Here is a 276,785-nt window from a genome sequence, read left to right as displayed (position 1 = left end):
ACTGCCTTGATAAATTAGAGTACTTTCCAACCAGAGGAACTGAAGTCCAAAGCAAACAGCTTATCTATTGGAGATAATATTGTTTGCAAACAATAATCACTTGACCATCTATCACAAGGCTACACTTGTTTTCCAAGTTTTTATGAATCGACACGCTGCAACGCATCGGCCGCTCATCGCTGCTCTAAACCTGCTGCTGAGACACGTCACCTGCTTTGCTCCTGCTGGTGGCCTTCACCGTCCAACGGCAGCAAACCTCTACCGGAAAAAAATCATCAGTATTAAGCTCATTCTCATTTATATTCCCAAACCAATACTGCTTTCTCTATACTTCTCTAATACCGCTTTCTCCATAAAAACTCCACCACGAAACCAGCAACTGAACTTGCACCAGGCAAGTCTCAGAAACAGCGTTTCTGACATCCAGGGTCTCCATCAAATGCTCTTTTCTCCAAGAAATAAAATAATCTGCAGCTGTCATTCACTTAAATCGTCTGTTTGCATAACGTAACGATGAATAAGATCAGGGTTCATTTAGCACAGTTACTTCATTTATCAGCCCGGCCATACAATTTCACTGCTAACACTCAACATATATTTTAAACATCTCATATATCAGACGTGTATATAAACACGGATCTAACACACACACACAATAAGCAGGACTTTTACTGGCAGCACAGAAACAAGTGCAACAACACACAGGCTGGGTAGGAAGAAGTCCCCATTTATTGAGCGCTCGCGGAGCCATTTGCTTTCCAAGAAGCCACATACAGACATTAACAGCAAAATTATTCCCATGGTTTATTTAAAAATAAAAGTATTTTATCATCAGAACATCACTGTGAAATATATATGCAAAATAAGCATCGGGAAGTGACTCTAATAATAAGCAAAGGATCACTCTAGATTTTATAGAGCTCTTTGCTCGTGGCTCCTTCTCCCTGCAAACGGCACCCCAGGCTGCCAGTGACAGCTCAAGGAGCCCAGTGCTGCTCCTGCTTCTGGGCAGCTTTACCTGATCCAGCACATTTCTTCCAGCCCTTGGGAAGGGCTGGGAATGCCACGGCCCCGGCTGGTTCCCCAGGAAGCGCCGGGGCTGTTGGGGAAGCGGCCGATGGCAGAGGAGCCGGGCTGAGCAGAAGGCGCTTTGGTTTATTTGAGTTCTGGCTGGGTTCAAGGGCAGGAGAGCGGCTCCACCAGCCAGCGCTGGGGACAGAGTAAACACCCGGAGAACTTGTTAACATCAAACACTTCGCTGAAGAGGGGTGGGGGGCAATGTTGCTTTTTGCCAAATCTTCCCTCCACTATTTATTTATGAAAAGCAATGAAACGTATATTCTAGGTCAACTTTAACCCCAGCACATGGAGCTACCGGGTTATTTTGCAGCTGTCTTTTTAAACAAGGCCAGCTCATTATCTTTAACTAAACTTTATCTTTGGAGATCTACTTTATCCAGTCTCTGATTTCCCTCTGTTTATCTTTCTCTTTACATGTTCCTGGCTGCCAGTGTCAACAGCTACTCCTCTTTTGACCTACCAGTTTGGCTTTCACAGGCTTGCGGAGTGGGAAGATCAACTGTAAAGCTGCGAGTACACAAAGCAAGCCACAAATACCAGAGTTCTTTGACTGGAGGGAAGGAAAAAAAGAAAAAATTCTCACTTTAAGTGGAGTAGCATCGTTCAGCAGCAACACTCGGGCATCCCAACAAAGATTCTCTACCATCCGCTTTGGAAGGGACCGCAGAAACCTGGTATTTGCTGGAAGATACGGGAACACGGGGGGAAGAGGAGAACCAACGTGCACTACTCAACCCAAAAATATTTGCTTTTTTCTGTTTCTTCTGCAGATGGTGTCACTGCAGCAGCTCCTTGCCAGGTACAGAGAAGAGGGCAAGACCACAGCTCGTAGTTTTGGGGTCTTCGGCAACCCAACAGAGAAACCCTGCCTCTTTAACATTTTATTAATACATATCCGAGTGCTAAAGGTCCTTAGGGATGGAAAACCAAAACTCTTCCCCTCTGCCATCATTTCAATAACCCTGAACTCCCATTTCAACAGCAAGTACCAGTCACTAGGGACCTACTGGGAACAGAAAGAGGAGCACTTTGGTTAGTGTGGCTCCATTTAAATGTCTCGAACTCCAAGACGAGCTCACCCAGGAATAACTCTGTCCACTGTTCGCCATTCCTCGCTCCAGAGAATGAACCTCCATCACTGGTGCATCAAAGTTATTTTGCACTAAGAAGTGTCACTGAAGTGTTATCTTCAAGCCTTGTAAAATAAAACACTAGTAACAGCAGTTATGTATATGAATAATATTCAAGGTTGAATGGAGATGGACATGGTTTTCATGGATCAAGTCCTTTCCACTTTCATCAGCAATTTCTCCAGATCACCAGTGCCATACACCAGAAAGCCATAGCACGGCAAAGGCCCGTATTTTTCCTACTTCCACCAAGACATCTTCATCTAAAGTCATCTTCCAATTATTTTCATCCAGCACTTGACCTCCTCATCAGCTCTGAAGTAACTTGTTGCTCGTGGATCAAGAGAAACGAGGAAGACAACGGACTTGAGTCAAGAGGAGGAGTCGTCCCACACGTCCCAGTCGACTTGGAAGCACGCTGCACTGGCAGGGGCACCCAGAAACACCTTCCTCCTACTTACGGAGATAATGAGTAAGACGGAGTACTTCTGAAGACAACATAATTCTGATTGTGCGTCCCATTTGTCGCAGACTCTTTTGAAAAGGGATCTCCTGCCAAAGAGCAGGAGGCGCACGCCCACCCATCAGCTCACGCTGTCAGCCCCGCAACCTTCGGGCAAGCAAAAGAAACCACCAGAGCTGCCTCCAAAGGGAGGGAAGGCTGCATTTTGATCAGCCCCTTTAGGAGCAGCAGGGCTGTCCCACCAGCCACGGCACATGCCAGCAGGGCAGCTGGCACGCTATCTCCCAAAGACCTCACTGGGATAGACATGGGCCATCCCCAGCACACGGACATACAGAAACGTCCTACTGGCCTGAGATGGGAAGACACAGAGCACCAGACGGGCCCAGAGGGCTTCTTGCCTCTGATCCAGACAGACTCCGTGCAGCGAGACAGCACAGCAACCCTCTGCTTTCTTCCCAAAGCTTCATGCTGTTTCTCCGGACACCAGCCATCTTCAATGGAAGGCTCCATGTCTAACTTAACCTACCACCTCCAAATTAACTCACTCCTACCCATGCTTGCCCCCCAAAAGAAGGTTTTACACTCTACAAGATGACAAAACTCTGGCCTGCGGTCCTCCAAGACAGAGCTGAGAACCTGCCCTGGTTATTTACTGGAGCACGAGCTTCTCATCTCCACACCTGCAGCTGAGGGCAGAGTCACTACTAAAAAAAAGCATTATCTCATACCCCATTTTTTTTTCTTTTAACCCTTTTTTGATAGTTTTTGTTCCCTCTCGTTCAGCTCCCTGAACCATCTTCCTGCCATCTCAGACCAGCTGGCAGGGCAACGCCAGGACCTCCCTTCCACAGCCACCAGCCCACCTCAGCCTGATGCCACCACGCTCCTGCTCCATCGCTCCCCTCCAAAACTCGTCCCACCTTCACTGACCCGCTTCCGCCTCCTGAAGCTGGAGGAGGAAAGGGTTTCTTCGCTCGCCAAAGGCTCCAGGTCCCAGAAAGGCTGGAGCAAAGTGGAGGAGGAAGAGGAGGAAGGAAACGGCATGCTAGGGAACAGAGGGAGTTATTCAGGTTGCCCACTCCACCTCCAAGAGCTCAGGGCCTTCTCTGAAAAGCCCTAGGAAAAAGTGACAGAGCTGGAGCTGCAGGGCAGCGCTGCCCACCAGCTGCAGACGTGACAACAGTTTCCACTTGGACTAAAACAGCTTTGGGTACGAAAGATTTCATATTTTTGTTAAACTCTACTCAAAAATCAATTAATCCAACCCCACTTTATGATGCATATGTGATCTAACACCTAAAGCATGGCAAGCGCTGAGATTATTTTTCCCCCCTCTAAGTCATTTATTACAGAATTTCCAAGAAAAAACGCTTCATTTTAACTTGCTCACCAAGATTGTTTCCATCGGCACAACAAAAATTGCAGGTTTTTCAAAGCACCTAAATTTAAACCCCCAGAATTAGCTAAAACACTGTGCCTTTAAAGCGAGCAAGCTGAGTTAGATCATTAAATCTCACACCAAGACACCTTAAAAAAAAAAAAAAAAAGAAAAAAAAGAGGTATTGAAGCCTGTGGCATTCCAAGAGAAAGCAATCAGACATTCCTGCCGCTCGGCTCCTCAGTGATCTCCGAAGCCTTTGATCACTGACTGTCTTCATGCTGTCCTCCTGGGGTCTGGCAAAATGAGTGTAACAGCTGGCATATATACTTCATTAGCTTTTTGTGTCGGGGAGGAGCGGGTTAGCAGCCTGCCAGCTTCACAGACTAACCTCCGAGGCTTATTCCTGCCTGGAAAAGCCCTGGAACGGTCCCCAGCCACCGACACCGGTGGCTCCAGCCGCATCGCTCCGACGTTCCCGAGGCACCTCTCCCACAAACACACCCTACATTAAGGATGCTGACTTTTAACACCGACACGCGGGTCCGAGGTGGCTAAAAGGCAACCAAGCCTGGTGAAGCCCCGTTTTTATAAATGCTTAATGACCACTCAATCATTAACATCAACCTTTAAAAAGCAAATGCAGCACCTACAGTGTTCATTACCCTCCCCCTCCCCTCCTTTCAGGGTCTCAATCGAGGCAGCCGAGCGTGCAAACCGATCCTGTCGCCAGCAAAAGCATTTCCTTTCTCCGTGGTCAGCCCAATGCCGGGGAAGAAAATGGAAGTGACTTGGAGTTATGGCACCAAAAAGGCCAGACAAGCAAGGAAATAATCAACTCCACATGAGCCACTTCTAGCCCATCACAATGAAAAGGGCCCACGACTAACCCCAGGAAAGGTCAGCGGGACTATGGGGGTCAGAAGCTGAAAAAGGCAATAGCCAGCAGCTGCCAGCTGCAATCAGAATCAATGTGGTCCTAATTACGCTCCGACGAGAGGGCTCAAGCACCAAAAAAAAGTCCCCCTGTAATCACAGCTTGCCTAGGAAAAAAAAATTTCAAGAGCTCCCGTTTTACTCCTTTCACCTCCAGCACTGAAACTGCAGATTCTGTGTTACTAAATTACAGGAAGCCGAGCCGTGGAGATAAGGAGCCAGGCATTTACATAAGTGTTGCGGTGGTTGTTTTGTGCTGTTGTTTTGTGGGTTGTTGTTTTTTTTTTAAATACCATAATTCGGCATTTGTATTAGAATTATGGCATCACGAAAGACAGGATTTCTTGAGCGTCAGTAATAAAATTACGCACTTCAAAGGGATTTTGTGGGTGCTTCCAGAAGACGAAGTGAACTCTGCCTGGCAGTCCTGCAAGCCTGGAGTTTTCTCTATCCTGAAAAATCTGACAGGGAAAACCCCACAAAACCAGTTTGCTGACAGTGACCCTATAAACCAAGTGTGAAAGATATAAACAGGTCAGTGTGCAGTGAAACATACTCAAAGGCATCTACGGAAACAAACCAAATGGGAAGGCATTTAAAAATTACGAGAAAAAGCACCCTTTGATGTTATGTTCATATTTATTTATTACATTTTAAACAAATGAAAGTATTCTTTCTAGATCCTTATCGTAACAACTCAAAGGAGAGAAATTAAATTGGGCAACCTTCGCAATCCTCAGCTTGAATTTCAGTAATGCCTCCAAATTTCTGCCCAGCGTCCCAATCAATCAGTGCTGAGCCAGCACCCCGCAGCTTCCTCCACGCAGTCCCTCGTACGGATTCAGGTGGTATTTTCACTCCTTTTAGGTAATACATATTTTTCTCAGCACCCTTGCAGGAAGCTTCACGCTTGCTCATGATTTAACACACACACACCCCCCCCCCCAGTGAATCAGTGACGAATCCCAAGAGCAATTTTGGGGGCTAAACTATGGCCTGTGGAGCGGTTTGGAACGGCACGCTATTTTTGTCAAAATGAGGACTGAATGTTTGCTCAGGGCCACAGATGACAGGAAAAACAAACAGCACCGAGCAAATGAGACAGTGACCGAGTTCCTACAAGGAAAGGGGACCTTAAGTCCTGACAACCTTCCTTAATATGTCTTTTTTCCAAAGCTATAAACCACTCTCAATAACATCAGTAATTTACTCAAACTCTGGTACAGGTAAAGTCCAGCGTCACAGGACAAAGGTGATGCAAGAAGACATTAAGCAACTGAGGGGGGGGAAAAAAAAAAAAAAAAGACTTATTAGCCTAAGAACATAACCAAAGAGTTGGCCTGCCTCAAAGATGGAGCAGCAGATCTTTGGCCGAGTTGTTCACTGGATTTTTCTATTTTGCTTTCAGGCCTGGAAAGCCTCATGGCTGGTATCAGCTGTTGGACTCTGATCAAAGTTTAGCTTTCCATTAATCCTTTAAGTTATATGTGAGGCTGATAGAGAATTTTTTTTTTAGAAGACAGTTAAGATTACTCAGATACTTAATTTGCACTCCAATATTTCAAAAACACCTTGACTTTAAAACCCTCGGTCTTGGCGCACATATGGTCTTGATAGAAGAACGCATGCTTTGGCATGGGCTGGAGAAACGGATTTGTGAGCCGAGGGAAGGCAGTTTAACAGTTTGTGTGCTGCGGTGCCGCGGCGCACGGCCGAGGGGGCCCCGAGTCTCTCCTCTGCCCCCCACGCACCCACCTTCTGCTCAGGGAGACCCAGGACCCCCAGGATCCCCATCCCGCCCTATCGGCACTGGGCACAGCAAGGCAGACATCAGGGAAAAAAAATAAATCAGCACAGAAGCCACACTTTCTTAGCCACAAACAGGCATAACAATTAGGTTAATTTTATTATTAACTTCAGAAAAAAAAGCTGAGACGGTCCCCCTGCTGCCTCACTAATGAAGTGGGTATGGTCTCTGACTCTTCTAGCCTCGGGGGAGGAAAAAGAACAGAGCATTAGCCTAATATACAGTTCTGCTGGGCTGCAATTATGCTTAAATGCCTAAATAAGGGCTTTTAGACCTCGAGGGATCCGAAGGTATCATTAGTCTAACAGTTCCATCAGAGTAACTGTAGACCAACAGAATTCTCACCCTTTGCTCTTCGTGGCCTCCGAGACCTCACCCCTCTCATTCCCTCCTGGCCAGGACTACTTTGCCTGATATTCCCATTTTCTTCCCCGTCTGTAGCTCCCCACCTGTACCGGTTCTGTCACCACCACCGCCAGCTCCGCTCACCTCCAGCCGGGTCTCGAAGGGTCCTTCTGCGAACACCCCTCTCTGCTCCCTCCTGCCCTCAGCCTCAGAGCCAGGGCGTCGTTTTACTTTTCAAACCAGTGATTTTTTACCAAGACTGAGATTTCGCAACCAGTTTAAGCCAATTTAAAGCCCGGCTGCTGCCCAGGAGGGCAGCAACACCTTCCTTCAGGACCTGGCTTGCATTCTCCTATCTGTACCAAGGATCGTGCGGCCGCTGAGTGAGTCAGATCGGCTGGCAGATCCGGCTGAAAACTCAGCCAAAGAAGAAGGAGGTTTAGTTTTCACCTGGATGAGGGAGCAGTTGGAGCACTCGCCTGAAGGAGGGGGAAGGAATGGACACCCACAAAAGGGAACTTTGCACTCAGAACAGCGCGAGGCCTCAGATCAGCTTAGGAAGCACCACCCCAGTACCCTTAATAAGCTTTTGACTGCAAGAATGTGAGCAAAAATAAAGAAAAAAACATATGAAACCCAACTCCAAGTGAGACATGCCCGTTCTCCTCAAGTGAGCTGAGGGACTCGCCGTCCCAGTTATCGGAACTACACGTGCACAAGCTGTACACTACAGTGAGCTGCAGCACTGCCTCAGGCGGCTCTTTTCCACCCCAAAAAGTTCGCATTTTGCACGCCAAGGATGATCACCCCCGTTTATAATTCCTCAATAGTTCCTATAACCAGAATCAAGCATGATTTAAAAAAAAAAAAAAAAGGAAAATTACTAGAAGCACAGGCTGGCTCTGGCCGTCAGAAAAACCTGTCAGACTCTCAGACAAAGGAGCTTGTGTCCACGCACGCTGCCCAAAGCTCCACTTCCAGCGACACCCTCACGCCTGGGAGGTTTGGAGACGAGAGGAGGCTCATGAGAAGAAGAGCAACCACGGCCGAGCTCTGTTGGAGGACAGCAAGCTCAGTTCTGAGGCGATTCCAGATGAACGCCAACACCTCGTCCATCGCTCGCCTCCAGCAAGCTCTAAAAAACGCAGGCAAATGGGTGCTTTCAGCTGCCTTACCCCCAGTCCAACTCAGTCTGTTGCAACTTGCAGGGATCCATCCTATCCGTGATCCCTTCAAGGGAAGCACAACTATTAAATCCACACCTGCAGCCAGAATTTATAGCAACCCCATCTACTGCTGTCTTACATCATCGGCAATTAGGAGCCTGTGAACTTATGGCTGCGGGATACGGGAGGTGCACTGGAACCGGGGAGCGAAGCCTGTTACGGTTGTTAGTCACCCTGCAGAAGTCACCCTGCCTGTGGACAGCTGAAATTGCACACAAAACAGAGCAACCGATCCATTTTGACTCGGTTTCCTAAAGAAAAACGTGCTGTCCTCCAGCTGGAATTGCTGCTTCCCCTCCTTTTGCAGCGGTCCCTACGCTGTCACGTGCGATGCCAACACACGCTGCCGCCGAACTCCGTCCCCGGGGCAGGCAGGCAGGAGAACAATGCTTATTACAAAGCAAACCGGTTAACTAGTGACAACTGAAGGAGAAAGCAGGAAAGAGCCTGTCCTTTCTTCCCCTGATTAAAACAAGCCTTCGAACAATCCGTCCCTCGGCGTTACAGTAAGCTGACTGGGTAATTCGGTTTTACTGCTCTCCCCCCTCCCTTCCCCCGTCGCTCCACAGATCAAACCTGGTTTCAAAATTGAAGTCCAAACTCTGCGGTGAAAACACGTTTCTTAACCTAGAGGGAAGGAATCCCCACACCCCCGACGCTATTCCTCCAGCAAAGCGGCAAAACAACCCCATTAGCCTCCGGCCCAGATAAAAGCTGTCTCAGCGCAACAGCCAGGCAGGAAAAAAACCTGAGAAAAAGAAAAAAAAAAAAAAAATTGCACTGGTCAGGTTTGCTACAAGAGGCTGACCTGGCTCCCACACCAGGAGAGGGGCGGCAGAAGACGAGGGTCTTTGGGGTGGATTTGCTCGGCGGCCAGGGAGAGCGTCGATCCCGGGGGAGGACGATGCGGGCAGCCACCCCCAAAGGGAGGGTTCGGCTCCTCCAGCTTCGCCCACAGAGCTGGGGCAGGGGGGCACAGCCTCAGACAGCCCCAGGCCCCAAGTGAGAGCCCTCAGTCCGCTCCCAGGAACAGGGGTGATTGGTGGCTCTTGCCAGCGGAACCAGTTCCAACACGAGCCACCGACAGCAAAGCAGTTAGGTCTCATCACAGGGAGCAGGGAGAATTTTCCGCCGGGTGAACCTGGCTGTGCCCTGTTTCCACTCGCACAGACACATCCCGCTTTGCCGGACGGGATTTCTGTTCGGATGTCCAACGGCAGACCAGAGCTTGTGGGAGACACCTTCCCAAAGGAAGAAGGGGACCCTGCTCCCGTGGCTTCACAATGCGGGAAGAAGGTTCGAGACTCTCGGGAGCACATCAGCTCCCCCGCAAGACTCTGGTGCTGAGCTCAGCAACAGGCAGGGGCCCTGCAAAGATAACCGGCTGCTGGGACTGATTCCATCCCACGTTAGCATCCATCAGATAGCAAGAAAAACAAGATTAAGCAGAACCATGGCATTATTCTTCATTTAAACTTGGCAAAGAAAGTGAATGTTTCTTTTTTTGTTGGCTCCTCTTTGTGTGTTTTTTAAGTCAATCTCAGCCTTAGCCAGAGAAAGGTGCCTGGACTTTTTAATAGTGGGGGATTAGAAGGGACAACACTTGTACACTTGCCAGAGCCCAGATAAGTCGTGAATGCTTAGGTTCAGCAGGCTAGCATCTGCCTCCCGCAATATATACATTGCCAGAGTGAAAATAAACAGCTTCACACCTTTGGCTCAGAGAAGGGCTTCAGCTTCTTTTACGTCCTCAACCTGCAGCCTCTGCACTCCAGGAGGAGGGTCAGGAGGGTGAGGGTCACTTGCAGTTCCCTTATTCCAGCCTACAAGGACAAGGCTGGAAACTTGAGGTCTCCTCTTGTCCCGGGTAGGAGGATCCGGGTCTTTCCTACAGCACGCAGGGTCCAGCGTTGCCTCACTGTGTTTTACTGTAACCACAAGAGTTGTTTCAGACAAGCTCAATACATACACTTTCCACGTCTGTCAGTTACATACGAGCAACAGCAGACGCACTGATAAAGAAAAATGCTAATTGGAAAACTAGATCATTTTTTTTTAAGGGCTCAGCTCAAAGACCCGTTATTAGGAAAATGCACCTCGATTTAATGCTGCCACCCAATTCCCTGAGGTCTGTTTCTGCAGGGATTCCCAGAGCTGAAGAGCCACGCAATCGCAGACCCTCCAACTTTGGTACCCACCATTGATGATCCCGTCCCAGACTCCTCTCAGCTCGATCCCGACTCGCACAGCCATTTGGAAGTGCAGTCTGCACCCCAAAAAACGCCTCAGTCTGAATAGCTGAATTTAAAATGATATCATTAAGCCTGAAATTTCAACATATTTAGAGAGTTTTGATAATAACATTTTTGATTGCATCCGTTGCCAGCTTCCTTCTACACCCTGACAAAGATTTAAAGTATACATTCCTATTTCATTCTGCAACAGAGATTAGTGGCAGGAACAGAAAACATCTTCTGTTCCAAAAAACCCTCAGGGTTTTCCTCCTTAGCTTGCATTTTATTAGAGGAGTCTCAGCTCTCCATCAAGCTGCGATACACTGTCATTGCAAAGCACTGCGGCAACAAGCACCCCAAGTGCTACACCAAAACCTACCTTTGGAAACCACGAGATCCCCTGGAGCTATGGCAAAGGTGAAACCGCTCCTCAGAAGTAACAGCCCCCAGCAAACTTTATGAAAATCTGGGCCCACGCTCGAGCGGACGCACGCGGAGCCGTAATTCAGAAACTGTTTGTGAGCTCTTATAGGGAGGGAAGGGGGGGAACAAAGGAAAACCACATGCTATTGTTTAGTTTGACTCCACAATGCATGTAATCTACATGGGGTTGGAACGTTACGCAGCAGAACTCTTCAGCTACCAGAAATTACATACAGCCAACACCAGCAAAACCCATTCTCCAAACAGGGAAATGCTGTTTAAAAGATCTTCTCTGTGCCCCACGCAGCACAGAAGTTCTCCAGAATAGAGCTGGAAGCTGTCACGAGATCTTCTGACCCCACAGCCCCGAGGGGATGGCACCAATGCAACACCAGCGCTCACCGAACCAGGGAAAGCCAGAGCTGATGAGCTTCACCAGCTTGACCTTGAGCTACCGGAGCTTTTGTCAGCAAGTGAACAAGTCTACAACAGACACAGGGGTCCTGAGCAGAGGAAAGACCTCTGTGTCCGGTTTTGGGCACCTCAATACAAGAGAGATATCGAGGTGCTGGAGCGGGTACAGAGGAGGGCAACAAAGCTGGTTCACCTGGAGAATAAATCGTACGAAGAACGATTGAGGGAGCTGGGACTGTTTAGTATGAGGAAGAGGAGGCTGAGGGGAGACCTCATCACTCTCTACAACTACTTGAAAGGACACTGTAGAGAGGGTGGTGCTGGCCTCTTCTCACAAGCAAATAGCGATAGAACAAGAGGGAATGGCTTCAAGCTGCACCAGGGTAGGTTTAGACTGGACATGAGGAAGAAATTCTTCACAATAAGAGTGGTCAGACACTGGAACGGGCTGCCCAGGGAGGGGGTTGAGTCACCATCCTTGGAGGAGTTTAAGAGTCGCTTAGATGCGGTGTTGGGGGGTATGGTGCAGGAGAGAGATATAGATATTTGTATTTTGTAGATATAATGTAGATAAATATATAGATATTTGTATTGTATTTTGTATCACATATTTGTAGAGCAGGGTTGATGGTTGCACTCGATGATCCCAAGGGTCTTTTCCGACCTGAATGATTCTATGATTCTGTGAAAGACCCACGCAGACACCTATAAACATCGCATCCCACAGCCTCTTGGGGCTTGTCAATACCATCTTCAGACACATGAAGGGTAGATAGATACTAAAGTGACAAGACACAGCTTCAGAGCTGCTGGAGTTATTCCAGTACATCCAGAGGGACGATAACAGATTCAGCTACATGAATTCCACCGCTAACATTGCGCAACTCCCTCCCCACCCTCTTTCCCAACTGCGTGTGCAATAACCAGGACTACACGTGTCACCGGGAGAAGATCTTCAGTGTGTGGCTCCAGAACTACCCCAACCAGCTCAGAAGACCGTGGATCTGCACATGAGGTATCAGCCGGGCGGGCAGGCAGATCCACTCCAGCGCTAGCTAAAAGGGACCTTCCTAAACACCCTATTTCTCCTTCTAAGCCACCCATCAGCACGCTGCCTGCTGTTGGGGCCCCGAGAGACCCAAGCTCACCCCTCCGGCAGGTGCCAGCATCAACCCTTCTAAGCCGGGTAAGGAGGACGTGTAGACAAGCGATGACGTTGTGGCCGGAGCAGCACCACCGCCCCCCCACCCCCGGCTCGGCAGAGCTGGGGTTTATCTTCTCGCCCACCTTTGGCACAGCCCCTTGGGCTGGGGGGGGCAGCACATGCCCGCTGTTGGAAGGTTTCAGCAGACGGGCAGAATGAAATGGTGAAGAAAGAAGGTTTTTTTTGGGGGGGAGGGGAGGGAAGGCACACACATACTAAACAAATCATCTCTTTGGAGCGCTGGCTCCTGCTTGTTCTCGGTTATATTATTCACTCAAGAGTGGATTAATCCATCACTGCAAAGGAATCTCCTGATCTCAGAGATAAAGGCAACGAGTCATGCACTGACTGTCTGTGGGTCCTCCTGAAAGTGGCCAGCCTCTCTCATACCCGTATTTGGGCTGATCTATCATCTCTTAACAAACAAGAAGCAACAGAAAAAAAAAAATAAAAACTGAAAACACACCACCTGATTACAGTAACTTTACTGGGGAAAACCTAGCTTGGATGAATCTGGAAGCAGGCAAGGGGTTTCAACTCAGAAGAATCATCTGCAGTTTGTTTCAGATGCGGCCACGTTAACTGTCCTCTTCCCTTGCTGCAGTTCCCCAGATGGGACTTGACCTCACAAGAGGAACAGTCACCCGGGGGTTACCTCCTGAACCGGCATGTAAAATACCCCCATAATTTCATTTAACATTCTTTAGAGTGAGGCCTTTTAGACAAATGGTGTGCTTCACTCAGCGAGGACTGGAACGAGACCGTCCCCAGCCAGAGCAGGCTGCGCCCATGCACGAGGCGCCTCCACGAGATACGACAATGCTCTCCAGGAGGAAGGACATCTCCAGCAGCCCTTTGTCCTTCAGTGCTTCAGCAACCCAAAGCTATCTGGGCAAAGACGAAACACCCCCAAAACACCCCAAAAAATGTAAACCAGTGGTGCCCAGCCCCTTTGCAGAGCTTGTTTTTCAATGAGGGGGCGCTTGCTGCAGGAGCTTTTCCCCTCTCCTTTAGCGTTTTACAGGTTTGCTCGAGGAAAAGCGAGTCTGCGAGGCAGGCGGACTCTGCATGACTGCGAGGTAGGAAATATTAAACTCATCTTTTGAATTAAACAAATAAGGCTCAACCGCGCGGCTCATTATCAGATACAATGGTGGAAGTCTGCGGGGAAAGCCAGGCAGCGGGAGGCAGGGCACGAATCAAAGGGGCGACGCGGCCGAGAGGTGAGGCCCAGGCTGCAGTTCCACCTTCAGCGTCGGCCGCTGCCAGGAGGGACGTCTCCTGCCCCAGCACTGGAAGAAAATGTTCCAGTATTGCTCTGGGTTTCGGGGAATTGTTATTTTTCTTCCCCTCCTGCCGTTTTAGTGAGCTAAGCGGGTTTAATCAGCCATTTCTAGTGAAGGGCAGGAGATGGAGGGGGGGGGGGAATGGCAAGACACACACCCCCCCCCCAACCTCTGCAAGGGACCCGGCTCCTGGCTCGGCCGCAGCATCCAGAGCGTGGGTTTATGAGACACCAAAGCCAATTTAAAAGCCAGCTGCTGCCAAAAGGGGCCAGTCCCCACGCACACACCCCTCCAACCCTCGGGCCCCCAGAGGCCTCCCCAGTCATCAGGGTGGAAGATTTAGCAACTCTCTAACTGCGGGGCAAGATCCAGCAGAAAGTTTGGGGCTTGTTATTTTATTTTATTTTCTTGGAAGGGTTAGCTGGAGTCACTCCCCTGCGGCTGCTCCGCCGACGGATTCCCACAGCGGGGAAGAGGCAGGAATGTACCTGCCACCTCCTGCAGCAGCGAGTCCTCCGCTGAGCTGTAATGTGAAACTGCGCCCAAGAAGCCGCCAAATGGGGGGGAAAAGGAACAAAAACAGAGTCCCACCTGGCTAGGAGAGCTCCGAGACATCTCGTAGGTATGGGAAATAGGAAAACAACCCACCTTGCATGATTATTTTCCCTCCTGTTGAAAGACAGAAGATATTTCTTGTGTAGAAAGAACAAGCAGGGGCTTAATGGGAAAGACAGGTGGCGTGGATGCAGGAGCCCCTGGCAGGGCTGAAGCAGCAGTTTGCCCTAAAGTGATAACTGTCACCGGAGAGTCATCGGCCCCAGCGGAAAGGGAGAAGCGAGCTGGGGAAACCGAGTGGAAAACTATGACACACTCATCCCTGGAAATTGTACTGAGCCATCTACCAGGGAAATTACTGGAAGAACACTTAACTGGTAGAAAAAAAATATAAATATATGCATGCACACACAGAGGAAACTACCTATTCTAACAATACTTGGGGAGCTGGAGGCCTCTTGTTAGCTCAAGTCATAGAGCAAAGAGGGTTTTGCTGGATTTGCCAAGGACCAACACTATCCCAAAGTTAACAACACGGGCTAAGGGGACACGCAATCCCAGGGTTTGCTTGGGGAGGCCACCGGGAGAGCATCAAGCAAGTAGGAAAGGGAATATGCCTGGAGAACAGACCCAGTACCAGCTCACCTGTGAGCAAACTACACCAAAATAGCAAAAAAAAAAAAAAAAAAAAAGAGAAAAAAGTGTACAGAGAACCCAGTTTGTACCAGCTTTAACAGTTGGGATTGCAAAACAAGGTGGAAATCCCCATTTAAAGAGGAAATTTGACCAATTCAGCTTCATACAAGATTTTAAATCCTTAACAAAGATTTTAAGCTCCATAAGGCAGCAATTTGATCAGTCTCACCCCAGTTGCAGGCAGGAATTGGCTCAGAAGCTCCCTGGCCCACTGGAACACTGAGGAAAACCAGAAAACCGACAGAAAAACAAGTGGGGAAAGTGGCGTGACTCAGCTGGAGGGAGCCGCTTGCCAGTCAACAGGTCGTAAGCAAAGCAGGAGACAAAAAACTGACTCTACGTATAAAGGTCAAGTTTACAGCATCAATTAACTCATACAAATTAGATGCTGCCTAACAAAAGGCGTCAGGCAGGTTTCCGAGCTGCATGCAGCCTGCTGACTAAAGCCAGCCCATATCAAATGTTATCTGAAATACCAGATCTCGACAGGTTTGGGGGTGAAGACTCGCTCCGTCTTGGGGCTTCTGGTACTAAACCAAATGCTTCAAAGCCTCACCGGGACCAAGTACACCAGCAACGAGATTTGCAGCCCAAGCAGCCACCAAATTAATTTCAGCGGTCATGGTAACGACCGAGGACTTCGTTAGGCAAAGCAGGTCTGCCCGGGGATAGGCAGGGGAGGATTTATGAGATGACGAACACCGGTACGGCTGTGCGCTGGGGCCAGCGAATCAATTGCTGTGCTTCACAATTTCCACATCTGCAGAAGCAGCCTTTAAACAAGTCAGTGTATTTTTAAGCTCTGACAGTTAAAATCCTCAAGTGACATCACCTGAAGTTGGAGCGCAGCTGCCTTATTCCTCCGACGCGCCAGCGAGCCAAAATAAGCACGAGCCTTGGTTTATGGGTTTACAGCACACCTACAGCACACCTCCAGATAATGAAAGCGCTGCTAGGATTTGCCCTGGAGCAGTCAGGCCTCTCCTTACGTGGTTCCCCCCTGCCCCCCAACTCAGTCTTGGGGTAAGAAACACAAAGTTTAGTCCCAGCACACCCCAGCAAACCAGCAGAGGGAGCAAGCAGGAACCCCAGCATCCAGGAGGCAAAGAACCAAGAGCGCCAGGTAGACCTGGCGTCCCACCAAACCCCAGCGCTTGCAAAAGGATGAGAAATAACCACAACTGCACCAGGGACAGCAAAATAAAAACCCCACTGGAAGGCACTGTGCTGGGGCCGCCCCACGCCTCCCCGCGCCCACAGGCAGCTGTTTACCGCGCTGAGGGCAGCTTAAGGGTGTAAATCACCTTAATCCAAGCGGCAAAACTCTGGCGCCCATACTGGGGTGAATTACTAATCCCTCGCACCAGGGCCATTCCCCCTCGGAGGGGGAAAATCCACCTTTGGATGTGAATCAGGCAGGTAAAGCAGCGGATCCCCTCTCAGCGTGTCTCTCCGCAAGCCCAGCTTTAAACAACCAAATAGTTTTGGGCACCAGTCATGGCTTTCTCAGGGCTGCTCCGCAAGCCTGCGGGTTTTTCCGAGACACAGAGCGAGCCAGTTGGAGGCTTCCCTCTTGTTTTGGGGAAGGGATTAAAGGAAAAGGTTATCGAGGCCTCCCCACCGGCCGGGCTCGCAGGCGCTTGAAGGAAGCCGGGGTTTGGTCTGGATGCGTGGGAATCACCCAAGCAGCGCTGGCCGCCTGGTTTAGCTCAGCGGAAGGAAAGCGCGATGATTGTATTTAGGGCATATAATATCAAGTTTAACAAAAAAAGTGTTAAGAAATCACGCCGCGAAACGTTTGCTGCTACTCAAGCTCAGAATTTTAGGGATATAGCGACACGAAGGAGTGGGCCGTTGCCCTCAGCAACCGCTATTACAGAAGCGCTTTTTCCTCCTTAAAAAGCCCATTGCATAAATCCCAACTGTCAAAATGCCGGAGTGGTGGGAGACGAGCACGAAAAGCAAAGCGGCTCCACGCGGCTGGGCTCCAAGCCCCGGCGCAAGGGGGATTACCTGCTTTGTTCACAAAAAACCACATCAGGCCACAGAGGACAAAACCCCAGAGAATAAAAGTTTATGTGCTCCCAGTAACCCCAGTGACCAGCGGCGGCAGAGTGACAGCCCCGGTGTTTGGGTTAGTAAATTGTATTTCTGGTGCATGTGTGAAAGATACAACTCCCTGAGTAAACACCCCTTCAGAGCTGACAGCTTTACAGCCGCGGGCTCAGCTACTCCTGCCCCGAAACCTCCTCGCTCATCCACACGGCGCTCAGCCGGGGAAAGCAGGAAAGATGAAAAGAAAAAGGAAAAAAACCAAGCTACATAAAGCCAAACATTTACCCAATCTGCCAATCCTTTAAAAAGTGACAAGGCAAGGGCAACGTAAACACTGCCTGTTTTCTGCCTCGGGGTTGAAAGTTGTGAAAAACACTTCCCTTTGGGTTTAAAAACATCAATATTGAAGACATGCGATAGTCGATAGTCGCCTGGAAAGTTCCTTCATTAAAAGTCAGCAACTGTAAAATTATTACTTTGGGTTTTTTTTTTTTTTTTTCTGGCAGAGAGACAGACAAAGCATGCAAAAGTAATTTGGAATTCAGCAGCTTGAAGGATGGAGTCACCTTAGTATAAAAATAAAAAGAAGTAAGAAGCAGAGTGAAGGTGTCAGGGGGTTCTCTGCCGGGCACCCCCCGCCCCCGGGCTCCAACCGCGGAGAAAGCGACCCCTCGGCGAAGGGCAAGCACGGAGATTCTCAATTTTAAGACGGTTAAAGAGGCCGGACGCGACCCCGAGCCCCCCCCCCCCTCCCCCCAACGTTTTAATGACAAATCGAGCCGAGGCAGAGCCGCGAGGGCTGTGAAATAAGAGCGTAAATCAGTAACAGAGCGGGGGCAGAGCCGCCGAAGGGCGCTCCGAGGGGCTCCCCGCACGGCGGGACAAACCACAGCCCCGGCGGGCAGAGAAAATGAGGGAAAAAAAAAAAAACAAAAAAAAAAAACAAACCACGAAGAGCGGGATGTTTGGAGCGGACCCCGCTCCGCAGGGAGCGCCCCGAGCCCCGCCGCAGCTTCCCGCCCGCCGCCGCCTCCCCTCAGGTGCCGCCGGCCGGGGCTCTGCCTCCTCCGCGTCCCCCGGCGGGGGCCTGACAGGAGCCGCCGGGACCCCGCCGGGACCCCGCCGAGCCGCCACCTGCGGCCGCCTTCCCCCTCCCCTCCCCGTCCCAACGGCCGCCCGCGCGCCCCCTCAGCCGGCGGGGCGGCGGGAAGCGGCCGCCCTTTACCTCCGAGCGGCGGCGGCGGCCGGTCCCGGTCCCGCTCGGCGGCGGCTCCCCAGGACATTCCAGGCTGGGGCGGGCGACCCGGCGGGCGGGAGCCGCCATCCAACGCCGCCCGGCCGCGCCGCTTATCTCTCGCCGGTCCCCCCCCCCCTCGCCCCGGCTCCCACCGGCGCCCCGTGTCGGAGGAGGCGGCGGCGGCTCCTCCCCGCCCCGCCCCGCGGAGCGTACCAAGGCCCGGCGGGGGGGGGGCGGGCCCGGCGGCGGGGCCCGGGGACCGCGGCGGCAGCGGGCACCGTGCGGCCGTGAGCCCTGGGCCGTGCACCCTTACACCCTGCTCCCTTGTTCCCTTACACCCTGCTCCCTTACACCCTGCTCCCTTGTTCCCTTACACCCTGCTCCCTTGTTCCCTTACACCCTGCTCCCTTACACCCTTACACCCTGCTCCCTTGTTCCCTTACACCCTGCTCCCTTGCTCCCTTACACCTTGATCCCTTACACCCTGCACCCTTACACCCTGCTCCCTTGCTCCCTTACACCCTGCTCCTTGTTCCCTTACACCCTGCTCCCTTACACCCTGCTCCCTTACACCCTTACACCCTGCTCCCTGCACCCTGGTCCCCGCTCCCTTACACCCTGCTCCCTTACACCCCGCTCCCTTACACCCTTACACCCTGCTCCCTTACACCCTGCTCCCTGCACCCTTACACCCTGCTCCCTTGTTCCCTTACACCCTTACACCCTGCTCCCTTACACCCTGCTCCCTTGTTCCCTTACACCCTGCTCCCTTACACCCTTACACCCTGCTCCCTTACACCCTGCTCCCTTACACCCTTACACCCTGCTCCCTTACACCCTGCTCCCTTACACCCTGCTCCCTTGTTCCCTTACACCCTGCTCCCTTACACCTTGCTCCCTTTACACCCCTACACCCTTACACCCTGCTCCCTTACACCCTTACACCCTGCTCCCTTACACCTTGCTCCCTTACACCCTGCACCCTTACACCCTGCTCCCTTGTTCCCTTACACCCTGCTCCCTTACACCCTTACACCCTGCTCCCTGCACCCTTACACCCTGCTCCCTTGTTCCCTTACGCCCTGCACCCTTACACCCTTACACCCTGCTCCCTGCACCCTTCACCCTTACACCCTGCTCCCTTGCTCCCTTACACCTTGCTCCCTTACACCCTGCACCCTTACTCCCTGCTCCCTTGCTCCCTTACACCCTGCTCCCTTACACCCGTGCAGCATACACCCTGCACCCTGCACCCTTTACACCCATGCACCCTTACTCCCTGCTCCCTTACACCCGTGCAGCATACACCCTGCACCCTTACACCCGTGTGCCCCTATACCCATGCACTCTTACACCCGTGCACTGTACACCCTGCACCCTTACATCCTGCTCCCTTAAACCTGTGTGCCCTTACACCCATGCGCCCTTGCACCCGCGCACTGTACAACCATGCGCCCTTGCACCCTTACAACCATGCGCTGTGCCACCCCGTGCCTGGGCAACAGTCTTCCTTACACCTGTGCAGCCACCCACCCCTGCCCCATGCACCCATGCCCAGAGGTGGTTGCTGTGGCCAGGTGGCTCGCTGGCACCCTGCCGGTTGTAGCCCACTTGCACCGAGGGTCTGCCAGCCCGCGGGCAACCCGGCAGAGAGATGCAGGGAATGCTCCGGCTCCATCCACAGCTCCAGCTTTTTTTTTTTCCAGAGGGCTGGAAAGGCTCCTGCACCCTGCAGACTGTGCGCTCTGTGTGTGACCTCCCGCCGGGTGACGCCAACCAGAAACACCCTGCTGGGGCAAAACGGGGCTGAAAAGCGGCAAAAAGGGGGTTTATCGCCGCTTGGAGGGTGCCCAGCCGCAAACCGCGGCGTGAGCACACTCAGCATCGGGGATGCTCCCGTCGCTTGCGGTGTAATTTCATATTAACAGCTTGCCAAATCGCCCGGCGTTACACCTCGTCTGTGGGATCTAAAACACCCAACTGGCAAGTTACGGCCTCATCCTGTGTCCCGACCCCCAGTGCTTCCCCAGCCCTTTTCAAAAGGCCCAAAATATGCCCCAAATGCCTCAGATTTGGGGAATTCACTATATTTGGGTGGATCTGCAGGTGGTGGCTGGGGGTTGAGGTGGTTGAGGTGGAAAGGGATTTATCCTGAGGAGGGTTTCACATGGAAAGGCTTTGGCAGCGCGTGGAGCGGGCCGGAAAGAAACACAGCTCCTGTGATTAAAAATAAAAGAGAAACAAGCTTTTTTTTTTTTTCTAAAAAAAAAAAAACCACCACTGGAACAAAGTTTCTTGGTTTTCGGGCAAACCTGCAAACCTACCCTGTATTTACCAGCCTTAATTTTATCCCTCAGGAAGTTTCCTGTAGGACGTCATTATTTCCACAAGTGTAAAAGGGGAAAAAAAAATAAAGAAAACGAGAACTAGCAATGTCCTCAGCAGATTAAAAATCCCTTCTAATCTGAAGGAAACACCCCAAAACCAAACCCAAAGTGGGTTTGGCTCAGACAGGGAGTTAAATCACTTGATTTGTGGCGGCCACCAGAAGAGCCCAGGACTTGAGGATCGCTCTCAGTGCAGAAGTGAGATGGCCAAGCCTGGTTTTGGGGTAAAAATCATCAGAATCAAAATTATAATGACGGCCTTCACAGGGCAGGGACGCTGCCAAATCACAGTTCCTCCCTGTGCAATCTTCGGGGTGTTTTTATTCCCCTCCAAATCCCCTCCTTGCGTGCTATTTGCATGAGAATACCCTCTTGGGGGAGGGTGGAGGGGAATTGCTGCTTAATTAGAGAACAGCAATCACTTTAATTAGCATGTCTCCATGCTTCCTGCTATTTTGCATGGATTCAAATGAGATGCTCATTAGGGAACAGGCGCCTGGACAAGCTACACCCTTTAACCGCGCACTAACCCAATTAACCTTGATGAGGCTAAAGCATGCCAGGGCTTTGGCCGGCACAGGGCTTTCTGCCCCTGCCAGGAGGTGCAGAACCGCTTGCTTTGACCTGCTCCCTCCCTCTGACCTGCTTCCTCCGACCTGCTTCCTTCCTTCAACCTGCTCCCTTCCTCCGACCTGCTCCCTTCCTCCGACCTGCTTCCTCCGACCTGCTCCCTTCCTCCGACCTGCTTCCTTCCTTCCACCTGCTTCCTTCCTTCCACCTGCTCCCTTCCTTCCACCTGCTCCCTTCCTCCGACCTGCTTCCTTCCTTCAACCTGCTTCCTCTGACCTGCCCCCTTTCTCCGACCTGCTTCCTCCAACCTGCTTCCTCCGACCTGCTCCCTTCTTCTGACCTGCTTCCTCCGACCTGCTCCCTTCCTCCGACCTGCTCCCTTCCTCCAACCTGCTCCCTTTCTCCGACCTGCTTCCTCCGACCTGCTCCCTTCCTTCCACCTGCTCCCTTCCTCCGACCTGCTCCCTTTCTCCGACCTGCTTCCTTCCACCTGCTCCCTTTCTCCGACCTGCTTCCTTCCTTCAACCTGCTTCCTCCGACCTGCTCCCTTCCTCCGACCTGCTCCCTTCCTCTGACCTGCTTCCTCCGACCTGCTCCCTTCTTCCGACCTGCTCCCTTCCTCCGACCTGCTCCCTTTCTCTGACCTGCTCCCTTTCTCTGACCTGCTCCCTTCCTCCGACCTGCTTCCTCCGACCCGCTCCCTCCGACCCGCTCCCTTTCTCCGACCTGCTCCCTTCCTCTGACCTGCTCCCTTCCTCTGACCTGCTCCCTTCCTCCGACCTGCTCCCTTCCTCCGACCTGCTTCCTCCGACCTGCTCCCTTCCTTCCACCTGCTCCCTTCCTCCGACCTGCTCCCTTCCTCCGACCTGCTTCCTTCCACCTGCTCCCTTCCTCCGACCTGCTCCCTTCCTCTGACCTGCTCCCTTCCTCCGACCTGCTCCCTTCCTCCGACCTGCTCCCTTCCTTCCACCTGCTCCCTTCCTCCGACCTGCTTCCTTCCACCTGCTCCCTTCCTCCGACCTGCTCGCCTCAGTGCTCTGTGGTGCACTTGCTGGCAGCCCTGCTCTTGCCGGGCTCGTGCCGAGCCAGTGCTTCTGCCTTCACCAGGGTTTCAGGTTTGCGATGGCAGGGTTTCTTCCTCGCAAGATTTTTCCTCCTTGAGAGGTTTCATTCCTCGTAGGGTTTTCCTCCTTGCAAGGGTTCTTCTTCCTCACAAGGTTTCCATCATTGCAAGGTTTTTCCTCCTTGCAAGATTTTCCTCCATGTGACGTTTTTCCTCCCTGTGAGGTTTCCTGCTCACAAGGTTTTCCTTCCTTGCAAGGTTTTTCAAGGCTGCACTTCCTCACAAGGTTTTCCTCCATGTGGAGTTTTTCCTCCATGTGGAGTTTTTCCTCTTTGCAAGATTTCCTTCCTTGCAAGCTTTTCCTCCTTTTCCTTCCCCCTTCACTGCTGGGATTTGGGACCAGAAATGGGGGGGACACTCCCGAGAGCCCCCCTCCTTCCCCGGGGAACCTCAGACCCTCCTCACACCCCTTCCCCGCACGTCCCCGGGGACGGTCACAGCTGGACTTGCAGGAGATGAGGCCGTTGCTCTGGGGGCAGGAGCACCGGGATCTGGGGGGGGGGTCTTCTTTGTTTCCCCACGTCGGCGTGGACGCAGTGAGGGTGATTTTTTAAAATTTTTTTTTTTTTTTTATTTCTTCTGCACCGTAATCCCATCGTCTTGTCACGGTTCCCCGGGAAGCGGGGCTGCTCCGAACAAAGCCCCTGGAGCATCCCAGGTTCCCAGAGGGGGTTTTGCAGCTGTGCCTCGGAGCGTGACCGATCAGGAATGAGCCTTCGCAGCGCGTCTAATGCCGCTTGGACAGGGAGCCTTTCATCCGCCCGTGGGAGCGGGGCCCCAGCATTGAGCCGGCAGCTCCCTGCGCTCCGGCCCTCGGCACTCCCAACCCAGCAGGAGCCGGTCGGCACCGCCGCCACAGCTTTGGGGGTGAGCAAGGTGGGCACTGGGGTCCTCTCCTTCTCCCGCTGCGGGTTTGGGAAGGGGAAAGGCTGTGGGCGCACAGACCAGGGTCGGCAGCAGAGGGTTGAGGGTAGGAGACGCTCCCCATTGCCATGGACTGGGCACCTGCTGGGCTCCAGCAGGTTCCTCATCCCAGTCCCCATCATCTCACGTCCCCAGCAGGTACCTCATCCTGGTCCCCATCAGCCTGTCCCCCAGCAGGCACCTCATCCAGATCCCATCACCCCATCCCAGTCCCCATCAGGTACCTCGTCCTAGTCCCCATCACCTTGTCATCGTTCCCACCACACTGTCCCAGCGTCCATCACCTAATCCCAGTCCCCATCACCCATGTCCCCAACAGGTCCCCATCCTGGTCCCCATTGCTCTGTTCCCAGCATGTACCTTGTCCCAGTTCCCATCACCCTGCCTCCAGGAGACACCTTGTCCCAGACCTCATTGCCCCATCCCCAGCAGATACCTCATCCTCCAGATCGCATTGCCCCGTCCCCATCAGGTACGTCCTCCCAGTCCCCATCACCTTGCCCTGGTTCCCACCACACCATCCCAGTCCCCAGCAGGTACCTCATCACAGTCCCCATCACCTTGTCCCCATCCCCAGCAGGTACCTTGTCCCAGTCCCCATGGGGTACTTCACTCTGGTCCCTATCACCCACCTCATCTCCCCATCCTGCTCCCCATCATGGGGCTGTCCCAGCACCCCAGGCTGCCCTCATTGTCCATCAACACCTGAGGATCTCCAGGGAGGGACGGTTTGGGGTGTCCATGCTGGGAAGGGGACAGCGGGTGCCAGCTGGCTGCCTGATGTCCCCCTACCTTGATGGTGGAGGTGGCATTGGGTGGCATCAGCTGCTGAATGTGCTCTGCAGTGCAATGGGCACTTGTGTGAGAGGGGAAACTGAGGCACAGAGCAGGAACGAGTGGGCAGCCAGCGGCAAGTTGTAGGGGCACAAAGGCTGGAGAAACATGAGGCTGGAGCACATGTGGGCACACACATCACTGGGAAGAGAAGATGAAAATGAAGAGAAGATAAAGAGATGAGAAGAGGCAAGATAAGACGATGAGAAGACAAAGAGAGAAGAGACAAGACAAGATGAGACAACAGAAGGAGAAGGAGAGCTGTTGGCTCCAGAGAAGACATGTCTTCTGTGAGCTTTGCCAACCCATCACTTCAAGAGTTGGACAGGTTTTTTTTGTTGGTTTATTTTTCCCCCAGTGAAAAGTGGCTTTTTGACCCAAACACACGTTTTCATAGAGAGGGTTTATTTTGGCTGAAAGCCTTTTTTTTTTTTTTTCTTATTAAAAAGAAAAATAGCAAGGCTAGTGGGAAGGGTCACTTCTGTAAAACTTTTTCTCTTAAAAAAAAAATATAATTGGCTTTTTATACCTCGGTGGGAGGCTTTGGGAGTGAATCATTCCCGAAATCCCCTGTCCCACGCCGTGCCTGGTCCTGCCCGGCTTTATCATCTCTCCCTGCAGCAAACGCCCAGTGACGACAAGAAAAATTAGAATTATTAGAAAATACTTTTTCTTTAGTTCTTTACAGTAGACTAAAGGATGTTCTTGCCCCATTTTCCTGTATTTTGGTCATTTGACCCCATGAAGCTACTCTGGCTCTGGGTTCAAAAATTGCCCTGGTGTTTAGAAAGGAGCAAAGAATGGCCCCATGCAGATATTGGGTCTCTTGGGGCATTTGGGTTAACTCCATGAGGAGCCTGGACCAGCTGGGGGTGGGACAGACCTCACTGCACCCCCTTGGTAGGCTCTGGGGGTGATAAGAGGTCTTCATGGTCCCCAGGCCCTCCCCAGCTCCCTTCTGCCCCAAGCCAGAGCTGGGCTGAGCCTCACTGTAGGTTATCTGCAACCATGTCTCCTGGATGGACATCTGGATGATGTTGCAGGTAGCTTGTCTCCAACCAGGTCTCCTGGATGGACCTTGGGCCTATGGTGCAGGTAGTTTGCCCCCAGCCTTATAACCTGGATGGACCTCAGGACGATGTTGTAGATAGCTTCTCCCTGGTCATGTCTCCAGCCCCATAATCTGGATGAACCTGTAACCGGTGTTGCACATAGCTTGTCTCTAGTCCTATTCCAAGCCTTATCTCCTGGGTGGACCTCAGTTCACCTGCAGTTTCCCCTGCAGTTTCCAGCCCCGTCTCCTGGATGGCCCTCAGATCATTACAGGTAGCTCACCCCCAGCCCTGTCTCTAGCCCCATCTCCTGGATGGACCCTGAACCTACACTGCGGGTAGCTTGTCTCCATCCCTGCTTCCAGCCTTATCTCGTGGTTGGACCTCAGACCTATGCTGTATTTAGCTTCTCCTCAACCTCATTTCCAGCCCAGTATCTTGGCTAGATCTCAAACAGATGTTGTAGGTTGCTTGTTTCCATTTCTGTCTTCATGAAGGACCTCAGACCAATGTTGCGGGTACCTTGTCTGCATCCGTATCTTCCTGATGGATCACAGATCAATGTTGTATGTATCTTGTCTCCATCCCTACCTCCCTGAAGGACCTCAGACTGATGCTGCAGGCACCTTCTCTCCATCCTTATCTCCCTGGTGGACTTCAGACTGATGTTGTAGGTATCTTGTTTCCATCCCTACCTTCCTGAAGGACTTCAGACTGATGCTGCAGGTACCTGCCCTCCATCCCTGTCTGCCTGAAGGACCTCAGACTGCTGCTGCAGCCCATTTCCGACTTCTCTGGGTTTCCCCAAACCCCACCTACCACCTCACCTTGCCAACTACATTCATCCCCAACACTGGCTGGACCCAGGTCATGGTGGACACCCCTCGAGAGGCCAAGACAGTGGTGGAGGGAGAAGAGGAGACAGGCGGAGGGGATGGAGCGCCTTCAAAATTGACACCATATGGCTGTTCCTTATCCCTGGGCCCAGTAAATAGGTCTTTCATGCTGGGCCGGTTGCCATAGGAGCAAACACGCAGGAAATATCCCAGATAACTTGAATAGTGGCGAAAACATATGTTTTGGATAAAACCCGGCAGAAAATCGCCCCATTTAACTCCTCCAAGGCGTTTTACCCTCACGGTTTTAACCCCTTTCTCTGTCTCCGTGCATGTACAGGGTGGGGAAACTGAGGCACGTTGGCTCCCGCTCCCCTTGGCACCCAGTGGTGGGAAATCAGGTGGGTTTCTTGCAACAAAGCGCAATTGCTGGCAGGTCCCCGTCACCATCTCGCCTCGTCCTCCACCTCCTCCTCCTCCCCAGAGCCCCTTATCAAGACGGATAGCTGGATGCAAGGCCACGCGCTCGTTCTGCAAGCATTTCGCTTTGATTTGCCAAGGAATTTGCTTTGCTTTTGCTCCCCCCCCCCCCCCTTTCTTTCTTTTTCCAGCCTCGGTCGAACCTTTCCTTATCGCATCTGGCGAGCAGCGGGTCCCCAGTGCTCCCCCTGGCCGCCCTCCAAGCGCCGAATGCGAAGCCGCCGGCCAAGCTGCTGCGGCGCAGCCAGGTTTCCCAGCGCCACCGCGTCCCACGAGCAAACCGACAGGCCCTCGTGCTGTGCGTGCTCTCGGGGAAGGGGAAACCGAGGCACGGAAAGCCTGAAAGGCTGCTGTGGGCATCCCCAGCTCCTGCAACGTGGCTTCCTGCATCCCCGTGTGCTGCAAGCATCCCTGCGCTCTGCAAACGTCCCTGCACGCTGCGAGCACCCCCATGTGCTGCCAGCATCCTTGTGCGCCGCAAGTATCCCCATGCACTGCAAACAGCCCTGCGTGCTGCAGACATTCCTGTGTGACGCAGGTATCCCTGCGCACAGCAAACATCCCCCTGCGCTGCAAGCACCCCTGCGTGCTGCTGCGAGTGTCACTGCGAGCATCTCTGGGTGCTACAAACATCAACACCCCCAGGCACTGTAAGCACCCCTGTGTGCTGCTGCAAACAACCTTGCACGCTGCAAACATCCCTGCGCATCGCAAGCTTCCCTGTGTGTTGCGAGCATCCCTGCATGCTGCAAACATCCTCGTGTGCTGCAAACGGAGCCGGCACCACAAATATTCCCGTGCACTGCAACGTCCTCCTGGGCTGCAAGGTATCCCTGTGCGCCACAAACATCCCCACGCACTGCAAATATCCCTGCGTGCTGCAGACATTCCTGCATGCTCCAAACATCCCCCTGCGCTGCAAGCACCCCTGCGTGCTGCTGCGAGTGTCACTGCGAGCATCTCTGTCTGCCACAAATATCCCTGCGTGTTGCAAACACCCCCACGCACTGCAGGCATCCCCATGTGCTGCAAACAAACATCCCTGCACGTCGCAATCTTCCCTGTGTTGTCAGCATCCCTGCGCCACCTCCTCATGCCTGTCGCCCAGAGCAGACATCGCTGCTGGGTCTTTCCAGCGCAGCCCGGAGATGGAGCAACCCCGTGGCTCAGGGTCCACCCCAAACCCCGCACCCGAGAGGGACAGGGGCCACCTCCCAGCAGCCCTGAACCTGTAAAAGGCTGAGTCGGGGCACCTGCGGATGCTGGGCTGGGAAAAATTTTGGGGAGTGCTCTAGGGGGTCACGAGCAGGATTTTTTCCATAGGAAGGATGGCACACGGGGGGCGCAGATAGGGCCAAGCTGAGGGGCTCAGGGAGCAAACAATGGGATGAAGCAGCAACGCGCTGTGGGGCCGCGGTACAGGGCGGTAACTGGCGGGAGGTGTCCGGCCGACCTGGGATTTCTCCCGGTGCCGTCGTGTAAATACTGCTGACGGGAGGAATGTGTAAGTGTGGAGGAGAAACCCCCTTCCCCAGCCGGAGCATCGCCTCGCTCCTCCCTCACAGCGCAGAGCAGAAACCCTCCAGATGCTTCTTTCCCCTCCAATCTTCCCATGCAATTTTTTCCTACTTTTATTTTGGTGGGGTGCAAGGTGCACCCCAGCAAGGTGCAGCACCCCTGCCACCCGCAGCATCAGCGCAGCACCCCGGCTACCCACAGCGTCCCTGCGACCCACCTCGTCCCTGCTGCATCCCTGCGACCCAACTCAACTCTGCAGCACCCCTGATACCCGCAGCACCCCTGCTGCATCCCTGCCACCCACAGCATCCCTGCCACTTGCAGCACCTCTGTGACCTGCAGCATCCCTGCCACCCGCCACGTCCCTGCTACCCGCCACATTCCTGCCACCTGCCCCATCCCTGCCCCATCCCTGCCACCTGCCCCATCCCTGCCCCATCCCTGCCACTCGCCGCATCCCCACTGGCAGCTGCTCTGCAGCTGCAGAGCCCCGCTGCAGTCCCAAACTCATTTTCCCTCTTCAGCTGCTGGGGTTCCCCCCCTCCCCCCCCTTTTTTTTTTTAATAACCTTTCAGTGCATCTCCCCTCCTCCTCCTCCTCCTCCCCCCCCCAAGCTCTATTATGGCTTTGTGAGGTTTAGCAAAATAAACACGGCCAAACCATAACCCTCCTAATGTGCTAAATTGCTGGAAAAGCCAGAACAGCTTCGCAGGGCGTCTGAGGGCTCGCGGCGAGGCTCCGAAAGGCCCCTGAGCTCCTCAGCCCTCCAAGCAGAGCACAGCAGATGCAATCAATTTAATTTCCCCCCTCCTTTTTGATATATTTTCCAGCAGAGTATGGTCCTCTCACCCAAGTCCCTTTGCCTAAGGGGGGTGTTGGTGGGTGCTGAGCCTGCCAAGATAATGCTAAATCAAGGAGGGAATGAAGCAACAAGATAAAACCCTCCAGGATGAGGGGGAAATGGCATTTTTCCCTGCCAGACCTTGCTTTCTTCCTCTCACCATCCCCAAAAATCCCAGCAGGGGCCAAATGATGCTCGAAAGCCGCTAAAAAGTTCAGTTCCCCATGCCCAGGCGTGTGTGTTCCCCTTGATGGGCTGGTTTTGCTCTTCTCCCCCTCCGATGCCCGGCTTGCTCCACACCTGGGGCTTGCAAAGCAGTGGAGGGGTTTCTTTTCATGGGGTGTTTTGGGGTTTTTTAGGGCTTTGGGGTTTTTTGGGGGATCCACTCTAGCACTGCTCTCGCCGTCTTTCTCCCCACCCTGCCCAAGAATGTTCCTGCTGATATTAAACCCGACCCGGAGGCATTTCGAAGGAGCCGACTTCCTCGCCAAAAAAATGACCTCAGCCTCCCTCGTTTGGAGCTTTTTTTTTTTTTTTTTTTTTACCTTTTTAAAGCATTTTCCTCCCTCTCCTGCCTGCCGGGCAAGAGGCACCGATGGGGCCTCTCACCCGTGGCCACGGCACCACCACCGAGCTGCATCCATGGTACCAATCCCTCGATTTTGGGGAATATTTGCAGGTTTTAACCTGCAAATTCCATTTTTAACCTGCAAATTCGAAGTTTTCCCCAGCAAAACACTTCCCTGCTGCTGACAGGAGGATCCAGGGGCCAAACCTGCTGCAAAAACCCACCTTGTATCATCCTCTGGGTGCTCCACGACCTGCAAAACTCATGTCCCTGATGAAATAAAAGGGGGAAAAAAAGCCCAAATAAAAAGCCAACATTGCCTGTGATATTTTCTGGAAGGGTTTTTGCAGGAGTTTCCTTAACAGACTCCTCTGCATTTTTGCTTTTATTAACGTGGCGGCCTTCCGAGGCTGCTGCGATGGTTTTGCAAGAGCTAAAACATCTCCTGAGTTAAAAATCCAGCCCCTCTGGCACCTTCACAGTGGGAAACGCTGAGGAGAAAGGAGGGAGACGCTGATTTAGAAAGGGAAATGCTGGATTTGGGTGTTTTCAGATGGAATTGCTCTGGCTTTAAGAGTTTTTTTTCTTAAATTAATATTTGCTGACCTGGAGACACCGAGCTGATGTTCAGAAAATAGAAATGCTTCTGCAAGAAGCAAACCTTTTGGATTGCCAGTCCCCAAAAGGCCGATGTTAGTGGGGAAATTACAAATTTACCCCTAAAAACCAGGTGAGGAAATGTTTCTGGCATTTTTCTCTGCTCAAAGTGAGGCATCACCATCCTGGAGCTACATCTGCATTCCACATCTGCATCCCGCATCCCGCAGACTGCATCTGCACCTTTCTGCCTGCACCCTGCACCCTGGTTCCTGCACGTTGCACCCCACTTCTCGCCTCCTGGAGCCGCACACTGCAGCTGTATCTTGCTTTTGCATCCCACATCTGCATCCTGCACCTGTATCCCATGGCTGCGCTCTGGATCTGCACCCCACAGCCCGCATCCGCAGCTTGCATCCTGCATCCCAAGTCCTACACACTGAGCATCCTGCATCTACCTCCCACGTCCTGCATCCCGTGTCCTTGCATCTGCACCCTTCATCCCACGTCCTCCGCATGCACCCACATCCTGCACCATTCTATCTCCTGCGTCCCGCATCCGCACCCGTCTGTGCTGTGAACCCTATGGATGCAGCCTGGCTGTGCCTCATCCCCATCATCCCCCCCCAACCACAGGACACAAGCTTAATTGCAATTAAAGTCATTTTTAAGGGCACATTGATCCCATCCAGTCCTTCCTTCCAGCTCATTCCTAGTCCCATCCGGGGATTTTTCCGAAGTAGCTGTGATATGGGAGAGCAGCATTCCCAACCGGCCCGTGCAGGGATGAAGTGGGGAGGTTTCCCCATCCGCAGGAGCTCTCTTCCCCTCCCCGAATTGCCGCCCTGACACATCTGGCAGGCAGATGTGGCCACGCGGCCAGGCTCTGCCTCCCAGATGGGGGACGAGCCATGAAATCCCTGTACGGGATTCAATAGCTATAACTTTTTCCTTGGAAATCTGGAATTCCCAGCTTGTTGCACTCACGCCCCATCTCCAGGGGGACTGCAACATCCCTGTGCACGGCTGGGCCTGCACCGTGATGCTCTTGGGGCCGGACCATCCCTTGTCCTGCACCTCCATCCCATATCTGCACCATAAATCCTGCTTCTGCATCCAGAGCCCCATACTTGGCATCCTTCATCCTTAAATCCCATTTCCCACGTTGCCTGTCCTGTATCCCACCTCTGCATCCTAAATCCTGCTTTTGCATCCCATGTCTTGTGTCTGTATCCCAAATCCTGTCTCCTGCACCTGCATCCTAAATCCTGCATCTCTTCTTTCATCTCCTGCCGTGTCCTGCACCCCACATCTGCACCCAAAATCCTGCTTCTGCAGCCCCTCGCCTGTGTCCTGCATCCCTGTCCTCTGTCCTGTACTTGGGACTGTGTGTCTCCATCCCAAATCCTTCATCCTGCATCTACATCCCACATCTGCATCCTGAATCCTCCATCTGGAATCCTCCATCCCACTTCTGCATCCTAAATCTCACTCCCGTGTACCCTGCCCTGCGTTCTGCATCCATGTCCTGTATCCTCCAGCCAGGACTCTGTGTTTGCAGCCTAAGTCCTCCCTCCCACGTCCCTGCTGCATCCCAAATCCTACTTCTGCAGGCCCTCTCGTGTCCTGCATCTGACACCCTGCACCTGCACCCTAAATCCTCCATCCATCTACATCCTAAATCCTGTGTCCCACCTCTGCATCCTCCATCCTGCACCGACATCGCAAATCCTATATCCTATCTGCATCCTGAATCCTCCATCCCACATCCTGTGCCTACATCCCAAATCCTGTGTCCTGCCTCTGTATCCTCAATTCTGCATCTACAGCCTGAATTCTCCATCCTAATTCCTGTGTCCCACCCCTGCATTCTCCATCCCGCATCTACATCCCAAATCTCCCATCCCACACCTGCTTCCTGAACCCTCCACCCTCCATCTACACCCAAAATCCTATGTTCTGCCTCTGCATCCCGGACCCTCCATCCCACATCCTGCACCTACACCCTAAATCCTGTGTCCCACCTCTGCATCCTCCATCCCGCATCCTCCATTTCCATCCCAAACCCTCCATCCCACCTCTGCACCCCGACTCCTCCATCCCCACATCCCAGATCCCAGGATGCTGCGGGGAGACCGAGGGACGGCAAACGAACCTGCGCCCAGCCGGAGCACCATGAATTTGTGATGAGGCGGGGGGACACGCAGCGCCCGCCCAGCCCGGCCGCCCGCGCCGGCGATAATGTTGGTTTAAGGCATTTTGCACGCTCCGGTGCCTCTCTGAGAGCGCCTTGTCCCCAGCGGGGCCGCACAATGGGCGCTTTCAGGGCCCCGGCTCCGCGCAGCCCCCTTTTTACCCAGAGAAATTTTAAAATAAACCTTTTATCCCCCCCCCTAGAATTTCCCCCTCAGACCCCCGAAAGCAGAAAATAATCCCCTCACCTGGAGAAAAAAAAAAACTGAAAAAAAAACCCACAAAAAATTGGGGTTGAAAATAATTCCCGCGGGATAATCGAGCCTGGTTAACGCCTGAGACCAAGGCGGAGGGCAAGGAGCCTCTGCCAAAGCATCCCGGGGGGGAAACGTGCCCCGTGACCCTCCCCAAAATAACCTATTTTTGGCAGGTAATAGATGAAAAAATAATTTGTTGCTAAAGGGGAGGCTCTCCCCTCGCAGCCTGCGAAGGTGAGACCCACTAATGCAATGAGTTGTGTCTGGCCTTGCAACACCCTTCCCGAAAAAACTTTAATTCCCAAGGCATTCCTGAAACTTTTATATTTTCTTTTCTCTTAGAAATATAAATTCCTGGGGGGAGTGAACCAGAAAACCCTGTATTCAGCTTAATTATCCTCCCCGGCCGCAATCTGTGATCTCTGGGACAATTAAAAGCGCTTAATCCTGGCTGAAAAGCAAACAAGGTCGGAGGCGGCGTCTTCCTGCTTCCCCCTCACCCGCTGCCGGGGTCTTGCTCCCCGGCTGCAATATAAATATGCAATTAAAAAATCGCTGCTAATTGCTTCACCGAAGGGGGGGTTTCCCACAAGAAAAAAACCAACAAACCAACCAAAAAAAAAAAAAAGCCAGGGAAAGGGATATTAAAAACACTTTTAAAAAAGGGAAAAACTAGTAAAAAGAGTGTTTCCCACCCCAATAACGAAATGCTGAAGGGGTGTGGGGAGAAACCGCTGCACTCCATGTCTCAGGGTGGGGGTCTTTTGGAGGGGATGCTCTTTTTTTGTGGGGGGAGGAAGGGTGTGGGTCCTCCCCTCAGGGTTAATCCCCGGCTCGCCTCTCTCGCTCCAGCGCTAACAACCCCTGGCAGCTCTTGGCTCGTTAGCCCTTCCGAAAAGCAATTAGAGAGGTTGGAAAATGAGGGCAGCCGCTGCTCTGAGACAGGGTGGGAAGGGGGGGTGATGGGGTGGGAGGGTCAGCCCCCAAACCCTGGGGGGGGGTGTAATGGGCTACTTTGGGGCTGCACGGCTCAGCAGAGATCCTGGAGTGGGATTTGGGCTGGCTGAGTGACGTTGTGCCATCGGTAGGTTTCAGAGTGAACGAGCCCATCGCTCATTGAGAACTCCCCCCAGAATGGAAAAGAAAAAAAAAAACAAACCAAGCCGCATTGCACCCCATCCCCTAAAACCCAGAAGTAACCGGGTTGTATCGCGCTGCTGCAGAGCAGCTCCCCGCACCTCCAGGGAGGTTTTGGCCACAAATCTCAAGATTTGGGGCAATATCCTGGTGCCAACTGGGGTGCTGGGCTGGACCGAGCAGGGTCACCCGGGGTAACGAGGCAAAATGTTGCCAGTGCCCCTTTTTGGGGTGAAACTAAGCCGGGGGTGGGGGAATCAATCCCTAATTGCTATTTTTTTATTTAATGCCTTTTCTAATTGCCGTGTTGCGGCACTCCCCAGGGCTCCCAGTTGGCATTGCCCCCTGCCCCCCAGATGCAGCCAGCGGCATCGCTTCGTCCCCCCCAGGGCTTTATTGAACCTTTAAAATCCGACGCGCGCAGTCAGGCGCCTTCACGGCGTTCGGGTGCTGCCACGGGAGCCCCCGCCAGGAGGAAAGGGAGGAGGAGGAGGAGGAGAAAGAGGAAGAGGAAGAAGAAGAGGAGGCAGGTGGGGTGCAGGGGCCTCAGGTGGCGGGCAGCCAGACTTTCTGGGTGCTGATGACATCGCTGAGCTTGCCCTTGATTTTCAGGAAATGCCTCTTGAACTCCAGGCCGTCGCCCTGTGTGGGGAGAGGCGGGGGGTTGCATCCACTCCCACCCACCCGCCATCACCTGCCACCCCCTTGTACCCACCACCTACTGCCCTGCACCCGCTCTGCAGCACCTTGCACGGCCTTCTACCCACCTCGCATGGTCCCGCATCACCTTGCACACACCTCACACCCACCTTGCATGGTCCTGCATCACCTCACATGGTCCTGCATCACCTCACATGGTCCTGCGTCACCTCGCACTCAACCTTGCGTGGTCCTGCATCACCTTGCACACACCTCACACCCACCTTGCATGGTCCTGTATCACCTTGCATGGTCTTGCACCCACTTTTCATGGTCCTGCATCACCTCGCACCCAACTTTGCATGGTCCTGCATCGCCATGCACACACCTCACACCCACCTTACACGGTTCTGCCTCACCTCACACCCACCTTGCATGGTCCTGCATCACCTTGCACCCAACCTCGCATGGTCCCGCATCACCTTGCACACACTTCACACCCACCTTGCATGGTCCTGCATCACCTTGCACACACTTCACACCCACCTTGCATGGTCCTGCATCACCTTGCATGGTCCTGCATCACCTTGCACACACCTCACACCCACCTTGCATGGTACTGCATCACCTTGCACACACCTCACACCCACCTTGCATGGTCCTGCATCACCTTGCATGGTCCTGCATCACCTTGCACACACCTCACACACACCTTGTGTGTGTGTGTGATGGTCCTGCATCATCTTGCATGGTCTTGCACGCACTTTGCATGGTCCTGCATCGCCATGCACACACCTCACACCCACCTCACATGGTTCTGCCTCACCTCACACCCACCTTGCATGGTCTTGCAAGACCCTGCACCACCTTGCACACATCATGCACCCACCGTGTGCCCACCCTGACCCCCCCCCCACTCACCTTGGAGAGGCGAAAATCAACCAAAATCTTGCTCTCCATCTCCACCAGGTTCACCTTGAAGATGAGCTTGTTGTTCCTCCTGTCTGTGGTCGAGATGGTGACCTGCAAAACAGCAGCAAAGGGGGGGGGTTCCCCCAAATTATTTGCAGACCCAATGGCGTGGGGGGTCCCTCTCCCACCCCCCGGTTTTGCACACCAATCCCTACCTGGTTGGTGCAGCTCTTCTTCCAGCCATACCCCATCTTCTCACACACCTCCTTCAGGGCACGGTACGAGCCCTCGGCATCCAGTTTGGTGAAGAAGCGCGTCATCCTCTTCACCAGCCGCTGCCACGGGTTCTGCCCGCCGCCAGTAAAACAGTTAAAAACTTACAAATCCCACAAAATTGGCGAAATCCCGGCCGTACGGAACATTGCAGCGCTGCACCCCCTGATGGCGAACGCCGCCAGCTGCAGCGCCTGCATCCCAGCGCTGCGCCGGGAATACTGCCGGGATGCACCCCAAACACTGCAAATACCGCAACGCCGCACCCCCAGAATTGCCAAATTCCATCCTGATGTTATAAATATCGCCAAGGTGCTTCTTAACCTCATAGATATCACGCAAAGTTGCAGCCCAAATGTAAGAACCGCTGCCAAGTTGGACCCCCCCCCGTCATAAATCGGGTGCAGAGCTGCACCCCCATATCGTGAATGCCGCAGAGCAGCACCCCAACCCCGCAGAGCTGCTCCCTGAGATGATAAATCTCGCAAAGCCGCACCCCCAGTACCCCCAGTACCCCCAAAAGCGCTCCCCAGTATGACACGTACTGCCCGCTTGCAGCCCAAACCCTGCGAGGCTGCACCTCGAGACAATAAAACCTCGCCCAGGTTTCTCCCCAAGACCTGCCGAGCTGCCCCCCCGCCCCGTGACAAAGGCTGCCCCCCAGCCCCCCCTGCAGCTCCCCCCCCCCCAGCACAGCACCTGGGAGGTGCCGGGGGTGCCGAGGAGCTGGCTGTTGAGCAGCATGTGCTCGGGGCAGGCGGGCTGGGAGAAGCTGATGCCCTGCACCAGCCGGTCGATGCTGGTGGCCACCCCGTTGTCCCACAGCGTCCCCCCGGTGCCGGGCTCCGGCTGCGACGTGGAGTAGCTCGACTTCTCCTCGCTGCAAGGCAAGGGGAGGCGGTGGAGGGGGGGGGGGGGCTAGGGATGCGGGTGCCGAGGAGGGACCGCAAGGACGGGGAAGGAGGAGAGAGGGGAATCTCGGCGCTTCGGTGATCCCTGGGGCGTGCAGGAGGGTGAACGCGGGCTCGTGCAAGCGCCGCGCTGGGGGCCACCAAACCACCGCCCGGTGACAAGGCAGGGGAAGCCCTGCAGCGTGCGAAGCCCCGCACCCTGCAAACCTGCCAGAAAGCTCCTGCCGCCCCCAGGGCTGCCGTCCCCAGCGGCAGGAAGGGCAACAAAACCTGCGGCTGTGAGCCAGAGCAGGCGGGGAGGGACACGCAGGGATGGGGAGGAGGGACACGGGGGAGGAGGGACACGGGGGAGGAGGGACACGGGGGCTCACCCAAATGCGCCCTTCACCGGTGAGAAGTCCATGTCGGAGCGGACGTGCTTGGAGAAGCCGCCGGGGGAATCGCTGACCCCCCCGGAGGACACACGAGTCCGCTTGACGCCTGCAAAGGGACAAGACACCCAATAACTCACCCACCCCCAAAAGCTGGGGGGCCAGCACCGCTGCCCAGCCGCCCCCTACCCTTTTTGAGGGGTCTGCTGTACCACCGGTCCTTCTTGATGTCGGGGATGGTGATCCTGGCCGTCGGGCTCTCCGTCAGGATCTTGTGCAGCAAAGCTAGGGGAGACAGGGGGGAGGGGACGGGAGATGGTGACCCCCGGGGCGGCATCGGGCGCCTCCGGGTGCCGGGCACTCACCTAAGGGCGCAGAATCGATCTTCCTCCAGGGCGGGAGGTAGGTTTTCCGCTCCTTCCAGTCGCTGTATTCCTGGCAGCTGTCGCTGGGCTGATCCCAGGGCAGCTCTGCCGGAGGGAGACCCCGCTGCGCCCGTGTGCCCCCCCCGCATCCCATACCTCCCCCCGCATCCCATACCTCCCCCCACTGCATCCCTGTGCCCCCCCCGCATCCCATACCTCCCCCCCCTGCATCCCTGTGCCCCCCCCGCATCCCATACCTCCCCCCCCTGCATCCCTGTGCCCCCCCCGCATCCCATACCTCCCCCCGCTGTGTCTCGTGCCCCCCTACACCTTCCGTATCCCCTCCCTGTATTTCACACATCCCTGCTACACCCATCATACATCCCTCTGCATCTCCCTTATGCATCCCATACATCCCCCCTCTGCGTTCCCTACATCTCTTCCCTATGTATTCCATACATCCCCCTTCTGCACCGCATACACAGGCATCTTACATCCCCACACACCTCGTATGGGCCTTTCCCTGTCCCATACGTGCACTCCACACACCTCCCCCTATGCATTCTATACGTACAGCCCCTATACATTCCATATGTACAGCCCCTCTGCCTTTCATATACACTCCTTATGCATTCCATACGTACACCCCCTACACATTCTATATGTACACCCCCTACATTCCGTACATACAACCCCATACGTTCCATACGTACAACCCCTACGCGTTCCGTACGTACAACCCCATACATTCCATACGTACACCCCCTACGCATTCCGTACGTACACCCCATACGTTCCATACGTACACCCCCTACGCATTCTGTACGTACACCCCCATACATTCCATATGTACACCCCCTACGTTCCATACGTACACCCCCTACGCATTCCGTACGTACACCCCCATACGTTCCATACGTACACCCCCTACGCATTCTATACGTACACCCCCATACATTCCATACGTACACCCCCTACACATTCCGTACGTACACCCCCCACGCATTCCGTACGCACACCCCCATACATTCCATACGTACACCCCCTACGCATTCCATACGTATACCCCCATACATTCCATACGTACACCCCCTACGTTCCATATGTACACCCCCATACGTTCCATACGTACACCCCCTACGCATTCCGTACGTACACCCCCATACATTCCATACATACACCCCCTACGCATTCTGTACGTACACCCCATACATTCCATACGTACGACCCCTACGCATTCCATACATACACCCCCATACATTCCATACATACACCCCCCATGCATTCCGTACGCACACCCCCATACGTTCCATACGTATACCCCCTACGCATTCCATACGTACACCCCCATACATTCCATACGTATACCCCCATACATTCCATACGTACGACCCCTACGCATTCCATACGTACACCCCCATATGTTCCATATGTACACCCCCTACGCATTCCATACGTACACCCCCTACGCATTCCGTACGTACACCCCATACATTCCATACGTACACCCCCATACATTCCATACGTACACCCCCTACACATTCCATACGTACAGCCTCTACGCATCTCCTGCACCCCCAAATGCCCCTTAACCCCCCCCCCCCCTCCTTCCCCTTATGTCCCTCGAGCATGTCACCCCCCCCCCATGTGCATCCATAGGTCCCCTATAGGTGGCGGGCGCTCACCCCCGGCCAGCATGGCGGTCAGCACCACGCCGCAGGCCCAGACGTCGACGGGCTCAGCCCTGAACTCGGGGCGTCGCAGCAGCTCGGGGGCCACGTAGGGCAGGGTCCCACACATCTTGTTGAGCAGCCGCTCCCGGCCGTTGTGCCTGAAGACGGTGGCCAAGCCGAAATCGGAGATTTTCAGGTTATCTGCGCCCAAATTAAAAATAAAAATCCACACAAAACCTTGAAATTATTTTAAAGTTTAAAATAAAAATTGAAATGGAAATAAAAATTCAAAAGAAAAGAAAAATAAAAATTCAGATTAAAATTTAAAATAAAAATAAAATAAAAATTAATATTAAAATTAAAAATAAAAATTTAAACTGGAAATAAAAATTCCAATTAAAATAAAAATTACAATTCAGATTAAAATTTAAAATAAAATAAAAATAAAAATTAATATTAAAATTTAAAACAAAAATTTAAACTGGAAATAAAAATTCAAATTAAAATAAAAATTACAATTCAGATTAAAATTTAAAATAAAATAAAAATAAAAATTAATATTAAAATTTAAAACGAAAATAGAAATTCCAATTAAAATAAAAATTACAATTCAGATTAAAATTTAAAATAAAATAAAAATTAATATTAAAATTTAAAACAAAAATTTAAAATGGAAATAAAAATTCCAATTAAAATAAAAATTACAATTCAGATTCGAATAAAAATGCAAATAAGAATTCAGATTAAAAAATTCAAATGGAAATAAAAATTCAGATTTAATTAAAAATACAAATAAACATTGAAATAAAAATTCAAATTCAAATTAAAATTCAAATAAAAGTGGAAATAAAAATTCAGATTAAAAAATTCAAAATAAAAATGGAAATAAAAGTTCAAATAAAAATGCAGATTAAAAATAAAATTAAAAATGGAAATAATTAAAGTTAAAATGCAAATAAACATTCAGCTTAAAAAGTTAAAAATGAAAACGGAAATTAAAATTAAAATTTAAAATTAATGTTAAAATTGAGAGTTAAATTGAAAATTAAAATTAAAATTAAAATTAAAATTAAAATTAAATGGGGAATTGGGCAAAGGAGATGGAGCCCCCGCACCTCGCTCGTCCAGCAGCAGGTTCTCGGGCTTCAGGTCGCGGTGGGTGATGCCCATGCTGTGCAGATAGACCTGGGGAGGGAGAGGAGGGTCAGCGCCGCGCGGGGACCCGCGCCGCCCCCGCCGCCCCCGCGGCACTCACCACCCCGGCAATCAGCTGCTGGAAGAACCGCTGCGCCTCCGGCTCCGGCATCCCGATGTCCGGCTCTGCGCGAGGGAGGAGGAGTCATCAACCATTTCGGGGTTAATTTTTTTAACTCACTGTTTTCGACGGGAGCAGAGGGGGTTTTTGGGGGCGCACCGATGCGGTCGAAGAGCTCGCCGCCGCAGCAGTACTCCAGGAAGAGGTACTGGGTGGCACCTTCCCGCCGGTGCCCGTAGAACCTGACGACGTTCTCGTGGTTGAGCATCTTGTTGATGCAGATCTCCTTCTTGATGTTCTCCGGGCAGTCGGCCGCTCGCTTCATGTCCACGATCTTCACGGCCACCGCCTCCTCCGTCCGGCGGTTGACGGCCAGCTGCACCCTGGGGCGGGCAGGGGGCACGGAGTGGGCAAGCAGCGGGCAAGTAAGGGCTACGCTGTGGCCAAGGAGCGGGCAAGAGCGGGCACACAGGGGGCACGCCGCAGCCAAGGAGTGGACACAAAAGGGACACACAACGGGCAAGCGGTGGCCATGCAGTGGGCACGTAACAGCCAAGCAGCGGGCAAACAGTGGGCAAGCAGTGGGCATACACAGGGCAAGCAGTAGCCAAATAAGGGGTACACTACAGCCAAGGGGTGGGCAAGCAGTGGCCATGCAGTGGGCACATATGGGGCACGTAACAGCCAAGCAGTGGGCAAACAGTGGGCAAGCAGTGGGCAAACAGTGGGCAAGCAGTAGCCAAGCAGCAGGCAAGCAGTGGCCAAATAAGGGGCACACTACAGCCAAGCAGCGGGCAAGCAGTGGGCATACAAGGGGCACCCTACGGCCAAGGAGTGGGCATGCAATGGGCACACATGGGGCACGTGACAGCCAAGCAGCAGGCAAGCAGTAGCCACGTAACGGACACACAATGGCCAAGCAGCGGGCAAGCAGTGGCCAAATAAGAGATACACTACAGCCAAGGGCATAGACGGGGCATGCGATGGCCACGCAGCGGGCAGACCCAGGGCATGCAGTGGCCATACAAAGGGCAAGCAGAGGGCATGCGATGGGCAAGCAGTGGCCAAATAAGGAGCACACTACAGCCAAGGAGCGGGCAAGCAGTGGGCACACAAGGTGGATGTGATGGCCAAGCAGTGGGCGCACAGGGGGTACACAACAGCCAAGCAGTGGGCAAGCAGTAGCCATGTAAGGGGCACACAGTGGGCAAGCAGTGGCCACACATAGGGCGTACAGTGGCCATGCAGTAGGCAACCAGGGGGCATGCAATAGCCAAACAGGGGGCATGTGATAGCCAAGTAGTGAGCAAGCAGTGGGTACATATAGGGCACGCAATGGCCAAGCAGTGGGCAAGCAGTGGCCACACAAGGGGCATGCAATAGCCAAAGAGGGGGCACGGAAGGGGCACGCTATGGGCAAGCAGTGGCCACGTAAGGGGCACTCAGCAGGCAAGCAGCGGGCACAGAGAGGGTGCGGGGGGGGTGCGTGTGGCACACGCCGGCGACAGGCCGGGAGTCACCCTGCGCGGGCAGCGGCTGTGCGAAGGGCGGGCGAGTACGAGGCGAGCAAGGGGCAGTAGCCCCGACCCCCCCACACCCCGGCCCCGGCCCCCCCACCCCCCCCCCTCCGCACTCACTCCCCGTAGGCGCCTTCGCCCAGCGTCTGCACCAGGTCCCAGTCCTCCACGAACGGCACCGCCATCCCCGGCCCCGCCGCCGGCCCCGCTCCCGCCAGGCCGCCCCTTCCCGCCGGCGCCACCGCGACACGCCCCGCCCTGCGCGCGCAGGACGCGCGGGTCCCGCCCCCGGGTCCTTCCTCCCGCCCTCCACCTCCCCCTCCCTCCCCCCCCCGCCCTCATTTTCACCCAAATCGCTTAAAAGTGGCAACAACGCCCCCCAAAAATCCCCCCCCGCGCGCTGGTGGAGGGGAAAAACACAAAAACAAACCAAAAAAAACCAGGAAAATTGGGGCAAACCCCCACCAAAATAGCTTTTTTTTTTTTTTTTTTTTTTTAATTATTATTAATTGTAATTCCCCATGTAATCAACCCCCGGCGAAAGCCGTTATTTGCGATCGGGCGACGGCTCCGCCTGTATAAAAATCGCTGCCGGCGGGCAGGGAGGGGGGGGGACACGAGGCCCCAGCGCTGCCTGCCATAACAAACCGTATAAAACAAAAATAAATCAACTGCCCCCCCCCAAAAAAAAACCCCACCCCCAAATCCCCCAAAAATATTTCTGCTGGACAGGCAGGGGCTGGGTCAGTGCGATGCGCGGCCGGCGGCAGCTCCTCTACGTCCTCGACAGGCCACGGTTGTCCAGATCCTTCACCTGGATGGTGGAAAAGGGCTCAGTTGGGTGAAACTTACTGTTTTTTCCCAAACGCGGGGAGTTCGGGCTGGTTTTGGGGCTGTACCTTGTATATTCGGACCAGCCAGTGCTCTGTGGTGTACGCCTCCTCCAGCACGTCCAGCTCAAAGTCCTTGTTGCCGATCTCGGCGTTCCTCACCCGGTCGTAGCCCGGCGGTCGCTCTAGGAGAGGGCAGGGGACAGGGGGGGCTGCCTCATGGCGCCCCGAGGAGGTGGGGCGCCCCAGAAGCGGGGTGTCCCCGCCCCAGGGGACGGTTCTGGGGACTTACTGGCCTCGGTGTAGACCTGGCCGAAGCGGTAGTAGCACATCTTGTACATGAGGCAGTTGAGGAGCACCGGGGAGCCCTCCCGGTCCACACGGAACTCCCCCGTGGGCGTGTAGTAGTCGTGCTCCTTGATGTGCCGGCCCGTGTCCGTGCTGCCCCCGATCCGCACCATCCACAGGAACTTGTTGATGTCTGGAAGTGGGGGAAGGGGGGGCAGGGAGGTGAGTTGGGGGGGCAAAGAGCTGAGGAGTTGAGTTGGGGGGCAAAGTGCAAGAGTTGAGGTGAGTTGGGGGACAGAGAGCGAGAGCTGAGGTGAGTTGAGCTGAGATGGGGGGCAAAGAGTGGAGTTGGGGGGCAGAGAGCCAAGGAGCAGAGTGGAGTTGGGGGGCAGAGAGCCGAGGAGCAGAGTGGAGTTGGGGGGCAGAGAGCCAAGGAGCAGAGTGGAGTTGGGGGAAGCAAGAAAAGTCCGTGCAGGTCCCAGAGAGGAGCATCTCGGTCCTGTTCCCACTTGGCAGCCCCAGCTGAAGGCAGGACTCCGCTCCTCTGGAGCTGTTGTGGAGGAGCTGGTGCCACCAGTGCTCCATGGGGGGGTGTGACCCAGCTCAGGGCAGAGCTCACCGTCAGAGGAGTACCCGGTGAGGCCTCCAAAGATGACCAGCACGTAGCTGACATCCAGCTCCCTCATGATCTCATAGGCTTTCTCCTCCGTTGACGCCATTGCCTGGAAAGGACACAGCGTCACTCACGCCATGCGGTGCCCCCAGAAAGCCAGGGGAAGGCAGTAGGTGAGGGAAGGACCCACCTGACCCACGCGGGAAATGTGTGTGTTGTTCCAGGTGTTGTTGTCCACCAGGATGGTCCTGTTGGCCATGGCTGTTATCTGGTACCCATAATCCCACCAGGACATGACCTTGGCATCCTGCACCCAAACACCAGACGCGCCGTCAGCACCTCAGTGGACAACTCTGGGTCCTCACCACCCAAATCACCCCTGTTCACCTCCGGTGTGTTGTGACGCAGCCAGTAATAAGCTTCTCTGAAGTCATCGAAGATGATCCTGCTGCCGTCCCCACCCCGGGCGGACAGGACGATGGAGGGGGAGGAGTAGGCCTCGCTGGTCACCCAGGTGGAGTGGAAGGTGTAGGTGATCAGGAAGAAAGCCATGACCAGGATCATGCCGCTGGCCACCTGGGGGAACAAACTGGGGTCAGCGCTGGAGGGAAGAGGCCACCAGCCACCTGCACTCGTCCCCACCAGGCCCAGGTGTCTTCTCCCCCTTCCCAAGCCAGCCCAACAACTCACTTCATTTTTAATGGGGTAGGTGGAGTCTTGCTGCTTTTTGCTCTTCTTGTCCGGCCGGCTGATGTCCAGGTTCTTCATGTAGGTGGACAGCACCTGAGAAACCCCAATGCCGGAGAGGATGCACATCACTGGGGCCAGCACCAGCATGAGACGCACCTACGGGCAACAGCAGAAGGGTCAGGGCCTCTCAGAGAAGAAATTGGGACAGAAATCTGAAAGAAGAGGGAAATCAAATGCCATCCCTAATTCAGCGCCTCAAATTCAGCAGAAACATCAGCCTCGAAACCCAGAGCTGATCTTTTTTAGTGGGTACAGACTGGGAACTGCCACCATCTCAGATACCCCCCCAAAGGAAGTTCTCTAAAGACCACGGTGCAGAAGGGACCTCAATTTAACACCCTTGGGCAAACTGAAGTGGAGCCAAGGATTAGTAGATGCCTCCACACACAGAAATCAACCCGCATTTAGGGCTCGGGGTGCCAGAGAAAGAGTGGAAATGGGCCCAAGAGCAGCTGCTTGTCGTCGGTCCCTGCTCAGATGCCTGGAGAACTCGGCTGCTTTTGACACTCAGCTACAGGACACCAGGAACCACCCAGCAGGTGGCCACGTGGGAGTGAGTAACACCAAAACCACTAAGTTTTGCAACTTCGCTGCACAGAAGGGTGAATAAACCCATCGTAAGGACAGGAGAAAAGCCTTGTGAACGTTTCAGCTGGCTCAGGGTGGAAGATCCATCACCAACGAGTTCAGAAAAAGAGATTAGATCAGCTTCGTTAAAACCATTCTGTCATCCTGCGCTCACCATCACAGCCGAGAAGTACATGCTGGTCACACCGTACATGATGATGAAGATGCGGGCATCCGAGAGGTTACTGAAGCAGTAATAGAGTCCCACTGCGAGGAGGAAAGAGGGACGGGTCAGGTTCACCTTCCCAACATGACAAACTGCCAGCAGAGGACCATAGCACGCTCCATGGCCGACCGGCACCGCGAGGAGACGGGGGGGCTGTGGCGGGGGCTGGCAGAGTAAAACCCTTGTGGTGTCGTACGGCCATTTAATAAATCGGGGTCTGACAACACCTGAGCTGGGCTCACCTGGGAACATGAAAACCAGAAGCTGCAGGTCAAAGTAGTAGGAGGACCAGGTGGTGGGCTGGTGCTCGGAGACAGAGGCGATGATGGGGATGTTGTTCTTTGCGTAGGAGGGATCCAGCAGGGAGTAGAAACGCCCCGTCCACGGGGAGATCTTCCCTGGAGAAGAGGAGAAAAAACGATCATATTCAATTCCAGCAGAGCATAGCCCAGTAAGTTCTCTTGCACAGAAGCATGTGCAAGGCTGACTGAGCACTCCCGGCCCTTGTTTAACATCTCTATTACTCAAAACTGCCATTTTAGAAAGGAAATACAGTGCGATTTTACCCTAAAAAGACTTCTCCCCCGCCCGACCTCTATTTTTAGCATCTTCGCTACTACAGACCGAGATTCAGTTTCCAAAGCATCAGCTCAGCGGCCCCAGCGTGCACTGAGTCACAGAGGGTTTCTCTCTGTGCCTTGTATCGCCCAGAACTGCTGCTGCTTAATTATTTTCCTGCGAACGGGCAAATTAGGGCAGGTCCCAGCCTCCCCCTTAGAGGGGGGACTCACAAGCACCGAAATGTGGGTGATAACACAGAATTAGGATTGAAAAGTGCTCTTCAAAGTCACAAAAGGAGGCAAAGCCGGGGGTGATGCACTGGTCATCGCCACAACCTCGGGGTACCTGTCAGCATCAGCACGGTCCCGATGGTGAGGAGAACGAAGCCGACCAGGGAAATGACGCTCCTGAAGAGGATTTCGAACTGCTGGGGGTTCAGCTTGCTCCGGAGGTAGTCTACGAAGGCGTGGATCTGGCACAAGCCGAAGACTCCAAGGGCAGCCATGTGCTCCGAGGAGAGGACAGGCTGCGAGCAGGGGAGAGTGTCAGCAGAGATAGAAAACAAGAGCTGCACTGCGACTTTTTTTTACACATCACTTCTCAGCAAAATCACTGAAAACGGGAAACCGTGCCCTCCCTGCTCCCGTCAGTCACTTTCTTACTTCTTACATCACCTTCGATTCCCAGACAGGAATCCACAGGGAAAATTACACCGATTCTCTCGAAAGCGCGAGCTAAGCAGGTATTTTTCCTGCAATACCAAGACACGCACTGGCCTGAGCATTTTCTTCACCAAAACCAGAAACATTTTCATGAAAGGCAACCAGTGCCGTGAAGGTTATAAGCAGCTTTGAAAATCATCCTCCAAAAACCTCCAGAAGCTCATCTTGCCACAGGTGGCAACGAATCAGCGCAAGAGGAGCTACACCTAGAAGCCAGCACCCACTTATAACATCACCAGCAAAGGCAAGAAGAGAAACCAGGTGCCAACTCGCTGTTGCTCTGCTACAACCCACGGAACGACCATCCTCGGGTCCACAAATCATTCTGGTCCCCACCTGGAAGCCCACAAAGGAGATCTGCATGGAGAGGATGGTTCCCAAGCAGTAGACAGTGCAATAGGCCACGTAGATCCTGTGGGAGAAGCGGCCGGTCAGCATCAGCACCAGCACATGGAGGGGGATGAGGTTAATCAGAAAGACGTAGCCACCCCACGAGGAGACCTGCCAAGAGAAAAAAACAAACAGAAAACCCACGAGTTCCAGGACTGAACAGGTCGCGCAGCAGAGGTCAAAGCCGGCAGGTTTGACTTTCCCGGGATCACGCGATCAGGATTGCCACCCAGCCACCATCTACCCTCTCCAAGGGCATCCTCAACAGTCACAGTGGCCAGAAGCCCAAATTTTTCAACGTTACTAATAAAACCTTGCACAAAACCCCGCTAGTTTCACTAAGTGGAAAAGAATGAAGAAAGGACCCATTCGATTTCCACACCAATCCCTTCACCAAGGTTCTGGCTCCCAGAATACACGGATGCAGGCGATGCCTTTTTGGTCACCGCATCAGAAATACCTCGGCGCTGCGAGAAGAACACTCACCATGTAGAAATAGGCCAGAGCACACATTGCCGCCCAATAGATGGAGCCAGTTTTGACGGCTTTGATCCACAGGTAGTAAGTTAACAGCATGCAGAATATGGCGATACCTGGGTGGAAGGAGGCAGAAAGGTCCAAGCAAGCTCACATCAGCCCTGGGACATCAATATAATCTCTGAGGTGCACCACAGCACCCAACTGCATTTAAAACACACACACACACACACACACACACATATATATATATATGCTTCTGCTGCTCCATCAGAAGGTGGAACAGCACCTCGTACAAAGAGCTAGGCTTGGGAAAAGGGTTTCCTATCTCATTTCTAGACTGAAACACTGTGGTGTTTGTGTCTTACTGCAGATTACAGCTCACGTGGCCTCTCCTAGCCACAGCAGCTGGCCTTTCTGGACACAGCGACTCCTTACATAGCCTGGATACGGGAGAAGAACCTGGATTCTCCTCCCACAGGCATCAACAATGAGATTGTTGCCTTTGCCAGCCCCAAAGCCACCACTGGAAGAGAGAGAAACCCCCAGGGGAGCCACACAGCAGCTCCGATTCCGAGCAGAGTTTGTGGAGGCAGCAAAACTCTTTTTGTTTGTACACGAGGACAATCAGGGAATGGGGTGCGCTCACTGCTGGAGTCAGGAAACACTCTCCATCTCAACCGTGTAGGCAAGAACCACCAACGATCTCCAAGCAGCTGGATAAGTTAAACAACAGGGACCTGCTGGGGATCGCTGGGCAAGGACGGTTCCTCTGCTGTGCCCTGCAGCTTCTTTGCCATCGTGTTCCAGCACCCAGCAGTCGTTAAGGGTTTCCCTGCTCCGAGAGTTGCAAACTCACCTTCGTTATCATAGGAGCCAGCAACAGATCGAGAGATGTACCCGGGCACCACCGCAATCATGGCGGCAGCAAGGAGCCCTGCCCCTGCGTCCTGGGGAAAGAAACAGGCAAAGGGGGCAAAAAGCCATCAGTTTTTAGGGTTTTTGTTATGCCATACTATGCATGGATATACCTCAAAGGAATAAAAACTGAGCGTTGAAAGAAAATTTTAAAACAGATCTCCCATTTCCTAGAAATTCTGGGTTTTGAGCAGTGTGGTGGTCACCTCCAAATCGCTGCTGCAGCTGCGAGCTGCCTTTCTGTGCTCCTCCGAAAAGCAAAAGCCTCCAAGGCGCGTCCTCATCTCCCTCTTACCTTGAGCTCTTTGGTGAGGTGGTAAGTCACGATGGTGGTGAAAGAGGAGAAGAGGGGAGCCAGGAACACGCAGACATTTCGGATGTCGATGGTGATGTGGAAGAAGTGCAGCACGTGGTAAATCGCTGCCGATGTGATCATCAGGCCTGCGGGACAGAACCGACGCCGTTATCAGGGTGCTCTAGCTCTGCTCGCAGCACAGGGCGTCGTTAGCTTCCAGTTAACAGCAGGGCAACCCCAAGTCTCCTCAGGGCTCTGCTCCATGTACGCTATCCACCCCCCTCCTGATTTTCAAGGTGCAAGGCACGTTTCGGCTCAGCAGAAGCCTGACAGCTTACCTGGGTAAATGGTGCCCCCGATGATCCTGCCCAAGGGGTACCACGCTCGGTCATCAAACCAGTTGTGGAATTTATAGAAGCCCTCCTCCGCCAGAAAGCGGGTTGTGCGGTAGTTGAAATACCTGTAACAGCGACAAGCACTAAGCATTTCTGCATTGGGATAGAGAGATCTTGACTGTTCACCAACTCCTCGGGTCACAAGCGCAGCCCTTAACGAGCCTTCAGACAACAAGGCAGCTTTTAACAGGCAGTTAATTACCCAACTGGGTGACCATTTTGATACCCTTCTCTGATGTCTAGGGGTAAGATGGGGTTGTAAGGGCTGACCGGCTGTTTTCCCCGCAGAGGGATTTAGTTTATTTTCCCCGGACTACTGCAAACCTCAGCTGTAAAGGTTCATCCCTCCTCCTGGGGGCTTTAAAAGAGGGTTTGCGAAGGCAACTTTCTCCCTTGCGCCTGATTTAACCAGCAAAAAGCCTGAGATAGGGACACAAGTCATAGCAGGAGCTGTGCCCTGCTCAGGTAGAGAATAACCACAGCCCAGCATAAAAGCGGTGTTAGGCGATTACTTAGATCCGGGCTGCAGGACGAGTCCTGGGAACTGAGAAGTGAATTTTGGGTCTGGAAGAGGAAAAAACAGCTGTACTGAAAACTGCCCTCCAAATCCCTCATCCTCAAGGGGGACTAACTTGAGCCCAGCAGACATCACCCAAATTCTGCATGAAAAACCCAGCAGACTCCCATGAAATGAAAGGGGAGGAAGACACTCACGGGTCAAATTCATGGATGACGCTTTCAAATCTCAGGACGGAAAAAAGCCTTGTGGAGAAAGCTGCAAACACAGAAAAAGGGCAGAGTGAACCAACATCTACAGAACTGGCTGAGCCAGGGTTATGTTAGGTTTATCTACTTCTTTGCTGAATTAAAATTCTTTCTATCTTAAACTGATCATTGGGAAGATAAAGAAAGATGCAGAAGGAATACAGAAAGACTAAAAGTGTTCGTTTTAGGCACTTTAAAGACAGATGAGAGCTTCACAACCTATAAAAGAAGAAGGAGCAGAGGTCACTCCAACCCAGTGTCCTCCTTTGAGGGCACCAGCAGCCACCCGCAGTGCCAGGATATGGACTCACAGAGCACAGCTGCCATTGACAAGATGAGAAGCTTGAGAAGAGTGTCTTGCTTCTCGTAGGAGAGCCGGAGAAACCCTAACTTGGTCATCTTGACATCAAAGGTGGAGGTTGAGGACACCTGAAGACCTGAAAATGAAGAGGGAAAGGTGATCAAAGAGCGAGCCAGCGCCCAGCCCCACAACATCCCTAAACGTTTCACGAAATAGGACCTTAAATACCCGACTCAGAGGCTGTGTCCACCCTTCGCCCATGCCAGATGCTTTCGCTGATCCGTGTCTCCCTCCCCCAAATCCCTGGCTTCCCATCCTCACCTGATCAGCCGTCCCACGTCTCGGCTGAGGTTTTCCTTTCTTTTACAGAGATCAGAACTTCTTTGGGGCAGAGGATGAGTCTGTTTCTCTGCGTAAAACCAAAATCCAAGTGTCAGCTTTTCACAAAACTCCTAAAATCCAAACATCCCTGGATTTTTCCCTGGTCTCTGGAGTTCAACCACAACCCGTAAGCGATGCATTAAAAAAGGAATCCATGGAGATTGCAAAAAGTGGGTGCTGTTTTCTCATATACACGAGGTCCAAATTGCTCTTAGCCGTTCCCATTCTGAATTATTTACATTTAACTTGTACATCCCAGCAGTTTGCTAACGTGGACCAGCACAGTAAGTCACCTTTGTTTATATCGGACAACTTGGCAGTTTAATTCAATTTCCTTGGCTGGAAGAAGAGCTGGCGAAATCCTGGTATTAGACACCAACGGAGTGAAACTGTGGCCAAAGAATAACGTCTTTCTATTCTTGAAAACACTCTTGATTTCTTTAAAATGTTTCTTTACCCAATCAATCCGGACAAAAACCCCACCACTCCCTGCAGGTTCAGTCCCAGAAGCGGTGGATAAATCCTCAGCTCCCCTCTCCGAACTACAAGGCCAGGGAGGGCAGATTTGACAGGCTGAGATTTAAAAATAAAATACAAACCGGGCTTGAAAAAAACGTCTCTGTGTGACCTACAAGTGATTCCGACTTGCACAAATTTGTCACTAATTGATACAGAAAGAAGCCCATGTTGTAATTATTTCCTGGTTCCCCTGGGGATAATAAGCAGCAGCTAATGACAGCATGCAGATGCCTCCTGGGCATGAGTTGCCTCTGCCACCGAGGTACCACCGGCACCCTGATTTCCACAGCTCCAGCAGACACAGGGCCCAGGGGGACCCTTCACCACCCAGTAACGCCACAGCTACTGGGGGAACCAGCAGCCCTCAGCCAGTGCGCAGATCCTGGGATGGGAAGGCAGAAAAGCCATCCCAGCCTATGGACTACTCTCACCACCAGCCCCTCTGAGCTTGTCTGTGTCCCCTGAGACACTGTGCCCCCTACAAGCTCCCCCCAGGCTGCACCCCACAGTCCATCATTCTACACCTCCAGGCACCCCACAACCCCTCGACCCCCAACCCCTAGCACCCCATAGGTCCACATCTCAGGCCCCAGTCCCTGACCACCAGCAGTATCTCACCCCACGTACTTGGGCACCCCAAAACCCATGGCCCATGACCCTACAAGTCCAGGTGCCCCACAGCCCCTTGCCCCACATATCTGGGCAATCTACAGCCCCACAGCTCCTCACACCACAGGCTTGATTACCCCACAACCCCTCGTCCCACAGACCTGGGCACCTGACAAGGCCTAGGCACCCCCCCACTCCACAGGCCCTCGCCCTGCAGGCCTGGGCGCCCTGTAACGCCTCATCCCACAGACCTGGGCACCCCACAGCTCCCGCACCCCACAGGCATGGGCTCCCCCCACCCCACAGACCCGGGCACCCCATAACCCCAAAGCTCTCTCACCCCACAACCCCAAAACTCCTTCACCACACAGGCCTGATCAGCCCACAACCCCTCACCCCACAGACCCGGGCACCTGAAAAAGCCCAGGTCCCCCCTCACCCCACAGACCTCGGTGCTCTGTAACCCCTCAGCCCACAGACCCCGGCACCCGACAAGGCCTAGGCCCCTCCTCCCCCCACAGCCCCTCACCCTACGGCACCCCATAACCCCACAGCCTTGAGAACCCCATAACCCCTCGGCCCACAGACCTGGGCACCCGACAAGGCCCAGGCAGCCCCTCAACCCACAGGCCCAGGCAGCCCGTAACCCCACAGCTCCCTCACCCCACAAGGCCTGGGCAGCCCCCCGCCCCGTAAACCCGGGCGCCCCACACCCCCTGGCCCCAAGGCCGCCCCCGCCCTCCCCCCGGGCCGCAATCCTCACCCGGGCGCCGCGCTCGGCCCCGCCGCCCCGGCCATCCGCCCCGCGCAGCCGCCCTCACCCTTCGCCGCGGCCCGCCCCCGCCCCGCCCCGCCCGCCCGCCATTGGTCCTCACGGACGCCACTCCAGATGCAGCGGCGCTCATTGGCCGCAGGCCCGGGGCGGGCTGCTCGCGGCCCCTGCCCGATAGGCGGGGCTAGCGGAGAGCGAGGCGTGACGTGTCCGCCCGGGCTTGGGGCACCCGGAGAGGGCGGGGCCCGGTGAATCACGTGGGCGGATGCGGAAGCGGGCGGTTCCCGCCACGTGGGTGGCGAGCGGGGAAGGCGGCGGCGAGCCACGGCGGCCCATCCCGGGTCGCCCCAAACGGCGCATGGGCGGCTGAGAGAGAGAGAGAGAGAGAGAGAGAGAGGGGGGGGCACGCGCAGGGCGGCTGCGAATCGTGATTCCTCCGTTTAATGTTTCAGTGTGAAAAGACTACTGAAAAGTCGATAAACCGGCCCAATAGAACAATAAAACCCGGGGGTTTTGGGGACCTCACCGGTTCCTTCCCCGACCCCACCGGGCCGGTACATGCACGGGGACGAGATGGCACGGGTACAAAAAGAGTCCGCTATAAAACCAGGGCAGGGCGCGAGCCGGCTCTTGGAGACTCACAAAGGTGTTAAAAATCCGTATTTTTTTTTTTCCCAAAACCCCCCATTTTTCCGTGGCAGCGAGGGGAGAGGCAGAACCGGCACCGACGCCTCAGGGGCCAGGGTCCCGCGCGTCCCCTCCCGCGGCGGGGGGGCTCAGTGGCCCGGAGAAGCCGCGTGTTTGGCCGGAGAGGGCTGTGGGGAGAGGAGCCGGTCGGAGGAGGAGGAGGAGGAGGAGGAGGAAGGGGAAGCCCCGCTGAGGGCGGACTGAAGGTAAACGGTCTTGTGGAAGAGTCTGTTGCTGAGGAAAACCACCAGGGAGAAGAGCCGGAGCTGGAAGTGGCTGTAAGGGAAGAGAGCGCCCGTCAGCTCCCGGAGCCGGGAATTCCACCCACCCACCCACCCCCCGGCGGGATTTCGGGAGGCGGCGGGTGATTTTGGGGTGATTTCAGGGGGTTTCAGGTCCCGGCAGAGGTGGGGACTCACTAGGTTTTGCCAGGGGTCCTGGCTTCGTTGGCGCTGATGATGAAGAGAGGGAAAAGGATGGAGAACAGGCAACCACTGGAAGGGGGAAAAGTAATAATAATAATATTATTTAAAAAAAAATAATAAAAATAGTAAAAAGGGGGGAAATGGCCTCACCTGATGATGTAAGAGGACTGCATCGCTGTGAGGAAAGCCAGCGGCAAGCCGAAGCCGAAGTAGTAGGGCCAGTTCCTCTCAATGTTGGACAACCGTTGGTGCATCTCGATGCCTGGAGATCAAAAAAAAAACTTCATTCCAGTTAAAATCAAAGGAAAAAAATGAGCCTCGGATCCCAAATCTGCAGGAATTCCCCTCAAAAAGGCCTCACCTTTGTTAAACCAGCGGTACTCGAAGCAGTAGAGGGAGTAGAGCAGGGACATGTGGAGGAGGCTGACCAGTTGGCCCACCAGGTCAATGGGGAAGAGGCTTACAATCATCCCCTGGGATTTTAATTAAAAATAAATTTAAAAAAAAAAAAAAAAAGCTCTGGATTCTCTGGATTTGGGGGAAAACGTGGCCCCGGAAGGAGGGGAGTTTGTTCGTCCCACCTGGATGAGGAAAAGCGCCTGCAGCAGGAGGTTAAATAACATGTCAGCGATGATTTTGCTGACGCTGGGGAAGGGATGAGGTTTCCTGCCCGACACCTCGAACGCCAGATCCGCGATGTCCTGCCGGGGAAAAAAAACCCAAAATAAAAAAAAAGTGGCTCAAGGAAATTAAATTTAAAAGCAAAATGGGCGTTCCAGGGAAATGAAGTTCCAAAGAGGCGGGATGAGCTGGTTTTGCCCACCCAGAGCCCGTTTTTTAGGTAGGGTTTCATCCGCCGCTGAAAAGCCACCACCCCAACGAGGGGATCCCCCTGGTCTGTGTCCCTGTCACCCACCTGGAACCAGATGGCATTGACCACCTTACTGAGGACGAAGAGAGGCAGCACCCAGAGGGCGCTGAAGATGGAGGTGAGGATGAACTCCAGCCAAGCCCAGACGTCGCCGTGCAAGGAAGGGTCACCTTGGGGAGAGGGGATGGGGAGGAACGCGTGAGGAACCGGTGTGGGGCCCTCCTCCTTCCACCCCACCAACAGGATGGGGACTTACCGATGATCTGTGCCGTCACCGACTGCAGGACGGGGATAAATACGCGGTAGAACAAGAAGAGACTAAGCTGGAGGGGAAAGAAACGAGAAGGGGTGATTAATTGGGCTGCGGTAAAGGATTAGCCTCAGGAAACCTCAGAGATAGGGAACTGGCTTTAAAATATCGGTATTTGGTTCAGTGAAGGAATATCCCTGGCTGCAGCGGAGCAGGGGGGGAATATTTGGGGTCTCAAAGACCTGGAGAAGCAGCTGGGGTTTAACGTGGAGGTGTCCCAACCAATCCTATATCCTTAGAATGTAGCATGGGGACAGGGAGCTCCAGCCAATCCCTGCACACACAGGCTGGGCTTCTACGGGGATTTTACCAGAAAAACCAACCAAAAATATCCACTTACCCAGAAGACGCCTCCGTTCCAGGCACAGCACTGAAATATCCGGCTCACTATCCGGGGCTCACTGCAGGGAGAGAGGGGCGAGACGTGTTCAGGTCCCGGTGCCTGGACAAACATCCCCCAACAAGTGACAAACTGCTTCACGGACTGGCCGGGGTGGAAAGGGACTTCTGGAGATCACCAGAGCAGGGTCACCCAGAGCAGGCTGCATAGGAACATGTCCGGGTGGGGTACGAATGTCTCCAGAAGAGACCCCGCTGCCTCTCTGGGCAGCCTGTTCCAGGGCTCTGCCATCCTCACAGGAAAGAAGTTCCTCCTCATCTCGAGATGGAATTTCCCGTGTTCGTTTGTGCCCGTTGGCCCTTGTCCTGTCACCGGGCACCACTGAGAAGAGTCTGGCCCCATCCTCTTGCCACCCACCCTTTAGCTATTGCTCAGCATTGATGAGGTCCCCTCTCAGTCTGCTCTTCTCCAGCTGAACAGCCCCAGGTCCCTCAGCCTTTCCTCAGCAGAGAGATGCTCCAGTCCCTCATCATCTTCATAGTCTCCGCTGGACTCTCTCCAGCAGTTCCCTGCCCTTCTTCAACTGGGGGACCCACAACTGGACCCAGTGCTCCAGGTGTGGCCTCCCCAGGGCAGAGCAGATGGGGAGGATGACCTCCCTTCTCCTGCGGCCACGCTCTTTTGAGCCCCCCAGGAGACCATTGGCCTCCTTGGCCACAAGGGCACGTTGCTGGCTCGTGAGCAACTACTTGTCCACCAGGTCCCTCTCTGCAGGTCAACCCCTACCCTGCAGATGGTGTCGCTCCTCCCCAGGGGCAGGACCCTGCACTTGCCCTTGTTGAACTTCATGAGGTTCCTCTCTGCCCAACTCTCCAGCCTCGCATCCCACATCGTGGACACTTTGGGAATGTCGCGGAGAACCAGCTCGACGCTGGTTTTGTATGAACAGGGGAATGCCGGAGGAAATCCCCGCACAGGCTCACCCCGGGTTTCAGCCAGTGCACAGATTTACACCAGGGAGACTCTTCCAGCCTTTATTAATTCCCCATATCTGCACCAAAACAGAAGAAAAGTAAAGCTTTCTTCCAAATGTTTACATTTTTGCTAGAGATCTCAGGCTTTGATCTCCTCAAACTCTTGCCACAATAAAATCAGGGCTTTTCGGGTGCTTTTTGTTCTGCTCAGGGTGGTTTTGGCTTCTCTCTCTTTGCAGTGTGTCTACGGACATGCAAGAGCAGCTCTGTGGGACTCCGCAGCACTTCTCCAGTCACCTTCTGCTACCAAAGGGATTTGTTACAAATAAAAATAGCAAAATACAACTGTTTAGTCACCCCAAAATATATATAATTCTGCAGGAACCTTTGGGGAGGATCAGAATTGTGGGACACAAGAGACTCTTCCATCATCTTGAAATAAAGTCAGATTACCGCCGACTTAGTCAGAATAATGTGTAAATATGTCTTAAAAATGCCTTTTTGACTGCATGAAATCCCAGCCCAACCATAATTAGGGCAGTGGAGAAACACCTCAGCGCGGTTCGGGAGTCAGACACAAGAGCAGATGCTGTTTTGCTCCCACGTGGATATAATTCTGGCATTTCCAGCCTTGGCGGATACAGAACGCGACAAGGCTAGGAAAAAAATGATACTTGATCTGCCCCAGACACGTAAGTCGGATCTGAGCTGCCGCTTCCTCCCTCATCCCGTGGCTGCCAACAACGACCTATCTCTGAGAGACAGCACAAGTGCTGAGGAAGAAAAGAAACCCAGAAATCAATTCCTCCAGCTTGCACAGCTCCATGCCTTCTATTATCATTTCAAACTGATTGCATGCTCTTAGTCATCAAACAACATGAAAGGTCCGAGTTCTTATCTCAGGAGAACAGTTCCAGTTTCATTGCACACAGCGGGAAAAGAGCATGCCGTCCCTCCCAGCATTCTCCTGGAGAAGCTGGCGAATCATGGCATAGACAAGTGTACTCTTCACTGGGTAAAAAACTGCCTGGATGGCTGTGCCCAGAGAGTTGTAATTAATGGGGTGAAATCTTGTTCGTGGCCAGTCACCAGTGGTGTCCCTCAGGGCTCAGTTTTGGGGCCAGTCTTGTTTAATATCTTTATTGATGATCTAGATAAGGGGATTGAGTGCACCCTCAGCAAGTTTGCAGATGACACCAAACTAGGTGGGAGTGTTGATCTGCTTGAGGGTCGGAAGGCTCTACAGAGGGACCTGGACAGGTTGGATCAATGGGCCAAGGCCAGTGGGATGAGGTTTAATAAGGCCAAGTGCCGGGTCCCACAGTTCAGTCACAACAACCCCAGGCAACGCTACAGGCTCGGGGAAGAGTGGCCGGAAAGCTGCCCAGCAGAAAAGGACCTCGGGGTGTTGGTGGACAGCCGGCTGAACACGAGCCAGCAGCGTGCCCAGGGAGGCCAACAGCATCCTGGCCTGTATCAGGAACAGCGTGGCCAGCAGGAGCAGGGCAGTGATGGTGCCTCTGTACTGGGCACTGGTGAGGCCTCACCTCGAGTGCTGTGTCCAGTTCTGGGCCCCTCACTACAGGAAGGACATTGAGCTGCTGGAGCGTGTCCAGAGGAGAGCCACCAAGCTGGTGAGGGGTCTGGAGAACAAGTCATATGAGGAGAGGCTGAGGGAACTGGGCATGTTTAGTTTGGAGAAGAGGAGGCTGAGGGGAGACCTCATTGCCCTCTACAACTACCTGAAAAGAGGGTGTAGAGGTGGGTGTTGGCCTCTTCTCCCAAGGGAATAATGACAGGACCAGAGGAAATGGTCTGAAGTTGGGGCAGGGGAGGTTTAGATTAGATATTAGGAAGAATGACTTTACTGAGAGAGTGGTCAGGCACTGGAACAGCCTGCCCAGGGAGGTGGTGGAGTCACCATCCCTGGAGGTATTTAAGAAACGTGTAGATGCAGCACTTCAGGGCATGCTCTAGTGCCCGAGATTGTGGGGGTCTTTTGTGTGTGTATGGTTGGACTCGGTGACCTCAGAGCTCCTTTCCAACCACTCAGATTCTGTGATTCTGTGATTTTGCGTCATGTTTTTCTGATTTATTGGCTCTGCGCTTCAGCGCGATCGGGTTTATGAACCATTGGCAAACACACACCACAAGTTCTGCCTTCAACAGGCTAATAAAAGGACAGAGTTACCTGATTTATGACCCGTCCGGCCCCATACTCACTTCTCTTGCTTCTTCTCTTCCATGTGGAATCTCCGCTGGGCCAGCGCGCTGTTTGCTCGCCTTCGCCTCTGCTCTTCCCTTTTCTGCTGTATGCGGGCGTCCAGCTTCGAGATGGTGCAGATGCCCCAGATGGAGTCCTTAATTCCCTGCGGACACGGGGAGCAGCCGTCACACTCCACCCCGCAGGGAGAGGAAGAACGGGATGTGGTCAACCCAGGCCATGGAAAACCTCCCAGTTACGGAAAGGGACTTGGACATGGCCAGCCCCGCTCCTCTGCCAGCCGGGGAAGCCAGGTGCAGCTGGAGCCAAGGTTTGGAGCAGCTACACCGACTACTTTCCACGGCCCAGTGACCTAAATTACCATACGTTCCAGCATCTTTAGGAACAGCACTGTATTTTTTTAAAGGTGTGATTTCTTATCCAATCTCTGCTATTTATAATCCTGGCAAAAGCCAAAGAGTCAGATCTCTCACAGCACGTTTCTTCTGCCCGGCAGAAAGCCCTTCGTCCTTTGCCAGCATTTCTAAGGCCAATAAAATAGAATTATACAAAATATTTAGGATGTGCAAAGTCCTTGTGGCCTGACTGCATGTAAGAGCTTGACGCTTATTTCCTTACAAATAAAAGCACCTGTCCTTGTCCCAGAAACATCCTCCCATCAGCCGCAAACCTGGTAATAGGAAAGTCCCCAGAAGTCTTTGTCTTACTCATTTAGAAGACTGGGAGTGCCACCTCCTAGAACTCCACGGGCAGCTATTCCCAGCTCCAGAGGATACCACAGCCACCATTATCAAAATTTCACTTCAAAATAAAGACCACAAGGAAGCCAGCATGAGCCAGGACAGCATCACTACCCAGGTGACTCATGTGACAGTTTGGTACGTGGAGTTTTTAACCAAAGAGAATAAATTTTGATGCCAAACTCATGTCTGAAACAGCAGAATATGATGCTGCTGGTACCTAACGAGGGGGAAATTAATTACATGAACTGCTCTACCCGCTGCTTTACAGATGGTGTGAAAGCATCGTGAAACGGCACAAGTCCTCCTGCTTTAGATTGTGGCCACTGCACCACAGATCTTTAAGAGCCCCTTTTCCTTCCAAATTTTTAATCCACCCTCGATGACATAGGAAGGACAGTACTCCTGTGGAAGAACAACCATCAGTAAAGCAAACGAGACGAGTTCCTGCAATAAAGAACCTGAAAGGTGGAGACTTACCCTGACGAGGTCATGAAGGAAGGTTTTCACACTGTCTGCCATCTCGACTCCAGCATCACCTCTGGTTCCGAAACTATCAACTACCGGGAAAGGGGAAAAGCCGAACCCAAACCTCTCTCATCCTGGAGAGAGGGGAAACGGATGGAGCCTGCAGAGAGAGAAAACACAGGACCACAGCAGGCATGAACAGCATCATTCTGAGTGGGGTAATTACAAGCTAGATCACACCCTGGCGATTTCCAACAGCCTTCCCTGCCCTCACTGGCTTCCCATCAGCCAACCATCCTCAAACGTATGGCCAGAGAATGGACCCATCCTGTTAATTCCACGGTATCTCACATTAACAAACTTGTGGTCTCAGGAACAGCAGAGCCTGTATTTCTATGCAGCAGAACATCATGCCAGGCCACTCATTTTCGGAAGAGAAAAGCCAGCAGAGCCAGCCCAGGGAGGTGTGAAAACATCTTTGCTAAATCCAGCATTAATTTAACACTTTCCAGCTCCGTGCCTGCTCTTCCTTGCGTGCCTGGTAAGAAACTCAAGGTCTACAATTAGGAGCCTGACAAAACGAGGGCTGCTCTTGAGCTGTCCCATAAGCTTTTGCCCAAAACAGTAATTACTCCAAACAGCCCTTTGCCAAAAATGTTGCACTGAGTCTTCTGCTTCTTGTAAAGTGCAACAGCAATACAAGACAGTGTCTGAATTATGAAAAAAAAAAAAAAAAATCACCAGCTAATAATACTCGTGGAGCTTTCCCACCAGGATTCAAGCCGCTCGCTTTCCTAGACAAGAGCTGCTGGCAGCTCTGGAGCAGGCTGGTGTCACAAGCCCCAACATGTCAGTGTTGCTGTTGCTCTGTAACGTGCAGTGCAGGACACAAACAATTAAAAATACTTTAAAAAAAAAAAAGGGTTTTATTTTGGTTATTCTGAGACAAAACCTGACAGGGTTTGAACTGTGCTCCTGTGAAACAGCAAATGTCAGTTGGGATGAAACTGTGGAAGCAGCACTGGCCTCCGGCTTTATTAACATCAAGTTAATCACAGGCACCTTCACCCTAAAATCAAGCCTTCAGAGGTGGACATGTGGCGTCGGAGTCTTTTCGCTTTAGCCAGGTGTCTGAGGTCCGGGTTGTGCTGGCAGAGCCGTGGCAGAAACAAAAGGCAGAAAGGAGCTTTTTCTTTGTTCCAGGCAGCCGCGCCTCGCCACCCTTCGGGCTCGGAAATGTACACAATAAATACGGCGAGACCCGGCTGCCATAGGGTCCCAGATTCCACAGAAAAGCCCTGCCTGATTTATTTGCATCCAGGGGTATTCCTGGGTGACCAAGGGGCACTCCAGGGTTGGGTGTCACTGTGCGGGGGGGGAATTCTCATGGCACCCTGGAGGGGCCTGGGATGGGGAGCCCAGGCCTGCCCCACAGTTATGCTGGGGAAGGAATCATCTGCCCCCGCTGTCAACAGGGGCGACCCCCATGGTTACACGGTGGGGGGCAAATTTACCTCAGAGCTGCCCCCGTGGTTATGGGGGCTGGGGGGATAACGCCCAGAGTGAGCCGGGGTGAGGGGCACTATTTAACTCAGGGCTGTCCCCACAGTCCCCCACGGAAGCGTGTGTGTGTGAGCATAATTACCTCAGGGCTGCCCCACGGTGCCTCCGAGCCTCAAAATTACCTCAGGGTTGCCCCACGGAGCTCAGGATTACCTCCGGGATGCCCTACGGATCCCCCCCCCAACCCAAAATTACCTCAGGGTTGCCCCCACGCTGCCCCAAATTACCTCAGGGTTGCCCCACGGATCCCCTGAGGCCCACAGCTCCCTCGGGACTGCCCTCACGCTTCCCGAGGGTGACGTCCCCCGGTCTCCCCCGGGGGTCCCGCAGTAACCTCATGGCTCCCCCACCGCCACCCCTCGCTCGCTCGCTCCCTCACTCACCGGCGGCCGCGGGCTGCGGGCCGGGGGCGCTCGGCGCGGCAGGCGGCCCAGCTCCCGGCGGCCCGGGCGCCACCCACCGCGCATGCGCCGACCCTCCCGCCCGCCGCGCATGCGCACTGCCAGCGGCACGCCTTGCGCAGGAGGCAGCGCAGCGCCGCCAGGGGGCGCCAGAGGGACGGGGGGGAATGGGGATACTGGGGGGAATGGGGATACTGGGGGGATAATGGCACGGTAATGGGGGGACAATGGGGGTGCTGGGGATACTGGGGGGATACTGGGGGGATAATGGCAGGGTAATGGGGGGACAATGGGGATACTGGGGGGATAATGGCAGAGTAATAGGGGGACAATGGGGGTACTGGGGGGGATAATGGGGGGATACTGGGGGGATAATGGCGGGGTAATGGGGGGACAATAGGGGTACTGGGGGAGATACCGGGAATACTGGGGGGATACTGGGGGGGATAATGGCAGGATAATGGGGGGATAATGGGGATACTGGGGGGTAACGGGGGGATAATGGGGATACTGGGGGGATACTGGGGGTAATGGGGGGATACTGGGAGGATAATGGCAGGGTAATGGGGGGACAATGGGGGTGCTGGGGGGATAATGGTGGGGTAATAGGGGGACAATGGGGATACTGGGGGTAATGGGGGGATAATGGAGATACTGGGGGGATAATGGGGTAATGGAGGGACAATAGGGGTACTGCGGGGGATAATGGGGGGATACTGGGGATACTGTGGGGATACTGGGGCGATAATGGCGGGGTATTGGGGGGATAATGGGGATACTGGGGGGTAATGGGGGGATAATGGGGATACTGGCGGGATAATGGCAGGGTAATAGGGAGATAATGGGGGGATACTGGGGATACTGGGGGGATAATGGCAGGGTAATAGGGGGACAATGGGGGTACTGGGGGGGATAATGGGGGGATACTGGGGGGATAATGGGGGCATAATGGCAATACTGGGGGTAATGGGGGGATATTGGGGGGATAATGGCAGGGTAATGGAGGGACAATGGGGGTACTGCGGGGGATAATGGGGGGATACTGGGGGGATAATGGCGGGGTAATGGGGGGACAATAGGGGTACTGGGGGAGATACCGGGAATACTGGGGGGATACTGGGGGGGATAATGGCAGGATAATGGGGGGATAATGGGGATACTGGGGGGTAACGGGGGGATAATGGGGATACTGGGGGGATACTGGGGGTAATGGGGGGATACTGGGAGGATAATGGCAGGGTAATGGGGGGACAATGGGGGTGCTGGGGGGATAATGGTGGGGTAATAGGGGGACAATGGGGATACTGGGGGTAATGGGGGGATAATGGAGATACTGGGGGGATAATGGGGTAATGGAGGGACAATAGGGGTACTGCGGGGGATAATGGGGGGATACTGGGGATACTGTGGGGATACTGGGGCGATAATGGCGGGGTAATGGGGGGATAATGGGGATACTGGGGGGTAATGGGGGGATAATGGGGATACTGGCGGGATAATGGCAGGGTAATAGGGAGATAATGGGGGGATACTGGGGATACTGGGGGGATAATGGCAGGGTAATAGGGGGACAATGGGGGTACTGGGGGGGATAATGGGGGAATACTGGGGGGATAATGGGGGCATAATGGCAATACTGGGGGTAATGGGGGGATATTGGGGGGATAATGGCAGGGTAATGGAGGGACAATGGGGGTACTGCGGGGGATAATGGGGGGATACTGGGGGGATAATGGCGGGGTAATGGGGGGACAATAGGGGTACTGGGGGAGATACCGGGAATACTGGGGGGATACTGGGGGGGATAATGGCAGGATAATGGGGGGATAATGGGGATACTGGGGGGTAACGGGGGGATAATGGGGATACTGGGGGGATACTGGGGGTAATGGGGGGATACTGGGGGGATAATGGCACGGTAATGGGGGGACAATGGGGGTGCTGGGGATACTGGGGGGATACTGGGGGGTAATAGGGGGACAATGGGGGTACTGCGGGGGATAATGGGAGGATACTGGGGATACTGGGGGGATAATGGCAGAGTAATGGGGGGACAATGGGGGTGCTGGGGGGATAATGGTGGGGTAATAGGGGGACAATGGGGATACTGGGGTAATGGGGGGATAATGGAGATACTGGGGGGATAATGGGGTAATGGAGGGACAATAGGGGTACTGCGGGGGATAATGGGGGGATACTGGGGATACTGTGGGGATACTGGGGCGATAATGGCGGGGTAATGGGGGGATAATGGGGATACTGGGGGGTAATGGGGGGATAATGGGGATACTGGCGGGATAATGGCAGGGTAAAAGGGAGATAATGGGGGGATACTGGGGGGATACTGGCGGGGTAATGGGGGGACAATAGGGATACTGGGGATACTGGGGTGATAATGGTGGGGTAATAGGGGGACAATAGGGGTACTGGGGGAGATACCGGGGATACTGGGGGGATACTGGGGGGATACTGGGGGGGATAATGGCACGATAACGGGGGGATAATGGGGATACTGGGGGGATACTGGGGATACTGGGGGTAATGTGGGGATACTGGGGGGATAATGGCAGGGTAATGGGGGGATAATGGGGATACCGGAGGGTAATGGGAGGATACTGGGGGTAATGAACGATTTTGGGGTATAATGGGAGATAAGGGCAGTTAATGGGGGGATACTGGGGGTGTAATGAAGGCTAATGGGGGTTAATGGGGCTACTTAGTGGTAATGTGGGGTTAATGAGGGGCTACTGGAGGCAATAGGGGCTACTGGGGCAATAATGGGGGATAATTGGGGCTTAATGGGGGGATACTGGGATAATGGGGGGATAATGGGAGGATACTGGGGGTAATGAAGGATTTTGGGGTATAATGGAGGTAATGGGGGTTAATGGGGGGATATTGGGGGTATAATGAGGAGTAATAGGGGTTAATGGGGCTACTGGGGGTAATGGGGGGTCAATGAGGGGCTACTGGGGGGTAATAGGGGCTACTGGGGCAGTAATGAGGGATAACTGAGGCTTAATGGGGGGATACTGGGGGGATAATGGTGGGCAATAGGGGATACTGAGGGGTAAAGGTGGGGAATGGGGGGGATACTGGGGGGTAAGAGGGGATAGCAGATACTGGAGAGTAATATGGGGATACTGGGGATAATGGAGGATAATGTGGGGTAATGCAGGGATAATGGGGCTAGGGGCACTGGAGGGATAATGGGAGCACTGGGGGGTCACTGGGGATACTGGGAGTGTGGGCACTGGAAGGATAATGGAGAGGAACAGAGGGGACACAGGGGGATACTGGGACTGGGGACAGCAGTGCTGGGGGGGCAATAGGGACCCTGAAGGGTAATGGGGATATAATGGGGGATATTTTGGGATACGGGGGTGTAACTGGGGACACTGGAAGGACAATTGGGGATACTGGCGGTAATTGGGTGCTCATGGGGCAGAAAATGGGGATACTGGGGCTGGGGGCACTGGAGGGACAATGGGAGCACTGGGACGGGGACACTGAGGAGTCACTGGGGATACTGCAAGTGGGGGCACTGGAACATAATGGGGGTACTAGAGAGGGAATGGAGGGTAATGGGGACACTGGGGGGATACTGGGACTGGGGACAGCAGGGCTGGGGGAGCAGGGCGTAGTGGGGACCCTGGGGAGATAATAGGGACAGTGGGACTGGGGTATGGGGACATAATGGGGACACTGGGGCTGGGGGGCTATTTGAGGCACTGGGGAATAATGGGGGATAATGGGGATGCTAAGCCACTGGAGGGATAATGGGAGCGCTGGGAGGACACTGGAGATACTGGGAGCGGGAGCAACTGGAGGGATAATGGGAGCACTGGGAGGACACTGGGGATACTGGGAGCGGGAGCAACTGGAGGGATAATGGGAGCACTGGGAGGAGCACTGGAGGGGTCACTGGGGGCACTGGAGGGATAATGGGGGGAACGGGGACACGGGGTATACTGGGACTGGGGACAGCAGAGCTGGGAGGCACTGGGGGGGCAGTAGGGACCCTGGGGTATAATGGGGACAATGGGAGTGGAGTGTGTGTGTTGGGGGGGATATTGGGGACACTGGGGAAAAATGGGGGATAATGGGGATGCTGGACCAGTGGAGGGATAATGGGAGCACTGGGAGGACACTGGCAGCGGGAGCAACTGGAGGCACTGGGACAACACTGGGGATACCGGGAGCAGGAGCAACTGGAGGGATAATGGGAGCACTGGGGGGACACTGGGGATACCGGGAGCAGGAGCAACTGGAGGGATAATGGGAGCACTGGGAGGAGCACCGGGGGGGTCACTGGGGGCACTGGAACATAATGGAGGGAATGGGGGATAGTGGGGACACTGGGGGTATACTGGGACTGGGGATGGCAGGGCTGGGGTACACTGGGCAGGCAACTGGGACCCTGAGGGGTAATGGGGGGATAACGGGGGGTAACCGGGGACACTGGGGGGGATACGGGGACCCCCCCATTTAGCCCCCCAGCACACTCATCATCCAGCCCTTTTATTTCTGCAGGGCACAAGGCCAACCCCCAGTCTCCCCAGTGCTGTGTCTCAGCTTCCCCGTTCCGTGCCTCAGTTTCCCCCCCCCCCCCCCCTCACACCACCCCATCCTCCTCCAGCCTTTCCCCCTCCACCAGCCTCCCCCACCCCAACCTCCGCAGGTCCAAGCTCTCGTACTGGCCCTTCACCACCAGCTCGGCCACGGCTCTGCCGGCGGCGGGCGCGTGCTGTAGCCCGTGGCCACTGAAACCGGCGGCTAAAAAGAGATTTTCTAATTTGGGGTGAGGCCCCAGCACCCCGTTACGGTCGAAGGTGTTGTGGTCGTAGTAGCCCGCCCAAGAGCCCCGGAGACGCAGGGATTCGAAAGCCGGGACGCGGCGGGCCAGCCTGGGCCAGACCTGCTCCTGGAAATAATCGTGATCCACCGAGAGATCGCCCGGATCCGGCTCTTCCTCCTGGAAAATAATCACAGAGTGGTTGGGGTTGGAAGGGACCTTGAAGATCATCTTGTTCCACCCCCTGTCCTGGGCAGGGACACCTCCCACCAGACCAGGCTGCTCCAAGCCCCCTCCAACCTGGCCTTGAACCCCTCCAGGGATGGGGCAGCCACAGCTTCTCTGGGCAACCTGGGCCAGGCTCTCACCACCCTCACAGCAAAGAAGTTCTTCCCCACATCTCAGCTCAATCTCCCCTCTTTCAGTGTCAAACCCTTCCCCCTCCTCCTATGGCTCCCCTCCCTGATCCAGAGTCCCTCCCCGATCCAGAGTCCCTCCCCAGCTTTCCTGGAGCCCCTTGAGGGACTGGAAGGGGCTCGAAGGTCTCCCCGGAGCCTTCTCTTCTCCAGGCTGAACCCCCCCAACTCTCTCAGCCTGTCCTCACAGCAGAGGGGCTCCAGCCCTCCCAGCATCTCCATGGCCGCCTCTGGGCCCCACTCCAACAGCTCCATGTCCTTCTGCTGTTGGTGGCCCCAGAGCTGGAGGCAGCACTGGGTAGGGGGGTCTCCCCAGAGCGGAGCAGAGGGGCAGAATCCCCCCCCTCGCTCTGCTGGCCACGCTGCTGGGGATGCAGTCCAGGGTGTGGGAGGTTGTGGGCCCATGTGGGACTTCTCACCCACCAACACCCCCAAGTCCTTCTCCCCAGGGCTGCTCTCCAGCCATTCTCTGCCCAGCCTGGATTTGTGGCTGGGATTGCTCCGATCCAGGTGCAGGACCTTGCACTTGGCCTGGTTGAACTTCATGAGGTTGGCACAGGCCCACCTCTCCAGCCTGTCCAGGTCCCTCTGGATGGCATCCCTTCCCTCCAGTGTGTCACTGCGCCACACAGCTTGATGTCATCGTCAAACTTGCTGAGGGTGCCCTCAATCCCACTGTCCATGTCTCCAACAAAGATGCTGAACAGCACTGGTCCCAGTACTGACCCCTGAGGAACACCACTTGTCACTGGCTTCCACTTGGACATTGAGCCGTTGACCACAACCCTTTGAATCCTGCTGTCCAGCCAGTTCCTGATCCACCGAGTCGTCCATCCGTCAAATCCAGGTATCGAATTTAGAGACCAGGATGTCATGTGGGACAGTGTCAAATGCTTTGCACAAGTCCAGGTAGATGACGCCTGTTGCTCTTCCCTGATCTACCAATGCTGTAGCACCAACGTAGAAGGCCACCATATTTGTCAGGCGTGACCTGCCCTTGGTGAAGCCATGCTGGCTGTCACAAATCACCTCCTTATTTTCCATGAGCTTTAGCAGAGATTCCAGGAGGATCTACTCCATGATCTTGCAGGGCACAGAGGTGAGACTGACTGGCCTGTAGTTCCCTGGGTCTTCCTTTCTTCCCCTTTTAAAAATGGGGGTTATGTTTCCCCTTTCCCAGTCGTTGGGAACTTCACCAGACTGCCACGACTTCTCAAGTATGGAATCATAGTATCGTTTTGGTTGGAAAAGACCTTTAAGATCATTAAGATCAACCATTAACCCAACACTGCCAAGTTACCAAACCATGTCCCTCAGCACCACATCTAGATGTTGTTTAAATATGTTTTTTTCTTTTAAATATCATAGAATCATGGAAAGGTTTGGGTTGGAAGGGACCTTGAAGACCACCCTGTTCCACTCCCTTGCCCTGGGCAGGGACACTTCCCACCAGACCAGGTTGCTTCAAGCCCCCTCCAACCTGGCCTTGAACCCCTCCAGGGATGGGCACGCTGTATAGTGGCAACTTTACCCGCCAGTTCCTTCAGGACCCAAGGATATGCATCCCATCAGGTCCCATGGACTCGTGCACCTACAGGTTCCTCTGATGGTCTCCAACCTGATCTTCTCCTACAGTGGGTGGTTCTTCATTCTCCTGGTCCTTGCCTTTGCCCTCTGTGACTTGAGCGTGTGGTTAGAGCTCTTGTCAGTGAAGACCGAGGCAAAAAAGTTGTTGAGTCCCTCAGCCTTGTCCATATCGTGGGTGACCAGGTCTCCTGTTTCCTTCTGGAGAAGGCCCACATCTTCCTTTGCCTTCCTTTGTCACTGATCACCCACAGGAGCTTTTCTCATGGCCAGATTTCATTCCAGCAGGGCCTTCGCTTCCCTAACCTGCTCCCCGGCTGCCGGGACGACATCTCTGCGTCCCTCCCAGAGACCACCCGGCCTTGCTTCCACCCTTTTGGAGCCTGAGGTTCTCCAGGACCTCCTTCTTCACCCAGCCATGAGGGGACCCCTCCTCCGGGCTCACCTCGGGGGGGCTCATGCCGCCCAGGTAGTTGCCGGCGATGCCGTCGCGGCGAAAATAAGCGCCAGTGGTGTCTACCAGGAGGGGGCAGGAGAAGCCGGGGCCGTCGGGGCAGTGCCAGGAGAACACATACCTGCAGGGACGGGGGGGGCACCCCCAAAAAATATAGGCCTGAGGGGTGCACCCCCCCTCCAGCAAGATAGGGGGTGTGTGGGGCTGGGATGTGTCCCCTCCCCCCAAAAAATAGCATTGAGGGGTTCTCATTGCTCCCCACCGCGTTGGAGGTGTGGTGGGTGCTGGGATGTGACACCCCCCCCCCCCCCAAAAGAAAGGACTCAGTGGTTCACCCCCTCCCTTGAAGCTGGTGGGTGCTGGGATGTGACCCCCCCATCCTGTGTGACACCCCCCCCACCCCAAAAAGCAGAGGTGTTCACCCCCCCTCCTTGCAGACAGAGGGGTGGTGGGTACCGGGATGTGCCCCCCCCCCCCCCCCAAAAAAAGCACCAAGGGGTTCACACCCCCACCCTTGAAGCTGGAGGGGTGGTTGGTGTTGGAATGTGACACCCCCCCCCGCACTGTGACACCTGCAAAAAACAGATCTGAGAGGTTCACACATCCCCCTCGCAGATGGGGGGATGGTGGCAGGTGATGGGGTCCCCCCCAAAAAGAAAGCCCCAAGGGGCTCACCCCCACCTTGAAGATGGAGGGACAGTGGGTACCCTGTGCCCCTCCCAAAAAAAAACCCCCTGAGGGCATCACCCATCACAGAGAGGCGGGGAGTGCTGGGATGTTCCCCCCAGTCTATGACCCCCCCTCCAAAGAAACACACCAAGGGGTTCACCCCCCCAAAAAAAAGGCATGCTGGGTGACCTCCCCCCTCCATGATCCCCCCAAGGGCTTCACCCGTGACAGAGAGCTGATGCCACTATGTGCCCCCTCCCTGTGAATCCCCCAAAATTGCCCCCCCCCCCTGCCCCCACACCTCTTCCTGGGCTGGATGGGCAGGGGGGGGCACAGCTCCTCCGGCAGCCCGGCCGTCTCCAGCAGCTTCCCGGCCCAGGCGCCGGCGGCGTTGACCACGATGGCGCAGGCGACCGGCTGGTACTCCAGGCTGTCCGGCATGTGGATCTGCATGGGGGGGGTCACCCAAACGTGGGGGGGTCACAGACACTCGTGGGGACCCCCCCCCAGCGTAGAGTTAGGGGGGGGGATACACGCACTCACGTGGACGTATTTGATGCGGGCAGTCGTCGGTGTCGGTCCCTGCAGCGGCATCACGTCTGCAGCCGAGGTGATGAAACCTGGTTTTTGTGGGGGGGTGCGTAAGATGGGGGCATCCCGGGGGGAGATGGGGGCGTACCCCACTGGGTGCCCCTCCCCTCCTCACCTCGCACCTCCCCGGAGCAGCTCTGCACCCCCAGGGATGTGGCTTTGCGCCGGAAAGCGTTGAGGAGGGTCCAGGGGTCGAACCAGCCTTCATCTTCCAGACCTGGGGGGGGGGGGGGGCGAAAAACACAGGCTGGGGGGGGGCACCGCAGCGTCATCCCCCCCCCCAAAAAGAACAATTTGGCAGGTGGGTGCTCCCCCCTTTCCCCAAATAAAGTGGGGATGAAGGATGAACCCAGCGGGATGAGGATGGGGGTGGGGGATGAGGGGGGGTCCCCATGCCCCCCCCCACTCCCTCCCCATACCGTAGGACGCCAGAGCCACGTCCTCCGTGTCTATCCAGGGGAATTTCTCCTTCAACTGGGTGGGAGACAGCAGGGCCACCTGCGCCCCTTCCTCCCTGGGGACGGCCAGCATGCAGAGGAGGGGGTCAGGACGAGGACCTCCCCCCCCCCGCCAAAAAAACCCCACCTGTGTGTCCCCCACCTTTGGAGCTGGACGGTGGCCTCCAGTGTGGCAGCGCTCTGCGGGGGGGCCAGGAAGAGGTACCCTGAGGGCTGGAACTGGATGTCGATGGGGGGCTCATTTGGGATCCCGAGGTGCTCCTGGAAGAAGATGGGGGGGCACCCAGGTGAGTGGGGCTGGACCGCCCCCCCCCGTAAGACATTCCCTCCCCCCGGCCCAAATAACCCCACATACGTTGATGTTGCGGAGGAAGCTGGCAGAGAAGCGGGACATCCGGATATTTTCCGGGAGGGAAAACTGCTGCCGGATCCCCCCCACTGACAGCACTGTGGAGGCTTGGGAATACTGAAGGAGACACACACACACACCCCCCCAGAATAAAACCGGGGTTCGGGGGGGATCCCCAAGGCCGTACCCCACCCCAGGAGGGGGTTGTCTCACCGTGGGGTCCCGCTCCACCACCAGCACCCTCATGCCGTGCCGCCGGCCCTCCAGCACCTTCAGCCAATAGGCCACCGACCAGCCCACCACGCCGCCCCCCACCACCACCACGTCGGCTTCTTCGGGGGGCCGTGGGCCCAGGGGGGGCCCCGGGGGGGTCCAGCCCCCTTCCACTCCCCCCCACGTCGGCACCTGAGCCTTCAGAGTCTGTCCCAGACGCTCCAGGTTCTGCCCCAGCTCTGCTGGGATATTGGGGGGGGGTGCCAGGCCTGGGGTGGGGGCACAGCTGGCAGGCCCCCTGGAACCCCCCCAGTTCCCTCTGTATCCCCTGGGAACCACCTAGGCCTCTCTGGGACCCCCCAAGACCCCTGGGTCCTCTGGAACCCTTCCCCAGGACTCTCCGTGATGCCTCAGGACCCCCCCACCAGTCTCCTGGGGACACCACCCCCGCAGTTCCTCCTGTGTCCCCCAAGCCTCTTCTGGGTCACCCCCCCTAGTCCCTTATAGGACACCCCAAGATCTCCCCCAGTCCCCTGGGACATGCCCGCCCCCCCCCGCCCCCTCTGTCTCCTCTGGGACCCCCTAGGACCTCCCCCAGTCCCCTGGGATGCCCCTCAGTCCCCCCACGGTCCCCCCAGTCCCCTCTCCAGGATCCCCCTCAGACCCCCCTACAGTTTCTCCAGGGTCCCCTGGAACACCCCCAGTCCCCCCAGGGACACCCAGCCCCTCCAGGATCCCCCTGAACCCTCTCTACCACCCCCCCCAGCCCCCTCTGGGACCCCCCAGTCCCCTGGGATCCACCCAAAGCCCCTGTGGGACGCCCCCATAAACCCCCCAGACCCTCCAGCGACCCCTCCATTCCCTGGCACCCCCCATCCCTTTGACCCCTTCCCGATTCTCTGCGATATCCCCTGCACCTCCCCCGCAACGAATTCCTTGCGGGACCTCCCCTCCGCTCCCCCCAGTCCCCTGGGACCCCCCAAAGCCCCCCATAATCCCCCCCTCATAATCCTCCCAGACCCCAGCGATGCCCCCCATCCCTTTGACCCCCTCCCCATTCCCTGCGACACCCCCTCCCCGGACACACACTCCCCTCAATTCCCCCTGGGATCGCCCAGGACGCCCCCTCCGCTCCCCCCAGTCCCCTGGGACCCCCCAAAGCCCCTCCGGGACGCCTCCATAACCCCCCCCAGACCCCCCAGCGACCCCCCCATTCCCTGGGATCCTACCACCCTTTTGACCCCGACTCCCTCCCCCCCGCCATCCCATTCCCCCGCGACCTCCCCGTCCCCCCCCGGCGCCCAGGAGCTCCCCTGCCCCGGCTCTCACCGCGGAAGAAGTCGGAGCCGAGGGGGGCGGCGGTGCGGAGGGGGCGGCCTGGGGACCCTCTCGGTGCCGGGACCCCCCCCGGAGCCCCCGTCCCCCCCCGCGGGCGCAGTGCGCGCCCCCAGCGCAGCATGCCGCCTGGCCACGCCCCCCACGCGTAACCACGCCCCCGTCCGACACGCCCCCTCATCGCCATTCGCTCGCCGCCGCCACGCCCCTTCCCGTCCCCTCCGCCAATGGGGGCGCGGCGAGGCGGCACTTCCGCCGGAAGTGCGGAGCGGGGGGGTAGTGCGACGTGTGCGCGGAGCCGGGCCCGGCGCCGCCGCCGCCGCCGCCGCCACCATGCTCGACTTCTTCACCATCTTCAGCAAGGGCGGCCTCGTCCTCTGGTGTTTCCAGGGCGTCCGCGGGCCCGCTGCTGCCGCCACCGCCCCCGTCAACGCCCTCATCCGCTCCGTCCTCCTGCAGGTGTGGGCGGGGCCGGGGGGCCAACCGGGAGGGGGGGGGGGGGGGGGGAAGGTTGGACGGGACCATCTGCCGGGGGGGGTAGGTGGGTGGTGGAAGAGATGTGAGGGGGGCTGGAGGGGGTGTGGGGAGGGTGGGGGAGGGTGATGGAGAGGCTTTGAGGGGGCTGTGGAGGGGCTGGAAGGGCTGTGAGGGTGTGAGGGGGGGCTGGGGAGGGGGAGGGTGTGTGGGGGGGCTGGAGCAGCTACAAGTGCACTGGGCGACGTATAATGGGTGCTGAGCAGGTTCGAGTGCCCTGGGCAACATAAAAGGGGTGCTGGAGCAGCAACGAGGGGTGCCGGGTGACCTCCGAGAGGTGCTGGGCCACCTATAACAGGTCCTGGACACCTTTCGGGGGGGGGGGGGTGGTGGGGCGGTGTGTGCCAATGGGGAGGTGATGGATTATATGGGGGTCTCCTCACTGCTGGCAGCCCCCTTGCGATGGTTTCTCTCCCCTAGGAGCGAGGCGGCAACAACTCCTTCACCCATGAGGCCCTCACGCTCAAGTACAAACTGGACAACCAGTTTGAACTGGTGTTTGTGGTGAGTAACCTCCCTCCGGCCCCCAAACCCCCACGGGAGGGGGGGGGCTGCGCTGAAAAAAAAGGGTGTTCATGTGTGGCTTAGTTAGAAAAAAGCTTCCCGCAGGAGTGAGGCTTCCCGCTGCCTTCCCAAAAATCTCCCGGGGGGCCATGGATGCCCTGGCGAGGAGGCTTGGGAAGAAAAGCAGCTCGTGCGTCGATAACGGGGAGGTTTTTCCTGGCGTGGTGTTTTCCTCCTCCTCCCTGTGCCAGCAGCTGCCTGCCTCCACGTGGGCAAACCGGGGCCCATCCAGAGCTGGGGCCAGCTGGGAAGCGGCACCGTGGGGCTCATACGTTGGAAGAAATCCGGTCTGAAAACGGGGAGAGCAATTATGGTTTAAGCAAATGGATGATTTAATTGCGTCGGGCTGTAGCTCGACTCCCAGAACTGGTTTGGCTCCTTCTGGCTGTGGGATTTTGGGGGTGCGATGTGGCTCTGGAAGGCTCTCGGGGAGTTACATCTTGGGGATCCTGGTGTAACCGCTTCCTCCCAAGGGAGCACAGGGACGCGGAGGGTGGATGGAGGTGTCTCTCGGTCATACACCACTGTGCTAGCAGCTTATTGTAGTCATCTGCCATAGGATTAAAACTCGTTAAACCTCAAACAGAAGCTGTATAGGCTGCTACATCTTAATAGACCTTTCTACTTTCACCAGATCTATTTAACAAAAGCCAGAAATGTGTCATTGTCTTTACTTTTGAGAATATTTTACCGCTCTCCCTTTTAATCTTCTTTTATCTCTCTAAATCCACACAACCTTCCTTGTGTACCTAACGATAAGCAAAAACCCGTGCTGGTCTTTCACTACGTGTCTTTGTTGCCATGAAACAGTCAGGTCATTTTTATCGGTGTCGCCTTTTAAAGCGAAGCTCAGGGCTGTGCCGTTTTGTTTTCCTATTTTTTGAGAGCGTATTAAAAGCTCAGGAGGTCGGACTAGAAAATGTAGCCTGGAGCCTGCTGAAATTAAAGAGCTCCATGTCGAACTGAGAGGTTGCCAGCTAGATGCTGCGGTTAAATCAGCTGGAAGAGCGACGCCTTTTTGCTGTGCTGCTTTGCAGGTGGGGTTTCAGAAGATCCTGACTCTAACCTACGTCGACAAGTTGATAGACGACGTTCATAAGGAGTTCAGAGACAAGTATCGCAATGAGTTCCAGCAGAAAGGCACCCTGGGCCTCCTAAACGGCACCTTTGATTTTAAAGACGACTTCATGCGCCTCCTGCGGTACCACAGCCTGGTTTTTCTCTCCGGTTTCCATTTACAGCGGAGATAAATGGGGTGGGTGGGGGGCAGGCAGAGCTGAAATTCAGGCTAACGGGCCACCTCCCCGCAGGGATGCAGAGGAGAGCAGTAAAGTCCGAGCTCCCACGGTAATGAAGACGTTTGAGCAGTCTCTCAAGTCCCAGAAGACTGTCAAGTGTATGATAGAAACCCGAGGGGAGAAACCAAAGGAGAAAGTCAAGAACAAGAAGAACAAAGGATCTAAAAAAGAGGGTGAGTTGATGGGAGAGAGATATGGGGAGGAATAAACGCTCCAGAGCTTTCCCAGTCCTCTCGTAGCACCCAAACACCGGTCTGAGCACGTGTCGGGGCTCTTTCCGTCAGGAATTGAAGCTGTCGCAGCGCCTGGTAAAGCATCTGCGGGTGACAAGCAGCCCTCCGCAGCTGGGGAGAAGGAGGAGCTGACCAAGGATGAAATCCTGCAGAAGAACCGGGAGGAATTCTTCAAGAGGCACATGAAAGCAGGGGAGAAGTCCAGGTGGGTCATGAGGACACTGTTGGTTTACCCGTGCTTCAGACCAGCTCTTCCTGGTGTCCCTCGGCCGTGGCCAAGTCTCTCCTTCCTGGAAGTCAGCCCTTGTTTTCCTGGACCTTATTTCCTTGCTTACTGGAGAGAGTGGGAGAGGGTGCACTGGGACTCCTGGAGGGGAAATAGAGCCTCCCAGAAACGCAGCGTGTGCCTGGGAGAAGTCCAGACCTCTTTTCGGTGAGGCTTTGCTGCTGCGAGCAAAGGGCAGCGGCACATCGATGCCTGGCTCGGGGTGAAGCGGTGGGATACAGGGTTAAAGTTCAGATAAACTCTGGAGACTTGGAATCAGGCAGGCTTAGCCTTAATTTCTGGGTAATCCAGGCTTTTAATTTTCACACCTTCTAAGGAGGCGGTTGCTGCTGCTTTGCTGCACCGAACAGAGCATGTTTCTGGTCTTTATTTTAGATCTCCAAAGCCCGAGGCACAGAAGGAGAAGGGGAAGAAGCCCCGAGTGTGGGATCTGGGGAACTCTAATGCCAAAGTACTCGATTACAGTAACTCCGCCACCAACGGCAGCGCAGAGGCTTGTCCCGTGGAGGAATTTGACCCTGATATAGTAAGGAAAAATGGGGTCACTCTGCTTTAGCGGGTTGTTCTGCGATCAGCTGGGCCTGGTCTCCACGGCTGGCTGAGAAAGTGCTAGAAATGGGGATGGCAGCTGCCTAAAGCTGCTGCCTAAAGGATATTGGCTTTGGCTGTGAACGGTGCTGGGTGGCTGAGCCAAGATCTCTGCTGAGCTCCTCTGCCGCCAAGGACAGCTCTGGTGGCGGGGGCAGGTGACCGTAAGCGGCTGCCAGTTTTCAAGGTGCATCTTTTCCTCCTGTCCCAGGCCCTGGGGGATCGAAATCGTGAGCCCGGCCGCCTCTACGACCTTGAGTATGAAAGCGATGATGAAGCTGAAGAGGAGAAGGTTATTCAGAACCCTTCAAAACCCAGGTAGAGGCTCCTGCAGCCCCTGCTTGCCACATGCTTCTTGATTTCCTTCCCAGTCCAACCAGTAACGCAATGGGGACAAATTGGTGTGTTTGGCAGCTGTGTGGTGGGCTCTTCTTGTGTCTGGCTGTTGTGTGCTCTGTGCGACGTGCTCCTCAAACCCAAAGATAACTCTTCTGCTTCTCCGCAGTGCAAAGAAGGGTGGCCTGGGGGGCATGTTTGGCATGCTGAAAGGCCTGGTGGGCTCCAAGAGCTTGACAAGAGAGGACATGGATCCCGTACTGGAGAAGATGAAGGATCACTTGATCGGTATGTCTGGATCCGCTGCGAGTGGGTTAGTTTGAGGTGGTTCCCTGCGCTCTGTTGGATGGGCACCCACGGTTTGGGACTTCTTGCCCACAGGAACCATGGTGGGTTCCTGTCTTGCCTTTGGGGAGCCCTCAACAGCGCATCGAAATGGGGGCAAGGGTCTAGTCTGGTGGGGATCCTGCACGCTGACTCCATCCTTTCCCTGATGCCAATGTCTGGCGTGTGGAACATCCTTAGCAGCGCTCACTGCCCCCTCTGTCTCTTTTCTCAAAGCAAAAAATGTGGCAGCTGAGATTGCGGTGCAGCTCTGTGAGTCGGTGGCTAAGAAACTGGAAGGGAAGGTGATGGGAACATTCACCAGTAAGTGGCTGTGTGGTTTCCTGCTTGTGGTTTGGGGCTCAGGAGTGTTTCCCCAGGCGTGATGGGTTCTCCTCCCATCTCCTCCTCCCCAGCGGTGACCTCGACGGTGAAGCAGGCCCTGCAGGAGGCTCTCGTGCAGATCCTGCAGCCCCAGCGCCGCGTGGATGTCCTCCGCGATGTCATGGATGCTCAGCGCCATCGCCGACCCTACGTGGTCACTTTCTGTGGCGTCAACGGTGTCGGGAAGTCCACCAACCTGGCCAAGGTAGGACACGGTCCTCCTGGCTGGCTGTGGCCAATGCTGAGGTCGGTCTGCGGCTGCCAACAGGTGTGGTGTGTTTTTTTTTTTTTTTTTCCTTTTTGATCTCTTGCCACCTACAGATCTCGTTCTGGCTCATCGAGAACGGTTTCAGTGTCCTCATCGCTGCCTGCGACACCTTCCGCGCGGGAGCGGTGGAGCAGCTCCGCACTCACACCCGTCGCCTCAACGCCCTGCACCCTCCGGAGAGCCACGGCGGGAGGACCATGGTGCAGCTCTACGAGAAGGGCTACGGCAAGGACGCCGCGGGGATCGCCATGGAGGCCATCTCTTACGGTAGGTGGGAAGCCGGTGGCGGGAGAGGCTGTTTTGAGGGAGTATCCCGCTTAATGCGGCCTCTGCGTCTCCCCAGCCCGGAACCAGGGCTTTGACGTGGTGCTGGTGGACACGGCGGGCCGCATGCAGGACAACGCTCCTTTGATGACGGCGTTGGCCAAACTCATCGCTGTCAACGCTCCTGACCTGGTCCTGTTTGTTGGGGAAGCACTGGTGGGAAATGAGGCTGTGGATCAGCTGGTGAGTGTTGAGTCTTTTTCCTCAAAGATTGGGGGGGTGGGAAAAATCCACTTCCGTAGGTTTTACCGGAGATTTGGACAGCAGCAGCACCACAACTGTGTTTCTCGCATCCATTCTCTCCCCCAGGTCAAGTTCAACAAAGCGCTGGCTGATCACTCCATGGCCCAGACGCCGCGGCTCATCGACGGGATTGTCCTCACCAAGTTCGATACCATCGATGACAAGGTAGGGAAGCTGTCGAGATGGCTCCGTGCGGAGCTTCCCGCTGGTGACCAGGAGAGACGGGAATGGTCAAAGGCGGGGTCTACAGGCTAACGGTGCTCGTTATCCTCGGCAGGTCGGTGCTGCCATCTCCATGACCTACATCACGAGCAAGCCCATCGTTTTCGTTGGTACTGGACAAACTTACTGTGATCTGCGAAGCCTTAACGCCAAGGCCGTGGTCGCAGCGCTCATGAAGGCCTAAAAAACCCACCAAATCGCCGCTCGCAGATGTCCAAGAAGAACATGCTTTACCCTGTTACTGACTAGTCTTTCCCGTGTAGTGCAGAACAGAATGAGGAGATACTGGCATGAAGGGGTTTGGTTTTTTTTGGATAAAACCCCTTTTATCCAGCAAAAACCCTTCCCCTGCCTTCCTTCATTCTGTGTCAGCGACGCAGGCTCCCTCGTGGGGAGGCTGAAGCCAGAGCTTTGTATTGTTCGTGCTGCACGGGGGGGGCAGCGCAAGGACCTGCTGTGCTTTTTGGGGCGTTTGAAGGTGGTTTTGTTGTTGTTTTTTTTTTTTTTTTGAGCTGCTTTTGATTTTTAGACGAGTTCAGGGAGGACACGGGAGCAACTTTTGTCAGGGGTGAGCAGGAAAGGCGCTGCTTCGGGGCAGCGCTGGAAGATCTGGCTGTTAATGTCGCTGTTCGTGGCAGCTCCACTGAAGCTGATCAACCAAACCTGGCCAGGGGCTGCGCTGGGCTGGAGGGGGAGATGCTAAATTGCCTTAAGGTCCCTGTTTCTGTTGTCACCGGGACTCCGGAGCAGGGCACCCGGACACGGCACATTTGGGCAGGAGCGGGGGAGCTGCCGCAGCTTAGTCCCACAGTGCTCATGGTGGCTGCAGAAGGACAGCACTGTGCTCCTGCCCCGTCTCCTGCCCGCTGGCCTCAGTGTTATTTGCTAGTAAAAAGGTAAAAAAAAAAAACAACTCAAACAATTAATACTGGAAGATAGTGGTGGCTGCTTGCTGCTTTCCTGCACCCTTTCTCCCTCCTTCGAGTGCCTCTTGATCCCCGTCTGAAGTGCTACACTGAATAATACAAAACTCTTATGATGTCTTGTAGCTCTGTATCGCAGATGTGCTCTAGTGCAATAAATTGAATGCTGTCTGCTAAGAGACATAATTTATATAAAATAAACTTCATAATTTGTTCTCCGTGTATAAGTAACTTGCCCCCAGCCAGGAGCTGTTTCCTCAGGCGTGTAAATCACACACCAGCCAAAAGTTTAAGTGAACAGGCCTTTAATCCAAGCTTCAACATACAAAATACTGTACAGTATAAAGACAGGACTAGAAAACTAGAGCTTCAAGTAAAAAAAAACCAACATAAAATGCTCAAGTTTCATGTTTTTAATTGAAAGTACAGAATACAAAAAGCACTAAGTATGAAAGTAGAGGAGGCTGCAGCTCCTGCAGGGAGACCACGCTCCCCAGTTGCGCGCAGCCCTGATAAAAAGAGAATTACTACGTTAATCCAGGCGTCCGTCTGGGGGGGCTCTGACCCCTGCCTGAAGTCTCCGGGCTGTGGGTCCGTGTGGGCGGCAGCGGGATTCCCATCCTCCCCTGGACTGGCCTCAAACCGCCTGGGACCTCTCTGGGAGCTGCTGGCTCCGGCTTCAGTCCGTCCTGGGGCGTCCACGGCAGAGGCTCAGGTCCTGGGGCCGGGCTGGGGCTCAGCTGCTGCATCCTGCGGGAACGCAACAGCTCTGCAAAACCTGCCCAGGCTCCTGGGGAATCCCACCGGGGCTGGAAAGGGTGAAGCCGCTCAGGAGTCTTACCTTTTATGTCAGCAGCGGAGCCGTTGAGCTGTTGTCCCTCCTTGGGCACACCTGGGAGAGAGCAAGGAGTGCGTGGAAGGGCAGCCCCGCAGGGACAGACTTTCCGGGCTGGGTTTTACCCTCCAAACGCATCCCAGCGAGGCTCCAGTGACCCAACTCACTTCTTTTCCCCATTTTTATGACTTATTAGCAAGTTCTCGTGTGTGTTACAGCATGAAAATCAGCGAGACTGGAATACCCCTTCACTTGAAAGGGAACAAACAACTGCAACTGCAAGATAAATGTCTGGATGTGCAGGAAGCAACAGAGCTGTTTAAACTATAAGAACAGACGGTGGTTTCGTAAAAGTAAACCCCAAATTCAGCTACACTTGCAGACAGTTTTTCTGGGGCAAAAAAAAAAGAAAAGCTTGAGGAATAACACAGTATAGAGGGGGGCTATTAACGCTGCCTACGCTCCAAAGGCCACGGTGACAGTCAAGAACCGCGTTGAGCGTGACTGGATCCCCCCCAGCCCGCAACCCCCGTACCTGCTCGACCCCGCATGGCGATCTCGCTCGTCAGCCTCTCAAAGTACTCGGGCAGGTCGGCGTATTCATCTCCGTAGGAAATCACTTTAATCCCTTTGTCCAGCATGTTCTCACGGAGCTTCTTAAATTCATCCACATCTCCCCTCCGCACGAGCATGAAGTGCTCCAGGTCTGACTTGTGCTTCACAGCCTCTAAAAACAGGGCCTGAAACGTGGTGTCATCAACAGTCCAACCACAGCCCAAGAACAGGAATGACTTATTTTCATACAGCTTCTGAATCTCCCGCTTTAAAAAAGGGAAAGATGTTCTTAGTCAAGGCCAGCTTTACCTTCCACAGCACAAGAGACACCATCTGCCTCATCCCTGATGAGACTCTGCAGGAGTGTCATCACTCAACCGTCCTCAACACAACGTGCCGAGGTGGCTTTGCAGCTTAGCGAGAGCGTCCACCTGCTGGAGGGCAGGAAGGCTCTGCAGAGAGACCTGGGCCGAGGCCAACGGTGTGAGGTTCAACAAGGCCAAGTGCCAGGTCCTGCACTTGGGTCACACCAACCCCATGCAGCGGTACAGGCTGGGGGAAGAATGGCTGGAGCTGCCCGGCAGTTGGTTGACAGCCGGCTGAGTATGAGCCAGCAGCGTGCCCAGGTGGCCACCAGCATCCTGGCCTGTATAAGGACCAGTGTGGCCAGCAGGACTAAGGCAGTGACCATCCTCCTGTAGTGGGCGCTGGTGAGGCCCCACCTCAGGGCCTGTGTCCAGTTTTGGGCCCCCCACAACAGGAAAGACACTGAGGTGCTGGGGTGGGTCCGGAGAAGGGCAATGGAGCTGGTGAGGGGTCTGGAGCACAAGTCTTATGGGGAGAGGCTGAGGGAGCTGGGGGTGTTCAGCCTGGAGAAAAGGAGGCTGAGGGGAGACCTTCTCGCTCTCTCCAACTCCCTGAAAGGAGGGTGTAGCCAGGGGGGGTGGTCGGTCTCTTCTCCCAAGTCACAGGTGATAGGACAAGAGGAAACGGACTCAAGTTGTGACAGAGGAGGTTTAGGATGGATATTTGGGAAAATTTCTTCATTGAAAGGTTTATCAAACATTGGAAGAGGCTGCCCAGGGCAGCGGTGGAGTCATCATCCCTGGAGGGATTTAAAAGGCGGGCAGACGTGGTGCTGAGGGACATGGCTTAGCGGTGGTTTTGGGAGCATGAGGTTGATGGTTGGACTAGATGATCTTAAAGGTCCCTTCCAACCCCGGCAATTCTATGATCCTAGAGAATCCATCTCTCCTCTTGCACAAAATTAAGGGCTCTCCCACCACCCTGAGTCTTTAAACTCAGCTAAGTCTATGCCCAGTTAACAACAGGGGCTTGGAGGGACGCAGGAGATGTATATAGCCAGCGTAGGGGCCCCCAGAGCATGCCCCGCCTCACCATGACCTCCGTATTGCGCAGCACGTTCTGGTAGCCAGCCGGGTGGAGCACGATGCCGCTGGGGTTGGTGTACACGCCGTGGATGTGCAGGACGCTCAGCTTCCTCTTCTCCTGCGCCCACTCCAGAACCTGCGCAAAACAAACCCCTCCAGAAACGTTAGCGAGTGCAGCACACCAGTGTCCGTGGCGCTGTTCAATACACAGTGGTGGGGAAGCACTTTAAAGAGGCAGCTTCTTCCTCATGGTCCATCTTATCTCCTCAAGAGGCCATGAGTCCATCAGCCTCTACACCATGGCTACAGCTTACGGTGCTTGTTGGGCTCAGTACTTCAGATGAACGGCACATGCGACGGGGAAAGACTAAATCAACACAGCAGACTCAGCAGAATAGAGGGGAAAATCCTATAAAAATTATGTCAGCATGTTTCTCAAGCCTATAAAGTTTTATTTCTTGGCCCCTCTAGGCTCTGAGAAGATCTGAGGAAGCTCAACAGCTGACCCTCATTTCAGAAAGCCATTTCCGAGGCTCTCAGTTTCCTCCTGCAGACCTTAGCTCATTTAAGCTTGCAATAATTAGAATGCTTATTTGTAACACTGTAAGCACATCTTGCAGCCACACAGATTAAGAGGTCATGCAGGAAACGTGAAGCACAGAAATGACTTGGAATGGAAAAAGACCTGCTTGTGGCATGTTTAACAAACAAACAAACAAACAGAAAGACAAGATGGTCTCCGCCAGTGAAACCCAGGGTGGAAAGAGGAGGTGGGCAGATGGTGAGGAGCTCAGGGTTTCACCATCTGATTTTCTGCCTGCCTGGGGCAGGATGAGGGAAGCTTGTGTGAAGCCAGCAGCTATGAATCCCAGAGCATGGCAGAAGCAGCCAGAGCAGGCGAGGAACCCAGCAGGAGCCACCCAGCTATTTCAGAAAGAGGGAATGGGGCAAGGGGGAAGCCTCAAAGGCCACAGCTCTGAAAACGCTCTGTCACAAAAAAGCACTCCGCAGCACGTTATAAAAATAGAAGACTCAGCTTTGTGTCTCGCATGGAGTTTCCTGTGTTGGTTAAAAACATCACCCCATGCCTTATGTGGAAGCAGGGCTTGCAGTACTTCAGCAAGGCCAAGCCAGAGGTTCCAAGGACAGAGATCAAAGAAATACCAGGCTTAAGGGCTCCTCCTGAGCGATGGATGCCAGCCAGCAAGCACAGCACTTCAGAAAACAGCATCCGTCTCCGTTCCTCTGCTCACTGCCCCACATGGTCAGAGCCTCTGCTTGGAGTTTGTCTAATGTCATTTAAATTACTACAAACAGCGCATTCCCCTTACACAGGCATGAGGGCACATCCCACAGCCGCCGCTCTCCCAGCTCAGCCCTGACATTTAAACAAAAAAAAATCATCATCGTTTACCTTCTTTTCATCAGTCAGGTCAAGAGACTCCAGGTGCTTCCCCTGGTGTGCTGCATACAGTTCCAGCAGGTTATCGAAGTTTGTCGTTAACACGAGCGCCCCGTTTTCCATCAAGTGAAGCACAGACTGAAGCAGCTGCTTCCCAGAATCTTCCATTTTAGATTCCAGGTCATCAAACACCTCGTATAAACAGTCTTTGAAAAAGGTTGAGCGAACGTTGCTTGTGCGCTGAGAAGGGGAGGGAGATTAGATCAGTCGGGCTTCTTTTAACGCTTCATGCTAAACAACTCAATGAAAAACCACCCATGTATTTCTCAAAGACCTCGGCAAAGCCGTAGGTGCTTGCAAAGCAAACACTGAGCACTTACTGCCCTGAGGTGGGTACTCCCCCCACCCCAGCATACTCCCAGTGAAATACCCAAAAGCTGGTGTCCCCAGCAGAATTATGTCTCAGGAACCCGGCACTTGGGGTTCCTTGTAGATAGAGGCATCGTTGGAGATGGGGACACGCTAGAGAACCACATTTGGCTATTTCCAAATGCTCAGGGCGGGGTACCCAATAGTTACATACAGTGCTACGAACACACTCACCGGAGACAGCTTCTGGATAAGGTCGTGGGCAACATGAACCAAGTTCTTGTCTTCATGGAGACACTTTTGAAACCGTTTGCTCTCTTCATCTTCCAGGAGATCAAAGTCAATAGCAGCATCCAATAGGGCCTGGATTAATCCCTTCCAAGACTTCAGCGCTGGGACCTGGGGAGCAACTGCTGCACTGATTCCTGTCCCGATCACCAAAACCAGTTCCCGAGGCTTCTTGGTTTTGAGGCTTGGCAAGAGCTTCCTGCAAGAGGAGAAAGTAGCACAGCTGGTACCATTATCGATGGAAGTATGTCCCCGGTGGTGGCACATGCAGACTGAGGACAAGGGTGGTACCCTCTGCCTTCATTTTGAATCAACATGATAAACAGAGGATGGGAGGAGCAGCTCGGTATCCCTTAAAGACAGGGATCAGCATCACAAATGCCCACAATTACAAGGTAGGTCATTACAACACATTTGACAATCGAGACCATTACCAGGCTAGCCAATACCGCTGAGGAATACTTTCTAAGTGAAGCTAATTCAATTAAAATTTGGAATAAGGGAGGTCTTATTAATAAAAGTTACCTGGAAGCTTGTAGAAAGGCTGGGGAGAGCGGAAAAGGTGTGGTGAGCACTACGGACTTTGTTACCAACGGCTGTAGAGACACACACACACTCGATATGGACTGAGACAGCGACAGCACGCATCGGACCCCCGCGCGGGGAGTGAACACCACCGTGACTGCTCCTGGTTTAAATAAGGTGCCAAACGGGGGCCTGAAGACAGCAGCCCCATTTATCCCAGCACAAACGAAAGGAAGCAAAGGCTTCCTTCCAGCTCTGCCCTGGAGGACCTTCCCACCCCCCAAGCCCCTCTTTGCTGAGAAAACCACTCAGCAGGACCAGAAAAACCTTCCCTGTTACGCCTGCAACGTAAGTGGGGTGCTCGAAGCTGATCTTTTGGAAGCCGAGAGGGTAGGAGGAAGAGTCTCATGCAAGAGCTGTGTGGCTATATTCTGCTTCCTCCTCCTCCCCTCTTCCTTGTTTTCCTAGCTTTACACCTGCACAGTGCTTTTAAATTTTATGTTTAGCATTTATTAAGTAGATGTGCTTCTCCCCATCGGGCCTTGCTTGGTGTGAAGCTGCTTTTCTGAATCAGGGGACCGGCTGCAGCTTCCCAGAGGATGGAAGCAGCAGACCAGGGAGGCAGCTCATTTGCAAGGAATGATTTTTATCTGCAAACGTTTGATATTTAGCGAGAAGGGGAAAGGAAACCGATACCACACAGGCGAAGCTTTGCCTTCCCTCTGCTATTGCCTACGAAAACAGACGAGTTAACCTTTTTCTTTAAGAGGTCTTCACTGTTAGTGGCAATAAATGGGTTTTAATTTTGGGACTGCAAGCCTCACTCACAAAGAATAAGCTAGTACTCATGCCAATGAGCTGGAATAAAAACACAACCAGAAACCTGAGGATTGAAATCCAAAAGAATAACAAATACACAAGTCCTAACGTCCTGTGCAACAGCTCTGAAAGAGCCATTCTGTTCCCATGCTGATAAATACACTTGTTTCTATCCTGATATCCTGAGCAAGGAAAAAATAATCTCCCAGCTGCTTTTCTGCTCATTCCATGGTCACTGGACCAACCTTGAGACCAGGGCTCCCTCACAGAAACTATTCTCCAGCCCTCAACAACTCATAAATATATCAGATTAGTGGAAGACAACTCCTCAGAAGAATCAGCTGTTCATTCGCAGATGGTGATGCCTTAATTCCTGAGCCCATGTTATCGCAGCAGCCACAGCACCAGCCCTGGATGGAAAGAAGGGTGGGTATTTCCCAAGTTAGTGTCATGCTCAGCTTGGAGAACTGTAAGATGACCTGCTAATTAGTATGGGCAGCCTACAGAGTGGAATTATTTAGCCTTTACATGCAGCAAAATCATACTAATTTGAGTAATTGCCTGCCCTCCCGGGAACCAGCGTCCAACTCACACAAAGCAGCACAACCACCGCGTCTGCCGTGACCCTACGTGTGGACATGACACCGACCAAAACCACAGAGACAGTACAGGAAAAATCAGCCTTCTCTGCAGCCATGCATCCTGGCTTAGGGGTTAAAAAAACACACTGCAACAAAGTATGTTCTGGGTATTAAGGTCTTTGTTCCAGGCACCTCAGGAAAATACTAGTTACAAGGCACGGCTAGAGACAGCGTGCTTTTCTTGGATCAGCAGCCGAAACGACTGCTGGGGCTCGGTGCCAAGTGTCACGCTCTTTAAAGAAGAATGCACAGTTAGGGAAAAGCTCTTATTAGAAGAAATTCACTGGAGTATAATTAAATTTACCTGGGCTTTTTTGCAGGTGGCATTCCATCTTCCAACAATGTTTCTTTACCCAGGCTCACCGTAGAAGCCATCCAGTTTCTATAGTAGACAAATCACCACAAGCAAAGTCACTACATATATGCAGTAGGATGTGGAACAGACCACAGGTTTTTGTCGAGCCAGCTTTTCCCCAGCAGATAAACACCGGGGTTTGTTATCTTTATGAGATCACCTTCGGGCTGAGAATTCCACTTTTTTTGTTTCTGAACTTTGTCCCGCAGCTCTCATACACATCCTTAACTTCCCTTACAACGAAGCTCAATAAAATCATAGGGCTGTTTTGTACAAAAGCAGGCTGCAGTCGCCACTGGCTGCCCACTGTTTGCCAGACCCTTTGTTTCACCTCAGCCGTTCATCTTTGCCTGTGAGCCCGTACCCCGGAACAGGCGCTCCCCTCTTCCAAGACGATGCCTGTTGGCAAACCTTGGGAAAACAGCGGGAGGGAAGGAAGACAAAAAGATTTTTGTTGGCTACAAAAGGCCACCAAGAGCATTTCATTCTCCGGTGATGAGAGAAGGATTATCCGGCCTGCCATACGGCTACACGCGGTGGGATATGACCTTAAAGGAAGTTTTATGACTGAGAACTCTATCAACAGCCCATGACATAAACCACCAAAGGTCTGCCAGCACATGGTCCTCTCCCACTCTGCTTCTCCAAAACAAGGCTATTAAAAGGGAAAAAAAGCAGACAGAACTGTTCACCCTTATCCATTTTTTCTTGCCAATTGTAATGAAGAGTCCAGCAAAAATTCTGCTAGGCAGGCTTTTGCCAAAATGAAACGCTGTGCAAGAGCTGCTGGCCCAAAATCAGAGGTTTTTTTTACAGGTTTCGCAGCCTCGGTGACATGTCAGCATTTGTCCTACAGATGGGATGCCTGTGATTCACTGCAGCAAAGCAGCAGCACTGGCAGGTGAAACTTTTACAGGTATGAAACCTCAGCTCTGCTGCAAACCTTGGCAGGGATCACTGAAGAAACGGTCCCAATAATCTATGTAACCGTCAGCTTTCAACGCTGGATGATGAAAACAGGGCACACCGACTCCCGCAGATGCTCAGATACAGTGTGCCTACCAGCCTTTCATTTCTGAGCACTTCTGAAAACTTTCTATTTATCATTACAATAATAATATATTATTACAACAATAATATAATAATATTATGACACCTCAGAGAGCTGGTCTTCACCCCCTGGCTCCTGAAACACCACTTAGCATATGCTGCCCATCATCTACAATAACCAGATTCTTATTTTACTGTAGAGCCCGGATTTTGGATAAAAGTTTCAAATGCATTTTGCTCCCGCCAACTGCTCGCACCTCCTGGTTTTACACCCTCCATGAACCTCCTCCATCGCACACCCTTTTCAATGTTGTACCCTGTGTTTTGTCAAGACACCATCGAACCCAACAGCACTTCGACGTTGTTGTTGACGACGAACCCCCGCAGACTCGTGCCCCCCAAACGCCTGCAAGCATCAGGCATGGCGTGAACCATTTCGGGGAGTTAAACCACTGGAAAAAACCCCACTCCTCGGAAGCGGTGTCTCTTGGGGAGGCAGAAGGACCCGCTGGACACACCATCAGTCAGGCAATAACATCAAACTCGCCCTGAGTGAACACAGCCAAGCACAGTCCGGATGGAAAACAAGGCGGGGGGAATAAAGAACCTCTTTTTTCTCTTTTCAGTAGGGTAAGATCTCTCATTTTGGATTAGCTGATTCTTTTGGAAGAAAGGACTACTTCCACAAAGCCAGCCAAATTTTCATTAACGGTGCAAAGACACTTGTGATGAGCTAGGGACTAAAGCATGTAACCTTCGTTAACTGGAATATGTATGAAATTGTTTGTGTAAAGCAACACGCTCAACTCCCGCTGCTGCCCAGATCTGCCCTCAACTCCCCGCAAGGCACCTCACAGCCCAAGGTCAAACCTCCCCCAGTTTCTCCACCGGCTTCGTTTACGGATCTAATTTAAGTTTGTATTAGCTTCATGTTGCAAATTATCAGTTAAGTCTCAAATATCAAGGCTGTTTATAAACTGCTCCCTAGGTTTTCCCAGGTTTTGCCTGTTCACCTGCCTGAGCACTGCTCCTGTTCGCATCTCTTTGAACAGCAGAAATGGAGCCATCAATTCCATTCTTAAGTGCCTCTCAAGACAAAAGTGCCTCTAAAGCACTAAGGACATTTCAAAAGTCATTCTGGACCTAGGAACAAACACCTTTTATAAATAGAGTTATCAAGAAACAGTTGTCTAATATCATGAACTTCAACCTTCATATCTATTTAATGCAAATAGCCAAAAAGAAAAAAAAACAACTAAAACCAGAAATAATGTCATCATAAATAATTCTGTCTCAAAAAAAAAGTGCTTATTTCTCTTAAATCTTGGAGATTCAGCCAAGAAATGTAAACCTCCAGATTTTAGGCCCAGGGAGAAGGTCTGCTCTCCAGGGGGACAGATCACACCGACACGGGGGAGGTAACGGAAATGAAACAGCATCACCTCAGGGCACGGCACCGCCACTGCGGGGAAAAGAACACCAAGGGGACCCTGCTGTACCGGGCCGTGCTGGGAACGCGGGTGCCATGAAGGAGAGGGAGCAACGGCCACTTACAAGATAAGAAGCGTCGCTCCAGTCTGTCTCCTTGAGATGTCAGGGACTTTCCAGCTATTCAGACTACAGGAAGCCTGAGAGAGCATAAACATCAAGCTCTGCGGGTTCTTGGCTCGGCTGCCCCATTCTCCTGTCACAGCGTGGTCTCTCATCACCTTCATTAGTGGCACTAAGCCTATAGAGTCCCTGCAGCGTTCTCCTTCCCGTAAGAAATCACTTAATTTATCCTAAAGCCCTTGAGGTACAGATTTCAGCAAGGAATCATTATCTTTAAATGACGCCCAAGCTGCCAACACTGAATAAACCTAAACACAATGATTCCATATGGAATATAAAGAAGACACATCCAGCTGCACAAACGCCCAAAATACAAAGATGTATCCCAGCTAAAACCAAACGCCTAAACAAAGCAGACGCCAAATTAACACTGAGGCTCACAGAGAGTATATATTTACAGAAACCTTGCCATAACTACAAAACACGACTACGCCGCTCAGTCAATATCAGACCTCAGCCTGCAGAACCATCCCAGGAAATTTAGATGTTTTCTCCACCAAAGGAGATGGGGACACCACTGCGGATGCCCTTTGACTGCCTCCATGCTCAGCAGCTAACAGATAAGTAAAGCTACACCTGAACGTTTAAGGTTTAAGGAAAGTAAAAATTGCATGCGTCCAGCTCAATGCTGGGAGAGGGGCTCCTCTGGAACAGCCCCCTCAAAATAAATAAAGTAACAAGTACAAATTAATTGCCCATCAATAATTTTTAGCTTCTTTGAGTGCTGAGAAGAACGACCACCAGTGGGGGCAAAATTCAGATCTCCTTTTTAAATTAAGTTGCTTTAAGATGATGGGATAAGACAAACATTATGTTACAGTTTGAAATCCACTATGTTTCTGCTAGAAGAATCCGAAAGGAGGTTAATGAGTTGTCACTGGCCAATTCCCAAGCTCTGTCCCTCCATGTGGGAGCCGCAATTAGAGCAGGTCCGCACGGCTTGTCAAAACTGCCCTGGAAAGGGATAGACTTCAGTGATAACGGGGACTGGTGGTGCAAGGAAAATGAGCCCTGCCTCTACTCATACCAGTGTTACCAACACAAGATTCGGCCTCCTCAGATGCGAGTTAAAATACATCAGACGTTTTTATTTAACGCTGCGATTCTCCACGTGCTGCAGGCTCCTACCGGCTTCATGAAAAACAAGAGGGAGTGACACAGGGAAGGCTGGAAGAGGTCTGCATCCCAACAAACTCACTCAGGAGTCTGCATTGCCTGACAGGCACCAGGCTGGCTTCAGTCTGCCTGATTTAAACCCCAGCAGAGGAGGCTGCGGGATGGCCCTCAAGCAGGAGCAGGGCTGACTTTCCAAGAGCGTTTTTGGAAAGCAAAGCAGGCCGGACATGCTGCTGGGTGGGGGGGTTTCGCACCTTCAGGGATGCCCGGTGCCTCAAGGCCTTACCTTTCCTTTCCGCTGCTCCCCCTCCTCGCTCCCCTCTCACGTTAAACCTGAGGGAAAAGCAAGAACATGATATTTCAGCAGGCAGCGGGGAGGCCGAGGGGGTAAAAACGCCCAAGAAAACGTCTTTTTAAGAGAGAAGTGGCCTCGCAGAGCAGCGCCGCTGAGGGGAGGCTGGGCCTCAGCACCCCCCGCCGCCACGATGCGGCCCCTCTGGGGCTCAGCCCCAGCCCTCTCGCCTCCTCCCGGGCTCACCCCCGGCGCCCTCGTCCCCCAGGCAGCCCCGCACAGCCCCCTCCATGCAGGCGGAGCACCCGTCGCCGTAGCGGGCCCTCGGCGCTCCCTCACGGCGACCCCGACCCGCCGTCACCATGGCAACGCCTCCCTTCCTCCCTCCCTCCCTCCCGCCACCGCCGCCCCGCACACACCTGGCGCCCGCGCGCCCGATCCACGGGAAGGGATTGGCCCGCCCCCCTTCCGCCCCGCCCTCTCATTGGCTTGCAGGAGAAGGGGCGGGACTATCGCAGTTCCGCGCCGGGGGGGGGGAGAGAAGGTGAAGCGCTTGCGCGAGAGTTCAGCTCTGTTCTCGCGATGCCTGGTGGGGTATAAATAGCGGCGGGCAGACGGGCCTGGCAATCGGCCTCTGTGAGCAGCGGGTGTCTGGCGGGTGGCGGTGCGGGGGGCCCGGCCCTCTCCCCTTGAGGGCGCTGTTGGAAGCGCGGTTGTGGCCTGCGTAACCTTCAGGGGCCTGCCTTCCTCGAGTTGCCTCGCTCCTTGGGCTTACGTCCCTGCAACGATGTGTCTGGCCCCGTGAAGTAGCAAGAGCAGCGCTTGGCCTTGTCGGGCTGCTGCAATTCTGCGTGAAGGAGTTGGGGTGTATTCAGGAAGAGAAGCATTTCTCAGGCTTTCAGGATAGCTGTGTGTTGCTTTGTATTGGCGCCATAAATAGTGTTGATGGTGGGTGTATTTAGTGGCAAAACTAGCCTTATTTTCTCACCTGAGCACCTTTCCAGGGGCTGGCTTTGACCCTGCCTTGTGCTCACCCTGTGCTCGACCCCTTTCCTAATGCTCTCCGCAGGCTTCTCTGTGATGGCCAGGCCGCTGACAAGGTAGCTGGGGGATTTCAACTTGATTTCGACAGCTGCTGGTGGGTCAAGGCATGTTGTGAATCAAACTGGGCTTTCTTAGTTACTCTGCTCCCTTTAATAATGATTATATTCTAGCTAAGGCTGGGGTGGAGCTTGGTCCGGTGGGGACTCCTTGGGCTCCGTGGGGACTTGGAGTGATGTTTGTCTTTGGGGCACGTCCTTGTGTGGGGAGTTGATTTTAGGGATGGTGGCAGCAGCAAAGTTGTCAGCCCCAGGGTGGGAGAGGAAGGGATTAATTAAGGTGGGTGTTTGAGCGAAATGGCTCAAAAAAGGACAAACAGTGCCAGACCCGTGACTGGCAGCTGCCTGGGTCCCTGTGAGGTCAGCGTTGCTCAGCCTTGGGCTTTTTCCTTTGTGATTTGGCTACCGAAGGTCTGGCTGGTGGCTCCCGCTTGTTGGCTGGAGGAGAGGAAGGCAGCCGGGGTGATAGCAGGACGGTGGGGGGAGCTTGGTGCTTCTTGGGGGATCCATTACCTTTCCGGGCACGGGCTGCTTTCATGCGCCCCACGTTCCTCTCGCTCGCCGCTCGGTGCTCCACGATGGGCTGGGGGTAGTGGGTGCCCACCAGGCAGCCCGCCCGCTCCTGCACGGCCCGGGGCGCCTTCCAGGGCTCGTAGATGTACTCGGTGGGGAAATCCTTGAGGATGGGAAGGTATTTCCTACGGCAAGGGGTCAAAGTCACCAGGGAGGCCACCCCCTCATTTCACATGGCTTTGGGATTCGTGCCTACCGAATGTATGCTCCATCCCGGTCTGTCTTCTTGCCAAAGGCGACGGGCGAGTAGACACGGAAATATCGGTGGAAGAAGGCACTGCCCGACAGCCACAGCCAGTTGCCAGCGTTGAGCGACCAGTCTGCATCTAGCAGGAGCTCCTCAAAGACCTGCGGGACACCCCAGTGGCATGGGAACCAGGTCCCCAAGACCCCAGCGGGTGCCAGTGGGTGTTGGGGGAGGTGTCCTGACCTTCAGCCCTTCTTCCCAGGAGACCCAGAGGTCCCCACGGGTGAGGAAGCAGGCAACAGCGTGCCGAGCAAGGTGGTGGATCCAGCCCTCAGAACGCAGCTGGGTCATGATGGCATCAATGAAGGGGTAGCCCGTCTGGCCCTGGCATGGGACGTTGGGGTTAGATGGGACAGGGGGACATTTTTAGGGGGGTTGGAGGACTTGAGGCTTATCCCTGAGGGAAGTACCTCCTTCCAAGCTTGGAGATGCTGGGGGTTGTCATCCCAGTCGACCTGCAGGCACACGGGGTTGCCGACCATCTGGTCGAAATTGGGGATGCTGGCACCAGCAGTGTAGAAAAACTCCCTCCAGAGGAGCTGCCCGTGCAAGGAGACGGGGGGCTGGGAGTGCTCCCGCTGCCGGCAAAGGCAGGATCAGTGCCTCTGGCTGGGCTGGCCCCTGTCTTCTCCAGATTTCCCCTGGCTCACCCTCTTCTCCCCACCCCAGAAATTCCACCTCACCCCTTGGTAGACTTCATCCAGCCGCCACCAGAAGGTGCGGACCGAGAGGCAGCCGAATTTGAGGTAGGGGCTGAGGACAGTGGTGCTGGGGCTCAGCGAGTTGGGCTCCGTCTCGGGCTTCTTGAAGCTGCACACCCAGGCCTGGATGGGGGGACACATACCAGGATCATGTTTTGGGATGGGGAGAGGCAAAGCAGCCCCGCAATTAGGGTGATGGGTGCCCAGCACTGACCGTCCTCTCCATGTGTGTGTCGAGCCGGGCGAGCGCTGCTGTCTCCCCGCCAGGGTAGAGGTGAGGCCCCACCTTGGTGGCGTCCTGTCCCAGCTCCTCCAAGGTGGGGACCCCATAGTCGGTGTCGTGGCTGACCTGGCATGGGGTGCGGCAGCCTGGGGCACAGTGTACAGTGGGGGTGTGATGGCCATCACTCCTCTTTAGGGTGAACAGTGAGGGAGGTGCTGTCCCAGCTTTGTGCTCTACCCGCCCAGGTCCACCCCTTCCTCACCCTGGAGATGTTCCTGCGTGAGTGCCGGGGCTGGTTTCTCTGGGGGTCCAAGGGATGCCAGGAGGCTTTGCAGGCGCTTGTAGGTCAGGGGAACTTTGCCATCGTTCAAGGCAAGGACTCTGGGGTGGGAGATGGAGGGACACGCTCGGCACTGGTGCTGGCTTGCCCGTACCCCGAGGGATGGCGCTGAGCACCCACCTCTCCGTGTCGTAGAGGGTGTGGGACACCTTCTGGATCACCTCCACGCCATGCCGGGCCGCCAGCTCGGCCACAGCAGCGTCGCGCCGGTGGGCTGGGGGTTCGGTGTCTACCTCGAAGGTCAACCGTGTCGTCCCCCAGGCATGGAAGAGATGGGGAAACACCTCCTCTGGGCAGCCCTGCACCACGAACAGCCTAACAGGGAGCTGGGTGGGCACGAACCCCTCCAAGACCCTACCAAATCCCCTCAAGACCGTGCCAGGACTCACCTGGAGCCCATTTCCCGCAGGCTCCCATCCAAGTCCCGCAGGGCATCGAGGAGGAAGCGCCAGGCGTTGGTGCCTGCCCGGCTGCTGGAGGGGTCGAGGATGAAGAGGGGATGAAGGCGGCAGCAATCGGTGACCGCTGCCAGCAGCGCCGGGTTGTCATGCAGCCGGAGACCTTTCCGAAACCAGTGGATGGAGCTGTGCTGCATGGCCCGGGGGGTCCTGGTGGGATGCGACCTGGGAAAGGAGAGACGGGGGAGGATTTTTTGGGGGGGCAAAGCACCTTGTTTGGTAAATGTAATTCGTAAAAGAAGCGGGAGCGGCAGAGATGGACCCGTCGGTGTCTGGTTATAAAACTGGGGAGGGAAACGGGTCCAGGCTTGCCAGTGAGGGCTGGGCACGGTGACGCCTGGCCGGTAGCGGATGTGGGAGGGAGGCCGCGGGGAGGGCTGGTTTCACGGCCGACTTCCCCTGCCTGCACTTCCGCACGCCCAGGCAGAGCCTGGACCTGCTGGCAGTCGGGGGGGGGGTCTCAGGGACGGGGGGGACAGGCTGCAGAGGGACGGGGCAGCTCCTCTGTGCTGTCCCTGTGGAAGCTGGTGGGTGTCCCCGTTCTCCCCTCCTCCCCTCCATCCCGGGGCTGCTCCGTCAGGAACCACTCTCAGATGGGGAAGCTGTAAGGATGGATCCAGCCTCTCCATTCGCTGTGGATCTCATTAGGCTCCAGAGTGAACATGCTGCAGCCAAACTCTCCTTTCCCACCTAGGTGATCCTGGGAAGATCTTCCCTCTCGCTGAACTCAGGGGCTGATGCATCCCCCTTCCCTGCTCTGTTGCCTGATTCCTGCATCCAAGGTAGGCATTCCCCAGATTTCCCCCCTGCCATTCCCTGTTGCTGCTTGTCATTCAAGCCACGCTTGAGCTTTTTGCTGTTACTAGGGGGTGGTTTGCGTGGGGAGTGTGGTTTCTGTGGGTGTGCTGGGGTCTTTCCGGCGTTTGTCATGGTCCTGTGCCATTTTGGGGGTGGAGGAAAAGATTCAGTGTGACTTGGGGTGTTTTATTTTGGGAGGGGTGATGCAAGAAGTGGAGAACGGCAGCTGCGGTTGCTCCTGGGTACCCACGAGGAGGGGCTGGCCACCCCAAACCATGCTGGGAGCACGGTGCCAAGGTGCGGCTGCTGGGGATGCTGGGATCCGGGAATCACCCAATCCATCTTTAGTTTGCCAGCACCGGTTGATCTCCGGTGATTGCCGCTTCTCCTGTCTGCAGGATCCTTTCCCCGCCGCCAGGAATGAGGGGCTCTGCCAGCCGTTGGCTCCTGGCCCCACTCGCTGCAGGTGGGTGTCTCTGGCAGGGGGTGAGTGGGGAAATGGGCAGTAAAAGCGCATGAGATGTGCAGGGGCTGCTTGAGCCACTGCTCCTGGCCCTGCTGGAGGTCGAAACGCTCTTTCCTGGCAAATCTTGGGGAGGTGGATTTGGAAAATTCTGCCAGGGGTGATTTTTTGGGGGAAGCATTCCAGAGCTGGCTGTCCCTAGAATAAACCGCATTGAGCTCCTGGGCTGGGACCTGCTGTGGGGTGGTTCCTGCGCTCATAATTTCTTTTTTTTTATCCCTTTTTCCTGCTGGCAAGAAAGGATTCACACCGGCAATCGGTGGCTGAGCAGCGTGCTGCCCGCTATGGCCGGTGAGTCTGGGCTCCCTTCATACTGGGGGTGGGATAAACCCTCCGGCTCTGTCCTGTCCTCACCGAAACACGGGAGGGCCCATGGACAGCCGAGGTTTTAGGGGCTGGGGTGGTTTTTCAGGGACCAGGGTGAGATCTCACCTGGCTCTTCCCATCTGGGGGTGTCCTGTTGAGCGGGTGATGCTGCTCAAGCCCCTTGGGAAGCCCAGGGGGGTGCTGAGCCCCCCCCCAAGACCTCACCCCAAACGTGGTCTTTCCAACTCTGCAGGCTGGTTTAGACGGCTCCTGCACAAGCCCAAGCCCAGCTCAGTGGAGAGCAGCTTCAGCACCAGCCACTCTGCTTCATCCTCACCTTCCTCATCCTCTGTGGAGAGCTCCGGCTCCTCTCCCAGCATGAGCCTGGCCAGATCCGTCTGTCCATCACCCGTCTCGGTGTTGGACATCAGTGCCTCAGGCAGCGCCCGGTGGACCAAGAGCTACGATGTCTGCATCTGCCACAGCGAGGTGGACCTGGAGCTGGTGGAGGAGCTGGTGTCCTACCTGGAGGGGCAACCAGAAAGCTTCCGTTGCTTCCTCCAGCTGCGGGATGCAACACCGGGGAGCGCGGTGGTGACAGAGCTCTGCGATGCTGTGCAAAACAGCCACTGCTGGGTCATGCTCATCACCCCCAGCTTCCTCCAGGACCCATGGTGCAAGTACCAGATGCACCAGGCATTGGCCGAAGCTCCGATGGCCAACGGGCGGACCATCCCAGTGGTGAAGGATGTGGATCGGAAGGATTATCCCAGGGAGCTGCGCAACCTGTACTACATCTACATGGCACTGAAGGAGAAGAGCTTCAAGCAGATCAGAGACACTGTCTTTCGCTGTGAGTACACTGTGGGATGGTGGTGGGACATCACTCTGGTGTGGTGGACACCATAGGAAGTGACTGCATTTCGTGAATTTATCTAAATAGTTGATTTTTTTAGATTAATTGGTTGCTAATGGGGCTCATCTGCCTCCACAGACCTCCAGGAGCTGTGCCGGAGCTCCACCAGTGGAACGGAGTAGTGCCAGGAGCAGGCAGAGGTTCCCCTGCAACATTTTGCTGCTGCCACCGCCAGATCCAGATGCAACCATGTCCCAAGGTGGCAAAACCGAGCTCTTTGGACCAGCCCTGGTAGCTGAAGACGGGGAGGCCCCCGCACCCATGGAGCCTGCCATGTCCCGGTGATGGCTCCACCATCCATCCCGGTGGCCAAACCCCCCCCCGGTGATGGCTCCACCATCCATCCCGGTGGCCAAACCCCCCCCCGGTGATGGCTCCACCATCCATCCCGGTGGCCAAACCCCCCCCCGGTGATGGCTCCACCATCCATCCCGGTGGCCAAACCCCCCCCCGGTGATGGCTCCACCATCCATCCCGGTGGCCAAACCCCCCCCCGGTGATGGCTCCACCATCCATCCCGGTGGCCAAACCCCCCCCCGGTGATGGCTCCACCATCCATCCCGGTGGCCAAACCCCCCCCCGGTGATGGCTCCACCATCCATCCCGGTGGCCAAACCCCCCCCCCGGTGATGGCTCCACCATCCATCCCGGTGGCCAAACCCCCCCCCGGTGATGGCTCCACCATCCATCCCGGTGGCCAAACCCCCCCCCGGTGATGGCTCCACCATCCATCCCGGTGGCCAAACCCCCCCCCGGTGATGGCTCCACCATCCATCCCGGTGGCCAAACCCCCCCCCGGTGATGGCTCCACCATCCATCCCGGTGGCCAAACCCCCCCCCCGGTGATGGCTCCACCATCCATCCCGGTGGCCAAACCCCCCCCCCGGTGATGGCTCCACCATCCATCCCGGTGGCCAAACCCCCCCCCGGTGATGGCTCCACCATCCATCCCGGTGGCCAAACCCCCCCCGGTGATGCCACCGCCATCCATCCCGGTGGCCAAACCCCCCCCCCGGTGATGCCACCGCCATCCATCCCGGTGGCCAAACCCCCCCCCGGTGATGCCACCGCCATCCATCCCGGTGGCCAAACCCCCCCCGGTGATGCCACCGCCATCCATCCCGGTGGCCAAACCCCCCCCGGTGATGCCACCGCCATCCATCCCGGTGGCCAAACCCCCCCCCCGGTGATGCCACCGCCATCCATCCCGGTGGCCAAACCCCCCCCCCGGTGATGCCACCGCCATCCATCCCGGTGGCCAAACCCCCCCCCGGTGATGCCACCGCCATCCATCCCGGTGGCCAAACCCCCCCCGGTGATGCCACCGCCATCCATCCCGGTGGCCAGAACCCCCCCGGTGATGCCACCGCCATCCACCCCGGTGGCCAAACCCCCCCCCCCCGGTGATGCCACCGCCATCCATCCCGGTGGCCAAACCCCACCCTGGTGATGCCACCGCCATCCACCCCGGTGGCCAAAACGCACTCGGTGGGGGACAGGGACATCCTCCAGCAGGTTCCCGCTGCTCGTCGCGCAAACACTAAGCTCCGCCGTCTTTGCGCGGGTTTGTTGGGACTATGAAAATGTAAAAGTTTTAAATTTAGGGTTTTATTTTTGTAATCCCCCGGCTTGTGGTTTTCTGTGGTGCGAGTGACCCTGGGGCACCGCCGAGCCGCCAGGGGGCGCTCCCCCCCCGGCGGCGCCGCTCTCTCTCACGCTCCTCGTTTGGCGGCGCCGCGCAGGCGCAGTGCGCGGAGGGGGGTGGGCGCCATGGCGGAGAGCCCGCGGCCGAAGAGGAAGCGGGAGGAGGAGGAGGAGGAGGCGGCGGCGGCCGGGGCCGAGCCCCACGACGGGGCCGCCGCCGTCCCCTTCCCGTTGGCGGAGCTGCGCCTGCGGCGTGTGCTGCGGGAGTCGGCGCGGGAGAAGGCCGTGTTCCTGCACGGGGAGGTACCGGGAGGGTGGGGGGGGGATCCAGGCCCGCTCAGACCCGCCGCCTTTATTCCTGCTGAGGGGATGGCCCAGGCGGGCCACGCCCCCTGGCAACAGGCCACGCCCCCGGCAACAGACCACGCCCCTCCCGGAAGAGGCCACGCCCCTCCTGGGCACCGCATGGGGCGGGGGGGTGTACCCCGGTTCCCCCCCCCCACCCCGCGCTCTCCCGGCCCCGTCCCATCTTTATTCCACAAAGCTCGGCACCATACTCGGTTTTCCTGCCTTTTTCTGCCCAAATTCGGCCCAGGCGGGGCGGGGAGAGGGCACGAGGTGGTTTCTCTCAGCCCCAGCGCACTGGAAACCTTACTTAAAGCCTCAGGTTAATTTTTCCTTATTCGTATTTGCTGTTGCTGAGAGCGGGTTTGTCGTGTTGGAAACTTTATTTTCCACACAGCTGTGGTTGCTTTTTTTCTTATTTGTTGCTTTTGGCCCAGTGAGCAGGTGTTTCGTGCTTGGTGGGTAAAGTGGCATTGGATTGCAAGGAAGATGAGAACTCTAGGGCTGTAAATAGGGTAGGCGTGTCCATCAGGCACCATAAAAGGGAAATTTGTAATAACTCTATAAGTTTGATGGCTGGAGAGCGTGGCAGTGGCACGGGAGCAGTGCAGCTGCCTTGGCTCCTGTCTCCTGGAGATGTACATCTGAGTTGGCGATGAGGACGGGGAAGGTTCAAGCTGCTGCTTCAGTCTCAGGGCAATGGGGTTGATGGTAACTGAACCGGGCGCAGACCTGCCTGCTCTGCCTTGTGAGCTGGGTTGGGAGCCCTGGGTGAACTCCTTTGCTGTCCCCAGGCGGTGTTCAGGGAGGCCTTGCCTGGGTCCTGTACAAATGGGAGCGATTTGGGTGTGTGTTCTGCACCCTGCGTGTCCCGGAGCTGACACACTCAGGGTCTGGGTTGTGGTTCCTCGGAGCAGGACAGCAGCGCTCCCTGCCCTGGAACAGCCTAGGTTTGCTCCCTGACCGTGTTGTGAACCCCTACGCCTGTCTCTGCCCTCTTCCTGACCCTCCAACCGCCTGGTCGGTGGCCCTGTGTTGAATTGCCAGTATCTGAGATGAAATCAGTGATGTGGGTCAGCAGGAACGCAGCTGGGAAGGGCACTGGGAGCATCCAGGGAGGTGCAGATGGGCTTGAGGTGTTGTCCACATCCCGTGTTCTCCCAAAAAACCACCTGTGTTCCCTGATGGGGAGCGGATTCCTGCCATGCCTCAGGGCAAAAGTGCTTTTATTTTTGGATGGGGCCTGGACCAGGAGATCGTTTGCGCCTGAGAATTGAGAGGCTGCAAGGTGTTCCCTGGGTGGAGGTGTTCAGGTGCTGGCCTCAAACTCTCCAGCCAGCGCTGGGTCTGTGTTTGCTGACAGGTTTGTCTGTTCTTATTTTAGGTGACCAGCCCCTCTGGAGAGGGGACAAATGCCGTAGTCATCCTGGAAAAGACTCCTTTCCAGGAGGAGAAGGTCTCAGACCTGCTGAAGAAGCACACGAAGCTGGAGCTGCAGATGCGCAATGACATCTACAGCACGTACCACCTCTATCCGCCCCCAGAGCTGAGTGGTGAGTGCTCTTGGGGGTGTCCTGGGAGGGCGGCTCGCTCCATGGCTTGGCTGCAGGCTGGCCATCGTGGCTGGGATGCCGGTCGGTGTACTCCTGCCAGCTCCGGATGGTAGGATGCAGTGAGACAGGCAAGTGACGTGGCTGGACCCAACCACGTCACCCCGGTTGTGGTTTGGGTGACAGCAGCAGACCTGGCCCAGGTGGGGAGATCAGTGGATCATTGTCACTCTGAAGGCAACATCTCGCTCCAGAGGCTTTGGATGCTGCCTCATTTCACCCCCTCTTCCCCGCGCTGTTGGACACCTACCTCAGCTGATGAGTAGCTGCCCGTTAAATGGCCATTGCTTGATTACTTGCAATCATCTGCCTGTGCCTTGATTTAAAGGTGAAGAAGGGCTTGGGCACCTGAAAGCTTTCCTTGTGTGTTTTTTCAGTGATGTCAGTTAATCTGGTAAGACACTGTCTCTCACCATAAAGTTTATGTTGAAAACAATCTCTGCAGAGCGCATGTCAGCTTCTCGTTCCAGGGTATCATCTCATCTGCTTTATTTTTGTTGCCCAGTGTTGCGTGGTGAGGACAGACAGCTAGTGTGTTTGCAGGAGAGATTTAAATCCTGTAACATCGAGTGCCTTGTGCGGGGAAATACCTGGCCTCTCTGCCCTTTAGGCCTCTCCCCGCTGATTTCGTGCATCTGTGTGTTATGAAACCTGATTAATAAGAGTATGAGGAAGTGAGATGAGCGGGTTAGTGAGCTTCGGTAGAAGGCTGTCATCCTGCGAGACGGATTCTTGTCACGGTGGAAGGGTGTCCTGCGGTTGCGGTGCTCTGCAGCTGCCGCTGGAAAGTGGGGCTGCTCTTTCAGCAGGCCGGGCACTTCCATTTAATGCTGGTATGCGTTTAAATTCTGGAAGTGCAGCGATTAATTACGTGGTGATGCTTCCATAAACACAATGATACACAAACAGGTTTAACAGAGTCAAAATTAATTAGAGCAATAGCCTTAAGTAAGAAGTTGTTGTCGTCCTGAATTAAATTTTTGGGATATTTGAGGTGCTTTCCCAAAAATGCTCCTATTTTAATGCCCTTTCCATGGTGTAGGAGGAAGCACTGTCTCGCTTTGGGAGCTTGAGTTGTCAAAACTCCTACCAGAGACTTGAAATCAGAGATTTCAGCTTTACAAAGCCACGCTCCAGTGGCAGGAAAACACGGCGACACGGTGGTTGTGGCGGTTGCCCTGGATGGGAAGATGTCAGAGCTCTGCTTCCTCCACTGGACAGGCTTCTGCTTGGGCACCCGCTGCATTCGGGGCCGGCAGCGACTCCCAGGGATTCCCACGAGGTGGCATTGCGAGACTAGAATCCCCTGGGCATCCCTCTAGCTGCAGCCCTGCCAGCCCTGCTGGCCTCTGACTTCTTTGTCGCACCACGCTGTGCTGTGTAACTCCAGTGTTTTGCAGCTCTGAGGAGAAAGACCTGGGAGTCCTGGTGGACAATAGGATGTCCATGAGCCAGCAATGTGCCCTTGTGGCCAAGAAGGCCAGTGGCATCCTGGGGGGCATCAGGAAGAGTGTGACCAGCAGGTGGAGGGAGGTCATCCTGCCCCTCTGCTCTGCCCTGGTGAGGCCCCATCTGGAGCACTGGGTCCAGTTCTGGGCTCCCCAGTTCAAGAAGGACAGGGAACTGCTGGAGAGGGTACAGCAGAGGGCTACAAAGATGATGAGGGGCCTGGAGCATCTCTCGTACAAAGAGAGGCTGAGGGACTTGGGTCTTTTTAGTCTGGAGAAGAGAAGGCTGAGGGGGGATCTGATCGACGCCTATATATACTTAAAGGGTGGGTGTCAAGAGGATGGGGCTGGTCTTTTTCCAGTGGTGCCCAGTGACAGGACAAGAGGTAACAGGCACAAACTTGAATATAAGAACTTCCACCTAAACATGAGGAGGAACTTCTTTCCTGTGAGGGTGGCAGAGCCCTGGAAGAGGCTGCTCAGAGAGGTGGTGGAGTCTCCTTCTCTGGAGACATTCAGACCCCACTTGGACACGTTCCTGTGCAACCTGCTCTGGGTGGACCTGCTCTGGCAGGGGGTTGGACTAGATGGTCCCCAGAGGTCCCTTCCAACCCCATAGCATCCTGTGATTCTGTGTTACTCCGATAAATTAAATCCAAAATTTTGCTAAGATTTATGCCAGGTGTGAAACCCCTCACTGGGTTGAAAAGGCTGTTAAAAGGGTTGCTGGTTGCCATCAGTGGGTGCTGGTTGCCACACTGGGTCCTGTTTGTTCTGAGAGACTGGAGCAAAACCAGGTGAATCTGGGTCTTCTTGCATCCTGCTTCTGTGCCTTTTGTTAAACTAAATCCTTGCCTGTTTTTTTTTTTTTCTGTCTAATGTGTCCTCTGTGCTGTGACTCTGGCACAGCGTGGCCGTGCTGTTTGTTTCATGCGTGGCTGGACCAAACCAGCTGTGCTGTCATGGGTGTCTGTGCTGTTCCTCTTGCAGGTTTGGGGAAAAAGCCTCTGGCTTCCTTTTGCTTAAGTTTATCTTTTTAATTACTTTAAAAATTGTCTTTAAAAGGCAGGTTTAGCAGAAATGTTATGCATCTCTCCTTCCCGGCCCTCTCCTTGGCATCGCTGTGCCTGCTCTGGATGTTGGGCAGGAGAGCTGGAGGGACTGTGCGCCGCTGTGCTGCCCTCCAGGCTCCCTGGCTCCGAGCGGTGAGCGAGGAGGCTTCTTCCTTTGAAGGAATTCAGGGCCAAATAGCCGGTTTTTGCAGGCATGTTGCATGAGCTGCTGGCGGGCAGCTGGGCTGGCACCAGAGGAAGCAGTTGTATCCATCAGGAGGGGAAGGAAATTGCCCTCTTGAGCTGAGTCATGGAGGGAGTCGACGTGAGGAATGCAGCTCATAAACCTAAAATGAAGGAGGAGGAATTTCTATAAGGCTGTGGACAACGTCAGGGCTTGTGAGAAATCCCTGGACGTCGAGTGATCGTGCGGAGACCCTGCGAGCCCTTGCACGGGGTCTGTCTCAGCTTGCAGGGTTAGGGATACACAGGGTTTCATCTCCTGGCACTTGCAGGTTTACACCTGGTTAACATGGGGCAGTAGAAGTATTTTGCAGGAAAGGTCAAACTTTGGTGTTGAGCAGGTTCTTTGACAAGTCCTGGGTCGCAGCGTCACGCAGAAAATGAATTCACCCCAGGGTTTTCACAGCATCTCAGGTGGCCGAGCTCCTCACGCTCAGCTCCTCGCTTTCTGAAGGTAAAGTAAATCTCCAGACCAAGGAAATCACGACCGCCGGTGACTGCGACATTGGGGACATTGAAGGTACCAGGAGCTGCTCCTGGGTCCCTCTGCTTTTTTGCAGTGCGTTTCTCAATGCCACCTTTGTAGTCTGAAGTCCCCGGGGTGGCTCTTCCTTCAACTGGAGTTTGGGGATAGCTGAAAGTGGATATTTTCTGCAGCCTTTCCCCGCCTCCTCGTTTCAGCGAGTTGGATGCTGTCTCCTCCGCAGAGTCGAGCTAACGCAAGCCCTGTGCGATGAAAGCCTTTTGTCTTGGCGGTAAAAGAGCCTGCGAGGCTGGACCAGTCGCTTTGTTTGCACGGTGAAGGCAGAGAAAGGGAGGCCAAAAGAAGTACGTTACCTGAGCAAATGACTCCCTTCTGCCCCGGGAAGAGGAATTTCACTCTGCTGCAGCTTAAGGATGAGATTTTTAGGGTTGGGAGCACACGGGTGGGGGGGGGACGACTCCTGACGACAGCGCTGGTCAGAAAGAGGACCTCATCCGTGTTTTGCTCGGCTCAGTGGTTTTACTGGCCACTAGAAGAGACGTGTCGAGGCTAAAATGGGAAATAACGTTTGCAAACCAGCTTAATAATGATCAGAGTGTCTGAAGGGCAACCCAAAATGCCCCCATGAAGGAAAAGGAAATTTGTGAGTGAGTTTGTGAGGAGGAGCGGTGTCAGAGAGCGTGCCCTCCGACAGTATCTGCCCTGCTGACAGCGAAGGCAGGCGTACACAAATCATTCTAAGGCCAGTTGCTGGATGTTGCCTGGATTTAAGAGGCAGCTTGTGCCTAGAGGTGCGAGATGCTGGCGGAGGAAACCCTCGCTCTGGGACTCTCCCTTGCAGGGAGAGCAAGGGCCGCTTTCAGAGCAGGGGAAAGGTTTTCCTGCTGGCAGCGGCTCAATTGCAAAAGTCAGACGGTTCAAGCAACATGTTCCCCGATAGCCTTCAGCTCCTGGTGGTGCTCACACCTGTTTAACAAGGAGAACTTGCTGTTTCCAGAAAAAAGCAGGCTCCTCTTGCCTGGCTGCTGAGGGATGTCGTGTTTCACACCACCAAAGCTGCACTGGCTTAAGAGCCCTTAAGGGGTCTGTAGTCACTGGTCATGGCTCGTCCCTGCGCTGCAGGCTGAAGCTTATTAAAAATGTCTAAAAACGAGCACATCAGGAGACGCTCTGGCTCCATCTCTCCAACACAGAGGGCAGAAATTGTGGGAGAAATGGGAGAGCATGGAAGGAAAGTATTCAGTCATGCAGGAAGTGATACATATCCCTGCTTTCCCCAGCCTGAAAAGCGTCTGGTTTCAGGCAGTGAGGAGCTGGAGAAACTTGCAGGAGCCGCGTGGGGAAGGTTGGTTCATCTCCCAGTGTTTCCACACTCCGCCTGCCTGCGGGGCTTGCCCAGCACAGAAAGCTCTTTGCATTTACACTTAAAGAAAAAGCTGGAGCCTGAAGCAGTGGGAGTGCGTGGGGTGGCTTGGGGGACAGTGGGAGGCATCACCCTGCTTTGCTCTGGGGTTTTTTTGGGTTGTAACCTCCAGTTTTCTTCTTCGCCATGACTGTTGCAGCTGGAACCCACTGGGTGCTTGGTCTGTGGATGAGAACCAGGGGCCAGACGGCCTTGGCAGGAATCCCCAGCAGCACACTTGGCTTGCCCTGACGTGTGCTGGCCTCGGAGACTGCGAGCTCTTGCAAGCTTTATCCTTTTCTGCTTTTTTTTTAAATTTTTTTTTTTTTTTTTATTTTCGGCTTTTATTTCATTTAATAATGAGAGCCCCAGATGTCCGAGGCAAAGCTGCGGTTGAACCTGGTTGGGTGTGGGTTGAATTTAGGTGTTCCCTGGTGACTGCTGCACAGTTGCGATCAGAAAACTAAATAAACGACATTAATACGGCAGGGGAAGGGGGAGGTTGTGCATTGTATTTAGGGCTGCATCGAAGGAGATAGCGGATGACGGGAGGACGGCACAGAGCTGTGTGCAGCAGGAAAGAATCTTGCAGAGGAAAAGAAAACTTGCAAGAGTGCAAATGGGACTTTCTCAGTCGCTTCCTGGGCTTGGCACCTTCCTCCACCTGATGGTTGAGTTGATCAGGCAGATTATGAGCCAAAGCTCAGCGTCCTACTAGCAAAAGGAAAAAAAAAAAAAAAGCACCCCTGCCCAAAGGTAGAAACAGGTTCTTCCTGCCCTGCATGCTTCTCTTGGCTCCCCGGCATGTTTAAATCTGTTTAAAACAAAACTAGAGTGGTCCATTTTAATGTTGCTGGGTGGGATGGGAGAAGTGAGCACGAGGCATCTCAGCGGGTTGCCCTGGCCTCTCCTCGCTGTTTGCATCAGTTTGAAATTTGACGTGCTGAGCTGGAGGGGGATTTTTGGCAGAGCCTGGTGACAGTGCGGTGGGAAAGGGGACGAGGCATTGCTGGTGAGCCCGGAGTGTGCTTTCCAACGTGCACGAGCTCTCTCTGCCTCCTTCCCATCACATAGGTGTCCTGTGCTGTGAGTGTGGGGTAACATGCTCCATCCTCCCCTCTTGGCAACAGCCGCCTGCAGCCCCTTTCCCCATAAGTTCCCCAAATTGAGCTGGGGTTTTGGTTTTGTCTTGAGTGGTTGTTTTTTTCGTTTGCGTTTTTAGCGGAAAAGGGGAGAAGTTGTTTTGTTTCTGGTCAATCCAACCTTCCTTTTCTCCTGGGCAGGGAAACAAGGGTGCAGTGTATCCCCTAATACCCTTCCCAGGGTGAACTGCCCGATGGGTTATTCTCTGCCATTGCAGTACCTCTGCCTCCTGCTCATCCGGGTTCCTTCAATTAAACCTCCTTTTTTATAACCTCCGGTTAATTGACGGTCAGTCCTGACTTCCAGAATAAACCACAGGCGCTTCGTGGCGTCCCTGGGATGACGTTCAGGACCACGCCGGCTGGTGTGACTCAGATGCAGGGAGACAATCCCTGATGCTCCAGCAAGCTTGAAAACCCACATCATGTGTCCAGCGATTCTTTACCCCCGTTTCCAGGCCAGGGTAGGTTTCGGCTGGCCCACGGTGTACGTGATGCTTTAATGCACGTGGAGTCTGCCAGGAGCAGGGCAGCTTTTAAAACGGAGCATGAACGAGGCCGGTCGCCAGCAGTGGAAAGATTTTGTGGCGAGCCTGGTCTCGCCATGGATGTTTCCTGCGGCTGAGCCCAGCCTGAGCTGGGACTTTGCATCCCGTGCTCAGGCTCTTAATGATAGTCAGGCTCTGAGCATTTATCAAACAGCTTTTCTGGCCATAGTGATATATGCTAATTAACATTGCTGGGGTGTTTCAGGGTTGATGAGACCCCTCTAGAAGGGAAATAATCGTTAGCGAACCACAGCCTCTCCCCCTCCTCCTCTTCCAAACATCTGCTGCTCAACCGCAGCTGCACATTAAGGATTTCTCTGATCTCATTCTAGGCTTTAAAGTATCCGAAGTGGCTCTCCCCACTGTGCGCAGCCACCCCCCAAACTGGGGAGATGCTGGGGAAGTCGGGAAGGGTCCTCTGAACCCCCTCCCAGCCAGCACACGGGTTGCGGTTATCACCGCAGCATGGGGGGGTTTCTCCTCTACTCCCTGCTCTTGTTTTGGGGTATAACATCAAATTGTGGGAGCTTCAACCTGAGGCTGGGTGTGGTATTTTCTTATCTTTTGCCTTTTTGTTTTCTCCCCAGTGCTTTGCTGGTCTTTCTAAGTGAGGAGCAGAGGAGTTACAGCCTTGTCTTTTTTTTTTTTTTTTTTTTTCCTCCCTTTGCTATTACATCATCCCACTAGAAGCGCTAATCGAGTCCTGGAAAACAACCTTGTTTGAACATGTGTACGGTGGGAATCAGACCAGGCTGCCCTTGTGGTTTGCATTTTCATATTTCATGTTACCAGCATTTTCCTGTGGATTTCATTAAGCTGGGTTTGGCATGAAATGAAAAGGCAGAGTCCTCCCGGCTTGTGCAGCGCCGTCCTTGAAAAAAAAACAGAAAGAAAACTAAAAAAAACCCAACTACTAAACCACCCTAATCCTGGCTTTAAGAACAAATAGATATTTATATTCGTGTCTGGCTAGCATGTATACATATATAGAGCGTGAAGCACGGCTGTTTGGTACCCTGCTGAGTGTGCAGCCCGTAGGTTTTGTAAGCGTGGCAGACCTTGAGCACGAGCTGCAGTGTTTCAGTGCCCCAGCCACTTGCTTCGGTCCCGTCTCCTCGGGGTTTGTCCAGGCTTGTGGTTTTTTTTCTCCTTCCTGCGTTAAGTTTTATAGCAGCTCTCGTTGGCTGGGAAGGCAGAGCGCCCTTGGAGTTGTGGCAGGCTCTCTTGTCGCACGTCTAATCTCAGCCAAAGAGGGATATTTTCCAATTGTTTTAGTGCTGTGGGGAGGTTTTACTGCTGCCGAGGTCAGAGCTGCCAGGGTGACGAGGTGTGCACCGGTATCCTGTTTAATGCCACAGAAATTACGCAGCAAAGTTTTAATCTTGAGCTAAACAAAAATTGTTTTCCTTTTGCTAAACGTTTAAATGCTCTTTGTGTCGGCTGCTGCAGGGGAATCACCCAGCCCTCTTCCCTCGGCTCGTCCCGCACCGTGATAACCCACCAGCCTGCATTGTTTGCTCCGGATCTGTCCCTGTGCCCTTGAACTCTTTGTCTCCTTGTGCTCGAGGCCGAGCATCCTGGTGGCCGAGAGCTCTGGGAAGGAGCTGCTCCTTGAGCTTGCAGCTCACGCGACCTCTGGTTTTGTGGCTGGAGAAAGTTGCTGGGTGCTCGCTCGATAACATCCCATGAGCTCCGGATTTGAGTATGAGGAAGATGCATCTCTGCCCCCAGGGTTGTGTTTCTGTCCTGGTTGTTGACTGCACATAAGCTCTTCCCTGGGAGCCCCAGCTCTGCCCCGATGTTGCTGATATGCCTGAAAGAGCAAGTGTGGGAATAAAACCTTCCAGACAGCAAACTCCTCCGCCTGAACTGGAAAGACAGGCCCTGGCTGTGTTGTTGGCTTATCCTGCCTCGAGAAAAGCAGCAGCGGCAGCCTGGGAGGTTAAAGCACGGCTTTGCTTTCCATGTTCGTTCTCCCCCACCCCGCTATTTTAGCGGCATCTTTGAAAAACATGTTAGTGTGGCCCTTATTGGAAGGGAAAACAGATTTATCGGGAACTGAGGGAAGTGATGTGGGTTTCATCTGTGATGGTAACTCAGTGAACATACTTGTTTCTAGAGATAAAAACCACAGTGGTGTACCCCGCCACGGAGAAACACCTTCAGAAATACCTCCGCCAAGAAGTGCACCTCATCCGTGAAACCTGGGAGGATTACAAGAGCATAACGCTGCCCTTCATCCAGTCCCAGAGCTTCAGCATCCAGGTATGGGTTACTGCTGCTTCCCCTCTGCACAGGCGGGCATCTTTGGTCTCCTCTTTCGACACGCCAGGCAGTCAGGTGTCTCCTCTAGAGCCCAGGTTGAAGGCAGAAGAGTCGGGAATGCTCTGTCTCTGTCTCGCTGTTGGTTGTTCCTTCAGCGTGTTGCCAGCCCTCATCTGGCAGGGCAGCCCGCTTCTCAAACGCGACCGGCTGCAGGTTACTTCTGCTGCTCCTGAGTGGTGATGCTGCCTGAATGCCATCCCCTCATCCATCGTGCTTTCTTGAGGCTCTCTGACCTTTCAGATACACTCAGTGCTGCTAAACAGGCCTCTCCCCTAAGCTCCCCCGTGTCCCCATCCTTCTGTCCCCTGGGGCATCTTTCTGCATCTTTGCAGAAAAACATTTGCCTTGGAGATGTATCCAAAGTTGCTTTTCCCAAGGCTTCTGGAGACTTTCTGTGCCGAGGCGTTCCTCCTCCTTTCCAAGGGTGGCTCCCTGGGCGTTGGTGCAGTTTGCGGGGCTTTTTAGGACTCTCTTGGGTGTTGCGGAGATGGGAAGGCACAGACTGCTCTTGGATTCCTGCATCGCAGCTCACTCCTTGGGCTTTGCCTACAGCTCCTCTGCCATTCAGCCCTTCGGTCTGTATTCCACGTGGCAAAGCTGTACTTCTAGTGTCCTCCTTGCTCCAGGCAGCAGCAATGGACTTTCTCCTGGTTTACATCCTTTTTGACCATTCCTCTCCCTGTCTGTAAGAAAGGACCAAAACAACACAAGTCTGTAGGGACCGATTCCTGCCAGCCTGTGCATAAACCAAATCCTGGGTCTGCTGAGGCTATCCATGAAAAATGAACCTCAAAAACCAACCTACTGCAGGCCTTGGGTATCCCCTCCCACCTCTTTCCTGCTGCCTTAAAGCAGCAGAACAGTTAACAGCGTTCACTGTTGCAATGTCTGTTTGCTAATCGCTTGCAGATGAACGTGAATCCTGCGTTCTGCCTCTCGGAGCAGAAGGCACCTTGTGAGCCGCCGCGTGCGCTCGATTGCTCCTCGCCTGCCTGCATTTCTCTGCTCCACCGTTCAGCTGTCTCGCCGGGGCTGCAACACCAGGAACGTACAGGCGGCCTTTGTTAGCTGGAGAAAGACCAGAGTGTGTTTCCACCAGCCAGCAACCTGCACGGACGTGTTCTCTCTGCTTTTGCTTTATGGCTGTTAAGTTTCCTGATGTAGCAGCTGCTTGAGCTCTCTCTCTCTGCCTCTCTCACTAAATGCTTGTGAGATGGTTTTTGTACATGGAAACATATTCCTGGTGACCATCAGGAGCATCTGCTGAGAAATCACGGTCAGCACAGTCAGTCCTTGACCTCTGTGATTTCATAATGCTGTTTCTTGTCTTTATCTAACTGGTTTTAATGAGCGGAAAGGAAAATGTGAAGAGTAACAGAAATATCGGGGGACTACAGAGGCGACTCTGTTTTCTGCTGGAGGATGCAAGGCATGGATGATTTCAGTATAATAGTTTTATTGTGGTGCCAGTCTCTGGACATGTGTTCTCCTTGCTGGGCTTGTGTTGGAAACAGCAAGAGCCATCAGCTGATGAGCTGCCCATCACATGAGGTTTAAAATTCAGCTCATCTGATCGGTGAAGTTATTTAGGGCACTGATAGCTTGGCCCTTGTGAAAAGAGCAGGCATTAAAAAAAAAAAAAAAACCAACCAAAGAACCCAAAAACAAAGGGCAAACCTTAATTTCCTGCTGAGCTTCCTGCCCTGCTTTTCTTCCGGGGTCACAGAGCACAGCGATCCTGTGCCTTGCTTTCCAAAATCGCTTCGAGAATCTAATCTTCTCTAAGACATGGTTGCTAGGAAGAAAAGATGAGAAATTTAAGAAAAAAAAAAACAGATCAAGGGAGGAGAGGTTGGTTTCTCCCTGAGGATATGTTCAGGTCAGTTCACAATGATCCTAAGTTTTAACTGGATTAATTAAACTCTTGACAGAGCTCCCCAAAAGGGCTGTCTTTTTATCTTGAGCGTCTGATGTGCGCAACATCCACTGACCCGGCTCGCTCGGTGTGTCTGCAAGACTGGCTGTGTCTTCCCTGCCCACCTGGGGCAGCCAAAATGTTTTGTACCTAAACTTGATGGGAAAATCGCGTTTCAAAAAATTGTTTCAGCTTTCAAGCCCTAACCATTTCCTGCTGCCTTATCTTCTAGGGACCTGGCTGGGGACTCCCTTGGCAGTCCAATACTTAATTAGACGTAAGCTAGAGCATAAAGTATATTTTGGAGGTGTAAGGAAGGATGCTCAAGCACAGTTTGGGAGCCAGGAAAAGCAAAGATGCTTTTTGCTGGTCTCGCTCTGTCGCTTATCCCTGGTCTCTTCCATTTCATAGCCAAAACTCCTCTTTGGATGGTGCTTTGCTTTGAAGGACTGCGGGGGGGATAACCAGAGCAGGGAGTGCAGGCAGCCTGGAGGCTGAAGCTTCAAGTGTAGAGAAAGAAGAGCAGCGAGCTGTGTTCTAATCAGCCAGAAAACCAAGAGAGACAGAAGACACATTGCCCGGGAAAACACAGGCCTTTCGTATTCGCCTGGCGAGCGCTGGCTGCCAGCAGCCGGAGCTGCATCCCACCTCAGGCTTGCAAACAATCTGCTCTTCCCTTTCTGAATGGGAAAAATCAGCTGAGTTCCCAGACCGAGTTGTGAAGGTTTCGGTGCAGCCTGGGAGGTAAAAAGGTGGAAACAGCCCTGCGGTGCTGTGAGAGGCATCTGCTGAGCCCCACGAGAGCTGGCGTCCACCGCTGCCCTCCTCGCTGGCGTCCGGCACGCTCCGAGTTGCTTGTGTCGGTGCTGGTCTGCCCGAATGCTGGGACTCTCCATTGCCAGCGGCGGGAGCCAGGAGGAGGAATTCCGCTGCCCCTCTGGGTAGTTAGTGCCTCTAGCAGCTCCATCTCCACCTAATTCGTAAAGCAGCCAGCTCTGGTTTATCGCTAGACTCCATCGAGGAGAATGATCTCCAAATCCTCTTAGGGGCAAACGCGACTATTCCTGCACTGGGCTAAACCGTCTCTGTTCAGTTCCCCAACTCCAGCTGTGGCCAGTTCTTAATGCTTGAGAGGAAAAGAAAAATCCCTGAATAATTTAGCGAGCCGGCGGTGCAGTGCCACACAGCGGGGTCGGGGGTACCTTGTCACTCAAGTGCTCGTAATAGCCTCGAGTTTGTTGCTGGAATGTTTTATGGATAATTAACTACAAATGTTATCAGCCATGAAATTATTTAGTCATCTTAAAATCAAGTCGTTGGGGTTATTTTTGTTTTATATTCTACTTGCAGCGAATACGCACTAAGCCCTGAGCTTGGGCTAAATGTGCCTGAGGCGTTCAGGTGTTTTTTCTCTGCTGGTTTAGAAATTGTGTATTTCTCTTTCAGTGGGTGTACAATATCCTGGAGAAGAAAGCTGAGGCTGATCGAATCATCCATGAAAACCCAGATCCTTGCGATGGATTTGTTCTAGTTCCAGATCTTAAGTGGGATCAAAACCAGGTTTGTTTGCTCCTCTTGCTTGTCCGAAGAGTAATCCAGAGGAAATGTCCACTTTTGTGCTACTAATAGCACATGAATGGAAGTTTTAGTAGGGGAATGGGTCCTTCCTGTTCACACTGTCATTAAGTGATGATATTGCCAGGGCCTTTTATCATGTGCTAATTGTGGTCACAGCAGAACACAGGCTGTTCTCGCTGCTGCTGGCTGATTTATGTATTAGCTTCACTTTCTCTTTCCTGTATTAGCCCAAATGTTGTCGTGGTGTGTTTGAACCTAAATCCAGCTGCATATTTGCTCCTGATGAACTTGTTTGGGGTTTTTTTTTGTTGTTGGTTTTTTTTTTTTTTTTGGGTTTTTTTTTTTTTCAAGCCTCAACTTTAAGTGCAAACCAGGCAGATGTGTTGTCCTTCAGTTGCTGCAATTAACTCTCCTCCACACAATATCAAACAGATGGTCGTTAGCTTATGAGCAGCTCCTTAACCCCTCGTGGGAGTGGCCACTCCTTGAAACGCAGAGGTTTTTAAACCCAGGCTATAATCCTCAATTGAGTGGCTCATTATTTCCTTGGGCTCCAGCTCCCTTTCCTGCTGTAGTTCTGGGGATGTGCCTGGCGAAGTGAAACTCCACATGCGCACCCCCTTGAAGTCAATGGAGTCAAAAAAAAAAAAAAAAAATCCCCTTCGTGTTTCTGATCCTCAATGTTTCTGCAGGCGGCGGGGGGGGAAGCAGGGGAGGAAAGTTACCATAAGATTGAAACTTAGAAATGGGAACTAAAAACTCAAAGAAATGGGAACACAAGCCTGCTCACGGGCAACGTAACTCTGTATTTCTGTGTTGGGAGCACGTAGTTGTGGTCTGGTGCTGGGGGAGTGACCAGGGGAGCACGGGTGAGTGAGTCGCTGCAGGGTGGTCTCTGGTCACTGGGAATTCCTTGCACATCAGCCACTCCAAAAACCCCTTCTCGAGCTGCAATGGGGTAACCACGCTCGAATTTCCATTTGTTCATGGGGAAGCACGACCTTCTTCCTGAAGACTTTGCAAAGCCGGCGATACACGACAAGCTTAAGCCTCTGTGCCTTGTTCAGTGCCCTTTACTTCCAGCATGGCAATATTTAGGGATTCTAAAAAGTGCATCCTGCTGCCCCTTTCCTTGCTTCGAGCAAAACCTTGGTGTAAATCCTCGCTTCCCGCAACCAACCTTCACAACTCGCATCAGGATTTGAGGCAGATGAGCTAAAAATGGTGCTTTAGCTTTCTCTGGAGACCTGTTGTACCCACGACTTGCAGCTGGCACGGTCAGGGAGCACTTAAATGGTAGGATTTGCCTTTAGGGGAGGTTTCCTCATACTGCTGTCGCCTCTTGGTAATGCTGAACAGGATCTTCTTGATATCTTCCCGAGGGCTGGGCGTCCCCCCTGGGGCTCTCCGGGACCTTTGGGTGTCCTGGCTTTTTCCAAGGCAGCGTCCCAGCGAGGGCTGTCGACTTCTGCCTCGGAGCCACAGAATTTCTCCTTGGCTGTGGGTGATGCCGAGCCAGAGCTGATCCCGGCAGCCTCGGGGCTGCCTCCGAGTGCTGGTTCCTTCCGCCGCATCCCACCGAACAGGCAAGGCTCCTAAATTAAATTCGGGAAGCGAGACAGAGCGCCCAGCAGGACTCTCCGAGCCCTGACGTAGATGTCCCTTCAACAGTCGCCTTGCACTAACTTAGCACCTTGCCCACAAATGCTGCGAGTTCACGGAATCACGGAATTGTCAGAGTTGGAATTACTTCAGGCTGATGGACAGGAGGAAGGTTTCTCATTTGCATCATGAAGTCCGTGCGCTTGCTGCTGCCCTCGACCTTCTCGGCACTGCCTCTGCTCCTGCTGCCCAACCTTGACAGGGCTTTGAGTTGGTTTCTTGGTGTTTTGGTTTTTTATTTGAATTTTTGTTTGGTGTGGTTTTTTTTTTTTTTTCCACTTCTTTGGAGTTGGTTTCAAACCCGCAGGAGCCCTGAGGCGTTGCCTGAAATGATGCCCGGCATGACATCATTCAGAGCCTTTTTGGCAACAGGCTTATTTGTTTCAAACAGCAACATGCAGATGTTGTTCTGAGGAGAAGAGATGTTTGCTTTTCCCCCCGCCAGCCAGCCAGCCCTGATCCAACGAGGACAGGCTGATCCGCCGCCTTTTCCCAGAGCTGTGCACAGGCTGCTTCGGGAACGGAACTGAACCGTGAGAGCGCTGTGCTGGCTGCGGGCAAACAGCAGCTTCGTGATTCCAGAGCCCCGAGAGCGGGTCCTGAGAGCATCTTTTGGCACAGGCGCCTGTTTCCGAATAGCCAGATGGGTTTCTCACAGCCCTGAAAAGATCTGCTGAGTCTCAAATATCTAAACCGTTTGCTTTGCGGTGTTTATATTAGAAAGCCACTAACTGAGCTGAAGGAGATGGGGATTTTTATTTATTTTTTTCAAAGTGTAATGATCCACAACCCCACATCTTGTTAAACATTGAACTTGGTAAGTGCTTTGGGAGATGCCAAAGGTTGGCGGAGAGCTGCTGAATGGCCGTATTTTACTGCACTGGGGCTGTCCGGTGACCGATTAGATCTTGAAAATAGTTATTTATAGGACTGGTGTGACCGGAAAGCGGAAATATCGGAAGCACTTTGCACAGTGGAAATATAGGAAGCTTTTCACTCGGAGAAATCTACAGTCGCAGTTTGGGCTGCTGCGATTCACTGTCAATCCTCGTGTGAGCGGGGAGACACACCGTTTGCTCGCTCTGCAGAAAAAGCCATGCTCGGGGTGGCTTCTGCGCCTGGGGGTTGCTGAGGGACCCCACCAGCCTCCTGGGCTCAGGCCTCAGTTTCCCCCATGTCTGAGAAGGTATTTGTGATCCCGCTCTTTATGGATTGGGGTGAAGCTGTCCTCTTCTGCTTATTCTTGGGGAAAAAAACCCAGTTTCTCTAGAAATGGTGTTTTGAGGTGCAGTGGGTTTGGGGTGAGTGTGTCTCTTACTGGGAGATTCCTGCTGGATTCAGCCCAGCCTGGGTGTGGGTTAAACAGGCCAGCAGTAGCCCCTTACAGCTCAGCCTGGAAAGACGTGGTTGGTGTGTCTGGTCCAAAATGCTCATGCCTCCATCTGCTCTTTCTGTGGTCACCTTTGTCACCGTCTTCCCTCTCCCTGCAGCTGGATGACCTCTACCTGATCGCCCTCATTCACCGCCGGGAGGTCAAGTCTCTTCGGGACCTCACCGCTGAGCACCTCCCGCTGCTGAGGAACATCTTGCAGGAAGGGAAGGTGAGTGCGAGGCTGGTGCGACGCTGCCGTCCTGCCCGGGGAGAGCACAGCAGGGTCGCTGCCGACCAACCTACGCACAGATCTGCCCGGGGACCGATAACCCAGAGATGACAATCTGGTCACAAACCGGGGCTGTGCTGCCCGCTCTGGCGTCTCTGCCTGGAGACCCCGGTCCCTGCTGCTCCGTCAGCAGCTTCCCTGGGGCATCGGAAAGCTGTGCCACATTCGGGACATTTCGGGGCCCCTCAGTATTTCTCCGTTAGCCGTGAGCTGCAGGAGTCCAGCCCCATCCTCCCCATATTGATAACTTCCTTCCCAACACCTTGACCGTTCTCACCGGCCAACCGGTTTTTTCCAGCCCCATGACGGGGCTTGCTTGGGAGATGGATGGGCGATAGCTTCTCTTTCCTTCACCGTGGTAGAAATTTGGAAAGTAATTGTGCTGGGGAAAGCGGAGATTAATTAAGAGATTAGTTGGGGGATTGTAGCCTGCTGAGCAGTGAACCAAGCCAGCGTGCCGGAGTTTGCCGTCTCTGTTTATAGCTTTAATTACACCGGCTGGTAACGGGATCCCTGTAACTTGCCGAGTGAGTTGGAGCGATAAAGGTGGAAGGGAAAATAATATGAGCGGAGAGCATGTCTCATCCCGGAGGGGGAAAAGTGGGGCAGCTGGAGGCATCATTCCATCCCTGCGGAGGCTGGAACAGAGGATGGGGAAGAGCTCTGTCCTTCCTGACCTCCCCCTCTCCCTTGCTGTGGGGATGGAGGAAGCAGAAATCACTTCTGCCTTTCTCTCTGTCTTCTGTGCCACCAGGGATGCTCCTTTCCATCCATTGCAAGGTCTGTCCATGCGCTGCTGCCCCATCTCCTTACGTGTTGCTTGTCCTGACCCGTGGCTTTTTTCCTCCATAGGAAGCCATAAGGAAGCGCTTCGGGGTGCCTGCGTCCCAGCTGCGGATCTACCTGCATTACCAGCCCTCCTACTACCACCTGCACGTGCATTTCACCGCCCTGGGCTACGATGCGCCGGGCAGCTCGGTGGAGAGAGCCCATCTCCTTGCAGACGTCATCGACAACCTGGCCATGGACTCCATGTACTACCAGAAACGGGCTTTGACCTTCGCCCTTCGCGCCGACGAACTTCTGTTTAAGAAATTCCAGGAGGCAGGAAGAGTGTGAGCTGGCAAAGGAGCTTTTGTATCTTTTTATTTTTAATAAATGCCCATTTTCAGGGTTTTTTTTTACAGGTCTTGGTGCTTTTTTTTAACTCTGATTTTGTACAAATTGGGGCTGACAGCCCATTGCTATGGAAACCATGTCTTCTGCTCAAGTCAATTAAAACGTTGATTGAGGTAACCCCTTTTAGTGTGCTGGCTTTTACCAGGCTCGTGGCACCAGCCTGGGCGCCGCTGGGGTGCAGTGGGCAGAGGGCTTTGGGGAGGAGGGGCTGTGTCCATCCACCTTCTTCACCCAAAACCCGACCCCTGCCACCAAATGTCAGCCCAAACGGGGGAGTAGGCAGCCAGAGGGGTCCAAAAAAACCCATAAGCTTTGCTTATTCCTTAGGGATTTATCCCTGGGAGCGGGATTGCAGCTTTCCCGGGGCAGGGAGAGGCTTTTTGCTCCAAGTAAATCAAATGACTAACCCGGGCCCTCGCCCTGGCCGGCTGCTGTGGGCTCGGTGATGGCAAATGCGACTGCTGCCTGATCCCCAGCGCCTCTGCCCTGCTAATTAGTCATATATCCGCCTTAAATGAGCTCGTTTAAAAGGGCAGCCCCTCCCTGACACAGGCGGCTTAAAAGTCTAGCAAGGATTCCTCTTTAAAAAAACCCATAAAATCAATCATTCCTTCTGGCGGGGAGGTGGCAGGGCAGGAGGTGCCTTCCTGCAGCCGGAGGGTCCTGGCTCAGGAGCCCCCCGAGCCCCTGGGTGACTTTGCTGCCGCTTCCCAGCTCTGCTGAGGTTTTTCTTCCTCTCTGTGTCGTGGTTTCGGCTGAATTTACCAAAACCAGACTGACAGATGGCTCTTCCTCCCTGCCCCGCCTCCCCCCCAAAAGAGGAGAGAGGAGGAGAAAGAGATAAGGAGATTCAGAAGTTTAGAACGAACTAAACTACTTTAATGAAGAATTAATATTAAAATAAAAATAAAGAAGAAAATAATGAAATAGATACAAAACCGTATCAAGCTCCCAGGATGACAGTCACGTCACCGGCAGGCACTGGGGAAGTCCCAGACTGGACTCAGCGACGGATGGGAACCGGATTCCAGCTCTGGAGTCAGGAACACACGGATCGGGATCAAAGGCAGATGGACAGACAGAGTCCTCTCTGGACGTCGGCCATCGCAGGAAGGGGCTGACCCTTTGATCCCTCAGCCTTTATACTGAGCGTGGGGCAGGTGGGATGGAACACCCCAGTTGGTCAGGTTTGGGTCACCTCTCCTGTCCCCTCCTCCCCACCGATGTGACCCCTCTATGTTTTTTCTGTTTCCGACCCTCTAAGGGGGCAAATAACGAAATTGGCTGCCCTTGGTTGTTACAGCAATAAGGATAAGCAAGGGCCTCCCTGCTCACCATCCCTTGGCACGGAGCACAAACATTGGGCTGATCATTCTGAGAACGAGCAGTTTCTCCACAATGTGCCGTTAATGTCAGAGAGTTAGAGGAGGCCTGGCTGGGATGTAAAGTTACAGAACAGAAAATTGGTTGGGTTTTACTTCAAACCGGGACACTCGGTGAGACGTCAGCTTCTTCCTCGGCGCTTGGCTCTGTTTAAACGATCCTCGCGCCGTCACCTGTCCGGAGCTGCCCGTTTTGGTGGGAAAAACAGATTTCTACGTGCAGAGAGAGGTTTATTCCACTGACCCAGCCATTCTTCAGCCCCTGCATCTTCTCAGGCACCAACCTCTGAAAACTTCATGAGTTCTCGCTGCCAGAAAGGGCTCTGGTTTCTGGTCAGGGATGTAATTGCAGGAATCATCTTGCCGCCTACCCCAGTTATTTACTCCTTTCAACACACTGGGCTCTAAGACTTGGGGTTATTTTTTTGCTGATACGGGGGGAAAAAAATAGAGATGTGATTTGTTTCCAGTGCTGCCCTGTGATGGAGCGGTCCAGAGCCGGCTGGAGCATCAGCGAAGATACCCCGGGGCTTTGTTTGGCTCATCCCATTAATAAATATTCAGGTCAGGCAGTTCCCTGGTACCTCTCGGCAGCAGGGACGAGGCAGAGCGTCTGGATGCAGCCACCTTTTCTCGTTGCTCTGCAAAAATGCAGCGTGTGCTGAGAAAAGCTGGGGGGATCCCTCTGGGGAGCCTTTCCCTCCCGTTTCAGGTCTCCCGAGCAGAGCACGTCTGGGGCCAGGGCTGGTTCAGGAGCCGGGGAGCTGCTGGAGGAGTGGGTCTGGAGAAGGTCAGCGTGGTTTGTTGTCCCCTGGCTCTTCGCATCCCTGGGTTTTAAGTTGATAAAGGGAAAGGGATGAATTTTTTTTTCTCCGTACCAGAGTGTTTTTTGTGCTTGGTCTGCCTGGCTGAGGGAACATCATGGTTTTACGTACTCACCCGGGAATGGAGATGGTTAAACACCAGATTGGATCATCCTGTTGCCCGGGAAGCTTCCCCCTTCTTCAGGTATTAAAAAAATACCAAACCCAACAAACTGTCTTGAAAATAGGCTCTCCGAGGGCTGCGACAGACGACCGAGCAGCACATCTTCCACAGACCATCTGTCTGCTCCCGCTGGAGGAATTGCTTCTCCTGGGGGACCAGAGAGCGCTCCTGGCCATCACCCATCTCCATGGGGAGCAGGGGGGGCACAGTGAGCCCGGGACGGGGGCTGTAGGCCTGCCACAGGAGGAGAGGGCAGGGGGATGCATTTTGATGGATCTTGTCTTTCTGAGGATTTACTGAGGTCCCGGGGCCGGGTCTGCGAAGGCAGGCGGCGTTTCCAGGCCATGGGCTGAGGAAGGGTGAGCCCGAGGTGGTCCCCGGGCAGCAGGACAGAGCGGGCTTGTCCTGGCCATGAATCGCCCCATTATTGTCCCTCGGGAGCAGATGCCGCCAGCCCGGCCGAGGGCATCCCCCTCCTCCTTCATTAGCAGATCCCCGCTCGCCTGGCTTTGTCCTCCTCACCCTTTCTGGAGCGTTCGGCTGCGGTGCGGTGACCCGGGGACCATCCCGGGATGGCAGAACCTCTGTCCTGTCCTCGCTGCTGCGGCCGGGGCCTTTTTTCCACCCGTCTTTTGGGTGTTATTTCTGAACCCCTTTGGGCCGGGTGGTGGTGGAGCTCGTTACAAATTCACGTCTCAAACCGCCAGGACTTTTTTTTTTTTTTTTCCCCTCTTTTCTTCTCCAAATTACTTGGCACTCATCATGCTGAATTAATCTAACTGGCAATTTATCCTTTGTAAATTAAATATTAGGGCAGGGTGTAGTCATTAGCAATGACTAACTACCCAGCAAACGCTGGTGGCATTCTGCTAAGGCAGCAAATACGTTTCCAAAGCGCAGCATTTTCTGGTGGCTTTTAAAAATACATCGTCTCCTGGAGCTCTGGTGGCCACTGGAAGCTCTTGGCTGGTCTTTGGGCCCACCCAATGGGTCCCCTGGGAGATGGGTCACCCAAGGAGATGCGGGGGGCGAGGCAGGCGCCCCGTTCCTGTCCTGGGGATGCACCACGGGCCCTCAGACCTCCTGAGGTTCTGATGGAGTGGACGGAAGTGGTGTTCACCCCTTGCCATGGGACCAGCATCGTTTCCCCACACCTCGGTGAAGGTCAAGCCCCAGCACGGAGACCTCTCAGGGTGGAGATGTGGGAGAGGTGGAGCTGGAGCAGCTCCCCGGTGCCAGGTTTGCACCTCTGCGAGGGCTCTTGGTCCCCTTGATGCCGCCCAAGCTCCGGGATGGAGGCTGTCATCCCAAAATGAGCCCATCCCACCGTCACCAGCGGGAGGGAGCTAGGGACCGAGAAGATCCTGGGAAGTGAAGCGTTGCAGCCTCTTTTAATATTCTGTCTTGGGGGCATGGTAAAAATAGACATTTGGGATGCATTATTGTTGCTGGAGTTTTATTGAACGTCGTTTATTGTTTTCAGATGCAATAAACCGAGTGGGGGAACCCAAGAGACCGAAGGGTCTAAATATCCTTCCAGCAAATCCCACCTCCCCCCACTGAGCTGCGGCCCCAATAATCACCCTGGGCTTGTCTATGAGCCGGTGGCAATTAAAGCCTAATTACGGCGGGCTCGCCTGTCACCACGGGTAAAACTCTGCCCCGTTACCTCGCATCTCGCCGGCGAGGAAACCCCATCCTACGTAGGCTGAGGAGCGATGCTCTTCAAATATTGATGCGGTTGCTCAATTAGCCTTGGCAATACCAGAGCCATCGGGTATTTTATCAATTAATATCGTTGGCGCTGGACACATCAGTCTTGAAATGGGGCTGGTGCCCTCCGGGTTCCTGCTCCCTCTTGCTCTGCAGCCTGGTAAAGGCGAATAAACTTTGCTGCCCTCAGCAACAAGCTGCCAATGTTTCACGTTATTTCCCAGGTGAAAATCAGCGTTAATATCGCTAATTATCTCAGGGATTGGGGAAACCCCACCCTGGCGCAGGAGGGATGGATTTTGCACCTTGGGAAAATGAAAGCCGGAGGGGTCGGCAGCTGATTTTGTGTGTGGCCGCGGTGGGATGGGTGGAAGTGGAATCCCATGGGAGACCGAGGTGGCCGGACACGGACCATTCCCACGGTGGGAATGAATTTCTCTGCAGGGGGAAAAAAAAAAAACCCAAAAACCCCAAACCCAATATGGAGTTGGTTTTAAGCAAAGCCATCCCCAAATCCTTTGTGCACCATCTCACGGTGGTTTGGCTGGATGGGGAGAATGGTGTGAACCCCCCAGCGCAGCATAAATGCCAGTGGGGAAACCTTTGCTCCCCGCCCCCCCCCAATTTGCTCTGAGCTGCTCTTATTTAGGGGATTTTTGGGGAGATTTGTGCCAAAATCGGGGGGGTGCTTCTCCCGGCGCTGTGATTTTTGGGGGTCCTCCGGGCCTGGGGGGGGGGGGGGGGGTGGTTGTGTGTATGTGTGCCCCCCTCTCCACAGGCGGGGGCTCCCGGGATGCTCTTCCCTCCCCTCCCCTCCCGGCCGTGTGCGCAGGCGTGCCCGCTCCCCGCCCGCCCCTCCCCGGGCTGGCTCCGGCATCCCGCACCGGTTCCCCCCTCCCCGCATCCTCCCGCCGCCGCCGCGGCCCCCCCCTGCCCGCCCCATGGTGAGTCTGCAGCGCCGGGGGGGTCTCCTCGTCTCTCCGTAGTCCCCCCTCGTGTCCCCGTACCCCCCCCCCCCCCCTCCGTGTCCGCGTCCCCGCTACAAATCCAGCCGCAAAGCGGGTTTGCGAGCTGGTGGGGTTGGGGAAAAAAAAGAGGGGGGGGGACACACACACAAACAAAAGCGCGGTGGGGGGGGGGAAGGGGGGGGATGGTGTTTGGTGGAGAGGAGTCTGGGGGGGTTGGGATTTGGGGGTTCGGCGCGGGGAGCGGGGCAGGACAGGCAGCGCTGGCTGCTTGGCAGCTCCCAGGCAGGGTTTGCATGGGGCGGGGGGGGACGACAGAAATTGGGGATGGGGGGGAAATTGGGGATAGGGGGAAAAACCGGGGTTGGGGGGGAAATTTGGGATGGGGGGGGATGCCCCAGTTAACCCACGCTTGGACCCTCACCGGTGCATCCCACCCCATCGGCGTCGATGCCCTGGCGAGTGCCACACAGCTTTATTTCTGTGGTTTGGGTTGGAATTTTTTTTTAATTATTATTTTTCTAATGACGGTAATTAGTGCCTGAGCGTGGTTGGGCGTCCAGGTGGCAGAGCATGTGCGGGTGGGCAGCAGCGAGAGGAGAGCCCCCTGCTCTTCCCGTGCCCTTTCCCAATCCTCGGCAAAACAAAACCCCTGTGTCTCGCCGGGAAAACCCGGCCTCCGTTCGGCCCCATTCCTGCCCCAGGGGAAGGAGAACCCCCCCGAGACCCTGGAGAGAGAGCGTTGGCCTCTCCCCATAGCGAGCGGGGGGCACATTGCAATGGGTACGTGCGATAATTAAAGCCCGGGCGCCGGTGGAAGGAAGGGAAAATCCTCCCGGAGGCCCCGGGGAGGGAGGACGTGCCCCGGTGTCGCTCTCGCAGCGGCGCGGGCTCAGGATGATTTATTGAAGTGGTCTGAGGCTTTTTTTTCCCCCTATTCCCAAGCATCCTCTGAGCGGTTGACGGATGTGCTCCGGTAGCCTGGTGATCCCAAAGGGGTAGGAGGGACTGATCCTGGTGTGGATGGAGCCACCGGGAGCGGGATCTGGGTATCCTGGTGCAGGATCTGGACAAATCCCATCCCACGCCATCGCGGGTACCCGGTGTCCTCCTCTCCCACGGGATGGGCTCATTCCCAGGGGGGAGATGAGGACGCTTGTCCGAAGACCAACTGGACTTTTCCCCGTTGATCCTTCAATGTCCGGTTCTCCGCAGGGTGAGCCGATGGGATTTTATTGTTCTGGGGAGCAGAGAACAAAGGAAAATCTTCCTCCGGGGGTTTTTGTGCTCCTCAGCTGGGCCATGGGCCATGGGATGCATCTTTCCCCATCGGTTAATAGAGCGATGCCCGCACGGTCCTGATGCCCGGTGGGTTGGCGCCGGGCTGCTCGGCCACTCGGGTCCCCATCTCTTGGCGAGATGAGCTAATTAAAGTCTCCCGGCTGAGCTTTTTGGAAAGCTCTGCTGAATTTGCCTGCCTTCTCTGCTGGCCTCTCCCTCCGACTGCTTTGGGAGATGAAGAGGGTGGTGGTGGAGCAGAGGGATCACCCAGGCTTCGCCAGCTGCCTCCGTTTAGGCTTTCCGTGGCAAGTGACAGGGCAGAGTGACACGGGATGGACACCCCGGGCAGGGCATCCACCATCCACCCTGGATTGGTGACGGAGATGATGATTTTAAGTGTAGAGAGAGCCTTCGCTGAGCGAAGGGGCTGGAGCAGGTATGGGGTCCACGCTGGTCTGGAGCTTTGGGGTCAGGATGAGCCGTGCGGGGGGATGCGCTGGGGCTGGTGGCCTGTGATCAACTTCCATTTCTGCAAGCGCGTCGGGATTCCCATTGCATCACATCGTAGCTCTCCATAGCACGTGCCGGATCCCAGCCTGGGAAGAGCTGGGAGCAGAAGACTCAGAGGTGGACTCATCCCAGGAGATGCCGCCTCCAGCTCCGGTGGTGCAGGCGTGAGGTCTCCTCTTCCTCACGCCTCAGGAGCCTCACCCTGGCTCCTAACCACACGTCCAACCTATAACGAACTCCTGACATCGTTATAAGCCATAGGATGGGATCAGCGCACTTTGCTGGACTCTTCCTAACCCCTGTGCTTAATTACCTGCATCATTAGAGGGCTGCTTGCTCCTCCGGCTCCCGGCAATGATTTAATAGCAACTGCTGTGGCAAGGCACCGAATCCCACGAGGATACGGGCTCTGCAGATGTAAATATAAGAGGACGAACTCTCTGTTGACACTAATTTTTAGGGATGTCCACCACGGAGATCTCTGGGTAGGGTGTCTTCCAGAGCTGGGATCGTGATGGTGACTGGAGCACCATCTGGAGCACCAAGCCTGGATTTTTCCAGCTTTTGTCATCCCCAACTTGCAACCAACATGGGAGATGGGTGCCAGGCTGCAGGATGTGGGAACGCCAAGCCCAGCCCCAGCGAGACCGGGGCCACCCCCACGTGCCTGTTTTCGGGGGGGGTTCGGCTGACAGCGATTCTCAGGTTGAGTCCCACTGACTAAAATGGATTTTTGGCAACATCTCTAAATCCCACATATTCTGTTGCTTATTCTCTTGTACAAGGCGATGGTCCCGTTGCTTTCGTCCTGAGCGTTTCAGAGTTGGTTTGGGCCGAGAGTCTGGTTCTCAAGAGCTTTTCCTACCCTGCTTTTATAAAAAAACAATTTATTTTATTTCATTTTTTGCCCCGTCGGGGTGTTTTCTCTGGGCGTAGCACGACGGCTGCACAAGGAGTAGGGATGTGGTCCTCCTCCTGCATCCTGGCTTCGCCCGCATCCCTGGGAGGACCCCATCCTGGGGACATGGGGCTGGTGATCCTCATACGACACCGTTGGGGTCATTTGCACGAGCGGTTTTGATTTTGCAGTGAGAAAAGGAAACGATCTGACGCTTTCACACTGCTCTCTGCGGCTTCTGGTTCTCTTTTTTTTTTTTCTTTTTTTGGTGTTTCTTTTTAAGCTCTCCTCTCGCTCTTGGACAGTGGCGGCTTCTCCCTCCTCCAGCTGCCATCCTCGTGTTTATTGAGCTTTTTCTAGGAAAATCCTGCATCTTCTTGGGAGGGAAAAGGGAAAAGAAAAAAAAAAAAAAGTCCGGTTCTTGCTAATCTCTTGTGTTTCCAGCTGCTGACCCCTTGCATGTGACCGGGGTTGGGCTGGAAAGTTTCCTCGGAGGAAAGAAAAAGGGATTTGGCTGGCGGGGAAGGGGGAAACCGGAGGAGGAGTTCCCTTCCATCCCGGTTTTGCTTCGGAGCGGTGGATGCTCGGAGTGGTTTCGGACTGGTTCCGGACTGCGGCTCCTCTCCGGGATGTGTTTCGCTGTCTGCTGGAGGCCACTCAGCTGCGGTGCTGGCATCGCTGTGCCCCGGATCGGCACGGGATGGTGACCGCCGGGAAGGTGGGTGGGAGCAGTGGAGATGGGAAGGATGCAGGACAAGCACTTGCTCCAGGGCGTTTGGTGCGGGCTGTGGCCAAAGCGGCAGTTTTGAGGGATTTTGGGCAATTTTGGGAGCAGGATTTGGTAGGCGCTGGTGGACAGGGCCAGATTCCATATATTCCCTGTGGATCCTGCCCTGGGAGGATGATGTGGATCCTGCCCTGGCACAAAGAGAGATGGGGTGCAGGTTTACCGGCATCACTTTGGCGGGATGCTTGGGACTTCTTGAGCACAGCAGCTGCCATGCAGGTGGTTTATATTAATTAGAGCAAGTTATTTACGTAATATCGATGTGGGTGTTAACGTGCGGTTGGGTATTTTTGGTTTTAAGGTGTGTATTTACATACTGGCCGTGCGAAAGGGCACGGTGGAGCTGCAGGGGGGCATTGGCAGGCAGCCTTGCCTGTGCCACCAGTTTGGGTCACCATCCTGGCATGGCACGTGCTCTACCGGGGTCCAACAGGGGTGGGTTTGACCACCCATGGGTGCTGCTGCTCCTTGTCCTGTGGACTCAGGGGTGGCTGGAGGGGACCGGGGGCTCCCCGCTGCATTGGTCCCTTGCAGGGAACCACTCCATCCGAGCTAGGATGGCATCCTCCGTCGTCTCTTCGATGCCGTCCTCAGGATGCTGGGATGCTCCTGGGCTTGGGTCACTCGAGGACCATGGTGGGATGCAGGCAGGCCGGCCGGGGATGCTCGGAAGTGGGATACAGCGGTCCCAAGGGATGGATGGTGCTGGGGTGCATCGTTGGGCAAAGCGAGGCTCTTTTAAACAACGCAGCGCCGGAGGAGGACTCTCCCCCCGACACCACGCCTGCAAAATTATATCAACAATCTACGGAGACATTTCTCCTCTTCTTTGGGTTTTTTTTGGGGTTTTTTTTTTTAATTGCAAATCGGAATCAACCCAGATCACCAAGCTGCACCCAGGTAGGACTAAGCGGGGAGCTGGTTTCCTTTTCTTCGGTATTTGCAGGTTTAAAAATATATATGCTGAAGCTTGGGGTTTTTGGTGGTTTTTTTTAATCCTGGGTCTGTGAAGGAGGCTTTAACCTGAGCTCACGCTGTTGGAATTCCCTGCTGTGCCTGGGAGAGGCTCCTCGCCTCCGATCGCTTCCAGATGCCGTTCCCACTTCAGCTCTTCCCTTTGCAAAATGTCTCCCCCAGCTCGCCGGCAGCCTCCACGAAGTTTTCCCAGCCGGATTTGGCATCCCGATATCCGTCAGGACTGACTCAGCCGAGCCTCAATATTTTTTTTTTTAACCAGGGAGTGATGCCAGCGGCGAGAGGTTGCAACTCGCCCCGTGGCCTTGCACAAGCTGGAGCCCCGGGTCGGATCCTGCGTCAGGTTCTGAGCCGCTTGCGACACTTCCATCGGGTGGTTTTTTAATTTCCTTTAAAAAAAAAAAAAAAAGATATATATATGAGCTGGGCTGGAATTTGGGGCTCAGGGTCCTGGCTGCGTCCCGTGCCCGCGCTGCCGATCGGACAGAGCCTCCCTGAGCCCAAAAATGGGGGAAACTGAGGCAGGAAAGCGCCGAGCAAGAGGGGAGGATGCTTCAACGGTGCAGACCTGCTGCTCTGGGGCTCTGCTGGTGCTGTACGTGTGCTGCCAGCCCAGCAGCCCCACGGCGGGTGATAAAACCCCCCTGTCCGGGTGTCAAAACCCCATCTCGGCGGTGGGGTTTGTGGGGTGGGATTTTATGGCCCGAGGATGGATCCGGACCCACCTGGGTTGGGGACGGAGGATAGTGATGGGGTGTCGTGGGGAAAAATGGGGTGGAAAGTGAGAAATGAGGGGGGGAAAAATGCAGCGAGAGGGGATGGAAGCGGATTGGGGGGGTGAAGGAGGAGCAGGGGTGTGGGGATGGTGTCACAAATTGAGGGGAGCGAAGGGCTGTGAGGGTTAAATGCGATGCTGCCCCCCCTGTGCGGGGTTAAAGCGGAGAACAAGGCGTCAGGAACCCTGCCAAGGGCTGGGAAGTCCTCGGGCCCATCCCTGTATGATAACCAGCGCCGCTTCAAAACACAAAATAGAAGGAAAAAAAAAAAAATATTCACAAAGAACCGTCTGTTCGTGCGCATACGGGCTCAACAGGTTCCCTCCCGGCCACGGCTGGGGAGTGAGCTCTGGAATTCGGGGTGGGGGGAGCCGAAGGCGGCCAAGAGCCCGCCTTTCAAAGCACGCTATTTATGCAACAACAACAACAAAAAAGCAGGCAATTTATCCTCAAAAATATTCCCCCAGGCTCTTTTTCCTCTGCCCTTTTATTTTTTATCGCGGGGGGGGGTGGCAGCCTTCGCAGCGTTGGGTGCTGGCTGGTGCAGGAAGGTACCGGTGGCTCCCGATGAAGGGCTGGAGGAGCTGGGGGGGCGCTTTTGCGATCGAAATATGGGTGAAGACAAGGGCTGGGCGCCCCCGCACCGCGCTGGGGCGAGGGGAGGGTGAAACCTGCCCCGGCGCTGCCGAGCCCCCGCGTCCCCCGGCAAACCGGGCTCTAGCATCCTTACGGTGCGTGGTGCTGGGGCTTCCCAGTCCCCTTTGCTGCCTCATTAACAAAGTCGCTGCTTAATTCCGATTGCGTTTACAAGTTAAATTGAGAGATTATCTGTATTATGCAAACGCATATTTAAATCTTAATTATTTATTTGTCTGGCTCGCCTAAATGCACGGAGTGTCTGTAAATCAGCGGCTTTACGCCCGGGGATGCTCTTCTCTTGGAAGCACAGAGTTTTGCTAAGAACTAAACCCAAAATAGGCTTTTTTTGGTCTGATGGGTGATGCTAATCACCCCAGCTTGGAAACAGTGGCGATTTCTCATGCTTATTTCTTCCTTTTTATCTTTTTTTCTGCGGAGGGGTTTACCAAGGGAGGCTTGCCCGTAAATAGCAGGTGTTTATTTTTAGGTCGGTCACTGCTTCGGATAATCCGGCTTGGCTGGGTAGCTTTGCTTTTCCTCCCGTTCTCAGGGATTTAATAGAAATAGTTCCATTAAATTATTTTATTTTTAATAAATCAATTATTTATTTCATAAAAAAAACCCAGCAGCTGCAGTGAAAGATGGGAGTTCTGCTCGGTGGTGGCTCTTCCGTGCTCTCCAGGCCAGGGAGCATCCGCCGGGATGCTGGGGCGAGGATCAGCAGGGAAACCTCTATGGAAAAAAATCCCATCCCACACCGGAATTACACCTTTGGCTGGGCCCAAGGACGGCCGGGAAGCGGCCGGATTATCTCCTGCTTAATACCTGCCGAGTGAATAAGCTCCTGGTCCCGAGGCGATAGCGATCGGGGTGACGTGAGGGATGTGCCGGGCTTGGAAACACCTCGCTCGTGCCAAGTAGAGACGTTTTCTCTGGCGGAGGTGGAGGAGGATGAGCTCACCTGGATTTTATTCCCCTCCCAGCCCGGCTTTTGCTCTCTCCCCCCTCGGGAGGTAATTTTAACCGAGGGAGACTGGCGCCGGCGATGGAGCGCCGACAGACGGATGGACGGACGGCTGCCGTGCTTCAGGTCTGGCTGCTGGAAGGAGAAATGCCGCCTCCATCTCCCCACTCCTCTTTTTTAGCAGCCCCCGGGGGGGTCCGGTCCTCGATGTGGAGAATGATGGAGGGGAGGGATTTGGTGGCTCGTCCCTGCCCTGTGCTGTCCCCTCTTGCCTGTGCGAGTCCCGAAATTGCCTGTGTCCCCCGGGGATGCTCCTGCACTGGGGCTGAGCCCCTCAAAGGACTGGTCCTGGATGGGTTTAACCTATAACAGGGGGAGGGCTGCAGCCCTTGGGTTTTTTGTTTTCTTCTGCCTGAAGGCACAAGCGTCCTGGAAGGGAGATGTCGGGGAGTGAGCACAAGGTGCCTTTTGCCCCCCTCAAAATTGGAAATTTAAATGCAGCCTGGTAGGCAGGAGGGGGAAACTGAGGCAAAGTGGTACAGCTGGGAGCCTGGGGAGGAAAGGAGCAGAATTCAGCTTGTTTAGGGTTTTTTTGCGCGCTCTGGAATATGGGACGTTCATTTCCTGCCGGGATCAGCTGCCAGATTGGTTGAGCCGCCCGCGGCGAGCGGTGGAGACTGCAGCTCTCGACCCGGCAGACGACGGGACTGCGATGGGTTTTTTCCTGGACCTTGGGCTGGGAGCAGCTGATCGTGTCGGCTGATGGTGTTGGGAACCGCTGGGGAGGCTGGAAAATGATCCCAGGGAGACCGGCAGCGATCCGACTCCCGGCTCTTCCAGTCGAGCTGGAAAGACCAGCTTCGGGCAAAACCTCGGATCCTCCCCAGTGGGGGCCCGTGTGCTCTAGGGGATCAAAGTTTCCTGCTGATCCCGGGCTGCAGCGTCCTCCTGGGAGGATGCTGTGGGGAAGGAGGCATCCCCTTGCCCACCCCCAGGCAGCTCTCAGCATCCTCCTCCTCCTCCTCATCGGTACGGGCAGGGGCTGATGCTGCGCCTTGAAGTGCTTTCACAGGAGCTCCCTGGGGAGAGTTTAACCTCGTTAGTGGATCCTATAATTCATGGCTGTAAATAAAAAGGCTCCTTGTTGGCAGCGATGTTGATGCTCCGGTGGATTCAGGGCTGCTGGAAAGATGCTGGTGCAGGAAGGTGAATTTTTTTGGCCCCTTGCAAAGCGGCCCCACGTGCTTCTGGTTTGGCTGATGATTGCCCCGAACTTTCTGGTTTAATTTCTCCCCCCAGTAAACGGTGGAGGCGGGAGAAAGCAGAGCTGCTTTGGCCGGAGAGGGAAGCTGTGGCACCCTTGTCCTCCCAGGGCATCTGTGGAAAGCCTGGTCCCTGGGGAGAAGCACCCAGCCTTAGTGAGAGGAGAAGGCATCTCCGAGGTGCTCAGCGGTTTCCTTCCCCATCCCTTGCACGGGGAAGTGTCCTCTTTGTTAAAATTAACAGGGCACCAAGAGCAAAGCGTGCCTTGGGGAAGGCTTGCATCGGCTTGTTGGCCCCCAGCGTCTCTTGCCTCTGCTTTTCCCAGCGGGAGGAGATGGGGAGAGGTAAGGAAACCTCCTGCCCTTCAGAGTTTCTCCTTGGGAGCATCTTCTCTGCCAAGACTCCAGCACCGGCTGCAGAGGGAGCCTTGCTGGTCCTGTCCAGGCCACCCTTATCCATCTGTGTTGCCCTTCCTTGCACCAAACTGGGCTGAGATTGTTCCTTGTGTGGGTTTTTTGGGAGAACTGTGACTCCCGCCACCCCCCATCCATCCCACTGGCCAGGAGAGAGGAGCAAAGCTGGCTTCTGGCTTCTAACTGAGGTAGCAATGGGCTCGCTTCACCCCACCTTGCTGCTCATTAGCTGGTGTAATTAAGTTGGATGGGGAGCTGCTGCCCTTGCAGTGAGGCTTTTCCTCGAGAGGCAGCATGGCAGAAGGGTTTCTGTGCATGGCAGCTCCTTGGCAGGGCTTTTCCTTCCCCACGTTGTAAGGATATTTCAGTGAGGATGCATAATTTGGAAAGTTTTGGGGGAAGAGGTGCTGGAGGTGTGGGATTAAGGAGCATCATCCGCGTGGGAAGGCAGGAAAGCTGCGGAGCATCCCAGGGTGAGCAGGGCTGCGTCCCCCTTTCCATGGGAAAGGCTGTCACCCGCTTCCGAGAAATCCGAATGAGTCACAGAAAGGGATTTTCGTGGGAAAGGCCAAGAGGTGTTGGGGAAACCTGCGGCGAGGTCTGCGCCTCCTCCTTAAAAGAAGCTGGAAGCCCGGCCCCGGGCACTGCCGGTGCCGGAGGAGGTGGGTGGCTTTGTGGAGAGTGCAGACATCCTCCGTGACACGTGATGGCTGGTCCCGGGTGCTTCTACCAGTCCCCTGGGGCTGGTTCCTCATCGGTACTCGCAGCTGCCCTGGGTGGGGATCCCTAGGGATCCACTGGATCCTCCGAAGGTGGCTGCTAAGCCAAGCATCCCCTGCGCACTGCCGGTGTGGGTTGCTGTAGCCCTAAGGATGTTCTCCCTTTTCTCATTGCCAGGGGAAGAGAGGATGGCCTCGTAGATCCTGCCGAGCTCCTGCCTGCTCTGCCTGGACCAGGAGGACGGACCGTAAGTAGCCGTGACCGCTTGCTGGCTTATTGATGAGGACTGGTTTCAGCCTCTCCGGCTGCCGGGGATGCTGGAAAAGGTCTCCCTGAGACCAGCATCCTCCTCCCGGTGTGGCTGATGGGGTTCACGGAGCATGGAGGTGATGCTGGGGGTAGAAAGTGATGGCACGGGTTATTTTCTGGGTATTTTCCTCTGTGGCTGTTAACATGGCAGAAAAGAGCAGGGCAGATGCGCAATCGTGCCGATGTAGGGGCTGCGGCGGGGTGGGTGGGTGGGTTATATCCATCCAGTTCCTTCACCCCGAAGGTTTTGGGGCTGGAGGACTTGAGCTCAAGGGTGGGGTTACCCCTGGGGTTATGCTGCCCCAAAACCAGCCCATTTGCCGATGCAAAACAGGAGGCGTGGAGGAAATGGTGGGGAAACCGTAGGTCTACCGCAGCCGGGGGGGTTAAGGTGGCACTTGGGGCCTTGCAAAGGGGATGGTGATCGGGCAGGCGGCTTTTGACACCCCAAAAGAGGACCCTCGTAGTCAAAAGCCACCAGGACAGTAGCTTGCCTGTAGGATAACTCGGCCCTGGGGGCTTGAGATCCCTTAATTTCCTCCCCCCTTTCCCCTGGTGAGCTGGGGTTGAATCTGGGCGTTGCTTGAGTTTGTGTTGGAGATGGGCTGGAGCATCTCCAGAGTTTAGTTTTTACCTCCCTGGACCGTTCACATCCCTGTTATAAGGGAGCGGGGGCTTTGCCTGCTGCTCCCGGGGGAGCCGGCAGTGGGACAAGGCTGCCCTCACCCTGCCTGCACCCCCAGCCTGCTTCCTTCCCCTTTCTGCTGCTTTTTTTTTGGGGGGGGTTAGAGCGAAGTGTGGCTACAAAGCCGCATTGCCAAAGCCGCTCTCTCTGTTGCTGCCTGCATCCCTGGGCGGTCCCCGAGGATGGCGATGGCAGCGAGTGAACATGGCAACGAGGTGATGGTGACGGCAAATGGGGACCGGCTGGGGCAGGTAGGAGGAGGGGGCAACCGGATTGATGCTGGGGGCTTGGTGATGAAATCCCTTAAAATACGAAATCGTCACTGGTGGGTGCCCACCCTCATCTCGTTAGCGGGGGGTTGTCCCCCCATGGGTGGCACTGCTCTCCTTGGGCAGCTCGGCTATAACCTCTGGGTTGTGGTGAGCCTCATCCGGCAAGAAAGGGCCTTTATTTTATTTTTTTTAAATAGGAAAAGAACGATTAAACCTATATAATGTAAATAATAATATATAAGCTATAATAATGTAGCCTAGCACACCGAGGAGGAGCCCTGCAGCTGCTTCAGTAGCATGGGATGCTTGGGTACACCCACGCAGCCGGCGTTTTGGGGCCATAGGAAGGGATTTGGGTGCCATCCCTGTGTCTTTCCTGCTGCAAGGTTTAAAAACAAAATAGCGGGAGAGGAGAGGATGGTGGCAGCGCTGGCCTGAGTTGGGTTTCAGCTCCTCAGCACATTAAAACCAACAGAGCTGTAGAAAGGCAGCAGCAGCCGCCCAGATTTATTCTGGGGATGTGCCACCGTGGAAATGCTTGTCCTACCTGAGCTTATTTGCTGTTGCCACCTCTAAAATTGCACCCTTGTCACGGGTAAATGTTTTGTTAAGGCTTGCATGCCAACGACGTTTTTTTCCCTCCTATCATAAATCTTTGGCGGGGTTATTGTATGCCCGGGATACCACAGGCTAAGGAAACAGTGCTACCTCTCTTATTAACAGGCAATTAAAATTCCTTTGAAGTGACTCGCAGGGGTGTTCAAATAGGATAAACCTGAGTATTGGTGGCATGGGCTGGCGCCCTTGACGGGGTGATGTCTGGTGTTGAGTGGGTTTGATTTTTGCAGTGCTACATCCTAATGACCTCCTGCATCCCCCAGCCTGCTGTGCTTGTGGGTCGCACTCTTGCAATTGCTCTGCCCTGCCGTTTTCTGGCATCCCCGGTCCCCTCTGCAGCATCCCCATCCCACCACAGCATCCCTTGGGGGAGGATCAGATCCAGACCCTGCCGCCTTCTGGGCTTGCAATAGTGGTTTTTTGCAGTCCCACGAGGTTTTTCTCCCCGCCGTGGGTCTCCTTTTCCTTCCCAGCTTGGAAAAAGAATCCCCGAGCACCTGGAGCTCGCAGCAGCCAGGGCAAGGAAGCTTTGGGATGCCAGGCTGAGGATTTGGATACCTTTGATGCGCTGCCAAGCCCAGGCAGCGGCTTGAGTTGGCCGGATCCTTTCCCTGGAGGATCACCCCTGGCTGCCTCCCACATTGCGTTCAGGCTCCGGCACACGATGGTTTTGCCGAGGCAGGATGCGGCTGAGCCGGCGCGGGTGGTAAAGTGGCATCTGCCAGGCTCCTCTGGCAATCCCAGCCCTCCCACGTGGAAAAAATGTGTGGGATGGGGGCTTGGAAGATCCCAGGGCTGTAAACTGCTTCCTTGGGGGTCCATCCTGGTTCTTGTCCTCAAATTGGAGTGCAGGATCCGTCCTGCTGGTCCCTGCAAGGCCTTGAAGGCTTGGGAGAGTCTGGCTGGTCAAAGGGGTCTGTGCTGTCCTGGCCATCTGTCCGTCTCCCTTTGGTTCCCACTGCTGGGAGTGCATCCCTAGGGATTGCTGGTGCATCCCTTCCTGGGGCGGGATCCCTTCAAATCCAGCTCTGCTCCAGATAAAAATAAATGCATGGGGTTTTGGGGTGAACCGTCAGAGATGCTCATCCTCCGATGAGCATCCTTCTCCCCCGGGAAAACTGGACTGGGCAGCTGGGGATGGGATGGGATGGGATGGGATGGGATGGGATGGTGGGAGCATGGGAGAGGTGTCCTCACCTCATGTCATGCTTCATTTTCCTAATTCACGGGCTACCATGGAAACATAAAAGTACCAAGAACTTTTGCTGCCCGGCCCGCGGGTCCGTGGATGCTTTGCCGGATGGCTGGGATCACCATCTGCCTGTACTGGGATGGGGTGGGGGGATTTTTATAATCACCCCCCACCTTTGCACTTGCTCCATGGCTTTAAATCCTTTTTGTTTTTTTTTAAACCCAAATGTGGGATGGGAGCAGCTCGGCCAGTGTCTGCTGACGCTTTGCGGATTAACGGGCCTTAAATTGGGAGACGCTGGACCCGTCGATGCCATGGGGAGAGACGGGGATGGATGGAGATACGGGGACAAACTCCTCTGAGGCCACCTGTGCAGCAGGAGGGTTGATCCCCTTGGTTGTTGCTGGCATCTCCTGGGATTTTTCCTGGGATGTGGTGAAACTGGGAGGCAAAACTGTGCTCCGGATCTGAGGGAGATGGGGAAACTTGGAGAGGAGCTTCACAGCATCCTGGGGATGGGGCTTTCCTGTAATGCCAGGCTGGGGAAGGGGAGACCTGGCTGTGAAGTTGGGGCAGCGGTGGGGCTTTTAAGTAATTTATGCAGTGATAATATTCGGCCTGGGGGTGCTTTGGAGGCGCGTTGCTCACACATCAAAGAGAGGGGCTTTCTTCGGGTACTTCTTCCAAACGTGGGGAGCTGAATCCACCCGGGACTTTCCCCCCAGCTCCGGGGCTTGGCGGGGGAGGCGATGCCCTGGACTGAACCCGCGGGAGCAGTGGTCGAGGAGCGCCTGCATCCCTTCCATGAGAGGGGTCAGCGCTGAATCTCATCTTGTTGGATGGGGGTGCTGAGGTGGGGGGGCTGGGGGGTGCTGCAGGGAGTGATGCTGTGGTTGGGGGACCAGGGGATACTATGGTGGGACCAGGGATGCTGTGGGGCTTGAGGATGCTGGGGGATACAGGGGGGAAGCTGCGGGGAGGGATGCTGTGGTTGGGGGACTGGGGAGGATGCTGTGATGAGGGGTGCTGCATTGGGGGACCAGGGGGATGCTGTGGGGGACCAAGGGGGTGCTGCAGGGAGGAATGCTGTGGTTAGGGGACCAGGGAGGATGCTGTAGTGGGGGATGCTGTGGGGGACCAGGGATGCTGTGGGGTCTGAGGGTGCTGTGGGACAAGGGATGCTGCGGGGACCAGCCGGAGCCTTTAGCATTACTTCCTCCACCACCTCCGTGAGGACAGAGGGAGCTGGCTCGGGGTGTTCAAACCTTCCTGCTTTAAAGCAGCCACTATGATTTGGGCTGCAGATGTGGTAGCACAAGGCTGGGGGGAGCTTGAATTCCTTCCAAAACCACCTCCGCCTTGGCCTGGGCGCGGGGGCAGCCTGGGTGTGCTCTGTTTTGCTCCGCATTCCCCGAACGCTTCACTAAACAGCATTCATTTTTCTCCGGGATTATTAACTGTGTTTGTCTTAGATAAGTTTTGCATCAGGCCCAGCTTGTACGTACAAGCCTGGGAAAAGATCGTAAAGCCTTCAAAAAAAAAATATTTAAAAAAGGCGGTATGTAAAAGCAAACACTGGGGGTGAGAGCAGATTTTCCCAGTGTCTTTAGCCAGTGGGAGGGGTGAAGCACACCCCCGGGGGAAGCTCAGCTGGGTGATTTGGCACCGAAGGAGAGAGGTGGGGGGTGAATTTCATGCTAAATTTGAGTCCCGATGCCTGGTGGCACCCCAGCCCTGGGTGAATGGGGGCTCTCGGGCCCCCCAAGGAGCATTGCCAGCCTCCAGCTGCGGTGGCAGATTTCCCCTCGGGGACTTTTGTGGCCAGTTTTCTAGGAAAAGAACCCCCAAGAAAACACAAACTGCTTTCTGCTTTCCCCAAATTCTATTTTTTTCAAGCACGTGTAACTTATAAAGGGGCGAGACGCCCCAGCTCCTTATCCCTGCTTGCTCCGACCCTTGAAGGTGCAATCGTGGGTTTAATCTTCCCTTTCCTTCCCAAGCCAGGATGTCCCATAGACACAGAAATACCCATGCAAGATGAGAACCAGGCTGTAAACTGGGGACAAAGGAGGCTTTTGCTTCCCCTTCCTGGCGTCCCCAGGCGATGGCGGGGCTGTGCCTGGGCACAATTCACTGGGAAGGGGGTTGGTATCTGTGTTTTGCAGAGGAGAGGTGGTTCAGGGGGAGACAGGGCTTTCCCAGGGTACCACCTCACTCTCCCTCTCCCTCTGCTTTGCTGTCAAATTGACACGGTTTTCTTTACTTTGTATCCTGTCCCGTTTCTTGTACCACGGTTTAATTGTCATTAATTCTCTTTTAATTGCCTCTCCTGCCCTTTTTAATTAATTGCCCTTCCTGCCCTTATAATTTCAGGAACCGGTGATGAGGAAGCCTGGCTCTCATGGGACCGTTTTTGGTCCCATTTCTCCTCTTTCTTGATATATTTTGTCCCAGAAGCCACTGGTCTTGACTTAATCTTGACTGGGCAAGAACGAGGCCCCGTCAGGCAGCAAGTGCCGGGTTCATTAACAGTGCTTCGTTAGTCAGGGTGGGGCGTTGAGATGGGTGACCCCCCCTTTTCTTTCCCCCCAACAAGGTGACTAATCCCTCGAGACCAGGATTTCCATCGCCCAGCCCAGGTGTGCACCTTTCCTCTTGGCTGGGCATTTAACACCTCCTCACCCTCTCCTCCTCTGAGACGTGGCCGGGTCGGAGCGGGAAGCAGCTCGGTTACGGGGGTGTGGGGGGCAAAGCGAAACCCAACGCTGAGCCAGGTTTAGGGTAGGATTCATCCTCGGGGAACAACGTCTCCCATGTAGTTCCCCATTTTGGGAAACTTCTGCCAGCCGGTAAGTTAATTTTCCATCCTTGCTGTGTTGCGATGGGAGCGGCTGGTCCCGGGGTGGCTCCGACCGTGGCTCTTTGCTGCCTTATTCCAGGAGCGAGAGGTTTCGGAGGAAGAAAAAATTCGCCCCGCTTCGCCCACCGCTGTTCGGGCATGCATTAAGCTTGTGGCATCCCCCTTTCCCCGGGCCGGGATGGTTGAATCAAAGGCGTTGGAGGTTCCCCAAGTACGTGATGTTCTTTGCTTTGATCCCGCTCGGCTGCTCCAGTCCTTTCTGCCTGGCTCGGTGGCGGTGGTGGCACGTTTGGCTTCATACCTGCGGTGGCTGGTGCCACTTGGATGCTTGAGCCGGGACTGGGCTTAAAATTTCCCCCCAAGTCATCGCCACGGGCATCGATGCGGGCGCTTCGGGGTTTTGCAGTTGGAAACCCACCAGGGTCTTGTTTTCCCTCTTTAACTCTTTTTTTTTTTTTTTTCCTTTGAAATTTCGGCGTTTAACCCGTACGGCTGAGGCTCCTCGGGAACTGTGGCCGCTTGCCTGGCTTTTGTAAACTCTGTGTAAATCAAACCTTTGGCGGCTGCGGGGCAGAGAAATGCGAATTGAAATGGAAGTAAATCCCCTGGGGAGCCCTTGCACTCGCTTGTCCTTGGGTGTAGATGGGACAAGTGGGGGGTGACGCCTCTCAGATGGGGTTTTGGGGATGGCTCCGATGGGTTCGGACCTAATCCGATGCCTTTCCCTCTTTTCCCACTGCAGGTGACCGGCGGCAGCCGCGATGAGAGCTCCGGCCCTCGCCTGATGCCTCTCCTACTGATAAAAATGATCAACAAGTCTCGTGAGTCCCGTGGCGGGGTCCTGTCTCCCTCTTTCCAAGCTGTCCCAGGGGATTTGCTTTTGGAAATTTGGCTTTGGGGGTAGGATGCCGCTTTGCTGTGGTTCCAGCTGGGTGATGGAATATTGGAGCATCATGGGCAAGGTCATGGTGGGGAGGGTGGTTTTAGGGTCCTTGATCCTCTGGGCTTGGGCACCTGGTAGCCCTCGGGCTTTGCGGTAGAAAACTGGGATGGAGGCACCCGGAAAGAGAGAGGGAATGTGTTTGTGCAACCTTTGACGCACGGCGGGCAGGAGGGAACGGCACGGTGGCTTTTGCACCTGGAACAAACCCAACTGAGCTCCGTTTCGGAGCTGATCTCCTCAGGGGCACCATGCCAGCCAGGCCCCCACTGTGCCCTGGGGAGAGGCTTTGCCGGGGACGGTTCCAATGTCCTGGATCTACCAGGATATCCCTGGGGGGTGCAGGTCCCCAGCATCTGATCATCCAAACCCTGGGTACTGGCCTGATGGTGTTTTTCTTCTTCCCCACCCCTGCTCTCTGGGCACGCAGGAGGGAAGATACTCGGGGTGCTGGCGCTGTTTCTGGTGATGGTTTGGTACTCGATCTACCGGGAAGACAGGTACATACAGCTGTGAGTGGCTTTTATTCAAGTTTGAAGGACCTCCTGCCCTTTCCTTTGCTCTTGGGAGGTGGCATCCTCCCACCCGTCCCACACAGGGATGCCGTAGCATCCTCTCGCTGGATCCTGGGGAGCAGGGAGGTGGCAGCATCCTCAGCTGCTGCTGGACATGCCGAGGGGGATCCTCGAATCGTGTCCCCCCTCCTCCAGCGGTTGGGCTCTGCAGGGTTCCTTGCAAATGCTGGTGTTTTTCTGAGCCTGGGAGAAAAAGAAAACACCGCTCTCTTCCCAGTCCCAGCGGTGCTGATGGAGACGGGGAAAGCAAAGAGCATGAGGTCTATGTGCAGGGCAAGAGAGACCTCTTCTGATGCAAGGCTGCAAGCCCAGCACATAAGTAACCAAAGCCGAGCCGACCGTCCATCTGGCTGGCGATATTCCCCGGCTTGAATCCCACCGTGGTGGTGCCGGAGCCACCTTTGCCGGGAGGGGGAGACAGAGGAGCAGGCATCATTTATTTTTCTTCTTTTTAACCTTTTCCCTCACAGCTTTTATTTCCCTGTGCAAGAAAACAAGACGATGTGTCCCCTTGGGGAGGTGGAAAAGAAAGCGGCGCAGCTCATCGGGAAGTGAGTATCGGGGTTGGGAGCAAGGAGGGGGGACGCGGAGCCAGGAAACCCCCCCGGTGCCGCCGCTCCATCCCAGTCTCACCGGCCCTTTGCTCCTCGGCAGCTACACGAGGGACCACCCGCTCTTCTTGCAGCTGAAGGACTATTTTTGGGAGAAGACGCCGTCGCTCTACGAGCTGCCCTACGGCACCAAAGGAAGCGGTAGGACTTGGCAGCGCTCGCCGTGGGTTTCCTTCTGTCCATCTGTCCTGCTGCTGGTCCCCAGGGGTTTCAGCTTCCCTCTTATTAAAAACATCTGCAGGTTGATTCTTTTTTTTTGGGGGGGGGGGGGGGGACACGACACTATTTTCTTTTCTTTTCTTTTCGTTTTTTTTTCCCTCCCTAGCAAGTTGTTTGCTTGATTTTTTAGAGCTTGCTTCACGTATGTGCTTGCCCTGGCTGCAGGTGGTCCCTACAAAAGGGTTTAGGGTGGACCCCAGCCAAGGATTATCAACCCGGAGCTGGGATTAAGGGAGATCTGGCAGGGATGGGGCAGCCCCCAGGAGCTGCCTTCCTCACCTTCTCCTCGCCCTTGCTTTGCAGAAGACGTCCTCCTGCGCTTGCTGTCCATCACTCACTACTCCCTGCCCCAGAGCATCCAGAGGTAACACTGGGGAGGGGTTTGGGGCTTCTCTGTCTTTCTCTTCATTGTTGTTCTCTTGGCGGGGTGGAAATTTGCACATTGTGGGCCCAGGATTTGGCAAAACGAACCTCTGGAACCCAGGGAAGGCGGATGGAGGATGGGAAGCTTTGTAGAGTGGACAATGTGGGGGTAAACTCCCTCCTTGGGGGCTAAACCCCCCTTGGTTTAGGGCAGGTCTTGTTGAGATGGGGCTTTTCTCTCGCAGCCTGAAGTGCCGGAGGTGCGCGGTGGTGGGCAATGGCCACCGGCTCCGCAACAGCTCCATGGGGGAGACCATCAACACATACGACGTTGTCATCAGGTACAGCCCTCGGTCTGTCCCACTGATCCCTCCCTGGTGCCATCTGCAGATGGGGTTGATGCCTGTAATGTCCCTGTGTCCCTCCCCAAGGTTGAACAACGCCCCGGTCCACGGTTATGAGCAGGACGTGGGCTCCAAGACCACTATGCGCCTCTTCTACCCAGAGTCAGCCCACTTCAACCCCAGGACGGAGAACAACCCTGACACGTTGCTGGTGCTGGTGCCCTTCAAGCCCATGGACTTCCAGTGGATGGAGGCCATCCTCAACGACAAGAAGAGGGTAAATGTGGTGGGGAACTGGGTCCAACCTCTCCCCAGCTGCTTCAGGGCCCAACCCTCATCCCATCCCACTCAAGGGACCTACCTCTCTTATTGGGACACCACTGGACATCTCCATCCTCTTCTAGGTTCGGAAAGGGTTTTGGAAACAGCCCCCGTTGATCTGGGATGCCAACCCTGAGCAAGTGCGCATCCTCAACCCTTATTACATGGAAGTAACTGCTGCTAAACTGCTCAACCTCCCCATGAAGCAACCACGAAAGGTCAAACAGGTAAGGGGTGGGGGTGGCTGGCACCCAGGTCCCCGCAGCCATCACCGTGCAGCTTACTGAAAGCCTAAGGCTCTTTTCATGTCTTCTCCTCCCCTCTCTCCCTCCAGAAGCCCACCACGGGGTTGTTGGCCATCACCTTGGCACTACACTTCTGCGACCTGGTGCACATTGCGGGCTTTGGCTACCCCGATTCGGCCAACAAGAAACAGACCATTCACTACTACGAGCAGATCACGCTCAAGTCCATGGCGGTAAGTATCTACCCCCACTTTTTGTCTATGTTTCTCCCAGTTTTTCGCCCAGGATGGGACATTGCAGGTCAGGAGAGCAGCACCCTGCTCCCTTTCGTGATTCTGAATGGTTTGGGAGGCTCTCCCCATGGCCATCCTTCGCCCCCCATCATGGGTGTGTGATCCACCTTTGGATGGTCATCATCCGACTTCTGCCTGTAGACCAACATCTTTATAGTTGTGGTGGAGAGTTGGATCTGGTTTATGTGTGAGCAGAAGGGCTCAGGGCCAGAGCGCTTGGGCGGGGTCATGTCCCTCCTTTTGGGGGCCTCCTCACTTCAGGTAGGGTCAACTCAACATTGGTGGGGTGGACAAGGTGGAGGGCTGGGAGGGGGCAAAAGGGGTGGCATACCCTTGCCAGACGCCAGTGTCACCCCCTCCTCCCTGTCCTGCAGGCATCGGAGCACAATGTCTCTCACGAGGCGGTGGCCATCAAGCGGATGCTGGAGCTGGGTCTCGTCAAGAACCTCACCTACTTCTGAGGCCACGGGGGCTGCGCAGGGACAGCGTCCCCCACTGTGGAGAGGGGACACCACGCCGGCACGGCCACAACCGGCTGAGGGCAGAGCGTCCTGGCCACCGCCTGGCCCTGGGACTCTTGGAGCGAGTGGGGCCGGGACTGGGGGGGCCGCGCTGGACCGCGGGTCCCCTGGGGGTTGGGGGGCGCAGGGAGCCCCGTGGGGGCGGGCCCAGGCAGCGCGGCCCCCGCCTTTTCCTACCCATGCACTGAAGCTGCCAAGGACCTGGAGGAGGTTTTTGGGGTGGGGGGTCCTCCCTCCCAGCGGGCCTGGGGGGGTCCAAGGTGGGGGCAGGAGCCCTCGCCCTGGGTTTTCTCTTTCCGTTAATTCCCTCGTATTTGGACGAGGGCCCCGCCCAGGGGCCGATCTTGGGGGTCCCGGGATCCCCCCAGGGAGCAGGAGCCTTTGGGGGCCCACCTTGCCTCCTCCCTGCCCTGGTCCCCCCCCCAGTATTTAATTCTTCCCCCCCCCCTTTTTTTTTTAATTTTCTTTTTATTCGGCAGCCCTGTCCCGTGCCTTAGCGCTGGTGCGGGGGCTTGTCCCCGCAGTCCCCCCCCCCCTCAGCGGGGACACCCCGGGGTGCTTGGCCTCAGGGCCCTTTGGGAGGAAGTGGTTTAATTTAATAATTTAAATGCTTATTTATCGTGGAGCCTCCCCTGGGGCCTGTGTGCCACTAGTGGTGGGGACAAGTGGCCTCGGGTTGGGGGCTGGCAGGGTGCTCAGCTCCAGGGGGAGGGAGGTTTGGGGGTGACCCCCCCACCAAGGAGGGGTGACCGGTGCCTTCTCCCCCTGGTGCAGGGTCCCCTGTGGGGCTGGGGGTGCAGGGGGGGCTCCTGGGACCCGTGGATGAGGGTGTATGGGGTCCTGCTGGCACCCAATAAAGGTCCTGGTGAGGCTGGGCTGGCTGGGTGCTCCTGGGGGGGTGCACAGTGCCCCCACCCCATTGTGTCCCTGCACCATGTTCCTGTGTCCCCATGACCCTAAATGGAGCTGGTGCCCCTGTCCCTGTGTCCTCAGCCCAGGTCCCTGTGCCCGCGTGTCCACGTGTCCCCACAGGTGGCCCTTACCTGCCATGTCCCCGGGGTGACCCCCCATCTCCTGGCTCCCGCGGTGGGGGTCACGGGCCCCCGGCTGCCCTGTGCCTCGGTTTCCCTCTGCCACCGGGCACCCACTGCCTCCATGTCCCCCAAGTGGGGACCCTTCCCCTCACAGCCTCCCCACTCAGGGGACCCCAGGTCCACGCTGGGGCAAAGTGTCACCGGAGGAGCCGTTGTCCTGGCGGGGCGGCCACCAGCCCAGCCGTGCCACGAGAAACACCTCTTGTATTGACCGCGGCGCCACGCTCCCGCGATACAGCGCGGAGAGGCCCTTCCCGGGGCGGGTGGGGGTCCCCGTCCCACCGATGTCCCCCCCGCAAGCCACATCCCACGCTGCAGGACCCCCCCCACCCCCCCCCGAAACGGACTCTATAAGTATGGACACCGAACACCAAGGAGGAAGGGAAGGGGTTGGGGGGGCGAGGGAAGCGGAGGCGAGCGGCTGGGGGGGGGGGCGCGGGGGGTGCGTGGTTGGGCCGGGGGCTTCCCCAGCCCCGCAGAGGGGGGGACTCGGCGCGTCCTCGGCAGGGTTGTGCTTAGCATGTACCCGGAGGGGGGTGTGTGTGATGATGCTCAGCCGGTCCCCCCCATCCCGACCCCGCAGCCCCACTCTGGGGGTGTGGGGGGGTGGGATCCGGTCTCTTCCCACCGCAGCTCCCGGCGGGCGCGACTGTCCCGGCACGAAGCCACGGCGCCCGCGCGGAGGGTCCCGAGCGTCCCCGGAGGGGGGGGGGGGGCTCAAACGTGCGTCTGCATCCGCCTCTGCAGGGGCCGGCTGGGGTCCGAGTTTTGGGAAGAAGACTGGGAATGGTGGGAGGAGGAGGCGGAGGCCTTGCTGGCCTTGTCGAACTGCACGTAGCCGTCCTGCTTGCCGCTGCTGCTGATGCTGCTGTCGCACTGGGTGTCGAGGAAGGAGCTGCTGTCGCTCATGGAGCCCCGCTGGAACTCGCGCTCGCACAGCTCGATGGAGCTGCTGCCCATGCCCAGCACGAAGCGCTGGCTGTAGTCGTAGAGGCGGCTCTGCCCGCTCAAGGTGCTGTAGATGTTGGTGAAGGACATGCCGGTGGGCACCCGTTGCTTACTGGCAGGGCGCAGATCCGCCGGGCAGCCCGACAGCGAGATGGTGGGGGTGGAGTGGTGCTCCTTGAAGGTGTTCACACTGTAGTAGCCGTTGGTGGGGTCCTGTGAGGTGGGAAAGGATGGGGGAGGCTGGTTGGCGGTGCCCAGCCTTCGTGTGTGCCACCCACCCAGCTCATCTACCCATGCCATGCAAGAGGACGCCCTCAGCCACCCGGCCCCTCCTGCCCGCAGCATCAGATGCCACCAACACGTCCCGAATTGGGACAGAGGGTGCCCCTTTCACTCCACTCTCCTGGCACACACCTGGGCTGGGACCAGAAAACAACACCAGGGGGGTTACCAGAGCATCCCCCCCTGCGCAGGGACAGCCCTCGGGTACCGGCCACCCTTGGTGGCATCAGGGGACAAGGCAGAAGGACAGAAAGCCTGGAAGAAGCACTGCTGGGCAGGGGACAAGCTGGTCCTGCCCCCTAGTGGGCTGAGGGATGGGGGCTCAGCACCCTGGGGTGCCACCACCTCTTGCAGGGGTGACCTGGGGGACTTAGAGCCACATCTGCCCATGGGGCTGGGGACGGAGGGGGCCACGTCCCCAGGGTCCAGCTCACCTTCAGGTTCTGAAACTCCTTCTCCTCCTCCTTGAGCACCTCGAGCTGCTTCAGCACCGAGTCCTGCTGAAACTCCCCCCGGTCCATCTAGGAAAGGACACAGGTGGGAGTCAGCAGCCCCAGGCACCTGCTGTCCCCCCCCACCCCGGGGCTTTGTGGCCCCACGCCGCGTGGGGTGAGACCCCTGCCTGCCATCAGCCCCACGGCGTGGGGAAGTTGGTGGCCACAACTTGGATTAAAGGACTTGCTTGGGGCTGTTCCTGCGGAGCCGGGTGGCTGCCCACAAGCTGGGTTACACACTGGTTTTTCCCCCTCTGTGTAGGACTAAAAAGGGCCGGGCTGATGTGGCAAGTGAATTATTTAAATCTGCTGCAGCGAGTGGTGGGGCTGCACCACCCCTGCCCCAAGCAACCCCCAAAAATCTCATTTGTGTGTTGGTTTTTTTCCCTTTTTTTCTTTTCATCCTTTCCTCCTAAGCGGAACTTGGCCGCTAGCATCTGAAAATCCCAGCTAGGAGCTGGCATTACCACGGTGCTGTTATTAGCGTGAAAGCCTTGATTTAATTCCTATTTTTTTTCCCTTCCCCCGACCCCTCCGATGCTGGTTCCTCTCTCAAACGATTTGGGTCCTGGAGGCTTTGCCCACCCCGGCCCTGCCGGCGTGGCTGGGACTTGTGCTGGGCCAGCGGATCAGGAAGGGCTGGACGGGCTGGAGAAACTCATTTTGGGTTGATTTGAGTCAATTCTTGCTCCCGCTGCTCTGTCACAGACCCCTGGAGAAGGACGCTGCCGCCCCCACGTGCTGCCTTCACCCATCTCTCTCCACCTCATTAGTTTTCCTTTGAAGGCTGAATGTGATTGGGGGGGGGGGGCAAGGTACACATTAATTAGACCATGGCTTTAATTACCCTTCCTTCAGCAAGGTAGGGGTTGTGCAGAAGCGGAATAATTATCAACCAATTTCTTGGCTGCTTTTTTTATCTTCTCCAGTATCGATTGCTCACCTCCAGCCCGGTTTCTCTGCCCCGGCGCTGGCGTCTCGCGTCAGCCCCAGATCAGCCCCAAAATCCCCTTTTATTGCCCAACTTCTCTTCTCCTTTTTAAAATGGTAAGTGGTTGTGGAAATTCACCCTCCAGCACTTTCTGTTCATCTCGTGAAAGCCTTTGATATGGCTATTAAATGCAATAAATTAAAGTACCTGAGTTTTCCTAGGAATAAAAAAAGGCTGTAAGAGCCATTGATTTACCAGGATAAATACAGGTGTCACCGAGGATTAAATTCAGGGCAGCTAAAATGGTGCGTGGAGGGTTTTTATTTCTCTGCCGGCTCCACGCAAACCCCAGAGACACCCCAAGGCCCCTAAAGCGTCGCGGGGAAGGCTTGGGCTGGGGATGCATGGAGCTGCATGAAACCTATCAAAAGGGTTTCACAGGTCCTGGCTCAGAAAGAAAAGGAGAAACCACTCCTGGTTTTGGGAGTGGGTGATCCAGGTGGTCAGGGCCAGGGCCAGAGATGGAGAGGGGACAGTCCTGCTGGTGGCAAAACCTCCCTAGAATTAATAATTTGGGTTTGGTGGGGTGTTTTAAGTTATTTTATGGCACTTCTTGCAATGATGAATTGAGCGGTCCAGGCACGGGGATGCTCCTTCATCCCCGTGGGCACCCTGCTGTTCCCCGGGGCGGGCAGGGTGCCCCAGGTTTGGCTGCACCCCGGGGATTTGGGGGCTGCGAGCGTGGTCCCCAGAGCCCCGCTGGTGCTTGCAGTGACCCCCCCGCGCCATCAGAGGGCACCGGGGCCCCGCGCAAGACAAGCACGCGGGCCATAAAGCCCCGTCGCATCCCTTAATTTCCCATTCCCACGTTACAGCCGTTCATTAACACAACCTTTATTAAAGTTTGCGCGGTGGCTTAGCCCCGATGCGATCTCGCACTGTTAATTAGCGGGCGGCAGGGTGCTCGTTAGCTCGCCTTCGTCTTTGCCATCACTGGGTAAACACGAGTGAGCTAACGAATGTTAACAAAAGTTAACTCCATTACCAATATTAATGGGGATTACGAATGCGGAGGCAGCAGGAGAGAGAGGGAGAGAGGGAAATACATGAAAAAAGAGACCAGAAATGTCTGAGCACACAGCCAGGAGCCAACAAGGTGCTTATGGATGCTGGCATGGGCATGGGATGCTCCAGCTTCATGCACGGACTGTTTTCCAGAGCCGTGGTTTTCTCCAGCTGGGATACACCATGAACATGTTTTGGCCCTTGGGCCGCGTTGCTGCTGTGCAGATGGCTGGTGATAAAGCCACCCGTTAGAGCCACGTGCCCACCATTCCAAGGGCATGGCTTGATCTCAGGAACATTGTGCCGGAACTTTATCCTACTTGGCAGCGCCAGGCACCGGCAGCCTTTTCCATCCTGAGACCAGTGCACGTTGTGGCCGGGGATCCTGTTTGTGGTGTAAATCCATCCCCATTTCCCACACCCAAACCTCGCTGGTCTCTCCTGGACCAACACAGCTCAGGGATGTGATGAACCGCATCCATAACCACCAAAACTTCCTGCCTGTTTCCCCTGCTGCAAAAGAGCGACCCTCCCTGTTACGAAGCGTCCCATCAGCTTTGCTGCGTTGGCTCCTGTCATCAGGGGAGTACATCCCTATGAAGCAAAGTGATGTCTCAAGGTGACTCGAAGCAGGGAAATGGCGCTTAAATTATGAAAATATTGGCCAGCTCCAGCGCTGCGCCTCCTAATCCCTTGCCCGCTGGAGCACTCCCTCATTTAATGCCGCCAAATGAAGCCGCTTTCAGCCGGGATGTCGAATCCAACAGACCGGATATTAAATCCTTTGCTTTCATTAGCCGAGACAATATGTTTTATAAAACGCTGCTCCCTGCGGAGTCCCTGGCCGGGTCCCTGCGCATCCAACCAGACCTGGCAGGCTCGAGGGCGAGCCCCTCGCTCCCGGGAGGTGCTTCTCCCTCCCCTCGCACCCTGTCTAATTATAGCTTTTCCCGCTTGTTGGGTAATTGGATGCCACTCAGCAGCACTTTGAAACTCATGTGGGTCAAACTCTACCAGGGGCGAGGGATGTTGTTTAATCGATTCCCAAGACAGCGGTTTCCTCCGCTCCCAGTGGGGACCAGCTGCTGGTGAGGAAACAAGCACACAAATATCAAAACCCCGCTGGGATTTTGAGGGTTTTTCAGCCTCAAACACCAGCTCCTGCCTCGACTGTCCGGCAACGTGAGCTTCCACCGAGCGCCCGTGCTGCCCATCCCAGCGCCCGTGCTGCCCATCCCAGCGCCCCAGCTGAAGCTGCATCGCCTCGTACCACCTCTCCCCAGAAAATGTTGGGTTTTGGATGGACAAAGGAGTGATGGAGCGATGCCAGCAGCCTGCGGTATCTCCTGCCATCCTTCTCGCATCCTTCCTTTCCTGGGAGCTTGCTGGGGCCAACACCAGCGTCTCCATGCTCATACAGCACCTGGCTCAATGGACCCCAGCACCAATTACCCCTAAAAGTGTTACCTGCCGTGAGCGAGCTCAGTCCTGGGCGATGCCATCTGGTAGATGTCCAAACCCCGTGGTGGCCCAGCTCCCCCATGACCCCACAAAGCCCGAGCCATGAGCTGCAAAGGTCCCCAACATTTTCACGATCATTTTTTACATGGTGGGTCTTCTTATCCCTGGCTTGGACTGGGCACTTGGAGCATTTTTCGGGGAGAAAGGCAGAGAAAATGATGCCGGGACAGCTGGGCTGTGGGTAAAAATGAGCCCCGTCCTGAATTTCACCACTGCTTTTTGCATTTTTCCTCTTCTGTGGAGATCTGAGCTGAGTTCCTGAGCAGAAAACGTGTCCGGTGTCGATCTGTGGGCTGTGAACTGGGAATATCTCTCAGAGCAGAGGGATGGGTTTTGGGACAGGGACAGGAAAGAAAGGTGAGCAAGGAAAAGACCATCAACTTGTCTACTGGATGCATTATTTTGACTGTTCTGCCCCAAATATGAACCAAAGGCAATGCCTGGGTCCAGCCGGCTGCACTGGACCCCGTTTGACTCGAGATGCTCTTGCCTGCTGGTTATTTTGGGATCATCTCTATCATGATTGCTCCTGGCAGTGGGGACGGCTCCTTTAGGATCATCAGCCCCATTTCACAGATGGGAAAACCGAGGCACAGAGTGCAATCAGCGGGAATAAACCCCAGCCATGATAACAGAGGAGGTTATGCCACGTCGGAGCTCACGATGCTCTTCAACCCCCTAATTGAAGGCCAGGCTTGGCTGAATCGGTGTGCTGATGTAGTGCACCCTGGCAGGAGAGAGAAAGCTGCTGTTGTGATGTATTTTTTCCAGGATGAGACCCTTTAATGGTCTCTTTTGCCTCCAGCCACTGGCTGCTGTTCTCTCCCTGGCCCCTGCGGGCTGGCAGCCTTTCCCCTGCCCTTAGGCAGCGCCTGGCAGAACAGCAAATGGGGGGGACGGCACTGAGACAATGTGAACATATGCAAATCAGACAGCATGACGCGTATCCTAAGGTGTTAATGAATTTATAGATGCATGAATAATTATTTGTGAAAAGTAGGGAGAGCTGTGGAGGTCACAGATGGCTGGAGAATAGCAAATGCAATAGGATTTAGGGGGGGGAATGAAGAGTCACGCCGGCACTCTGCAGCCAGAAATGCTCCGGCAGAGCAGAGACACGGTGGGAAAGCGAGGAGCAGAGGCACCATCCGTGGTGCCCGGGGTGGATCTTTGCTCCCAAAGCTTGGCAGGAGCCGGTCGGGCCACGCTGGACCTCAGGGGCTTGGGCAAGGGTCTGGGCTGGGGAGTGAAAAGGCTGATGCGAAGCAGCAAGGTGCGAGCGGAGGGGAGCTGGTTGCCAGCGTGGCCCGCTTTTTGTTAACATCTGCATTAATGAGCTCTCCGTGCGAGCACCCAGCATGTTAATGAAATTCGCAGTTGATATTAAACTGCGAGGTGTTATGAACATTGTTGAGGGCAAGAGGATCATTTCAAGGGATCATTTCAGCCCATAAAGAAGTTTAGGGAGGGCAAAGGAAGAAGCAGGGAGGAAATAATGCTGGTGCAGGGAGGAAATAATGCTGGTGCAGGGAGGAGGGAGAGCAGGAAAGTCCTGGGGTGAGGGTGGGGAGAGAGCAAGGGGTGCTGTGCATTGCCCCCCTGCTCCTGCCAGGGAGGTCTCATCACTGCTCGTTAGCAAGGATGATTTCTTTTTTTAACTTACTCCAACATTTCATTGCCGAATTTGGAACCTCTTATTAGGAATCTTCAGCCGGAGAAGGATCGAACCGGCTGTTGGAAACAGTGAGGAGGGGGATGGAAGAGGGCAGGGACCCCCAGGACCTCCAAGGAGAGAAAAAAATTGTGAAGTATTTACTGGGAATGCTCTTGCCGAGGGCAGAAGAGGATGGGGAGGCTCCAGTCCAGGCAGGGGAGGGGGTTTTGATGTCTTCTCCCTGCCAGGTAGGATGTCCCAACCGGTGCCAAATCTGCCCAGCATCAGGGTCAGAGACTCTGGACCATCTTGTCCAACCTCTTGGAGCGCTTTCATCCGCCAGTGTTATTTCCAGCTGATGTATCTTCAGGGAAAGTGCCTGGATTTGGCCAGAAGAGGGGGAGAATCACCTTCTCCTGGTCCAGCAGCCAGAATCTTGCATTCTGTCATGTTATATCCGAAAGTGCTCGACTTTGCCTACCTTGTTCAGACTTAAATAGCTGCTTTACACCATGCTGTAACCAAACCACCTCTCAGAACTCTTGCTGATAAGCTAAAACACACGAGCTCTGTAAACCCCTTCTTGTAAGGCTTTTTTTCCCTGGCGATCAAATAGATGTTGTCATTTTTTTTCTGCACCATTTCCATCCATCCAGCATCCTCATTGGAATGTGCACAGCTCCGCTCCGCCCTGCTCCAGTACCGAGCTCATCAAGGGCACACATTAATGTGAAATCACCTTCTGGCTCTGGCAAATAATCTTGCAAGGTCCTGTGCCTTCCATGACCATCCTCTTCCTTATGTACTCATCAGTGGTACGTGTTCCTTGTCTGTCTCCTTTGCCGAGGCTCCCTGCGTGCTTACAGCTCGGTGGGTAGCGTCTTGAGCAGCATTTGGGCTATCTCAGCCCCTCCTTTGGAAGCCAGATCTGGGCTTGGTACTGTTGATCACTGTCCAATACAGATGGTGGTGCAGGGCCCTACGGAGAGGAAGCTCCAAGCCAGAGTCCCAGCTCCTCTGTCCTTCCACCGAGTGAAGCCTTGCAAACCTCACCATGGATTTGCAGACTCCTCAGGCTGCTTTTTTCTCACCTTTTGCGGTCGTGCAGCCTTCTGCGGCTCCCCTTTTCTTGCCATTTGTTCGACTTGTATTTGTCACGCAGGACATGACACCAGCAAGCAAAAGCAAAGGCAAATTAGGGCTGAGACACAGCGAACGGTGGTGACACCAGCGAGAGGAGCAGCCCACGGCTGGGCTGCAGGGATGCGTTGGTCCATGGGCTGAAGCTGAATTTCCTGGGCTCTCAACCACCAGCATCTCACCCTGCCCATGTGTTTGGGTCCCCTCGGGCCTCAAGAAGGTGACACTTCCCAGGTTGTGACAGCCCCAGGTCCAGGCTGGCCCCACACCCCTGGCGTCAGCAATCTGCAACCAACTGTGTGCACAGACATTATTTTTGCAGCTATAACTCTCTAAAGTGCGTCCAGGAGAGCGCCGTTCTCGCTGGCTAATTAGCTTATTATTATATTGTGCTCACCTATGGCGTGTCTACTTGCAGTTTGCACCACGTGAGGTGGCAAATTTGCTTTGCAATTAGCCCGGCGGGCAGCTGGGCTACTGCAATAAACCTCTCCCAGCTCTCCCTCCTCATTAGCAAAGTTTCACTCGAGGAGCTTTTATGGCAAGAGAATGTGTATCTCAAGAGCAAGATTTTTGGAAGAGCATCCTTGCCTTGAGTGGGGATTACGGCACTGAACTACATGTGCCTGGGCTCATTACCATCAAACACTTACCCAGAGTAATTGCTTACGGGGGGAAGAAGTAAATCCTTACCATCAGCTGCTTGATGGTCGGGTGCTCCTCCGTCTCCCTGCCTGAGGCCGGCTCCTTGTGCACGATCTCCACACGGATATCGTTCTTGGCAGAAACCACACCTTTCAGATCTGGGCAAAGAACGAGAGGGAGAAGGGGTTAGTTGACAACAATTGTCGAGCATCCTTGGGGACCTGACTGATTGCCGTGGATGTCCAGCAGGAAAATTAACCCTGGCTCAGCAAGTGCATCCAAGAAGTGGGGGAGCAATATTTGCATTGCCATAAGGTAAACCTTCACCTCTGGGGAGCTCAGGTTCCTATTTTAACTCCTTGGGGAGCTTGGTTGGTCTCTGCCACACTCACGGAGCTGTTGACAGGAGCTGGGGCTGCAGAAGGGCTGCTCAAACAGATGGTGGGCTCCTTCTCCAGACTGCGTATGCTGGGGGAGCACGTGAAATACTGCTCCTGAGGGACGTACCAGGTCTTCCTGGGCACTGGGAAGCCCCTGAGAAAAGCCTTCCCCAGGTTTGGGGTGCAGGTACGTATGGACAAGGCCAAGCAACGAACAAAGATATAGCCAGGGCTTTGGGAACCACAAAATCATCCCTGGCTGCTGCTCCAAGCAGCCTGTTTTCATACAGGGCAGACAGAAACGTTTCTGGAGAGACTCTCTGCCTTCCCTGAAGGTGTCAGGCGTGCTTTGAAGAAGTCATTTTAGCAAAATTAAGCCAAAGACACCAGGCAGCAGGAGCAGAAACGGCCAGGCGAATGCGAGATGAAAAGCCGAGATGGAAGCAAATCTGAACAGCGAGATCTAAACAGCTTTGAAGCCAGGCTCCAGCCCACGATCTGGCTTTCACCTCCCAGGATGGCTGCGCCAACCCTCCCGGACCCAAAACCGCCCTGAACCCCTGGGCTCAATAGATCTACCTCCAGCTGGAGGAACTGCCAGCGCCCTGCACTGACTCAGTCCAGCAGAGGCTGGGGAGTCGGTGATTTTATCTGTAAAGCAAACTGAATCATGCCATTGAGACCGGCTTGAAGCTCCATCCTTGAATTAATCTGCCTCAGCATCCGGTGGCCTCGATATCTGCAGCCCCGCTGTCAGCCACAGACATCTCCGAGTCTTGGGGTACAAGGCAAAGGGTTTTGCTGGGAAGTTACTACTGCTTTTCTTTCCTTTTTTTTTTTTCCTGTTGGGATCATGTTCCTGGTGATGGAGCCTCTGTTTTTAATCACAAGGAAAAGCTAATTACTGTCTTGCACATCCTGTCCCAGGAGTGTTCCCCCTTAAATAACTCTGGGCCGTTAAGTCACTGAAGATACAACAACAGATGTGCAGTAAACTCTGGTTTTTTTTTCCTTTTCCAGGTAAGAAATGGCCTCCAGGCTCAGTGTGTCTGTGCCCAGCACTGGCTTTTGCTGCATCTCCCCAAAGCACGGCCAGGAATTGCCTCCCCTGGTGACATTAGCTGCGGTCGGTGGCCAGGGGCAGCCATCATGAGATGCCTTCTCCAGAGTCACCGTTGGGTCACCTTGTCCCCTCCGCCAGGAGCCATGCGGAGCCACCCCCGCAGCCTGACGGCGGGATTCGTTTGCAGGCTGTTGTTTTAAATGATGCAGCAACATCCCGGTATTTGTCCTGGGAGAGGCATCTGCAGTCATCCTGGTAGGAAGAGTCCCTCCTGATATCCAAGTGCTCTGCTGGTCCCGTCACTCCTGAGCTGATCTCTGTAGTACCTCTGCTGATTTCACACCACTAACCGTGGTGAAAGTCCCTCCCTCACCTTCTCAGCCTGGTGTTTCTTCCTACCTGCAGCTGGAGATAGCTGCCACAGCATCCGCTTTGCATTAGCACCTGCACAATTGGGATAAAACCCCTTTGCCCTGGGACAGCCAAGTCCTTCCCCACAGGGTTTGGCATCCTGAGTGTCCCTTGGGGGCTGGTTTAGCTGCTGATGCTCCCAGCTCCCCCCAGAATCAGGGAGGAATCCTGTTTGGGCAGCTCCAGGTGGCTTTTGGAGCCATGTGATGGGGGACCAAGTGGCCCCACAGCCACCAGCACCCCAGCCTACCCCCAGGATTTGCTTCGTTAGCATCATGGCATCCCGCTCCTCTCGAGCATCAGCCCTGGTGAGCACCCAGCAAAGCATCTGTTACCAAACTGGTGTCTCCAGTTGGATCCAGCTCCCTGGGAAAGGTTGAGCTGTTCTTCCTCCTATTTCACTCTGGGGAGGGAAGGGAGATGGGGCAGGGCATCTTTGCTGATCTCTTGGATGATCTTTTCATGCTCGCTTGCTCTGATCTCAAAGCGAAGTAGCGAAGAAGCCCCGTGGGACCCACTCTCCGGTCCAGGTATGCTGTAGGCCCTTCCCCAGGACACGGGAGCCGTGGACTCTGCAGGATCCTGCACTACAGGAGGTGCCGATGAACAGCAGTGGTGCACGGAATACACTGCGAAGATGCTCGGATCCAGCAGCTCGTTGCATATAAGAAACTAAGAAGTCCTTTCTAAGTAGGAAAGCGCTGGAAACACCATGGAGAAAAGGGACTTCGAACACTGCTGTGCCACCACATCCCCAGTACCTGCTTCCCAGCACGTATCCTCCCCCATCCCTAGGGAGGAAAACACCTCTTATTCCTGATTTACCACTGGGAATCCAAGGGCAGAATCACTCAAGGCATTTGGGTGGGATGGAGTTGTCCTGTCTTGGAAGAACAAGCCCTACTTCTTCCCCAAATTGCCCCCCCACTTCCAGCTTGCGAGGGACTCTAAAACCTGGCACTTGTGCCACGTCTTTGATCTGTTGTCACAGCATTAGTGTTACATAGTGTGTCCTGTAAAGAACCCCGCACCATCTGGTTGCATCAAATAAGAGGAAGATAATGAACCACATGCTCTCCCCGGCTCCAAACGAGGTGTGGGGAAAGCGTGGCCAATTTGGTCCGACCATTGACATGGTAACACGGCTTGGCCCCTGCTCTCTTCAGGTGCTGGGTGATCTCCGCAGTATTGAACCGATCCAATCTTGGGTCCCATCCATCAGCAATCCTTCCCCAAAAAGCAAGATTAATGACTGCCCCCCATTTCATTTGTTAATACTTGCTAATGGAGGCTGCAAGAGTTAAAAAAAAAACACGGGATAAACCAGGGAGAGGCGTCATTATCGCTCTTAAAATTAAACACATTTCTGCTGCGGGAGGCCGTGCGTTCATACCCAAATCCAGGAGGAGCCCAGAGTCTTTGATTGCTTTTGCAAACGATCAAGAGAAACAGGGGGAAAATAAGCAGAAAAGAGAAGTGACTGGGTTTCCTGGCACAGGCACAGAGAGCTTGGCGTCCCCTGAGCCGGGAGCACCGCCGAGTGTCTCCTCTTCTCCCCCGTGGCCTGAGATGCTCTAGACAATCACGCTCTTCTCCCTCCTGGTTTAATGTCTTTTCATTTAGCCAACAATCCTCCTTTCATTTCCTGGTGTTTTTTTAATGAAGCAGCACCATGCCACGCTGTTCATCCCTCCTTCTCCTCTACCTGCATCTCTAATGCTGCTTTAACGTGTATTCCCACCGCAGCCAGGCTTCAAAACCCACGTGTCCCACGTAAAACCCCTCAGCTGGCTCTAATTTCCCACTTGGAAACACACATTTTACATTGAGAAAATGGACTTGAACCAGAAGCAGAACAGAGAGCACGAACCAAGGAGGGTTTTTAAGCACTGACATGGCACAGTGTGGATGCTTCTCGCTCTTGGACATCAGGATTTCTCCAAGGGAGGGATTAAAAGCAGGTCCCTTTGCCCCCAGGACACCCCTGCTCACCTCCCGAGCTGCTGGTGCTGCTAACAGCGATTAGTGTTCACCCTGCTGTGTTTTCCCACATGCTCCAAAACCCTTTCCTTTTCCCCCAGGGCTGCCTTTAGTGACGTTGACCATTTGGTGGACCAACATGAGGAGCAGATTGAGCTGGTGCCGCATCAGTAAATTCAACCTCTAGTTTCTTTCCAACCCACCCTACCCACCCCCCACCCAGGTTTCCACCCCAGCCCTGCCCGAAGGGGTGCAATGGGGTGAGGGGAGACACTTACTCCTCTGGGAGCGGGCGCAGCAGAAGGCAACGATGGTGGCCATCAGCACCAGGAACGCCACGCCGGCCCCCACAGCCACTCCGATGATCACTGCCATCGGCACTGACTCTGCAAGAGGAAGAAGAGGGAGCATGAAGCCAGGATGAAGGTTGGAGAGGTGGCTTTCACCCAAGGGACCCACCCCCGGCTACTGGAAAGCGGCTTGGTGATGAGCCTGGGGAGGGTTTTGGGGCCAAATGGACCTCCTTCCCTGCTCCCTTGTTCCTGTGCGGGTGACACCGGCATGGGCTGCCCATGGGACACTGGCACGCGCTGCAATTTGTGCAAGCCCTGACCTCTCTGTGCCTCAGTTTCCCCTGGGAGGGAGAGAAGAGGAGGGAGCCAGAAGAGCGGGCTAACAACTGCTCTCGATAGCACCCTGCAGGCTAATGAATGAGGGTCTCTAAAGGATGAGAAGTGCAAAAGGCGGCGGTGTGTTAGTATTATTAAGAAAAGAAAGGGCATCAGAGTAGGCTGGGAGAAAGGTTGGAGCCAGGATGGAGGGATGGAGTCGGGGACAAGCCTGCCTGCGAGGTGGTGGCTCAGCTGTCTTAGCTGGCGCTGGTAAGTGTATGTGGATGAATGAACCCAAGAGCTGTCATTCACAGCCCTGCCTGTTTTACAGCCCAATCTTCTGCCTTCTCTCTTGGCTTATCCCTCTGGAGGGTGCTCCAAGGACTGGGACTGTGCCGGGGACAGCAGAGCCCAGGCGGTTGTGGGGGTCAGGGGCTGTGGGGTGGGATGTGTGTGCCGGGGTCTGCGGGGGCAGCCCGGGGGAGCAGAGCTCGCCACAGAGCAGAGGTTAGGCACTCCCGTCCTTCTGCCTACAATAACTTTATAGTCGGGTTCCCGGCGGGGATTTCGGACTGCAGCTCAGCCAGCGAAGCTGATTTATTTGCACGGATCCAGGCGAGGTGCAGGGAGGGTGGAATATGAAATCACATTTATGGTGAGAGGGTCAGATTTGCAGCCCAGGAGCCTTGTTATCTCCCTGCTCAGTTCCTCCGGTCCCTCAAAGCACAGCTCCTGCTTAACGGCGAGTGTTGGGTTGGTGCCTGCTCTCTGGGTTATTGCCAGGCAGCGCTCCCACTCGCAGGACAACCACCTGTGGGTACCACAAACTGCCTTCATTGGCCGGGATGATAAACTGCATCCTGAAGAGCCTCTCACCAAAAGCAGCAGATATCTGTAGGTCCCCACAGCTGTTCTTCCTATGCATCCTGTAGGCTCTTGTGAACCTACAGTGGGCCAAAAGAGGGGGAACCCTTTCCAGGATGGCCGGCTAAGCCAGGTGAGTGTGGCCTCACCACCTTCCTGCACACCTCCAACAGGTGTTGTCTCCTTGGGGCCTCTACCTTGGGAATGTATGGAATGGATTTAGGGAAAAATAGATGCAGAGAGGTGGTCCTCTTTCCTCCTCGCGTGTGCAGATGAATGCTGCTGGGGACATGCATGGGGACACACGGGTGATCTAGCTGAGAAGCAGAGCCTGGCAGCCTGATGGCTGACACTTGACGAGGTGATAAGTAAACCATTTCTCATTGTCCCCTGGCATGGAGCTGGTGTTGATCATGTATTTCATCCTGGACCTGAGATCACAGAACCTGCCTGTGTCTTACTACCTCCCTAAAGTCCTTACTGGTGGGACTGGGAGGAGTCATAATTCCACCAACAACTTTCCTGTGTAGTCAGCAAAGGGTTTCTTCATCGTTATATATCCCAGCTGGGGCAGGGGAGCTATAAAAGCACATTTGTGTTATCCTTTAGCAGTGGCCATGGAGTCTCGTGGGTCCTGAGCCCTACTTTGAGAAACACAGGGTGATAAAAAAATGGTGCTGGTTGAGTTTAGCCTCTTCAGCTCACATTTGATCTAAAAAGAGCCTTTAATCTTCCCTGCTTGGCTTGTTGTTTCAAGAGATTCGGTAGCGGTTTGTGCTGATGCTTTTCAGTTTCGGACCTGCTCATGAATTTTCTGCCTGGGCGTGCTGGTCCCTTGATGTGTCACTTGTCGCTCAAGCTGGGCCACTGGTGACATGAGTTACTTCTGAGTAGACCACCAAACCTGCCGAGAATGCTCACCACTGCGGTGCAGGAATTCCCCTGAGGTGAAAAGGCAAGTCCCCCAAGTGCTCTGCAGCCTTGAGCGGGAGCTGGTTCTAGCTGCACCAAGGAGCTCATCCTAAACCCAGCATCCTCCAACACACCAGCTGAGCCACAGCAAGAAGAAATAGGGATTTTCTTCTCTGGGTAGCTTGAGGCCACCTGCTAGGGATGTGTTCCTGCCAATGGTGGTAACTCCTTGTGGGATTTTTGCAAGTGCTTGGATCTCCCAGAGGACCATGGAGCCAAAGGGTGAAGAGACAGGACATCGAGGTCCCCTGAGGTCTCAGCTTTGGGGCAGTGGGATCTGTGATACAGAGCTGAGTGAGAAGCAGGTAGTGATGGTGAATGATGATTATGATGATGGAGGTTGAAGATGATGGAGGATCATGCAGGGAATGGGGTGGGGAAAGTGCCTGGGGCTCTCCTGGGTTGCAAAAAAAATGTGACTGCAAAGGGGCAGTGACAGGGACCAGCGCTGGGATGGTAAATTGTGTCCCAAAGACAAGGGCGAGCTGACGAGGAGCAGTTTGCTGGCTACTTTGCAGGCTACGTGCTCCCCCTGTGAGCCCCGAGAGGATGAGGCAGCACATCCTGCAGCATCTGCCCAAATATCCTTTTGGCCCTGCTCTGGCCGTGATAGACGCTGGCGAGCACTCTCCTGGGATGCTGAGACGAGCTGATGTCTGCAAACAACCCTGGAAACTTCTACTTCTCCCTCTTTTTTGCCCCATAATAGCGCTTGAGTGGTCCCTCTCACAGCACTTTAAAATGTGGCTGTGTAATATTATCCTCCTCTCTGTCTGGGGAGCTGGGGCACAGAAAGGCAGCGTTGGTTTGCAGAGCGGGTCAGTGGCAGAGCGGGGACTGGACCGCTCCGGCTTCCCAGCCCGTGCCCCAGTCCCTGCCCTGCAGCTTCCCTACGCCCCTTCCTGCCCTGCCGGCCCTGCTGGAAAGCCGCCGGGCCAGGAGGAGGACGTCGAGTCCTCGGGTGTGGTAACGGCTGGGGACAATTCGCATTCACCGTCAGCTCATGATTTCCATACCTGCTTGAATACCAGCTCCTGATTTCATTTCCGTACCTGTTTGAAAATAAAGCAAGTGTCCACAGCCTTGCACAGCCCAAGCGCACACGTCAGTCTTCCTGAGCGCTCAGCCCTCTGCTCCGATCCCTGCTCCGAGCGCAGGGATAGCCCCATGAAGGGGATGTCCTCTGCCACCCTATGGCGTCCCCCTGCCCAGGGCAGGGATGTTCCCTGGCCTCGCCCTAGCAGGGATGCTCGGATCTCAGATGCGGAGCCGGCTGTGGAGTTGGATGCTGCGTTGCCAGCTCCGACCCGGCTGGGCTGCCCGGCCACCCTCCGCCGGGACCCAGCCCTGCCGCTGAGCGCTCCCGCTGGCTGGCAGACGACCTGGAAAAACCACTGGCTCTGTTTGCATTGGAAGAAGCCCAAGGCTAATTTTAAGGGGTTCATTTAGCTCTGATTTAATCTGGACGGCAGCCTCGCCTATAAATCACGGCTTAATGAGAACAATCCACCTGCCTGCCCTGGCATTTAATAAAATAGAAGAGAACTGGAGTCCCTCCAGGAGCCAAGTGTTCCTCACAAAAGCCATCTCCCTCCCTTGCTATGGAGAGCCCCGAGAGTGGAAATCCCCTGGCCATCCCTTGAGAGTGGCTCGAGGTGCCTTTGAGGCTGGGTGGGTAAGCCCAGCCCTGCAAAACATGTGCTGGCATCGTGGCTGGTGGCCAGGGTGGAGGGCTGCCACCAGCCCAAACGCCTTCCTCCCACTCACTCCCATCATCGTGGAGCAGTGGGGTCTGGTAGGAGCAGCCGTTCCTGTTCCTCTAAAATTATAAATGATCCTCCAGCCAGTGGCAGTGGCATCAGCTTGTGCCGTGGGGCAGAGAGCGAGGGGTGCAGGACCGGCCTGTGCCCTCCAACCTCAGCAGGACCAGCAAAGTGGGGCAATACTGTATCAAGCAGAGACTTTGCAGGGCTTGTCCCACGTCCCTCTGCCAGGACCAGGCACCCCAAGGATGCAATCCTACAGCCAGCATGGCGTTTTCACCACCCTTCCTACCTTCCTCTTTGACATCCCAAGAGCTTTTCTGAGCATCTCCTGCCTCTCACAGCATCTCCCCACTCTTACAGCCTGGCCAGGTGCTAATTCCCGCCGCCCAACAGCCCCCCCTGGCTCCTCGGTGATGCCCACCTTGCTCTTTGAGCCGGATGATCTCCGTGTCGGAGCCGAAGCTGTTCCAGGCGGTGCAGTTGTAAATGGTTTGGAAATCGGCCCGGACAATGTTGCTGATGGTAAGAGTGGAGATGACGCCTTCGTCCGTGCTGACCGTCTCTACTGTGTAGCGCCCAGAGGTCCCAGACTCCAGGACATTCTCCTTCCAGGACCAAGCCTGCCAAGCAAGAGAGGTGTCAGCCTGGGGCAGGTTTGCCCATCGTAGGGCACCCTGAGTTGCTCAAGGCACCCGTCGTGCCCCATGGGATGCTACTCACAATTCGGTCTGGTGGTGGGGTGCTGCGGATGAAGCACTTGATCTGCCCTTTCTGGCCATGCAGGGCGTGCTGCGTCTGGGTGCTGGAGATGATGGGTGGCCCTGCAAGAGAGAGGAGAGGGCTGCTGGCATCTTGCACGGGTGGCTGCAATACAAGGTACTGGTGGCAATGTGGGGAGTGTTAGCAGAGCCACGAAGGGACATCAGGGTCCTCTTTGAGGGGTAGGGATGGAGCAACAGCTCCCTTGCCTCCTGTGATGCAGGAGGACACAGAGTAGGGACCGTGCAGAAAACCAGCAGAGCCTTAAAGCCTTTACTTTAAGGCTCTGCTGGTTATCTGCAAAGCCCCTATAAAGCATCATGGTGTCCCCACCTCTGCTCCCACATCCCTGGTGACAGATGGTGATTAAATCACCCTGTGGAAATCTTGGTGGACCTGGCCATCTGAGAAGGGCTGTTTCTTCCACAAGGAAAGCAAAGCAAAAACCCAGCCCACCTGGTGTTCCTCTCCTGTGCTCTCCCAGATTTGTTAAGCAACCATCGCACTAATTGCTCCCCAGGGGCTTGAGGAAGAGGTAGGAGGGCAGAAGGAAGAACTGATGGACAGCTGCTACCTGCAAGCCACCTGCCAGGGACCTGCAATCAGCCTGCCCAACGTGGGGGAGAAATTTCTGCTGGAAAAAACCTTTGGACCCCATCAGCTGGGCTTTCTTGCACCATTTGGATGCTGAAGGAACCCAGCGTGGCTGGGAAAGGCTCTCCCTGAGTGACATGAGGCCGAACGCATTGGCTGAGCCAGCTTCTGAAGGGAAATGTCCTTGTCCTGCCTTCATGGACATCCTGAGTTGGGAGAAAAGGGGTTGGAGAGGAGAGCATGGCTTGGTGGGATCAGCATGTCCCCCACCCTTCCAACAGCCCCCTGAAGAGGGGATCACCCCATGGGAGCAGCATAAGAGCTGGGATCCTAATTGTTGTTTCTTAGCCTCCTTAATTAAAGCAGATTTGCATTTCTGTGAGTGTCTTGTTGCTGGCAGGAAAGAAAACAGCAGCAAGCCAGGCTGCAGGCAGCGAGCAGGCAGGCAGCGGGATGCAGGCAGCAGGATGCAGGGAAGAGGCAGGCACTGGCAGGTCTCCCCTCACCCCGTCTCAGCTCTTTTGGATGTTTACTCTGGGCTGTCATTCCTGTTTTTTTTTTTAACTGGATTTGTCAGAAAACCCAGCCCTGTGCTCATGCCCACCCATGCAGCCGTGTGGGGAGCAATGTGCAAACAGGCTGCAGACACCACCACCCGGTGGTGGGCTCTGTGGGCCACACAAAGTGGGAGACCTGCAACAGGAGTTGCTACAAGAGGCCAAAATACGGCTGGGGACACCCTCAGCGGGGTCTTGAGCCCGGGTCTCCGGGATGGCCAGAGTGGGACAGCTTGCTGTGCTCATGTTCCCTCTCATCGATCCATCCTTTGTGGATCTGAGAAACTTTTCCCTTTTTTGTTTCCTTTCCCCCCGCAGCTGAGGTGGTCCTCTAAGGAAAGTCTCAGGAACTTGGGGTAAAGTGGGAAGAAACAGATTTGCCTGAGTGTTCCTGGCTGATTCTCATCCAAATCGCTCATTTATGAATTTACAGAATGCACAAAAATATACCAAAATGCTAAATTCTTCACTCTCGTGCATTCATACGTACAATTGCCTATTGCAATTATCCCCATAACACCTCCCTGCACCAAACTTCCATACCTCCCAAAGAATTCCCATTAAGATACAACCTTGTTCTTCCTTACCCCTAATCCCCCAAGGTGAGATGCCCAGAAAACCAGCCCAGCGAAGCGCACTTCACTGACCAGCGACCAGAAACACGGGTCTGGCAGCTCAGAAGATCACTGCCGAAAGTGAGCCGCCGTCCAAATTGGTAATAGCAGAAACTGTGTGTGAAGGAGAAGGTCAGGACTTGTTTTGATGTAATGGTCATAGCTGTACGTTAGGGTAAAATTTGGTGCCCCTTTTTATCAGAAAAAGAAAAACAGAAGACATTTTGTTGTGGTTTTCTGGCCAAATGCTCTTCTTCAAGATGCTCCCAAGGCACGTATTCTCACTTATCCATCTCTGAAAGCCCATCTGTCAGAAGTGCTGGCCGGGATCTCAGGAGAGTTTGGTTGATTCCTTGCTTTGCCCTCCTTCAGGAGGATGCAAATGGCACCCTGCCCTCCTGAAATTCCTCTTTCTAAGCATGCCCAAGGTGGCACCATCAGCTGGCCTCAGCCTTCCTTCCCCATGCCTTGTGCAAGAGCAGAACCATGCCAACAGCCAAGTGATAGCCCTAAATGTGTGCCGGGGCTTCTTTCTCCCAGATGGGACATGTGATGGGGACCTATCTGGTCCTCTCATCCTCCAAAGGTGGCACAAGGCATGCGGGATGAGCTTTTTGGTTAGCTAAACATCTGCTGGGTGATCGTCCTGCTTGCCTGCCCTGATCACTGATGAAGCAAAACCCAATGGAGGCAAAAGCAGCAATGGGTTCTGTAGGCCAGGCCTAAATAATAAAAGAAAAGTCATCTTCTTTCTATTTCAACAGTTGTGTGTTACTTATAAATTCTGGAAGCACTCCAAGACTGGGTGACGCTAGAGAAAAATGGCTTAATAATCATTAAAAGGATCATTTTCCCCAAGGAGAGTGGATTTTAAATGGCACAAATGCCAACGGCTTTGGGTTTTATTATTGCTTTAGGAGTTCAGAGTCGAAGGCTTATCATCATGATAATAGCCTATGACTAAAGACCATTTGTGAGATGAACATGCCCAGAAATAATAGCATGGAGTTGCAGCCTCTTCACATTTGGGGCTGGCATTTGATTCTCCACCAGGCTCTGGCTCCTTATGAAAGCTGCCGATCTCCGGCTTGGCATTCAGTGCTAAGTGTGAGACAGCCCACGGGCAGGAAAAAGGCTTTAAACAATGTTGCTATGGATATAAATGATGGAGCTATTGGTTGTGGTTATTTTTAGCACACCGGTGCCAATTTATTTGTGCGGTCGTGGCGGCTCGCACAAAAGAGAAGGCAGCTTGCTGACTCGGGAACCTTGGAGGAATGAAAGGGTGGCCTCCACTTCTTCAGCCTGCTTGAGTCCATCCAAACCCTTCCTCCCAAGCCCTCACAGCGTTGGAAATAGTTTAGCAGGAGAGTTTGGTTTAACTCCTCACCTCCTGCAGAAGCTCTGGGCTGGCTCCTGCTGCCAGGGACCATACCAAGGTCCCCATCTCTAGCAGTGGTGGAGACATTCTTGGTGAAGCCCTCAATGGCTTGCTGCAGGCATGAGTTGAGGGGACACCATGACGTTCTCTTGACCAAGATCTGCTCCCAGCTCTCTAGCAGGCTGGGCTTGCTTGTGAATCCCAGGCAAACTATGCTGAATTAGTCACCAGGGGTTGTCCAGCCCTTCTAACAAACCTTTTCTTGCAGACCAAGACAGGGAAGGGTGGTGGTCCCTGCTCAGCAGCCCCTACCAAGCCCAGACGATGCATCAATAGACCATACCCCAGGCAATCCTGCTGTGAAGATTTTGGGGTGCTTCTACCGGGGTGGGAGCTTCAACCAGGCTTGTGTGCAGTCAGGAGCAACGAGAGGCTTTGGCTCATGTAGGGGCCGTAAATCCGATTGCTGCTGATTTATGATGGCACCAACCGTTCCCTGCTTCCTTCTTTCCTCTGCTGCTCCAGCCCTGCCAAATGCCGCTCGTTTGCATAATCCTCCTTCCCGTTAATGAGACTCTGAATCATATCTGCTTCCTTTCAGGCTGGTGGCCCCACACTCTGGCTCGGGGATGGGCTGCTCTCTGCAACCACAGACCTGGCCAGTGAGGCTGGCGTCGGGGAGGGCAGTGAGACCTGATGGCAGCGAGGGCAGGAGGATGCTCTCCCACCCCAGCATCACGCTGCTGTGATTTCTGACTGGGTTGAGAGTGGATGGGCTACTACAGGTGGGATTGCAGGCTCAGGTTGGGTCAGATTAAGATCCCTCAGTCAGGATCTCTATGCTTTTGGTGGGATGAATCAGCTCCTCCGGAGCCCGTGTGCGCTGATCAGAGTCTCTGCTGCCAGCCCAGAACAGGCACTTCTAAACGTTTAATTTTACTGTGACGAATCCCAGCCCACGGAGAAAGGCACCTGGTAACACCAAGACAATTGTATCACCCTCTGGATTTAAAATCATTTGAAAATATGAGGCGTTCAACTTCCCTCTCCAATTACAGCAGAAAATACTTTCAGCAGAATTCATTAGCTGGATTAGACACATCGTGCCATGCTCCTGGAGCTGCAGGGCTGCTCCAGCTGTGGGACGGGATGCCAAACACTTGGTGGATGTCAGGCTTGGAGACATCCTGACAAGCTCTGGTTCTTGCCCACCTTGATTCTCCTTGCTCGGAGAGCCAGGAGACCATCTCGACCTGGAGATGTGGGATTCTCCCTTGGTGTAGCATCCAATGCTTGTGATGGTGTGTCCCAATGTTGTCACCTTGGGGTTGCACCAAACCCCAGTGGCAGATCCCCCAGCAGCACGTCCCAGCAGGACAGGAAGCTGCAGGCAGTTGGCTCCCAGGAGATGCTCAAAGCTGAGCGTTGAACCTCATGGCATGGATTTCCTCTGTAAGGCAAAAGCTCCGTGGTGGCATAAGCCTCAAAGCTCTCAAGAGAAGCTTTTCCACGCCGCACGCTCTGGACAGCCCCAAGCCTGCTGAGCACTTTGCTCTGCACTTAAGGTGGCCACGTGCCTGGTAGGTGTCAGGAAAAGAGCAGGTTCTTTGTTTGTGCTAATTTGCTGCTTTGTTTTCCATGAGCTAGATTAATTGTAATTAAAACCCAGCAGCCGCTGGGGAAGGAGCATGCAGGCACTGAGGAGAAGTCAAGGGAGTGGTTGGTTTTCAGCCCCCTGCTGCGTTGCCCTTGGCTTCCCTTTCCAGCACTATCTGCATTTAAAATTAACGCTTGCTGCCGCCTGCGCTGCTTCCCTGCTTATTTTCTTCTCTTTGTGACAGTGAGCGGCGACTGAAGCCTGCCAGTTTGTCATACAGGTGGGAGACAATGCAAAATTCATACTCTATTTATACCATTTGCAGCCTGCCTGGCTCTTTCCCTTCCATATTTAGGCTGAAATTCATTATCGGCTGTTGCGGGGTCCTGGCCAGGTCATCGTTAAGCTCCAGGGTGTTTCTGGAGCATTTTCCAGCTCCCGGGCGTGAGTAAGGGTCCGGGCCACATCCTGAGATGGTGCTGGGTGAGCCCTGAGCAGCCGTGGAGGAGCTGTAGAGCCCTGGTGTCCCTTGCAGGTGTCCTCACGTGGGCTCTGCCAGCGTGATTAGGCTGCTGGTCTCGGATCCAGGCTCAATTCCCAGCTCTCTGGCTGTACAACAGAGACAACAGTGCTCTCTGACCTTGCAAGGGTTTTGCAAGATAAATCTATTAAAGATTTAAAGACGCCAGCTCCCAACTACTCAATAAACCCCTGTTGATAATAAGGAACCAAGCAGGTCTTAGATAATGTTGATTTTTTTTTTTTTTTTTTTTTTACTTTAACCCATGCATCTCCAGGCGAATGAATATAAAATCCAATTCACTCCTATTGTCTGCAGGGCAGGACCCTCCCTGATCCAACTGTGAGTGGGATTTGCTCTGAAAGCAGATATTTGAGGGGATAATGGGGTAACATGAGCTGTCGGAGCAATGGGAACAAAGACGGCAGGATGGAACAGCAACAGGGAAGGAAGAGGTACCGTTGACGGTGAGCGTCACCTCCCGTTCCCCTGCGCCCACCCGCGGCACCACGGCTCGGCACACGTATTTCCCAGCATCTTCCTGGCGTACGGACTTCAGGGTCAGCTTGTTCTCATTGCTCAGGACCTGGAAGAGAGGAGGGGGTTGCTTTCAGGGGGGGTTGATGTGAAGTAGAACAAGAGACATGAGTTACAAGCTCAAGGGCAGCCCAGAGACAACAAAGCAGATGAGTCCAAAGCCTGATGTGGCATGGAAACATCATTTATTGCTGTGGACCAAGGAATAAAGAAATGGCCCAGTTTTTTGGGGGAAATATAAGACCTGTTCCTATTCATTTGAATTTTTACAAACTGCGGTTTTGCAGGAAGTTCAAGATACAAGAGAAAAATGTTGGTGGCAGCAGTGACACAAGAGCCTTATAACCAGGAGCAGAAAAGCCTTTGAGAGAACCACACTCCACCCTTGCATTTCCATCTTCATGGGTGCAGGGGAGGCTGCCAGGATTGACTTGGGGATTTCAAACCCAGAAGTGGTGGGAGACCAACCTGGAGAGCTGGCAGCCCCTTGGGAACCGGGTCTGGACAGCCAGGGAAATCTCAGCTGGTTTTGGCAAGCTCTCCCCATAGACCGGCTGTAACATGGCTACCAGCCACGCTGCCCTCCTGCCCTGGCAGCGCAATTAGCAGCTTTATTAAACCTTGAAAATTGCTGAAGCAGAGGGATCTGGATGAGGCTGTCAGCAGAGTCCCAGCACTGGTGGTATTTAAAAACATGTGGCCAGTCTAAAACAAATAGCCGTTTTTGCAGCAATGCGATTCCCTGCTGGAAACCTCGTGCCTGGTGGCTAATTCCTCCCGGGTGCCCTGGCCTCTCTCCTAGCCCATCACCTCTCCTTCCTTCCAGCACCCGCTTACTGGGTGAGCCCCTGGCTCTGCTGATTTGTGCTCCCACAGTCAATGCCTCTGGGACTTAGTGCTCACGCAAAGCCCTGAGCGGTGGTTGGACGTGGATCTGGGTCTCCCTTAGCAAGAAGATGGGGGTCTGACCCTTAACCTGGCAAGCGACAGAGACAGCGAGCTTCAGATCCCTTTTAAACCCACTGTTTCAGCATCGATTGTGAAGATTTCCATGCAAATGCCTTTGCTCACTTGGCCTCATCCCCGCTTGTGTCTCTGATTTGTTTCCTTGTGGGAAAGTAGTAGGAAAGAAGGTAATTTTTGTGGGAGCCTGAGCTGGCTCTGAAAGTGGAGGGGGTGGGAAAAAAGCATCCCTGATCCCACATCCCACCACAACTGGCTGGGGCTGAGGGGCTTTACAAAACAGCATCCCCCGCCAGCACGTCTTGGGGGAGACGGAGGTGGCTCTGCTGGCCAGCACAAGCATCTCTGCTGGGTTAGACCCCTCTGTCCTGAGATGCTCCAAGTCAGCTAGAGGAAGCCAAATATAAAGGTCGAAGGCTGCTCTGCCTGCGTGCTGCCTGAGCACTGCCTTTAGTGAAGGCAAGCCCTGGTGCTGGCTTGGGCTGGACCAGGAGGGTCAGGAAACCCTCATCCTCGCTGTCCACAGCTCTTTTCAGCCACCCTGCTCGCTCCAGCAGCTTTGGGAAAATGAAATAGCAGTTCACAGTGTGAGAGCGTTGCCTATAATGATAATAACCCAGAGAAACAACAACTGCAGCTGCAGGATGGGAAACCATCCAGGGATTATTGACCCACTGGGATTCCTTAGCTGATTCGAGCCATCAGCTCTCCCAAGTCTATAATTATTTCCCAGGAGATGGCCTTCACCGAGGTCATTATGCTTTGGAAAAAATACCCCAGCAGTTAATGCCTCAATGTCTGCTCCCCTCCTCGGTCTGTGCCTGGGGAGCAGCTCAGCCCATTCCTCTCACTCCCGTGCCCGTCCAGCTCTGATGATACCTCCAGCCCACAGTGGAGGGGAGCTGGGCTGAGGTCTCAGGTCTGGAGGCCAAACAGGACCATCCCAGAAAGGACCACGCGCAGGCGATTTGCAGAAGTGCTACCTGTCAGCAAGAGGTTAAGTGATGCTCTGGCCTCTGTTCAACCCAACTCATCTTTTTATCAACAACATAGACAGAGGGATTGAGAGCACCATCAGCAAGTTTGCAGATGACACCAAGCTGTGTGGTGCTGTCGATACACCAGAGGGATGGGAGTCATTCAGAGGGACCTGGACAGGCTGGAGAAGTGGGCCCAGATGAACCTCATGAGGTTCAACAAAAGCAAGTGTAGCGTTCTGCACCTGGGCCGAAACAATCCTCAGTATAAATACAGCCTGGGGGATGAGGCATTAGAAAGCAGCCCTGAGGAAAGGGACTTGGGGGTGCTGATGGACGAGAAGCTGGACATGAGCAGGCAATGTGCACTTGCAGCCCAGAAGGCCAATCCCATCCTGGGCTGCATCAAAAGAAGTGTTGCCAGCAGATCCAGGGAGGTGATTCTGCCACTTCGCTCTGGTGAGACCTCACCTGGAGTACTGTGTGCAGGTCTGGAGCCCTCAATATAGAAAGGACATGGACCTGATGGAGCGGGTCCAGAGGAGGGCCATGAAAATGATCAGGGGGTTGGAGCACCTCTGCTATGAGGACTGACTGAGGGAGCTGGGGTTGTTCAGCCTGGAGAAGAGGAGGCTCCGGGGAGACCTCATAGCGGCCTTCCAGTACCTGAGGGGGGCTACAGGAAGGCTGGGGAGGGTCTGTTTACAAAGGCCTGCAGTGACAGGACAAGGGGCAATGGTTTTAAGCTGGAGAAGGGGAGATTTAGATTGGATATTAGGAAAAAATTCTTTACCGTGAGGGTGGTGGAGCACTGGAACAGGTTGCCCAGGGAGGTGGTTGAGGCCCCTTCCCTTGAGATATTCAAGGTGAAGCTCGACGAGGCCCTGGGCAACCTGGTCTAGTTGGGGGTGTCCCTGCTGACTGTGGGAAGGTCAGACTAGATGACCTTTGGAGGTCCCTTCCGGCCTGACCAATCCGTGAATCTATGAAGCTATGAATCGTCATGGGAATCAATTCTCGTCCTGTTAGGACTCCTCTGCAAACATCTCCTGCGGGTAAGAGCTGCATGCACAGGGGCATGGTCAGACAACTCACTGCCTTGATTCCTCTGCCGTGGTGATGGCACTGATTTTCAGCCTGGTTTTCCCTTTGCCCCTCCCAAGGGGACTCCAGGCCTGACTTTCCAGCCTGCCACCCAAATGCCTCATGGAATCACACACGTTTGTATCCAAAATCTTACAAATGCAGTAAAGCCTCGACTGGTTAATCATAGAATCACAGAATTGACCAGGTTGGAAGGGACCTTTCAGATCATTGGGTCCAACCATCAACCTAACACTGCCCAAACCACCACTAACCCGTGTCCCTCAGCACCACGTCTGCCCAGCTTTTAAATACCTCCATGGATGGTGACTCCACCACTGCCCTGGGCAGCCTCTTCCAATGTTTGATAATACTTTCAGTGAAGAAATTTTCCCAAATATCCATCCGAAACCTCCTCTGGAGCAACTTGAGGCTGTTTCCTCTTGTCCTATCACTTGTTACTTGGGAGAAGAGACCGACCCCCCCACTGGTTACACCCTCCTTTCAGGGTGTTGTAGGGATTGAGAAGGTCTCCCCTCCTTCAGCCACTCCACCTGTTCTCTAGACCCACAGCCTTGCAGACCTACAGCCTGTGACCCGTTGCTCTGCAATGCCACGTTGTCCCGTGCATTTGGAGAAGTCTTGCAGGTTCAGCATTTTTCCAGCCAGGAGCTCCCAGCCGGAGGGTATGGGCTTTGCTCCCAGATGGGGAGCTTCATACAGTGTTTCATGCCCCAAATGTGCCATTTCCCACTGCCCCAGCAGCAATTCTTACCACGCCTGAGCCTCGCTTCATCCAGACGATGGTCAGAGATGGGTTCCCAGTCCAGGCACAGTTGAAGACTGCGTCCGAGCCCAGGTCAACAAGAAGGGACTGCGGTTCTGTCGCCATCCTGGGCCCAACTTCAGAGAGGAGACCGGAGTTACTGACAGTGATGGCCTGTGTCAACCAGAAACCCTCAAACCAAAGAGTCCACTGTGTCAGAGGAGACAGTGTCAGGTCTTGATTGACCCATGGGTCACAGCCACATAAGCCCCCCAAATAAAGATGAGGTTGCCTGCTGTAACCTCAGAATGACCAGCTCCGCAGGGGCCACCACCATGAGCTGTGCACTCATAAGGCAGGAGGAAACCATGGGTCCCACCACAAAAGCATTTACAAAATCTGAGCCCAACAAGTCCTGGACACCCTGGGCAAGTCAGATCTAGCTGTGTCCCTTCCCTCTGCTGGCCCTGCTTAGCCCTGGGAAGACAGTCTCAAGCTGACACATTACTTACAGTAGACGTCCACAGTCCTGCTGATGTTTGTGCTGCCCAGCGCATTGGTGACCTCGCAGGAGACGGGCTCGAAGAAGAAGGTGTGGTCCACGATGGTTTCATAGAAGTCACCGGATGCTTCCTTTATAACCTGGCCTTTTTTCGCCCACCTGTTGGAGAAGCAAAAGCATCGTCATGGTGCTGTTTGCCATTTACAGGTGTATGATGGTGGAGACTCGCTCGCCCAGTGCACAGCTCTTGGTGCCGAGGGACAGCAGCAGGCCATAGGATGTCTCCTGCTGCCCGCGACTTTAGGAGGGACATGCACTTATCGTTGGAATCATCCACATCACCCCTACATCATCCTCCAGGATGTATCGCTAGAAAGGGCTTAGCTGAAAAGTAAAATTACTGAACAGAGATTTGGTTCTGTTTTACCTCAAACCAGGACAGGGTTATAACTGCAGGTTTTGGAGGTGACACCTTTGGTGTACGTATATCCCCACTGAAACCTTTCCAAAATAAAATTGCCATTTCCCTGTGAAAGCGATTCCTCCTTCTTTAGGATTGTGGGGCATGGTTGTAAGACCTCAGTCATAGGAGGGATGGGACATGGAGAGCCTCTGGTGGAGAACCTCGGTGCCAGGGGAGCAGTCCCTTTCTGAACGCTTGCCAACCAACACTGCTGGTCCTTCCACATCAAAACCACTCAAAACCTTCTCAGCTTCCTCCCACTTTCACCCTCTTCTTATTTTTTTTTTTTTCCAATCAAAGAGAACTTTATCCCTTGAAGGCAGCTGAAATAACATTACCCTGAAAAGCCAAGCTGGCATTTGCAACACTGCAACTTGCAAATTGTCTTGGAGAACAAGCTGTCAACTCAGCACTTGAATTAAGCCGCTGTTTGCCAAACAATGAGCAAATGTGACCTAATGGGGCACCATCTGGCAACCTGCCACTCTGGAGGGGGTGGAAAAGACAGGAGATGCTGTCAGGTGGTGTGAAACTCTGCTCGCTCTTTGGGGGAAGGGAAAGAAAGGGCAGGCAGCAGCCTGGTGAAAAAAAATAAAAATAATCCTCCCAAAACAACTGACAGGTAAATCAGAGGGAAGAGGATTTCCCTGAGGAATCTCTGCCTCTGTTTTTTCAGGACTGCCCTCCTCTGGTGGCGCTGGATGGGTTGTGCCGGATGGGTTAGGATGTTTGTTTTGGGGAAAGATGCAGGTGCTGGGAGCTGGATTTGCCCCATGGGGTGCTGGAGGGATGAGCCACGGATGTTGCTTCCCACTCAGGGTCGGGGGGGTGATTTGGGGGAAGATGTCCCCTTCAAGGTGAACAGCATCTGCTCATGGTCTTCCCATGGGTCTCCTGCTCCTGTCTCTACTGCTCTCCTCTGCTCATCCCCACCGCTCTGTTACGAGTTCCCCTTGCTTTAATGCCAGCCTTGTGCTGCCCCAAAGACAACCAGAGACAACTGGACTCATACAGAGGGTCTGCAGGCTCAGACAGCTTCCCCAAGTGCCTCCATGGGGCTGGAGCGAGAGCAAAACGCTGGTCCACGGCAGGCTGGAGAATGCTCTGACAGTGCTGCTGGAGCGAATTCCCCTGGCGCCTGCTAACGTGAACCTAATTGAATCAGGACAGCTGACCTGCAAGGCTTCACCCACCATCTGATGACACAAGCGCTTTGAAAGAGATGTATTAGCGGTACAGATGTGAGCTGATTTGTATGCACTTATCTGCTCTCTCATTTCATTTATCTTTGCACCTCTAACAGATGCTGACTGGCCACTTCAGCTCCCCTGCCCTCCCTTCCTCCCCAGACTCCCCCTTCAATAATTATTCAGGAGACGCTGCTTTTATTTCTAGGGCTGCGCTTCGTTTGTTAATGAGGGTGGTTCCTTGAATGGAAAAACCAGCACAAGTGATGCCATCCAGGTGCCGCTCCAAAGGTTTGAAAGGTCCAATGATGCTCTGGTGACGCCTTTCTCCTTCCAGAGGAAACTCCAATCCAAGCCAAGGGGCTTGCATGAGGTTGGCCAGCAAGGCTGATCTCAGCATCACGCTTCCCTGCCTCCTGATGGGATTTGCCCTGCCCTGCTGCCTCCCTGCCGCAGGAACGACGCTGCCCATCATGGAGAGCATCTGCCAGCACTGTGGCATCAGCTTGTCCCTTGGGGATGTTCCTCTTCCCCAGGCTGCAGCAGGAGAGAGCTGGGGGGATCTTCCAGAGCCCCGGTATCTCACCCCTGAAGCTTTGCACAAGTTGTGGGGTGGAGAAGAGACACGTCCTCATTGTCTCCTGTTTGGTTCACTGGTCAAAAAGGCCTGAAGCCACATCCCAGCAACTTTTGATGAAAGAAAGCAAGGAAGGAAGGGAGAAAGCTAGAGGGACAAGGAAACTTCAGCTGGTGAACATGGAAATACCCTGTGTTTTTTGTCAGGAGTAGCTCTGCTCCATTAAGCTCCTTTCACAACTTGGTCCCCATAGAGGCTCCCAGCCACGAGCAGATTTCCAGCCTCTGAAGGGTTTGCTGATTCTCAAGAGGAGGCACCAGGTACCTGAAGCCATTTCCTTGCAGCAGTCAATGGGACAGGGTGAGTGCGGCACCAAACCCATGGGGGAATCCAGCCACTTCTCTTGTACCTGGCACTTGCCCAGTTATTTTGCATAAAACCATCTTCCCAAGGACAAGAAGAAGGTTTCAAGATGAGGACAAAAGTGACTTGTGGGCTCCCTGGGCCACATCCTCCCGGTCTGTCTGCAGATCCTCCTCCCAGCAGAGACATGGAGGGCACTGGGGCTTGGAAAACAGATGGAGAATTGTCCAGAGGTGGGTTTGAGCTGGGCAGAGATCCTCCTGGACATTGTAAAAGAAAGCAAAATGGAGAGGAAGGTTTCCAAGAGTCAGTGACTTTGCAGAGGCTCGGGAAAACACACCCCAACAGCCGTGGCATGGTGCTTTATGTATTCGCTCAAAACCGATCGCTTCCACAAAACTGGATTTCCCGAGTGCGGAGATGTGTCACAAACAGCAATTTTTCGTGCTTCAGCAGAGATCAAGGTTCTTGCTCCAGTTTTCCAAGGCTTAACACTGCTAAATCAATGTGGCTGAACAAGCAGTATAGATCTTTTATAATGTCAAATTGGTTTTTAATAACGACAGCTGATAACCCTCTTGTAAAGCTTCCCGTGATGTGCTCGTGGACAGCCAGAAGGCATTACGCATGGTTTTAACAAGCCCATAACATGTCTTACTCACCTATTAACCTTTCAGTAATTATTTATAAATAGAATCTGAATAAAATGGAACTGAGAAGATGTGGGGGATGCTCCAGCAGCTCCGTCCACCACCTCCACCGCTTCAGCTCTTCACTATTTCTTCCTTAACGTCTCACCAGCCTTATTACATCCAGCCTGGCTCCCAGCCAGCACTCCTTGTCCTACCACCCTTGAGAGCAGGGGCTTCTTTCATTTATATTGTTACCTTGAAGGTATTTATAGATTGCAAACGTGTCACCCAGGGTCTTTTCCAGACTATATAAATTTACCTCCTTTCGTCTCTTCTTGTATGACTTAGCCGCTAACTCACCTGTCATTTTTCGCTGCTGGTTTTTCTTCTAAGCCAAACCCTATTGCAGGGGCTGCCGGGACAGGGCTGTGCACATCGATGCTGTGCTCCCCCCGGTGCCAATATTGCTCCAGGAGAGGAGCGTGGGCCTGCCCTTGTGGATCCTGCCCAAAGGACCTGTTCCCAGGATTTTTTCAGGCTTGCCGTGCCACAGGGAAGGACTCAAAGGTTGGCACAGCACAGAGGACCCCATGGGACCCATCCCAGTCTCCCTGTGCTTCTCGGGTGGTGCCCACAGGGTGGGGAGCATCATGACGGAAGCATCACCGTGAGATGCCTTCACTGCCTGCTCTCTACCACCAACAGGAGCCTTTTGAGGACCCGGCTCCAAATTCACCACTTCTCCCCAAAATCCCATGTCCTATGGCCAGCGCAGACCTATCTGCTGCTGACCCTCAATCCCCTTGGGCTTTGCACATTTTCTCATCTTCCTTTCTCTTCACCAAGCACTGTCTCAGTCTGTTTCCCCAGATGGGCATTTCTTCCCCCCCAGGCTGAGTTTCATTTTGTTATTTCTCTCCCCATATTTCTAGCCTGGGTTTGTTTTTCTCTGGCCTCTCTGGAGGCAGTGCCCAGTGCCTCCCAATTCAGTATCTTCTGGAAATTGAATTGGCCCGGCTGCTGGAGGAAAACAAATTTCAACCAGGAAACAGATATTTCTATCCAAGCTTCAAAGGGATTATTACAGACATCAGTGAAAAAAACAGCGATTAAAGAATAAAAACCCCCACACCTGGTCCTTTTAACACTTAAAAGATAAGAGGGAGGGGGGACTTTTCTAAGGAGACATTCTCCAAGGAAATAGCATTTTTCTGACTCCATCGATCACTTCCCAGCTAAGCATGCCCACAAACAAATAAGAAAGGACAGTCTGGGATACATTAGCTCACAAGCAATAATGTCGTGGCCTTCTTTTGGTTTTCATATGTCCCTGTTTATTCAGTGACCTGCTCTGATTTCCAAAGGAAACCTGCCAAAAGCCAGGATGAAGCACCTGTGCTTCCTCCCAGGGTCTCAGTGGAAGATGCTCAGCTGAGTCTTCTTCTGCACAAGGGGTTCTTACCCAGCAGCTTCGTCACTTATCCCCAGGGACCCTGTTTCTGGCTGGGCTTCCAGACTCGTGGAGCCCATGAAGAGCTAACAGCATTTGTAACAAGAGCATGACATGTCCTATGGAGTGTTGATACATAGAGGAGCATCACCAGCGAGCACTTCATCTGCCTGAGCACTACCCAAGCTGACTGTAACAAATAAATTCCTCTGTCTGTGGTACAAGGACTTGTAATTCTTTAGCAAACAGCGTGCGTGAACAAGCTATTTACTTTACAGGCCTGGGAAGGCTGTAGGACTCGTACATCGTCTTCTTTATAAAGCTCCTCATCAGGCCACGGATGTCTCCAGCATCTCCCAGCAGCCCAGGAACAACTGGGGGGCATCACTAGCACCCACGCCACAGCATGGGGATGCTGGGGTGCTCTGAACTCTATAATGCCCCATCAAGCACTGCTTAAATCCATCCTGCAGGCTCCCAGGGAGGTGTTTTGCACTTGCCAGAAGCATGCACGCTCCTTGAGCCAGACCTCCCGGCAGATCGGCTGCTCTGATGGCGTATAACCCGGGGAAGTGGAGTGTATCGTAATTTTTAATTAACAATGCAAAATAAAGCAGTTGCTTGCCATATAAATTGTGTTTACTAAGAATGACTTAAAATAGATAAATATTTTCTTGGACGCATTTTAATTGCTCAATAAATGTACCAAGAACACCCACAAATACCTTAAATAAACGCATGGCTCACAGAATGAATTAATTAACATTTCGTTCCTGGGAATGGCTATTAATTGCTACAAATTGCTCGGAGAATGGGTTTTGTTTCTTTATTGCCAGCAGTACCTTCAATCCTTATTGCCATAATGTGGCAGTCCCCTCTCCTCCTCAGACGAGAGCCGTCCCCATGCAGGATGGCTGCCAGAGGGATGCTGCCAGCACCACCCCGCATCCCTCCGCTGCCGGTGGGGGGGGTAACCCATAGTCCTGGTGTCCCCCATGGGTTGGACCTGATGGAGAGGGATGGTGTTTCATGGACGATGTGCTGGCATCCCTCGGAGGTCCGAGATGGGCAAGGATGGCTCATGTTGGGAGATCCACATTTGCAGAGCATCTCCCATGAGTGACAGTCTTGTGAGAAATGATAGAGTGAGCGACACAGTCCGAGCAGTCTCACGCTGCCCCTCCCCTGCACAGCTCCGGCGTGATGCATCGCACAAATTATTTCTTTATTAAGACTAAATTTCCATAATGGTGATCTATGGGGCTATTCCTCTTCTCCTGCCTGCTCCCTCCCTAATGAAGACGTGTGGGCCCTGTGCGGTTCCGCAGCCGCACGTCTGCCCTACTCCCTCCATGCCGATGCAGCGGGTTCATTTATCAGCTGGCGCAGGTGATAGGTAATCTCTCCGCCATCTAAATTACAAGGCTGGGTCTTCCAGCTTGGGCTTTAATCAAGTTCAGGAGGGCAGAGCCTTGAGCAAAATGCTGAGCATCCTTGCCCATGGCTGGCCAGTCCTCGAGCGGGTGTGGGGAAGAAAGGTGATGGCACCCGCCATCACTGCGTTGCTGGGAGAGGCCACCAGCGGTACTCCCCACCCAGGAGATGGGATGATCAAGGAAAGGCTTTCAAGCCTCCAGCCCCTGTCCTGATGAACCTCCATCCATGCACAGCTACTGCAACAACAGCCTCTTCCCAAACCTCTCTGTCCCCGATGTAGGCATCGGCTGTAATGCGAAGTGAACCCCAGGTCCTGATGGAGATGCTGCACCTCAGAGCAGAGGTGCCAGTCTTGCTAATCTCCTTCTGCCTATTTTTTTTTTTTTTTCCCATGTGGCTTTTCTTCAGAAACAAATAAACAGTGAGAAAGATCACAACCTTTTCCGGAATTTCAAGAATTCAGACTTGAATCCCAGACAAGGACATGTTTGGTGTCTGATTGCGCTCGCTGCGATACACCAGTTGCTGCTACTGGGGTTTGATTGTTTTTAAACACTCTGGGGTTTTGATGATAATAATAACACCTCGCTGTGCAGAAGAAACCTCTGGCTTGATTTCCTATCTAATCTCAGCTTCGGCGTTCCCCCTCCTGCCAAGCCAGGAGGCCGGCGATGAGCCTGATTGCTCATCAAACTGCAGTCTCTAAGGGAGGTGTCTGTCTTTGGTGCATGGGTTTTGCATGTCCTCCCCATCAGCAGGTCCCGAGAGTGGGAAAAATCAGTGAAGGGCTACTTAGAGCTCCCCAAATCATGCCTGAAGATGTGCCAATAGGAGTGTCAGGTGGCGGAGTAGAGATGGACAGGACCACCCCAGGGCCAGGTCTTTGCTGCCCATGGCGCAGGAGCCCGGAGAAACCAGGGCGAGAAGCTTTCTCTCTCCCAGACGGCACAATTAAAGCTGTGTCACCGGCACAGCCTGTACAAGCTGCGGTTCATTTTGGTGAGAAAACAATCAAAATAGCCTTTCGCTTAGCACAATGATCAGAAAAAACTGGCCGCAGAAGCAGAGGGAAAGAAGTAAACAAAGCTGTTAACTTGTCAACGACTTGACTGATCAACCGTTGTAAGTAGTTAAAGGGGGCTGATGAGCCGTGCAGATAATCAATGGTGTAACACTACGCACCGCAGCCCCAACAGCCCTGGGACCAGGCACCACCAGGGTTTGCAGCTGGAGCTGCAGAAGATCCAGAAGGGAGTGTGCCACATGGGCTCATGCCAGAGGTGCGAGGTGGCCACGGACGCCATGGGTGGCTTGGCAGGGGAACCGCAAGAAATAATACCTGCCCAGTGCACCTGCATCCCATTCCGCACCCGTGTGCCTGAGTCCCTGATATTCCCAGCGCTGTGGCACAGACCACAGAGGATGACAGACACTGGCTTTTCCAGCAGGGAGGTGTTGTCTGAAGGACACCTCATCGTGTCCCCCCCGGCTCCCTCCCCAGCACAAGGGGCTGGTAGGGATGCTCATCCCCGATGGAAAGAAACCGGAGGTGCGCTGGTGGAAAAGCTATTACTATTTCAAAAGAAAAGCACAAAACTTCGCTGTCTGGGTGATTCCTTCTGCAAATCGAGCTGTTTTCTTGACAGATCAAAACAAAATGCAAATGCCTTAGATCTGGCGCTCTTCTAATCCCACTGTTTAAAATCCCCCCTCCTCCTCCACCCCCTCACACGAGAGGGCTGTGCACCAATCCTGTCCCCATTAATCCCTCTTTTGGCACTTCTCTTGCCTGGATGGATCCTTTTCTTCCCTGCCCCTGTGATCATATGATCACGGGATCATACGAAAATTGTACTTTTTCCCCCAAATTAAATTACTAACGTTAAATTCTTGATTTTTCTAGGAGCAGAGAAAGTTTAAAACCATTCAGATGGGTCTGAAGAAGCAGGCTACGACAGCCAGCTGCCAAAACTGCTTATCCTGGGGAAACACTGGGGATGTGAGTCACCCCCTAGGGCTGGATGAGCTTGGAGGTGTCACCTCTCCTGGGGGAATTTTACCCCTTTGGCAGCGATGCTTCATTTCATTTCTCCTGCCTACATCGTCTTGACTTATCCCGCCACACAATAGACATGACTAATAGCTTAACTATTATTTCTTGTGCGGGTCGGGTAATCCAATTTCGTCACGTGGTTTGTGTTTCCTCAAGTCATTTAACCGGATTAGTCTTTTCTGGGGTCTTCCTACCCCACTCCACCCTCGTAGCAGAATTTCTTTAGCGAGATTTATGGATGCTGGCATGTCGAAGCACTAATTCTCCACTGTGTTTATCCTCCTGCTTAGCGCAAAGTGAATCTGTGCTGTGAAACTGTTCAAACTTGCCTTTCTCTCTACTACAGCTCTTATTTTTCACCTAAAAAACATCACCCGTGCTTGTGGCCTTTACAGCTTTACATCTCAATGTGCATTTCCTTTGGGGGTTGGGGGAAAAAAAAAAGAGTGGTAAATGGAGGCAGAAAAACCCAGCCCTTCATCAGCATAAGAAATCTGCTGCCAGGGGGCTCTCGGAGCTGAAGCTGGGCTGAGACAGCGTGTTTCAGATCACTGGAGCTACCTAATCCTCATGCTTCAGGGCAGAAATGATGGGCAGGCAGGCAGGAATGGCTCCTGCCTTCCTGCGCACGGGACTCAAGCACGGCCAGAGAGCTGCGGGGTGGCCGGGGCTTTTCAAAGGGTTTTCTCATTCTTGGCTGACTCCTAAAGCTCCCCCGAGTTTTTGATCTGGGCTCGATTTCGGGATATATTCAAGGGCTTTGTGGTTTGATCTCTGTAGTGTGAGCGGGCTTCAGCAAGCACCAGGATGACCTCTTGCTGGCATGGAGAGAGGAGACAGACCTCGGGACAGGTTTCTATTAACTCTTCAAGGAGGGTGCCCAACCCTGCTTTGGACACGGTGCCCACCAGCCTGAGCCGGCTCCCTCTGACTTTCCAGCCCCAGCTCCGAGCAAACTCACCGAGTCCCCCTAAAGCCCTTCCTTCCCCATCACAGCTGCTGTTGCCATCCCATCATTCAGGCTCACGTTTTAGGCTCTATCTGGCTGAATTTTGGCACGTCCTCAGGTTGGTGTGAGGCACAACCCCTTTGTTGGCAGGTTCCTTGGCTGGTCCTGCCAGAACAGTTAATTATTCAGGGCTGAACTGTGTCTAGATCAAATGATTCAAGTTAGGATTATCAACACAGGCAACTGTGCTCAGAGGCGTGCACCCCAGGTGAAGACAGGTTGAGTCCTAATTATGTGGGAATCTTCTTGCAGAAGATGCCAAGGGCAGCAATTTCTGTGTAATCCAACATGGGCTCCCACTGGCTGAACTGTGGGTAACTTGGGGATTTGGCAATTCATGAGGAGGAATAGTAAATTATGTATCCAGAGACACGTTCCCGTTGTGCTAATGCAAATATACAGGCAACATACGGGTGGAGAAGTAGGATAAAGTTGCAAGTTCACCAAAAGATCTGTTCATCTTTTTGCTATGAAATCCATCCATCCATCCATCCATCCATCCACGCATCCATGCATCCATCCATCCATCCCTCCACCCATCCATCCCCAAACTTATGCTCAAGTCACTGTTCTTGGCCAAGCCTCTTGAATTCCCTTAGACCAGCCTGCTCACAACACTGCTCTTCGCAGCCACATCATGAGAAAAAAATCAAATGTGGCTGCAAACTGGTACAACAGACTGACCCAGAAGAGCTATGCGATTATCCATCCACTTCTGTATAAAACAGCGAGAAACAGCATTTTAAAAATAAAAGTTTCCAGAAGTAAAAACCATTAAGTCCTTAATTACACACTTCAATAGCGAAGCAGAGCTGAGCAGTGAGCATGGCTTGATGCTTTACAGACAAATGGTCTTCTAATCCAGAGCCAACAGCTTGTGTTCTTCCTTTGCTTTAATATTTGCCAACAGCTTCCAGAGACAGTTTGCGTAGGAACAGAAACCCAGGCATAACTTCAAGACCTGAAGTTAACAGAGTTAGTCCTTGATCTCATCCCGTGGATGAGACCAGAATCCCTTTTGGGTCTTTCTGGGATGGGCTTTACAAGGCCTGGCACTACCTACACCAAACAAGTGTGCCAGGATGACTTCATGCTGGGTGGCTCAGGACGCACAGCGCGTCCTCACCACAGCTCCCAAAGTCATCCAGCTTTGCTGAGGGAAGGCTCTCCTGCTAGAACCAGCCCCAGCTCAGCTCGTGCCAGCTTTTCCCTTGCTTTCCCCTGGATTTGCTGTTTCCCAGTGACCCCAGCCTGACCTCCCAGCCGAGGAAGCCTGTGTGATATTTGCCCAAGCTCAACACGGATCCACACGCCAACAGCCTACATGTGGCAGGATGATCCCTCTGACTGCCAGTGTCCGAGACCAGTCACGTGTACTGGGGAAATCACTGGGACATGTGTTCCTGGGGGGCAAGGGGGACCCAATGGGTTTATTTTGGGGTGCTGGCATCTTCTGGGTTTTCTTATACTCACGCCATGGATGTTGGCCTACATTTTGTAGCTATCCTGACAGCTCTTTTAAGCAGAGGCATTTCCAAGGATGCTGCCTGGGGAATTAGTCAAATGAACAATAATTGATACCGACTGCAATCACCAAGTCACCACCAGTTTATCAGAGCAGAGAAGGTGATAGTAGATGCCAATGGCTTCGTCCTCCACTTAAACCCCACTTCAGCCCCTGAAAACTGCAATAAAGGAGCAAAGAGGGAATCAAGAAGTGAAATCCTTCAGCAAAGCACCTGCAGGGCTGAGGTGGGTCCAACCGCTGTCCCCATCCTGGGTCCTTCTTGCACACCCCGCCTCATCATTCACATCTTGCTTGTCCCTGGACACATCCCCACCTCTGGCATGAAAGCAGAAAAACCTCAAACAGAGCTGAAGGCCTCTTAAATCAACGTCTTTCCCAGCTCGGAAGCTGTAAGAGGATTCATTATTTATACCGCAGAAACACAAAAGCTTAGCATATTTTAAGCTGTCTGAAATGACTTCAAGGCAACTCTTCCTCTCTCTTCTTTTTTTTAACTAAACACATTGAGATGTCTCTGAATCGAGCGGCAGGAGGAAACTGTCTTTTTCTTCCAAAAGAGAAAATAAAATGGAGGGACTGAGGGAGAGAAAGAAAAAAACGCTGTGATCCAGCTTGAGATCACCAAGGAACACCCATCAGGGGATGTTCCATGTGAGACGCTGGCATAATGCTTAGACAGACTTCTTTCTGACATCGCACAGAGGTTATGGCAGTAGGAGAATTGAAGGAGGCATCTCTGCTACTTCTCAAGTACAAGCACATGTGGCCGTATCCTTCAGAGGCAGCAGGAGAGGAGGTGCTGAGTGTCTTTTTTTTTCTCCTTCTCCCCTTTTTTACATTTTCAATTTAGTCACAGCATCTCTAATTTCCTTAGATCTGAAGCCACCTCGTGAGACTGGAAGGGAACGATATAGAAGAAAGATGAGGGGAAAAAAACGCCAGTAATCTTGTAAAAGTCAGTTTTGAAAAATCAATTTTCTTGTGTGACAAGATTTGCTTAAGGCTTTTCGTTCTGTGAAATCAGCCCATCATCCTGGGGGAACGCATGAAGGAAGTGGCGAGTGTGGTTTGGAATAACTCAGATTAAAGACTGCTAAATTAGGCTTGAGAAGCCGCCACCTCTCCTTGCAAAGGGAGAGGAGATCTGGCTAGAGGAGCCAACAATGCTCCCTTCCTAGTCACCTTCCCAGTCACCGCAAGCCTGTCTTGAAGGAGAGGTGACCAAAGAATCTGGGAAAACACAACGCTCAGATCTCCCTGAACCCTACAGATGTTTGAAAGAAGCATGTGCAGCTTTGCTTGGTAGCAAACCATAAGGTCTTTGGGGTGCAAAGTCTGCCTGGAAACGAGAGGCTTTGGAGATGGGTTCACTCCAACGTTGGGAAACTGCAGTGTGTGAGAGCAAAGCCTTGAAGACTGTTAATGACTCGTGAGGCTGCTGCCAGCTCCTGCCCAATGGGGCGCTGGTGGTCCTGGCTGGGACCACAACCATGGTGCGCCCCATGTTTCAGTAAGGTCTCCTGAAACACTCCAGCAAAACCCTCCGCCATCCCCCTCGGTTGGAGAGGTTCCATCCAAGGCAGCAGTCTGGGCTGGCTGTTTCATCACTCATTTCATTTGGTACCTTTAATCATTTCTACATCAGGGAGCGGTGCTCAAGAGTACAAAGAACTTTCCTCCCCCTCCCCCTTTTCTTTTTTCCCTTTCCAGCCATCAGACTCTCTCTCCTCTACACTCTCTCCTAATTAGTTCGAGCTGCCTCTGAACATCTCCCACCCGCTTGTTCCCATTACCCTGACAAGCCAGGGAACGGGAAGACAAATCTCCTTGTCCTCACACCTCCGTGAGCGAAGGGAGGCTCTTCCAACCTCATCTTCCCAGTCTCACCCGCAGCCTTGTGTCTTGGCAGAGCCCCCCCGGCAGCCCAGCCTCACTTCCCAGCTGCAGGGATAGTTGTGCCTTTTATTTTACTTTTTTTTATTATTTTTATTTTTTAAAGCCTGTCTTTCCCTCTCCGCCTGCCACCCAGCCACGCTTAGCTCCCTGTCAGAGGGAGCTGGCAGATGGGGCTGATGCATCATGAAGGAGATCTGAAGAATTCATTTCCTGTTATTTTTTTCTTTCCCTTGCTTTCATTTTCACTTCAGAGCAAAGGTCCAGTTGTCTGGGAGGAAGCTACAAAGACAAACCCGGGCAGGAAAACAGAGATAGTCAGGAAAAATGTTACAGTGCCGATAACTTGAGACCTCTGTGTGCTTTGCATTCATTTCAACTCCCACTTTAGCTGCATTTTGCTATGTCTATAAATTAGATTTATTCCATCGCTGCTGTGAAATGCCTGCGGGCCCCTTCGCCGCTCCGACTTCTCTTGCCTCCCTTGCCGAGTTTGGCTGCGGGAGGCAGCGGGAGAGGTGACAGCCCTGCCGAGGGACGGCATATGGACTCACAGCGTCCTGCCACTGGACAGACGGCAGCCTCGGCCATCGGAGGAGGAGGGAGCAGATGGGAGCAGGGGGGAGGAAGGCAGCAAAACCAAGGAGAGCCCGCACACTGGCATAAATCAGCGCTTTCCCCAAGCTGACTGAAGGAGGGAGCTGGTTTGGGGGGAGAAAGTCCTAAGCGTGCCAAGAAATGGCTGCAAAACCAGAGTGACTGTTCCACCTGAAGATGCTGAGATGCCTCTTTCCTGGACCAGATGTCTGGTGAGCTGCTCCCCACATCATCTCTCTGCAGCCTCCTGGTCAGCAGGGACCCCCGAGGCTCTGCAGGACCATGTGGGGCTGGTCTGGGTCCCCTAGGAGTCCCCAGCAGATATGTCTGGGTATTTTTCCCCTGTGACTGTGACACTGAGCCTGATGGACAGGTCGGAGCGTGCTCATGCGCCCATGGACTTCACACCTCGTCTGTGGTCACTGGCTGCTCTGCAGTGTGTTTCAAACCCTTGACATTCCCTTTTAAATATTAATAGAGATGTGATTGTCATTTAATAAGAGCTTAATATTGCTGATCTCCCTTCCTTTGCAGAGTCTGCTGGGGAGACAAAAAAAATGTGCCAATCAGGTAGTGGTCTCAGTGATCAGAAGCTCCAGGGGATGCAGGGTACAGGGGCGATGTTCACATTTATTCCGGGCTCTTCATGAATGGGCAGAAGAAAGTAGGTAACATACCAAACACACCAGGTCTCAGGTGACATTTTTCAAGGCCATCTGAATTTCATATTGAAGCATATTCAGGTCTTACAGTGCCAGAATAGGGAAAACGGCCGCTGCTGTGGCTTGGCTGCTGGCAGCGCCAGGCGTGCCCATTAAATGCACCATTTACCACTTCTCTGTTAAAAGTTGCCAATGAAATCCATTGCCGTGAATCTCTGCACCAGCTTCCCATGATCCAATAATCCCTTCTGGCCTTTGCAGCCTATGGATCTGTGAACATATTCTGCAGCAGTTAAATGGGAGAGGCAGGGACAACTTTGGTGTCATGGAAGAACATTAAACCTCAAATATGCCTTCCCCTGGCCTTCCACCTGGGAACAGAGATGTTGTGCACATCCAGAAGCCCAGCTCACCAAGTAAAGGAGCTGTGGAGAGCTAGCTGGAAGACAGACATCTACTCCCAGTGCCTGGAATGATTTATCCTTCTGCTCAATGGTCCTGGCAGCAGGAAACGATTCCCAAGACTCTGCCTTCCCTAAGACCAGAATTCCTCAGCTCTGTAGACGAGGATGTAGCTTCATCATGATCAGATGAAATAGGATGCATCCACCTATCAGCCCAGCTCTCCTCACTGCCTCACCGACTCTCTTCACTTCAGAGGTGCCTGCTTCAGAGGCATCCATGGGAGCCGCCCTCTGGCATGGGGGACCCCATCTGAACAGGTCTGATCCCTGAGGAGGGAGAGTGAGGAATTCGGGATGGGAAACCCTTGGTACTGCACATGAATCGGTGACTTGCTGACCTTCAGTCTGGGCTTCCTCCTCTGCCGTAGCCACATGCCAAGGGCAGGGGCTGTCTCTCCTCTTGCCTTAGGGATCTGTTTTGGAGACATTGGGTCTATGTGGTGAGCCCACGACTGATTGACTGATGATGGATGTGCTTCCAGAAATCACTTGGTCCAGCGAGACACGTTTACTGGGGCAGTAAAGGTGCAACGATTCACCCAAGGGCTGGCCATCTGCTCATTGTCTCCTCCATTCCCCATCCCTTTGATAAGACTCTCCCCATTTTATAATGCTCTTGGCTTTGCTTCTCCTCCACCTGGTGTCACCCAGCAGCACACACTCTTATCGACCGGCTCTTTGCCATGTAGCAAAGCAAAGCCACAAGGGAGATGCTTCAAGTGTCTGAGCAAACTTTCAAGCCACGGTGGTGCTGCTTCCAGCAGGACACGGGGCATGTGCTCTCGGAGAGCTTGACTTCTCCATGGCAGCCTGAAGCATCTCATGAATAAGTCTGGTAAATGCCAGCAGGTCCCAGAACTGTACAGGCAAGACCCAAACTAAAAAGAGCAGCAACGCTCTGTGGAGTTTGAACTTCTCCTCTGGGTTTGTCAAAACAAAATATGGGAATGTGTCTGCATGGAATAAATGCCTCTGAGATGGCACGGTGTCAGACAGGCAGGCCAAAGCACAGCTGATGTGTATCATTATTTTCTCCTTCTCTCCTTAGAGCTTCTTGACATCAGGTGCAATTTTTCCATATCTACCTGAACCCCAACAAACCTGCCACTTTCTCCCCCAAGACCAGCAGCCAAAATACTCTCAGACCTGTACTTAGGCATGATGTACAATTCTTGTAGGCCCCAGATCTACCGAAGGTGCTTGGGGATCTTCATCCACACATCTGCCTGAGGCTGGGTGGGAAATGCCCACCCTGTATCCGAACCAGAGCCAGGACCCCATGGAGCAGGCTTGAGGAAAGGGCCGAGCACTGGATCTCTTCCCTGTTGTTGCCCCTTTGCAACAGCAACAAGTCACATCTTTTTGTTTTCACGTGCACGAAGGCAGAGGGAGGTGAGGACACTGTCTCCCATCAGGTGCATTCGAGCCCCATCGCCTTTAAAGGAAACCTCTTTAGGAAGCAGTTGAGTTTGGATTAATATTTGATGAGCAGCAGCATGCTGTTGGTTCAAAGATAAAACAGTGTTTACCAAACAAGAAGGTCTTTTCTACAGACCGGAGCCCACTGAGCGAACAAACAAACAATGCTCCCGCTGCAAAGCCAAGCCCTGCGGTGGTGGCAGTGGGGCTGAGGGCAGAGGGACACCATGGGCTGGCTCTGAGCTCTGGCACAGCCTGACCAGGCACCCTGTCACCTGGGAAGGTGGTGTGGCTCAAGCCCTGAACTGCAGCCGCAGTTCACCAAGCGGGCTGATGCAGGAAGACCTTCACCAATATTTGGGGAGGTGGCACCTTCGGCTTCAGCCCAACAAGGGCGGGTGGAGCTTGCCTGGACCACACAAAATGCAATCCCCCCTTTTGCTGCAGGGTGGGGAAGAAGTGGTGTAGCACCATCCCCTGGGTGGCTGTTAAATAAATGCTTCCCAGCTCCTCCTGACCTTCTGCTGCAGCATCAGCTGCATCTTCTGCCATGTCCCACACAATTATGGAGGGTTGTGTGTGCTGTTCACAGCTGGTGTACTTAGTGCCAGACACCCTGCAGCAGCTGGGGAGGGATAACTCTCTCTTTCCATCTCTGTCTGTCTGCGTCCATCAGTCCCACCCCTTCTTTTGGAAGTGCAACGGTCCCTAGAACTCCAGCTGATGCTGGAGGGTGGCTCAAAATGTCCCCCGCCCCGTGACTACAAAGATAACGTTATTTGCAAAGGTCTCTGCTGGCCCTGGGGCTGGGAGCACTGTATCAATGCGCGAGAGTGAGATATGTATTATTGCCCTGCCTGCACCAACTCCCCATCGCTCTGCAAAAATAATCATCATCGGAGGAGCCCAAAAGGCTGAGGGACTCTGCCTCTTGCAATATTAAACTTTCCCATTTTCTTCTGCCACTTTAAAGATTCTCTTTCTTACTGCGAGTGATAAATAATAACAGCAAAAAAACACCCCACAGACACACAACAGACATCAAAAGCCAAGAGAAGATTGGCAAATAGAGAGATCTGAAGTGAGCAAAGAGGAGGCCTGGTTGTGAGTCGGTTCACGTAGCCCCAACTTCTGTTGCTTTCCATTAATTTTACCCGCCATCACAGGTGGCAGAACAACGGCGACAGCTAATTACTCTCTCTCGCTTTCCCTTTCTTGCCCATTCGCTTGCAGCAAAAGAAAGTCAGTAAATTCCCAAATTCCCCCCTCCCCATCCCAGATTTGTCCACCGAGAGGCAGAGGCGGGTGGGAAGCGGGTTATTAGAGGAAGAGGAGGCGGTGCAGGTTGCCCGCACATATGCTGGCTGCCTGGTGGAGCCGTTTGCTGCTGCGGCTCCCCCAGCCTGGCACCACCACGGCTCCGTGATGCTCTGCCTGCAAACGAGCTGGCAGAGGCAGGCAGCGGCTCCAGGCAAGGGGGGAGGAGAGGGGAGGAAGGGGCAGCTTTCCCCCACCATTGCTGGGCTACCAGGGAGCCTCTTTGGGCTTCCAGCCCCATGCCCAGCGTGCTCAAGCAGCTGGGGACACATCCATGGAGGTGCTGCCACACAGCCCAGGTCCCCTTGAGTCTTTCTCGAGCAGAAGATGCTGCACCGGCAGCAGCTAGGAGCTGTGGAGCAGCATTTCGGTGGGCTGAGCTCCTCTTTAGCTGCAAAGGGAACACGATCCCAGGTGGAGGTGGCATAAACCCAGGCCAGATGGGGTATAAGACCCTACGGAGGCCATAGGATACGTCAGTGCAAAGATTGCTCTCTATGGTGAGAGAAAATACATGCAAATGAGCAAAAAACCCTGCTGCCAGGGTTAATTCATCCCTATGACAAAACCACCCCGCTCACGCCTCACTGCAACAGCTCACCAGCCCGCTGCCCGACTCCCCCCGTTCGCTTTTGGTGACACCAGCCTGTCCCGTGTCCAAAAGCGAGTGACAGCCCAGGTGACATCGTGGGCAAACAAAACCCCCTGGGGAAAAAGATGCTCCTTGTCAAGGAATCGTTGCTGCCAGGGAAGGAGGAGGGTTGGGATTTCAGCTCCAGCTTCAGCTGCTGGGTGTGCTCAGCTGAGAAAAGGAGCAGAGGAACCGTGTCCCCAGCAAAGGACCCCCCTGCCACAGCCCTGCCTGCCCCCCAACATCATGAGACACCAGCAAATTTTAAGGCAGAGAGGTTCTGGCTTTTTCTCACATTAGAAAATGCCACTGAGGCCAAACATTTCGCGGAAACCTGTCAATTTTGACAGAATGTCATTAATTCCCCGCCCCCCCCAAGAAGAGAAGATGCGGCGCAGGCTGTAACTTTCCACTCAGGCTCTGGGAGCAGATTGCTCCAAGGTCTCCTTTCTAACCAGGTTTTCCTCGCATTAAAACCCCCACGTGTGTGATGTATTATATAAGAGAGCAGGAAGAAAACCTCTCGAGGAAAAAGCGGCTGCCTTGACTTCATCAAAGCTACGCTCTCTATGGGGGGCTTGGGTGGGGGCAGAAGGAGATTTTTGTCTCCTGGGAAATTTTGGTGAGTTTTGCTTCTTACAACCCTAATGAAGAGCCTGTGCTTAAAACCCCAGGACTGGCTTTAGTGCCTTATTGCTAACGAGCAGCATGGTTCATGGACGCTTCCCAGCCGAGCATCTTTGAGTGAGATGCTCGACCTCGCTTGCTTCTCCCAGTCGGAAAAACCTCGCGTGCAAATCCTCTGCAGAATTTATCACCCCTTGCAAATTCCAGCAAGGTGAGAGCTTGTTCCTGTATTCAAAGCAGGGATGGCCCAGTGGAGCTGGCAGTGGATTTATGCCCAGAAAAGGGGATTTATGTTGTTTAGACATTTCTCCTTTGTGTTCAGAGCTATTTACTGACAAACATATTGGGAAGTATTAAAAATAAATGTCGGCTGAAGACCAAGATCTGGTATCTCTATCTGAAGATGAGAGAAGCCATAGGAGATATATTAGAGCGGTTCTCTCCCTGCGGAGAAAAAAAAATATCACTCTTTCTCTGTATTGTTTGCTTTTAAGGCAGAATAAGTTCATTTTCACCAGTGATGGGGTCCTGAGTGGCCCTGGGGATGACATCGAGCTCATGTTCTGCCTTTTCTGACACCTTTCCTCCTAGACAGTGGCTCCTGGTTTGGATGTCCCCCTCCAGAGGACTCCAAGCTTCAGTGCCGAAACATCTGCCGCCTTTACATAGTCAGTGAAGAGCTTTGGGATCTTTTGGAAGGGAAATGAATCCCCCCTCAATCAATCAGAGCCATTAAGTGGAAGGAAGCCCTGCCGAGCGCTGCTGAATCCTGTTTGCTTGTCACAGTGGTAGGGAAAGAGCCTCGTGTGATGTTAACATGTTAAGGGAACTTAAGAAATGCGAAACCCAAAGTGCTTCAATTTTTCATGCCTCTCTTTTTTTTTTCCTTTCTCTTTTCCCCCAAATATCCCTTTTATGAGAAAGCATAACCTGAAAAAAAAATGTGCAATTAGTTTTGATAACAAAGTCTATCATGAAAGGAATCACAAAGCACTTTGCAGCAAAACAGAAATCCCAGTGCTCAGGGAACAGGACGGGTGACAAGACACGTGGCCTTGGGATGGGCAAGAAGGAAAGAAGGTGGCTGAGGGCAGCATCTGCTGCTTCAGGGGACAGCAAAGACCCTGCACTAATGAGACGGCACCAAAGACGGGAGAAGCATGGTGGGTCCATCTGCTATTTGGTGAAGAAAAGCAATCCAGCATTGTTTTGGCCGGGGAGGGCCATGTACCCAGAGGGTGGAAACTCCCAAGAGGAAGGAGAAAATCCCAATGAGAGCCTTCAAGGCAGCTCCACTGGCCAGGGATCAGCCCGGGGTGGGTTCAGGGATGATGTGAGAGCCCCTGCTGCTGAGGATCACGCCTGGTGCCCTGTCTTTGGAGCAGAAATTTTGCCAGGCTCTTGCCACCACCTGGTTCCTCAGCCAAAGGCGGTTGTTCTGCCTTCGACTGTACCAGAATCAATCACGGTGCAAGACCCACGTGGGATGTTTGCCCAGATCCTTCTCCAGGTTGTCACGCACTTCGTTTTCCTTCTAACTGTAAATATGAAAACAGGGCTATTTGTATCTTTGACATTAATTGACTTCTCAAATTAATAACTTTTCTGTGTAACTGGGAACACAATTATTGCTTTGTTGTGCCGATAGCAGATATCCAGCCGGAAGGAATCGTTCCTACCAGCAAACTCAATTGTACTAATTAAGCTGTACGAGCCTAACAGGAGGTAGGTCATGGTAACCTGTCCCCGGAGGTGCCTCCTCTGTTATTATCAACTGACGCTGCTGCAAAACCAGAACTGATTGCACGCCTGTGTGTGCACACTCCTAACTTCAAGGCAGGAGTGAGGAGTGGCTGATCGCAGCAGTGGGACTGGGGTGTACCTGGTTGCTGTGAAATGTCTCCATGTTGGCTCAGACACAGGACCTCCTGGCCAAGAGCTAGAGCCAGGAGTCAGCATGATGTTCTCCCAAAGGGTGATGACAACCCACTCCACCTTCCATACCCATATTTTTCATAGAATCATTGAATGGTTTGGGTTGGAAGGGATCTTGAAGATCATCTCGTTCCACCCCCCTGCCCTGGGCAGGGACACCTCCCATGAGACCAGGTTGCTCCAAGGCCCCTCCAACCTGGCCTTGAATCCCTCCAGGGATGGGGCAGCCACAGCTTCTCTTGGCAACCTGGGCCAGGCTCTCACCACCCTCACAGCAAAGAATTTCTTCCTGAGATCTCATCTCAGTCTTCCCTTGTCCAGTGTAAAACAGTTCCCCCTTGTCCCATTGCTCCCTCCCTGATCAAGAGTCCCTCCCCAGCTTTCCTCCAGCTTTAGGGACTGGAAGGGGCTCTAAGGTCTCCCTGGAGCCTTCTCTTCTCCAGGCTGAACAATACAACTCTCTCAGGAAGCCCTCAGATCATCTTCGTGGCCTCCTCTGGACCCACTCCAACAAGGCAATGTCCTTCTGATGTTGGTGGCCCCAGAGCTGGACGCAGCACTGCAGGTGGAGTCTCAAGAGAGGAGAGTAGTGGGGCAGAATTCCCTCCCTCGCCCTGCTGGCCACGCTGCTGGGGGTGCAGCCCAGCATGTGTGGGGCTTTCTGAGTCCTCCTTTTTGTCTACTCAGACAGAGAAACCTCTGAGAGAAGGGGTGTTTTCTAATGGTGGCAGCCCTGCAGCGTTCTGACAACTAGTGATCAAGGGAAGGCTGGGACTGCCCCAGTGCAGGGGTGCAGGCAGGGAGCCCATGCACCACCTTCATCCCAGACCTACTGCATAGAACTCAATCATAGAATCATTTTGGTTGGGAGAGACCTTTAAGATCATCAAGTCCAACCGATGCTACAACTTGCAGTTGAAAGTGATGAGATTTCTCCTGCAACAGCCTCATCACTGCCAAACTGAGCCTCTCAACTGCCCGTGCCCTGCTCCAAGCTCACTGGAGTTCTTAATGAAGATCCCAGCTCGTAACAACCCATTCAAAGAGACTGTCCCACTCAAGGAGAGCCTGTTCCCTATGTCCCCCCGTGTATCCAGCCCAGGCACCTCTGCTCCGGCCCCTTCCAAGCTCTGCTCCATGCTGCTGGCGATAGAGAGGCTTACGGCGGTTGCTTAAGGGTTACACGAAGATGGCAATGGAGTTGTATTGTTCAAAGCATAAAAGAGTATGCAAAAAAAAAAAAAAGGAATTTTCCCATAATAGACTTTTCACTCAGCCTGCTTTGCTCGTTATGTCCCCAAACAGATGGCTCTGCCAGCTCGGTGCCAGGCCTCTTAATCCACTCCAAAGCGCCAATGAATCTCTGACCGAGGACTTGCTGCATGCAGCAAAATGTAGCAGACGGCCCAACGCGGAGGCAATTGGAGCCTCTCAACATGTAACAACATCATCAAGGCAAGAGCAGCATCGGGGAGCCATCGGAGCAGGGATGTTGGGAAGAGGGACTGCGCCACGGCAGGTCTCTGCTGCTCTGCGGGGATCGGGGGCTGTGTCTGGCTCCAGCCATTGCATCCCCCGGCTGGAGGACAGCAGAGACCATGGGGATGAGTTTGAATAACCACCAAGCAGTGATAGACACGGGAGCAAGTGGAATAGCCACCAGAAACTGCAGCCAGAGCTGCCGAGAGCTCTTGGGTCACCTGGAGGAAATAACTTCTCAGGGTGGGGAATGTGAGAAGCTCTCAGCAGAGGGATGGAGAGAGATGCACGGTGCCAGCGAGCGGGGCAGCACCTTACCTGTACTGGGTAACGGCGGGGTTGGCCTTGGCGGAGCAGTGGAACTTGACAGTGTTATCCTCCAGGACCGGCTGCGGCTCCACGGACAAGTTCACCAGGGGTGGGTCTGCAAAGAGACAGCGACAAGCCCATGAGCGACCCGAAGATATGGCACAGCATCCCCCTGCCCGCTGCCTGCCAGGCTCCCGAGCCTGGAAAGCGACACTCGGCTGTGAGAAAACATGAGAAAAGCCTCGAAACTTCTTGATGCTGTGATATAATGTTTAGGGCTTTGTAAGACAGGCTCATGCCACGCGCGCCGCTTGTCTCTTGGAGGGCTTCAGTAAATCAGTCAGAAGCAGGAGCTGCGCATGCCATTCCATGTAGCATTTCACTTCAAAACTGTTAACGCCGGCTCTGATTCCTGTTTAAGGAAATAAATTTGCCTGCTTTGAAAAGCTCCTATTTAATATCGTGCCGTGTAATGACGATCTTTTGTCTATCTGCTAACTTGAAAGTGGCATTTCTGCTCTTTCATCAGCCTAATCATCTCTGCCAAGCACTTATTGGTGTCACAGGCCTTTCAGTTCTTCCAACTGGTGCTCGGTTTCTCTTCTTCTTTTCACACGATAAGCATTTAAATGCTTTAGCAGCAAACAAAATTTTGGAGAGAACCGATGAAAGCAAGTGAGAAAAGGGTGCAATGTTTAAGTGGGGAAAAAAATATATCCAGAATTGTTTTAATTTTTCATGATATCTGAGAGGGGGTTTTAAACCTCCAGCTGTAGGTTTTAAGAAAGGGACCTCATTTGAGGGAAAAAGCAGAAAGAAATGGCCTTGTGGAGAGGTTTTATAGGTGCCTGAAGAACCAGTTGTCCCACTGGAGACCGCATTGGGGCCGAGGAGAGGAGCTGAGGCAGCTCTCCTGCCCTTAAGGCAGGAGTCTGATACAGCATATGCAAAAATACATCCTAAAATAGGATGTGGTATGTGTTTACCTCTACCTGCTCTCTCTCTCCTCTTCCCAAGTATCTCAGCAACATCCTTCCCAGCCGGAGCATGGGGAAAGGCTGCAGTCGAGCAGCCCCCCCTCCCGCTCAGCACCCAAGGAGATGGGGCTGGGGCCCAGCCTTGCTGAGCTGAAGGAAGAGAAGATGGTTGGTACCCACCAGCCCATGGGACCTCCCTTAGCATCACGTGCGGATGGGCATCCTGGAGCCCAGCGCTGGAGAAGGGGGTCAGCATCTCAGGGCTGGAGGTGGCATCAGGGAGATGGTTTAGTGGCTCAGGAATGTGGTTTAGTGCCTTAGGGACATGGTTCAGTGGTGGACTTTGCAGTGCCAAGTTAACGGTTGGACCTGCTGATCTTAAAGGCCTTTGCCAACCTAAACAATTCCATGATTCTATGATTCTGTGATGCTCAATTCACTGCTCGGATGCTGTGAAGTCATGAAGCCATCCGTGGCTCTAATGAAAGCTCAAGGAGTGCCATTGTGCTTAACAGAGACGAAAGCTTTCCTGCCAGCTTCTCCCTCCACCACCTTCCCTCACCATACACAGATCAGGGTCCTGCTGGAGAGACCTGGCTCTCCAGAAACTGCTCCACACCTTCAGTCGAGGGTATGGGCTCTAACTGGGCATCGAATGACAGAACGGTTTGGGTTAGAAGGGACCATAAAGATCATCTCGTTCCTACCCCCTGCTCTGGCCAGGGACACCTCCCACCAGACCATGTTGCTCAAAGCCCCGTTCATACTGATGTGAGAACAGCCTGGCTGCCACCTCTCTTCTGGGTACCACTTTGCAAAGGTAATGCGCACAGGGGAAACCTCACGTGTATGAAGAGCTGCGGAGGGAAAAGCCAAATGGAGGATGATGATGAGGAAGAAGGCATGGGAAGGCTTGGCACTGGCAGAGCTGCAGGAGGAGGCTCTCACAGGAGGAGAAAGCAGAAAGTCTGTCCGTGTTTTGAGAGAGCAGGACAGCATCCAAAGGAACGTTATTGCAGGCTGTCTCTCCCTGCCCAGGGATGGGCTGGGGTCATCCTTGCAGCAAGGCCACTGGCTGGGGATGGAAGGGGAGTCTCCGAGGTGGCTTCAGCAGTGAGCTTGGCTGGGGGGCAGCCTGGATGAGACAGGAGAGGAAGGCAGCGGCTGACGGAGTGCTGCAGTGCCTCCTCCTCCTCCTCCTGCATCGCGTCCCCACCTCATTATGCCCAGTGATATTTACCCAGCCAGAGCCCGGCTTTGTTGCGAGCAAAGCCACCTGCCTTCTCGATGGGAAATTATGACGGGGAAATTATAGGTATTTTCAATTTACCCTAATCTCATTTTAAAATGTGCAATTCAAATGACAATAAAGATGGGCGCAGTTGGGAATATAAATGAGCTTCCCTAACATAACAGCCCAGAGATATATAGTGGGCTCCTAATTCATTTGCAGGCATCCTGACACTTCCCTATTGTTATACAACAACAGCTAATCACCTTCCTTTGTTAAGTATGAATCACACTTCTCTTTAGTAGCTTCCCCATTGTTTGATGGTTTAGTAGCTATGCCTACGATTTACAGAGGAGCCTCTTCGTATTAAAATGAGCCCAGCTCCCTCCTGCACTCAAAATAAAAAAAAAAAAAAAAAAAAAAAAAAAAAAAGAGATTAAAAAAAGAAAAAAAAAAGAGCAAAGGAAATGAATTAAAGTCTTTGATCTTGACTTTCACAAATGGGATTGGGCTTTCTAATATTGCGGTAGCTTCCCCGCGAGGCGGCGGGTGCCGCGGATAGCGTGGGTTTGGGTGTGCGAGTGTGTTTTGGGGTATTTTAAAGCAAAAAAAAAAAAAGTGAGACAAATTGTAACTCATCAGAATGTAATTCCACTTGGTTACAATTATAATTCCTGCCTGGCTTCTTGTAATTAATTTGAATGATGGAATCAGATAGAGCCAGCCTACAGGCAGCCGGGAGGAGAGCCTGCATGCAAATGCTCGCACGCCCAGGTACCACGGGTCCCCGGGGGCTCTCACCAGGGCACCGGCTTCACTCCTCGCCAGCCGTGCAGCCAGGCAGGCACCCAAACAAACCCCTCGGCTCTCCTTATTTTAAATTAGCACCTGGAAAATGATCACTGGGATCCTGGGCTGAGCTCCATGGGCTGCAGGCACTCCCAGACCCCCAGACGAGCCCTTCCAAACCTCTACCCTGACTCCAAAAGCAACCTGCGGGCCAAATGAGGAGGAACGAGGAGCTGGAAGCTGACTAAGATGCTTCTTCAGCTTTAGGCTTTCATACTCCCCAGTAGGAAGCACAAAAGGGAATAAAATACTCCAGCGCTACAAGGATAAACACAGCAGGAAACCCTCCAACACAGCGATGTGCCCCTCACCCTGATCCGCAGACCCTCCGCTTTCTTTCTCCTACTCCCACCTCCTGCAAAAAACACCGATGCAGTCAAATCCCTTCTTGCCATGAAAAAAAAAAGGTGTAAAAATGAGCAACTGCCTCTGTGTGTGCAGAGGCTTGGAGCAAATGGCTTTGGATAAGCAATATCCCTGCTCCTCCCCATCCCCGCACGCTGGATGTGCATTTCCATAGAGCCACTGGGCTCTGGCAGTATAAATAGTTTATGGCATATCAAACTATTAAACATGATTTTAATCCCACTTGTGATGTTCGGTGCATAACTCACAGGAGGCTGACTTTGATGTGGCTGGTGGAACGGAAATCACATTGAACAGATGTTCCAGCTGGAGTCGCTTAGTGTTTCCATTACAGACCCTGCTCTGGGTTTTTTTTTTTGAGTTTTTTTTTTTTTCAGTTCCTTTTTTTCTTTTTTTTCCTTTTTTTTTTTTTTTTTTTTTTTTTTTTTGGAAAGGGAGGGTTTTATGACTCAGCTCTTTCATTGCTGCTAAGACAGGCAGGCAGTGCCTGCAGGAGATCGATGGGAGCCGAACTTCAACTTTGCATCAGCTGAAAGAAGATATTCTCTCTCTAACCCCCATCCCGGTGTTTCTTTGCTGAGTGAGAGCATTTTTGACGCTCTTTTGAGTTGCAAAAGAAAACGAAAGCGGGAGGAGTGATTTACCAGGCTGCTGCTTCCTGGGAGGGATTATTTTTGGTTCTTTGGGATTATTTTGCAAGGCCATCTCTTTCGAACTGTGCAGCTGGGCCATGTTTGCTGTGGTGGGAACGGTGGAGGCAAGGATGCGCAGGCTCCAGGGTGAAATGCAGCAGGTTGTGCTGGGCTGGGGAAAGCTCCCCAGCCAAAACCTGCTGCCTTCCTCCTTATCCTTGCAGAAACCGCCTCTTTTTTCCCCGCAAGGTTCTGCTTCTCTGGTGGATGTTGGAAGAAGACCCACTGGAAGGATGACCTTTCATCACCGGGGTGGTGCAGAAGGGTATGTAGCCTTACCCAGGACAGTTCCCCAGGAGAAACGAGTGGCCCAGACAGTTTTTGCTTAAGAAAAGTACCTTTAGGTCTTCACAAAGCAAAAGCAGCCAGTTGCCTACCAGGTTGGGAGTGCAACCTAATGGACTGGGCAGCATCTAGAGCAGGCTCTTCCGTCCGGGATGAAATCCACCCCACTGCAGGCTGGTTAATCCATCTTGGTATTTTTCTGTCCCTCCATCACCCATCCAGCACTGGGAAATTGATATCCTCATTAGACCCCATTAAGAACAACATACTTTTAATAGCTGGATAGGATATTATTATTATTACTTTCACAGCATGGAGTATTTAATGGCTTGGAGTGGAAATTGGTGTTCTTTATCGGGTCTTTCTGTTTTCAGAGCAGATTCTGTCAGGCTCAGAGATTCAGCTCACGTCCCCTGCCCCGCACTGTACAGCACAGTGTAATGATGTCTCCGGCTTCGCGTTGTTTGTGAGAACGCCTGTGCGTCTCCAGCTATTGTAACTGTTTGCCGGCTGTGAAATAACCCATGCTATTATCTCATTTTATCTGGCCGGTGCTGTCAGGACATGCTATCCAGCGACCCAAGAGCCTGTTAATCTTCCGGCAGCAAAAGCTGGAAGTCTTAAATGGTGAATTTTCTGCTGTGCTTGAGTTTGTTGAGCCAGTTTTAATTGGACTCTGGAAAGCAGCTGGCATGCTAATATCGAACACCCTGCATTTGCAAATTGTTGGTAAATACAGCTGCAGGAATTGTGTGTCTGCAAATGAAGCCCGGCTGGAGGGAGGTCAGGATGAGCCCGAGAGCAACAGCTATTGCAGAGGAGGAGGGAAGAGACCTGCAAAACGTGAATTGTTGAGGAGGAAGATTTTGCTTCATGGATTTACGGTAAAGCATAAGTGATGTGGCTCTCGACACCTGTCCCCATCAGATGGTGACTGACACTAGCTGTTGTTTCACGGGAGGGAGACTTCCCACCAACTGGGTGTCTAACATGCTGTCTCAGTGGAGAACAATACAAAAAACTTAGCATTGAACAGCTTGTAAGACTGGAAACACATGTTTTTGTACCAGAAACCTTAATGGGCATTATCTCTGCTACTGGTTGAGTCCAGAGACACTGCTTGCTCAGCCAAAACCAATTGGGATCCATCCCTGCTCCAGAGAACCCAGAGACGATGATCAGGGCACGCGTTCTGGCCACATGAAACACCCACCGGCCACCCAGAGCACGGCAGCCGGTGCTGCTTCCGCTCAAATCCACAGATACAAGACATAAAAGCTGGGAAGTAGCCTGTCCCTGTGGGTGTCCGTCTCCATCTCATGCCTCATGCCCCACAGAGTTCAGGGGAGATGAGAGCCGTCTCTGACTTCACTGTATTAATATACCAGTAAAGGGAAACCCCCAAACCCCAGCACCCTGCCCCTGACTGGGGTGAGACCCATGCGGGCAGCCCTGGGGATGTGATGGAGAGAGTGGGAAGGCTGGGATCCCACAGTACCCAGATCTGGTCCGGCTGGCCGCCTACTCACGCTGGATATCAATGGTGACGGAGGTCTCCTTCCCACTGGGAATGGCTTTGTTGGTGGCGCGGCAGACAATGCTCTCCCCGTTCTCAATGTCGGAGGGGGCGATGAAAAGGGTGCTCATGATACTCTCCCTCTTGCCGTCACGGAGAAGTGTCTGTGGGGTGAGAAATGAAGATGAGAAAAGGCAGTTTCCTACAGGAGAGAGGTCCCTTCCCCTGGCCGAGAGTTGTGCCAGGCTCTGCACAGCCCTCGCTCCTGCGAGTTTCCCAGCCAAGCAGTGCGCTCTGCAATAACAGTCCCTCTGGCTGGAATCTGCCAAGAAGCCTTAGGGGAACAGCACAGGCAAATTTCACTGCGCTTCCCTGGGAATTGGGCACTTAACTCCCATCTGCTTCCCTCCAGCCCTGCTGTGCCTGGACCTGGGAATCACAGCTCCGGCAAGATTTGTGTCACCCACCATCCCAGGAAAGAGGGAGCTGGGGAGAGATAGGGGAAGCAGCTTCTTGAACCTGCTGTCACCTTCTGTGCCAGCTGCCCAGGCCACTTTGCACAGCAATGAGTGGTGACACGGGCTGGCAGTGGCACGGGACTGATCCTGGCCACGGGTCCCCCGCTGCCACACACTGGTCCAGCCAGCCCACGGTAAATCATCACCACTCTGGCTGGCCTCGTGCTGGTGGTCATTGTGATGGAGACCCAAGGATGCCAGAGACCCAAAACCTCGAGCCTGGTCCAGCAGTGGTTAACCAGCTCCATCTGCTCAGCCTTGGCACCTTGTTTCTTCCCTGGACTTATCTGACTTCAACTTCTAGCCGTGGTGCCCTGCCATGCCTTTATCAGCGGGAGCTTTATCAAACTCCTAATCCTCCTGCAAGTCCTTACAGATCGTGGTCATGTCACCCTGTAGCCCTGGTTTTGGTCAATTAAAGTGATTGAAGCTCTCAAAATGTTACTCGGTTTTCAATTTTGTAGTCATTCCCTGGGCTTTCCTCTGACCTCTCTCCAGTTTATCAACACCCTCTGGGGACAAGAAATGCCAGACACACCAGAAACACAGCTTTTCCCAGCCATTAATAATAGTGGTAAATGCCCATGGACACATCCATCCCATAACTATGTATTTTGGACCCTACCAGGCAGCTTTTCTCGCTAAGTCTGTATCCTTCAAGTTTCCTCCTCACAATGTAAGACAAGTGCTTTATTGAATTATAAATATATGGCAGGAGGACTAATGCTTTCACCACCTGGGCTCATCATGACACAGCGTTCGCACACACAGCCTTGTTCCTCTCTAGCACACTAGACAAGGAACGATGCTGAGACACTGTCACCATAATCAGACCAGAAACTGGGGAGAAGCAGGACTGAGACCTATTAGTATGTGATGGTCAGGGCCTGAGGGCACCAACAGAACTTAATTTCCCTGATGAACCTTATCTGGGGACTCTACCCAAGAGCTCTTCACCCAGGAGCTGTATTTAAGCTCCAGCTCTAGCTCAGGCTCTGTTTTGGGTGTGATGATGTGGACTAGATTTCCTGCCTTGGCTTTGGAGCTGCCTCATCACTATGGACTTCCTGGAGATTGCTGAGCTGTGCATGACTTTGCTATGACCACCAAACCTGCTCTGCTCATCTTGTGCCCTTGGTGGTAAGGATGTTGCCCCTCCTGTTCCTCCCTTGGTGGTGAGGATGCTGCCCTGTGCTTGCTTTGTTGTCACCCTGTGTGCCCTTCCCTTGTGGGACATCCCCATTTTTGATGCCGAGGATGTGGTGACCCCCCAAACTGAGCGTTGTGGTTCCTGGCTGTGTAGTACCTTCCCCCCAGGTGCCCCTGAGCTCTGGGTTGGCCTCCAAACCCTGCAGGATCCTAGAATATGGCTCTAGGGACCAGTCCCTGTCCCCTTCAATAAAAATTGGGTTAAGTATGGGGGGTTTTCAGTCAGTTATGGCTATTCTGGCTGTGATTGGGGGGGGGATGCATATTAATCAGGTGGTGGATTGGAAATTCAGAGAAACAAAGAAATTATCACTTAGTATAAAGGGTTTCAGGCAATCAGTAACCTGAACAGTGCTGCTTTTTGGTTGACTGGAATATCTGCATAAATGATATCGGGGTTGGGTTTTAATTTTATTGAGAAAGTAGAAAGGAAAAAAAAATTGAGGAATAATCTTAAAGGGAGCTTCAAAAGGGAAAGGCTTCTCAGGCCCCAAAAATCAAACCCTCCCATTCAAAAAATAGCTAAAATTGGCTGTTAGTTTTTCTGAGGGGTGTCTTACTTTTTTAACCTTTCACAAGGTTAAGACAATCACAAAAATGGTCAAGTTAGAGGTGCTGGCTTGACCACCCCCGGGCCCTGGAGCATTGCTTTTCCCTGCTTGTGCAGGGCTGTGTTTGTGGAAGGGGCTCATGGAAATCTCCTGCAAATCAGGAGATGCCGAGGTTCAGCCTCAGACATTGAGGTTCTGTTGAGCCCAGGGGAGATGCTTCCCCCCTGCAGAACAGGGCTCCCCTCCCAGACCATCCCTGGCAGCTGCTTAAAATGTTATGGAAAAGTCTGTCCCACATGTGAGGTGGAGCTGCAGCCTGAGAGATCTGCTGCGGGAGGTTTATTTTGTTGGAAATAATTTAACGAAGATAAAGGTGGGGGATTCTTTCTTCCCTGCTACCCATTCGTTGTGGGTCTGAAAGGGAAAGGGCTTCGGTGCTGGTTCCCCAGGGTCAGGTCTGAGCAATCTGCAGTGGAGAAGGCGGCTTGGGGTGGGCAGAATAACTTATAAACAGCTGTATGTCAATGGCTTGGATTTTAATTAATTTCACTTGATTTGAGAGAGTGAGAGGTCAGTTCTCCCTGGCTTTAATTAGTGCTGCCTCTTGCATCGCAGGCAGGGAGATGGGGCAATTTCCCCCTCTCTTCACACTCCTCAGCTGGATGGAGGGAGCTGAGATGTTGGTGTGCTCTGCAGAGTGACAGGGAGGAGGAGAGGAGGGCGCTCTGGCTCCTCGGCTTCTCCCAGCGGAGCGGGATGTTGCTGGAATGAAGCTGGGTGGAGGCTTCGCAGTGGCAGCAGAGGGTGAAATGTTTATTAAAAGATCTTCAAGAGCTTGAGAGGGATGCCTTTGACTCCCGACTTTGAAGTTTGCTTGCATTACAAATGGCTGCAAACTGACCCATTTTATGTCTCGAATTATGTTCTTTAGAAATTTTCATTAGAAATGTCAAGTGTTACTGAATCTTTAGCACTTACTTATCAGGCATCTATAAACAGGAGAACATGTGGGTACCCATTCTGAGTACATTGCTGATTGCTCTTTGATGTTTTCCTTTATGACCCAATAAAGGCTTTCTGTTTAAATTAAAAAATGCCAACAGCCCTGACAATTCTTCATGGAAAATTGCAGCTGGAGGAGGAGACATATGTCACTGCAACCACTTTTCGATCCAGAGGCTCTGCTACAGCCAGGTCAGTGTGTTGCTCTGCACAATATTAACACCACACGCAGGTGGGATTTTTGGGGGGAGAAGTGCACACACCAGGCAATTTACAAGCTGTGAGAGGGGGACAAAAAGCCAGCCAAATTCAGAGTGGAGCCCATTTTGGTGACAGCTTGTGGTTTCTCACTTGCATCCTCCTGTTTGCCTCCCAGCCTCTCCATGGGGGAGCTTGTGTGGGGTGATGTGGGGTGGGAGTCTCAGCTCTGCAGAGCTGAAGGTGCTGCCCTAGATATTCTGGGGCTGTGTGAAGAGCAGTGTCAGGCCTGGTCCACCTTCCTGAAGCCAGGGAATGGCACAGCCTTTGTCCCCAACCCATCCTGCCTCACCTTGGAGTAAGTGGCTCCGTTGATGACTTCTCCTCTCCGCATCCAGATGATGGAGGCTGCTGGCTTGGCGTTGTCTGCGTGGCAGGTCAAGTTGAGGGGGTCTCCTGCTCTCAGGCTGATGATGGGTCCCCCCATAATGACAGGATCATCTGGAGGAACTGCAAGGAAATGGCACAGAGGAGACAATGTCATTCGCTATAGCATTAAACCAACATTCCTGCTGCTCCCTGTGGGGACTATGACCTCTCAAACCTCTGCAGCTGGCTTTGATGGGGCTGTGGCATCATGCAATGCCATCCCACCATGCTGGCTTGCCTTTTGCTGCTTGCATAAAAGCTGTGCCCCAGATTTGAGCCAGCAGAGACTGGCTCAAATTTTAGAGGGGACACGGCCCAGGTGGTTGTCTGAGCTTTGCAGTAATATGAAGGATCAAGCCTGTAGTAGAGAAATCCACTAAGGGCTACTAAATAGCACCTCTGGTCCAGGACGTCCCAAGGTGCAAACTGTGGAAGGATGGAGAGCATTTGAAGGAAATGGCCCGGCTTTTCTTTTCCTCCCCAGGCACCTATAACTGGCTGCTGCTGGACACAGGGTATGGGGCTCAGAGGGGCTCTGGGCTGACCCCTGTTCCTCTGGCTGCAAATTGGAAGGTAGGTGAGTGTGATTGGGAGGAGAAGGGCGGGAGAGCTGGGTTTGGACTGTTGTCTATTGCACTTTGGGGGGGAAAACAGCTTATTATGGGCATCAGGAGTGTGGTTTCCAGCCCATCTGCCTTTGAAGAGGGCTCCCTTGCCAGCCCTCCATCAGGAAGGGATAGAGGAACCCCTGAGCACTCCCTCACCCTGCTTTGATTTGCCTGTCGCTTTCGCTCATCTCTGCTGCCGTCTCGCTGCACAAAAGGTTGCGAAACTCCTCTCATTTGGTCAGACTCCCTCGCACCGCAGCGAGTCTTTTAAGCGTCTCCCTCTGTGAAAGCAGATTTTGCCGGCGGTGTCAAGGAGACATTCCTTTGAAACCACCTCAGCCTGACAGCCTGTGTGAGGCTGCGTCCTCATTCCAGGACCGAGGTTTTGCTGGTACCACACGGCCCCTGGGCATCTCCGTTCCTTGTGTTGGGAGGCACTTCATGCCACAGACAAGGAGGGATGGAAATAGGGAACCTGGAGATGAGGGGCACCTGGGCATAGTCTCCTCTTTTGTGACTAGCTCTTGAAGCCTGGCAAGGCTAAGCACCCCCAGCATGGTAAGAGATGGAAATTCAGCTGGAGAAAGGGGATGCCCTTTCATCCTGCAGAGAGGACCTTTCATCTCTGCCACCCTGACACTGGCCCAGGTTGCACAGAGAGGTGGGAGATGCCTCATCTGTGGAAACATTCAAGGTCAGGTAGGACTGAGCTCTGAGCACCCTGATCTAGCTGAAGATGTCCCCGCTCATTGCAGGGGAGGTTGGACTAGATGGCCTTAAGGAGTCCCTTCCAACTCAAACTCTTCTATGACTGGGTCTGCTCTAGACAGTACCTGCTCTGAAGATGGAGGGGTCTGTACAGCTGTCAGTCTAGCTCTTCCCAACCAGATCCTTTGGGCAACCAAATGCAGGTCTTGCTACAGACAGACGTGTTGTCCAGCTACCTCATGGCTGGCTTCTGGAGCTCTCGAGGCCCACGCAGCATTGGGAAACCAGCAGAAACAGTGGAAAGGCATATCCATTGCTGCCCCTCTCTTGCTCCAGCAGAAGAGCTCATGTTAGCAAAGGGTGTAGGAAGAAATTGCTGCTTCACACCCAGCTCAGGAACAGGTGGCAGAAGCCTCCTACCCTTCAGCATCCTCACTGGGGGAGACCTGCCATTTTTCCACCAAAGTGGAGCTGCTTTTGTTACAAGTCAGAGCTGTTTCCCCCTCCCTGAGCGGGCTGGCACCAAAAGTGAATGTCAAAGTTGGCCAAAGACCTCTCTGAAATCCCTGAGTGTGTCTCTGCGTCTGCTCCTGAGCTGCCCCAGTATTTTTAGCTGGCTGAGAAATATTGAAAAGCTCCTCACTGGCTCCTCCAGTGCTGGGCTGAATTCGGGAGATGGAAAGGGATTATGTTCTCTGACAATTCAAAGGTGGCTGCCCGCATCCGCACAGGATTTGTAGGCAAGGCAGATGTGCTGGTTGCACACAACGCTGGTCACATACACATCTGCCAAACGCTGTGAGTAATGGGATTTTTCAGCTCAGTGGGTGGAACCCAGGGACTGGGGGGGAAGCTTTTCTACATGGATCCAAAATGTATGTTTTTTTTCAGGCTACAAGAGTGGAAAAAAAAAACCTGTGAAAATCTGTAGTTTGGGTTAGTTGAAATGCGCCAGCCTCTGAAATATGAAAATGTGGAAAATTCTGGTTCTTTCTGATGCTGTTTAACTATTAAGAAAGTATTTCTTTTCACTTTTTAAAAAACAACCCTTTCATTGGATGAGTTGATGCTGTTTAAAAAAAAAAAAAACAAACAACACCCTGATATTTTTCAATAGTTTTTTCTCCCTCACTGAAGCTATTAATTGAATTTGACCTCAGCTTGTACAATATTGGAAATTCATCTAGTGAAGCAGGGAAAAAACCAACCCACAAGCCTTTCTCTGAAGAGTCTCTTGGTATTAAATGAAGCGACTCTTATGGTGGGTTGTTTAATATTCCTCACTGGTGTCCTTCCCCACTTGCTGACAGCTGAAGACTTTTTTTTGGCAGCCACTGGCTTAACATCACCCCCTCAAAGCAGTCCAGCCTGTCCCGTAGCTCCCCATGAAACTGAGGGGACATCATGGCACAGGGTGACAACCTCGTGCATGGAACCACTTGTTTTCCTCGTGCCAGAAAATCTTGGTTTGCTCCTGTTTCCCACTATTGGATGAGCAGCAAGACTTGGGGAGCTGCTTAAGGAAATGAGAAGGAGAGGGAACTGGTTACATTTTCCCAAGTAGGTGATTATCATCCCCCAGTTATTTGTGCAGCCATGAATGATTGATGGTCTCCAGCTCACTAACCAGGGGATCAGGCTGGGGGGCAGAGGGGCTGGTGAATAGGAATCAGCAATGTCTCTTAACAGCTCTAACTTCTGCAAAATGAAGGATGGATGTTTTCCTTCCACACTCAAACTCCAGCCTGGGAAAGCAGGGAAGAGGAAGAGAAGAATGAAAGATAAAAAGGGAAGAAGAAAGAAGGTAAAGCAAGAAGCCGGTAGCGTAGAGCCATGATCCATTATTCATCCACTGTGCTCCCAGAATTGGTTGTTATAATAAGGCACCACCACAGAATATGGTCTCCCAATTTTTAATCACATAGATGCAGAAGTGCTAGCCTTTCTGATTAGAAAGGGATATAAATAGGAAGGGTTGTTTGGGGTTGTGGGGGTGGGTTTATTCCTGAAGGCAAAGAAAATGGAATTAACCTTTACATGCCTGGAAAGTTTGAAAAGAGAATGAAATGAGAAAGAGAAGGGATCCATGATGGCTCAAGCCCACAAGAGTAGGAACAAGCTGGGGAGAAGGATGACATGCAGCTGTTTGAGGTGGGAGTCCAGACAGATTATCCCCAAATGTCCATTGCACTGAGACCTTCTGGGTTGGGAGGTGAAAAGCCCCGGCAGATCTCCTGCTCCTCACAGTGTGCTCAGGACCACAGCTGGGGAACTGTCCTTGTCTTCACTGCAGACAAAACCTTCCAAAGAAACCACGACAGGCTTCTCCCCATCAAACCCCTGATTTTCTGTCAAAACACAGGGCTTGCTGAATATTTTTAAACCAGCCTTGGACAGGAATTAATCTGTTCTCTGTAGCTGTGAGCTGCTTGGGTGAGTAAGGACAGCTTGGGGTCTTTGCTCCTTGCCCTTTGGAGTGCTTTGGGAAAAGCCCATTTTACAGCACATCAGCATAAAGAAATACGAATAAATGAGTGTTGCTCTTGGGCTGTGCATTCAGCAACTTCTTAAATTACTTGGCTAGTTAGAGGCTTTCCTGCACACAGTCCCGCCCTGTGAGCCTTAACTGTATGATTAATCAATGGGACCCCGCAGAATTAATCAATGCTGAACTGATACCCCGGGCTAACACCGCAGTTTTGACTAAGAAAGAACATGGATGTCTCTAAACGCTCCCGGCAGCCGGTCAGCTGGCCAGAGCTGTGGTGAGCAGACAGAGCCTCAATTATTAGCAATATTTATTGAGATAACAGGATCCTCCAGGCAGAAGTCAGCTCTTGGAAGTGGAGAAAGCAAAAAGCCCTCCAGCCACCAGCTCTTCGTCCTAATTAACACTGACTGCTGTGGTTTTTTGGGGGTTTTTTGGGTTTTGTTTTGGTTTTTTTCCCCCCTCTCGTTGTTGTGGCTGGTACTTCCTCGCTGTTGAGTTTGTGTAACCCAACTCCTCTTGGGACGGTGTTGAGAGATTCAGCCCAGCTCCTGGGCTGGAAAGGCAGATACAGAGCAGCCCCCAAGGATTGCTCTGAGCCGTGTTAGCTGTAAGAAATGCTCAGCTGATGTGAGACTCAGCACAAGTGTCCCCCTGAGGAAGGAGATCCCCTGGGTAAGGCATCACAGATGCATCGCTCATCGTCCCTGCAGGGTCTGTGGCACTCCGGGCTCATCTTATATGTGTGTTAAGCAAAGAACAGTGACCAGAAGATGCTCTTGGTCATCACAAACTGTTGGGAGATGTTTCCTACTCCCAAAGCTTGGGTCTAAGCCTAGGCCAAAAGCATCCCCAGCTTTTTCCTAACAGCACTTGGGCCAGCTGCCTCCCAGCAAGACAGCCCTCTGCAAACATGAGGCCCCATGGAGATGATGAAGCCAAGGTGAAGATGGGTATGTTTGCTCCTGTATTTTGTCTCTACAGCAAGGAAAGTGCAGGGAGCCCCAGGGAGACAGCCCAGAGGGATTCTGCTGGCTCAGCTGACCCTCTCGTGCAGTGAGGATCGATCTGGAAGCCTTGCTTGTTTGTGTATTCAGATGTCGCATTGCAGGCATGTCAGAGGCATGTTTGCCTCTTGTAGACAAGTCAAGCTTATGAGGGCATCATAGCACACTTGCTCTGGGTGACTGTACCCGGTCTGATCTGCATCCAGCTGCCTGCTGGGGGGGAGCGTTTTCATGATGAATCCTGCAAAGAACATTTTCCTTTGCAAATTCAGTCTCTGGTCCATGCTGGGGTGTTTTGAGCCTGGGTTTGCTGGCTGTCAAGATGCTTGGGAAAGAAGCAGGATTCAACCTGCAGGCTCTGCGATCTCCTTACCTCCCCAGGAAGATCCTGTCCTGCTCCAAGAAGGAGCAGGCACTTGCCCTCTGCCAAGTGGTTAACGTAGCAAGACCGGCAGGGTGTGACTTTGACAATAAGCTTGGTGTTAATGATGTTCAACAAAATGAGTTAATTAGCTGCTCTATCATTTTTGTGCTCCACTTGGGACTGGCACATCCGCCTCGCTGCTTGATAACTGCTGGGAGCTGCCTCCTCTTTGAAGCCAATATCTGCTTCCCCTCCAGCCTTGGGGTGTTTTGCAGAGGTCAGTGGTGTTGCTCTGCAAAGGGGCTCTGGAGACCTCAGAGGGGTTTGACCACACTCATGGATGTTGAACTCAGTTTGAGACAGGCAGGGAGAAAGGCTGTGGAGCTGATCAAAGGAAAAGAGCAGCTTTTGGACCAGGTGAGATCAGAAGAGATTGGCTTGTTTAACTGGGGAAAAATGAAGGCTGGGAAACTTTGCAGTGAAAGAACTGGGGGAAGGTTGGGAGAAGACAAGGGAAAAGCAGGAAAATTTGGACACTGGGGAAGAAAGAAGGTTCTCGGTTTCATCAAGGACAGCTTCCCAAAAGGAGAAAAATGGGCTAGAAAAAAACCCTGCTTTTAGGATGGAGCTTGGTACAGTGGATAAGAGAAGCCCCTGGTAGGAAGGGTGTTTCTGGCAGTAGTTTCCCAGCAGGCTGTCTGGGATCTCACTGTATTATCAAGCCTGAAGGCTACAAATTGTGAGGACCTAAACCACTGCAGAGCAGCTTACAGCTACATGAATGTTTAGCTTTTCATTTATCAGGACTTTACACATTTAGGATTCAGATTTCCAGCAGCTCTTCAGAGCAAGGAAGGATATAAACAGGCTCTGAGGTTTTGTCCAGCACTTTAAAGGCTGAGATTTTGCTGTGTCTGGGTGCTGTCAGGGGTTCTGTTTTTCAGGGCAACACTAATCAGAGACTTATGGCAAGTCTGTGGGGCTCGGTGACCTGAGCTCTGGAGGAAACCTAATCCTGGCCTGTCTTCCCCCTCAACCACCTTGGCACGCATCCATTCCACCTCTCCCCTTCCTGATGCAATTAGAATTGTGATCCCTTTGCAGATGAGGAGCTCTGGCAGGTAAGGAAAAAGGGACGATATAGAACAAGTGGTTCAAGTTTGCAAATGGGGTTGAGAGCCCTGACTCCAACTCATAATACCCCCCTGCTCCAAGCATGACGGACCAGATTTCTCCTTTGCATCCTACATCTGAAGCCTGAAGACCATGTCTGTCTGCAGGCTGCTCAGTAGGGTGAGGTGAGGCTCTTCTGCAAGGAAAACAACCAGCGAAGCTGCCTGTGTCCTCCTTCCCTACATCAGGCAGGCTGAAAAACATCAGTCCGTGTTGTGCACTGTCGATTTAGAGAGGCCATGCTGGCTATGGTGTCAAGGCTGGCACTGCCTCAAAGCCTACAGCCCCCTACCCTGTGTACTGCCAGGCTCTGGTCCTGCTGACGTTGTGGGATGGAAGGCTGGTGGTTTGGAGGATGCCTGCGTGACTGGCACCCTTCCTGTGTCTCTCCTGCCAAGCCCTGGCAGGGTCACCCACCCTGGGAAGGATGGTGATGGGATGGGGCTCTCCTACAGTGTTGGCATGGTCTGTGTGATACAAAGTCTTAACGAAGTGCCTTAGGGTCCTTGCTTGGCCAGGGATGGATAACAGAAGGGGGAAGTGTTCCCTGGAGGTGTTCAAGACCATGTTGTACGGCGCTTTGAGCAACTTGGTTTAGTGGGAGGTGTCCCTGCCCAGGGCAGGGGAGGTGGAACAAGATGATCTTTAAGGTCCCTTCCAATCCAAACCATTCTAGGATTCTATGTCATGTCTAAAGGCCCTTTGTGGTCCCTCAGTGTCCATCCCACATCTACCCCAGCCTGATGCTGCTCTGCTGCTGGAGTTCTGCCTCGTTCTTCTTGCTGACCCAGGGGAGCTGAGCCTGGGCAGCCTGAAAAATGCAGGGCAGCAGCGGGTACCCTCAGAAAGGTGCCTGGCTGCTGCCGAGCAAAGGCGGAGAGGAAACAGATGCAGACAAACAGCACAGCCTGGGGAAAACACGCTGAAAAATAAATCAAAAGAAACAAGGGGAGCAGGGAGAAAAATAGTGATGAAAGTTTAAATAGTGCATCTCTTTCTCGGTCCTATTTGTCTTGTGGCACCTCAGTGTGTGTGTGTATAAGTGGGAGGGTGGGCTGCCAGTGATGATGCCGCCTCCTCTCCATCCCAAGGGGACACAGGGATGATGCCCAGGCAGCCAGGGGAGGGTGACTCAGAGCAACCTGTTCCCCTCCTGTCTGTCTCTGCAGCTGAGCACAATGTGGGGACCTTCCTCACATTACGAAGCTCATGGGAAACAAACTACTAATATTTCCTAAAATCTTTTTTCTTCCCCCTTTCCCTCCCTAATCTTCCCATCGAGCTGCCCAAAGTCCCACATTTTCCAGAGTCCTTTGGGTCAGCAGGCTGGATTTCTGGGGTGCAACCGTGTCCTGCTGGAGAATGCAGATTCCTCAGATCCATGCCTTACCCTGCATTTAATGCCAGCGAAGCTTTCCCACTCTCTGTCCAGGAGAGGCTGATCTTGCCCCACCAAACCCTTCTCCAGGTCATGTGGAGGACTATCCCTTTGCTTTTTCAAGCTGGGTGGGGGTGTTGGTCCCAGATTCTTTCCTAGAGAGTGTTTTAAGTATTTTATTTTCATGTCAGATTGGAATTAAACCAAACTTCAAAGTTCTGAAATCCTTTGTGAGACCCGGCTCTGGGCAGCATCCGTTTTTGGAGAAAACAGGAGCAGATCTGACACAGGATAAGGGACCGTTTGTATTCTGCTGAAAAGCCTTTTGTACAAGGGGAAAAAAAAAAAAAACGTTTTGCAAACCTTTCCAAGCTTTAATAAACAGCCAGATGCTGTGTGTGGGGGCAGACGGGCTAATACTAATACTTAGCTGGCTAAGTATTGATTGTTTACGTGAAATACTCTCATGGCAAAGAGTAAGAAACTTAAAATTTCCTCTTCCAGGTGAAAGGGAAATACAACCCCAGCCAATATACTGCATTTGCCAGTTCCTCATTTAATTCTCCCAATCAAGTTGGTGTTTGGATGGATCAAACAGCTGCTGCCAAGCCCTAACTTGGGTCCTGAAGTTTTGGGAGGGAGATGTTTTGCTTTGCTCATGTCATCCTGGCGCTCCTAAAAGCGAAGGGGATTGCTGAGGATGAGGAGGCAGATGCGTGACCCATGGTGATCATAAGTAACAGCTCCAATTCTGCCAGTCAGGGCACGGAGGAAGGTCAGGGTAAAGCTTCCCAGATGTGTTGTGAGGGATGGGATAGGAAAGCAGGAAAAATTATCTGCCCGACTGGCCTTGTTACCACTGTGATAATCAACTTCATTACTGTGATCCCCTGTCCCACACCCACCCCAGCACAGGAAACTGTGAATGGCAAAGAAGGGAAACTGAGGCACAGAGAGACTGTGGGGTCTGCTTAACTGGCAGTAAAGTCACCTCGAATCCCAGGCTTTCCCAGCTGGATCAGCTCCTGTGCAAGCCCTGCTGCTCTGCCCAGCTGCCCCACACCGGGACCAGTGGCAGTCCCATGCTGGGAGCTGGGCACGACCCCCATCCAGTTGGGAAGAAGGGCTGTGGTTTGGCACGTGGAACTCTGTGGATGCTGCAGCACCTTCAGCAACCTTACGTTGGGCTGTGGTTTCAGACCCCTTTGGGGTGATGGTAAAACTGAACAACGCAGCTTTGGGCTAATCTGTCTCGGGACCAACAAAGGCTGCTCGGTTTGTCAGCCAGCAGGCGTGGAGAAGGAGCAGGGACCTGGTGGGTGACATCCCCCAAGCCCAAGGGCACCAGGGAAGAGCCAGACTGCAGAAGGGTCCTCCAAACACATCCCTCTCTACTGCAGCCACAAACCCCCCCCCGACACCCTCCCGCAAACAGAAATAGAAAGGGCTAAAGAGAAAGATTGCGGAAGGGACAGGCGGAACAGCCTGTCTCCCCTCAACTGCAGGACATGCCCGAGCCTTCTCCTGGAAGGGGGAAGAGGCAGGAAAATCATTCTCTCCCCGATGTAGGCCAGCACCCCCTGCCTCCTCCTCCTCCCCCTGTGTGCGCCTCCTGGGTGCAGACTGACAGATCAGAGAACGCAGGCGAAAAACGGAATTCATTATTTTTCCCCGCATGTCAGAGATATTTTCAAATTGTTTTTTAAAAAAAAAAAAAAAAAAGAGGAGGATTATTACTGTTCATTAAAAAAAAAAAAAATTAAAAAAAAAGAAAAAAAGGGAAGAAAGTATGCTCTGGAGTGAACCCCGTGAGCTGGCCCCCTCCTCCAGCCAGATGCTGCTGGTGGGAGCCGCTCTTAGATCTCCTCTTCTGCAGGACGGGATGGGAGAAATCCTGCCTGCTCCGGTGAGGTTCAAAGGCCCAAACGGTGTCGCCTGCTCCTCAGCCGCACGCCGGGTGCTCGCCTGTTACCGAGAGCAGGTCTCATCTGCGGAGCGCTGGGTCCCTGCCGCGCTCTGTGCAAATTTATGGCACGCAAGCAAATTGGAAATCGGTGCCCGCTGCGTGCTCGTCCTGGTGAGCTCATCGGGCACGTGTCCCCAACCCCCCGTGCTCCTGGTCCTGTAGAAACCAGGAGGTACCGCCAAAAGTCTGTGATGAGGAGCACTGCTGGAAGAACTGGGAGATGGGGACTCAATCGTTAAGATTAGGGGCTTGATTGTCTGGATCCATCCCAAGTCTGTGAATGCCTTGAGCTCTGTTGGCCATCTGTTAATTAGCCACAGGTACGTACTATCCTAAGGGCAAGTGCTGAGCCCTTGCAGGGGCAGGAGACCCAGCAGAGAGGAATCCTGCATCTCCCTTCAGGTGGGCTTTGCTGGGTTCCCAGTACAACAACAAAATGGGAAATGTGTAAGAGAATGAGTGGAAATGGGAAGGATTTGTCCTTCTGCCCGGCATGAAGAGCAGGGAGCGCATCACTTCCCACAGCTCAGCACTAGGAAGAACTCCCTGCCTCAGCCCACACCCAGGGAAGAGGGTGGGTGGGAGATGCCCTGGGGATGGGCACAGCCCTTCCCCGCTCCCTGAAGGCTGAGGATAACAAAGGGGGGGGGGGTGGTGTGTGTTTTTCCAGCCTTCCTGCATCTCCAGCCTCAGTCCTCCAGGCTCCTGCCTGGTTTACAGGGGCAAAGAAATAAAAAAGGCGTTTGTGTTTCCAGCTCAGTAGCTAATTTTCACTGACGCAATGGCTCAGTCCCAGAGGCTCTCTGCCCTCCCCGCTCCAGGTGACATTTCTCAGCCTTGCCCAGCTGGGATTTGCAGGTACCTGGTCTCAGCCGGCTGAGCTGGCCTTGGCTGACGTGAGGAGCCCCCGCCTGCCCCCACCGACGCTGGGCACGTTGTCACTTGATTGAGAAATCACAGGCGTGCCTTGTCATGCCCAGGCTGCAATTTGAACAGGTTTTTTTTCTACTTTGGGTCTGAGAAGATTGGTTTTATTATTTTGTTTTAAAGTGGAAAGGCTGCTTTTTTCTTTTTTTTTTTTTCTCCTTTTTTCCTTAAAGGCCACAGCTTTATCACATGCTCCCCTTTAAACCATGCCCACCCCCCGGCCTCCCCCGAAGCGGTTGGCTCTAACTGCTTTTCCCAGCTGGAGAAGGAGGCAGAAAGCCTGGACCTGGCTGCTGGGGTTTGCCACCAAGGAACCTGGGAACAGCAGTGGGGTGAGAAAAAAAGACCTTCGGGGAGGCTGGAACAAACATTCCCTGGCACTGCCCGTGCCCAGGACATGAGCTGTTACTGCTGTTTCATGGCCACGTGATGGCAGTTCATTTGGCCCTGTGGTTTCTCCCTCCCTGTCCCCAGCTGTTTGCCCAGCAAGTGAATCAAACCAAAGGAAAGGACGAAGATGTTTTGGCCCCGTTAACTTTGGGCGCTTACGAAGGGCGACGTGCAGGATTTCGGGCTGTTGCCAACACTGCTCTCCAGGCCCACCTTGGGTGAGACCTGCCAGCTGTGGGGAAAGCTCCTGTCTCACCTTGGCATCAGTGACAAGAAGATCTCGACTCAACCATCCCTACGTGGGCGCAGATACTTGCTCCCAAGCGCTGAGCGCCTGAATTGAGTTTGGAAGGATGGAGAGGCTTCCAGGACCTTCAAGCACGGCTGTGAGATGGAGATGAGCTAATGTAGGAGCAGATGAGGACAGATGGATGTGAAGTGTTGTCTACAGCTCATCTCTACACCGTGACTGTTGGAAACAACGTACAGCCATGTCTGATCTATCCCTTCCCAGCACCTCTCAGCCCGGGCCAGGGCAATACTCCAGTTTGCAGGTCAGCAATCAGAAGCCTTTGGAGATCCCTCCCTCCTAGGTGGGAATGGGCTGCGCATCGCATTGAGCAATGATCTTTCCAACTTCTGTCTGGGGAGAGTCCCACGAGTCCCACTTTTATCCCTGGAGGAATCCAGGGCAGCTCAAACAGCTAGCTGGAAATACAGTGCTCAGTGGTTGCTTTGTGATAGCACCGAGACAAGGATGCAGGTGTTAGCTGGGAGCGGAGAGCTTTGATCTGGGTACCAGCCGAACCCTCCTGGGTGCGAGAGGCCATCAGAAATAATAAATGAAGGCCTTAGAAAGAAACTAGTCCCCCACCATATCCCAGATCTGTCAGCGTTATTCTTCACTCCCATCTCCCGGTACTGGGGCCGTGCCGAGCAGCTGGACCCAAAACCCCCAGGGCATCCAGCACGGGGGCTCCAGCAGGTTAGAAAACACTTTGTCCAGCAAACAAGAAACAATCCCCCGTCCAGCTATATTTTAAGTGCTGTGCATTTAAAAATCAGGCCAACCCACCCACCGATGGTGTTATCTAGACGACGGGTGCCGTACGGTGCTTGCTGAATGCCAGGAATGTGTGTCCCTAATTTGCAGAGGTCACCAGCCCTGCAGACCTTCCTTCAGCCGCAGCAGCAATGAAGACCGAGGAAATCATTACAGATGGATCCGGCAGCCATCAGATGGGTTTGATCAATGCGCTGCAATGGCTTATCTCCGGCACTGGCTGGGGCCAGATGTTTCGGAGGAAAGCAAACCCAGCCCTTCCAGGAGGGAGCACGATCAATCACAATGTTCCCGGCATTGACATGTGTCTGGGCCCGCTCTGAATCCCGTTATCAGGCAGTGGCACAGCTCCATCCCTGCCCTATGGGAAAGGTTCAACCTTGCAGGTGCAAGCTTTGAATGCCCTTGTCTGCCCTCCCATCCCGCAGCCTTTCCCGAGATCGTTCATCCTGGCAGAAACCGCTAGCAGATCCCCCTTTTAGGACAAATTACCCAAGTCTTTAAGCCTCTGCTCAGAGGGAATTCCCCTGGGATTCTGTTCACTCTCAGGTCCCCCCTCTGATGGTATCCCCACAGAGTCAGACCCATTAATAGAGTTTGCCTCGAGAGCCTGCAAATTGCATTGGAGTTGAAAAAAATTGGGTTGCGATGGCAGGAATCCTTCCTGGTGTCTGCTTAAAGCCACGACACAAGGATCCCCAAAAGAATGGCTTGGGTTTTGCTATGTCTTGGTGGTTTTGCAAGGGTTTTTCTCCACGAGGAACACAAAAGATATGGGTGTCACCTCATCCTTAGGGACAAGGGTGCCTGTATAGCTTATAAAAACCACAAAACCCCAAACGGGAGATTTTAAGGGAAATAAAAGGGAGAAAAAGCAATGGGTGAGTTCCCTGGGCTTCAGCCCTCTAGAAACTTAATAGAAGTAGTTGGACTTGTGGGAGAAGAAAGAAGGCAGTGAAGAGAAAAGGGACCGGAGAGCATGGGAAGAAAGAGCTAACAAACCAAGTTGAGCCAAAGCAACTGCAGAAGGGAGCAGAGTTGGGCTAATTGCACCCTCCCAGCAGCATGCGGTCCCCTCCCAGCCCACCCTGCCAGCAGGACCCTGGCGCTCTGGGAAGAAAATGGTGCATTACGGCTCCCTACCACCACCTACCACCAGATAAATTGATTTGGAAAGATGCTTTGCTTTAGGAGCAGTTTACAGCTCAGCAACGCTCGATAGTAAAATAGTGAGATGTGGGAGGTGCTCATAGGCTCAGTGGGGTGAGGATGTGTAATCCATTAGGAACCTGCTTGCTGCAGGACACGGTGTGTCCTTTCTTTGCCGTCACTGCCTAGGGCTGCTCCAAAATCTGTGCCCAAATGTTTTTTTTCTAAATAGGATATTGATTTTATTTTTTCTTTCCCTTTTTTTTTTTTTGATTGATGGAGTGTTTCAGAGAAATGTCTGCTTTGGTGGAATTTTATTCTTCTTTAATTAAGGAATCAATAGCAAAAAAGGCAACAACACGCCAACAGGGGAAACATTTCAGTCAGGGACTCTCATTGCTCTTGGAGAACGATGGTGATGGTGATGGTGATGGTGCATCTGAGCAGGTTCAGCCTGACCTGGGAAAGGAGGCGAGGAAAGAGCAGGCGAGAGAGCACAAGGTGTCTGAGTGACAACTCCCAGGAGTTACTGCGACAGAATGGAAATAATTGCAATTCCTTATGATTTTTTGGTTTATTTTTTTTTCCTTTTTGCCTTTCTTGCAGTTCTAGATATTTGTCCTGGGTTGAGAGACACAGGACTAACTTTTCTTCTAACGCTGGGGAAAATTGCACTTTTAGAAGACTCTAGTGTCTGAATTTGTGAAAATATTTACTTTATAGCCAGCCAGGCTCTGTGGGATTCAAGTTTTTAGTGTTTTCGAGCCTTGTCAGGTGCAGGGACAAGGAGGAGCGAGGCCTGGGCATTTGACCCAGGCTGGCCAACAGGATTATTTCATACCATGAACGTCACATCCAATATAAATTAGAAAAGATTGCTGTGTAGGGGGCTCTCTCCCTGGTGGCGGCGGGTCCAGACAACTCCTCGCCCCGGTGCCGGAGCCCTGAGCCCTTCCCTTCCTCCTGAAGCCATTGCGCTCCCAGTGTCCGACATTTGCTGTCCCTGCTGGGAGTGCACAGCTTCCTACTGATAGAATTGGCTGAGGATAATTCCTGTATATCTTATATCAGTATCAGGATTAATACTGGTTCTTTAGTATTATTGTTAATTATTTAGTCTTAGTCTATTACATCTATTTATATTTCAACCCTTGTGTTTCTTTGTGTTCCCCTATTCCCCTTCCTGGGTGGGGAGGGGTCATCGGGTGATAGAATAATTGTCTAACGACAATAGATTGTTATGGGTTCTCTCAAACCATAACAATATTCTTCCTCTAACATCTCTGAGATATCATGGGTGGAAAGCTGCAACCCCCCCTAAGCCTGTTCTCCTCCTTACACTGGAGACGTGACTATTTATCCCCTGCACCCAAACTCCCACGGCAGCAAGTATCTGCTCACAGACTGTGCTCGGTTTTATCACAGGTCCAAGCAGAAACGACCCTGCTCAGCCACAGTAGAGAAATCTCGGAGGCCAAGGAACAAGCCAGGAGGCGATGTTATTTTTGTTAATGGAATATCAGCTTTTTATTCCCCGGCTCTATCAGACCTTTCACATTATTCCCACTATCCAAAAACACTGAGTGGGTGAGGAGCTCTCATTCAGTCTGACCCACAAATGGATTCCAGAAGCATTAATAAAAGCAGATAATAAAACCGCATAATAAACCCATAAATGCTAACAGAAAAATAAACACAAGCACCAGAACCCTGGTCTGGAGCCCCAAGGCGATGCTCATGGGATGCTACAGCCCCCCGACTCCGAGCTGGTTGGGATCTATTCCCGTACAGACAAAGCACGAGCTGCCATACGTGCTCCCTGGCCATCTTTTGCCACAGCTTTTGACTATTTTTCCTGGTGGCAGAGGCTGCCCAGCACAGAGCTGGAGGGGTCAGGACGCATTCTGGGACCCCTGGCACTCGTACATCCCCAGTGCACACTGTTCCCGTGGGATGGGATGGGAGCTGTCCCATCACAGCATCGCTAGGAGGAGGGCAGACCTTGCCTCACACCACAGCGGGGAGGCCACTTAAAATGCACAGCATGTCCCATTGCCACCAGCCCTCTTACGGCCGGACACGTGCCGAGGGCTGCCGGGAGCCCCCGTGTTCCGCTGCAATAGCTCTCGTGCGGTGGAAGATGGATTTCCCCGGCTGGGCGTGCAGATAGAGATGCTACCGGCATTACCAAAAGCATCCATCACAGTCCCCCTCCTGCCTTCTGAGGTTTTAATCACTCGGGTCCCGGCTGCTGTCAGATGGCAGGGAGAAAGGAAAGGGAAAGGGAAGAGAGAGATGAGAAAGCACAAAGTCAGCCCGTCCGAGGAGCAGCGGCCGGGGGGTGCAGCGGGGAGGGGTGCAGGGCTTTGCCCCATGGCTGAAGGGGGAAGGCAGGAGAGGAGCTCAGGCTGTGCTGGATGGGAAGGGAACGCTCCTTGGGAATTTAGGCCAGTTTTGTTAAACAAGAAGTGCTGAGTTAGCACAGAGGGGGATGTTTGGAAGATATCAAAACAGACATTTCGGGTTTTCACACACCTAACCTTTCATTTCACATGAAATGTGTGAACGCTTTCAGGAATGCAAATCCCTCTGCTGCCCTTTCCCAGCTGAAAATGCTTTGTGAGCTTAGACTCACACAACAAATTACTTATCGGTGATGGAAAAGAAGTCACCCAGCTCTGGACCCAAAGAGGACTGTGGCTCCATCATCTGATGAGCTCTCATTTTGAGACTGGCTGTGCCTTAATGAGCAGAGACTTAGGCAGGGCACGTTGGCCCAGAGGTGGCAGGTTAAATGGTGGAGAAAGAGCAAGAAGAGGCAGAAAGCTGGGAAAAGGGGGATCCAAGTGGTGGCTGGTGGGGAAACTGGCTGGGAACGATCAGGTCCTGGCCAGGTGCCTGGTCTTGGGAGGCAAGGGAGGGAATCAAAGCTCCTTCCTTCATCCTATTCATCTCGCTGCTCAGAGCCGGCCTCTCAGCAAAGTTTTCTCCTTCACTTTCCAAGCACTGGAGGCAAGGACAGCATATCAGGGGGAACGCCCAGCCCCCAGGCACTTGACAATCATCCCTGAGACATTCCGGCTAATTATTTTTATCCTTTGTGAATCATGTGGCATACAGGAGGTGTGGAAAATAGGACATTCTCACCATCTCTCTGTCTCCGGCGTAGGCTAATGGTCTCTGTAAATTGCCGCTCCGTGTCAGGGGATCACCGTTTGTAATGAGGCTGAGTGTCGGAGAGGCTGAGATTGCCGATGGGCTCCATGCTGTCCACGCTCCTTCCTCCCACGCTTTGCTCCAGGGGACAATTGGGGGGTGAGTGAAGATTTTCCTTCCCCTCCTGCCCATCCCCATCCTGTTACTGGCTTGCAGGACTCCAGTGGGAGGGAGGGAGGGGTCTCCAGGAATAGATATATGGACTAGCACCATTGGCAGGCTGGTGTGCCATTTCTTTTTTGGTCCATGGACCACCATAATGGTCTGAAAAGTAGCCTAGGCAGAGGCACATGACTCTTTTGGCTCTGCAGAGCACGTTTATGCTATGCAGGGATGCAAAAGGTTGTCTCCCCTTCCTGCCTTGCCTAAGGAAGTGGGAAGCAGTGAGGACTGGGAGATGCATTTGTGCTTTCCCTGGGCTCGTACCTCCCACACTGAAGATCTTTGGTCCTGGCGGCTGGGAATGGTACAAAGTCCTTCAGGAGATGGAGGGCTGTTGAGCGAGTGATGCCGGTGGTGGAGGGTTGGCCTGAAGCTGGTGGTGGGAATGAGCTGTGGGTGCTCTCCGTGCACCGAGAGCCTACTGAGCTTCCAATGCGGGCTGGGACTATAGCACTGTGTGATCTATAAGGAGAATGGTGGTCACAGACCTGACGGTGCAACAGTAATGGCTGAGCATGTGAGAGCCTGTGGGACCTGTATCCACACACGGAGGAATTTGGGGAGAAGGAGGAGAAGAAAGCCCCATGTTGCCCATCTGGTGACAAACAAACCGGCTCTGCTGGTGAATATCTTCAAGCTACTCCAGGCAACGACAAAGGAGTTTGTTTGTTGTTTACCCACTCAGAGAGGAGATAAGGTCAGGAAATCACAGTTGGCTGCTGCAATCCTAGAGGGGAAAGCGAAGCTAAATCTGGCAGATGAATTACTCGCTATTGACTGTTCTCCTTCTCAATTATTACTCCATTTCGCAAGAAACCTCCAAAACACACACAAAAATTTCCACCCAGGCCAAAAGGATGCTCTCTTGCAGATCCCACCACTGCCTCGCCAGTGTGCAGGAGCTGGTGGGAGTCCTTTTGTATGGCCTGAGTCAGGGCAGACCTGCTCCCGAAGACCTGGCAGAGACAACCTCCTGGAGAAGCTTTTTTGGAAGTGAGTCAGTGCCGTCAACTCAGTGAGACAGGTAGGAAACCTGGAGTCTGGGATGCCGGGCCTCAGCCCAGACTGCCTCGTCACAGCTGGGTGCAAGATACCATTTGCATTAGGTTAAAATCTCAAGTAAATTGAAATCAAAGGAACATCTGCTGCTTTTTCATTAAGCTCGTGTTGACACCAGAGGAGGGGGACCATGGAAGGACAGATGGAGAGGAAGAGGGCGCGGAGGGGAAGGTGGTTTGACTCACCACAGGCTCTTGAATTGTCCTTGGGCAGGAGTCCCCTGCTGGTCTCAGGCTGGTGGCACCTGGCAGGCACTGGGCATTGCGATTTGGGCAAAACGACATCAAACGAGGAGATCCTTCCACCCTGACCTCTGCTTCCCACCCCAGGGAGGGGTCAGTGAGCGCAGGGTACAGCTGCCCACCTGGTGAGTCATCTCCTTCCCAGACATGGGGTCCACAAGAGCTCCCAGGGATCTTTTGAGGGAGGAAATGCCTTGCTTGGCTTCTAGGGGGTGGAAGGGATGGGCAGGGAACATCTGCCAGCAACTCAGCGCCACCAAATCCATAGCAGCTGTACCCAGCTCATCGCATCATTTTTCACTTTTCTTACAGCCCAGATCCTACATCCATTCGAAGAGAAGAGGAGCGGAGTCTTTTATCACAGCAAAAACCAACACATTTCTAGTCCTCAGTACTGCAAAGCTTCAGAACATGACCCTGGGATGCTCCACCAATAACAGAGGTAAAGCATTTTTATTTTCACTAGAAATTCCCTCAATTCTTCCTGCAGTCTCAAGGCTTTGGGGACCTGACACCTTGTGCATCGCAGCCGTTTCTGAGCCTCCCTGCAACAGCGCTCATCCTGCTGCCTCCAAGCAGCAGGTTCACAAACAAACCCTCGCCTCAAATAAAAAGGCTTATACACATCTGCAAACAGCTGCACTTGCACCAGAGCTTGTTTGAGGGTTGTTTGTGAAGAACAGAAACACCGAGGAGCTTTTTATTTTGGGCTGCTCAGCTCTAGGTTTGGGCATGCTCCTTCTCTTTGCCTACTGAGGACATGTCCCTCCATCTGCTCAACCTGCTGTCCCCACTGCATCCCACCCCAGCTGAGCACCCCCTGGCCCGTGCCGGAGCCCCACATGCAGTACTGCTGGTGAATTAACACCATTTCCAGCCACGCAAGTGAGGAAAATCCCAATCCGCACAGGAAATTTTGGCCTGCCACTGGTTTTTGGGGAGCACAACTCTGGGAGGAGCTGAAGGCAGGACTACGCTGCAAGTTCAGATGACTAGGGCTGTCCTGTGAGAGCAGGGAAATGATGGACTCATGGTCCCTGTCTCAAGTCACCAATATATTTGAACAACACTGAGGTGATGGGTGACACTATTACTTGCTGGAGAGATATTAACAAGTGCCAGCTGCCCTCTCAGCCCCAATACTGGTCACCACACTTCAGCCCTCCAGGGCTAAACCAAGCACCGTGCCAGTTTACAGCATAAAAATAACAAAAGCATCCTTCTAAGCCTCTGGCTTTCCTCCAGACACACCAATTGCCCCTGCAGGTCCTCCCACGTGCCATGCCACCCACTGGCAAGCTGTCCGGCAGCCCCCCCCAGCATCACCCCGTGGTTTCCCAGGCTGTGGCTCACCCTGGCTGTGCTGGTTCCTGCCCGCCCCTCTCTGGGGGGTTCACATGGGCTGATAAGGACCACAGTGTGACATTGCTATTTGCCACCCCCACCTCACCCCCAGTCAGTAATTGGCTTGTAATTATTTCTCCAGTGATTTTGCCTCCAACTAAATCGTGGTCCTGCATCCCCAGAGAGAAAGGGACTGGCGTTCCCCAACCGCTCCTTGCTGTCCCCGTTTGTTCAAAAGGAGTGGCCAAGGAGGGATGCCCAGCGCCGTGAGCACCATAGCAAAGCCAGGGATTAAAACACTGATTCCTCTGTCCTCCTTTGCTCTGTTCTTGCCGAACTGCAGGTGTTACGGGCCCAAGCAGAAAGCAATTAGGGCTGACAATGCACTACAAAGAGTGGCTGGAGATCCTAACCAGGAATGGGGTGTGCAGCAACGCGGAGAGGACAAGAGAGCGGTGAGAGGAGCAGGAATACGTTAAGAAAACATATGACATTGCAATGGAGGAAAGGATGCTGCTGCTTCTGCCCTGGGCTTATTTTTTATTTTACCAGTTCAGTTAACTCTTTGTTGTGCTGCACTAATGCAAAGGCAGGCTGAGAAACAGGGCAGGGAGGAAACATCACGCAGGGGTTCGGCTCTGCCATGCCTGAGGAGGGTTTGATTTCTTCTCTTTTAGACCCTCCGTGGTGCCTGGGATGGCATGAATCAATTTAGAAACCTGGCTTGAGGTGGCCTCGTCTTCCCAACAATCCCCTGTGTGTTTTTTGCAAATAAAAAACCCCAACGCGTGCCAGTTTCCAAAAGCGATTGGCATGAAAAAATTGTCCCCACAGCAAAAAGCATTGTTAATTTTCCCCTTCACTGCAACAAGGCTGCTGGAGGAGTGAGGTAGGGCTCCAGAAAGATCTCCCAGACCAGCCTGGGTGATGTAGCTGGCTAATTGGCAAGCTCTCGTGAGTATTTGGGTGTGATGTGAATAGCGAACACTCCCTTTCCTTCTCTGATTCCCCAGGGTAGGACCTCAGGCACGACCATCACCAGCCCCATCTCCGAAGGGAAATGCTCGGGGTACAGGAATGGGACCAACACAAACACCTTTCGAGGGTGGTTCTGCCCTTTCCACCTCTCTACCTTGGTATCTGTCCCTCCACCCTGGCACCCACTGAGGGATGACATGTGCCACCATGAGGCAAAGTGACATGTGCCGCTGGCGCCAGCCCTTCCAGCCCCCCCGGCCTGCCAGGAATCCCCGCTGGCTGCCGGCTCTGCAGTCACCGGAAAAAGCAGGCAAAGAGTTCATCAGAAATAACCACGCTTTCATAGAAAGGACAATAAACTCCAACGTTTCATTTTGGGCAGACAACATGGAAATTTTCAGTTTTCCAATGACAAAAACCTGACAAAAGGAAGGATTTTCCCCTCATTTTGACTTACTCATTTCTCTTCTTTCTTCCTCTCTGGAGAAAAAACAGTGGAAGAAAGAAGAAGACAAAACCTAAAACCTTACCAAAGACTACACGTGAGCTTTTTCCACTGAAACAAAGGAGGAAAAAGAGAGTGTCGATGTGCTCACTGCAAAAGTTTTTATCCCAACCACTGCATCCTTAGAAGGTATCTTCCCAAAGTCCATCTGAGGTATGCCGTGTGTCCCTCTCCTGCATTTGCTGATGGCGTGGTCCATATTAACAGCATCCTTACCCACTGCAGATGTGCGACCAGTCGCTGCAGTTGGCCTGGTTTTGCACATCGAGGGACCAACTGGGAATTCAAGTTCAAAGCGGAGTGGCCAGGATGGAGGTTCAGCCCGCAGACACTGCCTCGGTACCATTAAGCCAGAACTAGGGTGGAGCTCCCGGATTAAGGGAAAAAAACCTTAGAGATGCAATAAAGGACCCCCCGTTCAGCGTGACTTTGATCTGGAGGATTAGGGATGAGGCAATCAAGCAAAGGTGGAGAAGTTGGTGAATCCGTAATAAGATGCAATTTGCAAAGCCTGTCAAATTCATGAATTTTAACTGGAAGGATAATTTATCCAAAAGCTTGGGCCAGAGACTATATTATTCATCACCTCCGCCATCCTCTGCTACACTATTATTTAGGATAATTCAGCCTCCTACTTGGGACAAGCGAAGCAAGAGTCCACATAACCCACCTGACACTGCCACAGCCAAGAGTTCATCTCCATCAGCTACCTTCTGGTTGCCGATAGACAGAGTCAACCCTCCCAGAAATCACACCCTGCTCACCAATAATTCCTTTTGTTCTGGAAAAAAAATTTAAAAACCCCTCAAACCATCTGATGATTATTTTGTTTGGCCCATTGCTATTAAAAAAAACTATATCCAAATTCCTTGTTGCGTGATTCTTATTAACGCTGAGCACCAGCCTTCACTTCGGACTTATTAAGGCACGCCTTAAGTGCAGGAGAGCGTTGGGTTTAGCATCGCAGGGGGAAATCCAGGCCTCCTGCTATTGCTGGGAGAAAACCCAGGAAAAAACAGGAAGCGTGTGATGAGCGCCTGGAGCCTTCAGCGGTTATTAAACTTGGGGGGGGCGGCTGCAAATGCTGGTGGTTTGGGTCCTGCCCGGTAGTTTTGTGGCTCAGTAAGAGCAGGAGGAGGAGGAGGAGCAAGAGGGAGATGCGAATGCAGATTTCACGCAGAGGCAAACCGGAGAAATGGTTTGTTGCCGGTTTCTGTATCTTTTTTGCCCAGTCAAGTACGGCAATCAACACAGAGCATTAGGAACGAGCCCAGAGGCGACTCTGTGGCAGAAAAGAAAGGGAAGCAGATGAAAAAAACCTGGTATTCTTAATTTACTCCAGTTAATTTTAGCCTAATTTGATCACAATGTTCTTCTGTAAATATCGGCCCTTCTTTAATAAGGCAACATTCGCCATGGAGGCTGCAATTGCAGTGTAATCACCCAGTGTATCATAAAAGACTTTCTCTGTTAATTGTTAGGAGGAACCGGAGCTATTCTGCGGCAGGTATGGGACTGCAAAGAGGGATAATTATAACCAGATCTAATTAGTAATTATAACAGACCTCTCCTAGAAATTGTTTTTTACTTAAATATTCCCCCGCTTCTCCTAACAGACTTCAGTGCTGCTGCCAGGGCCAGAGAGGGTCAGGGATGGATGGGGTGTGGGTGCTGAGCTGCTGGGTCCCTGGACCCGCGTCCTCACCCTGGTAGGTGATGGAGAACCTCAGCTCTGGTTTCTATGCTGGGAAAGGGAGCAGGGAAAAAAACGCAGTGAGGCAGGCTGAGACAGGAGAGGGTGCTCTTGCCGCAGCAATGGAGGTGTGGAGGGAAACGGGGTGTCCTAGTGCCGGGGGGGGCAGTATTTGGAGGGTTTGGGGGGGTCCTGCTGCCTCTACCCATGTCCCAGGGATGCTCGTCCTCCTGGAGTTTGCAACAGCAGCAGAAATCAGAGAAGGTGGAGAGGAGACAGGAAGAGTAGGAGGCAGACTACAAGGAAAGCTGGGAGATGTGTGGTGATGGCTCTGATTTCATTTGTCAGTTGTGTTAATGGACGCAACCCCCGCCCGGACCTTTCCTGTGACACAGCTCCTGCCTCCAGGAGAGCCCGGGCCTCCCAGCCACACCACAGCACATCACAGGAGATGCCACATGGCAGCATGGGAGATGTCCAAGTCCACAGAGGCAAACGGGGACACGCGCACCCAGGGTGGCAATTGTCAAGGCAGCTGGGCTTGAAAGAAACGGTTTCATTCTGGTGGAGATCTTGCCCAAATCAGTCTTTTTTTCAGTTCAATTGTAGCAAAAGCTTTCATTCCAAAAGGGAAACTTTTCAAACCTCTGCAATTTTACCCTTCCATCCTCCTTGCTGCCTTTGCACCAGCCAAAGGTACCTTTGAACAGCACTAGGGAGCAAAGGACCTCCAAGTCCTGACCGGGGAGACGAGCCAGAAAGCCATGGAGCCAGAAAATGGAGCAGCCCGATCTGAGGAGTTTGTGCATGGAAATCCTTGCTCCAGATCTAACGGGAGGTTTCCTGAGCCTGTAACCCCTCTTGCAGCTCTCCCAGAGCAGTGGGTGCTCCCTGTCCCCCCCCACCCCACCACCATCCAGCTGTGGACATCCTTGTGCTGCCTGTTGAGGGCTGAAGCCCTGGTGCCACTCAAAGTCCTGCAGAGGAAGGAAGGAGGAGAGGCACAGCTCGACCCTCGCAGCATGGCATGGGGTGTGACTTTAGTGCAGATTTGCCCAGATCCTTTTTGGTGCCATCTCAGAAACTAAGCGGAAAAGTATCAACAAGTGGGCAACCTTAGCGATGGAGGAGTGGGAGGTGTCCTAATGAGGTCCTTTCTGAGAAAGCAGGCCTGAGAGGCGCTAGGAGAGGAGTAATTAAACACAGTTAGCTGAAAGGCAGACTGGATGGCCTAAAAGGATTTCATCTCTGATATCTAGGTTCTAATTACTGCACTGCACGGATTCTGACCCATATTAGCCTAAGCTGATGCACTATTTTTTAATCTAGTTATTTCCTCCGGGAAATCTCCGGGGGACTCGCTTGGGCAGCAGAGTTAGCTAGCAACCAGGTAAAGTCTAACTAGGCCAGCACTGTGGGACATCTTTAGGATTTATTTTTTTTCCTGCACGTCTCAGTATCAATCCCAGCAGGGAACACCCGCAGACAGAAACGTGCACACAACACACGTGTGTGGTGGGGGGAAACCACCACATGAGGAGCAAGAGGGAGTGGGAGGTCACCAGGGCAGAGGCAAGGCCAAGGGGACCAGACTGGGAGCAGGCTCTGGGCTGGCAGGTAAAGCCAGCTGGAAGGGAGACAAGGGTGGAGATGCGTGCGTTCCTAGGAGGAAGGTGAAGGCCTTGGTGAGACCTAGGAAAGGGTGAAGGACAGTTGGTTGTCACCTCTAGCGCTGCTGAAAAGCATCCCTTGCTGAACCGGTGCTTTGCAGGTCCCTAAGCTGACCTGCTGGGAGGGACCACATGCTGGCCAGCCTGGCTCCCCGTCCCATGGTGATATGTGCAGCTGGGAGCAGCCCCTGCCTCTCTGCTGCAAGCAGAGGGCTTTCCTGCTCCGGCAGAGAGCCAGTGACTCAATCGGGAGCAAGAGGAGTTGTGACGGTGCTCCCTCTCCCCAGGCACCAACCTGACCTTTGTCTCCCACAACCCTGCCCAAGCCATAACCACTCGTGGTGGTCACCATGGGTGTATCTGGTTGTGAAGGCATCATCCGGCTCCATATGGTTTTGGGGAGACAGATACCACCACCATAGCCAAGGGCTGGCTGGAGCAATGCTGGCACTGTGGTCAATGTGCAAATATAACTGAGGTCAATCATCTCACCCCCATCAATAGCGAACAGCTCAAGAGCCCTTTGAGCTCTCCTGCGTGGCAGCAGCTGCATGCCAGGATCTCCCCTTGAGCAGGGACACCTGCTAAGGTTACTCCTCCAGGTTAAAACATTCCTCGCCACAACAGATCCTCGGTAAGTGACTAATAGCAGGCTAAACTTTGAAATCTTAGCTATGTGATATAAATGATCGATTGTGCATATATAATCCTTCATACATAAACCATTGACAAGTCTGGGACAAGGATTGGATCCAGCTGCCCCCAGACTCCTCTCTGAGAAGGAGTTTAGAAAGCCAGGGGGTCCTTTCTGAACCTCGTGACTCAACGGGAGGGTCCCCCTGACAGCTCTGTCTGACCCTGTCCTCTATGCGGTACATAACCCAGCGTGCCTCGCCATCAAACCTTGTTAAAGCACAGTTGCATTTGCCATCAAGCTTTGTTAAATCCCTGTGTTATATCGATAAACACGTTGCTGCTTCTCTCTACGAGTGAAGTGCATCACTCCACCCATGACAGGAGTGCATGTTAACGGCGTGGATTGCAAAGCAAGGCAGGGAGGCTTGTCAATCCCCTCCCGCCGCTGAGACAGAGATGTTCATTGGAGAGCATGATGCTCCTCCAGGAGCGCAATGCTCCTCCAAGAGTGCGATGCTCCTCCAAGAGTGCGATGCTCCTCCAAGAGCATGATGCTCACCCAAGAGCATGATGCTCCTCCAAGAGCACGATGCTCACCCAAGGACCCTAAGATGCACATTTTCTCAATCCAGAGTCCCACCCCCGAAACGAGACCGAGCCCATCCAGAGCACACCATCACAGATCAGCCACCAGCTCCTGACTTGTGTGTTGCCACCTTGGAGGCTCTCCACATCCCACCGCATTATTGTCACTGTTCCCACCTCTCTAATCAGGGCTTCTCGCTCCGAGACAGTGCTGACCTGGATACCTTCCAGTTCGAGGCCCCTCTATGGCAAAGTGATTCAATTAAGCCCTGGTTCACACAGAGTGCTAAAAAAGAAGGGAGGAGGGAAAAAAAAATAAAAAGGAGCCCAACAACAATAAAAAAACCACCCCCTTGGGAATAATTTTCTTCTATGGATTTTTAAGACCAGCGGCTGCAGAATCACTTTCTCGTTTTTGTGCTGTCTCTCCAGTCAATAAATAAGAGGGAAATAAAGGATTTCAGAGAAAATAGAATGCAGTCAAAAGGTAAATTGTGGTCTTAAAAGCCCCTAAGAGACTGTCACAGACTTTGAAATGTTTCCTAGTTTGAGACCATTTCTTCCTGACTACATGGTTTCCGCTCCTCAATTTGCATCTCTGGGAGGTAATCTTTAAAACTGATTTTCCCCTGGTTGCATTTCATCGGCAAAGAAACTAAACAGGCTGCTGCATTACAGTAATAACATCAACATTTCAGCCACCTTCGCCTTAATTATTTCTCTGTCTTGCCAACAGGACCAGTTAAACGAGATTTATATTTGGGTGGGGAGGAGGGGGGGGCAAGTTGAGCGTGCATGGATGGGGAAGATAATCTGGAAAAACCAATTTCTCTCTTGTTACATGTCACCAGCAGTAGAAAAAAAGTAAAATAAAACAAAAAAAACCCATGAGGTAAAAGGTTTGGGCCATTTAAGTAATAATAATGTCAGCATTTCACCTGTCTCTTGCTTAATTATTTCCTTCCCTTGGCTCCGCCACCTGAACTAGTTTAGATAAGATTCTAGTGTGGATAAGGAGGAAGAACCTGTATTCTCTGAAGTAGATAAGCTGCTTTTTCCAATGGAAAGGAAGAGAACGCGGCACTAAAACCTTCCTGCTGTCTACTCCACATTTATCAACGGCCTCTTAGCAAAAGTCTTACCACTGAAAGCTCATGAAGTTTTGCAAAATACTACTGGATAAGAGAAAAGCACTTGTACAGACAAGAAAGGGAAGCAGGAGCGTGCAAATCAGGTCGTCAGCATCTGTGTCTGGGCAATACACACTCAAGGTCACCCCAAAAAGCACCACGGAGGGGGAAGCAGGGGTCTAGCTGGTTGCTGCCCACATTTAAGAAGAGCCTAGAGATTTTGGGAAGCTCTCCTTACCACGCAAAATGTCAAAGCTTCCTTCTGAGTCGGCTACACTTGGAAGTTAGTGCCTTCAAGACGTGCTCTGTCCTTTTATGCCTCCCTCCCATCCAAGTGGTGCACATCATCTTTGTCCATCACCCAGGTGCTTTAGAACAAGACTCGCTTGCCAGGATGAGCCAGGAAAATAGCTCAATAGTACCTAAAGTCCTCCATGACCTTGCAGTCAGGGAAAGGAGCTAGACACAGAGATGGCTGAGGATGTGGGTCTGGCGAGCTGAGGGCCCGCAGGGTTCACATGTGGCTCCAACCCTGCAGCGAAGCGCTGGATGCTGTGTCTGCCGCTCGCTGCGGGCGCTGCCAGCTCAGAACCTTGCCAAGCCACGTGTTCACGGCTGCCAACGCGCGCCCAACGCGCCCGCAGATGGGCTGCTCGCCTGTGTGCAAACATTTACAAACACCTTGAGCGACTCGCGAAGACGCAGCAGGTTGCTGGAAGCTGTCTATCCGCAGGAAGGGGGATCAGCGGCAGGGAGAGAGGGTTTGGTTGAGCAGGAGACGCTGCTGCAAGCGGCGAGGGAGAGGATGAGATTCTCTTGGCCACGACACCACTGGTACCCCAGAGAAACATTTTAAAAGTAAAAGAAACAGATCCCCAGATAAAAAGCTGGGAGTCTCTTCCTCTCTCCACTCGTACTGTAGAGTCTATTTTTATTATACAATTTCCACCCTTCAGTGGCTCAGATGTTTTGCCTGCATTTCCTTGCTGACCCTCAGGCCAATCCTCAAAACAATATTTGCTCAGGGTTTTGCGCGTGCGTGTGGCTTTTTTTCTTGTGTAAATAAATTCAGAGTTGGTAAAAACTTCCCCTCTTTCTTGATTTATAATGGGCTGGGGAGCAATCATGCATCCTTGTGCAAGAAGGCAAGAGAGCAGGGGAGTTTTGGGGCTGTGATGTCCGAGGAGAGGAGAGGAGAGGAGAGGAGAGGAGAGGAGAGGAGAGGAGAGGAGAGGAGAGGAGAGGAGAGGAGAGGAGAGGAGAGGAGAGGAGAGGAGAGGAGAGGAGAGGAGAGGAGAGGAGAGGAGAGGAGAGGAGAGGAGAGGAGAGGAGAGCCCTTCCTTGCAGGCAGGAGGGAAGGGTGGTTGTAACCCAAGCGCTACCTGCCTGCAGCCTGCCAGCTCGTGAAGGGTGAGAAACCTCCTCCAGGAATCACCCTCCAGCTCCGCACTCTCCCTTATCATCCCAAACCTGCTGGATCTCCAGCCCAGGGGAAGTTAATAGGATGCTCCTGCTTCAGACCACAAGATCTGGGTTGGATTCAGCCCCGTGCCTCTTCCTGCAGAGCTGCCCTGCTGCCTGCTTATGCTTCTCAGCCCCTTCAGCTTCCCCTTGCCTGGCCTTGCCTTCCCACCCTGCCTCGCGTCTGATTATATTGGGTCTGCATGTGTAAGTACAGCCTCCTGCCATCCTAATCATCTAAAGTGGCTATTTGAATAACAGTTGTTGGTGCCTGTAGTTTCCTGTAATTTCCAAAAGGAAACAAATCCATGCAGACTGCAATTTTGCGCCTATGAATTTTGAATGAATATCTCTAAGAGCCTCAATTTCTCTCTCCTTTCCTTCCTCCCCTCCCTTCCCCTGCCTCCCAGTCCCAGCTGAGCGAGATGCTGTCACCCACAGGTCTTGACCCAGGGGCTTCTTTCTGGGGGTGAATGTTGAGCTAGCGAGGCTTGATGCCTCCTAGCAGAGACACGGTGCCACCAGCAGAGCTTGCTTGCTTGAGGAGCTGGAGAAGGAAGATGGCTGGATTGCACCCAACCCGCAGGAGACCTGCTCAGCAGCAGGATGAAGCGACATGGAGGGAGAAGCACCTTTCAAGCCTCAGGTGTTGGGACTTTCCCCTGCATTGCCACCTCTAAACTAAGCTTGGGAGGTCCTTCTTTACCCACCAGAGCTCTGGTGGTACCTACCCTTTGTAGATGCCACTGCTGGCCAAGATCCTCCTGTTCTAACACAGAGCAGCTGCAAGACATCTCTCCTCCAGAGCTGATTTCTGTGACAGTGACAGTCCCTATTTATAACCTTCTCCCTTTCAAGTTTCCCCTCCTGTTTGGCTGTATGCAGCTTTATGACACTGAGGGTTCTCCTTTTTATGACATTGTTGTTTTTAAAGTGCTTTTATCACCTGATTTTACTACAAAATTACCGTACAGCACCCCAAGTGCCCCAGCAGTGAGGAGGGAGAGCGGCTCTGGAAATGCAGCAACTCTTTCCTGAACAGCTTGCTGCCTTGCCGGGGAACTGGCTGTGATTTGGTGATGGATGGAGTGCTTGTTATCCAGTATATTTTTATCCATAGATATATAAAGCACTTTGTGATCCCAGTGGATACAAGACACTATATAAATGTAAATCATTATCATTATCATTAAATACCTTCTGCATCTTTTAAACCTACCAGTTGGAATCCAATACATAACAGGGCAGCTGGTATCTGGGCTTTTGCTGGTGAACCGAATGCGAGAGGTGTGATTTTTGTCTTTGTTAGCAATTAAATGTGATATCACGAAAGACTTTTATTTTCCCCTTGCAATTTTTCATGCTGCCTCTGATTTGAAAGTCACTTCTCACCCACTATGAGAAATCTCTGCAGAATTCCCTGGCAACAACCTGAATAAGGAGCAGCCACCTCGGGTACGCGGATGCTCCCCAGATTATCCGAACCCGGGCGTACAACCCCAGTGCGTCGCCAGTGAGAGCATCCCCCGTGTGCTGCTGGGCCACAGGGAGGAGAGTTCAGTTCCTACATGATTTATGACTCAAAGGAGAATATAGACACTTACCTCCAAAAGGTATGACTCTGTGGTATTTCTGCTCGGCCGCTGCCCGACCCCAGAAATAACTGACTGCTCAAAACCTCCTGGATGTCATCCACGTCGCAGCCGCAGCCCCAATGAACACCGGGTACACGGCAGACCATGGCTATAACCCAAACTTTCTTTCTGCTTCACCCCAGTCCTTTTTTCCTTTCTTTAGGGGAGGGATCTGAGCCTGAAGGACTCGCTCAAGGTCGTGCAGGGAGGCTTTGGCAGCGCAGAAATGAACCTGGGACTCCTGTGTTTCCATCCAAGCCATAAATCACCGGATTCCCTTTCTGCCCATACAGCCAGGAGGACAAGCTCAGCAGGCAGCACGCTGGGTGCCCCTTCCCTGGTTTTCCCACCAGTGCTAAGCCTGTGTTTTTTCACTAAAGCTCATCTTCCTACTTGCATCTCCAGCAAAGCCACCCAGCTGTCAGCCACTGACAGCTCCTCCCCATAGGAATTCATCTCCAGTTGCATTATACCCAGTGAGATGCTTCCACTCCAGTTTCTGCTTCCCACACCCAGCTCAGCAAGAACCTCGGAAACATCAATGGCTTCTTGGGTCACTGCTGGCTGCACAGATGCCTCGGGAGAGGGATTAACCCTATGGAAACAGCCACTGAAGTGGTGGGCAGTACAGGGTGGATACCATGGTGGTGGGTACCCCAGGAGCCACGTGTTTGGGGGTCAGGAGCCAAGTCTAAGCTGAAAGGCATCAGTGCACTTGCTGGGGAAGGATGCTCCACTGGGGTTTCCCAAAGGGAGATGGCTGAAGCAGGGCCAGGCTACACTTGGAGGTCCTGGTCCCAGGACTGGCTGTCCCAAGGGGCCAGGAATCAACAATATTTCATTTCCCCTTGTCACGACAAGCAGGAGGGACAGAGTTGGAAACCTCTGATGTGTCATGGGTCTAAGCTCCGGCTTTTAATCTATGTCCCTATTAACCTGCAAGCAGTGGCTTGCAAAGGTTTTGCAATATTTAGTTAAAAGGAACAAGGTTTTTCTTAGTTCCTGATTTTTTTTTTCCCATATTTTTCCCCCCCTATTTTCCCCAGCCTCTCATAAGTTGCAGCCTCCCGCTGCCCAGGGGACATCTTCCATTTAGCTACATTTTCCTTTCTCATTTCATGCTGTAATGGATATTCATCATAGGTGTTAAATCCATAACTTGCTGTGAATCCCTTGTCTCCCTCCGTGGAGGTCAGAGTTGGGGATGGTAGAGGAACCCGGTAGCTCAGCTTCGTGCCTGTCCCCTCGGAGGGAAAAGCCTTAGCCTAATTCCCAGGAGCGGGGAGAGAGGGGTCCTGGATGGGTGATCCAATGCCATATCCGTGCTCACCCACCTCTCTTCGCCACCTGAAGTGGTCCCTCATTTGTGATTTATCACCCCTTTGGGTACTGTGTATTTTCGGCAGTGTCTGGGGTACGGACTCCTACCCCCTGCTGTAGCTCAGCACCCACAGCATCGCCCAGTGCTGCAAACCCGAGCCACCTGCTAGTGAATTATGAAACTGCTGATCTCACGGCAGATTCCAACGCCAGCCTGGGCAGGGACCACACAGACCCCACAGCCAAAACGCTTTGCACACCCCAGGAAGGAAGCACCATCCCAAGGCAGGCTCTTGGTCACAGTCATCCCAAACAAACCTGAGATGTCTCCAAGGTCAGCTCCTAATTTGAGCACACCAGGCACCTTTAAACATCAAAAAAAGAGTAATAGCCCCTTCCAGAGGACCATTTGTCCAATCTCTGCCTTAGCATGAGATGAATATCCTGGAATGGGGAAGGTTATTTGCCCATTAATTACAAAGGACACCCACAGGTCAGTCATTAAGATGCAGCTATCCAGGTTGGAAGGCCAAGTTGTGCTAAAAGGAATGTCACAGCCCCAAAGCCATCCCCATCCTACCATGAGACAGGACGCTGACCTCCATCAGAGATGCCGAGAGGTACCACTTGGAAATGCCACTTGGAAACACCAGGAACAGCTAGCAATGTGATGCATTTGTAAGAAGAAGAGAGATTCATCAGAGGGTTCAGCAACCCTTTCTCCACCATGACCTGGGAAGGCTGCTGGTTGCAGCTGGGAGCTGTGCTGGTAAGCCTGAATGGCTGGACAACGCTTAGAGGAGGGCAGGGGGGAATGCAAGATGTGGGAAAAGCAACCCAGGATAGGGCTGGCAAGCTCCCAGACCTAAGAAAACACATCCCTCCAGGCTGGCCAAAAGCAGAGAGCTGGGGTGGGCAGGCATCCTCCAGCAGGAACGCCTCAGCATCCTCTCCCAGAGCGTCTTCTCCGCTTTTGTGGCTGGCCCTGCCAAGCCTTGGGTTCATTTTTCATCAGGGGGGATCGATAAGAAAGCGGGGGCTGTCGCTCAGGTGATGTCACGCTTCGAGGGTCTCATTCTTCTCCGCCAGCTGACAAGGGGATGGGAGTCAATACTTTTGTCAGGTCACTAACAACCCACCAAGTTCCCAGCGGTGACGGATCCCCCGGCTGAGCAGCCGCTGAGAGCAGCCCCAACGCAGAACGCTGCGATCTATATCACATCCGTGTGTGCGTGAGAGGCACAAACGCAGCCCCTGCGTGTATTTATAATGCAGATAGAGAGGAGCGCGGGCAGGATACAGACGGGGAGCTCTGTCTTGACTGGCAAAAGGGAGAAATATGTGTAGATCTGCAAAGCAAAGAGAGATCTGTGTGTATGTGGGGCTTGTGGTGCAGAATGCAAGGTGTCAGCGACCCAGAATAAAGCAGAATAATCTCCCCTGTCCACAAGCACTGCGTGCAGCTCGAGCCGATCGGTGCCGTGTGTGATGCAAAGGGAAAAGGCTCGTAGGATTCAGAGGGAGCACCCTGGGATGCAGAGGGAGCACCGTAGGATGGAGAGGGAGCACCGCAGGAAGGAGAAGGAGCACCCTGGGATGCAGAGGGAGCACCACGGGATGGAGAGGGAGCACCACGGGATGGAGAGGGAGCACCCTGGGATACAGAGGGAGCACTGCAGGCTGCAGAGGGAGCACCGCAGGATGCAGAGAGAGCACCACGGGATGGAGAGGGAGCACCCTGGGATGAAGAGGGAGCACCGCAGGACGGAGAGGGAGCACCCTGGGATGCAGAGGGAGCACCAGCTCCTGGATGCCTTACATAAACTGGGAGGATTTGGAGGTGAGACACAAAAGTTTGTGCCCAGAGCAGGAGGCGGCACCGCCGCAGCTGTACAAGTGATGAGCGCAGCAGGATTTTGACACACAGAAAGGACCCCCACATCATTTCATGGCAAATTCAGGGCCATCATAGCACTCACAGCTCCTCTGCGAGGGGCAGGGAGGTGGGCAGAGTCAGCAAGAGGGTAAAGGGATGCAGCCACCTCTGCATCTGAAGGGATGACAGAATCGGGAAGGCTTTTTTATCAGCTTTATGTGTTTTGCATCCATCAGTTTGGTACAGACCAGCAGACTCCGCACAGAGAAGCCAAATGCTTTGTGTTCGATAAAAACCCGGGTCAGGCCCTCCCTGCATCAAGACAAGAAATCACAGATTGGCGCGAGAACCTTAACATTAATCATTTCTCACCGCGTCTCTTCTATTTACTCTGTGGTCCTTCAGTCTTCAGTGTTCGGGTAGGAATGTTGTTGTGGCTCTGAGGATGTAAGCCAGGGGAAGTTTGATGGGAGAGGTGGTATCTGCTGGTAGACCCAGTGATATAGTTCAAAGAAAACAGATGGGCTTCCAGGCACACAAATCTTCCCTCAGTATTCAAGCCTGGCTCTGCAGCGCCGAAGGCTACCCGTTAATTTACGTAGCGAACAAGAAGACTTTCATGGTATCACCTAACCCCGGGGCCTGGGGCTTTAAGAAAACATGAATTTTGCAAGACTGCTCATAAAACGGTGTGAGGTGATAACACTGGACCAGGCTTTGAGGGAGCAGAGGCAGCATCTGCTTAGTGCTGGCCTGGCCCCGGTGAACTTCCCTCCCTCCCATTAAACACCAGCCACTGCTCAGCTACAGCCCTCGCCTGCCGGGAAGGAATATACTTACCATTTTTAATGCATCTGATGAAAAAAAAATCATATATTTAAATTTCCTGGTCACGCAGTAGTGTATTAACTCTGTCTGTCGGACTGGGACAGGCTTGATGCCCAACTGGGTGCTGTCACAAGCAGTGGGCAAACTGGGCTGTCATTGCAAAAGCTCCAGGTTTCCCAGTGACTACCAGGAAACTCCCTCTGGGATCCTCAGGAAAGGGGCTTTTTTACCCAGCTTCTGCCCATCTTAGCAGCTCTACAACAGCACGGCAAAAGCAACAGAATGGCAGGTATATACTTCATGTGAAAAAAACCCTTTTCTTAGCTTTCCTCTCCCTATATTTGTGTAACTGGAAAGTCGTTATTCTACAGCAACAAGGTTGGCAGAGCCTGAGGCTGGTGGACACGTCCCATACAGCATTTCACCCGAGTACATAAGTGAATCAATTTTGCTTGTCTCCTTCAAAGAACGGTGAGCAGAGCTCATGTGGATGCTGCCTTGCCTTCCTCCTCCTCCAGACAGGCAGGGGGCAAACCTCTCCAAAACGGGGGAAGAAGAGCAATTCCCAGCACCCAGCTTGAGAAGACCCATCTCTAGAGCTGAGTTTTTAGCATACGGTACCTCTCTTTGGTCTGTTTTTCAAGCTATGGAGTGCACAAGGCAGAGGTTGCCTTTCCCTCTGAATTTGTCCAGCTCCAAGCCCCTCCAAGACCCTGGGTTTGCCATGGGCAAGCCCACGGAGATACCTTCCACCCCACACAGGTGGGTGCTGGCAAGGAAACCTGTCCACCCTCTGCTATCAAAAGGAGCCGGCTCAGAGCGCTGTAAACTTAAGCTGCTCAGACATGACATCAAATATTTAGGTTATCTGGGATTTGTGTTCGATTGTTTGATGTTTCTGTTTCATTCTCAGTAGACCTGATCGCTATTTTGCCACTAGAAAAATTCCCAGCAGAAAATGCAGCCTTGTGAAGACCCAAACTTTGGAGAAGAGACTGTCTGAAAGAAAATGAAAACATTTTCATCACTTCTTTTTTCATTCTGAATTGATGTCCTGACTCTACATCCTGGCTTAGGTTGAATTTTGCATTCAGAGAATTGTACTCTATTAAAAAGTATGGAAAAATTCTTGAGATGGCTCCAAGCCGAACTGTTTCTGGATTTGAAACATCACCTAGTCCATATTTTCTCATTGCAGCTCAGCCTTACAAGCAAATATTGAAGAACAGCCTTTCCCAGGCCATGACCTCTTTATTTTCTGATCAAACTCTGCTAAAAGAGCAAGAAAACTGGGAAACGCAGACATCTCAAGCTACCAGTGATCATTTGGGTATTGGAAATAGCTTTCTCTGCTCTGCAGGGAAGGACTGGAAAGACTCACCTAGAAAGAGGATTGGAATAAAATAAAAAAATAAAATAAAAAGAGGAAAAGGGTTGTGCTTGATTGAACGTGAATGCACTTGACACCTCTATGACCCTCCTCTTCTCCTGGCCCTGGCTTGTGCCATCTTAAAAGACAGGAGCTCTCACTTCAAATTAACTTAATCTGTAGCATTAAATAATTCATGTTGATTTAAGAAAGCTTTATTTCTAATGGGACACACATGAAGGCAGAGTTAATATTAGAAGAGGCCGTGGAGGGAGAGGAGACAGGGAATTAGACCATAAAAGGTGAATGTACAAGTTAATTGCCTATCAATTATTCACCTTAAATCTCTGGAAGTAGCTCCTCTGCCTCCCTCCTCACACCCTCAGGGTCCTCTTGTCCCGCTTGTCACCAAGTTCCCACCAGCATCCCTCTGGGACCAACCCTTTCCCTGTGCTGACCTGCAGCGTATGGGAGCTTGCCGGGACAGCCCATGGTACCAGGCAGGGCTGGAGGCACCACATCTCATGTCCACAGACCAGGACAGGCTTGGGATGCTCCTGCCAAGACACCAGTGAAAGAGAGCAACCACACCACCATCCAGTTTCCACAACACTTCACCATGCTTGGCTTTACCATCCTCCTGGCACCATGGGTCCTGGCTACCCCTGGCCATCCTGGGCTGAGGCTTCGCAACGCGGCTGCCAGATCAGCACAGCGAGCCAGGGCTCCCCCCTTCCCCTCCCCTCTCCTCCCTCCCGGGGAAGCCAATGCTCTCTTCAAAGTTTCTCCTCGCTTGGCTGCCTTCGAGATGTGGGAACTCAACACTAATTAACGTGTCTGTGAATCCCAGCTCGGCTGGCGGGGCCTCAAATTCATTCACGGTCCCCCGAGTGCAGAAGGATCCACAAGCTAGCCCTCTGGCTCCTTAAACTACACGGCTGGCAGATGCATATTTTAACAACACACATCTGTTGGCTATATAATCTCTTGTATTTGCCCTCCCTGCTCCAAGCTTTGATGGAAGACCGGAGGGAACTCTCCAGTGGTTACAGCCAAAGTGTTTGCTTTGCAATTTCGCTAGATTGCTGTCTGATTTTATTTTTAAATTTCTCCAAGTCCTAATCAGGCTCTTACTTTATTTAATTAATACCCCGGCTTAGTTAAATAGATCATAAATTAAGAAGCCCTGCCATTAAAGATGTACCAGGTAGCAAATAGCCCTCCAGTGGCTTCCCAAAGCCTGCCAAACTGCTGCCCTGACGTCCTTTGCTTGTGAAAACCATGGATGCCTCCGAGTCTCCCAAATCCCCTCTTATCAGCTTTTATCAGTTGCTACCTCTTCCCTGCCGGGACAGACGTCCCCAGGAGAGAGATCAGCGGCTCCTTCCCTGGACAATTCGAGCAATAGTAAGGAGGAAGGTGAAAGAGACCTGGAGAAGGGGGGTCCTTCAGCTTTGGGGTGGGTTAGCTGGGCTCCTGAGCAACATTCGTCCCTGAGACTCTACAAATAAAAGTCTTCTCCCGGTGCTGATGACAACAATAGGCTCATCTGTTTGAGTGTTTGGACTTCCAAGGCTATGGAATGATCTGTTCCGCTGCATTTAACCATGTAGATTTGAAAACAATGTGACAAAACGTTAAATATTTAATTAAAATATGGTGTAGCTCTGCATCTGAGCAGGGAAGTAGGAGGCATCAGCCCCGTAGAGCTGTTGTCAGACATGAATGACAGCAGTTGGAAACCGAATTGGGAGACATTAGGGGATTTCTTGATACCAAGAAAGTGGAAAAGCTGGCAAGAACGGACAAGGCAGCACCAACCCCCACAAAAAAACCCAAACCAACAGGCAAGGTGTTTTTCAGAAGCAAGGCTGGGAAGTGATAGAGCAGGATGGGGTTCCCCAGAACTGCCCCCAACATCCCCAGCTGACTGATGAGACGCTCGAGTCGTTGGCAAACCCAGCAGCACACTTTGGGCTCCCAGCCACGAGAGCCTCCCAGCTCTGCTCCAGCTGGGACAAATCATTTCCTTGAGAGTTGCAAGGTTTACACACAGGTTTGGGGATGGTGTAGGGGTCCTCTCCTGCCTGGGTGATGCCTGCAGCCTCAGGTGAATCTGGGCAGACTGGGATGAAGGAACATCCTACAAGCATCTTCTTCAAATGAGGCATCGCTTCCTAACATAGCGAGATGAAATTTGGGAGAGCCACGTCCCTCCAGAGATGGTTGCTTAGCTCAGGACTAAATCAGGCTCACCAAGTCGTAGAATCATTTTGGTTGGAAGAGGCCTTTAGGATCACTGAGTCCAACCGTTAACCCAATACTGCCAAGTTACCACCAAACCATGTCCCTCAGCACCTCTTCCACGGCTTGACAACCCTTTCAGTGAAGAAATTTTTCCATCCTAACCTCCCCTGGTGCAATTTGAGGCCATTTCCTTTTGTTCAATCGTGTTCCTTGGGAGAAGAGACTGACCCCCCCCAGCTACACCCTCCTTTCAGGGAGTTGGAGAGAGCAAGTTCTCCCCTCAGCCTCCTTTTCTCCAGGCTGAACACCCCCAGCTCCCTCAGCCCCTCCTCACAAGACTTGTGCTCCAGACCCCTCACCAGCTCCGTTGCCCTTCTCTGGACCCGCTCCAGCCCCTCAATGTCAGAGAACACCAAGTGAGAGGGCATGCATGGGATCCGAAAAGGAGAAACACCTGCACAGCTGGTGGCATCACACATTTGTAACCACCAAAAACCTCTCCCCCTTTTTCTGTACAAACAGGCGCTTTGCCTCCCTCAGGTAAGTTTAGCCTGATGTGCTGCAGGCTGTAACCAGCTGTCAGGAGCCAGCACTAGCTGTTAACACACAGAGGGTTGGAGGCATCTACTCTTAATGTGCCATTTCTATTCCCCTCCAGTGGGCTGGCTAAAACACAGGTCACAGACCACCCGTGGCAACGGCCACCTTTGATGCCGGTAGGACACACCATCCTCCCATGAAGGTATCAAAATGCGAGCTGCTGACCGCTAACGACCTTCCAGTCCCTTTCCGAGGGTGGGGATTATCACTCACACCTCCCCAACCAGCCCTAAATTGCCCCAGAACATCTGCATAAATACATCTGAAGTGAAAGATGTGCTACCCATGCGTTGCAAAGCCCCATTTTCATATCGATTGGGCTGAAGTTGAATGCGCTATAACTTTAATTTTCTTAAAAGGAAAACACTCTGCAAATATAAGTTGCTGAACATCTTAGGTAAATGTACCAATTAACAACTACCATGTATATTCACATAAACATTAACTACCATCTATTCAACACATTCCATAACCCCAAAGATAATAACGATTTCCTTTTGATCCATAAAAACGTCTCTCTGCTCAATCAACGCTTTGCAGCAGCTCTGAGCTCTGACGTCCGCCCGTGCGCCCTGGGACTAAATTAGTTTTGAAATCTTTAGCTCTAATTAAATAACATTATTTCTTTTGTCTGGCTCCAGCAACGCATTCTGCCTTCACGACAGAAGGAGGGAGCCCAGGCGAAGGAGGGGAAGGCGACCCAGCTTGCAGAAGTTGTCAGTGGGCGAGAAACCCCCCCCAACAGGCACGTTCCGCTTCCCGATTCATTTGCTGCCTTCTTTCATGTACAGGCACATGTCAGAGCACGGAGCTGCTGCGAAGGGTTGATTGAGCAGAAGGATGGATGAAAAGAGAATCATCATTATCGTTGGGGTCAGGGAAGGAAGAGGTGGCAGTTGTGTAGGTTTGGGGGTAGGGTACTTCATAGGGTTGTGCAGGGAAAAAACCAAATGCAGGGGAAATTACAACCCAAAAGTTAGAACTAGTTTTCGTGGTGGTGCACAGACTCCAGTGAGGTGTACCTTCAATCAGAAATAATCCCTTAACTCACTTTCTTGTCTGCTTCAGGCTAGTTAGCATTGATCTGGCTGAAAGGACTAAAAGTCTTGGTTTGGACCATTTTTTAACATTTTCCCCCCCTGAAATTAACTAGGAAAAGAAAAAAAAACAACTACAAAAATCAAATCCAAACTTCAATTTAAACAAACTTAAATATGTAAATAGATTCACTTTGGGGATTGAATAATCAAGATGTAACTGGGAGCAACAGAGACTGCTTTTTGCCCAAGCTTTTAAAAAAATACCGTTTTCATTACCTTCTCTGAAGCCACATCCATACTGGGAAGTCTCACTGATCCAGCCTTTCTCCAGCTCTCCTGATAAGCACCACCAACCGCTTTGTCAACCCTTCCCCTTTGCCAGCACTGCTCTCCTCCCATCTCCCACTCAAAAAGGGTCTTTACAAGATGCTGGGAGCAGTCTCCTGTTTGCAGTCCCATGCAACATCCTCCCGTGTTGCTCACGGGAAACATTAATTACTGGGAAACACACGATGATAAATGATATGTATGAAAATTGTTGGATGAAGATAGAATGAAGGTAGGATGAAGCTTGGGTGGAGATCAGCCTTTTCTCACTCTTCATATCCTTAAATTTGTGCTCATGCGCTCTTGAATTGGCATATTTGTAGAGCTGAAGTACCAAACATTTTGTGACTGCATTATCCATCCCAGAGTTTCTCTGCTCCCTAACCAGCTCCCTTTCCTCCTGTATTTGGGACCAAGATGCACCCCATCGTTCTCACAATGGATTCATTTCCAGTCCTCTTGGTTTAGTAACAAAACGTTTTGTCAAAAAGCCACTCAGTACAACTGCAAGGACAAAAAAGAAGGAAATAGCGACCAATATGATGGGGAGACGGGACTTACCGAGAACGGTCAGCCGGGCAGGTCGGGATCGGATGGCTGCTTGAATGGCCTGACATTCGTAGATGGCATCATCTTGGAGATCAGCTCTCAGGATTTTCAAGTGATGCTCTCCAGACAGATGGTCTCCTACGACCAGATAGCGTGGGTAACCTGCAGAACGAAAGCACGAGTCAGGAGGCAGCTGGAACGATGAGCCCAAGGATGAAGGGTACACAGCATGGGTCCAGAGCCCCAGCCACCCCACAGCCACAGGAGCCAGGCAGCTTCTTCCCCTCCTTGGCAGCCAGCCCAAGGAGAGAGAGGCCTTCCAAATTCGGCAAAGAAACTGCAGGTTTTGCCCTAAGAGTTCAAAACAGAAGTGCTGAGGAAGGAGCAGTAACTGAAATCACTCGGAAAAGGCATAAGCCCTTCCACCAGGAAACCCACCACCTTCTGGAGACCTGGCACAGGATTTCCTTAACTCCTTAAGCCAGCCGTGCACATGCTTGGGATGAAACCTTGGAATACTTCTCTGTTAGGTCTGCAGGGGTACCCTGATCAGCCTGCCCCACATTTGGAGACATCTGAAGAACCACAGAAGGAAGGCTGCCATCACCCCATCCTTCCCTGCTCTTGTGATTAATGCACTGTGTAACGCAGGCAGCCTGGCACACGCTCGTGTTTTTGTTGTTTCGCAAGCCATCAACAGCAGGATTTGCTCTCCTGAACCACAAGAAATACAAATGATGGGTTTGTTTGTATTTAGCTAATTAGATGACTGGCTGAGCTGGTATCACGCGAGCTGGCAGTTCCTCTCACTTAAAGCATCCCCAGCTCTGTTAATTGTGGAAGTCATTCACACGCGCTACATCCTTCAGCGGAGCTGTTGTTACCCGTTCACGTTGCAAGGTCTTGTATGGAAAGCTCAGCTCTAATATATGTAAAAGTTGTGGCGTAGAGCTTTGAAAAGGAGTTGAAGAGGGGACTGCTCACTCAGACAAGTCTGAGAAATAAATAATGATATGTATTAGAAAATAAGAGGAAAAGAAAAAGCAGGTATTGTACTTTAGAGGAAAATGGGGTCCCCAGAGACAAAAAGACACGAATCCTCCCCTGGTTTCTGAATTTTCTGAATGCTGCTGCTGGACTTGGAGAAAACCCCTCTCAGGTCTCCTGTGCCCTGCAGAAGTTGAGTGGTGGCAATGTCACACGTGTACAATGGGGGGACAAGGCTGCAGCTCCCGGAAGGGCTCGGTGCCTTCCCAGGTTTCTGGCTTTCAAGCAAACGCTCTCTACTTCTCATGTGAAATACTTCACTAAAAAATTAGTGTTTTCTAGCAAAATATATAGAATAAACTGTATAATGTCTCCACTATTGTTCCAGAGTCTTCACCAGTTGCAATAAACCCTCAATCACAATGCAGGCGTGGGATTAAGTAACGAGAAGTCTGGGGAATTTTATTACCAAACTATAATTTGCCAAAAGTGCAGTTTAAGGAAGCCACAAGTACTTGTGGGCTCCGCTGGATTGCAATAAACACGTTTATCCAAAGAAAACAGGGACTTTTTTTTTTTTTTTTGAGAATGTCAATATAGGCTCTTTCAACATTTACAGAACATCGCAGCCTGCATTTTGGAAACACGACATTTGTTTCCAGAAGTGAACCCAAACCAAAGCAAGGCTTTCCAGAGGGTCAGGTCACACCAAGGGTTTTGCTTTAAGTCAAGAGGGAAAAAAAGTTTGTTTATTCCCAGTTTCAATACTTATGTTTGGCTGGAAGGTTTTGTAGTTGAAATTAAAACACTCATTATTCTCAAAATGAATATTGTGGCTGCACCTGCACTGCGGGGCAGGGGGAGCTCCCGCTTTCCCTGGGTAGGCAGAGCAGTGTCACCACTTACTGGAGAGATCCCGTCCAACTCCGAGGGCGAGCCCGTCTTTAATCCACAGCACGATGCCATTGTACTCGGGGATGGCGCACAGCAGCGTCACGGGCTGCCCCGCGATCACCACCTGGTCCTGGGGCTGCTGCGTGAAGGAGGAGGCTTGGCCTGGAGAGGGCAACAAGAGAGAGAGAGGGGACTGTCAGACTGTCAGTTTTTGGGTGGTTTTCCACGCGATGCAGTGCCTTGGGATACAACAGCCCCCCCAGATGCTCCTGTCACAGCACAAAGCTGAGGCTGAATTCTACAGCTCTTAATTACATGATCGCTTATTGCCCCCCCATGCTCTCAGATAAAAATTTGCAATGGTTTTCCTCCCTGGAGAAAAAAAAAAAAAAGATACAGCAAAGAGGTGCCAGGCGTTTCCTTTAGCTATTTTATTCCAGATTGTGGTGCTAATGTTGTAGCCATCAGGATTGCTGTATAGACAAACAGCCAGCTTTCAGGACCGATAAGACTTTATATTACACCCAATACAAGAGGATATTGGTCCTCTGCTTCTGAGTCTCGCTCCCGCCTCACCTGCTGTCTTAAATCAGGACGCAAAGTTAGAACCTGCTACACAACACACAGGAGAACCGACTGCTGCTGCTCTCCCAGTGTCACCTACTTGTACTTGCTGGGAGCTTCACCCACATCTGGGGATGGAAGGAAGCGACAGTCCTGGTTCAGCACTGCCTTTTGTCAAGGTTTCATCATCAAACTCACAAACCATACAACTCTAATGAGCCAAGCCCTTAAGCATGACACCTACAGCCTTGGTTGACACAGGTGGACCAGGCGTGGTGGTTTATCACCCCCCTCCTCACCCTGAATGTTGCAATATCAACTCAAAGCCCTTGGGTCGTCTCCTGCCATGGTGAGATGTCTCACACCTCAGGAGTGAGGTGAAAACTTCTCATTTTCAACAGAAAGTGCCCTGATGCAGCGGAACCTCTTTCACATCAGGGTTTGCTCAGCGCTGGCATTATGTTTTACTTTCACTCTTTGAAATGACACTCTCCCATAACATCCTCATTGGAAAACTAAGGAAGTGTGGGCTGGATGAGGGGACAGTGAGGTGGATTGAGAACTGGCTGTGTGACAGGACCCAAAGGGTAATGGTTAATGGTACAGGTTCAAGCTGGAGGCCTGTAACCAGTGGTATCCACCAGGGGTCAATACTTGGTCCAGTCCTGTTCAACATATTCATCAGTGACCTGGACAAGGGGACAGAGTGTATCCTCAGCAAGTTTGCTGATGACACCAAACTGGGAGGGCTGGCTGACACCCCGGAGGGCCGTGCTGCCATCCAGAGAGACCTGGACAGGCTGGAGAGTTGGGCAAGGAAGAACCTCATGAGGTTCAACAGGGAAAAGTGTAAGGTGCTACACCTGGGCAAGAAGAATGTCAGGCACCAATACAGGTTAGGGGTGGACCTGCTGGAGCCAAGCTCCGAAGAGAAAGATCTGGGGGTCCTGGCAGACAGAAAAATGACAATGAGCAAGCAGTGTGCTCTTGTGGCCAGGAAGGCCAATGGAATCCTGGGCTGCATAGGGAAGAGTGTGGCTAGTAGGTCGAGGGAAGTCATTCTCCCCCTCTACGATGCACTGGTGAGGCCACAACTGGAGTATTGCATCCAGTTCTGGGCTCCCCAATTCAAGAGGGATAGGGAACTACTGGAAAGACTCCAGCGAAGGGCAACAAAGATGATTAAGGGATTGGAGCATCTCCCTTATGAAGAAAGGCTGAGAGAGCTGGGACTCTTTAGCCTGGAGAAGAGAAGGCTGAGGGGAGACCTTATTAATGCCTATAAGTATCTAAAGGGTGGGTTGAAGGAGGAGGGAGCCAGACTCTTTTCAGTGGTTCCCAGTGACAGGACAAGGGGCAACGGGCACAAGTTGGAACATAGGAGGTTCCACTCGAATATGAGAAAGAATTTCTTCACGGTGAGGGTGCCAGAGCCCTGGAACAGGCTGCCCAGGGAGGTGGTGGAGTCCCCTTCTTTGGAGATTTTCAAGACCCGCCTGGATGCAGTCCTGAGTAGCATTCTCTAAGCAATCCTGCTTCAGCAGGGGAGTTGGACTAGATGATCTATATGGTCCCTTACAACTCTAAAAAAAAATTCAGTGAAATTCAGTGAAATATATCATCGTTCCTTGGCTTTGCCACGATTGAAAAACATTCAAAGTTTTAATTCCTTCTCTTTTTTTTTCTTTTTGTTTGTTTGTTTGTTTGTTTGTGTTTTTTTGTTTGGATTTTTTTTGTTTGTGGTTGGGTTTTTTTTGTTTGTTTGTTTTTCTTTCTAAAATGAGTGCTATGGTTTCCCATCGGGCAAGGTGGGAATCTGGGATGGCTGTAGAGCACATCCCTGTGGTTCAACGGGGATTGGGGCACAGGGCAGCACCATGCCAGGTCACTCCCTTCTTCCTTGTAGAGAAAACAGTAAAAGCAAGAACAAACACTAAGAAAGCACCCCTAAACCAAATAAATCTCAGGGTATCTTAGAGAGATGGCACATTGTGCTACAAGCTAGCACATGAAGGTAGTGCCACAGTCTCATGCTGGAAGGTCTTAAATGACCTGCTGATATCTGGACACCTTGTGAGCGCGGTCTTTTGTCTTAATTACTTGTAGAGCATCTGAATAATGGTTTCGCCAGCACTAAAAGTGTGGGTCTTACTCTGGATACGGGAGAGATCTGAGACAGAGAGAAGTTGAGAGAATGGCCGAACGACTGGATTGATACTCGCCGTATTACCTGAGGGGTTTTAAAGACCAGGAGCCTTGCTGTGCGTGAGTTATCACCCTGCAACAGGCACGGAATGAAAAGCCCCCACCCCTCATTCAAATGGCAGCTCAATACACACGAGCACACCAGGCTGAAAAAAAAGTTTCTCTTTAAAATCAATTTGTTAAACCAGGACAGTCTCCACATGAACCACCCTAAATCAATTCAATCCTAATTTACATTAACTCAATTTAATCATTGACTGATGATTAATCCTAAACCAAGGTTAAGTGTGACACAAGTTCTCGCAACTAAACTTGTTTCCAAATGAGTTGTTGGCCCTTGCCTACAGGGCAAAGCTACAAAGCTCAATCATTTTCCAACTCATGCAGTTAAACCAGCGCAAGCCCCCATGTGAATGCTTATATTTCAATTTAATTTAGTGCAGCTTAACTTAAACTTGCTCTTAGCTAGCTAAAGATGCACGGGGAAGAGCAGAGCCATCCTTTCTACATTTCTACGCATTTACATATGTCAGGTTAAAAAGACTTGCTGAAATTTTTGCAAATCTCCCTGCAGTGCCCAGGCGCACCTTGAGCACCGTATCCCTAGGCATTTCAAAGCTCCTGGCTCTCCCAGCACGCACGTAGGGGCACAGAGACGCTCTGGGGCTGGAGCCCTCTGCTGTGAGGACAGGCTGAGAGAGTTGGGGGGGTTCAGCCTGGAGAAGCGAAGGCTCTGGGGAGACCTTGGAGCCCCTTCCAGTCCCTAAAGGGGCTCCAGGAGAGATGGGGAGAGAGTCTTTATCGGGGAGTGTAGTGATAACATGAGGGGTACTGGTTTTAAACTGAAAGAGGGGAGACTGAGATGAGATGTGGGGCAGAACTTCTTTGCTGTGAGGGTGGTGAGAGCCTGGCCCAGGTTGCCCAGAGAAGCTGTGGCTGCTCCATCCCTGGAGGGGTTCAAGGCCAGGTTGGAGTAGGCTTGGAGCAACCTGGTCTGGTGGGAGGTGTCCCTGCCCAGGGCAGGGGGGTGGAATGAGATGATTTTCAAGGTCCCTTCCAACCCAAACCATTCTGTGATTTGCAAGGAAATCATATTTTCATCATGGTGTTCCAAAAACCATGGTGGTGGGTCTGGGTGTGGTGCTGCACACACGACAGGAGAGGTTTATGCCAGAGGAGACTCCAGCTCTTTCTGATGGGAGAGACTTGCTGGAAGTCACGGTGGGCTCCGATACCAGCAGAAATCCTTGCTATGCTGAAGTAAGATTTAGAAATTTGGTTCCAAAGGCAATATTAATCAGCTTTGTATTTTATTTGGACTCATAAAGGACAAGCACTGCTGGATACTAGGGAAAAGTGGGGATGAGAGAAAATTAGAAAAGGAAGCAGAAAAAAAAAGTGAGCATTTTGCTTTGTTGTGATTTTTTTATATATATTTTTTTCCACCCGCTAACTATGTTTTCACGGCTCACTCCGTAATCTTGACAATTCTCAAGGCAAGCCGGGCAAGCGGGGACAGCGCTGGAACGCAGCAATAGCTGAAAAAGATTGTTTTATCGGCGAGAATTATCAGGTTGTCAGTTGGGAGCTGCAAGAGCCGTAATGAGAAAGCAGAAGCACAAAGTGGTGTCCATGCCCTCTGAAAATGTCCATTAAGCAGAGGCTTCATTTGGTAATTGCTGTTGGAAATGAAGCCCTTTTTAGGTTTTCTTTTTTTTCTTGATTTGTTTTAGAGAGCGGCTGATGGCCATGGAAAATCAGAGCAGAAACATGGCATATGTCTCCTGTCTTTTCCTTCCCTCTGTTTGTTCAGTGTGAAAAATCATCACTTGAAACCATTTTTTTTGTGTCCAAGGCTCCATCTCAGCTACAAACAGCTCCGACTGTCACAGGAGAGGAGAGATAGGGGTAAGGACCTTAAGAGCATTACCTGGACCAGTCCCTGCTCCACGGCAGGATCATCTCTCCCTAAATCACAGATAAAAAAGAAGCAAAGAAAAAAAGGTACTGAAGGCAGAGCTCAACTAGCTTTCAAATCAGCTTAAAGTCTGATTACTGGGTTTAACTGGGTTTGGAAGATCAGAGGCCCATCCGCGTTACAGCGTTCAGCTGTCTTATGTCTTAATGTCAAAGGAACAAGTAATTTGCAGAAAAGTTTTAAGGGAGATAAGGTACTTGACAGAAAATAACTGAAAATGGGGAGACTGGGAGAGAGTGATTTACAAATGCAGGTTGTGTGGTTTCAGCAACAAGAAAATGGGCTGAAACACATCAATTGCGTATTTTTTCCATGAACGTTTACAACACTATTACAAAATGGTGCTTTGGCTCCAGAGCAGGGTGGTTTGACTCCAAGGACAAAACAAACCAAACACTTCAATGATCACACAAGATGCTGTCGATCAACCAGAAGTTTCCCATTCTCTCCTCTCTTCTCCTCTTCCACCAAATAGATCATTAGCCAAAAAAATCTGGTTTTAACTACAACCTGGCTTCCCAAATCCAAATCCTTGTAGACTTCAGGCCACATGAGCCCAACCAAGAGTCCAGGCGAGGTACCCACATCACCCACACTAGGTACCATCTCCTTCTCACCTTCTATGGCACCTTTCTGCCGCACGAATGGAATGCAGGGTCTGGTTCTGAGAAGTGCTTCTCTGCCCTGTGGCAGGAACTGCCAATACCAGGGAGGTGCAGCAACACGTATGAGTGCCCCCACCCAAGTCCACTCCTCTCCCACACCCTGTTTTTCTTCTTTTCAAGCCTAAGGACTGGGCATACTTTCAAAGAAAGAAAGAACCCAGTTGACGCTTGGCTTCCTACAAGCATTGCTGGGAGCTGCTCGGCACCGACTCTGGCCCCCAAGAGCACCCACGCGAGCATCTTCTGCTATTCATCCAGCAGAGAAGCACCAAGCACAGGCAAATAGTAGGACTCTGAATTCCTTGTTGATTTTTCTTTGAAGAAAAAGCAAATGGATATGTAAATGAGATGCTAACTGTGCCTCTTGGCCATGTGCCAGCGTGATGGCAAAGTCCTACCTGCGCTCTCGAGCTGACCTTCTGCTGAATGGGGGTTGTCAGCTCCAGGTTGACCTGCTGTTGTAGAGGGGGGCTTTGGTGTCAGAGAAGGCACGAGAGACTCTTGATCTCGGAGCCTCATCTTCTCCTGGTTGCTGGCTTTGCTTCGCTCCCCGAGGAGCTATTTACTTTGCCAGACAACTGCGTGACCTGTTTTCTGGCCCTGCGATCTCCTGTCTTCTTGGAGGAAGTCTCTCTAAAACAAAAGCAGGGGGCACTTTGTGCAGCTATTGAAATCCTAAATGGCAGGAACAAAATGGGAGAATAAAGGACCCACCGTGAACAGCGAGCAGACAATAACGCTAACCCTGCTTTCAGAAAATCACAGGCAGGATCCTTATGAAGTCACAAGCATGTCATAAAAGTGTAAGAAAAAAAAGAGAGAACCACTTTAGAACTCTTTATATTTCCTTAATGGTTTTTGCACCTGTGGCTCCTGTTTTTCAGTGTTTCTCTGTAATGTTGCCTTGTTCTTTCAAACAAAGGCTATGTTTGTAACTTCCAAGGGAAATCACGCCACCAGCGCCGCAGCATTCCTTTTCAGAGAAGTCCCGACACCCACACATGGTGAGAAGGACCAAAAATCCCATTTCACAACCCAGAAAACGGAGGGAGGCACCTACGCAACGGTGTTGCCAAGGTCACACAGGGTGTCTGCGACGCAGCGGGGCCCTGAAGCTCCTTCCATCGCCAAAGCCCGAATCGGCGACCGGCTTTCAAAGCTCTCTGAAGACTGAAACCTGTTTGCACGAGTTCTTGTCTGAATTATTTCAGCTTTGCAGCCTCCTGCGTAAAAACCAGCTTGCCTGCAGACAACTTGCTGCAAGAAGAGAAGAGGCAACCGGGAACGGCAGATAGTTAAATTTTCATTACCCAAGAGAAGCGAGTATTGTAGTAAGATGCAAGGGACTTACAGAGGGAACAATGACTCATTAGAAATAGAGACACTGTGGCTCCTTTTATTTAAGTGGAGCTTTGAATTTCCATTGTGTTCTGAAAAGAATTAGTTCTTTTTGTTGAGGAGAGGATAGAAGTGGCGAAGGAGGACTATGAAGCTCCTCGTAAAAATATTACTGTTTAGAAATGAAAGATCCAGTGATTAAGAGTGGTGGGATGTTTTCCTGGTCCCTGAATGCGGAGAGCTAATCCTTCCCTCAACTTGGGGCCAGCATGACATAGAATCATAGAGTGGTTTGGGTTGGAAGGGACCTCGAAGATCATCTCATTCCACCCCCTTGCCCTGGGCAGGGACACCTCCCACCAGACCAGGTTGCTCAAAGCCCCCTCCAACCTGGCCTTGAACCCCTCCAGGGATGGGGCAGCCACAGCTTCTCTGGGCAACCTGGGCCAGGCTCTCACCACCCTCACAGCAAAGAATTTCTGCCTGAGATCTCATCTCAGTCTCCCCTTTTCCAGTTTGAAGCCATTACCCCTTGTCCGATCACTACATGCCCCTGTGAAAAGTCTCTCCCCAGCTTTCCTGGAGCCCCTTTAGGGACTGGAAGGGGCTCCAAGGTCTCCCCGGAGCCTTCTCTTCTCCAGGCTGAACCCCCCCAACTCTCTCAGCCTGTCCTCACAGCAGAGGGGCTCCAGCTTTCACAGCATCTCCGTGGCATCCTCCAGCCCCACTCCAACAACAAGTCCATGTCCTTCTGATGTTGGTGGCCCCAGAGCTGGAGGTAGCACTGCAAGGGTGTGTAGAGTAGAGGGGTGGATTCCCCTCTCTCGACCTACTGACCTTCACATGTGCTCAAGGGGCTGTGGTGTGATAACCGTCCCAGAAGCATCCCTCTTCAGACCAAGCAGATGACACCACCAAGCGCCCTGATGTAAAGCCATGACATTTCAGTCCATCTTAGGGTTGGTTTCTTATTATGTGATGCCTGGAGATGGAGCCATCTCTTGACCATGGATAGGACTAGGGAGGGAGGGTAGAGATGGCTTCGTGCCCACACTTTCCCGCCAGATGAGGGCTTGTCTGCATCACCATGTGCAGCTTCTGCTATCGATCCCATGACAGATGGGCTGGTTCTCAGCCCTCATTCAAATGGGTCCTCTTCTCTGAGCCAAGGACAACCAGCTCCCTGCATAAGGCCCATTGCACATGAAAACGCACGCCCACATTGATTTTTAGATGACTAGGAAAAGCAAGCAGACAAAAGCGTTACATTATTTACAAAGCTCTCTGGAATTGTCAGTCATGGGGAAACGCAGTGCAGACAGGGAGAGCTGGGAAGAGCTGGGCGGGTGGCAGAGCCGCTCATTACCAGCCTCCCTGCTCCCAATTACCTCCCTGCTGAGAGATGCCACCCGGCCCAGCCTTGAGGTCACCTGCAAGGCTTTGGCTGAGCACAGCGCCCGTGGAGCCGAAAGGAAAGGGGCAGCAAAGTGTCCCCAGGGGCACAGCAAGGATTTTTCCCGACAAGGACAAAGGCAAGATTTTCTTGCACCTTCGGAGGAGTGAAAACCTGTGATTCCCCAGAGAGCAGTAGATGAATTGCACCAGTGATGCTGACCGGAGTAAGGAGACATGGAGCAGCATCCCCAAGGCAGGGTCACTTGTTGGTGACAGCCAGAGCCATGCCCTGCAATTTCTTTCGGCTTCTTGGAAGAAAAAAGAAAGGTAGTTTGAGTTCATCCCTTGCATAAGCTTTCCATTATTTTATTTTGTTTCCTTGGGGGGAAAAGAAAATAAAATCTGTTTGAACAAAAATGTCAGTTTGGCCTTTTTTAGTTTGACTACGTAAGGCCAGCTCACGTGGCTTCTGTATGCTTGATGCTGCTGAATTATTCAGTTTGGAAGAAAAAAAAGCACAACACTCTTCAGTCAAGGAATGAATCAGCCGTATGGGAAGGCAAGCAGCAGCCTGTCTCTCATTGACCAGCTCTCTGTGTGACCTGGTACCAGATGTGTCCCCTCTCCTGGTGTGAAGCAGGGAGCTGAGCTCATACCCACAAACAGAGGGAGATGGGACCCTTTTTCCCCTTGGAGCATCCCACCAAGCTCAGCCTGGAAGCCCCCACCAACCCCAGCCAGCTGTGCAGTGATAGAGGGGAAGAAGTGGGTTACATTCAGGTGAAACCAAAGCCAAAACGGTCCTGGGTGCAGGTCCCACCCCAAAAAAAGCAGTGCCAACAGCCAGAACTGAATCTAAGCTTGGCCTCTGTGTAACCCTTTGCCTCCCAGCCAGGCACCAGCTCCGAGCAAAGCCTGTGCAGCCTGAGCACAACCCGAAGTGATGTCAGATATTTTCCTAAAGCTGCTTAGAGCAGAAACATCAGCATCCCACTGTGTCCACTAAGTAGCTTCAAATGGGAGACAGAGAATTTTTGAATAAGATATTAGACCTTTTAGAAATCTTTTTGTCTATTAGTCACACAGGCAAGAGATCTGAACTACCGAGTATTCCACTTGCTTTGATACCCACATGAAATCCCAGCACTGCTTTCAAAGTCACTGTGAGTAGTTTGATCAGCCATGCAGAAAGGGCTTAAATGTCATCGTCTGCTCTGTTATTAGCTACCAATTGGGAAAGGTGTAAGAGTACACTTACCGTGGGATATTTATTAGCAACCTCCTCCCAGCACCACCTTCGAGAATTACCTCTGGTGCGATTAAATGCCTGTTCTTGGTAGCTGCACTGATAGAAAACAAACTAATGTACTGCATCACGGAATCAAAAATAAGTTGTCCCCAAAAAGCAGCGTTCGAGTGACCTTAGGGACTGGATTGCACTGAATGTTCAGACTCAAGGGATGGCTCCTGGCCGTTCTGCTTTAACAGCCCTGCGTGTACCTGCTGCCCAGATAAAGCAGGACGTTATCTTCTATTAGACGAGCTGACAGAGCTGGGGGAAAAAATAACCAGATTAGCACACAGGACTTTTCCTGGGCTGGAGATAGAAGCAGCAAACGGGCTCAGATGGCATTTTGCCCCAGGGCCCAGCACAGGAGGGTTTGCTCCTGTGGCGGAGAAGCAGATGAGGCTTCGCAGGGGGCAGCACCTTGGTGGGTTTATAAAGCTGATGGCAGAGAAGAGGTGTGTGCGCTTCCCGGCACCACAGGCAAGGGCCAGAGCCTCATCCCAAAGCCTGGGCTGCCACAGTTACCTCACCACCAGGCTGTGAGCCTCCTGCCAAGGCTGCTTGGGGTCCGGGGGTGATGCCTGTTCTTGCTATGGAAACCCAGGGTATGGCACCGATCAGCATCCCTCGCTGGAGACAGGAGATACTTCGCTCTCCTGAGCAGAGGGGAAGAGATTTCCTCGCATTGATCCACCTGGAGGCCCCAGCTCCCACTGAAAATTGCCAATGACTCCAAGAAATATTTTGTTATCAGCCCTCCTGAGGAACCTGTCGCAGAATAATAAATTACCATTTGCTCTGCTGTCAAGGTGTAGATGTCCTGGCACGGCTCCACGGCGGCCAGGCTGACGGGCTCGTGAGGGAGCTGAGAGACGAAGAGGGGATGCTTCGGTAACTCCAGCCAAGGCAGCTTTCTCTGTGGCAGCTACAGATGCTTTCCCGATGCTAAATATTCGGAGCTGACAAAAAGTGCAGAGGGGTCGGCAGGTCCTCAGCTGTAGGAATCCTGCACAGCCACTCCCAGGACCTAAAACCACCCACTTTAATCCACAAAGGAGGAAAAGGAACTTCTCCTTCTAAAAAAACAGCTGATGCTCAAACTGGTGGGCAGCAGTGTGTCCCCCACAGTCTCCCGGATAAAATCCATAAGAAATTTATCCCTTATGACCTTCTGAAGCCTCTCAGGTGATTCCCCCCAGGCCTCCCTGGATTACATTCAATCCAGGTGCGTTTCCTTAGCCCACCCTTTGTTCCCAAGTCAGGGCTGCTCTTTTGAAATATAGTCCTATAAATCTCAGCTCATCTTTGAGTTAGAGGGCACACAGGACACTCGTCCGTAGGAAAACGAGAAGGATGAATAATCCATTTCACAAACGATTTGGAGATTTCAAAGTCTGGCTCTGCTCCCAGGAAGAGCAGCAACTGGAAGTTGTGCAGTCTACAGGGTGGAAAATTAGACCAAAGAGCTCGCCCTGGGTCACACCATGTTTCACTTCCATCCTCGTTTTTCAAAATCTGTTATCGCACGCTTTGAGTCACAAAGAGAAATCAAAATGAAGATTCATTTCAGAAGGGAAAATGCAAATATTTAATACTAAAAATACTGAAAGATTCTGCTCCTGTCTTTCACCATCCAGCCAAACTCCCAGTGAAAATCTCATTGCACAACAACCTTTTATTTTCTCCCCTTTGCCTTCCAGTAGTTTAAACACAGCTCTGCCAAAGCTTATCAGAAAATAACCCAAGCTTTAATATAAATATATATATAAACACACTCATATCCTTCTCAAAATAGTTTTGAGGTTAAGTAGTCTCACTACAGGTTGGTGAGACATGATGTCCATCGGATAGATTGGCGAATTCATTCAAAGAGAGGTTAAACAAATCTCTACGGGAACTTCTTTCCAACTTTACAGTTGTTTGAATTACCACCATATAAGATGCCCTCTTTAGCCACCTTCCCCGAACCTGAAACGCCTGGGCAGTTCACCAAACCGCAGTATCGAGGCAGGAAAATGCGAGAAAAAAAATCTTATTATTGCCCTGAAACCTTGCGAGGCCACTGTCTCCATGAACCATCAACCATCTCGCTTCTGGGGGGGCTCCCGGCCAGATGTGCTACATGATATTACAGACGCACCGAGGCTGAGGGCTCGCTCCAGCTCCCTGCTGTTTAGCCGAGCCAAGAAGCGGGGTGAGATCGCTTCAGGTTGTGTTGCGCGAATTATCAAGTCTGAAGATGAAGTGGAATGAGAATTAGCAGGTTTCTGCTGTAATTATTGTTTGTTTGGATTTTTCCAAGCGGAAATGATTGTAAATATGTGCACTTTCTTTTTTTTTTTCCCCACATGCAAGATTCATATTTAGAGTTAAAACAAATTATTCTGAAGAACAGCCTAAAGTTAAGCATATGCAATACACACAAAAAACGTGGCAGGGAGAAGACAGGAGGAGGTAGGAGATGCTGAGATGAACAGACAGGGAGCAGATCATCGGTTGAGCAGAAAATGTTTCATGCACGTGCCCACCCTCATTACCTGAGGAAGGCACTTAAAAACTCATGTGCTTTTCTATCCATAGACAAAGAACTAATAAAAGCTCCCCTTTCCTGATATCCACTGCTGTTACGGTATCCATAGACCCAAGGAAATGCCTAGAATTTATCCATTGCTCAGCCATCACGGAGGAGGTCAGTGACCCACATCATTGCCTACAACAACCAGCTCCTGTTTTTTAGCTGGGATTTACCCACTGAAGCCAAGAGCCAGGAAAAATGAGAGGAAACATGAATCCGGTCAATACCTATAGCCCGGCAACTGGTTTAGCAGCCCATGTGCCCCCTTGGGAGAAGCCACGGGGCAGTGGCCATGCCTTTCTGCCGCTGACAGCCCCAGCCATGTCCCTGCTTTAGCACTGGAGGAGAAGAGGGCACCTCAGAAGGGGACTCAAATGTATTTAAACACAAGACTTTGCTGTTTGTTTTGTTACTGGCTCCTTCTTGATGGTCCCCACCGCAGAGTCATTGGCTTGCTTGTGCACAACCCCAGTCCAAGAGAAGATTAGCACATTCCAGCCTGCTGAGTTAATTAGCAGGTAATGAGAGATGCTCATCAATAAACCCAGCTGTTTCTGAGCCCCCTCCTGGGTTGAGCCTCCATGCCTGCAGGACAGAGGAAGCTTTCCATCCCCTGACAAGCTCCACGTGGCTCACTTAGGAGATGACGGGCTCTCACCCCAGAGCAGAGAAACCCCTGGCCCTACAGAAAGGCAGTTTTGTGAGCGTCCACACAACCCCTTTTCTTTCAGGATTTTTTGGGGGTAGCTGAGGGAGATGCTTTTCCATCTGGTTTGCTGGTGGAGGATTCCTGGATTCCTTGCCCAGGGTTAACAGCAGGTAGTGTAAAACTGGGAGTCAAAATGAAAGGAACTTAATTATTATAATAGTATACTCTCTTACAGTGGACATCTCTCTCCAGGGATTCCCTCTTCTTGAAACCTTAGGAGTCCACAGCAGGGGATAGAAACTGCCAGGGGGGAAAAAATAAAAATGCCTCTTTTACAGTTTCAACCACAGCAAACCTCAAATGCAGGTCCCTTATCAGGCTAAAATCCTGAGGAATGGGGATAGAAAAAGTCCCCAAACTAGTAACAGCTGCACATTTAGCCAGTACCACCTCTGTTCCTGACTTGAGGAAAGGCTTCCTGCCTTCAGCGAGGCAGGAACATAACCTGTTTAAGACTTGAGAGAGAGACACATAACCATCATCGTAATTTTTAAGAAGCAATGTGCAACACAGCGCCTTATGGACTCCTATAAATTACTCGGCACCCGGCTGCCAGCTCAGCCTAAGCTCGATATTGCCTGCAGTAATTATTTGGATCAAATGCAGTTTATCTGCTTCATATTTGTGTTTCTGTGCTCTCTGGTAACTTATAAATGTCATTGCAGTGTTTATTTGTTATAATGAAACTTAATGACGTTTGAAACCAATGGCTGTGGTTGTGGGCTGCAGGTTTGAAGTAATCTCTTCATCTCAGGAGCAGGAGGCCCAAAGATAACATTAAATTACCCTATAGGAAAGGAAGATGTATGCAGACAGATACTCAGGCCCGTGTATTATTCATTGGAGAGATGACTAGCAATGAGCCACAGCGCCTAAGGCTACGGGCTCAAAGCATTGTCACCCAGCGAAGGCAAATGTTCCTGTCCAAGGGGAACTAGTTGTCAAGCCATAAGCCCAAATGCATCTCAATCTGTTTTATTAAACCTTCTAAGGCATGCTGGGGCGGCTCGGTGCAAGACACCCGTGTGAAACGGCTGGCAGGGAAAAAACGAGGTGGGGATGCTGTAAAACCAAGCAGAGCTGTGTAGGAGAGCGAGAAAATGGCTTTGTGAGGCTTCAAAAGCGGGTCGGGAGTCCAGAGCGGCAGCCGGGTGGCTTGGTACCCCCTCTCAGACAGACGCCTGATGCTGAAGGCTGTTCTCCTCCCATGCAAGGCCCAGCATAAACTTTTCTTGCTTTTGCTTCAGGCACTGCTCCTTGTCCTCCTTCTTCTGAATAATTTCCTCCCTAGGTTTCTATCGCTGTGTGTATTTATAGACTCTGGTCGTGTCTCCCCTTGAGCCTCCTCCAGACTATATAAATTTACCTTCTCCAGCCTCTCCTCTTACAACCTGCTCTCTAATCCCTGGGCCATTCCTGCCACCACAGTCAGTTATTCTCCCTGGCTTTGCTCCGCGTTCCTGGGGCTGCAGGGACCGGCGCCGCACACACCGCTCCGGTGCCAGTCACATCGCAACCCGCGTGGAGCCGGGCAATTACTGATGCCTTATTACCTGGGGATCTGCTGAAGCAAAATGCCGGTGGCAACAGCCAGGAACAGCTTTCCCCAAGCTCCCTCCTCACTGTCAGGAGTTCGGGGGTACCCAGGACAAAAGCAGCGTTAACCCCCGCATCTCTGGTCTCTGTAGGGCTGGGCTGATGCTTCCACACCCTCTGGCCATCAGGGACTCTGTACAAATTGCCACATTTCTCAGGAGTAAAGAAATAGCATCACCAGCCCCTTCCCTGCTAGGGCAGAGAGATTTTAATGTCTCCAGGAACCTGGAGCCCAGCTGTCAGTTGAGTGAAGTCCGGCTTTTTGTCTTCATCTACTTCTCCTGCGCAAGGTCAGGAAGGTCTGGAAGTGCCCAGTGCTGCAGCCATCTGTCCTCAGCAGCGCAGCTTCTTCCTTTTGCTCTGCACCTAAGCAAAGGGAGGAACGTTCCTCCTGCATCACCAGGAACCTCTCTGCCTTCCAAGGCTGTCACACTCACCCACTCCAAAGCCCTAAACAACCCTGGGAATGCCAAGGTCTAGAGTTTTGGTCATTTCATAGGACTTTAGGGAAAGATCGTTTCCACCCAAACGCTCTGATGGAGCGCATCTGTCCCTTGGCCAGCTCTGTACCCTGCCACCAACTAAGGTCCCATCCCTGCCACATGAGGCTCTGCAGGACAGTATCCCTGGGGATGTGCAGTGAAGGGAGGTAATTCCTACAGAGCTCAAACACTACAAGCAAACACCCATCAATGCCTTAGTCACCAACCAACAGCAAAGGAAAACAACACCTGGATAACTCATTTGATTAACCTCATCTGACCACCTGGATTAAAGCCAGAAGCTATTATTGGCAGATGTGTTACCTGATGACAACCGACACGAGAAATTAATCTTCATTACTTGCAATCCTTATGCAACCATCCCTAGAGAACCTCCTGCAAGGATCCCACCATGAGAGCTCATATGAGACCCCATCTCTGAGGTCCCCACGAGCAGACAGGACCTTGGTGTGCCAGCCCACATTTCCAGCTGGGAGCACTGGGGATTAATGCACCCGCACGCAGCTTCTCCCAGCACCCCCAGCCTTGGCAGAGGTCTCCTGTCCACAAACCGACTGGATCTAACCTTGCTTAAAACCTCCATGACATCGATTAATGAGGAGGAGAGGACCGTGCAGGGCCACCTGCAACGACCTTGCCTGCAAACCCTTGAAAAGGGAGTTAATTCTGGACTAACGGCTCAGCGAGGAGGGGCTGCGGGCCCCGCTGTCTCCCGGGCAGCTATCGAAACAAACAAGTTGACAAATGAGGCTGCCTCTTAATGAAGCCGAAGCCAAAGTCAATACTCGGCCCTTCTATCAGGGCACAGATCAAAGATGGTCTCAAGGGCAAAGGACCTTGGCGGGGGTGGGACAGCTGTCACTCGGAGGAGGGACGGGATGGCACGGAAATGAAAAGGAGCAGCATTGGAAGCAGAGGGAGTCAAGGGCAACTTGCAGAAGAAGAAAGAAAAAAGATTTAAAAGAGGAGAAATGCAGAAGGCTGGGGGAGAAGCCTTTTTTCCAGGCCCGATGTGCTCTTTCAGCAATTAAATCTGGTTATTAAGATCCTGGTGATATTTCCGACCTCCACAATCACACCTAGAGCTGCAGCCTTCTGACAAAACCGTGCTTCGGGTATTCTCTCTGCAGAGGCTTTCCTCCTCCTCCCCTCCCCAGCTAACAAAAGACTGAAATGGGGAAGGACCAAGGTTCCCCCATCTATTTTCAAGTATTGTGGGGGGTATAATTTCAGCTTCAAGTCAGATACACTTGGGCTGATGTTCTGCTGTAGGAAAGACAGGGGTGGGGAGAGAAACAGAGGCAGGAAGGGAAGGAAAGGAGGAAAACGCTCAGGGAGGAACAGTAAATGGATAGAGAGAGATCTTCCACAAAAATAAATCAGCTTCTCCTCCTAGACATTTGTAGACAGAGCTGTTTGTTCGTGCAAGGGCCAGTTCTTGCCAGACAGCTTAGTCCTGCCCTTGTCTCCATCAATATCCACTGCATCCTCTGAGCCATCACTCCAGGATTGCCTCTTCCCAACCAGGGCAGCCCTGCAACAGGGAACGGAATAGACAGGAGCTCTTCTGAGGACAACATGCACAAGAACTTGTTTGGGACAGCCCAAGTTTGATCCCAGCCTCACTGCTGGCTGGCTGTGGACAACCCCCCCTGCTGCTTCAGCAGTCCCCCTTGCCCCCCTTCAGTCAGCTTCGGGAGCAAGTTAGAATCATAGAATCACAGAATGGTTCGGGTTGGAAGGGACCTTAAAGACCATCTCGTTCCAGACCCCCTGCCCTGGGCAGGGACACCTCCCACCAGACCAGGTTGCTCAAAGCCTCCTCCAACCTGGCCTTGAACCCCTCCAGGGATGGGGCAGCCACAGCTTCTCTGGGCAACCTGGGCCAGGCTCTCACCACCCTCACAGCAAAGAAGTTCTGCCCCACATCTCATCTCAGTCTCCCCTCTTTCAGTTTAAAACCAGTACCCCCCATGTTATCACTACACTCCCCGATAAAGACTCCCTCCCCATCTCTCCTGTAGCCCCCTTCAGGTACTGGAAGGCTGCTATAAGGTCTCCCCAGAGCCTTCTCTTCTCCAGGCTGAACAACCCCAAATCTCTCAGCCTGTCTTCGTAGGAAAGGTACTCCAGCCCTCTGATCATCTTCATGGCCCTCTGCTGGACTCGTTCCAACAGGTCCATGTCCTTCTTGTGCTGAGGACTCCAAAGCTGGATGCAGTACTCCAGGTGGGGTCTCACGAGAGCAGAGCAGAGGGGCAGAATCACCTCCCTGGACCTGCTGGCCACACTTCTTTTGGTGCAGCCCTGGGTGCGGTTGGCTTTTTGGACTGCCAGTGCATGTTGTCGACTCCCGGGGTTCCTGGGGTAGGGATCACTTCTCTCCCCATTTGTACAGCACCTACCACAGCATGGACTTCACCCTCAGCTGAGGACTCCTGCTGCCGCGTGAGCCAATGCCCTCGTACCTCTCTGCCATGCCATCTCCAGAAACCTCCACCGGCAACTCGGCTCCCCCTGCTTCTCTCTGAAAGCTCCTCCGTTGAAGGCTGGTCTAAGCTGATGGCAACAAAGACCTGGCATACTTATCTCCAGGTCAACCTAAATATTTCATTTAGCTTCTAAAGAAGTCAATTCCTTTCTCTCTTTCTTCCTTCCTTTATTTTAAATCTCGAAATGCATACTATCTCTCATGAATATTGATGAGGATCATTAGTCACTGAACATTTCACTTCCCTTCTCTTTCTCCCGTCTGTATAAAACCTTCATCTTTGTTAAAGGAAAAAAAAATAATAAAATCTCAAGTTATATCTCTGGATGTGTTTTAAGATTACCCCCATTAATACATTTACAGATTAAATAAATACCTATGGGAGCAAATACTGGGCACAAAAGGATACGTACATACAGGCCCCGAGGTTGCTGCTGCACTGGAGGTGATTGTTAGGGTTTGTGGTTTAAGTTCATTGCTTGGTGAAGGATCAGTCCCAGCCCTGGGTGCTAAATAACTGGCCAAGGGGAATTTCACTCGCCCTCACCCTCCCCCTCGCATGTGCTCCCTGCCTATCCCTCAGGTGTTTGACCATGTCTGTTCCTTCTGTCTTCGTCAACCTCACGCTGAAGGCTGCTAATGGACTTCAGTTTTATTTAGTGAATACAAATGGCAGGGTTTGGCCAGATACAGCAAAAATCTCAGGTAGAAAAAGCCCAGGACTCGCAGCATTCAGCTTGATACTTTATGACAATATTTCACTATTTCCTTATGATAAGAATGGATTTTTTAGAAGGGTTTTAAAAAAAAAAACCAAACCAAACAGCCCAAACAAAGCAGGATACTTCGCTGGGTGTTTTGCAGTATCTTTCAGTCAAACCTGACAAAGTCCCACTTCATTGAGAAATGGGAACAGGTTCATTTTGTTGGCCTGAAACACACAATTTCTTGGGGTTTGTCACTATAGCTGTGAAATACAGCTGTCGTGCACCGCTCCTGTAAGGAAGGAGCTTCATCTTACAGGTTGGGACTGTGGAGCAGGGATGATGTTATGTGACCTAATGACACACAGGGAAACCAGCAGAGAACAGAGCTTCAAAACCATTTATTTAAGCATTTCGTGGCAGACCAAAGCCACAGGCTCTCTGGTGCCCTTAACAACAGAAGGGTTTCATCTTCACAACAACCCTACTCGGCTCCCACCCTGAAGCCTGGAAATACTCCAGCCATGGCAAGTTTCTGCTCAAAATTGCACACTAGATTTACTTCTGCTGGCTCGAGAGCCATGGGAGGAGCAAGTCGGGCTGCTTATCAACACAGAGCGTGTGTCTCAGGCTGGGACATACAAGGCTGCAGCCGTTTTAATTGATATTCTAAGCAAAGGTAACTCGGTACTGCTTCAGTGCTCTGGTCCGTGGAGCTGCAGCCCCGGTGATGCCTGCAGAGAGCATCATGTGTGTCTGCCTGCAGGAGACGGAGGGAGGAGTGACCATTTGTTTCCTTGCATTGCAGTGCCTGTGCCCCAGGAGAACTCCCAAAACTGGCAAAAGAGATGCTCTTTCTCCAGCCTTGGGTAGGGATATACTATCACCCTCCCGCCCCCTTCCCAAATCAAAGACTGGATCGTTTTCTTGGAAGCAACAGCCTCCAGATACCTTGAGAAACTGGAGGCTTCCACGCAATCATGTTATCATATCCATGCTGGGAGGATTTATGGCATCATCAGAACCTGACTTGATGGCGCAGCCAGAGCTGCATGTCCAGGCTCTGCTCTGGTGGACACCATGTCACCAGCGTGACCTGTTTTCATCGCTAATGAAATACTGCTGCCAGCAACCTCTCTGGCAGGGTCCCTACAGCCACCGGGGGAGGAAAAGTAAATAACAGACCCCTGGGCTGCAGCAACAGCTCTGCAGAGAGGGGAAAATATCAACAGATCCACAGGCTGGAAGGTGAACTCTGCGGGGAGCCTGGAGGCAGTGCAGTGATGAGAAAGATGCAGCTATCGTCCTCAGAGAGAAGCCTGGCATCTCCTTAAATTCATGCTCCCCCCACTCCCCAATACGCTTTAAAAATAAACCAGTAGCACTGAAAGATGGCCAGCTGGGTGGTGTACATACCCTTATCTCTGCCCCCTTTTCAGGGGCATTTTAGAGGACAAGTTTTCCCCACAGCTTGCCATGTTCTGTAGGTGCACATCCCACTTCAAACACAATGCATTAAGGACCTAAAAGGGAGCGCAAGGGCAATGGACTTCAAGTAGCCAGGGTATTCTAAATCCTTCCTAGATATCGATCCATGTTTATTAATGCCTGAGATTCCTGAAGTGACTTTAGTGGGCCCTCCAGCCCCTGCAAAGGGATGGTACACGGCTTCTATGTGATCCCAGGCTCTCTTGCACACACTACCAGGCTGAACAGCAAGAGAAGCAGCTCCTGAATTATCTTATGCCGGTACTCGGGGAGAGAGGAAGTATTGTATTCATTTATTTAAGACTACGCAGCAATAGCTTTCCACAGGGGACCGCTACTCAGATCAATAGATAAAATTATACCCTTAGACCATTAACTGCTACAACAACACTGTTACCATAAAACTCACGGGCTCTGTACCAGATTTATAACCAGCAGAGCTGCTCAGCCGCACTGCAACCGCTGCAGACAAGTGGAGCATCATGGATGAAACTCTGCTCCCTCTCTCTAAAGGGAGAGAGAACGGCAGGAAGACGGGGAGGGGTTTCCTATCCTGCCTGAATGGAGTGGATCCTTCCCTCAGCAGCATCCTTCTAAATGTGCATGATGGGTGTCACCAGCAGGAAATTGGCTCCCAGCAGCATACGCCTCCCCAGTGAGGTCCCGTGTTCTACTCAGATTTCAAGCTGCCCCAACCCAGGAAAAGCCTCCCTTTGACACTAAACAAAAAACCAGTGTGTTTGCTGGTTTTTCCTCAGGTTTCACTTGCACCACTGCCTTGTTTAGCTAACAGACATTCAAAGCATCACAGAAATATCAATGAGACCTCTGCTGATAACAACGTATCTTTAGCAACTTCTCGGGAGCTGGCTCCATCCACTCACCTCTTCCTTCTCAAATGCCTTCATCAGATAAAGAACAGAAGGCTCAATGCAGCTTATAGGGGACATGCCTTCTCCAATCAATTGTGATTGTGCCTTCATGGGGAGATGTGAGTGACAACGCTTGGGGTAAGGAGAGCTTCCTTCTCAGGGCTGCCGAGCCCCAGAGGAGATTCATAGATTGATTCATAGATTGGTCCAGGCCGGAAGGGACCTCCAAAGGTCATCTAGTCCGACCTCCCCGCAGTCAGCAGGGACACCCCCAAACAGCACCTTTATTAACAAGGTCAAGTGCTGGGTCCTGCACTTGGGTCACACCAATCCCATGCAGTGCTACAGGCTTGGGGCAGAGTGGCTGGAGCTGCCTGGCAAAAAAGGATCTGGGGGTGTTGGTCATCTGTCGGCTGAACACAAGAAGCAGTGTGCCCAGGTGGCCAAGAAGGCCAACAACATCCTGGCCTGGATCAGGAACAGCGTGGTGAGTAGGACTCGGGAGGTGATCGTCCCCCTGTACTGGGCACTGGTGAGGCCCCACCTCGAGGGCTGTGTCCAGTTTTGGGCCCCTTAACACAAAAAAGACATTGAGGGTCTGGAGAGGGTCCAGAGAAGGGCAATGGAGCTGGTGAGGGGTCTGGAGCACAAGTCTTGTGAGGAGCGGCTGAGGGAGCTGGGGGTGTTCAGCCTGGAGAAAAGGAGGCTGAGGGGAGACCTTCTCGCTCTCTCCAATTCCCTGAAAGGAGGGTGTAGCTGGGGGGGGTCGGTCTCTTCTCCCAAGGAACAGGCGATGGGACAAGAGGAAATGGCCTCAAGTTGCGCCAGGGGAGGTTCAGGTTGGATATTAGGAAAAATTTTTACACTGAAAGGGTTATTAAGCCTTGGAATGGGCTGCCCAGGGAAGTGGTTGAGGCACCATCCCTGGAGGTATTTAAAAGACGGGTTGACATAGTGCTTAGAGACATGGTTTAGTGATGGGTGGGGGAGAGTATGTTTGGTTGTATGGCTTTCTTTTGTTTTTTTTATCAGAGTTAGGTTGATGGTTGGACTAGATGATCTTAAATGTCCCTTCCAACCTAGACGATTCTATGATTCTATGATTTATTGGCACTGACAGCAGAGTTAGCAATGTAAAGTTTGCACCGCATCCCATGGGGAGTTCTGGAGACCAGCTAATAATGGACCCGTTGCTGCACAGCATCCCAGCAGATTTCATGCTATGGATCCTGTAGCTTTGAGCAAAGCTTTGCAGAAATCCCATGCCCAGTCTGCAGACTGATGCCAGTGGGTCCTGCTGCTTGCAGTCTCAGAGGGCTGAGGGAGCTGGGGGTGTTCAGCCTGGAGAAAAGGAGGCTGAGGCGAGAACTTGCTCTCTACAACTCCCTGAAAGGAGGGTGTAGCCAAGGGGGGTCGGTCTCTTCTCCCAAGGAACGGGTGATGAGACAAGAGAAAACGGCCTCAAATGGCACCAGAAGAGGTTTAGATTGGCTATTAGAAAAAATTTTCACATTGGAAGGGTTATTAAGGATTGGAACAGGCTGCCCAGGGAAGGGGTTGAGTCACCATCCCTGGAGGTATTTAAAAGACGGGTAGGCACGGTACTTAAAGATGTGGTTTAGTGATGGTTTTTGTCAGTGTTGGGTTGATAGTTGGACTCAATGATCTGAAAGTTCCCTTCCAACATGGGCAATTCTATGATTCTATGATGCTCAAGTTGTTTAGGGGTTGTTGAGCTCCACTGTGTGCAAAAGCGGGCTTGAGCTAAACGAAGTAACACGTTACAGGTCTGGTCCCGAAGGACAGACATTTTCCACTGCCAGGCCAGAGAACTGAGAGAGGTTTGAGCTTCCCCAGCAGCACAGAGGCTGTTGGCAGTCAGTAGAGGAGGAAGATCACTTTTTACAGGGATAAGAAGGACTGGCTCCAATTTATCCTTGAGAATGAAGAAGATTCATGCTCAGCCTGCGCTGCTGCAGATGTAAAAGTCACTTGCAAGATCCAGATTAAGTGCCCCCATAAATCCAAGCAATTCTGAGGCAGCAAGTGCCTTGCTGGGCTGCTAATGGGTGGCATGAATACGTCACCATGCCTCAGTGCCACGCTCTAATAGGACGTTTTCCTGGCAGGAAGCGTTCACTGAACCCGCTTTGAACTACAGCAGGCAGCAGAAGAGGCGTTCAAGCGGAGTGACATTTGGAGCGGAGGCACCGCCAGCTTCTCTGAACAAGCCATTTTCCCCCAGAACAGCAGGGACCCCATCCCGGAGTCCCAGCTGGTTTCTCTCCAGGCAGCAAGATGGGGCCTGGCAGAGAGAGGAACCTTGAATCAGGCTGTTGGGGAAAGGATGCTCAACCTGCGGCAGGGAAAGGCATGGAGCCCCTCTGGAGAAGCGGGAGGGCACGGTGGGATGACTGGAGCAGGGTGGGACCAAACTGGGCACAGATCTGCCTACAGCCCAAAGGAGGGCGATGCATCCAGCTTACCAGGATATCCAGGGCTTCGGTATTTAGGACATGTTTTAAAGGCAGTTTTGGATTTAAATCCATCTCCTTTCCCATCTGGTATTGGATTTTACCCGTCTGGGCGCTGCTGCCGCGGCACCCCAGCACCCTGCAAGCCAAAATCCTCCCTCCCGCAGCACAGAGCGGCTGCAAAGGAACCCGCAGCCTTCCTTCTTCTGAGAGCTGCAGCTTCCCTCTGAGAAGCTGTTAAGAAGCAGTCAGAAAGAGCAACCTTTCATTGACAAGTCACTCGGCCCTTTAAACGATCTCCAAATAGTATTTTCTTTTTATTGCTTTCTGCAGTTTTAACAGCCTTGATTTCAAGTTACTTTGGCTTATGATAAACTCCAGATCTATAACGCTTCTATTCTCTCCCTCTTTGGTCTCTCTCGCCTGTTTCTTCTTTATGTTTTTATTAAAAAAAGATCCAGGAAAACAGATAGCAGATTAAAAGGGAAACAAATTGAAATGGGTCAAATGTATCTTGCTTAGATGACAGCCACCCCATTAGATACTTTTAAACAGGACAAATAATCCGTTCAGAAGCACAAGTGGGCTTTTACATTTATTCTAAATTACAAACCAAATGATTGCAGCCTCAAATGGAAGCACTGGCTAATTGCGCTAATATCTCACTAATTCCAGCACCAAGGAATGGGGGGAAAACTAACGAATTTCACCATTTTGCCAATTATTCAATTTAGACCAAGGTACATTATGCAAACCCTGGGTTGAGCTCCCTCTCCATTTTGTGATCTATGACAGGGACTGGAATTCCAATTATTAATAATGGAGGAGCTACAATTATTCTAAGGATGGGTACAAGATAATTATAAGCCATAAAACCAGCTTTCATACGCATTCACAGTTCTCTCCCCACGTCTCCCAGAACCAAAACCTTTCTGCAGCCCAGAGAGACGTTGAAGTTGAAGACAAAAAAACCCCAACCAGAGCTTCACTGCTCGCGGTTCATGAGCCTGAAACCCCAGCTGATGACAGGAGCCAGAAACAGGCAGCTGCCCAGTTCTCCCACACGGGCAGGGGCCGATCCGAAGCATGAGCCATCACAAAGAGAGCAGGCTGGTGGCTCACCAGTTCAGGCCATTGTCACTGCCTCTCTGGGCCAACCCCGACCTGTGTCCTATGTCTGAGGTGTCTCCTACGCTCGAGGTATGTGGTTGGTGCCCTTTTGGGACCTCCATTTTCCCCCAACAGGAGACATCAGAGCTTTGCATTAGTCCTAGCACCTTTCACAGAATCACAGAATGGCAGGGGTTGGAAGGTACCTTCGGACATCATCTAGTCCAACCCCCCGTATCTTTTTTCCTCTCTCCCTCACTAAGACTCTTTCTGATTCCCAGTTCCTCCTCTTCTTGCCATCTCACTTTCCAGCAGGCAGGATCACCCAGAGCAGGTTGGACTGGAGTGCGTCCAGGCGGGTTTGGAATATCTCCAGAGATGGAGACTCCACACCCTCTCTGGGCAGCCTCTTCCAGGGCTCTGCCACCCTCAAAGAAAATAAATTTTTCCTCATGTTCAGGCGGAATTTCCTGCGTTCCAGTTTGTGCCTGTTGCCCCTTGTCCTGTCACTGGGCACCACATAAGCTCCCAAACCTTCTGAACAAGAGCCAAGGTGAGATTTGTGGCTCAGACTGAAATGTTTAAGCTCTCACCCTCCATACTGCCCAAACTCAAGGTCTGTCGTACGCTCACAGCCCCACACGGCCTTTAGAGAAAAATCTCTTGCCTTGCATGCAGACAGTCCTTATCTGAGCAGATTTCTACAGTAATTACCCAGCAAATATGATTTGCTAAGCAACACCCTCTCCCAATTAAACACAGAGCAGCGTTTGTTGCTATGCGGAGCTGCAGCTCTGCAGTTATGGCTGCTGGAACGGCCGTGCTTTGTGGAGTGAACGGAGACACCTTGGATGCAGAAGACTCCAAAGACTGGGTTCTGCTCCCAGCCACGACGTGAATGGAAGGTGGCTGCTGCCAGAGATAACTCCATCACACCAGAGAGTGTTTGCACCTACAGCGGCTGACACCAAAGAGGCTGCCCTGCAGAACGGGGTACAGATTTCAGCCTCGTGCCCGTCGCTGACCGATGGTGTGGATGCGAGCAAAGCAGAAAGCAGGGCTACAAGCCAAGCAGGGAGCCAAAGAGGGGGAGTTTGTCTTTCCTTGAGCATGGATCATTTACTATTACATGGTCCAGGAGGAGGATGCTGCACCGAGTCCTTCTTCTGCCCCTTTTCCCAGACACTTCTTTCACTACCCCTCAGACACGAGGATGAAGCCCAGGAGGTTCAGATTAAATATTAGGAAAAATTTCTTCACTGAAAGGGTTATCATATATTGGAACAGGCTACCCAAGGAAGTGGTGGATTCACCATCCCTGAAGGTATTTAAAAGCCAGGCAGACGTGGTGCTGAGGGACGTGGGTTAATAGCGGTTTGGGCAGTGTTAGGTTGATGGTTGGACTCGATGATCTTAAAGGTCCCTTCCAACCCAGACAGTTCTATGATCCCACACAGTGGCAAAGCCGAGCACTGGGTCCATCCTACAGAGGTGCCACCCGCCCACTGCACAGGAGGACATGAGATGGAGCAAAGTGCCTGGAGACTGAGGTGAGAGGAGGGGAGCGAGCTGCTCTGCCCCACTCCCAGTGCACGGGGAGATGGTTGGAGGCACCTTCCAGCAGCCGACGGCTGGCGAGAACAGGTGGTGAAGGAGAAAGCTGACACCTCTCAGCGCTTAATCGTTCCCGTTAGTAGCTTTATGAATGGCAGCCAAAAAGTGCCATAATTGCTGCAGTGATGCTTGCTAATGACTCGAGTTAGATCTGGCAAGAAGACAAAGGCAGGAGAGAAGAAGAAAAATAGCAGGAGCAGGATCAACACCTGAATACCTGGACTTTGGCCACCTCAAAGAAGAGCAGAGCAAGCCTAACTTGGGATCTCCAGCTATGGATGGGCAGGGACCAAGAGCAATAGGTGAGCAGTGAGAGATGTTACAGAACACCCCTTGCCTTCCCTTGGGAAGGGAAGAGATCTGAATGTGAAGGGGAAGAGGGAATAAAAAAACAAGCCCCAGTTTTCAGGTTAGTTCAAGATCCTTATTCTCAGGGGACCAAAGGTGACCCACCTCATAGATACCACCTTTCGACTCCAAAGTCACCTTGAGCCAGGGCAGCACAAGCCCTGGGAAAAACGGGGTAACTCAGCTCGCTGCCAGCCTCAGCATGCCCCTCTGTGCCTCAGGACACCCAGTCCACAAGCTGTGGCTCCCACTGAATCACCGCCATGGCCAGGGAGAGCTCTTCCCAAGGAGGAATCCAGCCCCTCGCGAGCAAACCACGCTCCTCCCGATTATGTATCTGTTTCTGAATGTTAACAAACAGTCGGCAGCATCTGATTGAGTGGGTTATTAGCAGAACGAAGACAGATGGTGGAGGATTAACTCTAAAGCGTCTTTATTGCAAGGCCGTCATTACAGACAGCTCTACTTCTCTCTCCCTCTGTCTACAACTGTCACCAGCTTAATTTCACCCTACAACTCACAGCCGCACACCAAACAGCCATCCCAGCACGCAGATGAGGCAATTGTCAATCACGGCAAAGGGATAAGCATCCAGCAGCCACGCTGGAGCAGCACCTTCCCGCTCCCCAGCCCATCCACACCCCCAAATCGTGCCCACATCCAGCACCTTTCCTGGTGTGGGCACTGCAGTGGTGGCACAGCAAAAGGCAATCGCACCCGATGTGGCACAGCAATGGCAGCCGAAGGGATGGCACGCAAATCATTTTTGCCTTGCACCTCACCAGCCCAGGCGGCCCTGTTGCCTTACAGCTGGGAGAGACACCAACACCCCACGCAGACCTGGCTTTTCATGACACAGGTTGATATGAGGAACTGATATTTGTTAACTCACACCGACGGAGGCAAGTTCTTGGACACTTATTTTGGCTTCTCGCCCTGGAGGGCAGCTCAGCCAGAAAAGCCCGCATCTGCAATCGGTTGTGTTAATGGCCATCCATCCCTTGCCAGCTGGTAAACAAACAACATAATGCTACCAAAGACCCTCACTGGGCATGGCCGCAGAACAGCTGTAAGCCACAACATTTATTTTGCGCTGCTGGGAGAGGTTGTCGCGCTGGTCTGCAAGTGCCCAGCCTGGATGTTCTCCATGGGGAGAGCCAAGAGAAGCACCTCCCCACCAAGAAGAGCGATTCCTCCACACTGGCCTCCACCTAAGTCGTCTCTACCGACGAGCACATTTTGTAGACGACTCCGTTAAGTGACAGCAAGGTTCTAATGATCCCTGTAATTACCCATTTCCACTACGAAGGAGACCCCACACCTCATAATTATCCCATTACCCCACTGCCTACCTCTGCTTTCAGATCCTTCAGCTGCCCTGTAATTATTAATAGGGCTATTCATTAGCACCATCCTGCAAAAAAGAGGAAAAGCTCTCACTTGGCAAAACATGAAAGGGGAGCTCTCTCTCTCCTTATCCCTGCAAAGTAACTGGCCCAAAGAGTCTGGCTCAGGTACTTTGGGCAGGAAATACCTTTGCTGTGCCTCTGTAGATGACCAGACTTCTGTCCCCTGGGTCTTGGCTCACACGCCATTCAGTGTGGATCTGCACTGAAGTCCACCACAGGCCCAGGAGGCTGGAGGCCTGCAATTGTCATCCAGAACCATCTCTAGTGAAAACACAAGTCCTCGGAGGTCTTTGTAGCCATGGAAATCCCCCCACTTTGTTTTTGGCGGATTTTACCTTTAAACGTAATGGTCCTGCAGCCTGCGGGGGCCAGAAACTCACTGGCTGCACAGCTTCAGGCTGGCACACTTTGTTCCCTTTCCCACACAAAAGCTTTATTTTTGGCCTTTCATGTTTCTTTGTTCTCTCCACACAAAGCCATGTTCAGCCTGAAAAGGTGGCTCACTTTGTAGGCGGACAGCAGGCTTTGAATCCACCAGGGGACAGGAGCTTCTGTGAATGATCCCAAAGGATCGGCAGGGTGCCCAGGTGTGTCCCTGGTCCCATGGGCTCTTAGACACCCCCATGAGCATGCCCAGGGCTCTCAGACACCCCGTGAGCATCCCCAGGGTGCTTCTGCCCATCCGAGCACAGCCACAGGCAGCCTTTTCAAGAGGCTCAAAGGACACGAAGGTATCAAGAGAGAGACTGCACCTTCTCACAGCACTCGGACAAGACTTTGCCATCCATCTTCCCAGGGGGCAACCCCTTCCCATTAAAAACAACTCTAATCAATGTTTAAAAAGCAAGCGGTAATTAACAAGTACGAGGAAGTCTTGTGAAGTACTTTCCCCATGTTATCGGCTCAGTCTTAGGGCTCCTGGGGAACCGAAGGAACCTTTGATCTTCTAACTGATTTTTGAGCCATAGACTTGCCTCCACAAGAGTTTTACCGCCAGAAAGCTGATGCACCTTTTACTCTCATGAAGACAAGGCTTTCCACAAAAGCAGACACCTCCATGGTGAGATGCCAAGCCATCCCATGTAAGCTCAGCAGGGCAAAATCATTTCCAGTCAAATCCCGAACCACGTTTGAATTGAGTTTGCAGTCCCCAGAGCAACCTCACAGCAGCCAAGTTCTCCTTGATGCACCCTCAAGACCCTCTCATCTTGCAGGGCTCTGGGACCTTTAATCCTTCTCTGACCCAGTGTTACCCACAGATGGTGCTGCACCAGGATTTGGTCCAGAAAAAGAAGCCAGGCAGGGAAGCTACCAGAAGCAAAGATGCCAATTCTTCTGAGTGTAAATAGTTTTTGTTTAGTTATTACGCTTCATAATTATTTATGATATTTCGATGGATTAATCAATGCTCATAAAGTACTTGGGGGATGACTAGAATATAAATAGGGAAATTTGAATGAGGTCTCTGCCAGAGTGCAGGGATTTGACAAATGGAATGGCACCTCTGGAAATTGGTACTCTGAAGGCGTCACAGTGAGGTACCACCACCCAACTAGAATAAAAAGATGTAACTATCGCTGGAAGAGCTCCCCATGTGGCAAATCCTTTCCACGGGAAAGAGACCGTGGATTTTGGATGTATGGAACTATGAATTCCTGCTCTTCTCTTGCAGCTTTGTGCAGGGAGCTTCCCACATCAGTGCCCACTAAGATGTTTCAGAGATCAAAGGGGAAAGTGGGATTTTCTCCTTGGTGTGAACAAGACCCTAGCACATTCCTGGCAGCAGCACATCCACATCTCTTGTAATAAGTCTGCTGAAGAGGAAGGAAGAACAGAAGGTGGGGAAGCCGCTCACCTTCAGTCATCCTGCGGTACTTCTCCTTGTACATGAACCCCAGCACTAGGCAGCATCCTCTTCCTGGGAGCCCCAGTTCTGCAAGAGAAGAGAGAGCGATGTTAGAAGACTGGACTGGGGACAAGAGCAAGCCCAGGGTGATGCTGTGGGGAGCAAATCCTGCCGGTTACACTGCTCGGGCAAGGCGTCAGCGGGGCAGGCACATAACTGAAGGTGTTGGTCAGCCTCATGGTTGAACTCTGCTGGGTGTCCCAAACCATCTGCTGCTGTGCTGCTTCCCTTAACCACGAATATCCAAAGGCAGGAGGGCCACCATCCCCTCCCTTGCCCATTTCTTAAGCTCTTCTCTACACCAAGCGGAGGGAGTGAGCTGCATCTTCCTCCACATCAGCGTGTTGCAACGATATGGACTCTTTAATCCCATTCTCCCTTAACAGGCAGCACAGTAAGATAGGAACTGGCCCTTGGAAGGGAAGATAAATCTGGCTTGAGGCATCTTGCTCTTTTAGAAGCAAGTGACCCTACAAGCAGCAAAGTGCCAGAGTGTGAGGAGGCGCATGCCTTTGATGCCTTGATTTCTTAATGGGGCTTTCTGGCTATCGATAACAAACAGAGAGAGATCTGAGCACGGGTTTTTCCAGAAGTAGGTTGCACGCGTGCGTGCTCTCCCTGTGCGCATCTCAGAGTGGCAAAAAGCTCCAGTTCTTCAAACAAATTCTCCTGTGTCACAGTGGAGAAAATTAAGGTACCACGTCCCTGATGCTGCCTGCCTGTGGACCTGCAGAGCTCCTCGGGGGCTTCTGTGCTCTGCAGAGCCCTGCTGATCAAAGCCCCTTTGATGTTTACTTAATGTGGCTGTGGGTCTCTTTAGAGCCCCGCTCTGCTGAGGAAGGAGCGTGCGGGAGTGCCACAAAGTTGTGCCGCCCGCGAGAGGGGAAGGCAGCGAAGCAGGAGGGCTGAGAGCGCAGAGACAGCTCGAGAGCAGAGCCACCAAGACCGGCAGCCTCGGCTTTTAGCGTCATGGTGCCAAGTTGGGTTTGAAGTGCAGATCTGGACTGTGTCCAGAGGAAGAAGAAGGTTGCTCACCACAGCGTGATGTGATGTGCAGGGAAGATACACAAATTTATACGGGTAATACAGGTATACACAGTATACACAGTATCCCTCCCCAGTGCTGCCACGACATCCCAGCAGAGGGGTTAGCATCCTCCTGCTGCGCACAGAATGAGGCAGAATCAGAGCCTAAACCCAGAAAAGACAGATTTCTTTTGACCCCAGGACACTCATGGTACAAGCAAGATGAGTTAAAGCAGTTTCTCTATTATTAAACAGGACTCTACCCACAAAAGGCTGAGGACCAACAGCTCCTGATCCTGAGGCTCCCCACCGGGGAGAACATAAGGATCTAACCAAAATAAATCAAACATGTAATCCCACTGAAGTCGATGCTCAGACAAAAGTAAGTCCCTTGGGATGCTTACAGTAAGCTGAAATTTAATTGCCCCTCTAAATCCACATTGCCACCTAAGGTAATGCCCCAGAAAGAAATAAGCATCTCCAGAAAGTGACTCATTTCCCCTACCCAGGATGACTTTGGGGGTGCTTGTAACTCTCTCATTGGCCATAAAAGGTGGTGACGAACTCAGATGTCTAAAGATTAGACAAATCAGGGCAGGCGAAGCAAACTATCCACAGAGTCCCAATTAGCAGAAAGAGGTAAACAGCAACCATCTCCCATCTCTGAAGCAAAGGTGGAAACCAGCCCTCTTGCTCTGCAGGACTGAGGCAACGTGACTGATGCCACAAAAACTGCAAACACACCAAGAAAGGTGCCGACTTGCAGAGCCTCAGATGCCTCCAATGATCCTGAGCGCTGCAAGGACCTGCTGGTTTGGCTGAAAGACATTCAGCACCAGTTGTCTCCCTTGGGGCTGCCCGATAACTCGAATCGATAAGACCTTGCTGAACTCCCAGTTTCCACGGAGGGTTGCTCAACGCCCATGAGAGCAGACCCAGCGCTTGTGGCCAGAGGGCTGCAAGCCTGCCAATAGCCATCCAGGCCCCCAGGGCCATTTACACCCACCCTGTGAAGCAGGCAAACGGCATTTATGTCTTTATTGATAGGAAAGCAAAACTGCATTGATTCCTATTGAGCCTTCAACGAGCACCAAGGTATCAAAGTGTAATTAAAACAACACAATTAGATTAGCGTTACACAAGGCAGCGCAGCCCACAGTGGAGTTGAGCAAGCTGGCGTACCTACCTAACTAATTCAGACGTGCATCCCGGCGTGCGCATGTGGGCCTGTTTGTGGATGCTGGTGGGTATTTTCCTGAGCACACAGACCTGGCACAAGAGGGGCTGCCACGCTTTCCAGGGACCACAACCACAAACATCACCAAGAGCATCCTGAACCAAAGCAGTGATGGAGGCAGAAATAGCTCCAGCCCACTTGGGGATGAATATCATAGACTGCTTTGGGTTGGAAGGGACCTTAAAGATCATCTCGCTCCAACCCCCTGCCCTGGGCAGGGACACCTCCCACCAGACCAGGTTGCTCCAAGCCCCGTCCAACCTGGCCTTGAACCCCTCCGGGATGGGGCAGCCACAGCTTCTCTGGGCAACCTGGGCCAGTGTCTCACCACCCTCAGAGTGACAAATTCCACCACTCAGGTGTCCAGCTCTCATCTTCCAGTCTCCAACGCTCCCCAAGAAGGAAGTTGTGCTTTAGGGGCTGTGGGAAGTGGCTACAACCCAAGGCAACATCTGTGCTACCCAAGAGGTTCTAGTCACAACTTCTCCCTTGGAGAAGGGAGGGAGGTAGGGACAGTCAGGGCTGAGCCACGTGGGCTGGATGCAGATGAAATCTGGGTTATTACCCATCTGGAGGCCAGATCAGCACACACCGGTATGGGTGTCTATCTTCCATTTGCCTCCCTGAGGGGTGCTATAATTAATGCTTATAAAACACTTTGATATCCCATGATGAAAGAAGCTATACAAGAGAACTGCATTATAATAATTCATACCATAAATTTGAGAGAACATGCAAAAACCTTTACAGCTAAAGGCACCTTTAAATACTTAAGAGTGCCTCTAAAAGGTAAAATACTTCAAGACAACTCTGTTGCTTAAGGATGTCTCACCACTTCATGGCTCTTAGTGACTACCTAAAGCTAAAATAGTTAAGCAGACACCCAGCATTTTAAATGTTTTGGCTTCAGGGGGGCTGCTGAGATACCACTGAAAACAGAATGTTTTAACCCATGCATGTCCCCCACCCCCAAAACAAACCCCATCCACCTCCTTGCAATAGCAATTGATTTTTCCCAGAGTGAAACTAGTTATGGTTGAAGTTTCTTATCCCAGGCGCTTTGAGAAAGTGTGAGCTTAAGTATCTTGTTTGGTAAGTACATGGCAGAACCATGGTTTTGACTCTCTCAAAGGTACCTACATTAATTCACCTCAAAACCTGCAGAAGAACCACTCATCAGACAAAGCACAAGCCAGTTCAAACCACATGTTGCCAGTGACAACAAAGCAAAAGCCAATTAAAAGACACAGGAGTTCAGGCTCTTCTAGAAAGGGATCTTTATGCACAGACCAGGCAAGTTTGCTTTGAAAGAAGGATTTCTCTTTGCTGGCCCAAACTATGGAATCCTCCTGCTTTTTCCCATCATTTGGGGTTTCCTTACTCAATTTCAAGGCAATTCAACCCATAACTCGGGGATGGAACTGAGTTTCTGATCAACCGGTGCAGTAAAGGCTAAAGCTGCAAAGCAGTAATAAAGGTTTATTAACACAACCATAATGGGTACTATTGTGTAGCTGTATTCCACCAGGAATGAGAATAAATGTTTAATAGCCCAATAATACCTGTTTAATAATTTTTCCGCTCATCCTGTCTAATTGAAGTTTATTAAAGAACGATAAACTTTACAATCGTTGTAAAGGCATAAATGCAATTCCGTTGCTTATTTAATATTGACTTAATTATATTACAACTAAGTTATATTTTCCCATACATATTAAATATCAATTAGCTGTTTTAAACTATTGATTTGTATTTAATTAACTATGCTATTATATACCAATTAAGCTCTTATAAGAGAAGCAGAAACAGCTGGTCTCTTAAATTAAATTTTAAAAACTTTGTATTAACATAAATATCACGTTCCCATTTTCTCATGTTTTCCTTCCAAAGAGATGGCAATTTGTTATCTGTAAATATTTTTCCAGTCACATGTTATATGCATGAGCTTTGTTCTGAACTTTTTCTTTTCAGGATGGGAATGGACAACCTCCGTGACAGATATCTTAGTGTCAGCGACACCAAAACATGGCAACTAGGAAAAATAGAGGGTTGGAAAACCGGGGGATCTCAGAAGCCAAGAACTTTGGTGGGAGCTCTTGGAAGAGCATGGAAGTCGCCAAGGAAGAAGCTCAATATCTCCCTCTTTGTTTCTAAGCTGGCCAGCAAGGGTGATATAAGATCCTACATCACCAAATCCAAGATTTTTGGATCACTTGAAAATACTTTGGTTGAGAAACCTTATGGTCCTGTTTAGAAGTTTCCTGTCCCGATGGATTAAGTTGTCTGCTGTTGAATATCTTGCTAAAGAAACATATTATGAACAGAAGAGACCTATCTCACAAGTCTTTCCCTGTACTTGGCTTCTCCACGTCTAGCAACAACTCATCTCAAAAGCTAGAA

At 52.8% G+C, this 276,785-nt stretch overlaps 11 protein-coding genes across 17 annotated transcripts; 4 read left to right on the top strand and 7 right to left on the bottom strand.

Annotated features, from left to right (window-relative positions):
- Window positions 1-34,161: 34,161 nt before the first annotated feature.
- Window positions 34,162-41,890, bottom strand: CHEK1 (checkpoint kinase 1). 2 transcript variants are annotated; one of them, XM_074162474.1, is made up of 12 exons: window positions 41,826-41,890; window positions 40,348-40,571; window positions 40,189-40,253; window positions 40,049-40,118; window positions 38,946-39,134; window positions 37,261-37,365; window positions 37,085-37,180; window positions 36,896-37,004; window positions 36,313-36,493; window positions 35,556-35,687; window positions 35,350-35,451; window positions 34,162-34,431 (listed from the first exon to the last, which is right to left on the bottom strand). In XM_074162474.1, the coding sequence occupies exons 1-12, from the start codon at window positions 41,888-41,890 to the stop codon at window positions 34,336-34,338; spliced, it is 1,434 nt and encodes a 477-aa protein (XP_074018575.1). In that variant the 3' UTR covers window positions 34,162-34,335. The 2 variants fall into 2 exon arrangements, with proteins under 2 accessions (XP_074018575.1, XP_074018576.1); XM_074162475.1 differs by lacking the exon at window positions 35,350-35,451 and having other exon boundaries at window positions 34,336-34,431.
- A 312-nt stretch (window positions 41,891-42,202) lies between these two features.
- Window positions 42,203-52,128, bottom strand: STT3A (STT3 oligosaccharyltransferase complex catalytic subunit A). Its single transcript, XM_074162302.1, has 19 exons — window positions 52,076-52,128; window positions 50,125-50,212; window positions 49,814-49,939; window positions 49,452-49,512; window positions 48,681-48,802; window positions 48,343-48,488; window positions 47,989-48,079; window positions 47,139-47,245; window positions 46,599-46,763; window positions 45,886-46,066; window positions 45,222-45,377; window positions 44,929-45,020; window positions 44,127-44,282; window positions 43,824-44,012; window positions 43,627-43,743; window positions 43,443-43,545; window positions 42,828-43,016; window positions 42,605-42,720; window positions 42,203-42,519 (listed from the first exon to the last, which is right to left on the bottom strand). The coding sequence occupies exons 3-19, from the start codon at window positions 49,899-49,901 to the stop codon at window positions 42,481-42,483; spliced, it is 2,118 nt and encodes a 705-aa protein (XP_074018403.1). The 5' UTR covers window positions 49,902-49,939; window positions 50,125-50,212; window positions 52,076-52,128; the 3' UTR covers window positions 42,203-42,480.
- A 344-nt stretch (window positions 52,129-52,472) lies between these two features.
- Window positions 52,473-61,167, bottom strand: EI24 (EI24 autophagy associated transmembrane protein). Of its 4 annotated transcripts, none has more exons than XM_074162321.1 (11): window positions 61,070-61,144; window positions 59,136-59,283; window positions 57,915-58,051; window positions 54,718-54,778; window positions 54,324-54,390; window positions 54,113-54,237; window positions 53,778-53,897; window positions 53,558-53,669; window positions 53,347-53,458; window positions 53,191-53,265; window positions 52,473-53,047 (listed from the first exon to the last, which is right to left on the bottom strand). In XM_074162321.1, the coding sequence occupies exons 2-11, from the start codon at window positions 59,175-59,177 to the stop codon at window positions 52,861-52,863; spliced, it is 1,038 nt and encodes a 345-aa protein (XP_074018422.1). In that variant the 5' UTR covers window positions 59,178-59,283; window positions 61,070-61,144; the 3' UTR covers window positions 52,473-52,860. The 4 variants fall into 4 exon arrangements, with proteins under 4 accessions (XP_074018422.1, XP_074018421.1, XP_074018423.1 ...); XM_074162320.1 differs by having other exon boundaries at window positions 52,475-53,047; window positions 57,915-58,060; window positions 61,070-61,167; XM_074162322.1 differs by having other exon boundaries at window positions 52,499-53,047; window positions 54,137-54,237; window positions 57,915-58,060; window positions 61,070-61,137.
- A 4,426-nt stretch (window positions 61,168-65,593) lies between these two features.
- On the bottom strand, window positions 65,594-70,845 carry FOXRED1 (FAD dependent oxidoreductase domain containing 1). The gene is made up of 9 exons (XM_074162410.1): window positions 70,617-70,845; window positions 70,410-70,520; window positions 70,197-70,315; window positions 70,016-70,110; window positions 69,712-69,813; window positions 69,549-69,625; window positions 69,307-69,452; window positions 68,328-68,457; window positions 65,594-66,062 (listed from the first exon to the last, which is right to left on the bottom strand). Exons 1-9 carry the CDS (start codon window positions 70,647-70,649, stop codon window positions 65,703-65,705), a joined length of 1,173 nt encoding a protein of 390 aa, XP_074018511.1. The 5' UTR covers window positions 70,650-70,845; the 3' UTR covers window positions 65,594-65,702.
- A 1,363-nt stretch (window positions 70,846-72,208) lies between these two features.
- SRPRA (SRP receptor subunit alpha) lies at window positions 72,209-78,853 on the top strand. Its single transcript, XM_074162457.1, has 14 exons — window positions 72,209-72,410; window positions 72,906-72,989; window positions 74,087-74,250; window positions 74,360-74,520; window positions 74,632-74,785; window positions 75,242-75,392; window positions 75,666-75,772; window positions 75,960-76,078; window positions 76,352-76,438; window positions 76,531-76,703; window positions 76,820-77,033; window positions 77,110-77,273; window positions 77,400-77,498; window positions 77,611-78,853. The coding sequence occupies exons 1-14, from the start codon at window positions 72,285-72,287 to the stop codon at window positions 77,737-77,739; spliced, it is 1,932 nt and encodes a 643-aa protein (XP_074018558.1). The 5' UTR covers window positions 72,209-72,284; the 3' UTR covers window positions 77,740-78,853.
- FAM118B (family with sequence similarity 118 member B) lies at window positions 78,770-89,771 on the bottom strand. 2 transcript variants are annotated; one of them, XM_074162459.1, is made up of 8 exons: window positions 89,722-89,771; window positions 85,608-85,685; window positions 83,265-83,517; window positions 82,674-82,901; window positions 81,267-81,395; window positions 79,849-80,134; window positions 79,320-79,370; window positions 78,770-79,228 (listed from the first exon to the last, which is right to left on the bottom strand). In XM_074162459.1, the coding sequence occupies exons 2-8, from the start codon at window positions 85,676-85,678 to the stop codon at window positions 79,215-79,217; spliced, it is 1,032 nt and encodes a 343-aa protein (XP_074018560.1). In that variant the 5' UTR covers window positions 85,679-85,685; window positions 89,722-89,771; the 3' UTR covers window positions 78,770-79,214. The 2 variants fall into 2 exon arrangements, with proteins under 2 accessions (XP_074018560.1, XP_074018561.1); XM_074162460.1 differs by lacking the exon at window positions 89,722-89,771 and having other exon boundaries at window positions 85,608-85,778.
- A 1,417-nt stretch (window positions 89,772-91,188) lies between these two features.
- LOC141474523 (cryptochrome-2-like) lies at window positions 91,189-93,506 on the bottom strand. Its single transcript, XM_074162458.1, has 9 exons — window positions 93,301-93,506; window positions 93,032-93,226; window positions 92,834-92,952; window positions 92,563-92,717; window positions 92,331-92,471; window positions 92,058-92,225; window positions 91,831-91,971; window positions 91,597-91,748; window positions 91,189-91,525 (listed from the first exon to the last, which is right to left on the bottom strand). Exons 1-9 carry the CDS (start codon window positions 93,504-93,506, stop codon window positions 91,189-91,191), a joined length of 1,614 nt encoding a protein of 537 aa, XP_074018559.1.
- Window positions 93,507-94,974: 1,468 nt separating this feature from the next.
- TIRAP (TIR domain containing adaptor protein) lies at window positions 94,975-96,034 on the top strand. The gene is made up of 3 exons (XM_074162284.1): window positions 94,975-94,981; window positions 95,250-95,849; window positions 95,991-96,034. Exons 1-3 carry the CDS (start codon window positions 94,975-94,977, stop codon window positions 96,032-96,034), a joined length of 651 nt encoding a protein of 216 aa, XP_074018385.1.
- Window positions 96,035-97,658: 1,624 nt separating this feature from the next.
- On the top strand, window positions 97,659-116,265 carry DCPS (decapping enzyme, scavenger). Its single transcript, XM_074162420.1, has 6 exons — window positions 97,659-97,859; window positions 99,286-99,454; window positions 107,950-108,095; window positions 111,517-111,630; window positions 114,801-114,911; window positions 115,824-116,265. Exons 1-6 carry the CDS (start codon window positions 97,683-97,685, stop codon window positions 116,088-116,090), a joined length of 984 nt encoding a protein of 327 aa, XP_074018521.1. The 5' UTR covers window positions 97,659-97,682; the 3' UTR covers window positions 116,091-116,265.
- Window positions 116,266-137,143: 20,878 nt separating this feature from the next.
- On the top strand, window positions 137,144-140,731 carry ST3GAL4 (ST3 beta-galactoside alpha-2,3-sialyltransferase 4). 2 transcript variants are annotated; one of them, XM_074162430.1, is made up of 10 exons: window positions 137,144-137,180; window positions 137,730-137,799; window positions 138,345-138,425; window positions 138,529-138,626; window positions 139,008-139,068; window positions 139,313-139,408; window positions 139,499-139,688; window positions 139,816-139,959; window positions 140,067-140,210; window positions 140,645-140,731. In XM_074162430.1, exons 1-10 carry the CDS (start codon window positions 137,144-137,146, stop codon window positions 140,729-140,731), a joined length of 1,008 nt encoding a protein of 335 aa, XP_074018531.1. The 2 variants fall into 2 exon arrangements, with proteins under 2 accessions (XP_074018531.1, XP_074018532.1); XM_074162431.1 differs by having other exon boundaries at window positions 137,165-137,180; window positions 137,730-137,811.
- A 1,871-nt stretch (window positions 140,732-142,602) lies between these two features.
- Window positions 142,603-273,093, bottom strand: KIRREL3 (kirre like nephrin family adhesion molecule 3). The gene is made up of 17 exons (XM_074162283.1): window positions 273,069-273,093; window positions 272,072-272,149; window positions 242,903-243,052; window positions 241,022-241,171; window positions 201,241-201,398; window positions 197,424-197,574; window positions 191,504-191,609; window positions 169,473-169,621; window positions 168,970-169,097; window positions 165,094-165,220; window positions 159,333-159,433; window positions 159,034-159,232; window positions 157,863-157,898; window positions 154,678-154,785; window positions 150,614-150,723; window positions 143,550-143,636; window positions 142,603-143,046 (listed from the first exon to the last, which is right to left on the bottom strand). Exons 1-17 carry the CDS (start codon window positions 273,091-273,093, stop codon window positions 142,603-142,605), a joined length of 2,307 nt encoding a protein of 768 aa, XP_074018384.1.
- Window positions 273,094-276,785: the final 3,692 nt, after the last annotated feature.

Source organism: Numenius arquata, chromosome 22 (genome assembly GCF_964106895.1).
Source record: "Numenius arquata chromosome 22, bNumArq3.hap1.1, whole genome shotgun sequence".
Taxonomy (NCBI): domain Eukaryota; kingdom Metazoa; phylum Chordata; class Aves; order Charadriiformes; family Scolopacidae; genus Numenius; species Numenius arquata.
The sequence above is the reverse complement of the archived record's forward strand: the minus strand, read 5'-3'. Positions and strand labels throughout refer to the sequence as shown.

Coding starts and splice junctions, on each gene's coding strand:
- CHEK1 (XM_074162474.1), bottom strand. CDS start 41,890: ATGGCGGTGCCGTTCGTGGAGGACTGGGACCTGGTGCAGACGCTGGGC. Junction 37,005..37,084: donor CAGCAGACCCCTCAAAAAGG/GTAGGGGGCGGC, acceptor GTCCCTTTGCAG/GCGTCAAGCGGACTCGTGTG. Junction 35,452..35,555: donor AGAAGAGCTGCACCAACCAG/GTAGGGATTGGT, acceptor GCTGTTTTGCAG/GTCACCATCTCGACCACAGA.
- STT3A (XM_074162302.1), bottom strand. CDS start 49,901: ATGACCAAGTTAGGGTTTCTCCGGCTCTCCTACGAGAAGCAAGACACT. Junction 48,489..48,680: donor CGGGGGCACCATTTACCCAG/GTAAGCTGTCAG, acceptor TCTGTCCCGCAG/GCCTGATGATCACATCGGCA. Junction 45,021..45,221: donor TCTGGTTTTCATGTTCCCAG/GTGAGCCCAGCT, acceptor TCCTCCTCGCAG/TGGGACTCTATTACTGCTTC.
- EI24 (XM_074162320.1), bottom strand. CDS start 59,177: ATGGCAGACAGTGTGAAAACCTTCCTTCATGACCTCGTCAGG. Junction 58,061..59,135: donor TCCTTCATGACCTCGTCAGG/GTAAGTCTCCAC, acceptor CCGTGTCCGCAG/GGAATTAAGGACTCCATCTG. Junction 53,459..53,557: donor GTACCGCTGGTTTAACAAAG/GTGAGGCCTTTT, acceptor TTTGATCTCCAG/GCATCGAGATGCACCAACGG.
- FOXRED1 (XM_074162410.1), bottom strand. CDS start 70,649: ATGAGGGTGCTGGTGGTGGAGCGGGACCCCACG. Junction 70,316..70,409: donor GCTTCCTCCGCAACATCAAC/GTATGTGGGGTT, acceptor ATCTTCTTCCAG/GAGCACCTCGGGATCCCAAA. Junction 69,626..69,711: donor CTGCTCCGGGGAGGTGCGAG/GTGAGGAGGGGA, acceptor CACAAAAACCAG/GTTTCATCACCTCGGCTGCA.
- SRPRA (XM_074162457.1), top strand. CDS start 72,285: ATGCTCGACTTCTTCACCATCTTCAGCAAGGGCGGCCTCGTCCTCTGG. Junction 72,411..72,905: donor TCCGCTCCGTCCTCCTGCAG/GTGTGGGCGGGG, acceptor TCTCTCCCCTAG/GAGCGAGGCGGCAACAACTC. Junction 74,786..75,241: donor AAAGCAGGGGAGAAGTCCAG/GTGGGTCATGAG, acceptor TCTTTATTTTAG/ATCTCCAAAGCCCGAGGCAC.
- FAM118B (XM_074162459.1), bottom strand. CDS start 85,678: ATGGCTTCTACGGTGAGCCTGGGTAAAGAAACATTGTTGGAAGATGGA. Junction 80,135..81,266: donor TGCGCAATACGGAGGTCATG/GTGAGGCGGGGC, acceptor CCTTTTTTAAAG/CGGGAGATTCAGAAGCTGTA. Junction 79,371..79,848: donor CGCCATGCGGGGTCGAGCAG/GTACGGGGGTTG, acceptor GCTCTCTCCCAG/GTGTGCCCAAGGAGGGACAA.
- LOC141474523 (XM_074162458.1), bottom strand. CDS start 93,506: ATGCAGCACAGCTCCATCCACTGGTTTCGGAAAGGTCTCCGGCTGCAT. Junction 93,227..93,300: donor CTGCGGGAAATGGGCTCCAG/GTGAGTCCTGGC, acceptor GCTCCCTGTTAG/GCTGTTCGTGGTGCAGGGCT. Junction 91,972..92,057: donor ATCTCCAAGCTTGGAAGGAG/GTACTTCCCTCA, acceptor GTCCCATGCCAG/GGCCAGACGGGCTACCCCTT.
- TIRAP (XM_074162284.1), top strand. Junction 95,850..95,990: donor CAGAGACACTGTCTTTCGCT/GTGAGTACACTG, acceptor CTGCCTCCACAG/ACCTCCAGGAGCTGTGCCGG.
- DCPS (XM_074162420.1), top strand. CDS start 97,683: ATGGCGGAGAGCCCGCGGCCGAAGAGGAAGCGGGAGGAGGAGGAGGAG. Junction 99,455..107,949: donor TCCGCCCCCAGAGCTGAGTG/GTGAGTGCTCTT, acceptor ACTTGTTTCTAG/AGATAAAAACCACAGTGGTG. Junction 108,096..111,516: donor CCCAGAGCTTCAGCATCCAG/GTATGGGTTACT, acceptor TTTCTCTTTCAG/TGGGTGTACAATATCCTGGA.
- ST3GAL4 (XM_074162430.1), top strand. CDS start 137,144: ATGCCTCTCCTACTGATAAAAATGATCAACAAGTCTC. Junction 137,181..137,729: donor AAAAATGATCAACAAGTCTC/GTGAGTCCCGTG, acceptor CTGGGCACGCAG/GAGGGAAGATACTCGGGGTG. Junction 138,426..138,528: donor GCGGCGCAGCTCATCGGGAA/GTGAGTATCGGG, acceptor GCTCCTCGGCAG/CTACACGAGGGACCACCCGC.
- KIRREL3 (XM_074162283.1), bottom strand. CDS start 273,093: ATGACGCTAAAAGCCGAGGCTGCCG. Junction 157,899..159,033: donor CATCCGGCTCAAAGAGCAAG/GTGGGCATCACC, acceptor ATTTTCAAACAG/GTACGGAAATGAAATCAGGA. Junction 143,047..143,549: donor AGGAGTTTCAGAACCTGAAG/GTGAGCTGGACC, acceptor CCCACCTCACAG/GACCCCACCAACGGCTACTA.